A 285,321-nucleotide genomic window follows, 5' to 3' on the forward strand; every position below is an offset into this window, starting at 1 on the left:
AAGAGCCACTGAGGCTATTGATCTTACGTTTTTCCTAGCAGTGATATCAGGCTGCTGACAAGATTAGGAGAATGACACTTAATGTATTCTCTTGGTAGTGGGGCAAGGTTTATATTCTTAGCATAAGCTGCTTAGGAAGAGCTTATTTTACTTAGCATTTATCCCTTGTTACTGATGTTTTATTACATTGATAGCCATCCCAAGGAAATGTTTTAAAGTCCCTGCCTGTTTCATACATAGGCATATTCCCTTTGATGCCGAAGATGTTTTGAGAGAACAAGACTGGAGACAAACTGAGTTAGACCTACTTAGTTACACTGACATAAACTTAGTGTAGCTCCTTTTTTGACCAACAAAAAAGGGCCTAATGTGCTTTCTGACTTGTGTTTCTTCCTACTGGCACTGATGGAAGCTGGATCCAGCGTATGGTGACTGCAAATCTGTGGACCTTACTCAAGACAAGCTTAGAGTAAGCCTAGCAAGATCGCTGCCTTGAGCAAGAAATGCCAAATTTGATCCTGTAGCGTAAAACGTGCTGCATTTCCTCAAATGTGTTTGAACTTTGGTTCACTTTTATTTCCCCCTAGATGAGCCAAACCAGACACACTCCTTCTAGGTGAAATAGTCTTTTTTTGTTTATTTTTCACAAGCTTCTTGGGTATACAGAAGGATAAGGCAGTATACGTCTTCACCTAACAGTGCCTGTAATGTGCACTATGCAGAAGAGTCCCAGGGTGTTGTACAATGAAATTCTACAATAATCATAGCAACGAAGAGCAATTAAGAGCAGCAGTTAACCTATATTTCTCTACCCTACTTTGTCAACATACACTCAGGATTGCAAGTACTAGTTGGAAGTGCATCGCACTGTCCAGAGGCATAATTACAGAAAGCTGTAATTGTCTTTATCACAAAGTTTTAATTAGCAGGACACATTAAATAACCAGCTGATACAGATCTTAATGAATCATTTATAGGCCTACATCTAAAATAATTGTATGTAGCTGGTCACACATAATCACTCGCATACGCCTGGGCTTATGTGCAATGGAATATGCACCTTCCTGTTGTGAAGTAAAGGTGAAAGATAGGGACAGGACAAAACTGGGGCAGCAGCCCACCTTAACCACACAGTTTGCCACCTGGACCATTGCTGACAAGAGTGGGGGGGGGGGGAAATGAAAATAGCTGGCTTCAAAAGAAATCCACCCTGAGGAAAGGCAGGAGCTCTGGGCTCCTGAATTGTTGGCTGGTTTTTGGTTTGTTTTTTTGGGGGGTTGGGGGTGGGGCGTGTGTGTTAAATCAAGGTGGTTGACCCAGGTGGGCAGTTTATGTGATGCTGCTCAGGAATGAGGAGAGGGCAGATGCACACCAGGGTCGAGGACGCAGTTTCTGGGGCAAGCTGGGACTCTGGTGTCTGCAGGCCAAGTCACGCTGTCCTTGTGGCAGCTCCCTGGCAGCCTAGTATGCCCAAGATGTGTCTCTTTTTTTCTCCAGCCGTGCTGCCTGCCCTGGAGCATGGAGAAGCTGCTCCACCGCAGACCCCTGGCAGCTGGGTCTCTGTTCCACCAGAGCAGTTCCCAGCTCTCTGGTTTCGCCAGCTTGCTTGTTGCTTAGTATGTCTGGATGAAAAAGTGGGAAACATGCCCAAACATCCAATTTCTCCAGGGGTAATTTTTGCTCTGCCTACTGTTTCGGGGCCAGATTTTCATGGCACTTGTTTGTGACTGCTCCTTGATAGTAAAAAAGAAGTATATGTTTTTTTATCTGGCCAAGTGAAGGAGGCATGGGAGCAGCTGGCTGTGAAAAGTGTATTTATTGTCACCGCTGATTTCTGCAGAGCTCAGTAAGCGTACGCCCGTAGCATGGCTGAAGCCACGTAAACAAGTAGGCTGTGGTGTGAGAGGCGTCACACATGCCTCTTCCTCCCCTTTGCCTAGAAGACACGGCCGGCCATAGGCAGGCTGCTGTCATCGATTGGCGGTGATGGCAGGATGGTCTGACTGATGGAGCTTCGCTCGTGAAACTGGTTCTTAGGGGAAACCTGCCAGGCTCCGGAATGTGTATGTCGGGCATGGTGCCAGTGCCCTTTCTTTTGGCAGGTTTATCCCTCCCACCCCACCACGCTGAGCTCCCTCGTGTCCTCGCGTCCCTGCTTCCCCTCCTCCCTGCCCCGTGGGCCGCCATCGTATCCCTCGCGGGTCCTGTAGTTTAGCTTGTATAATTCTGAGCTCCTGGTTTCTTCTCCTGTTTTTCGTCAAGTAATACTTCAACGCATGACTGTATGTAAGATATTATGTCCAAAAATAAACCTCCAACGAAGGAAACCTCCTGCATCAGATAGATGTATTTGTCCATAATCTTTCTTGCAATGTATGACTTGGCTTACGCTGCTTAGCTGGAGCTCCAGTAGCAGCAAAGCCCATGTTTGTCTGATTGCAGGGCAAAAGCTAGTGATAAAAAAACCATTGCAAATGTATATTTGAAAAGATTAGGGGCAAAGTATTACCAACTCATGCAATATTGTAATCCAAGGCCCTTTAAAAGCAGCATTGAATAATTTTCTCAATTATCCAGAGTCTGCTGTTAACAGGTTTCCCTGGTTCCCTGGCATCAGATGAACTGCTGATCTCTGTAAAACTTCTTTCAGTTTAAGTGTAGAGTTCTCCTTAAAATTAGTGGGCTTTTCAGAGTTAGCATGTTAATCTCCTGATGCACCACAGCAGGCGTCTGGATTAGATCTTGCTAGACTGTTTACACTGTGCTTCCTTTCAGGGTGGTTGGAGGCGAGGGAGCACTAGTGGCAAGAACCAATGTGGTGTAGGGTTTGACAGCATCTTTCCACACCTAGTTGTTGCTTTTGTGGAGTAGGGAGGAGTGGAGGCTCCCAGGATGGCTCCCAGGATGACTTCTGAGCTTCTTCCCATCAGAGGGCTGTCGCCAAGTAAGGCACAAGGCCCTGCTCCATTTCCCCCAGGGTGGCAGAGGTTTTCTTTGCTGCCTCCTCCTGAAAGGAAAGAAAAAGGTGGAAGAGGTTTACTTTCTCTCTCCGAGGCATAAAATGATTTGTTCAGCCCTCCAAGCCCAGAAGCAGCCACGCCAGAGGAGCGCACCGCGTGCTCCTTCTGACAGGGCAGCCACTGGGAATGCTCTCCACGCCGCCTCTGATAGCAGCCTACGTGCTGGAGCTGACAGTCTCTCTGGACGGATGGTTGTAATAACTTTGCACTTTGTGGCCGTCACCGGTTTTATCTTCCCAACCTCCCCTGGGGAGGTAAGGAAGTGCTGTTAGTCATTTGATGGGGAGAAACTGAGCCACGGCGTGATGAGGCCACACAGGGAGCCTGTGGCAGAGACACTCGGCTGTCAGACCCTCCTCTCCTTCCTTATCAGCTCTGCCTGATGTGGGTGCGTAAGTAGGATGTAGGGAAATATCTCCTGAGTGACTGCGAAGAGTGAGAAGGAGCCAGAGAAACGGGGAGAGCAGTGCCTGCTCCCGACACCAAACTCGGGCTGCCTGAAACCTTCGGTACGCTGAACGATGACAGATTTGCTCCAGCACCACGTTTTCAGTGGGGCAGATTTTTTCCCTGTTCTCTTGCTAGACTCTCAGTCTTGGTTTTCCAGGCACCGCCAACACTGTCTGGGCACAGGTCCATGTTTACTCTAGCTCCACAGCCAGAAATATGGTGATCTCTGCTTCATGCTAGTGTGTGGTTGTGCTGAATGCATTAAAATGCGTCATCAAGAGTCACCAGCTACATGAAGCACAGAGCCGTGGCAGGGAAATCGGAGAGTGCATAGCACAACACTGAGGAGACTAACAGCGCTGGAAGCCAGAAGCTTGCCCAGAAGACTCTGAGGTTTGAAACACTTTATCAGAAGGCTACTTCATAAAGTAAAACGTTTCTTTTGGAGTGCCATGTTTTGATTTTTGAGCTGGATCAGGAGTACAGTTTATTTTACAAGAGCCAGTGGTACCAATTACAACCCGAGACTTTCAGAGCAACATGGGGGACTCAATCACACATCTTCCATTAATTATCTCTTGGCCAAGTTAACTCTGCAATGATAGCACAAGTAATATGTCACAAGTTCATTTTCTGTCATTAAAACCAGCAGCTATGACCCTGATCCTTGCTGGGAGCACATCTGCCCAGTAAGAAGATGCTATTTTATTGCGGATGCTTTTTGAAGAATGCTGTTTTAATGCCAGGTTGTGCTGAAGCAGAGCCTGGCTCCTGCCTTCTCAGACCTCCTGCAGCAGGGAAGAACCAAGAGCCTGCACTAGCCCTCTTATCAGTGCAGAGCCTGGACTAGGAGTGTTCTTGCTGACGCTCCTCCTCTTGGTATGACAAAGAAATGCTCTTGGTTTCAGAAAGCTGACACGTAGCTACAGCTGGTCGGTATTAGCACTCCAGTTGTGTATTGCTGGAATGCTAATAATTTGGTGGTTGTTGTTTTACTTGCTTGACTCCTTGGTGTCTATATGCTTAAATAGCCTTGGGAGCAAGTGCCCTGGATTCCAAATCCAACGTTTTGGGCTCCATAGTGAGGCAGCTTTGCGCTGGGAAGAGGGTGTCCTGTGCCCCTGCAGCTGAGAGTACCGATCCAGGGGTTGCCGCTGTTGTCCACCTTTGGAAATTGTTTCAACTTATGATGCTCCTGTTCCCTCTCCCTTCCTGCCACATAGCCTTTCAGGGGCCAAAAAGCGTCTGTGTCTGGATAATGTCCAGTGCCTACCTCTGTGCATGAAAACCCAGCAATGCACTAACCGCACTAGTAACGACACCTTATGCAGCAGCTTGCTCCGCCAGCCAACTCGCTTTGTATCTGAGAAGGAAAAAGCGAAAAATGTTCAGTTGGAATAACCCCATAACGTGTGTGATATGACTGTTTTAAAAAGCAAAGGCAGAAGAAACCAGCTACTGCTATTGGCTGTATCCTTCGCTTACCCTTTGCGAGAAGCTGTGCCGATGAATAGACGTGTGCATCCCTCAGTCCGTCTGGCTGTCCGGCGCCTCTGAAGACGGCATCTGGGCTGAAAGTGGGAAGGAGGTAACCTGCTGAGAGGTGTCCAGATAACAAATTAGCCCCTAGAAAACTGAAAACAACAACAAAGATATTGCACTGTCCAAAAAGTAGAGGTTAAAAGGGACAGGATTATGCCACGTTAAGCAGCCTCTTCTGTTTGCAGTTAGCAAATGGCGTCAGTAGCAACAGAGCAAGTTTTCTACCAGCTCCAGGGAGCTGCTCGAGCGGGATGGACATGGAGACCACGCAGCAGTGAGAAGCAGCCGACCCTCTGTGTTTTAGAGGGGATTGTACCTGTGTGGGTTTGTCCTGGCAGACACCAGCTGGAGAAGGTGCCACGTGGCTCAGGAAGGGTCTGGCATCCTCTTAGGATGCTGTGCTAATTCACAAAGTGTTCATGGAAGAATCCAGTTTGAATTTCCTTCTGTGAATACCAATAAGGTGTTTGTTTTTTATTTCTTTTTATTATTAGAGTTGTTGCAGAGTGAGTTTGCTCTTTCCTTTACAGCACCTATTCTAAGACTACCAGAAAGTCGACTTGGAAGATGCACTTCTCTGGGTGTGCAGACACTGACGAGGACCTTACCCAAGCAGAGCTTCGTGCAGATGGAGCCTGGCTGAAGTCAGAGCAGTTGCATGAAAGCGTGGTGTTGCTTTCTCTCCTGGAGTCACAGTAAGATCAGAGGTGCGACTGTGTGCCAGTGCCTGCAACCTAATTTCAATTGCAGGGTTATAAATGGGTCTTGGACCTTTACATGTACCTGTGTGGCCCAGGGGGTCTGGAGCACCCCTCTGAATTGCTGTCACAGCTAGGAGGATCTCTGTCCCCCCACTCCTCCACAGTTACAGGCACAGAAAACAATCAATCTCTTGGACTGACAAAACTGCAGAAGCTCAAAGCTTCTGTTTCAGGGCCATCCAGCCAAAATATTGCACTTTCCATCTTCGGTGTGCTACTGAGCGTTTCCTAGAAGGGCTCCGTGGCGTGCCGCAGCAGGGCGCTGGGGCTGGTTTCCCACCCGATGCCGCGGGCATGAGCGTGAGTGCAGGTGGATAGAGGCTGGTACTTCTTAACCCAACCAGCATGGACAAAGAAAGAACTACTTGGCAGGAATGTCTTAAAGTAAAATACTCTAAAGATTGTGATGAGGTGAAATACTGTAGCAGTGGGAACCGTATATGGTTGCAAGGGGCTGTATCCAGTGAATGTTACAAGAAAGCCAAGGTTTCAGGAATAAGAGGAAACTGGTTTTAAGCTGATTTCTAGTAAAACAAGGCTTATGCAGTTGTGCTATCTGCCCCTCTCTGCCTACTTATACCCTCCCTCTTCTCCTTCATAACTTTTTCCTGCGTTAGGGTCACCATCCACTATCAAAGACAGTGATGATCCCATCAGATCTGTAAACACCAGCGATGCAGCTGGGGAAAGACCTGGGGAAACACTGCCCACGGACGCAGCTCCAGGCTCTGCTAGGGCCAGTGGCCATGGCCAACCTCCCTCCGGCTGCCCCGGCTGATGTAAGCTTCCAGTGGTGGTTTTCACCCTTCTCCCAGGGGAACGACCTCTGCTTTTCTCCGCTTCCTTGTGATGCAGAGACTAATCTTCAAAGTCTACAACATAGGTTGGTTTCATAGATGACTTCCAGGCTTATTTTAGGGTCTGTTTTAAGCCGGGAGAAACAGCACTGAGTCTGTGGCTGGCGTGGTCTCGCCCGGTGCTCATGCTCTCGGGAAGCCAGTTATCAGACAGAATTTTAATGGCTCTTACAGGCTGTATGAAAGACTGGCGATATCAGAGGGAATTCTTAAACAGACTTGTTCCGAGCTTTACACGCTGTCTTTTTTTGCCTTGCTGCAGAAACGTAAGCCCTAGTTGTGTGCTGCAAACCAGTTCGGTTGATGGATGCTCTGGGGAGATGGAGCTGGGAGAAGCTGCCTGCGTTGCTGGTTCTGCCCAACGGCTGCCTTTGCTGCCTGCGACGAGAACCTGGCTCACAGACTGCAATCCATTCCTGTGAAAGGGCTGAACATCGCGCTGCCCCTGGATGGAGCCATCTCTGGATTTCCGGCTTAAAAGCTGAGTGCTGGCCAGAGGAGAGAGGGAAATCGATAATCCTCAATAAGGGGCTAAGTAAGACAGTGGCTTAAGGGAAAGCTCCGGAGAGCTCATAGTTGTCATTAGGAGGGACAAGCAGTGACGTCTTATTGGCATATCTCGTTAGCAATTGCTGGGAGCTACTGGACTGGACAGTCGCTTCAAATGCCAGCAACCCCAGGGGAGCTGGATGTAAGTGTTGTAATTGATATAAGGATGGAAGCTGCTCCACTACAAAGTGACATTTCAGATATTGTTGGAAGGGAGGATGTGAAACATCCTCAACAAGATCTGTTTCCCTCAACTCTTTTGACTCCTGTCAGAGGTGCATGTTCGAGCTTTTCTCTGGGCAGATGGCTGCTGCAAATAGAACCGGCTTTGAAATACAAAGTTTTGCCGAATTCGTTACATGCCTTCTGACTTCAAAGCTCCGCACTTTCCTCTTTAGTTTTAAATAGAGCCACTTGTCTGCTTTCAGGCCTGTTACAGTGGAGACGGGTGCTGCAGTGGATGTCACCGGTAAAGCACAGCAGTGGTGGAAGTGTTGTTTGGGGTGCACTGAGCAGTGGTGTGCCCACCTGGGGCTGCGTCTCACCTCTGCCCACACCTGGCCAGGAGGGACATGGTCCCTACAGTTATGTGGGTCTCAGGGGGCTCTCCCCGTCAGGGTCCTTCCTGATTTTCCCATTCCTCAACGAGATGGGTGGTTGCACTACCCTGTCCCTGCACCCCCAGCTCTCCTGGGGTGCAGGGTGCTGTGCAAGGAGGAGGATGGGGTGAGATGGGGATGATGTTCACCACAGGAGTTGTTCTGTCCAGCTCAGTATAAGTTCTCTTCGTTGAAGACTTCAGAACAGGAAGCTTCTCCCCTGGGAGGGAGGATCCATATGAATTAATCGTTAAAGAACTTTGTACTGAATTTACCTTCTGGAGCATGGTCGTTTTCCACCTCTGCTTAGCAAGTGGATACCAGTAGTCAGAAGTTACTGTAAGCATAAAGCTGTCTTCATTACTTTTGGCTACATATACTTCAACTGAAGCAAAGGGTTTTGGGTTTCGCATTTTCACTTTTGAGGATGTGTTGGAACCACTCAAAGGGATACAAACTGGAAAGCTTTCTCTTTGTATCTGCTTGCTACACAGAGATGATATCTTGTTGGCCAAAAGTTTTATTGGAAAAAAACATCGCTTTGGAGACTGAAATGCCAGTTTAGTCAAATTGTTCTTATGTACAAAAGGGGGGAGAAACTAGTGCCCAAACTTCAAAGCAACTGAACCGTTCCTTTCAACATCTTCTGATTTGACACTACTTTATTTCAAAATCCTTCAGGTTCGGTTTGGAAGTTTTAAAGGCTCAAAGCCAAAATGTTCAGACTGAACAAAATGTTTGCTTCACCCACAAACTATATTTTTGTTTGTTTGTTTGTTTTTTGTTTTTTAGAACTGGCATCAAACTGGTAATCTATTACTTGCCCTGTTCTGGTTGCCTACGGCATCTGGGTAAGTTGGAGGCAGAACTTGCTAAACTGAAAAGTATTTAAGCATAAAAAGTTCTTCATTTGTAACTTAGCTCTCAGCAGCTGGATCCTTTATGGATGCTCTAAAAGAGCGGTGTATTACGACTTTCAGCATTCCTCCATATATTCGAACTGAGAAGTTTTTTTGGATTTTTATGTTATCAGCAGTACATTAGAAAAATGCTAACTCTTTCCAAACCTTTATCATTTCATTGGAAGGACTATTCTTAATTTCAGCCCTGGCGTTGGTTTATGTGTGGTTTGAGCATCTGTTCCTCCTTTCGTACAGATGCTATCAACGTGGGCAGCAAAGCAGCCCTGTCACACAGGATTAATGGCAGAGTGTTGTGTCGCTTGTGGAAGCAAAGTAAGTAAAGCTGAACAGTAATATCATACCATATGAATAAACACTGAAATTAGAATAATTTTTCTAAATGTTTCAGCATCCAAAGTACAAAGTAATAACCCTGTCAGGAACAATATTCACTGCTCTCTCGTCTGGCTGTGATGGAATTAGCGGCAGCCTCCCGGGAGGAACGCAGGTATGTCAGCGGTGGAAACCCAGCGTGCGGTCGTGTTAAAGCAAAAAGCAAACAAATCCCTTGGTCACAGAACAGGGGGAGAAACCTTATACTACTTGGAAAATCAGCACTGCTTTGAATGTGGCATTTATCTTAATTTCCTCATGAGAAGCATAATGCAGAAATGGGAAATATGTATAGATGTATGTATTTGTATATCAGACAATATGTGTTGTAGAATTTGGTAGAAGATGAAAATCAGTCTGTGAAATCTAGAATTAGAACAGGAAGATATCAAACAGTGGACAATGAACTCTGCCTTAATACAAAATCAAGGAGGGGCAATGCTTCAAGGAAGAATGAGGCTTAAAAATATTCCAATTCACCTCACAAAAATAGAAATAGTTCTTCAGTATTGCTAGGGTGGGGGGAGGTTACTCAGTGATTTTTCGAATTTTTTAAACTATTTGCCTCTAGGCTTCCATGTGCATTCATTTTTAGAGGTGCCAGACAAAAGATGTTTGATGCTGAGAAAACTGTAAAAAATCTAGTTCTTCCTAGATGCCCCAAGGTCGGTGCTTAGAGTGTTTAAATTTTGGAAATGTCAAGTTGAGGCACTTGCATAGAAAAACAGATGCGCAATTACACTGTTTATCCTATCTACTCACAAACATGTTGAGCCCCAGTCATCTTTGAAACAAAATCTTCCGGCACAACATATTGCTGCCCAGTAGCATGTGTCACAGAGCATATTTAAGATTTCTTTGGAAGATGCCAAGATCAGCCACTGCCAGAAATCAGATAGTCAATTAAATGCTCTCATGCTTCAAGCCAGTATGGCAAGGGTACCTCTTCATGAAAAAATTACTACTGTGGGAACAACTGGGATTATGTGATTACGGAGAGAATTTTTACATCAGCAGCGTGGTCACTTGATGTGTATGGAAGGGTAGGATCTGAAGAGGATGGCCACAAACCTTGGTGCACGTCTGATGTTTCCCTTGAGCTCTCTCTTCCCTTGAGCTCTCTCTTCCCTTGAGCTCTCTCTTCCCTTCTTTCTTTCCCTTCTTTCCCCTACTGTGATGTAGCCTGGCCCTGGAAAATCACAGGAGAGACTAAAAGTGGCTGTACTGTGGCGGTGGCTTTTCAAGCAGCAGTTGCACTCTGGCTATGGCTTTACAAGAAGCAGCTATACTTAGGCTGTGGCTTTGAACATCTTTTTTTACAACAACACAGGTTTGTGCCTTTGCTGCTTCTCCACCCTTCTCCTAGGCTGGCCATGGCCATGCGTAGGGCTGTCCCAGCTGGGCTGGCACCACCACTTGTGGGACCATGCAGCGAACTGAGCGGAGCTCATGCCCTCTTCCTTCTCCCTTTGCTTTTGCCCCCATTATTTCTCCCACCAGCTCAGCTCCCTGGTGCCATTTGTGGCACAGTCAGTGCCCCAGTGCGGCTGGGGATTACCAGGCTGGGGCAGGGATTCTCCCAAGGGAACAGAATATTTTCTGTGCCTGTGGGTGGATGTGTGAAGCACGGGCTATTTTATTTGCCTTTGGATCTAACTTTCTTGGTTTAGATATTGTCAAACAACTGAAGGGGCTGACATTAGCCGCCCGGGTCCCGTTAGCAAAGCCACTTTAAAATCTTGTTGCAATCACTTTGTTTTCTGACATGTAACTAAAGGCCTTTTTACCTCTCCTTTACATGATGGCCGCTTTCTGCAGCCTGAGCCATGCAAACAGAAATCAAGCATATGCATCTCGCTGATACGGGTATTTTGAAACCCTTTCCAAATACTTTCACCAGTGACTGCAGAAAAGCCTTTATATCAGTAAGAATGTGTATATTTGGCTTTCTTCTAGAAGCTGTGAGAGGGGCACAGTGTGTGCTGCTGGATTATTTTACCAACTGAATAAATGTCATCTCTTTTTCAAATAAGAAACTTGGACTATGGCAGGAGCAGCAGTTCACTGTATAAATGAGTTCTACCCATCCTGAGCAGGAACTCGGTGCCTTTGCTGGGCGGAGATTCTCGGATATATGCAGACAAAGCACCCCAACATTTTGAATGTAATTTTTAACTGTCCAGTATTGCACATGGGTATTTTCCCCCTTTGGGGGAATTGGCTTTTTAAAGCAGCAGCTGAGACCAAGGGGAATATATGAGGCCTGAGGGGAAAAAGAAATCTTTACAAAATCTCAGGCTAAGCCTCTGCTTTCGGGCACTATTACTGAAAATGTGAATCCTTGACTTTAATCCTCCCTACCCTACCCGGTTGTTCTGGAGGATGATTGAGCTATATGCTCTTCTGTATAAGGTGATGCCTTATTGCAATCAAAAGCCTCATGGAGATACATAGTCTTTCTATCTGCTGGTATGTCATTGGGCTATTTTTCCCTCACAGGATGAGAATGTACCAGGAACAACAGGTCTCCAAGAAATGCATCAGGAGGCCTAAAACATAGTGTACAATGAAGGAAGGTATCCTGTTGAAATGAAGCCTTCTGTTTCTAATTAGGAGATTAGTTAGTTGCTGGGCTCTGCAGCTCTGGAAAAGCCGTGGGCAGCAGCTGCAATGCCCTGGGAAGGACTGTAATAGCCACCGCGATGCTCAGGAACCAGCCTGTGGCAAGCTACGTGTGTTCTCTGAAGTGAAATGTCGCGTGGACCCTGCTGAGCTTGTCCTTGAGGCCAGCTCCCATGCCAGCCTTGCTGTGCTCAGTGAGACCGCCACAGATGTACTGTACAGATGGTGACCCCAGGGAGGCCGTCTCCTAAACGCTCATCCAGATGCCTGAGCCAGCAGCACTGTGCAGTGAACGCAGCGTCCTGCGGTCACCGAGGCTGTGGAGCCAGCTTCTCCCCTGGTCTCTTTTTAGAAGAAAACATCCGTATAAACCTAATGCTCTCCTTCCTCGCCGCAGGACTTTGGAAAAGGCAGAGCAGCACCTGCCACCCTGCAGCTCCGTGCCTGCTGGGGTGGGAGCTGGGTGGTGTGGGGCCACCACCTGGGGCAAGCCTGTGGCTTGCAACTGCTCTCTGCTCATCTGTGAGTAAAAAACCCACCTCCGTCACGCACCTTTGTTAAAAATGCACGGGTTATGGCATTGTAAGCAAGAAATCAGCGCATTTCCGTCCGAGTACGGTAAGTGTCTTTTGCTTTTGTGGTAGCTCCTCTAAGGTTGAATTGGCATGACTGGTGATGACTGGAGTGTAGAAGGAGAGCCGGAAGCAGACGATTTCTCAACCACAAAGTAGCAAGTGGCTTTGGCGTGGCTTTTAGCACAGCACAGAGTTAAGCTGGTTTCTTCTGAAGCTTTCCTAGAAAAACCTTGAATGCATTCTCCAGTTTGTCTCTTGGCTAGAAGGAGTACAGGAGATGTTTGTTTGAGCTTGCACAGAGGTTAGTTTGGTTTCTTTCCCCTTGTCAGCAAACGGGACAGTGCTTTTGTTCCCAGGCAGTTTTTAATTTTTAAAGCTGATGAGTGTCTCACTTTGACAGAGTGTTAAACATTTAAATGCGCCGGTGGGGTGCCTTCTTCATATCAAACTCATATGGCTCATCTGCAGAAATAACCCCCAAAATAAACTGAAAACAATTCTCTTCATATGCAGAAAACTCAGCCAAAAAAACTTTCTTCCTTCTGTGATCAAAGCAGGAACCATGTAGTTTGGTTTGTGCAATGGTGTTAGATTTTAGTTCCTCCCTGTATCATAGCTTCAGTCAGTTGTCAGCCAAGAGATATGTTTGGATTTTTCATCTCCATGTGGATTTGTGGGAACGCGCACTAGGAGACCAGATCAACATTGTAATAGTGCCTGCATTGATCTAACGCAGTGTTTATGTGGACTCCAGCCATCATTCATTTCTTCTCCAGCATCCAGAGGCTATAATGGATTATTTTATACAATAATCATGATAGTACTTAGCTGTTGTCTAGCATTTGCAAGGCATTTTATGAAGAAGGTCAATATAATTATCTCCATTTCACAGCTGGAAAATAAAGGCACAGAGACACGAAGTGATTTGTCCAGGTCCGTGAGCGCGATGGCAGCGATGGGACTAGGGAGAGGATCCGGGTCCCTGCAGGCCTGGAGCAGGGCTCTGGCTGGCATGTCCTGGCCATGCCGCTAAACTGAGCCCTCTCTTTTCCACCCAGGTAGGACAGTGCAGGGTCAGCCCCCCGCGGCTCCGGGATCAATGCCCACCCTGGAGATCCATGCCCTGGGAAGGGGTATGTCACCAAGAGCGTGTGGCTGCTGAAGGATACAGCCCACATGGTTTTCCAGAAAAACCAGCTGGTCTTTCCTTTGGTCCCTGCAATGACTACGCGGAGGTGGGCACCAAAGGGAACCGTCTGTGTCTTCCCTCGCTCAGTTGTCTTTTCTTGTTGGGAAATCCCGTCACTGAGATCTGACTGGAGCCTTACTGGTGTCTGAGATATCTGCCCTGGCAGCTGCTTTCTCCACTGACTCACTGCATCTTCATGTCTCCTGCAGATGCTTCCTCCAGTAGCCCGAGGAAATGGGTCTCATCCTTCCTCACCCCCTCTCTCATCAGGTCTGAGGGGGTTTGGGAGCCTAGCGTGGACACCTGTGACAACTCCATCCCTCCCAGCCGATCTGTAGCTCCCTGATGAGGTGCAGGAATACAGGTGCTTCCTAACGTTAAGCTGGAATTAAGATCTGAACCCAGACGAAGTCACAGTCACTGCAGAGCTTCTGTGCTTGGGGTAACAGACTTCGCACATTCCGAGTCTGTGAGGAGCTTATTTTATTGCTTTAAACTCAGCTAAAAAGAGCAATAAAAATCAGAAAATTAGTCTTTAATAGGGCCTAAACCATCTGTCCTTACAAACTGGGCCCACCTAGCTTTTGCCCTGTTTGCAGTGTACGCACAACAGCTGCTTATGGGCACTTCCCTGCGCACCGGGGACAGGAGCAGGGGCTATGAGTCTCATTAGCTTTGCCCTTCTGCAGGCCTTGTAGCTACAGGATAAAACACTCAGTGTGTGTGTGCTTAACCCACACGTCCTCCCGGGCCGGGGTGGACTGCGGTCCTGTGTTTACCCTCTCCTTCAGCACCCAGCAGCTCTCGAGCGCGAGCCATTCCCAGCACCCGATTCGGGTACTGCAAACGTTCTTTTCCCTTTGCAGCTGACGTCAGCGTATACCCGGCATCAAGGTATATCGTGATATCCAACAGGGGACTCTGGAAGGAGAAAAAGTTGCTTTTTTGGAAAGGTGTTTTGGCAGGTTTCTAAATGAGCTACAGGTCATTTGAGAGCTTGTGACGTGAAGCAGGAACGGCTTGCAGCCCTTCCGCCCTGCTTTTGCGGTGCTTGCTTCCCCAGCCTTTAGGCATCTGCAAAGGCAAGAAATACTTAAAATTACAAAAATTGGAAGAGGCTGTTTGGTAGCTCATATTTCTTAAAGTACATGAGACTCCAGTAGGTTGCTGGGTGGATAAAGTGGATAAAGCATAATCCCTGTGCAGACCATAAATAGTTTGTCTACTCCCAGCAATGGGAGGGGGAGAGAGTGGAGAAAGTGGGGATTACGGATCAATTAGGGGGAGAGATTTCCCACAAATCTTTTATGATTTACTCACACCTTCACCATGTGTGAAATCAGGGCTCTACAATAACTTTCCAATTCCTGAAAACACAGTTACTGGGTTCAGAAGCTGCAGCAGGTTCGTGGGAGATGTCTGCTCCTGCATGGAGCCCACTGCCCTTGCTAGGTGAGTCCTCAATTTTATTAAACAGGTCATAACCTTGTGCAGCTGCATTCCCCAAAGCGGACAGCTGGCCTTTCCCTGTACCCTCCATTTCCGAGTCACCAGGGTACCTATGCTGGACCGCGCTCTGCCACGTCGGGGCCCCATGGGATGATGAAACAGGTGGTGAAACACACCCTGTGACGGGGTTGGGAAATGTCAGTTCTCATCCCCTGGTGCTCTCTGCTGTTACTCTTAAAAAAATTACTATTCATCTTCCAAAAAAAAAAAAGAGCTTTTCATAATATATTGCTATATTTACAATTTACTTTTTAAATTTTTTTTTTTAATGCAAACTTCTTGCAAGAGTGCTCCCTTGTCTCTTCCGTGTATCAAGACATAGTTTGTTGTTGAACCTGGTAGACTGCAGTGATGTAATATCGCTCTGCAAGGAAAAGCGCTGACAGCAATATGAGCTTTTCTGGAGTTAGTTCTTATTAGGTTTGAGGGGTTTTTTGTTTTTGTTTTTTTTTCTAATTTATTTATGGGCATTTCAGCAATACTTTTGGTCAGTCAAGGAAAGAACAGAACACTGTAATGTTAAAAAAAAATGGTTCTTTGATCAGTTTTTGAAGGGAACTATGAGGAAAACATGTGAAAGAAGTTGCAAGTGCTAGGACAAAGGAAAGGGAATGGCACAATACTGCTCGGTTCCTGAAATGTTATCTTATGCCAGAGTGTCTAGTTTTTGTTTCCTTATTTTTAAGGGATGAATTATTGGCAGGAAAAGACGCCTTCATATTAAAATGACTTCTTTTGTGTGCTTTTCTAGTGGTTTGCCTAGAAATAGAAAGCTCTTACTTAATATCAGGGAATTGTATTAGTCGCTTATCTTAATTATGCTTTGTAATTGTGTAGGCTGACAGCTCACTAATGCCTTCCCCAGTTATTGGGGGGGGAGGGGATAAAAACCCTTGCCTGCTTAAATGAGAAAGGAGTGAGGTTGGGAACCTGTGTGCAAAGCCCCTTCTTCTGGAACTGGGCCGGAAGGCGGTGGTGGAAGAGCTGCTCCCCACTGAGACGCCACCAGCTGACCCGTAGCCTGGGGCTCCCCGTTTTGCTGCCCGCCCGCCCACGAGTCAGTGTGGGACCCAGCGAGCTCTGCAAAGCACGGGAAGGCGGCAGGAGATGCAGGGCGCGGGACCTCAGCCGTGGCGGCGTGCGTGGTGGGGATAGGAGCCTGCGGTGTAGAAGAGATCTCCTACACTGATGGCAAGGTGGTTTGTCTATCTGCAAATGCCCTCTTAAAAAAAAAAAAGGCACTAGGTGGGGAAACTGAGAAAGTCTTTACTTGGGACTTTCCTTCATCAAATAGCACTCTCTGGGAACAGGCTTGACTGACATCATGATTTTTTAGTAGCAGAATGTAAGTAAGCCCTAAGTACTGCCGAGAGGCAGAGGTGTGAATGGATTTTAAGACAACCTTCTGTCGCCGGTCCTTTTCCCCCCCCCCCCCCCCCTTTGTTCTTAACAGAAATCCCCATGAGTGGGGAAAGTGGAGAGCACGGCTCACATCCTTCTCCCACCCTTCCCTCTGCGTGTTTGTCAGAGGGAAAGGTCATATTGTAGAACCTGTACCTCCTAAAATTGCATTTAAAACTATGTGCAGACTACAGTACCGTGAAAAATCATATTTAAAACCCCCCAGGTACTTCTTTTAAAATCAGGACTGACTTTTAAGTTGCAAACAAGGACTAGCGAATAGAACCCCGCAGGAGAGAGCAGACGCACTGCGTGGCACACCGGGTGCGGGTGAGCACCAGACCCAGCTGGTCACCTCCTCGCAGCCCCGGGACGCAGCGAGTGTGGCTGCCGAACTGCGGGGCCGAGCCCCTGCAAGCAGCCAACAAGCCTTTGAGCACTCCGCTCCTTGAGGAGACAAAGCTGTTGTTCCTGAGCTGCCAGGTGGAAAGAGGATTTCAGTGGTGACAGATACACAGAGAGAAGCAATTACTTAAAACAGTAGAGTAACTTAAATCATTTTTACGCTGGACATTCTCCCAAGTGAAGAGTAAAGGGCTGGCTAACTTGACAGCCACTGCTGAGCTCAAGCATGTTTGTCGCTTTAGATTTCACCTTTAAATTGTTTTCTCACATACCCATGCATATACCCCTGGAGCAGGTTTGTTGTGTCTTGGGTGGGAATGGAAATTACTGCTGGCTGAACAGAGTCTTTCCTTGTCTCTGTCCTCCGGGAAGCTGCTATTCCTGTTTCTCTCAGTTCTGGTCAAAATGTGGTATGTATGTATAATCTCACTGCACATTAAGCATGCAAACGCTATTATGCCTTTTGGAGCGGTACAGCAAATTGTGAGAAGCACCTTCATCTGCTGGCTGGGGGCTAACTGCATATGGATTCTGCTTGGCTCTATAGATGCTTTTAGTACAGCCTAAGCTAAAATGAGACAGAGATGCCAGTCCAGTCCACTACAAAAGTCTGGGACCATCTTTTTATTCTTTACGTTTCTAGCAAAGAAAAGGTTAGGTTAGATTTTAGGAAGGCTGTTTCAAGCACTAAGATTATTTGGACTCGGAAGCAGACCACCCAAGGAAGATGCAGAGCCTTTGTCATGGATAGTTTTATAAAAACAAGAGATGAAAACCTGTCAGGATTCATGTAGAGGTTGTGGTCGATCCTTCCTTAGAACAAGATCCAGTATCTTGTAAAGATGCCAAGTACTGCTGCGTTGGCTGTGCAGGCCTCTGAACCAAGCTGCACTTGCAAACTGGTGGCAATGCCCTCAGCTGGTGTGGGAGTAAGGGCTTAAACCGAAGGACCGCCTTGGGGGCTCTGGTCCCCTCTCTGCAGCGCAGTATCTTGTCTCACACAGCTGCCAACAGCAGGCACACGAGGAACCAAGTGATTACGAAGTCCTCCTTCCCCTGGCATAACCTCCCTGTTTCTGGCAAACAGCTGTTGAGAAACTTTCTGAGATGAAGACTGCATGTGCATCATCGTGTTTAATAGTTACCAGTGGCTTTAGCCTCCAGGAACTTGTCAGATCTCTTTCTGAAATGATTTATGCTCTTGGCTTCCAACTTGTACCCTGGCCATAGGCTCCACAGCTTCATTGTATGCAGTAAGATTTGGTTTTGGCTGGCACTTTCTCTGAGTATCCCCGGTTAGTGGCTCCTGAGAAATCCCAAGTATCATGGTTTAACCCCAGCTGGCAACTGAGCACCACCCAGCCGCTCGCTTACTCCTCTCCCTCAGCGGGATGGGGGAGAGTCACAAGAGTAAAAGAGAAAACTGGTGGGTTGAGACAAAGACAGTTTAATAGACAAAGCAAAAGCTGCGTGTGCAAGCAAAGCAAAACACGGAATTCGTTCACTGCGTCCCACCAGCGGGCAGGTGTTCAGCCATCCCCAGGACAGCAGGGCTCCATCGTGCGTAACAGTTACTTGGGAAGATAAATGCCGCCAGTCCCAATGTTCCCCCCTTTCTTCTTCTCCCCCCTGCTTTCTCTGCCGAGCATGATGCCATGCGGTGTGGGATGTCCCTGTGGTCAGTCGGGGTCAGCTGTCCCAGCTGTGCCCCCTCCCAGCTTTCTGTGCACCCCCAGCCCCCTCGCTGCTGGGGTGGGATGAGGAGCAGGAAAGGCCTTGACTATGAGCACTGCTCAGCAATAAGAAAAACTTCTCTGTATTATCAACACTGATTCCAGCACAAATCAATCTCGTAGCCCCGTACCAGCTACTGTGAAGAAAATTAACTCGACCCCAGCCAAAACCAGCACACCAGGTAATCCCTCCCCCCCACACCAGGCACGAGTCCACACATCTCTAACTGACCTCCACCCTCAGCCCGCGGGAAGGGCTTTGAGCTCAGTGGGAAGCAGGAGCTGTTGCATTTGCAGAGCAGAGGAGCACAGCCGGGCAGCTGCCCCTGCCTAAGCAGCAGTCGGCCGAAATTCGGGGGCAGCCCTTTTCCCTAGCATCCGCAAGAGGAGCAACTGATCAGCTGAACCTTGCCTCTCCATGGGGCGATAGCTCCTGCTGAGGCCTCGCCGGCGGTCAGCTAGCTGCTGAAATCAGCAGGATGGAGCTGGCTGGGGAAAGAGCGGGTGGTGGTGTGGGATCCGGCTGCCGTGTGTCCTTCCCTCGCGCTCAGCCTGGAGGCACCACCAGTGCCTGCCTCCCAGCCGGCGAGCCGGTGGCCTCATTGCGTCACTCATCCCCACTCCTTTCGGTGTTGTATGCGTTTGAGGAGCAGCACCAGAGTCGTCTCCCTGAGCCTGCTTGTCTGAACAGTTGGCAGCCGTCGCCCAGGGGCCCTGCAGGGACAGTGCTACCTGATGCCAGCGCCGGGTTCTGTCTTTGACGGGCGTCTTCTTCACAGCAGACTGTTCACATGCTGCAGCCCCACAGGCTCCTCTGCCAGGGATGTGCATTTCACGCCTGCTTTACAGGTACAGGATTACAGCCTTGCTTTGTAAATTAACCCCCTGTGATTAGAAACATTAGCACTCCAACTTGCCCAGCATCGTAAGCAAGGCCTTCCCAAGGCTGGCTGCTTGTTCCTAGCAGTCGGAGGTGGCACTGGGAGATCCTGCGAATGCTGCTTTTGATCTGAGCTGTTACTGCAGCGCAGCGCATTGAATTTTGAATACAAAAATTGCAGGGAGTGGCCTGATCCTAGGTACATTCCTGTTCTGCCCAGCAGCCTGTTTGCTGTCCTGCTTTCCCTTACAGTTCTGAAGAAGATGCCATTTGCCGGCAGTTGACTGGGTGGGGAAGGAAAGAATTGTGCTCTTACTGCTCTCCCCACACAAACTCCAGCTTCCCATTCACTTAAGCTTGCCCTGAGCACCTTTACAAGATGTGGTTCAATTTCCCTCTTTCAGAGTTTTTGCTGGCACTTATCACACTGGAATGGTACTTAATCAGTCCCCGCCTGAATTCTCTGTGAGGATAATTGATCTCCAAGTCTCCAACAAGCTGAAAATTGTTCCCCCCCACTCAGCCTTTGACACATACAGGGACTCTCTTTTCTGAAGTAGATGTTTTTGCCTTAATAAGCAAATGATCCCCGCTGTGAGGCTGCGGGGTGGGCGCAGCCGCAGACACCTGCCTTTCAGCCCAGGCAGGAGAGGCGTGGTGCCCTTGCTGGATTAAAGCTGAGGACTGTCTCCGGAGCTCACCCCATGCGGGCAGTGGACTTGGTGCAGGGCTGTGTTTCCCTCCAAACTGTTTGATCCCATGTTTTCCCAGGGCAGTTTTAAGAACAAAGTCACCCCGTCTCAGGAGCGCTTTCAGATGTCCTTCCAAATCAGGGTGAAGCTCGCTCCCGGGATGCAGCAGCCGGGGTATCCGCACCCAGGCAGGCGAGATTCTTCAGGTGCTGAAGATCACCAGAGATCCAGAATGGCCGCTCTGCACCCATGTGCCCTTTCAATGAGCAGGTAATTAGTCTGCTGAAGCAATGAGTCAGAAGCTCTCCCTGCTCCTTTTGAAAGTTTAAGCCAGCCCGGTGCTGCTGACATGCCTTTGCTGCGTCTGGATGTCGCAACATCTTCCGAACTGGTACCGTGGTTGGAAATCAAACCACCACGTGCGAGGTGATGCACATCTTGCTGCGACTACAAAATCTCTAGCAAAACACAGTATTTTGCTTTCCAAATTAAAACACCCCCCCCACACCTCACTTCTTTTGAACTACAAACTAGCTCTGAGTCAGCAATACGAACGCCTGAGTCTGCATGCAGCCCGAGATGACCGTCCACCTCTCATTTCTCCTGGTTGTCTCAATGTGTGACTAATGCTGTAGCCTAAAAATGATGCTTCAGAGGTCAGCCCCAGCCCTGAAGCACCGTTTTTTACACAGGCTCGTGAACAATCTGCCCGGCTCATTTGTTCCACCCTCCCTGGACATCCCCCTTGTGCCTTGGTGAAGCCGGACAGACCATCTGCTACGAAACTTCCCGAACTTGGGCTTTCCCCGAGTTTGGCCAGCTGTCACATGTGCTCAGCGCGAGCAGTTGTGGCACCTTGGCACTCCACAGAGCCAAGCGAATGGAGCTTGTTAGGAAAATAAATAACACAGGGTTCGGTCCTGGTGGTACTTTCCTTCTGCCAGATGGGAACGTGGATTTTGAACAGCCACTGCACTGAAGTGCTGAAGACACCAGAGGGCTCTACTGCGAGACGCGCAGCTGGATCGCCACAAAGTCCGCAGGATTTCGCTCTCAAGGCACGCTCTCCTTTCCAATGGCGATCCCCCTTCCAAAGACCAGCTGCAGCCGCCAGCGTGGGCCTCAGCTTCTCCCTTGCAGCACGACAAAGATTCCAGCTGAGGTCACTCCCGTCCCCAGCTCTGCTCTTTTTTATCAGGTTATGGATTAGGATTTCTGCGGAAACCTACCGCGCAGAGTGCGTCCTGTGGAAGGCCCGAGGCGATGCTGAGAAACCAGTTTCTGACAGCAGCTGACTTAATTTGGCAGGCATCCCTCCGCTCGCTGTTTTTCGGTGGTGCCATAGTTTTCCCCAACCTGTTTGGCAAACGAGCCAACCTGTAGTCGCGTCCGTGTCTTTCCTGTAGGAAGTTTGTGTTGAAGTGTGGCCAGGCTTCGCTCGCCTGGACGGGGAAATCTCTTACGTGACTCGCCTTGTCTGCTCAGGAATTTTGGCCGCCTCTGTTGGCGTGATAGAGAAATGTGTGTGCTGGGCTTTTATCCTTAAAGGGATAGAATTTCGCTGGTATTTTACACTTAAAAGGATATAACGTTTCTTCAAAACCGAAGCGCACAAGCATATACGTTCTCAGTCTGTTGCCTGGGGTAATAGCCAGGCAACTCCTAACAATGCTAAAGGCTAGATTTAAGACCGAAACACATCAATTGGGGAAAAATTGTCCATGTACTTCACAAGAAACCTTAACGTTCATAGGAAATGCACCGTAATACAAGACAGACGTGGTCAGACCCTTCGCGATGCTTCGGGAGTTAATTTCGAGAATATCTGAGGGCTTCACTGTACGCGCTGTCACGATGTGGCAATCGCTCTTCCTGACTCGGGTGCTGCCTGGCATTCTTACGTGGCAGCTTCTGCTCGGTTTCAGAACGTCTTGGCTGTCTCACGCCGGCTCTTGAGGGTCCCTGGGGTGCCTTTCGTCTCTTCAGAGCACCGTCGGGAAACCGTCGCGGCGCGAACAACCGGCGAGGGCTGGGGTGGGAGGGTGGTGGCGGGCGTTAACGGAGACGGGCTTCGCGCCGGGCCCTTCCCAGCCGGGAGGGACGCGTCAGGCCGCGCTCCTCCCCGAGCCTCGCCCCGCACCGGGCTGGCAGCGGTGCCGCTGGGCCAGCGCCCGCTTACCGGGCGTTCACCCCGCAGCTCCCCCGGACCGCACCGCGGGGACGCGCCGGGACAGCGCCGGCCCCGCCTGCCCCTCGCTGCGCGCTCCTGCGCCCCGCGGAGGGGAGGGGAGGTGCTGCCCGGCGTCGGGCGCCGCCCCATTGGCCGCGGGTGCGGTGCTTTGCATGTCTCCGCCCCCCCGCGCCGCCCCATTGGCAGTGGGCTGCAGGAGCTTTGCATGTCCCCGCCCACCCCCCCCTCCCCGCGCCGCCTGGCCGGCGCTGCGGTGCGGTGCGGTGTCGGGCCGGCAGCGCGGCGCAGTGCAGGAGCCGGAGCCGGGCCGGGAGCGGGGCCGCGGGCAGCACCGCCGCCTCGCTGGTGTCTGGCGGGGCGAGGCGAAGCGAAGCGGCTGGCGGGTCTCTGCGCCCCCCCGCCCCTCACCCCCTTCCCTGCGAGCCGCTCCCCGCCCGGGTCCCGCGGGTGCAGCATGAAGTGCGGCGATGGCCCGGCGCGGTAAGACGGCGGTGAGGACGCTGGAAGACCTGACGCTGGACTCTGGGTATGGTGGCGCGGCGGACTCGGTGCGCTCCTCCAACTTGTCGCTGTGCTGCTCGGATTCGCACCCCGCGTACCCCTATGGAGGAAGCTGCTGGCCGCACCTAACTGACTCCATGCACAGTCGGCACAACAGCTTCGACACCGTCAACACCGTCCTAGCGGAAGACTCCGAGGTGCTGGACTGCGCCGGGCAGCAGTGCTCCCGGCTCCTGCCCGACCTTGAGGAGGTCCCCTGGAGCCTGGAGGAGGTGGAGGCCCTGCTGCTGCCGCCGCCGCGCCGGGAGCCGCGGGCGCCGGGCCCCCCCCCCTCCCTCCGCGTCCTCCGGCCCCGGGAGCCGGGATGCGGCGGCGCGGCTCTCGACGCTGGTGAGCCGGGCGCTGGTGCGGATCGCCCGGGAGGCTCAGCGGCTGAGCCTGCGCTTCGCCAAGTGCACGAAGCACGAGGTGCGGAGCGCCATGGAGATCGTCCTGGGCTGGACGCTGTCGGCCCGCTGCACGGCGGCCGCCCTCGGAGCCCTCTCCCTCTACAACATGAGCGGCAGCGGCGGCGACCGCTTCAGCCGCGGGAAGTCGGCGCGGTGCGGGCTGGCCTTCTCCGTCGGCAAGTTCTACCGGTGGATGGTGGACAGCCGCGTCGCCCTGCGCATCCACGAGCACGCCGCCATCTACCTCACCGCCGGCACCGAGAGCCTCTTCCGCGACATCCACGCCCGGGTGATGGCCGGACCCCCCGCCGCCGCCCCGCTCCCGCCGCCCGGCCGCCCGCCCCCCCCCGCCGCCGCCGCCCCGGCCGAGAAGGAGAAGGAGGGCGGCGAGGGGCCCCGGTTCACCCTGGAAGCGCTGGAGCAGACGGTCAGCAACGACCCCGAGCTCTGGGGCTTGCTGCAGCCCTACCAGCACCTCATCTGCGGCAAGAACGCCAGCGGTGAGTGCGGCCGCGGGGCCGGGCCGGCCGGCGACCACCGCCTGTTGCTGCCCCCCGCGTCGAGCCTGGCCGTGTCGGGGCTGTCGGCGGGGGCTGGGCGATCGGTTTTTTTCCCCGGGACGCGGGGAAAGCGCGGCGGGGGGCGGGCGAGCGAGGCCGAAGTTTGCCGGGTGCGCGGCGGCTTGGCCGGGGGCTGCGTGGCTGGCGCCGAGGTGCGGTCTGGCTGGGCGGGCTGCGGGCGGGTTGCGGCTTGCTCTCCCGGAGCCCGGCACCGGTGATGCGTCAGCTTCCTGGGGGTTTGGGGGTGTTTTTTCCCCGTTTGTCTTTTATAAAACCAAGAGTCCGGTATTTTTAAGAAGTTACTTTTCGGTAGAGCGGGGTCCCGGAGCCCGCGTTTCTCGTTTCGGCTCCCTCCGTCTGTCGGGGAAGGGGGAGCGGGACGAGCCGCGTCTCGGGGAACCCGAGTTAGAATCGGGTGGTTTTCTCCTGCCTCAGAGCCTGCAGTGGCACATGCAGACGCTTTTATTCAGCTTAGAAACAAAGTACCTGTCAAGCTGACATGCAAATACCGGGGGGGGGGGGGGGAGGAACTGGGAGAACAAGGATAACTGGAAGCCCAGATCAGGTCTCCAGATAAGCCCTGCTCAGCTGTTACAGCCGCAGAGGGTGCGTTACAGCTATTGTGTTAAGGCACCTTCTCTCCCAGAAGAGACCCAAAGGAGAGTGCCAAGCAGCAGCGAAAGAAAGGGGCAAATCCTCCTCCTCTTCCTGCTCCTCCTCGGTGTAGACAGATGCTGCTCCGTTATATTCCTCCGGCTCTTGCACTCCGGGCGTGGATGTCGTCCCCAGAGGCTCCGCTGGACGTCCCCTCGGAAGGCGCCCACCATCAGGGCCGCGGTTCCGGGACCAGGGCCCTTGGCTCTCGCACGGCCACTGATGCCATGAAAAGCTGGAGCTGAAGACCCAATAGTCAGAATCACCACCGGGGGTGTCACCGCCACGGGGGTGCCGCCGTGGGTTTCTGCCTCTGGTCCCAGTTCTGTGCCCGCGGGTTTCGGGTGGCACCGGGTTGCCTTTTGGGCATCGCAGCACTGGCTGTGCAGGCTCCTGCCGAGCCTTTCATTTTGTTTTGCGGCTCTCCCCAACTCCCTCTGTATCAGCTCGGTGGATTTAAATGAACTTCATTCTGACCCTCATTTATCTCCCTGCCGGGGGCACAATTCGGAGTTCTCATCTCCATTTTGTCGTAGCTTGACGTGGCACAAATTTTCTTGGTTGCTCGGTCCTGTCTCGAGCAAATGGCGTTTTTCTGAGATGTTCAAATCAGACCCTAGCAAGTTGTCCATTTTGTTTTACCTCTCTCCCTGTGTCGTTGTGCTTTCTGTGCAAATGACTGTGATGTTGTTTTGCTCTTTAGTGTCTTATAATACATAGTTTGGCATCCTGCTGTAGATGTTTAGGGTTACAGGTGCGAACAAGAGTCAGGCCTTCTTATAATGAAAGCCATTTTTTATTGCTGTTTACATTTGCTTAGATTTAATCCAAGGACGCGTTGCACGCTCTTAAGTACTTTCATGGCAACTAAAACAGCCATTATAAACCATTAAACGCATCAGCCTGTTTCTTCACCAGTGAGATATGTATCTGTTTATATAGCCCTCACCATTTTGATGTCTGAGTGCTCCATGGTCGGTTGCAAATGTTGCCTTCTCAGGCACTTAAAAGGTGGGGAAATCTGATGTGCAGGATTATTTGACCTGCTCGAAACTGCTTGGGCAATCTGTGGCAGGAGGCCAGGGCTGCTGGAACCTACATCTCTATATAGTGGCATAGCCACAAGTTCATGCTTCCTCTGTACTCAGTACTTGAAATGCCATGATGAAGCAACTTAACAGGTAGCAGGCTTCTCACATCTCTCTGCGCTGCTCCGGGAGAAGAGACAGGGCTTGTACTCCAGAGATGCGATAAATCAGGGTGCCATTCTCCAGCTGGGTGGCGTGTGGACACACAGGGACTGAAATCGGTGGATTTGGTCCATCGGACGTGGATGAGAAGTGGTGGCTGGGTCCTTTCTGGAGGTACCATGGCCGATAGGATTTGAGTGAAGGGGGAAATGGTGCAAAAGCTGAGCCCCTAGCAGCACCTTTTCTGCAGGCAGTTTTTTGGGGGGAGAGGCAGCATCTCTCTGGCAGGCAAATGTCAAACCGTTACAAATTTTCCAGGCTGAATTTAATACCTTGAATTCCATCCAGACAGCAAAACAGGCAACCCGTGACAATCACAGGATGCAAGTATGTGAGGAGCATGGGTTTGTGTGTGATGTAGTCCAAGATTGCTCTTTCACAGTATGTGAACACGAGTGTTGGGGAACATGGTCTGGGGATCTGAGAGACACAAACCAGCCTTTCAGGGCTTCCCCGTCAGCTGTGCAGAGCGTTTAGTGGTTTCAGCTGAGGTTTTTTAGCCTGCTGTCATACCCAGTCATCTTAGAAGCTGCTGAATAAGATCAGTATTGCAAGATAACCTTCTCCTTCCTATAAATGATGGTCATGCGCCTTCAGACAAAGAAGATGTCTGAGCTGGTGCTTTCGGTGGGTGCTTCAGCCTGCTGGGTTTGTCTCGGGTACGTCTGGCCCGAGCTTGGACAGCTGCCTCGACAGGAGCCCGGCTCTCCGACAGCCGCCCGCTCACTCCTCGTGCGGGGTTGAAGGTGGTGGCACAGCTTTGTGCGTTGCAGGCCGCATCTCCCTGATAACCCTCCTGACAGCCTCTTGTGTGGTGCGGGAGCAGGGACGGCAGCGCTGAGAAGGAGACAGCGGTGTGGGGAGCAAGCTTCTGGAGTATGCCAGCAGCTGCTGGCATCTTGGCTGAGCTTAGCACAGTTACTATATCTGAAGGAATAGACCTTAAAAGCACTCTGAGGTAGTATTTCCCCCCCCCGAATTTTAATGGCATGGTTGAATGAAAATTAAAAACTTTACGTTTGGGATTTCACTGGTGCTCAAATGTTTCAATTAGGAGCTCCGTCTGCACAGCACAGTACACATTTTACATCCTGTAACAGTCACACAGAGTATTATTTCCCTTGAAACAGTGGGAGCAAAATATCGTGTTCTCATTGAAAGGCAGTAAAAGCTGACACCTCTGTGGTTTAAGCTATATTATTTTCATTTTGTTACTGTTCATCAAACCCCTACTTTTAGGCTGGATCCGAGAGCTGCTTTGAGATGACTTGGAAGTTTCTCCAGGTCTTGGAGCAAATCACGGGAGTAAGTCCACGTACTTCATTTTCACAGGGGATGCTTGGATGGCGGGTCCAAGTAGCTCAAAGTCACCTACACTGTATTATAAAGGGCCTCTTTTACCAGCTGGAGGAGTGGTGTTAGACAACACTTAGATTAATACAGAGTTTAGAAAACAGATTGCTTTCATTTCAGTCTTGGGGGTCTCCTTATCATGTGTTGCAGGACTCATGGCGGGAAGGGCAGAGGCTGTGAGGGAGATGGCCAGGGAGCTGGGGATCGTGGGGAGGAGGTTTCTGCGGAGCAGCCAGCGCGCACGGCTTGGCCTCGTCTGTTTGTGTACAGCTACTAAAAATAGTTATTTGGAACCCAACTGCATCCCTGTGGTTTCTTCCTATTCTTAATATTATTTAGAGAGGAAGACACAACATCTAGGAAGAAACCCAGGATTAGGTCAGGCTTGGCTGACACGTGTCAGCTAACCTCAGTTTAACCTCAGCTGCTTCCCCTAATCCAGGCAAGCTAGAGGGACTCGAAGCAAATGAGCAATACCGATGTATTAGCACAGCTTAACCAAATCAGTTAATGCTTTTAGGTTCTGATACGTATGTATGCATACGTCTGTGTATAGAGAGACCATACCCTTCCTTTACTGGCGAGTGTACTGTTATCTGTTTGTTACTTCTCTGCTTTTGATTGTAATTGAACCATTCGAGATGCTATTACGGCTTTAGCGGCAATGTAAAAATCAATCTAAAACTTATTTCAGCTAGGATGATAGAGGAATACTTGGGCACAAAATGGAATTTCATGCCTTTTTCCTGGGCTTTTTTAACTGCACTTTCAAGAACATCCTTTCTTCTCCCCATTATATTTCATTCGTATTTTTTGCTAGGGGAAGAAAATTGGAATCCAATTAGAAGTTTCTTACATGCACCTGTATGTCATATGGCGGGGGTCTTTGCTGTTCTGTTCTCCCCATCTGCTCCTTGGCGCTGGAGTCCCTTGCCCAGAGGCTGACATCAGCAGCGGTGCAACAAATGTTGTGTATTTTTGCTCAATTCTCTTACCTGACAGCTTTCCAAGCAAACTTTAAACAAGTTGTGCGTTTGTGCCCTCCCTGGATAGGAGGGAGAGTCACCTGCCCACGGGGCAGAAGGTTGTGCCCAGTCATGGCTTGTGGCCACCGACACTGGTGGGAGCTGGGATGGCTGTGAGGAAACCGTGTTCCTTCCCTGGGGAGGGGGAGCATCGCTTGAACGCTTGGTGTTGGCAGGAGCAGGGCAGACGGATGCTCTGTGTGTGCGCTCCTTGCAGACCTCCGTTGCCTTGTGAGGGCTGAGAAAGAGCAACGGTGGGACTGGGAAGGCGAGACCCAGTGGGAGGTTGCTGTTTGACTGACGGGCTGATGAAGGTTTTGTTTCCCTCTGGACGTTTTTATTCATATATTGTGTTTCGGTTATGAGTGTAACATTAAAGAAAAAAAAAAATCCCAGAGACGGTTATACCAGAAACACACATAATAATCATAAAGATGATGTATGCCAATATGATAATTCCCTTTATCGTGTTGGAAAGTACCTTAATAGCGGTTATAGCGCTGGCCACGCTAGGGAGTTTCAGGGCTCCAGCTATACAGCTTAGTTCCTGAGGCAAACAAGGCTTTGGGCTTACGACTGGGAAATATGGTTGTATATTGCATGTTAGGAGAAGAGCAGCGTAATTTAGCAGTAAACTGGGTTCCTGGCCTTTTTTGCTGCATGGCAACAGGCTTTGCCGAGTGTCTCAGCCCTGCCGTGAGCTGGTGACACGAGGTGTGGGTGAGCGTACGGGCAGCTTCGCACCTTGCCCTGATGCTACTGCAAATGCTCTCTGTTCCGTAGCTGCTCGAAGTGACTTGGAGTGAAAAAGACACCACGTTTAGTGTGTCGGCCTTTGCGCGGTGCGTATCGAACCAAGCTGTCGGCTGTCAGTCAGAGGTCTGCTGCGTTGTCCGGAGTGGTGCGCCAGCTGGGGACTCGTAAAGCCTCAGCCTCTCCTCCCTTGTTCTGGGCAGGGACCAAGTTCTCCTCTCCGAAGCTCGAGGAAAGCTTCAGAGTCTTCCCCCCACCTTACCTCCAGTGAAGGTGTGAAAGGAGGAAGCCGCACTCGATTAGACGACGCCAGAGGAGAAGAGAGCTGTGTGTGCACAGAAATGAAGTCTTCTGCCTGGAGACATTTCCTCTGGCCAATGTGTTGTGCAAAAAGAGCGGGGGCTCCTTTCAGACAGCTCGTCGAAACTAGCAACTTCTACCCAGAATAGCTCTGTTGCTGGCCCAGTAGAGGCTGTACAGAAAAAGCGAGGGGGGATGGATGAGGGAGTTCATCACCAGGACGTGCTCTCTTGCTGCGGGGATGACGAGCAGCAGCGCTGCTGCTCTTTGTGTCCCCAGGCGGGCTGGCTTTCTTCACGCTTGCAGGGCCCGAGGTGGGTGCTTGGAGCCCAGCGGACTGCTCCCGTTACCTCCTTTAACACCGAGTATCAGAATTAGCTGCTGGGCAGAGAAACGAGCAGCTGCTCGGTGTTGTGGGCTGATTTTTTCCAGTGCTCTCACCTCGCAAATCTCTTCATGCTGTGCATCAGTGCCTGCTCACTTTCCCAGTCCTCCTCTCAGTGTCAGGGCTTTGCTGCTGCCTCTCTCCTTCTCCCAGGCTGGGTCGTTGTGCCCAGCCCCGGCAGCAGCGCGTCCTGCCAGTCCCTCCATCCCAGCGCTCCTGCCCGTGACTCTGTCTGCAGGGGGTTTTCCTTTGCCCCGGGTGTAGGAGGCTTCAGCAAGGAGTAAGGAAAAAGTAGGGACTTTTTTTCTTCCTTGCTCTTGTCCTTGTTTTCTTCCTGACCAAAAGCAACTTACTACACCATCTCCATATAAATCTATAATTACAATTGTTACACATCTGGTAAGTATTTGAAAGATTTCAGAAGATGTACAGATGGAGTCAAAATTATTCCAGATATTGTGTGGCCAGCTTAACCTCTGGTTGCTTTGCCAGAGGTGTTCAGTTGGGCAGCCTGAAAAAACCCACAGGTATTATAGAGGACTATGCCAGCCCAGAAGCCTGAAGTGCGGCTCTCAATCTGTCCTTGCTTTCAGGGATTTCCTCCAACAAAGAGTTTCTGTCAGTGGGCTCAGCGTGGCCATGTTTGTCTGTCAGTGCGTAAGCCTCCCATTTTCCCAGAAGGCGATACCTCCATTTTGCTGTTGTAGGCTGTGAGGAGATACAATCTGGTGGTCAGTCACTCCTTTTGCTTTCCACAAAGATGCATCTCTCTCCTGTGAAAACAGAAGAGGCGGCCACTGATGAGGTGAAATGAGTGAGTGAGAAGGCAGCAGTGGGCTTGTTTTGGTAGCAGGAGTGAGAGATGTGTTTCTGGGGGCAGCTGAAAAACAAGGAGCCATCATCCATGTGGATCAGTTTAGGAGCATGGATGGAGCACAGGCGCTTACGCTGATACCTTGCTGAGGCTGCAGAGGCTTGTCTTGGTTATTTGGATTAATTTAAGCTGTTATACTAAACTGATGCTTTTGAATTGTCACACTCCCTTACCAGGCGGTTTGTGGGTGAGGAGGAAGTTGCATAGGATGGCTTATGGGACATGACCATTTTCCTGGGCTCCCTTCAAGCACTGTCTGTCATCTTGATGGTGTTTTATTCTCTTCCTTGATTCCTACACTCAGTTCATGGTAAGCAGTAGCCTTCTCTGGTGTAATTGTTCCTAGAAACAGGCCATTTGTAGTATGGTACTGCAGGAGGGCTGTTGGCATCCTGCGGTAAATACATGGACCAGCTTGGGGGCTGAGAAGGTGCTTGGGACCCTTGCAGTTTCCCATGGGGATTCTCTTGGCTTGTCACTGAGAAGGAAAAGAAATTGGCTTTGACTTGATTTAGAGTTAAACAATACCAGATTGGTAATGAGGAACAGGAAGAAAATGAGGCCACTTGTACCAACAGGCCTCAGGACAGGTGATCTCTGCTGAACCGAGCTGGCAGAGGCGGGTGAGGGAGGAAGGCCTTGTTCACCCCAGTCGGTTCCAGGCTGTTTAAAAGCACTGCGTTAAAAGCTGTCCTGCTTATTCAAAAACTTTGGGCCAGATTCTGGTCCTGGTGGCTGTCACAGACTCACAGAATGGCAGGGGCTGGAAGGGACCTCTGTGGGGCATCTAGTCCAACCCCCCCGCCGAAGCAGGGTCACCTACAGCAGGCTGCACAGGACCTTGTCCAGGGGGGTCTTGAATATCTCCAGAGAAGGAGACTCCACAGCCTCCCTGGGCAGCCTGTTCCAGGGCTCCGTCACCCTCAGAGGGAAGAAGTTCTTCCTCATGTTCAGATGGAACTTCCTCTGCTTCAGTTTGTGCCCGTTGCCCCTTGTCCTGTCTCTGGGCACCACTGAAAAGAGTTTGGCCCCATCCTCCTGACACCCACCCTGAAGATACTTGTAGGCATTTATAAGGTCCCCTCTCAGCCTTCTCTTCTTCAGGCTGAACAAGCCCAGCTCCCTCAGCCTGTCCTCATAGCAGAGATGTTCCAGTCCCCTCACCATCCTCGTAGCCCTCCGCTGGACTCTCTCCAGTAGCTCCTCATCTTTCTTGAAGTGGGGAGCCCAGAACTGGACACAGTACTCCAGATGGGGCCTCACTAGGGCAGAGTAGAGGGGGAGGATCTGGTGTAAATCTGGCTGTTGTTGGTGAGCATAACAGATCTGCTTGGTGGAAGCTTTGCCAGTGTGACTTGGGCATTGGACTCTTCAACAGTAGTGGTGCTTAAGGCAGTAGCAGGCGTTGATGCTGTGTATGGAACTGCTGATACCGTATATGCTGTTGATACAGTACATGGGAGTGCGGGAGGCCGGGTATAAGCTCCTTTCTCCGGGTGTTGTAAGGCAGCTGAAAGCGGGTGCGTGGGGCGGGATGGGTGCTCGCTGGGAGACAGGAGCACACAGAGGCATCGCAGCCCAGCCAGGAGGGAACAAGCAATACCTTTCGGTCAGCAGATTCGCAGCCTGCTCCCAGAGCCCTCATGCGGATAGGTCTTGTTTGTATGAACAGCTCATGGGCTTCAGGTGGCCATGGAGGTCTCAGGACAGGCTCACGAGCGAGGAGGCGAACGGGAACCCCCGAGAAGATTAGAGAAGAGGCCTCTTCAAGGACCGGATTTCTGTCCTCGAGCGCTGTGGAGTAGCACCTGGACCTGTGAGAGTCTGAGGCTTTAAAAGTAATAAAAAACACTCTGCTTTTAAATTGCACTGCTATGAAATATTGCTCCCAGGTGGGGGAAGTGAACAGAGCTGGGGCTGCAGCAGAGGTATGGTGAATGCATTTGCATTTTCAAGGCGGTCAAATAATTGGAGGAAACTTTGCATCCCGCGGTGTTTTGCAGTTTCTCTGGCCCTGTGGTAGTCTTGGATAAACACTGCTGGGCTGTAGTGCCTTTGCTAATATGTTGTGTTTGGCTGTGGACGAGGAGCTGAAGCTGGGGAAGGTTGGCTCTTCCTTGCAGAGGGCTGAGCAAGCCTTGCAGACCCCTCTCTGGGATGTTATCTGGCATGGAGTTGGAAAAATAGAGGCTGTGGGGCTGTGGGCCATAATCCAGTCTCCCGGCTGCAGGTCCCTCGCCACAGGTGGAGCATCTTTGCTTCTCCATCACCTCAAAGCAGAGGATGTGGCCGGTAGCAAGGCAAGCTGCCACCAGTGAGGCGGGCCAGATGCCCCGGGGACTGATGCTGGACTCCCAGCCCTTGGATGGGAGGTGCTGCCAACAGAGAGGAGAGAGGTTGCAGAGGTCGGAGTCATTTTGGGTACCCACTAAGACGCTTTCTGTGGAGGATGCTAAGGAGATTTTTTAATTTTTTTTTAATACAGAGGCATATTTTTGCATGTGAGCGTATCACAGAAATTAGTTTCACTGACTTGTTCACTTTAAGCCTGGATAGGCAAAGTATTTTGCAGTATAGCGAACAAAATTGGTAGGGGCTCGATGCAGGTACCTCCAATGCTGTTGCTTCCTGTGTTGTTTATAAAAGAAAGGGTCACAAAGCTCAGTAGTTCAGAAAAATTATCCCCATGCTACTGGTGTTCTTTCATTTCTCTAGCATACATTTTGTGTGGAGTGATGTGTGATGATAGAAGATATTCCAAAGGTATTGCTAAACCCAGTCCCGTAGTCCTTGAGTGATTTTGGTGGTGAGGGCAGCCTGCCGAATACCGGCACGAGCTCTCACATTTGGTAACAAATTAAAGAAACTCCCAAGTCAGAGCTGTAGGTCCGGATGTAGTTTTTCTAAAAATAAGCTTTTTCAAAACTGAAGAGCAGTATTGGTACCTCACTGCAGATATTTATTTATCATTCAAAAGGAAACTTTTTTTTTTCCCGTAGTTGTACTGATTCACGGTGTTCAGCTTAAAGACTGCAAAGCGAACTCCGCTCGGCGCAGCCGTAAGCCCTCACGCTAACTGGCTAGCCTATTTCCACTGGCCCACATAAGAAAAATCCTAAAAATAGTCCAGCAGCCTATGTTTTCAAAAGTAAATTAGATTTTTAAAATAAGATCTTCAGTTTAATTATTTGGCATGCTCTCAGTAAGGAGGAGGGTTTTCAAAATACGCAATTCCTTTAACGTGGGAAAAAAACCCCAACCTCAAACAAGCTGCCTCTCAGTAGTTAGGGTCTGCTGTTGTGCTTTACCTGTTAGCTAGTTAGTAATGAAAAATTCCCACCTGTGCGGATGCATGTGGTGCCTTGCCTTCCATGTGAAAGAGCACGTTTGGTGAACCACAGGGAAGACAAGCAGGAGTAATTTCAACTGTTTTACAGGTTTAAACGTAGGAATGAGATAAACAGCTGTCTAATGCAAAGGATGCTGAACTTGTGTAGCAGTGTTCTTGCAGCCAAAAGCTTGGAGCCAAGGTAGATAAGTTGGTGACGCTGTCTGTCTGACGTACATCAGCAGTTGAACTGTGGTGGCTGAATGCTTCTAAAGCAAGATTAAATACAACAAGAGAAAAATACCCTAGCCAAAGCTTATTACCCCTTAAGCATACAGCCAGTCTAGTTGATTTTCAGGAAGGATGTGGGCTGTCACCTCTCTTTGGCACATAGAAACTATGTATGCGTGGGATAATTGGTGGGTTTTATAGGGAGACCTGTGGTGATGAGAGCCATCAGCTGCCAGAACAGATGGGGATGCTGATGTCTGCTGGCTCTGCCTCCTCTCCACTGACCAGGGATGTCATGGGGAGAGAAGGGCTTGAGACACAGCTTGAGGTTGTGGAGAGACTTGGCAGTTAACAGATGGGTGGGAAAACACCAGCTTATCAGGGCTGGTGAGGCCCTATCAAGACACCTTAATTACAGACTGTGTCGGTGTGAGGCGGGAGCTGGTGAGTCACGAAGTATTTTCTAAGGTTTTGGGCTGGCCCTGGGTGCTCAGGCGTTGGCTGCTGTTGCAGGTGACTTCTCTTGCATTCCTAGCGAGGAGGCACAGCCATGGCAGGGTTTCCCTTTGGAAGGACCCTGCCACCCTTACCCTGCCTTTGTCACCTTGTGATTAGACAGCTCTGGTTTGCCCAACCTAGGGCTAAGCTTTGAGACTCCCTGGGAGTGCACCTGGAATGCTGCTGTCTGCAAACACGCCCAAACTGCAAAACTGGCTACAAAGCTACTTGCTGAGCAGAGTTAGACCTGTATCGTCAAAAGGAGCCGCAAAGCCCACGGGCGGATTGTGCAATCCATGTCGCATTCTCCCGACAGTGCTGCTGAGAGATCCCTGGCTGGAGTGAGAAGGTGCTGGGGGCACACTGGGGTCTGCAGGGTTGGGCTTCGCACCTTTTTGTGGTCTGGTAGGGTCTGAGTTCAATGAGCCCCTGGGAAAACATCCATTTTGGGGGTAAGGACAGCATCTAGGGGAAGAGGGATTGAGAAAATGATGTCTTGTTGGTTTACTTCTCCCATTGACTCCCCTGACCTCTCCTTAAGGAGCATCACGAGGATAAGTTCTGATCTTGTTTCCCATGAAGGTTTGCAGTGCTGCTGGCATTGCACTGATAGACTGAAATAGTTGTTGATATTTAAACAAACACATGGGTGTTGGCCATGGCATAAGGAAAAATGATAACAATTCAGCACCCCCATAAAACATCCTCTGAGCCTGGAGTAATTAGTTCAATTTCAGTAGCCTCATTTCCAGAAAGAGAAAGAATAGGGCAAAAGGCAGAAAAGATAATGAAAGTCGGAGAGTCCAAGGGGAATACTCTGGTATGGCGATAGTCAACTGGAGTGGCGTTATTTGGTCCAGAAAGAAGACACCCAGGAGAAGCTGTGATTGCATCGTGCAAGAGAGTGAGTGGCAGAGCAGGAACTGATCAACAACCTAATTTTTTTGCAGAGAACCAGGATGCGAGAAGATTAAATGAAACTGAAAGAGAGTAAATTTAAAATGACTCTAAAGAGCCCTCTCCTTTTCGCAACGTACCGGGCGTTTGTGGAGCTGAATACTGCAGGGACCGACTGGGAAACAATTTGCTGGAGTTATGCTCACGGAGGAGAATGTTTCTAAAGATTATATTAATACTAGCTCGTATTGCAGAGGAAATACTGTTTCATGTTTTAGCCCAGGCTTTGCTTGGACAACCTTCCCAGGCATTGCACAAGAGGTGGCGAGCGTTCTTGGCCTTCCTCTGCACTGCGGAACCATTCGCTGCTGACTGGGTGCTCTGCAGACAGAGGCTCCTTCCTGCAGTGGTGTTCACACGAATAAACTTTATTTGTTTCGATAGCCTCGCGAATGAGTAAGAGCCGCAGGACTCCACGATCTACTGCTCTGAGATCCTTAAGTAATAAGGTCCGTAGGTTTTCTTCTGCAGTTCTGACATGGGTGAATCTTCCTTCCCCGGCTTTCGTATGTGCTCTCTGCGTTAGGAGTGGGGACCCTCTAGATAGAGCTGCTTTTTTTCCCCCCCTTAACTTCAAAGAAGTTCAGTATTTACGCAAGTGGCTCGCTAGTTTGCTGCATTTTGGCTTAATCTCTCTTGAATGCCTTTCTGAAAATTGTCCAGATGAGGTAAAAATATTCACTGCCGAAGCGGAGTATTTAGAAATAGCTGTAATTTTGAGTTGTATCAAATAAAACCCCAAGCCTTTGCATTTGATTAAGGGCAGGTGTTTAACTTTGTGCACAGCTGGTTTTTTAGGTTGTTGACTGGAATTTTTGACCCAGTGGAGAAGAAAACCCCCTGACTAAATCTGGCGTCGGTGCTATAGCACTGCGAACTTGGTGTTCAGTGGGAAGAAGGATGCAAAGCACCGCTGCGTTACACTGGTCAGCTGCATCAATAATGTAGTAACGTGATGTCTTGGAGGGAAAATAATGGGCTCTAATGGTGTAACCAGTGTGCTTACTGATACCATGGCACAATTAATTGCGGCTTTCTTGGAATTAAATGCTGCAAACAGTTTCTGTTAGAAGTGGATGCAGGGCAGTTGAGCTTAACCTCCTCCCTGCAAGGAGGCCGGTAGCCTTACCCCGTTCCCTTGGGGTGATCCGCAGCAAAATAAAAATGGGACTCATTAATTGAAAATGATGGGAGTGGGTTTCTCCATTCATTGTCTAGCGGCGTGCGAGAGACTGGTGCTCTGCTTTCTCAGGCCTGTGTTTTGTGCCTCGCCAATAACCGCAGGGACTGACCAGGGGGAGGAGCGCTGTGGAGGGGCTATGGACCTCAAGGCTTTGCCCCCATGTCTCTTCCCGTGGGGCTGTGAAATAACAGGACCGAGGTCTGCCATCTTTCTCATGGCACTGAATTTGTCCGAGAGGCTGGCAGTGCTTGCCTGAGCTCTGCATCCTCTGCAAAGGGTTTGATCTCACTGAGGAAGCCAGCCTGCATGGTGACCCCTTGTGTGGTACCCAAGCACGGCAAGGGGAGGAGGCCCTGGGGAGGGCAGAGCAAGCTGTGAGGCAGGATGGGCTGCTGAGACGGCGAGTAGACTCCATGCATTGTTCAGTTGTTATGTTATTGTGGCCAAAACCCAGGGGTGGAGGGGTGAGGGGTGGCTCTGTGCTTTTTCCATCTTTGCATCATTCAGCACACTCCTGTGTCACTTCCCCAATGCCCGACAAAGGTTCAGTTTTCCGCCAGCCTTCCCCTCCGTGGTGGAAAATGATATAGTCTCTCCTAGATCTTTTGCTTCCATAATGCTTGCAGAAACACAGTTGTCAGTGGCCGTCCCTTGGGGTGTAGTCCTTGGCCAGAGTTAATGGAAATCTACCCGTGAGCTGGAAGGTTGCTGGGGGCGGTGGAGGGACTGGCAGGCACGTGCAACCATGTAAATCTCATTTTCTAAGAAACTAGGTAAGAAATGCAACTTCTCATTTTGCAAGGATTTTGAGAAATGGGCTTCATGTGCTCACTCATATTTTGTGTAAACTCACTTGACAGTCACGCTCGTGTCGTGTATAGAAGGCAGAGGCTCAGAGGAACTGCAGCTCGGGCTCCACACACAGTGGTTTATAGGCTTCTCCAAGGATCCTGGTGTCACTGGCAGGCAAAGCTCTCGCTGTTTTTCTGTCAGTGGGTACCAAGATGTGTCCTGCTTTCTTTGCTATGTGTTGTTGAGCCGGGGGGGTCCAGAATAGGAGGGAATACTTTTCTGAAAGTGCTTCTTAGTGCACCTTTGTCCTTGCTGTGAAACTGAACAGGATGTTTCTGAAGGGGTTTGAAGTCACAGTTGTCTGTTAGAAGATTTCTTTCCTGTTATGAAATGAAAGAATTCTTCAGTTTTAATTTGTTATGAAAGAGCCAAAATGATGCACTCAGTCATTTCATAACCACACACTTTCAAAACTGTATTTATCTGATCTTTTTGCCGCAGAGGATAAATGTTTTGTAAAAAACTGAAGTATTTTCTGGTAGCGGGTTACTTGCTTTTTCACATGTATGTAGCAGCTTTGTTTTAAAAAGCCTGTGCCAGGGAGAGGTTGTACTTCAGTTCACAGAAGTGACAGTTAAAAAGTGGGACACTTTATGCAGCGTGGAGAAGCGGTCGTAGGTACCCTTGTGATGTGAACTTGGGGCTGAGACTTACTGGGAAGAGTCACCATTTAATGACATGAGAATAGGAGCTCGCCCGTTCACCGGAGTTTGCTGGAATTTTGCTGGTGGCCCTTTCCGTTAAATAAACGTTTACCATGTTACCTGCAGGTGCTAGGTACAGACAGACATTTAGTGTGTTGCAGACTGCCTGTAGCCATAAGCCCCCAAGGGCAGAGCCACTAATGGTGGTGGAGGAGTTTCCTCCCTGGGAACAAGGGGGAGCTTCTTACGTGCTTGGACCACAAGCCAGGCTTATATTTTCTTACATTTGCTACATGAATTTGCTGTCAGCTTTCTTCCAAAGAGTACAGAATCATAATTTATTTTATTTATAGAGCTCTGTGATTTATACCCTGAGATATGTCTCAGTGGTTTCAAATTACAGAGAAGCATGAAAATACTGGCTGATTTTTTCTCTTACCCAGTCCATAGACTCTGCAGGTTCAAGCTTAAAACTCAGCAGCTGGTAATGAAAGCAGAATTTAGTTTCATGGCCTCAAGTCTGGCTGTAAACCTTTCCTAAATTTGTTAATATCTGATGAGGACACGCTGCAATGATCTTCCTTAGGCTTATCATTATTGTGTGGGAAAGTGACTTCAGTTCCATTTAGGCCAAATATATTACCAGGCAGATCTAGTGGTTGAAGAATGGAAAAGTTCCATTCAAGTCAGTATAGCTGTGCTTTAAACAAAACGAAAAAAACCAACCAACCCACCAAAAGAGTCTGTGACCTGGTATCTTCTCAAGTTACTGAGAGTTGACCTAGAAAAGATACATTCATCCTTCTGTTAATCACCGTGTTTTACTGTGGTTTCTATTCCTGGAGTGTGCTTGTCGGAGAAATACATCTCTTATATTTGAACTTATATAGCGCTTCCCTCCTTAGGCAATTTGCAGCGCTACCAGCCTTTGTGTTTCAAGCGCCGCTGTTGATGGAAGCTGTCCTTACAACACACACGCCTGAAACACCTCAAAACGAGTGACTGACAGAGACATTAGTGAGTAGTATGTCACGGCTTCGCCATACCGCCTGTTTGCGAGGGCAGCTTAAGGGGTGCTATCCTGGTATAACCACTGTGCCGTCGCTGGTTGCCATCAGGTTGCCCGATGCCTTCTCCTGGTGAAGGCCAGCCATTCTCCGACAAGGAGTCGTTCTGGGCAGTCTTGCTGGATAAGCTGTCAGCTGGTCGGCAGTCTGCCTCTGTTTTACATGTGTAGATGTAGCGTTGGGAAGCACCACTGCCCCTGAGCGTGCACAAGCCAGCCTTGTTCTCGCGCCTGTGTGTGAGTCCGGGGGTGCTGAGGTTTGCCGTCGCCTCGCCGCTCGCGCAGGAGAGCGCCCGCGGTTGGCGCAGCTGCGGCTGGGTATGGCGGCAGGCGGTTTGGTGCCTCTCATCGCAGCGTAGCATCAGCTGCCGGACTGCGGGAGCTCTTTTCCCCGACTCTTGGGAAGCTGGGAGGGATGTAAAGCAGGGGTGGGTGCTGCCTTTGCATATGGAAATGGCACGTCTCCTGGCATGCCCGGCCTGGCTCAGCGCCCTGCGCCAGCCCTGGGCTCTGCCAGGTGGAAACCACACAGAACTTCTGGGTAGCTGGGGTCTCTGAGCTCCCCTTTTTCTTAGCTGTGAGTCTGGGAGGCTGATGGGCCTGCGAGGAGATGCTGTGGTTGGTGTCTAGCTTTCTGTCTCTGTTAGCAGGACACCTGGCTTTAACGTCTTCAAGGACAATAACTTGGAAGCCTCACAGAAAGCAAAAGCTGAAGTGCTTTGACTTCTCTGTCTCCCTTGCAGAGACAGACGGCGCCTTTCAGCCCCGTGCGTTGTGTAGACAGTCACTCCTGAAGCTGAGTTGTTTCCAAAGACTCGGAGCTAAAGAGGAGGGTCTCTGGAAGCCCTTCTGCTCAGACGTGACCTTCACTGCCAGTGCCGGCTCCCGGCTCGGCTCGGCAGTGCTGGGAGCCTGGCGCGGTCCCGGGGGAGGCTCCGGCGGCAGGTACGCGAACTCTGAATGTTTTCCGAGACCGCAGCAGGGCCTTTGCACGGCAGCTGATGGCGTTCAGAAACTCGGCACCTTTTTATGGCAGCAGAGGGACCCAGAAGGCTTAACGAGTCCTGTTGGCTCCTCTGGAAAAGGAAGGAGGGATTTATGTTGTTCTGTAGGCCTTTAAATAAAGATAATAAAAAGCCAAATATGTTTTCTGACTCGTGTGAAGTGAATGTCTAAACTTGGTGGAAACTGAGGGGAGATTTATGCGTCGTCTGTTGTCTGGCACGTACTGGAGTAATTCCTTGAGAGGCAGTCAGGGTTATGGAAGGTAGCGAAGAAGGAGAGATCCCTGCAGGAGCAGCAGTTGCCATGCTGTGGGAACATGGGAAGTTGCCCCTTCTGTTCTTGCATGCGTGCACTGAATCTCTAAAGATACCTGGGATCAGTATAACGTTTCTGACCAAGATATCTATGCAGAAGAGAAGACGTAGAAAAAGGGCGGATAACTTTGCTCTCCTGAGAAGATACCATTTGGGTGTCAGGATCAATACCTGTTCCTGAAGGAAAAAACCCCAAGCAAACAAAAAGACTCTTCCCTTACAATCAGGCACTGACGTAGCTGGAAAACGTGTGTGCCTGTATGAGGATGCGTATGTTTGCGTTGCATTTGCCTGAGATTTAAATGTCCGCATTTGTATTTGATTGATTGCTTTCTGCTGCGAGGCAAAGCAGCTGGCGTTGTGCGAGCATGTGGAAGAGAAAATGCATCTAGCCAAGAGCATGGTGGAAACTAAGAGATCTGATTGACCAAGCAAACTGAATTTCAGTTTTCGTTGCTCAGGAACGCCGTGGTGAGTAGCTTCCATGCCCGTTCCGCTCAGGAGACCCCCTCAAATTGCGGGTAGCAGCTGTCTGAGGACACGTCTTCGATGGGGCCAGCTGTTGATATGCCTGGAAGACAAGCAGGCAGTTGTTAGTTGCAGGGGTTTCGCTGATGATACCGTGTTGCCCACGTTTGCAAACCTGGCTCTGTGGTCCGCAAGGTGTTGGTGGTACCCGGGGTGCGGTGCTGCCCCACCGCCTCGGGAGGTGTGGGCTGATGTGGCTTCAAGAGGAGCTGAGTCAGGCCTGTAGCAGATACGGCCGTCAGCAAGCGGTGGGGCTGTGCTGGGAATCCAAAGCGGTTCTGTCCTTGTGCTGTTTCAGTGGCGTGCCTGTCATTGCTTCTTTAGCCATCGTAGGTGTCTGTTGGGTTTCTGATCTGTAAGAAAGTAAAAGAAAGGGAAGGGGGGAGGAGTGAGTACTGTTCCTGTGCAAAAGCACTTGCTGAATTCACGTCCGGAGCGAGCTCTGGAGGCTCCTTCCAGTCCTCCTCTTCTGTGACCCTGCAGTGACTGAGCTCCATGGGAATTAGAGTTTCCTCCTCTGTCTCGCTCCTCCACAAGCAGCAGCTATGTCTCGAGTCTGGTGGTCCCATGTTTCTTGTTAGGATGGTGCTGGGCCAACTGTGAGTCTCTGCAGCTGCAGTTACAGCGGGTGATGTGATATGAGGTGCGACCCTCTGCCACCTTCACTCCTCCCTCGTCCTCATCAGTAAGCTCATGGCTGGGTTGGTTTTGAGACTGAAACACAGAACAGAGCAGGGAGGAAAACCCTTCCACCCCTATCTAATGCAATATCTGTAGAGCAGCGTAGTCAGAAACCACAGCATGTCCACTGCACTCTCCTCCCCCTCCTTCCAGGGGTGTCTGGAGGGAAGGATGGGCGTTGCACGGGGCCCGGGGAGGTTGCAGCAAATCTGTTCGGTGTTTGAGAGTTTCACCAGCTATCGAGGCTGGGTGCCTGTTTTTACCCATGCGTACACTGCAGGAAAATAAGACGGGTGGGTTCTTAAAAAGCAGGCATTTCTGAGTGAGTTGTCTTCCTAGCATCCCTCTCTTTCTTCAACATATAACTAGTCAAAAGACTATGCAATGTGTAAAGAGGCGAAAGCAGTGTCAAAGCTAGCGGTGGGTGAAGATGACATGTCAAAGCGCTCTCCGCTACCTGACGGCAACGGGAGCTGCCGTGCATTTGACTGGAAGCGGTAGCAGCAGCTGTCTCTCCTCGCTCACCCGTAGCAGTGTCCCATCTGCTGTCGTTCCTCCGAGGCACGCTGCGACATGGCCTTTGGTGCTGGACACCTTCCTGTCGACGTCCAGGGCAGCACTCCCAGGTTCTCCCAGGGAGCAGCTATTTCACAGGGTTGCTGCTTTACTTCTAAATTTGGATCGTGAGGTTTCACTGAAAATCCGCTGGCTGCAGGAAGTAGTGGGGCTGATCTGGGGGTCTCGCCCAAGACGTCACACCCAGCGTGGGTGTTCCTCGACTGTCACTGGGATGCGTCCTTCGAATAAATTGCTACAGCTGAAACCGCCTGTTGGGTTGGGAGGTCTGACCCTTGTTCCTCTTTCACCGAACGGGAGGCTGCTGGCGTGGCCAGCATACTAATTATTGCACATGGGTGCAGGCAGCCCCATCCCATACATCCTCATTTTCCTTTGTTACTAATTAGGCGTCATTGTGCTGCTGGTGGTCTCTGGTGCTCCTCACACATCATCCCTAGGGTGGGCATCTGCCAGAAGGTGGTGGTTTCTTCGAATTAGAGCTAAGCAGCCGCTTCCCCCTTCCTGCTATTCCCCCAAAGTTTAACTGGCTTTAAAAATGTGAAATACATACAAGCGTAGCTGTGGAGAATTACAGGTAGCCAGTTGTGTTGTGAACCAGAACCTGATGCAAAGGGAAGTTGGGAACACCAGGCTATGCAGTACAATCCTATCAAGAATTAAGGGATGGTTAGGAAATAGAAAGTAAGCGTGGGTAGACATGGTGAATTCTTGAAGGTGACCTGTAAAGTGCAGTGCTTTAAAAATGGAGTTGTCCCTTTAACGATATGCAAACAGCAACAGGAAAGGGAGAATTTAGTCACGTACTTTTTATTTATTTTTTTAATTTTTTTTTTAAACCTCAGAAGTTCTCCGAAATCGCTGCAGCAGGCTGTCCCCGCTGTGCTGCGGTGCCCCAGAATGCTCTGATGTCCCAGTGCCCCGCTGGGCGACTGATCTACCCCATACAGGTTCTGTGCGGTGGTGATTGCGTATTATGAGATGGCACAGTGTAGCATGGCCTATGATCATACTATTTGATATCCTTTTGAGATAATAGATACAGAAATGTTTTTTCAGGATTGTGAGAAACTGTTGCTCTTTTTAAGCAGTATTTTTCCATCCTTCTTTCCAAATCTGTCCTTTTTCCAGTGAGTGGAGAGGTGAGATGAGGGGAGGTAATTGCCTTGGCCATATGGGCCGGCAATGCACAATGCACAACGCATGCACTCCATAGACTGGTATTTTAATTTCTGAGTTCCTGTCGGTGTTGCTGAAAACAGTTTGTTCTTTAGATGCTCTTGGTTCTCCTGCTTTGGGATGATGTGAAATGTGTCCATAGCATTCTGCAGATTTTGGCTGTTGCAGTTTGGCTTCTGATGGTCGAGTTGCCTCAGTTTTGTCTCTGTATCTCTTCTATCTCATCCTTCAGCTGGGCTGAAACTTTTGGTGTGCAGGGACAGCGGAGGAGCCACAAAAGTTCTTTCCTAACTGGGGCCACAAAAAAGATTCTGGTAAATTGGATCCTACTGAGGATGGTCTCATATGTTAGATGTAAACTTTTAATGTGTATAACATCTGACTAGCTTGGGAGGTTAAGGGATGAAGCAGATCACCACCACAGCACCAGTGGAGGAGGTGTGAATGGTCTAGGATGAGTGTTTCTGCCTCCTCTTCTACTTGCTTCTGTGCTTCATAAAGGGTTGCCAGATACGTATCACGCACCAAGTTACTTCAAAACATCATTGCACCATGTGGCTGGTTAAAAGGGAAGTGCATGGTGACCATCTTGAATGAGTCCATGTACTCTCATACCAGTCCATGCTGTCACTGGAAGATACGTGCTGCTGCAGGCCCAAAGTTACTAAAATCGTATTTCCAAAGACTTTCCTTTCCTCTTAGCGCTCTGCTTTCCCAGCCCTGTGGCCTGCAAGAGCCCCTGATGTTGGCCAGAGCCCTGGAAAATTGCAAAGATGAAGGTTGTCAGGGCTGATGGGGAGGGAGTGCCCTCCTCCTGCGGCTCATTGGGCGGTGCTGCCATAGGACCGCCAGTGCTGAGGCTCATTGCCGCCGAAGGTCTGGGCTTTTGGCACCGCTGTGCAGTGATTTCTTAAGAGCATGTGGCCAGGGTCTCCTGATGCATCACCTGGCGTCATTCCTAAGCCTGCATCACCTGGCTTGCTGGGAAGGACGCTTGATGTTTGCTCTTGGAGGAGCAGAAGGAATCTCAGGAACTTCACCGAGAGCGGAGTAAGGGAGCTAAAAAGAGACGTGGGGAGCAGCCGAGCTTTTGATAATCCCTGACTAAGCCACCTGGCACCAGGCTTATCCCCTGAGTTGCTGATACAACAGTTGGAAATAGCCGGTCTGCGAGGCCCAGGGCTTCCCGAGAAGTCAGGTTAAGGGTAGATGTTCTGCAAATCCACCCCTGCAGCCATCGCTCGGGAGATGTCCGTCATCTGCGAGCTGCGAGGAGGGGGGAGAAAGGGCCATGAACTCCGTAAGAAATGGGTGAGCCTGAATAAACTTGTTTTCTCGTTCCTGTCTCAACAAGGTAAGCTGCCTTTAAAAAACACAAAGCGTACAACAGGCGCTTGTAGTTACTCCTCCAGGAGACAGAAATGGCGGTGTTGAGGGCCTTTTGATCGACAGCTGCTGTGGCAGCCCATGCCTGGTGTTAAAGTGGCTGATAGCTTGCCGGAGTTGTTGAGCGGATCACACAGCAGCCGTGACTGGAGCATCTCTCCTATGAGGAAAGGCTGAGGGAGCTGGGCTTGTTCAGCCTGGAGAAGAGAAAGCTGAGAAGGGGACCTTATAAATGCTTATAAATATCTCAAGGGTGAGTGTCAGGAGGATGGGGCCAAACTCTTTTCAGTGGTGCCCAGCAACAGGACAAGGGACAGCGGGCACAAACTGAAGCGGAGGAAGTTCTGTCTGAACATGAGGAAGAACTTCTTCCCTCTGAGGATGACGGAGCACTGGAACAGACTGCCCAGGTAGGCTGTGGAGTTTCCTTCTCTGGAGGTATTCAAGACCTGCCTGGACAAGGTCCTGTGCATCCTGCTGTAGGTGACCCTGCTTTGGCAGGGGGGTTGTACTAGATGTCCCACAGAGGTCCCTTCCAACCCCTAACATTCTGTGATTCTGTGACCAACGGTCAGCGCGTCCCTTCAAAGCCAAGGGCACGATGGTGTGGAGGTCCGGTCCCCTCCCGTGTGCCGTAGGCGCCGGCTGGGGGGCAGAGGGACGAGCTGAGCGTGGTGGGGAGTTCCCTGAAGCAGACAACTTGCAATGTGGCAGGGAGCTGTCGCTTGCTTGTGTGTTGTGAGGGATGGTTTATTGACAAAGTACCTGCTCAGGCAGGGCAGATTATGTCAAATAAAAAGCGATTTTGAGGTACGGTGCCAGCAGAGGAGCTGTTTGGGTAAGCACCAGGAAGCCTGCATTCTGGCAGCTTGATCTGAGACTGGTTTACTATAACCTACAGAAGTCTCTTTTTTGAGCCGTTTATGATTTTTCATCTATTGTACATTATCCGCCCCCTCGCTGCCATATATCGCTAGTTTTCAATTACACATAAATTGGCTCCGCTTCCGTTTCTCTCCCTGAACTATAAACGAATTGCCTTGAAGCCCCCTGTGCCTCCTAAACCTGCTGATCCTCTTCGTAGCATCACCCCAGTTGTGTCTGTCTCCTCCCCACAAACCTGTGGCCTCTGGCACAAAATGGTGCCTTTTGGCTGCACGATGGTTTATTCCTCCCGAGTGCGTGCGTCTCCCCGGCCTGCGGGCTCATGGCATGGTTTGACTCAGTCTTCCCCCGTGCTGGTGGTTCTCCATCACCTGATGACCTCCTTGGTGCTCATTACAGTAGAGTGGGTTTTCTTACCGGGCTGGAGCAGATGCGTATCGACCCTCTTCCCGTCATCAGGTGCTGTTCGCTACCTTTCGTAAATGTGATTTGATCATGAAATTTGCTGGATGTTTCTGGTCTTTAAGTCATGTTTTATAAAAATACCCTGTGTCAGTGTTCTTCACAGGACAGCGTTTGGAGATTTAGTGGTTCTGCATAAAGGTTGTGGGTGCTATGGGAACTTCTTCCTCTCCTACCAATATTGTAAACAGGCAAAATTTTGCATTAAAATGTTGTGAAAATATAAGTGTGTGTGTATACACACACACACTTTTGTTCTAAACTGCCAGCTGGCTACTTTACCCACATTTCTGATACATCTGGGTTGTTCAAGCTCACAGTAAGCACACTAACAGAAGCTGTGGATCTGTGGTTCATGTAGGTGGCTGAAAATCTCCAGGCCTGTTCCCAGCGGTGATGCTGGTCTCCAGTGGAGTGAGTCCACGATCTGAATTCGTTACGGAGTTCGTCTGAATCAGTCTTTGTAACCAGCTCCTCCATCTGGCAGCTTGAGGTCTGACCACGCTCAGTGATTTATGGTTGCTCTGGCAGGAGCGGCAGTTTGCTTTCCAGGACAAGTCGAGAATGTCGTTGTCCCTGTGTGCTGAGTTAACACCTTTCCTACGAGCATTAGTTCACACTGGGAAGGGCTTGGGTCCAAGGCTGGTCCGCTCTTGGCTTCCAGCTCAGCTGAGCTAAATTCTTGGCAGGTGGTGAATGTTGTCCAGATCTATGCCAGCGTAGGTGAGTGTAGAGTGTGACCTTGGACTTTCCCATTCTCTCTGGTTTTGTGGGGTTAATGCTGAAAGCATACTTTTTTGTGTATGCTTATGATCCCATAGGACGAAGTAGTAAAGACTGCTTAATTAATTTAGGATTCGTTCCCTCCAAGACACTTGCACGTTTGGAAGACGTTCAGGTTTCTCTGGGCAGAATCATTCTTTATTGAACCTTTCTTGTACTCCTCATGCTGTTTTATGTTGTGTGTTTTATTTCTTCTAATAAAGCAGTTGATTGGAATTTCCTAGCTCTATGTCTTACCCCATCCCCACGTCGTACCTCTTTTCTAGAAGCTGTTTGTCTCCAGACTGCTCGAATCTTGTGAGTTCCATATGAGCTTCTAGGCTCCTCAACAGCAGTTTTATGGCCTTAGTGTATATGTGGTTTGTTTGGATCCCTTCTGTGCCTGTCGTTTGGTCTTACTGGGTTATAAAACGTAGGCTAAATTTATCCCTTGTTTAACTCCATTGACTTCAGTAGATGTTTGCTATAGAAAGAAATTGGCACGTTGATTAAATGGATATACTTTCACATTTCTTCTTAATTTTTTTTTCCCAGGCTTATCTGGATCATGAATTTTATCTTCTGCTTAATACTTCCGTGTCCTTTGTACAGAACACCTAGGGAAATAACTATTGAGTGCTTCATCTGTCTGGATTCTTGTTATGTGATCCCCTGCCTTGTTCAACAATAGACCCATTCTCTCCTCTGTATTTTCCTTGGTTGTATTTATAAAAACATATACTTGTTTCCCATTACTCTTTCAAGCTGAAAGCAAAACAAAAACCTTACTATTTGTCCCCGTAACTTTATGCCTTATAATATTTTACCTCCAGCGTATATTCAGACTTCATAACTTCTTTTCTGTTTCCTCTCTCATTTCTTTTCTCATTTAAGAAATGAGCTTGCTTCATGCCGAGAGCCAGCGGAGCCATTTATTTTGACCCACTTGTTTCTTTCTAGTAATGGAATTGCTTTCACATGTATTGCTTCCAGGTTAGCCTTGAGGATGTCCCATCCTTTGCATTTGGAAATGCAGGTCACTGTTTTCTCAGATTTTTTAATTGAAGATGAATGTGTTTTCCTGAAGAGAGACTGAAAGTCACTTCCTTAGTATTTGGTTCATGCAGAAGGGCCACCAGGATTTTTCTTCTAGGTTTTTAGTAAACACCTCCATGCTAGCACCCAATTTAGCATTACCTCATGTCTCATTGCATTGCCAGTTGAAACGTGTTATCGTTACCTTCACAGTTCACAAAGTCCTCTGACCTATATATTACAGAATGGCAGGTCTTTCCCAAGAGCTAGCTCAGCAATTAAAATTTCCCACTGGCACAGATGGTTATGATAATAGGACATCATATATTTATATATAGAGAAAGTGAGAGAGAAGGAGAGATGGCACTCCTACAGTTTTCAAAGCAGTGTACAAACATTAGCTAATTAACCCTAATAACAGCTCTGCAAGGAAATTGAATGTGATTATTCCCATTTTATAGATGGAAAAGCTCAGGAAAGCAAATTAAATGACATGCTGGAGGCCAGCAAAAGTTGCCATTGTTGAGGGGTGGGATGAGATTTGAGGATCGAGAGCCATCCCAGCACAGCTGCTGTGCAGTCCAGCAAGCTGCCGAATGACAGGCGAGGTCTTTCCTGAAATCTCGCTCGTTTACACCGCTTGTGTGGTTTTGAATTGTCCCTGGTGTGCTCATTCCTTTAAGATGGAGTTGTTATTTTCAGAGCTCACCTTTCTTTGTATGGCTTGCGTTTGTCGCTACCCTGAAGCCAGGAGAGGTGCTTGGCACTGGAAGTTTATTTTCTATCCCGTTTTTGGTGATGAAAACAAGCAGGTTTGTGTTGTAGCTCCACCGAGGACATCCACCTAGTTTCAGTGCAGGGAGCTCCAGCACCATTTTCTGCACGTGGCTGCAGTTGGAGTTGAGATACAGTCACTGAGGCTCTTGTCGGAGCCTGACCTGCTGAAAAAAAGGCAGAAGTAGGTGAGTAGTAAATTGTTATTTCTTGTCATCTCATCCTCTTCACCCACTGCGGGGATTGCGTGTGTCCGTGTGTCCCAGTCTGTGAATGGAAATGGTGGTTCGGTGGGCACCATGCTCGCCCCATAGCAGTGCAGGGGCCGTACCCTGCTCCCCTGCTCTCACCGCTGCGTCGAAGCAGCGCAGCAGCAGCGTCCTCGCTCTTCAGAGGCACCAACAAGGGGCTCAACTCAATTTAACACCTCCCAGCTACCAGCCCGGTCTGTGCCTTAGCTGATCCACAGCTTAGCAGGGCAGCAGATTAGTAACCCTCGGGGTCTCGCGGCTTTTGTGGCAGCCCCTTTGTGCAAGGGGAGTTTGAGGTGATGTCCGTGTGGGATTCAAGTGGGCAGTGCCCTCAGGCTGGGATGATGGTTCCTAGGATTTGAATGTGAGATTTGGATTTGGTCTTCCTAATGAAATAAAATGTGAAATGCAGTTGCACTTTCCTAATCTTTTCTCACCTTACCTGTCACTTCTGCTTTTTTGAGAACCGGGCAGAAGTGTTGTGTCGTGTTATCAGCTGCTATTTTTAACGCATGCAAGCAGCACTGTAGGTGACCTGTGCACTTTGCAACCATTCCTGGAATGCAAGTCTTTCAAACCACCTTCATCTCAGAGCACGTGCAAAATCAGCTGCCGAGGTTGCAAGCATTTTGGATAAAGATGGTGGGGTTTTGTATGTTGTTTGCTTTTTATTTTCAGGTAACCACCTGGCTGAACACCTGAAAGTGGGGTTGTATGGTGCTTACTCTTTTGTTATCAGTCACCAGCAACAGCAGAACTCCGTGGGGAGTTGCCCTGGTGAGGGCACAGCAGGAGCATTTGGATTGAAAATGGTTGCGCTATCTGAATTTTTCTGTGCCTCATGGAAACTGCAGCAGGGAGCTGGAGGAAACAAAAACCATTTCTTTTTCCGCGATGTCACTGTCATAACTTAAAATGTGATGAAGCCCACTTTATCTGCAGTTGGCTTTCCACCCAGGAAACAGGGAAGCAGTGCAAAGCCATGCTGGGTGGTGAAGAGCTCTTACTCACCGTCCCACCCCTCTGCACAATGGAAGTGCTTTCTCAGCAGCAGGCTTCTGCAAAACCTGAAATCCCTCTGAAAGCGAGCGCTGCCCCTGTGCCGGGGAACTGAACCTGTGTGTGGCCGCCCGTGCCTGGGACATGTCCAAGGGCTTCCCCGGGTCCCTGCTGCTCGGGGGAACCCATCTTGCCTCTTGCCATCGCCCTGTGAGCCGGTGAAGCTTTGTTATTCCTGTGTTATGGAAGGAGGGGAATGCTTGGGGAGGGCAGGAGAGGAGTAAGGACATAGGTGGATGCCCTGGGGGACGGTGCTCCCCAGGAGCTTGGGTGAAGCTGCTGTCTAGGGAATTGCCCTGAGCCCTGCCCAGCTCCCCGGGCGGCAGGGGAGGAGGCAGAAAGCAGGTAGCTGGTGACCTTTCAGGGTTTGTGCCACAGACCAGGTCTCTGAAGTGAGGAGAGGTGGGGATGCACCGCCGTTTCCCCCGAGTGACCCATAGTGTTGTCCTGCCGTGGGTGCTAGCAGGGAGCTGGGACCCCACCGAGGGGGCTGCTGTCCCACAGCAGTCGTCTCTGCCCTCATTGGCCCTGGACTGAATGCTGTTGAGAGGAAACTCCATATCGTGTTAATTATCCTTGGTTTGTGATGGGCCTTGTTGTTTAAATGGCTTATTCAGTGCCAGGGTAGCATTGGACTCAAAATCCAGCATCTGTGAAGTTTTGTTTCCATCTATCAGGAACTCTACTAGCAAACGTCTGCTGGCTGGTAGCAAGGTCCTGGAGTGACGTTACCCATCTAGGTGAGCCCCATCTGGTGAGCTGGGCTTGCGAGGTGGGTACGTCGCCTGAGCCGAGGCTTTTAGTCCTCTTCCGAGAGCAGCGTCGTGTCCTGCTGCCCTAAATCCCTGCCTTACCTGTGGTTTTGGCACGTGCCCTGAAGCTTCCCAATGTGGCCGACCCCGAGGGAGCTGAATGCCCGGCTGGGGTGGTTTTCAGCGTGCTGCAGCAAACGGATGGAGCAGAGGCTATGAGAGAACAACGCGCTACGAAGCGGCATCGCGAGAATACGTGGGATTAGAAATGGTCTCCGGGGTTGCTGTTTATACTCTGAGTTAAATTAAGGTTTCTGAAATCTGGAGGCAAGGGGGAAGGGGTTTACTGGGAGGTGTAGCTCACAAAAACTCATTACAGAGGGCTGGGTAAAAAGGCCCTTAGGAATCTGATGGAGTGGTTATATGAAATACTGAGGAAAACCAGACTGTATTCCCATTTTTGCCCTTAAATATACTTTCCTGTCTTCATTAAAGTCAGTGGTAACCTTGCGTATACATCTGAGGTCAGAGTTTCGCATATGAAAAGAGGCAGGCTTAGGGTGTTTATTGTTGGTGTGCAGATTGTCTCTGCAGGGGATAAATGCAGTTTATTTTCATATGGTGTAGTGTAAGAATGCTTCAAGGAATTGCAGGCACCAGCGGGGGCTTAAAGCAAAATCTGGAAAAATACTCACATACTTACAAAATTAAAGTACAAATCATAATTTTATTTCAAGTTTAGCATTATGATATTTTTCATTCTGCAGAAAAATAAGATTAAAAAATTGGTTTTCATGTGGCACTAATGGATTTGTTATGTAGTTTGAGCAGATCTACGCTCATGCCGTGAAGGATCTTGAGACGTGGCTGTATAGCGTGAAAGAATATTGATGCCGTCTCTGAAGTTTTCTATGCATTGAGAAGTGGCCTGGACGAAGTAGGAGTAAGGTGTTCAGTTATCTGAAGATGGCGAATTGGGTATGCTTTTCACATAGCAGCAGCGGCTGCTAGGCGAAGTGTAGGAAGACCAAGAGAGTGAAGAAGAACGGGCAGCTGCTTGCGGTGTTGGAATTAGCATAGGTGTGTGGAAATACTAATACACTTGGGGTGAAAAGACTATCAGCCAGAAATTAGAAAAGAGATTATTAAAATGCAGAGGAGCAGAGAAAGCCTGAGGATGCCTCACATAACTAGCTAATCAAATGCGGGTATTCAGTTTGATGTGTTGCAGAAAGCAAATGCTATTTGCCTTCCAGGACTACAAGAGAATATGTCCAAGAGCAAATAATGCATTCTTAAGTGGACCTGCTTAGCATTCCTGTGCGCTGGGGTAAAATAAGCTGGTTTGTACTTGAGGCAGCATGAGAAAGGACCTGGATTTCTTTCTTGATGTTGGTTATGCCAGTGGGAACTAGCTCTGGCTGGAAGTCACACTTAAGCTTCTTGTATGTCTTCTGTCATGCAAGCAGCTTGAAGCTGCAATCACTTTGGCAATGTTGTTTTTCTTCATTTTATGCCATTTTTCAAAAGTTCTGGGAAAACGGAAAAGGAAATGATGTCTTGGCTGAGGGGGCACCCCGCTGATCCGTCCTGTCGCTTGGGTGTGCTCCCAGCCTTAACAGACCCTTCTCATCCCGTTCGCACTGCCGTCATGGGTTAATTCTTGCTGCCTGCGTTGCACAAATGGCCTGACAAGGGAGGCTTTACTGCCTTCCCCCCCCCCCCCGTTACACTCTCAAAAAGCCTAAAAGGTCCTCTGTCTGCTCATCCACAGCACTGAGAGGCGCGTGCTAAGCACAGAAGGCAGGGATTTTGAGGGCTGTGGCCAGGGTACCAGCAAAGACTTGCTATTCCCTTCTTGAACTACTTTACATTGCAGGTGCATTTGCTGAGGATGTGTGCTCTGTGGCCCCTTCAGTTGTTCCTGGGGGCTTGCACCCTGTAAATGTCGCATCCCTGGCTGGTGAAGGTGAAGTTATGAGCGAGGTCTTCTTGGACAAGAGTTAGCCCAGTTAGTCGTTTCCAGCAGGGTAACTCAAGAGAAGCGTGGATTAGCAGAGTTTTTAGGCTTCTGATTTGGACCTGGTAGCATCTACCTTCTCACACATGCCATACAGGTAGGTTTGCCCTGGTTTTATTCACACGACACACCAGCCCAGTCCCAGGCGTGCTGGTTCATGTCTTACACTGGAAACTAGAAGCCAGCCGCGCTTCTAAGAGGCTCACATAAATACCGGCTGATTGTGTGGGGGTTTTTTTCCACCCCATTCCTCTGTGATATTGCAGAATGCTTTATGTGAGTGTCAGTGAAGGTATTAGTAAATATACCTGTGATTCTGTTGCTTTTCTGCTTTGCAGTTACCCTTGTGCTTTTGCAATTGCAAACTCACTGGCTGGAAGGAGGTTCTTGACTCGGAAAGCTGTTTGCTGAGTGTGTATAGATGAGTAGTGAGGAGGAAGACAGGACAGCTATTTGACTTGTATTCTTCTCTGTGATCAGCCTGTCTTGCCAGCGTAGCTCTCCGTGAGCATCGGCCAGCCTTGTGGGCTGTGACACCGGGGAATTTACTGGTGTGTAGGGGCAGGGAGGACCGTTGCTTGCATCACCTCCAAATGTGTGAGGCAACTAGTGCTGGTTCCCTTTCCTTGTGCCTCCTAAACTGAACAACCCAGCTGGGATGTGCTCAAAGCAGCCTATGCAGTGTGTACACCCAGTCCTCGTGTCCTCAAGATGGCCAAAATACCACCCGTGTGCTGTGCTGCCCGGTGAAGTGTGGCTGCTGCTGGTGGCATGGGTGGTTGCTCACCGGTGGAGGTGGATGGACACAGTATTTGTGGTGGTGTGGAAGAGTCAGGGCAAACCTGTGTATGGGGGAGAGTGGTGTGTGTTTGTAGATAGAGGGAACATCATCTTGCTGGTCAGAGGTGGTCTACACGGAGGATAAAATATTTTGGATTTCTGCGTGGGTGTAGAAATCCTGAGATGTGATCCCCTCCCCCCCGTCTTTTCTCTCCCTCAACCAGCTACTGAGAATGTCTTTTTACGTTGCCTCCTTTAAACACCCCCCAACCACAAAACCTCCCCAAACCCCCCAACCCAGAACAAAACAAATGAGACCCCCTCAGCAGCAGTAGCAGAACTTATTTCTTCAAACCACGTGTGGGTTTTTTTTCACTGCAGGATGGCCTTTCTTGCTGGGCAGCTTTTGTCCGGCACCTTGAAACTCTTTCCGGTTAGCCTGGTGCTGGGGTCTGTGCTCCACCAGCCACAGTCTCCACATCATGCTGCTTCCCATGCGTTTTCTCCAAGTGCAATGAGTATTTCTAAGTTACGTTTCTGATCTCTTGGAACTTCTCTTCGTGCCAAGCCCAGGATGTGGCATCCCAGCTAGACTGAAGGTTTTTGTAGCACTCAAACACGAGGGACTTTTCTATGATACCAAGGCCTGACTCAGTCGCGGAGCACTCTTGGTAACTTGAGCTGTAGAGATCAGGCTTGGTGACCACATCTTGCAGGACACTGCAGTGATGGATGGACCAACCACCTTGAGTTCCTCAGGGCCCAGACACTGTCCACTGGAAATGACATTTTGTTTTCCTTGTGCTGGGGGGCTCCCTTCCTCCCTCCCCCAGCCCTGAGTTTAGATCCTGCCCTCGGAGCCTGCTGCAGTGGTGACAGCTGAAACATAACGAATGAATATTTATTCCTTCAGGGAGCCCTTCAGGGACATAGAAGAACATTTAGGGTGACTCTTCCTTTTCAATAATTGTGCGTGAGTGTTTCGACGCATACTGAGGAATGCTCTCGGCAAGAGGTTGAAACCGCTGCTAACAGCTCTATCTTCTGTATTCTGATGCTGTCTTCAGATAACTTCCTCCACTCGAACCAGATTGCATCCCGAGAGAAAATCTCTCCAGGAATGAAGTTGGGCAGCTTGACTGTATCATTTTATATTGTCGTTTTAAAGAATCATTTCTCTGCAGCTGGGACCGTTCCTCTGAAAGAAGTGAAGACTGTAATTTGCTTAGCTCCAGCAGGGCAGGGGATGCTGCGCAGCCATACATGCAGTCTTATTGTTTTCGCGGCGTTGAACAGCACCATATTCTCAAACTCGGAGCTTAGGGTTTAGCACAGCTTATGAGAAATGGCAGCTTTTGCAAGAAAATAGAGTAAAAGTGCTAATCTGCATGCCTTTATAATTCCCACATGAAGCGAAAATTAGCCTCCTTCTGCTTTGCAGCGAAAAATTGACCGAGGGGATCTGAAGAAAAGATTGTTTTATTTTTACTTAATATGCTATATTACATTTGCGTGCTTGTTATCAGTAACTGAAACTGAACTGCGGTTGTCCAAACAGGCAAAGCACATTTTGCATACGCATAGAGGGGTGTCTCAATATTGAGTGAGTGTTTGGTCCTGGGTAGTCATGACTGACCCCCGAATGTCCACCTACACCTCCAGCCTCTCAGGACAGCGTTCATGGTCTCTTGTGGTCCAAGCCAGCTCCTGGGTGTGTCACTGGAAAAGCTCGTTGACTTCATTTGGAGATGGTTTGGACCCCATGCTTCAAGATGCAGCAGGGTCGCTTGGATGTGGACAATGAACTATTTCAGCTTGATATCCAAAGCCGTGCTGCACGCTTCATTCTTGGCGGTGGCGGGAAGTATTTTCTCACCAGCAGTGGACTGGGGCTGGGGAAACATTCCTGCCCTTCGTGCAACAACTGGTGGAGGAAAGCACCTGCTGGGGATCCCGTTGCCTGGTGTGCTGTTACTTCTCCTTTGGTCTGTCAGCTGTTGTAACAGGAGTTACATTTACTGGCTGCTGATGCTGTGGTGTGGGGATCAGATTGCTTCTTATGGGCTGGAAGACTTGAATGCATTGGTAGATGCTCCCATATATAGTGCCCTCTCTGCTTGATAGATAAGTGTCCCAGCAGGGTTACCGAAATAGCGCAGGAGCGGAAGGTACGCAGCCAGCTGCTCTCTCCATGCTGACGTGAAATGTGATGGCTCCAGAGAAGAGCGCAGCCGTGCCCCGTTGGAAAAGTCAGTTAGAGGTCAACAGAGAAGGACCCAGGTATGAAGAGTCGAGAGCGTATACCATACTGCAGCTCTGCAGGCAAGTCCTCTGGGTCGGTGAGGTGGTTTGGACCACCTCAGAGAGGACATGGCTTGGCAGAAGTCAGGCAGTGAATCAGATGAACCGCTGAGGTCGAATCTCCCAGGAGAGTGCTGCGGCTATGGCCAGACTCTTCCTCCTTGTAGAACCAAGGCCAACTGTTAGATCAAGAAGTACTGCAGGAGCTAGATTATACTTTTATTTTCAAAAAATATAATTTTATACAGGTTTACATTCAACAGGTTGACGTGCTTGAAATCTGATTACAAACAACATTTTTGTGCCCTGAAAACTGAGGCTACTGTGATTTGATTTCCTATTTTTCTTTTTTTTCAATTTGGCACAAGTTGGCTTTTGTATGAGATGACTGAGGGCATTGCAAGCGTTCTGAAAATGGAGGTATGGGTAGACGTAAGCATCCTGAACATTCTTACGTAAAAATACAGTAAATACACATGCATGCATACAAATGTATATAGAAACACATATGTTTGTGTGAATTTAGCAAATTGTGACAATAAATTCTATGCATTATTAAAAAAAATTGGTACGTTATTTCCAGTTCCAACTGTTCGAATGCAGGGTCGGTTTTTCTGGCTGGACTGCTCTGGAAACTTAAGTCCAGTATTTATACACATTGCTTGTGTTAGAAATGATATAATCCTATTTCAGAGCAGTTTAGTCGTTGATGGCAGTGTCGGTTCACAGAGGTTAGATGATGCAAACATAAATCTGCAGAAGCTGGGTTCCAGTGAGAGTTTAAGTTTTCAGAGCCCTGGAAGGCACTGGCAGTCATCTTAATGTGGAAAACTAATACAGACCATAAATATGCTGAGTGCAGTGTTTTTTGTGGCCATGAGCAAAGCACATAAAATGTTTTTTTAAAAAAAGGAGCTATTTGTGTATGTTTGTGCAGCGTTTTATGTTGTCACTGCCAATCTAGCTTCCCTCTGTCAACTTTCTCAGCCGTAATAAAGAAATCTGCCTCTCTGCTCCCCCTTGGTCTTTCTGGGGAACCTAAATATCATTGTTGTGTGCTTAGAAGAGGTAAATACCTTTTGGAAAAGGAAGCAGCAGCTTAGGAGACGTGTTGTCCTGCTGCAGCTTGTACCACGTACTCGCATGCTCTTCTGAGCATGGTTTTGCCCCCCTTATCCCAGCTGGCTTTCCCCTCCTGTGGTTTCACAGCCCTTTGGCTGTAGTGGGAGATAGTTACACGTATCCTGAGTAACCAGAAATGATTTCTTCACTTCTTTTCCCCCTGTTCTTTCCAGTTGCAGCACACTTTTCTGTATAGAATTTTGGGTTTCAGCCTTTTAGTCTCGTGGCAGTAGACTTGCTCCTGTTCGCCTAAGTTAAGTAAGCTCAACCCATGCTGTCATTGATACGCTATCAAACCAAGCCTTGTCATCTCTTCCTAAGCTGTCTTTTGGCCAGATCATGAAGTTTGCACTGAAGATGAAATCAATAGGCGTTTGCCTAAATAAAAACTTCAGGATAAGGCTTTTGCAGGGTGATGTTTGAACCAAGCGTTCATCCATCCATATGTCCAATATTTTTAATTCAGGACTTTAGTCGTGTCATTTGGCTACTGAAGCAGCAGACCCTCCTCTTCCAAAATGGAAAGAGGACAGCCTCTATATAAAAGTGTAATGTTGTGAGGTAAATCATCACCACTTCTATGCTATGGTACTCCAGAGAAATCCATGTAAGAGCCCGGATGCATGTCAGGGCAGAAATTGAGCTCTGTGTTGTGAACCTGTGTTTTGGAGACCGCCTTCGTAGGTGGACAGTCGTCCTTCTCTCTCTACTGTTTTTTGGTTGGGGTTGGTTTTTTTTCCTTTGTATTATTGAAAGCTGTCAAAGTAGCAGCGTGGTTGTAGGGCTTTTAAAATACTTGTGAGCCAAAAGAAAAGATGATGTGGTGTGTTACAGTAATAAGTAGCTCGGAAAGAAGGATGTAATTGTGTTGGGGCTTCTGGTGACCTCATGAACCACATGAGCAAGCTTGGCTGGCTTCTCACCACGTGCCCCAGATGGAAGGCACTTTGATTGCACAGCTGTACTTGATAATTAAACCAGTTGTACTTTGATCACTTCAGCTCCCTTTTCACACTTCTCCTTACTTGTGGTAGTCTCAAACCTTCCCCTTCTTCCATCCAAGAGTGACTTGAATGTCTGCTGTGCTCCAGTATCAGGAGCCAAACCTGTACAGCGTGGGTCTTCAGCTACTGTCTTCTCCTGGTGTAGCGTTTTCTGCCGTGATGGCCCATCTTGGCTTCCTCACTGAGCCCTCCGTCTGTCCTCCCTGTGCTTCCAGTTAAACACCATCCCATTGCTCACCTCCTCCAGCAGCTCCTGCCTGCCCTTTGGCTTTCAGCCTCCTCTCTTTCCTCTTCCCAAAACGCTGATTTTTGGCTAGAAGTTTGTGAACATATTTTATCTACATGCAAAACACAGCGCTAGCTAGTGGTGCAAATTACCCAGTCTGTGTTCGGTGATGACCTCGCGAAATCCGACGTCTGGTGCAGCAGTCCATGAGCGTGGGGGTATTAAGGGACACGTGGCTCTTGGTGCTGCACGCAGAGGAAAACATGAGCAGTGGCTGCCGGCGAGGGCACGGGGCTGCTACCCAGTCCCGTGGTAGGGAGGTCCATTTGGTTCAGAGCGGTTGTTGAGGTGCTACGTCGCAACTTACTGAAAGCGGGGTGACATCCCAGGTGCAGGAAACAGCTGGAGAAACGTTTTAGCTGGCACTGGTGGTCTTCAGCTGTGCGAGCTTCAGGATGGCGGTGGGGTTAGTTGGTGAGACCCTGCCGCAGAGTGCTGCTTGGTGTCTCTTCCCTCAGTACCTTTTCTTCTCGCACCCCATCAGACCTTGTTTGCATCCCAAATTACTGCGGAGGGGGCCAGCAGAAGGGAATGCCACCTCTTCCCCTGGGAGCTTGCTGTGCTGTTCTGGGTGCATGCTGTGCTGCTGGGGCAGCCTTCCCATGCCCCACATCACCCTTCCTCCACCCCATCCCCTGGGCAGCCCTGGGGCTCTGTGGCCACCGTGCACGGCAGGGGGGACAGCTGTCGTGGCCCTGGACCACCCCAGGCCTCCAAGAAACCTCCCTCCTTGCCGAGCGCAGCCAGGAGCCCTGTTTGCCCCAGCCTCTGGTGCTGTCCCCGGGTTGTCCTCAGCCTGCTGCCCTGGCGGGCATCTCCACCACTGTGCACCAAAATTGCTCGGCCAGCATCTTTTGACCCTTTGATCCGATATGGCTTGTGGGTGACAAATAAGATGAGTTTTCTTCTTTGACTTTGGGGAGAGCTGATGAATGGTGTGTTTGCTGCCATTGAGAGAAAAAGAAGTGGTGGTGCGAGCCTGCATGGTGGTGCTAATTGATGGGATCCCTTTCTGTAGGCTGCCAGGTGCCAGAAATGTGGTTTTATTCTCTTCTTGTGTACTCTGCCTCTGCTGCGACCTGCAGACTGGGTGGGTTGGTGTAGTAGTAGCTTGGCTGGAAGCAGCCCTGTATGTGGGACTTCCGTAGGGGCAGGGTTGGGCTGGTGGGCTTCTGTGTGGGGCTTCCACCGAGGTCAGCAGGATTGCTTGAATGCAGGGATGGGAGCAGTTTACATCCATTTAACCAAAAGTGTAACTTCAAACCAATTGAATTTGCATGTAAATGTTCCTGGGCTGACTTGAGGGCTGCCCAGGCCAGGAGATTTGCATCAGCCGACCTAGGGTGGTCCCTTTTGCGGGTTTCCTTGAATTTGGACACGAATGACTTGAAACCTTGTGATGGGAATGCACGTGGGGGATTATGATCCAGGGTGCCGATTGCCACAGGACTTCCACAGAACTTGGTTCACCAGGCAGTAGGTTGGGCACTGCTTTGTGCAGTACTTAACAAGTGCTGATAAAGTTAATTGCTTTTTTTGGTGAAGAGTGCCTGTTTAGACGGAGGTACGGCAACTACCAGCTGAAACAAACTCAATATGCTCGATAAACAGCACCTTGGCAAACATTGGCCTGCGTACGATCTGGGCTTTGATCCTTGGTTCACAATTTCCATTTTTCTCCGCAAGCTCCGCGGGTTTGTCGTGCTAGGTGCGAGACCCTCGCTGTAACGCTGCCTCGCTGTCCGGAAAAACCACGGGCAGGCAGATGCCTGCCGCGCGCGGCTCGGCCAGCTGGTGTGCAGGGACAGCTAAAGATACATGTTTTACATCTTCCGTGGGGAGCGTTCCGGGCTAGTGAGTAATTAGCATTAATAATAATTAGTGTTGGATAGAGGTGGTTTGTACCTCTACAGCGCATTTATTTTGAGAATCTCAAAATACACGTAGCTGTGGGCTGGCAGCCTGGAATAAATCTTGATGCAGTTAGGGGAAGAAAAAGAGTTTACCAAATGAGTTGACAGCTTGAACTCCACTGTCCCGAATGAAAAGTGTGGGAAGGCTGGGAAGAAGAGCTTGGCAACTCTGCTCCTCATCACTTCTGGGTAGCACCCGTCCTATACCCACACGTGGCCACTTGTTATGTATCTTATTCTATATGTATGTTTCATAATAATTTTGCGAGCATCAGCGGAGATCCGTTATGATCCCCACAGAGCAAAGCGTGAACGGGAGGCGGTCGCAGCCCCTCTCGCAGCAGCAGCAGCAGCAGCGTGTGGCTGCTCCGGTGTGCCCCTGCCAGTGACCGGTGCTGGCACCCTGCTTGCCGGTGCCCGCCAGGCGCCTGCAGAAATCGGGTGCTGTTCGGTGGGACGGACGCGAGCAGCGCGATGGTGGGGGCAGCTGGGGAAGGCGGCGGCGGCCGCCGCAGGGATGAAGCCGGTGTGCTCAGCCGCACGCCTGCCGCAGGCTGCAGGTCGTGAGCTCGGCGGAGAGTACCCGGAGCAAAGCGGAGCTGTCAGAACCTCGTTTTGTTTAATGAGCGAAGCTTTGTGAGTGCACGTGTTAGTTTACTGGGTGGGAGTGCTTCTAAATTTGTTCCCCGTGTTTATTCGTACCACTTAGCTGTGTTTCACATGTTACTTGGAAGGCTGAAAAGCAGGATCATGTCTATTTATTAATCTTTGCCTAATAAAGATGACTGCCAGATATGTTCTTTGGCCTTAACAAAGAGGTATAATTAGTGATGAGATTAGACGTGACCCAAGAGGAGGTGCTTTGCTTAGGAAAATATTCATCGGTGGCGTATAATACAGTCTGGCTGAGGCACCGCATCCTCCCTGGAGGCCTCGTCTCGAACTGAGCAGTGACCCTTCCCAGCACTTCGGTGCCGTAGGAAACCTGGGAAGAATATTAATGATAAAGGGATACACAAAGCAAGCTTTGCCTCAGTCCAACGATCTGCCGCTAACCTAAAATTATTTAGCAGAAGTTTAGTTGGCAAAGTCAATAATTTATGGTTCTGGCTGATAGTGCCCCGTGCACTAGCAGTGTATTCAGCAGCCTCAGATGTGATTAAATATGCATGGGCTCATTGGATGCAATTTCAGTGCAATTAGTGTATGAAGGCAGGAGGAGCTATATCATTTCTGGAATTGTACGGGGAGGCTCTGGTAGTTCTTCCATCATGACATTTTACAGGATAGCCGTTGTTCCACATCAGCTGTATTTAAGTACGCTGTGCTAGGGAGCGGCTGCCTGCCGTGTTATGTGCGGTACGAGAAGACAAGGGCTCTGTGTGTCGCGAGGCACGGGGACTGCTTGGCAATACCAAACTGGTGTGGGACTAGAGAAAACTTGTCGCAGTAGATCTCCTAGCCTCACGTGCGCCGGATTTGTGTGTGCCGGCAGGGGTGAGTGCAGCCTGAGGGAAAGCTGTAAAAACTGGTGTATCATGCTCATCACTGGGACTCCTGAACGCCGGGCACAGGAGCTGAAATGCTTGTAGAAGTGCTTTAAATAAGAACGGGGAAAAGAATGGTAGTGGCTGTTCCACAGTCGGCGTTGTCAGCGTGGGGCTGTGTGTCCTGGCAAAACACCCGCCCCTCCAGCGGCTTTCCTTCCGGGAGCCACATCGCTGACGGCTGTGTCTCGTCCATCCCTAGCGTGGCCAGTTGGGCAGATGGAGACGAGTCCGACCAGTTTGCCCCAGTTGACAATCAGGCTTATTCTGTTTAGTGACCAACGAAAATCCTCACTCTTCTCTGCGGCTTCCTTCATTCTCTGCTCTCTCCTTTTGTCTCCTTGTTGTCCCCCCTTCTCTGCACGAGCTGCTTTTGCCTTCCTCCTGGCTGTACGCTCTGCTGCCCGCTTGTGAGCCATGTTGCCTGAAGCTACTCCGGCTCCCTGGGTTTTTGGAGTGTGTGCTTTTGTTCTCCAAAATTCATCATTTGACTAGCTTTTCACCTAATGGTGATTGAAGGAGACCCTCAGAAGGGTTGTGTTGCCTCCAGAAGGAAACCCTCAGAAGGGTTGTGTTGCCTCCAGAAGGAAACCCTCAGAAGGGTTGTGTTGCCTCCAGAAGGAAACCCTCAGAAGGGTTGTGTTGCCTTCAGAAGGAAACCCTCAGAAGGGTTGTGTTGCCTTCAGAAGGAAACCCTCAGAAGAGTTGTGTTGCCTCCAGAAGGGCTGAGTTGCCTCCAGAAGGAAACCCTCAGAAGGGTTGAGTTGCCTCCAGGTGTGGATCCCTCGATGCAGAGTCACCTGAATGAGCAGTTCCCTGTAGCAGCTTACGAGGAGCACAGGCTCAGCAGCTCAAGACCGGAGGGGTGGGCTGCGGATGGGTGCGTTGTTTGTAGCATTGCGCTCTGAGCCTTGCAGATCACTGGTGCCAAAAGTGTCCCACTGCAGTGGTGAAGAGAAGAACTGGGCTTGGAGCAGATTGCTGGAGCATCTAGTCCAACACCTGGCTGGAGGCAAGACTGACTTTGAATTTAGGTCACTTTGCTCAAGGGCTGCCCGGTCGAGGGTGTTAAACAGAAAGAACAAGAAAAAGAACCTGTGTTCCTGCTCAGCAAATAAATGCGTATTTCACCTGCTTTGACCAGCATAAGTGAATTGTTTGGGCCATGGGAAGAACTTTCACATTCTTGCTTTGGTTAAAATCCTGAAGGTGTGCAACCTGTATTTACTGGTATGAGTTCATACAGGTGTCTGCTCCCTTGGTTGTTTGATCTCGGTGTCTTATTTTCTCTGTCCTGTGGAGGCCTGGTTTCGTGTGATTTTTTGCAGTGTAGCGGTGCAGAGGGAGAAGGGCTGCGTGGTCCTGAGTGCAAGGCTCAGGTTGGGACTTCTCATTCAGAGTTTGGTCCCATGAGGACATCTCCAGCACCGGGGTTTTCAAAGGAGCCGAAGGGCAGGCCAAAAGCTGGGTGGGATTTGGACATTGAGGACTGTATTGATGCCTAATTTCCCCAAGGTGCCGGCGGCTGCTCTGCCCTTCACTCATCCATTCTCAGCTGCCTTCCAGAAAACCTCCAGGACAGTCGGTGTCTGGGTACAGGAGCCTGGGAATTTAGGGCAGCTGAATGCTGCCCTTGGTGCCTCACGATCCGCTTGAATATTCAAGCCTCCAGCTCCCTCCCTGGGCTTCCCCGTCAGTAATTAGGGGATAACAAAGGTGTCTGCTTCTCAGAAGTGCTGGCAGGATTAATAGGTGAACGTTTAGGAAGCGCTTTGAAGAAGAACGCGTGAGTGGTGGTGGTGTTGCAGGGTGGCAGCTGGGATTTGCTCTGGGCATGCAGAAGAGGACAGCTTGAGCCACCTCCGGCCAAAATTTGCTTTAAATTATAGTCCGTGGGATAGCCTTCCCCGTGGGAGATGGCTCAGCAGAGCTGTGCTGACATGAATTGCTCTCTGGCTGTGATGGCGTCTGGTGGGTTGCAGGCGCTAGGAACGGGCTCCGAGGCCGGGACAGGTGCTCTGTCTCGTTTGGGGAGCCCCGGGAAGGGGAATGCTCGTGGTAGTGCTGGAGTTGAACGTGTGCTGAGGCAGCCCCAGGAAGTCACTGATGTGAAATACCTCGTTTTGCCATGGGCACAGCGGCGCTGAAGGAAAACTGTGGCTTGGTGAGGAGAAAGAATATGGCAGTTTGTCAGAAAGCCAAAAAAAATGAGGCATCTTGAAACTTTGGGCTAGACCATTTGTAGGTCGCAGGAAACTTTAATTTAAACATCTAATTAAAAAAAAAATTGGTAATAGTCGGCTTTTGCTACCTTTTAAAAAATTAATTGGTATTCAGTCAGTTTTCTACTACACGTGTATTTTGTTCACATTCTAAAAAAATAAAATTGATAACTGTACATTATGAAGGTCAGCTAGATTCATCTTTACATCTGTCTGTCAATTCTTTATTTTCCCTTAAGAAAGGATTTCCCATACTTTATTTTTCCATGCCACTACTTCTGGAGGATCTGTTCTTTTCCAAAAATTAGCTATTGCACATCTGTTTGTCAGTAGCACTTGTGTCATCGTTGGGTTCTTCCCCAGCATAGGAATTTCCTTGGGTTGTAAGCTAATAAAATCAATGTGAGTTGTATGCATAAAGCTGCTTTACTGATCTTGAATATTCTGTTTGTTGTTTTTCCTCTAAAATAGTACTTCTGCATATCCTTACATTTTCAGAAAGGTCCTTCCTTGAAGGAGAAATGAATAATGAGGTTTTCGTGCATGCTGAGTGGATGGAGACTCTGTAAGGAGCAGCCTGTATATAATTCCCTGTTTTTCCTACTGCAGGAATAGTTTGCTTTCTTTGTGTAGGGGTTGTGGAGGTTACAGAAATACGTTGCCCAAAGGAGTGGGCAAGGAGTTAGCCACTGCATTGCTTTACAAAGTATTTAGTAGCACTTTGGAAAGCTGAACGGTATTTGTTTTTGCAGCATTTTTATGTGGCAAATGTAACGGCAAAGTTCTCTGATTAAAAATGGCCTGAGAGATTTCCAGAACATTTTTATAAAAATTAATTATTGCAATTATTCATTAGGGGAGGCATTCAGTAACAGAATGATGTATATATGTGGGGAACAGATTATTGCCTTTAAGGCGAAGACACATTCATATTAAGTTTTGCATAAACATAAATTGATAGATAATCAAGTAGACCAGTTCTGTGAGGTTCTGCATATTCAGCAGCTATGAAAGAGCTGTAGGTTCGTATCTTCCCTCACTCTTCAACAATGGCAGCATGTAAATGATTTTCCCATAAAAATTTAAATTAGAGTTGCAACATTATTAATCTGATTACTCGGAATAACTTTTCGCAAAAGCAAGGATGAAGCAAGGAGCCAATAGTTAAATACTTGCCTTCAAAAACAAAGCAAATAAAGCAGCATTGGTTAGTTGGGGCCATGGGAACTGTTTATTTAATGATGTAACCTTTAATATAGTGGTGTTTTAAAAGAACGGGGTAGAAAGGATTTAAATACTTCTTTTATTTCTAGAATATCAGCCGATAACTTGAATGTAAACAGGAAAACAGGAGTTCTTCATTCACCCAAAGCAGGGTGATACCGTCACGTAACTAAAGCGGCGTTGTTGTGGATTGCAAGCAGGAATGCTAGATTCATAAAAAATTCCTGTTAGCATTTTTTTATCCCAAACCACAGGGTGGTTTTGATTAACCGGTTATTCCTGGCCTCTTGAGGGAGAGTTTGGAAATTCATAGTAAGAAGAAATAGCAAGGCAAATGGAAGGGTTTGACATTGTTCTGTTTCAGATCCACTCAGATGGTGTTGGGGACAGAACCGGTGTGACTGAAAATGTGATCACAAAATCTGTCTTTGACCATGTATTTTAAGCCTGCTTTCCTTTTTGGCAGAGGAAAGCAGCATTGAAAGCATGCGCTGTTGGTATATAACCTACAAATCTTATCCTTTTCCAGTGCTGTGTGGTGATGATGGTCGTAAACCTCCAGTTTACTGAGGTCCGGATACTGGTGCTTTTGCGCATCTCAAATAGCAATGCTATTGCCAGCTGCTGTGATTTTTATTGTTGGTGTTTCAGGGACTGTTTCCTTACTCTCAATAAAGCCCCAGCTACTACAGTGGGATTTCAGAAGAATTGCTGCAGTCGTTTAGTTTTCCTGGTTCCCTCAAAATCCACCCCAACGCACACATGTCAGTTTTTACATGCCATGGCTGTGCAAAGGGGCTCAAAAATAGGAAGCATGTGTGCTCCAGAGGCTTAGAAACCTGACAGCAAATAAAATGAATTATGGTTTGGAAATATATACATAGGGCTTTCTAAGATGGTCACACATTAGGGGGGAAGAGAGTGGCCAGCAGATAAAGTTTAAACCTTCGTGGTTGACTGATCTAAGCCCCTGACCCCAGGTACTGGTTGTGCATGTCAAAGGAGCTTTGGCCGAGTACGGCACATTGGGAAAGGTGTTGAAGAACACATTAAACTTCACATTTTGTTATAAATGCAGTTAAAATAGTCTTTTTTTAAATAATTAGCCTTAGCATCCCAACGCTGTTGCCACAGTTGCCCCTCAAATATAAGGTTTGCCTGAGGATTAACTGATCAAAGATGTACCGGAGTATCCTCTAGTTTATTCAAGTGCATCCTCCAGGTCATGGAGAAAATGTGTGAAGGGGTATGGCAAGTCTTTTCTGCTTGTGCTGTGACTGCCGAGTGGATTTTAGGTTGGTCTCAGCCTGGAGAGGCTGTTGAGACCTGGCTGGCTTGGGTGGGCTCAGGACCAGACCTGTGCAGAAGCTTGCTTTCACCACATCACCCAAAGACGTGGGTTCCCATTACCCCCTCGTACTCTAGTGATAAATTCATGCTTGTGGAGACAGCTGATGGAAGGATTCATGTGCCATTTAAACTCTTATTTGAAATATCGAAACACAGTTTGATGTTCTTGGTGTATATGGGTGCATTTTTCATGGACTCCTTTTTTCTCCCAAATCCTTATTAAGAAAGAAGCAGCACTAGCTGGTCACTGAAGACATGAAATATATTTATTATCTGAAGGCTAACAACCTGCTATAAAAACAGATGTCTTGAGTCTGCAAATGCAGGAATCGTACGAGATGCCAGGATGCCATACAGCACTGTAATTAAGTGCTTTTACCTGGGGCTTGTCCTTGTTCAAAACAAACAAGACCGTTGGCGGTACAAATGATGGAGACGAGTCTGTCAAAGGAGGCGAGCATTTTCTACCTGTCATGTTTGCTAAAAATATACAAAGTCAGTTGTGGGAAAAGTGCATTTCAGGCAATGAAGGTTCTGTAGAAAACTGTGGTTTATCCACAGTGTTCATTTAAGGGGGAGACCAATGAGCCTCAATTTGGATAATGTACCCTAATAAGCCGTTCTGGATTGCAGTTCCTTTAGGTGTCTTGAATATTCAGAGCAAACTTTGGCACTTTGAGTTTGCGAGACGCAAGGTTGTTCCGAGGTGGCGTTGGCATTGCCTTCCGTGCCTGGATCAGACTGTTCTCCATCTTATGTCTGAGCATAATGCCGTAACAGCCTTGCGACGCCAGAGGCCCCAAGTGCTGGGGCGTTCGAGCTCGTCTGGCAGCCTGGTGGGATTAGACAGCAGAAACACAGCTTCTTGGGGTTTATTGATTGAAGGTGGATACAGAATCACAGAATCACAGAATGGTAGGAGTTGGAAGGGACCTCTGTGGGTCATCTAGTCCAACCCTCCTGCCGAAGCGGGCTGGCACTGGTTTGGGGGAGGGATGTGAATGTGACATTTTGGCTGAGGCTGCATGCAGTTTCCGTTGGTAGGGTCTCATTTGGGTTGACAAAAAGGTCCTACCTCCTGTTGGCACATGGAGGGGCTCCCCACATACGTGTGGTTCAAGGTTTTACGTAGTGTTGAGGTCCTCCAGAATCTCACTGTGGTAGTAGGTCTGTGTGGTACGTGAGTACAGCATCCGTTAATTTACTCCAAGAGAACATGGTCCTCAGCACGCTGCTTTCTGTTCTGGAAGTACATATTATCCAGAGTCTGTTGTGATTTTGGAGATGCGCTGTTGCTTCTTAGTAGGTGTGTCTCTTCACCTGATGGCTACAGGAACAAGGTACTATTTTTGGCTTTTCTGTCTTTCTTTCTGGAAAGCTCTTTGCTTCCCATCCTACTGTGACACTCTTCTACCAACACGAGTGAGGAGTCACTTTAATTGCAGATTTTCCCTGATGTGTCCCTTTTTTCTGTATTCGTGCTAGACGAGAGAACTGTAAATTTGTCCTTGTTCCTGACACTCCTGGACACATTCTGATGCTTGGAAATGTCTCTTGTGCATGCTGAGACCACCTCTGTAGCGGATGCAGAGAAGTTACAGTGGAGACATATGATATACAGTGCGTGTGCGTTGTACTACGTGTCTGTGGATGTTGGATGTCCAGCTCAAGTGTGGACCATTCGGAGATGTGGGCGTACAGCACACTCGGAGCTTCCCAGGAGCATGGAACTCACTGCTTCTGCCAGGACGCACAATTTAGTGGAAGTAGGTGATGGAGTTGGGAATACTGCATTTCCTCCAAGAGGCTGACGTGGGGCAAAAAAAACCTACAACAGATTATTTTTTGTCTTCGTTTTTGGTTTAATTTTACTGGCAGGTAGGTGCTCCAGTTGCAAGTCAAACAAAGAGCAAAGGGATGGATTTCCCCTCTCCGATACTTCAGCTGTGCGTTGACTTGCCAGTTTGTCCACACTCTGCTCAGTGACAGTAAGGGAGTCCTTGGACTTCAAACTGGAGAAAAACTTCATTGAATAGGGATGGACCGAAGCCCATGCAAAATTTGTGAGTTATCTCTGGGTTGCATGGGCAGCCCTGGAAAGGGCTCGTGTGCTATAAAATGTGCTTTATAAATGAAAAAGGTGCTTGTTGATTTTTTTTTTTTTTTTAATGAAGTCTGTTATGGAGTGTTTGGACAAATAGCTCAAAGCTGGTGAAAAAGAGCAAGCGAAGAAACAGCATGGTTCAGGCAGGAAGAAATATTTAAATATATACAGGATGACGAAGGCATGTTAAGTACAGCATCAGGGGCTCAGGATGGGTCACTTGAGTGTTCCTGTGGTGTGGTCCTCAGATGGAACTGGGGTTTGAAACTCCGTCTCCAGCTGTGGGAAGTCTGCTTAAAATAACCAGCTGGGGTTTTTATGGCTTTTTATTTCAGAAGTGATCCTAGATACTGGGTACTGCTAGTGGAAAAAACACCCTGTACTTCAAAGAGGTGATGTATTGTGCATTTTGAAGGCCAAGCCTCTCCCAGTTCCCTTGGAGTTGGCATCCACAGTCGCTGGTCGCTACCGAGTAGCAGACATGTCGGATGCAGAGCAGGGTGATTTATGATGCTCTGCTGCTGTTACCGATTCCTGTGCTGTGTTTGCTTTCGGGTACCATTGTTAATCTAAATGGATATACTAGAAAATGGTCAGAGGGGATCGACAAAAAATAACCAAAAAAGGACAAGGCTTAGAAGCAGAAAGCTTGTAATAGAAAAGGCTGAGGGTGAGCTCTGTGCAAAGAAACAGATGACTGAGGAGAGACACATGTGTATATATATCTACAAATACATAAAGAACAGTTTTGGAGCGGGCAGGGATCAATTATCTGCAGTCAGTTGGGACATAAATAGTGATGAATGTAGCAGGAGGAGAAAAAAATAGATGGAATTAATGGGAAAAAGATGACGATGGCTTCGGGTAGGGCAATGGGGCCTCTCCCTGTAGATGCTGCAGGCTTCTGGCAGCAGGGACTGCCTTTTGCAGGGTGATTGTGCCCTGCCGGGCACCGCCGTAGGTGGCTCAGTGGCCAGAAATCATTTTAGGCCCAGGTGCCAGCATCGAGCAAACACTTGAGCACTGGGAATCCAGCACCCATTGCTGGGTTTGAGGTACGTGCTGGATTCCCAGTGGTGGCAGCAGGAGCTCAGGACCTGCTTCCCCGAGTCATGGCCCAAGCGACGTTCCTCCAGAAATGTAACTGTTCAACTCTTCTAAGTTTAGATCGTTTCAGAGTGAGTTTTTAGATGGTAAAGGGAACCCAGAGCACCGAAGGACATGTTTCCAGTGACAGCTGGAGCCTGGAGCTTGAGGCATCAGTTCCATGTTAGGAGCTGTGTCTTTGAAGACCCTCAGGCTGGGTGACCTGGTAGTCAGTGGAGGAGTGTGAGTTGTTTGCAAGAGGTTGGAAGTTATTTCCAATGTCTCTGGAATGAATCCTTGTGTACCGTGGGTGTAAATAAATAGTTACTGAGACATTGACTTGGTCGGCAGTGAGAAAAATGCCAGTGACAGAGAGAAATTAATGGTTCCATTTATACTTTCTGAGCGTTTCTTTTTCTTCTGTAAGCGTGGCTCCCACAGACGTGCCATCATCTGAAAGAACTAAAGAGGTCTGTATGGTCTGCATGGGACCAGAGGTGGGAGTCGTGCTCCACTCTGGAGTGCAAACATGTGCACAGATTTTTTTGGTGGGTTTTTTTTGGGGGGGAAGTGCAGTCTACTTATAGAAATGAATGTTGCTCCCTCAGAAACCTCCCCACCAGCTCTTCCCACAGGGCTCTTCTCTCTTCGCTGAGGAAACACAAGCACCTTTAATGCTGCTAAACTAGAGTTGCCAACAAGGTGGGTGTTGACTTCACTTGAAGCTGGATGCATTGAGCGCTGGTGAGGTTAGGCCTTTGGTAAAGACAGTTTTTGAGTAGACGTCAGACTTGAAAAGGTGTTAGCTAACATCCTAAACACAAATCTGCTTGTTGGGCTAGACTTTTTATTTTCTTGGTACCTGCCGTGCTAGAAGCCAGGTCTGCGCGTGGAAGAGTTGTGAGCTTGTCCTGTGCCGTGGGGTGAATTTGGAGCTTTCACAAGGAGCACGTCTTTAGGTGCCCCAGCATGAATGTGTGTTTGAACAAACCAGCCCTGCTCAGACAAAGGTGTCCTCCTGCATGCTGCTCCTTCTGAGGAGAGAATGGATGGCTGAGAGATGGTAGTAATTCAGCTTCGGCAAACACAAGAGTAGAACGCCTTGTGCCAGAAACCATATAGATTGGTGTGTTTATCAGTATTGACCCAGTATATTCACAGCTACACCCAGGCTTCTTACCTGTGGCAATTACCATCCATCTTGCCTTTCTCTTTGGTTTCGTTGTAAGCTGCAAAGAACCAAGACTCAATTACCTGTGTCGCACGCAATGCAAACACCGCTGTAGAAGGCCAGCCTACAATCTTCAGGGTTTCTCATCCAAATGCAGTTATTCTGATTGCTGCATTTGAAGCCTTTCTACAGACATTAACCCTTTCCTACCATCTTTTTATTCCTCCTCTGCAGAGCCTTTAAATCCCCATCAGCTACTGTGGCAGATGTCATGGTCCTACAACCATCCTTTGATTTTTAATTCATTTTTTTCTTTGTCTCCAAAAGGAGGCCTTTGGCAGAGTTAACGTCCTTCAGGGTCTGAGCTGTTCAAATTTGGCATGTGTCTTTATCCCACTGTCTTCAGCATGACTTAAAATTATGTATGTGGACACCCAGGAAGACCTAGTTCTTCCCTTTGTGAAGACACAGCCGTAGCCTGGAGGTGGTGGAGTTCAGGAAAACTGAAATTTTAGCATCCACGCTGCTTTCATTCCTTTTCTTCTGTATCTGTTTTCCTTGATACTAAAAATACACAAAACTTCATTATCTTGGAAACAAAACCAACGCAACCTTTTCTTTATTAATGAACTGATGTCTGTTTCAAAATCTCATCAGGAGGAGGGGGGGAAGAAAAACCCCGTCAGTTTTTTTATTTGCTTGCTGGGTTGTTTGTCCTCTGCTGGGTGCTGCTGGTAGAAATCCTGCAATAGGCACTGCAAGGCAAAATGCCTTTTGGGAGACTTCCTAATTTAGCACTGCGATTCAGCGGGGTCCTAGAGCAGGAGCCTTGGTGCTTGGTGTGGATTTAGGAGCTAAAATCAGGCGAAAGATGAAAAACCGGCGGAACCTCAGATGCAAAGCCAAGTGATTTGTGATTAGCTGTTAAAAGCAGCTTTCTCAATGGATTTGTGTATGCCTGTGTCACCAAAGCACAGAAATCCCAAATCCCTCCTCGCCAAGTCCCCCGTGTCCCTGGGCTCCTTCCAGCCCCCTCCCGTCCTCCCTGGCTGCCGGCAGGCGAGAGGCAGCGCGCCTGCTGGCTCCTGACCCTCTGTCTCCTTGTCAATTTTCATTGATTTCAGAAAGGCTCTACATTCTGGAAACCTCATTCGCTCCCTCAGATGGAGCTGAGGGTGGTCATGGGTTCAAAAGGGACCCCAGGGGCCCCGGGAGGCACGAGCCTCTGTCCCCTGGGGAGAGCAGGCTGCTGCGGAGGGGCACAGCCTGGGTAAGGAAGGGGAAAGACATTTGGGATATTCTTGTCTAGATCAAGAGGCAATGATTAAGCTAACACAGTCAGCTAACCGTATTACGTTACTGAAAAGACAATGGAAAATGAAAAAAAAATGAGCTTTTCTGTTCTGTATTGCAAAACGTGGAACAGATTTATAGACAATAAAATTTCACCTGTGAAAGAACATCTAAGAGTGGGAGATTTGGCTTATCAATGCTGATTTATTTTTTCATTTTCTATTCTCCTGTAATAACATTTTTAATTACCTTTTCAATATTGTTCTTTATCATAATGGTTTTACTTTTTGAGGCCATTCTGTGTTTTCCACTTAAGATTAATCTTTTCCTTAAATTTCCTCTCTTCCATCATGCTCGTTAGGTGCCTTTGAATCAAGTATCAAAAAGATATTTTTTTTTAAGGGATTATATAATTTTATGTCAGATACTCTGTTATGTGTATGAAAATAGAGCTAAACAAATTTCATGCTTCAGGATATAACTGCTTCTCCGGAGATGAGGAGAGGTGGTTTGCCGCATTGCACAGCCACCTGCGGTACCTTGGTCCCGCAAGCAGCTGAGGAAGCGTTGAGCACCCTGGGAAGGCTGGGGGAGATGGGGGGTACCCAGCGCCTTACGAGGTTGCTCAGGACCTGGCAGCGCTGAAGCCTGACAACTTTCACCGTTTGCTGTAGTGTCGGGTATTGGTCGCTGCTGGAGGCAGGAGCAGCATCCCGGTGAGCCGTTACCTTAAAGCGAAGCCCTGACTTCTCTGTAGCCGCTAGACAGTTCTTAACGTGGTTTACAGTGGGGATCCTGTCTCTGCTTCTGTACTTTTAAAATGTCTGTGTAATGTGCTGTGCAGGTTACAGCCTCTGCACATCGAGTCCCTTGGCTGACTTCTTGCACTTTGGGACTTTATCGGCTGTCTGTTGTGTTGCCAAATTGTAAATCCCTGTGCTGAAATTTCCCAAGCAGGTCAGCAAAACAGATGCTTTTATGTATTTTATTTCAATTTTGGAGTGGGAGGGAACATCAACCAAAATAGCTCAGATATTTCCAAGAGCAAGATTAAGGGGAAATAAGCTGTGTGGCCCAGGTGAGATATTTTGGGAGCAGGGATTTGGGGTCTGGCAGAGAAACTGCCCAGTGGCAGGCACGCCTCCTCCCTGTCCTTCTGAGGATCTGCACAAACTGGGGAGAGTGCAAAGCCTTGGAAAAACCTCACTCTGGGAAAAGACCAGATTTGGCTGCTGTCTTCTGCCCCCCACCAGCATCCCCCTGTCCTCCCTGGCCATCCCCGCCGGGTCACCCCTTGCTGCCGGGCTCCTGGTCCCCGGGGCAGGCGGGTGCCCTCACCTTGCTCCCTTGGCTCCCGGTGTCGCGGCGGTGTGACAGTGATGGTCGAGCTGCCCTGATGGCACTACCAGGCTGCTGCCTTGAGCTCCCCTTCTCCCTGAGCTCCAACCTCCGGGCTGTCACAGGTTTAACAGCTACGTGAAGTAACGCACAGGGCATTTTGCACGCCTTTTTGAGGCAAATTAGTCCTTGCTTAGGAGATATGGGAAGATGCTGTGGATACCCACAACCTCTTAATGGATTGCTTGCCTCGGCACATTTCTCAGTTCAGAACTTTCTTTGGGCTCAGGTGCCTGTGGTCCTCCTCCGGCTGCCGCAGGCACGGCCAGCGGGTCCAGGAGCTTCTGGTCCCGTCCCTGAGCAGCTTGCTTTGCCCTTGGCATGGCTTGCAGTCAAAGAGCTATGATGCCTGCTAAGAAACGATGTCTTCTGCTTGTAGGCTCCTCTTGCAGCCTTTTCTCATACCTGCCCTGTAGTCTCCGAGCCGAGTGTGATCGGCAAATTCCTCAGGGATTTCAGGGGCTGTGCCGGTTCCAGCTGCTGCAGATCCCATCACAGGGGCGGCTCTGTTGGGTTAGTTTTCTCCCTTCAAGAGAGATTTTTGATAGATGTCTGCTGCTATTTCATGGTCCTGTTCTCTTGTGCTTCAGTTCAGTGATGCAGGTTTTTTGCTTCTGCAGTGTTCCAATAACTGAGCAATAGTTTACGTTTGCTCCGCAGTAAATTTGATTTTCAGTATACTGGCCTAGTTACATAAGTGATCCGAATCCCTCTGGATCTCTCTTGTGGTTGCTTTGTATTTACTACTCCCTTCAGTTTCATGTCATCAGCAATTTAGCAATTTTACAGCTGGTTTCTCCAAGTAATTTATAGACATTATCAACAGGGTGAAATAGATACTGAAAATTTGCTGCATAGATCCCACTGACTCTAAATGAACTACCTTTGCAGGGGCGAGAGTAGTTGGTGGGGAACAACGGCAAGCATTCGTATCCCAGATGGGCAGCGCGTGCAGGCTGATGACCGGGAGGTAGTCCAGCCGTAAATTCGAGTGCCATAGTTGGGGAGCTTGGGATCGATGCTTCTGAGTGTTTCCAGCTGGATACCCGCGCTGGTATGTATAAAAGCTATTACAGCCACCTCAACAGCAGATGCTGTTGTCAGCATCACCTTGAAGGATGCTTGCAGTGAGATACCAGCTTAATTCCTTCCCCTGGGAGATACGGGTGTTTCTTCTGCCGCTCCTTTGGAAGGAGCGCTTAGGGCAAGGATGCTAAATCTCAGTGCTCTCCGCAAAATGCAGAAAGGAAAAGAGATCCTAAGAACCACGCAGCTGGAAAAGTCTTCAGCTTGACAGCATGAGGAGTGAAAAAAGAGGTGGAGGGACGTCTGTGCAGGACTGCCTGGACGCTTCTGTAGCTGCAGCTCCGGGGAGCAGAAACTGCCCAGGAGTATGCTGCCCTTCCATGAGGTGTCATAGCCGGTGGCCCCTTAAAGGTTGTATAGCAGGAGCAGGCTCTGTCCTCCAGGGAAGTCCAACCCCAAGGTGTTTTTCACATCGTAGTGCGTAAAATCCATGGCGTCACTGACCTCAAGGCTATGATGATGGATTTGAAACTGGGGGGATGACTCACTCCATCTCGTAACTCAGGCTGAAAGCTGGTGTTCCCCAGCCTTTCTCTGTGACATTTAAGAAGCGTCCTTCTTCCGCTCTGAAGAAAAGTAAACTCGGAGTGCCCCAGCCAGTCTCACTATTGCTATGTCGTGTTGAGGACTTTCTTTGACTGCAGCCCCAGAGGACTGAGTTAAAACAGTAAAATTAAAGCTGATGGTGGAAAATAGTGGGGAGGGCAGGTCCCTGCCCCAAGTGGCTTCCTCTCCCTCTTCAGGGTGGGGTGGGGGGGTGACCTGTGCTTAGAGAGATGTTACCACAAACATTTATTCTAAGGGCAACACAACACATCTGTTCTCCTGGGGAGTATTAAATGTTGACCTTTAGCAGTAATTTAACGGATGGTAGAAATTTTTAGTGAATAATACATGGGCTTCCCCAAGAAGCCTCAGATTATCTAGGGAAGAAAAATCTCTCTCCTGTTCTCTGGGTGAGAGAGAGAGATGCATCATGCATGCTGTGTGTACTGGTAGGGACCTGCTGGGTACGTGCTGATGGAGAGCAACCTGCCCTCCCTTTCCAGTGGGAAAGTGTTATGGATGCTGCAAAAACTTGTTTTGAGCATTTCAAAATTTATCTTCACCCTGCCACCGCTTCAACAAAACATCAAACAAGCTCACCATTTGAAAGCGATTGGGATATTAGATAGTTTTAATTGCTTCTCTCCGCAGTGCGAAAACAGCCCCCTCCCTGCAAAACACACCTATTATCACTGGTATTTTCTTTTTGCTTATCTGTGCATAACTGTGCCGTGTTTTCGTGGTGACATTTCATACTTGGTTTTGCTAGTCTTTGTTTTGCTGCTTTTGCTTTGCGTCTGAAAAGGAATGAGAAAAATTCAGCCTTCCGAGGTACAAATAAGCCTCTTATCATCATAGTATCAGAAGAGTGATTAAAGGAGAATTTCAGGTCCTTTTTCTGGTTGATTTTCAAATCCTCTTCCAGTTTTCCATTTGCCTAAGTAATTCCTTGATCACAGAGTTGACTCTCTTGATTTCTCAATTGATGGGAGAAAGATTGGTCTCTGGAGAAGCACCCTGGTAATTTAATAAAGAGCAGACAGTGGCTGTTGTTTAAAACCCACCACGCATTTGGTTCCTCATAGGCTTCAACAACCGCATCGGTGGCCATTTCTGTAGTTTAGTCCGGGAAATGCAGTCAGCGGTAGCGGTGAGGGGTATGTCTATAAATGTATAAAAACACCTTTACGTACAGTTGCCGATACTTCTAACACAGCAAAGATCTAATTTCTGAGGTTTCTCTTTGGAGCGCAGGCTCAGTAGCCTGCCCCATCGGGCGCGCGCTGACTTGTTTGCTCTATATTCGTTACCGCATCCTGCAAGTCGTTAATGGGTCACCTCGGAGGTGCTGGCATGGCCTGTCTGAAGGCCGTTAGCGAGGTGCACACATGTCTCTGGACCGTGTGCACCTGATCCTGCCTGGAACCTGCCCTGCAGCGACGCTGCCTGTGCCGCCCTGTCCACCAGCCATCGCGCGCTAGACGTGGGTCTCGCTAGCATATGAAGCCTGCACCTCTAGGGCTCCCCCCGCTTAATTTTACGTGACCTGGGGGAGGCTGAATGCAAACAGAACAGGACCTGCCACAGGTCAAAGGAACGAGGCAATCGAGTTTTCCCCAGGGGGGTGGACTTGCTGGCTGACGGTCGGGGCAGTGAAACTGCTCCGGAGAAACGTCAGCTTAAATGACTGTGTGCAAAAAGCGGTTATTGCAGCAGGGCTGGCGGGCCGTGGCTGTTTGCAGGACGACACACTGGTTTGGTCTCGCCAATGGTTAGTGTGTGCTGGTTACAAGGGTGACTGCTTGCCAGTGTAAATAGTTGGTTAAACAAACATATAGGAGAGCAACTGTGGATGTGAATAACCCACTCTTTATGTAGAGGATGTGAAAGAATGTGTAGCTCTAATCAAATTTGCTGGGGAAGTGACCGCAGAGGGGATTTGGGTGTGATGAGGAAATGGAAATGTTTGCTTGGAGCAGAAGAGCAGCGGAGTGCTGTGGTGGAGACCCAAGGGCACAGGGGCAGGAGACCCTGCCAGAGGGTAGTGCCTCTATCCGTGGGTCCTCCATCGGCGGTGGTGAAGGGCTCTGAGGACAGTTGACCCCACACTGCTTCCAGGGCTGAGGCTGTGAGGGCAGAGCAGCGGTTTTCATGGCTTGAAGCAGCCCTGGGGACCCAGCTGGTGGATAAGGGGAGGGGTTTTTTTGGTTTCCTTCCCCTAGGGGCCTGGCCAGCCTCCATGCCAAGCTACGGGGGTTGCGCAGAGCCTCCTTCCGTTGCCCTCCCCACCGCTCGCCTGCAAGGGTGGCGTGGGGTGAAGCATCCTTCCTCCATCGGGTTGGGATGCTTCTCTGCAAGGCTGGGTGAAATCAAGGGCAGGCTGAAGCTCAGCAGAAAACTTTGCAGTTCTGTGCTAAATTTGTAGACACTAGGACTAAGGATGCTTTAATTCAGTGAGTCATCGCTTGTTCTTATTAAAGAGTCTGTGGGGACAGCTTTCCTGGCACACTTGGAGGGGTTGAGGTACAAAGGGGAGCTGCTGTGGTGCGTAGCCAAAGAACCCGTCCCAAAGGCATGGCCCGAGCTGGAGGAGCTTGGAAAGGCATTTTCTTGCAAGAGGCAATTGATAACCTGGGACCAAACAAGAGAGCACTGGTCAGGAATGACGGTGCTTGGCTCGGGAGAGTCCTGCCCTCGGGCTGGTGCAGGGAACAGAGCCATCCTGGCTGGGCACCCCGTGGGGCGGGAGCTGGGGTGCCCCAGCTGTGGGACGTGGGAACACGGGCAGGATGGATATGCCAATGGGACTGGGAGGGTTGAGAGAAGCATCTCTTTCTCCTCCAGTTTCCCTTGCTAGGACAGGAAAATACAGGATTTCTAATCAGAGCATGCTTTCTACTCATCCTTTTCCCCCCCTGGCAAGCAGAAGCTTGTAGTTTGCTTGCTAGAATCGATGCCTAAGTGTGTATAAATAGATGATGTCTGAAGGGAAGAGCTTTACAGAACGGTGGTGTTAGCTGCGCTTCTCAAGAAGTTAGCTACTGTTGAAGTACCTGGCAATATCTTGTTGCAGTTAAAGGTTTTAAGGATGGATGGTATTCTGCAGACTCCAGAAGCAGCAGAATGTGCCATGCGTCATGTTACCAGGCTCGTGGTGGTGGTGGTTTGGTGTGCAGCACTGCAGTTGAGGTGCAGTTCCACAAGGTGCAGCGCAGCCGTAATTCAAAACAGAGAACTTCTCCAAATAGTTTATGCTGTTGATTTAATATAAGAGAGAAATTACTGTCTTTTGGCCTGCTTCTGGCTTTGCAACTACTTAATGTACACCCCTTTGCATAGTTAAGGTGAACTGAAATCTTGTTGTCCATGTTAGGCGGTATTTTTTGGGTTTGAGAAGATAGACAAGATGACCACTAAGCAAAGCCCTTGAAAAACTGGTGCCATGTTGACTCTAACCTAACTGTAGTTGACCTACTTGAGGTCTAGTGGTGCAGTAGGAGACATCTTCAATGGACATTTAACATGAATGGTTAGATGTAATCTGAATTTTCGTTGCATTCAGAATAAGCAAATGGTTGCATGAGCAGTCAGTAAAGCTGTATTAGAGGAGTAAAAAGCAAGGTGCAGTGCCATGCAAGGCAATCAGAAAGAGGCACTCTTATCGACTATCTTTTTATCCAGTAACATTTCACACGAAAATTAATTATATGTAAATACATAAAAAGTTAAACTGGTGTTCACCTAATCTTCATTGCTAATTGGAACTCCATATAGCTGTGTTGTGTTTGATAACAGATTGATTGACTTGAGCAAAGCTTACATGTCTTTAGAATGGAGGCAGTTGAATTATTATTCAGAAAAATGCCAAGATGATTATACGATACCCCGTAGTTCATAGATGCTTTCTTCAGCTGTATTGTCTTTAGTTTTCAATAGGTAGCAGTAGGCTCAGTATTAATGTGGCCATGATTATAATATGGCCTTTATGGATTCAGGAGTAGGTTCAGGAAGCACCACATCCTGTACTGGAAGTCAGACTTGGAGACCTGATCTGTCCATCAGAGTGGATGATGCAAACTTAAATTAGCTGTCAGCTTTTTTATCGGCACATACAACAGCAGCATCCGTAAGAAGATGAGCAAGCATGATGGAAAACGTGAACTTGTACATAAATTTCTGGGGTTCAGTGTGTACTGGCATCTGAGAGGAAGCATTAGGCCACAGGGCACAAAGTGCTGCATCTTTGCAGGTGGTCCAGAGCAGCAGCTTTCAGACAGGCACTCGGATGCTTTTTGTTATTCATTTTCCTTTAAAAAAGTATTAAGATCTCAGGTACGCAGAGTAAAGAGCTCTGGAAGTTCCTCAGCGACGGCACCTGCAAGAGGATCATAGGACTGAGTCTAATTGGAATATTTTTGGCACTTTTCCTCTAAATAATTAATGGCGCTGTTTTGCTGAAGCTGAGCCGTTTTGCTGAGATGTTTATATCATATCCCATTTCAGGAGAGTTTTATTAGATTCTGAGCTTCAGGATGGACCCCCTCATCATCTACTGCCCCATCACTTGCGAAGAGGTGGTAAGAGGCATGTGGGGGTGAGGAAGAGAGAGAAAGGGGAGAGAAAGAGAAAAGCTGACCTGCCAAGTCTATTGTGTCCCATGTTGGGTTTCCCTGCTACTAGTTGTGCGTATAAAGCTTCCAACTTGTCAGGCACAAAGAGATCCCGAAAAGGTAAACTAAATCTGATTCTCAGCTTGGTAATTTTTTTGTTCTGGGGAAAAAAAAATCTGTAGTGAGCAGCTGCTTCTTCTTAGGCAGCTCAGAAAGTTCGGGGCCTGCCTTGAAGGATGGTATCAATGTCTCCAGAAGTTGGACAGGAAAATGTCTTTTACCACGTTGGTAGCAGGGATCCCTTGGGTAGAAAGACCCATCTAAGGGAAATCCATGTTTCGTGGCTATATTGTACCGAATGCAGCGCAAGGTACAATCTTGCTAGGTTGGAGGTTTTGGATAAAATATGTTGTCAGATTACTCCAGCAGCTAAAATAGGTAGGAAAATAACAGCTCTGTGGGCAATTCAGTGATCGAAATGTGTCGGAGATGTCTGCAGACAGCTAGTCTAAAGACACAATGTGCATGCTTATAAGGGAAGACATCAGAGGCTAAACCTCCAGGGATAAAAACAGGGCTGCAATCTGTTCTCCTTGGAGAGTTTGTGGCTGAAAGATGGTGCTGAAGATCATGGACCTGAAAGCTGGATGCGTGCAAGGATCTGGATTGAGTGTCTGGGTGAGGGTTTGTTGGTGGGTGACAGAACCCTGAGAACCGGGATAACGAAGACACCCAGTGTGCACACTGGGCGCCTTCGTTATCCCGGTTCTTGGGGTCCTGCTGAAACCTGTGTTCGAAACGAGGTAGAAAAATGGTAGCCAATGCGAGCAAGTGATACCTTCCAGGAAAAGCCTGGGGCTGAGCGTCATTTCACAAGGCACGCATTGCATGCTGCGAAGTCTTCGTCCTTTTGAGTAACCAAATAACATTGGTTGGGTTTCTTCAGCGCAATATAAATAGAGCTTCTGGTGATGGGACTTGTGCCTTGGAGTCATCCAAAATGTCCTTATGAGCAGGAAGCCACGGCTGGCAGTGAGCAACCGCAGCTACTTACAGTGACTGGCAGTGAAAGGTCTTTTTCTAAAATGTTGCTAGTGTGCAAGGCGTGATTTTTAGTCCAATGTATTTCATAAACTTGGAAATGAAACTCAGGGAATAAATTTCCCTTTGACCACTGTCAGAGATGCTCAGTAGCTTCTTTATCAAATCTGTACGAGCTCTTGCCTGAGAAATGATGGTTTGGGGCGTTATCTCTTTTCCCAAGCCTCTATTTGCTCTGGAGCAGTATTGTCTTTCTCACTGGGGACAGCAAACACGCCAGCAAGTGCTTGGAGCAGATGCTACTACTGCAAAGGTAACTGCACTGTCATTCCTTCCAGCTGGAAGCGTACTTGTAATTTTAGGATTAGATTTGGATGGAAATGTTACTTGGCTTGTTTATAAATACACCCACATAGCAAAATATTTTTAATAGGGGTTTTTTGGTTGGTGGTGGGGTTTTTTTGGGGTTTTTTTTTGTTTTGTTTTGTTTTTTTTGGTTTGTTTTTTTTTTTTTTTAAATACATGTCCTCTAATAGAAAAGGAGCAAGGCTTTTGACACGGTCTCCCATAGTATCCTCCTAGGGAAGGTCAGGAAGTGTGGGCTGGATGAGTGGTCAGTGAGGTGGATTGAGAACTGGCTGAATGGCGAAACTCAGAGGGTCGTCATCAGCGGCGCTGAGTCTAGTTGGAGGCTGGTGACAAGTGGTGTCCCTCAGGGGTCAGTACAGGGCCCAGTCTTGTTTAACTTCTTCATCAACGACCTGGATGAAGAGTTAGAGTGTACCCTCAGCAAGTTTGCTGACGACACTGAACTGGGAGGAGTGGTAGACACACCAGAAGGCTGTGCTGCCATTCAGCGTGACCTGGATAGGCTGGAAAGTTGGGCAGAGAGGAACCTGATGAAATTCAACAAGGGCAAATGCAGGGTCCTGCACCTGGGGAGGAACAACCTCATGCATCAGTACAGGCTTGGGGCGGACCTGCTGGAGAGCAGCTCTGTGGAGAGGGACCTGGGTGTCCTGGTGGATGACAGGTTGACCATGAGCCAGCAGTGTGCCCTGGTTACCAAGAAGGCCAATGGGATCCTGGGATGCATTAGGAGGAGTGTGGCCAGCAGGTCGAGGGAGGTTCTTCTTCCCCTCTACTCTGCCCTAGTGAGGCCCCATCTGGAGTACTGTGTTCAGTTCTGGGCTCCCCAGTTCAAGAAAGATGAGGAGCTACTGGAGAGAGTCCAGCGGAGGGCTACGAGGATGATGAGGGGACTGGAACATCTCTCCTGTGAGGAAAGGCCTGAGGGAGCTGGGCTTGTTCAGCCTCCGAGGGAACCTAATAAATGCTTATAAATATCTGCAGGGTGGGTGTCAGGAGAATGGGGCCAGACTCTTTTCAGTAGTGCCCAGCGACAGGACAAGGGGCAATGGGCACAAACCGAAGCATAGGAAGTTCCGTATGAACATGAGGAAGAACTTCTTCCCTCTGAGGATGACGGAGCCCTGGACCAGGCTGCCCAGGGAGGTTGTGGAGTCTCCTTCTCTGGAGATATTCAAGACCTGCCTGGATGCAGTCCTGTGCAGCCTGCTGTAGGAGACCCTGCTTTGGCAGGGGGGTTGGACTAGATGATCCACAGAGGTCCCTTCCAACCCCAAACATTCTGTGATTCTGTGCAAACAGAGGGCAGACAGAGGTGGCTGAAACATTGCTCATATCCTGGGCTCCCATGTTCATCAGTGGTAGTGTTCTAGTCTTCTAAACCCTCATTTTTAGTGGGAAAACCCAAGACACAGACGTATGGACCTGGAAGCTAATGCAGTTCCAGAGCCTGCTGAGCTCCTGGCAGCTGCCTTGGGTCTTCTGTCAGATGATTATGACCCATTTTTTTTCCCCAGTGAGTTACTTCTCAATCCTCTAAAGGCTCTGCTGTTCGTCAACTTAGGGAAGATGCTCTGCGACCTCAGGTAGTCATCAAGAAGTCAGGGTATTTACGTTAACTGGAAATCTCATGGGAGTTAAAATCGTGCTGGAAGGATGGGAAGATCATGAACGCTTTCTCTGGGGTGTCCGTATCTCCCGTCACCACAGCCTGGCTGCAGGCAGAAAACCAAGCTCTGTCTGTCTCAGCCCTCTGTGCAAAGCAGGGATGTCGGCTCCCGCAGTGGGAGCCTGGCTGAAGTGCTTTGAGGTCCTGAGAGAGAAGGATCCACACGTGGGTTGTCTGTGTATTTGTCCGAACGGTCACCCTGATCTTTCACCTCCAGTATGGCTGTGTTTGGCACATAAGAAGCAGTGCACGTGTTGAGGCTAACCACTTACGTAATAACGGAGTCATTAGTTTCCCATCTTCAGCCTGCGCAATACCAGCCAACGGGAGTTTTGAAAGCAAATGGTGTCCTTCCGCTGCCAGCATTGTCCTTCCTCCTGTCCTTGCCCACGAACGGGAGGAACTCCTGAGCTTCTTGGTAATGGCATTTATCATTTCTCAGTCCAGGAATCTATCACACACTCATAAGAATAGCTCTGGAAATTATTTCAGGAGTCCACCCCCTTACCTCCAGTAGGGTATCTTTGCCATTTTTGGCAGACTTTGCCTATTCAGTTTGTAAAAGTCTTCAACATGGGAAATTCCACAGGCTCCCTCAGCAAACCTGTCCAGGGTTGTCTTTACCATTGGAAAAAACCCTTCCCTAATGTCTAAATTAGATCTTCCTTGCTGCAGTTTGAGCCCCTGAGTTCCTGTTCTGTGCATTGTCATTGCGGAGAACAAATGGGTTGGTTTCTATTTGCAGCAACCTTTGAAATGTTTGCCGACCTCAGAGCAAATCTGATTGCTTCACTCCTCTCTCACAGGTCCAGGCCTCTGGTTATTCTTGTCCACATTGAAGTATTACCTTCAGTCATCTGAATTATTTGTTCCAAGTGCAGATGGCATAGATTTGGGGTTTTTTTGGTAACACTAGTGCATTAGATACAGGAGAGTTCAACTAAGGAACATGTTCGGTTGAACAAAGTAGCTCACGAGTCTTGGCATTTTCTTTTATAGACTTGGTACTATCAGTCAAGTTGCCATTCTATTAATTTCTATGTCCTCATTTCACAGTCTTGCTGCCCTAAGAAATCAAGTCCTTATTTCTGAAGGTTGAAGCTTCTAGGAGTATCAGTGATCACTTGTTTTGTTTCCCTTTGAGATAAATACTGTGTTTTCTTTAGAGTTTCAGATGACCGCAGGTGATCAGCAAGGACATAACAGAATATACATGTAGCAGTCACAGGTATGGGGGGGGGGGGGCAGGCGAAGAAGTCTAAATGTGAAAAATCAGATGACCCAGTAGACTGTAGATTCTACTTTAATGTCTGTGGTAGCCAGATGTTTTCCGACCTGTCCCCTGTAGGATTTTGCTTGTATGGTGGCTTTGCTTCCCAGCCCTTTCATGCAGTAGTTTTCAGTCTCTGTTTGGCAGTTTATGATGGATTAACTAGGAGGTCTCTGCAAAAAAGAAGTTTAAAAAAAGCAAGCTCATTGTCCCTCAAGTGAATGTACATCTGCAGTTCCAGTGGAAAGTTTTTAGGAACTGAATGGTGAAAAAGGGTTAAAACCACCCTTCCTGTTGCCCAAAGAGTCCCTCCCTTTTCTAAAGTAAATAGATGCTGTTTGTATTCTCTGACTGGGCTTGCAGCCCCTTTCCTGGAGAAGCAGGTCTCTTCATCCTCAGTTTCAGCAGAAATAAAACAGTTTTAGATATTTTGATTGTGATCCCTCAGTTGGGATAATTACTGTTATTCAAGTTCTTTGATGTTGAGAATGGACAAGATCTGATAACCTTTATTGTTAGCTGTTTATTAAATGGTGTAGTACAGCCAAGAATATTTCAAGAGCAAATGTAGCCACGATTACAAATAATCTTTTTTTTTTTCCTGTATTTATTGCTTTTCTGAAAGTGGAGGATGTTTTAACAATAAGCATACATTTTAAAATAATACCATGTGAAGAGCACTAGTATGTGCGTGGACTTGCACTTAAGTAATTTTTTCCGGACTATGCAGGTTGTAACAGACTCCCTGTCACTTTCAAAAGCTGCTTTTCTAACATCCTACAATAAAATAATTCATAAGGGCGCAGAACATTTGCAAATACTCACAGGGTACCGTTCATGCAGAATGGCAGGTGAAGGAGGAGTCATAATAACAGAGTCTCTTCTTTGCCTTCGGTGAGCTTGGGATTGGGACATGGTAACTTGCTGGCGAATGAAAACTGAGCTAAAAATATTTGCACAAACTGGTTGTTTCAAGGCCATGAATGCTGAATGCACAGGGAACCTTTATAGCCTCGTTGAAGATCATTTTAAGCATAGAAGGATAAATTATTTAGGTAAACAACATGCAGCTAGCTATTTGAGAAGATTTAGGTTTAGCTGCTCTGAAAGGCAAGTGCTTAAATATCTTTGTAATGTGTGGATGAAAAATCCTGACTTCTTTATTGTACGAAGTTTGAAAGAGTGAGAAGGTCTGCTGAGCCTCTAGGCAGTCTTGTAAATCTCCTGTAATAGGGGGCTTGCCATGACACTAATAAAAAGACAGTGACATATCCAGGTGCATTTATAGAGTGCTTTTATAAGGACGAAGTTCTCAGTTGACAGAAATGAGAGGGAATTTCCTTGTTCAGAGGAGACACGGTGGTTTTCTTGTTCTCCCTGTCAAGACAGAACTGATGCCGGAGGTGACAGTCGGTCGAGTAAGCTTAGGGATGTTCAAAACCCAGTTGCGTTCTCCTAATTTACTCGCCTAATTTAGCTACAGCTAGTGATGTTTCGGTGCTAGTCCTGGAGAAGCGGAGCCTCCCAGATGCCTTCAGGTTCCCAGCCCGCCCTCGGTGGCACAGGTGACTTGTAAGCACGAGGGATGTGCCGTGCAGAATACCAGGGACTGGCACTCCTGGCATGTGAGGAGGTGACTTGGGAAGAGCTCTTGTGGTAGTGCCGAAAAACAGCGACTAGGGTTTAGCAGTCAGCATTTATTTAGAAACCCTAAGAAACTCTATTATTTATTTGGATTTTTTTTATTTTGAATCCTGCTCTTGGTAAACTGATGGCTTTCGAGAGCGGTCGATAATAGATGCATTGATTAGAGAGGGGGTTTTTTTAATGTCTTTTAGGAGTGATGGGAGTAAACAGATGGATATGAAGAAATTTTTCTGTAGAGAAACTTCAAAGTTTTGCTCAGTCTGTAGGAAGTGAATCTGCAAATTGGAGCTGGAATTAGGTGGTGATATTTTTTTTGTGCAAGTCTCCTAAGCAGACTGTTGTTGGCATGCAGCAGCGGCTTTGGTATTCTTTTGGGATAATTTTTTTATTGCTGTTTGGGAATTAAAGCTGCTGTACCTGTAGCTCACTTCTAAATATGTAACTTCAAAGAATACCATAAATTTCTGTGCCAGTTGGTATCGCGGGCTTGAAGAACGATCGAACGTGAAGTTTTATTAACTGTAGCCCTAGCAATTTCAAAGATACCGGTTGTGCTAGAAGCTTTTCTGACAGGTCTTATTCATAATGGCCTGAATGTGTCCGAGGCAGCATGATCTATCGCTTTTAATCAGCTAATGGATTGAACCTCAGAGTGAAACTTGGCTGTGTTCGGGTGGGTTAGAACAGAACGGATTTTGCAGTTTTACAATTTTCAGATGGGGACAAGTTTCTGAGGGAAGCAGCAGCATCATTCCTGGCTGCTGCTGCATGACAAAGCAATGTTGTAACACAGAATAAAAGACGGTGTTGAGCTCAGCTTCACCGAAGCCTCTGTAATAGCCTTTGCCCTTGTCCTGTTTTAGGATTTGGCATCTTTATATGGCAGTGTTTGAGTCTGGCCAAAGGTAGGAGCAAGTAAGGCAGAGCAGAGGGATATGACCACAATTCAGGGATGGATTTCCACTGTAAAGCCTTGTAGGCTGTCCTTTTTCCCTGGATTGCAAGTTCAACTAGGTAAAAAAGGCCGTGTAAAGAAACAGGCAGTGGTCCGGGTCGCCACGTTTTGTCCTGGTGGTTGCCGCAGCGCTGGGCGGGATGCGCTGTCCGGGCAGCGGGAGGAGCGGGGGGCATGGCCAGGGATGGCACCTTCGAGTTCAAATCTGGGCATATGGGGCGTGCACCCCTGGAGACCCTTCAGGGCCAGATATGTAGGATGTCTTGAAGCAGTATGCTGGGGGCTGTAAAAGTTCTCTTGTCAGGATTTCTTCATGTCAGAGAGCTCTTTGCATTGATTAATGAGGTTCCACATTTCCATTTTTAGTTCTTCTGTCAACCATTTCCTTTTGTCTTTTAGTCCAGACTTCCAAGACAGGGGAAAAGGGAAAAAAAAACCAAAGAAAAGAAAAAGAAAAATCAGGTTGATTTAGGTCTTGAGGAGTAGGAGTTGCTAAGGGGTAGAGAGAAGGAGTCATTCTGCTTCGAGCAGGGTAAGAGAATGAGAATTGCCCTGTAAATACGAATTCACTGACTTTAACGTGTGTGCAATGAAGGCCCCAAGCTCTGTGCCTGTAGTCGCAAGGTAAGATGAGTCTTTGTTGGTTTTTTGGGGATTTTTTCTTTGGTTTTTGGTTTTTGTGGTTGGTTTGTTTGTTTGCTTGTTTTGTTTTTTGCCTCTTTTAAAAAAAATGAGGTCCTGACCTCAGGCTTTGCCAGCACCACTGCAGGTGATGCCTTGGGCGCAGGTGATGCTGTCGCAGCCGTGCTGACTGTGGCGTGCATTGGAGCTGGCTTGCCTGCCCTTCCCAGTGCTCTGCCTGGAGGGTAAAACAGACTCTCTTCCCTTTAAACAGTCTCGACTTTCTTAAATGCGATGTTCACACCTGGCGTCGCACAATGAAGGCACTGTATTTTGGGGTTTTTGTTTTGTTTTGTTTTTTAAAGTGAGAGAAGAAGCTCCGTTCCTTGGTAATAATTTTTTTTTAAGAGGTTTATCGGTCCCTGCAGAGTGGGGTGCTGAGACGACTGTTGCCAACAGCGGCGTGCAGAGCTGTCAGGTGCCCAGATCTCCCATTGAAGTCACTGGGAGCAGCGTGGGGTCGCTCTGTGCAGTGGCTTTTTGGGGGGGGTGTCCCCCTCCCGACCTGTCCCTCTGTGCGTAGCAGGGCCAAAGCCGCTGTTGGGTCGAAGCCACTGTTGGGGCTGTTGTTGAGAGGGCTGCTGGGGAGGTGAAGGAAGGGAGTGGGTTCCTGGGGTCTCCCCTCCACCCGGCGAGGCCATGGCAGTTCAGCTCCTGGGGTGAAGCCCGCAGCAGCGGGGGCTTTGGGGACAGGGCTGACCCCCCGCCTAGCCCTGGCTCTGCCCCACACACCCCTCCATTTCACCAGGGCGATGCGAGAGCGGGGGACAGTGGCGAGGAGCCGTGGCAGCGCGGGGCCCCGCTCTCCCCATCCCGCTGCTGCACTGGGGTAGGTAACGAGAGCGAGCGTTTAAAGGGATTACTGTACACGCTGCTGCTACACAAGCTGGAACACGATTCAGCCCTTCATTAAAATGCCGTGGTCAGGAGCTGTCTGCGCGCAAGCTGCGCCGTTTTCCCGTGTGCAAAAGGCTCGTCCTTCAGCTTTGCAGGGAGACCGCCCAGAAAGGTGGGTTTTAAACTGCCATGGAGAAACTTCTCTTTGCAGAGCATCCTCTGCGAGCGAGGGTAATCTCTGCTCGAGGGCTGGCCCTGTCGGTGGCAGAGCTATGCTGAGCCTCACGTCTTATACTGGGAGGTTTTTTTTTTTGCGATGATGGGTGGAGGAGGAAGAAGAGAAGAAGTAAAGTCTTGTCCCACGCGGGACAGGAGTGATTCACAGCCCACCTTTGTTACTGCGGTGACTGAGTGTTTGCCTTGCCCGGCAGGTATGTCACGCCACGTTTGCCACATGCAGCTGTGAAGTGAAGTCGCTCTGTCACGGAGCTTCAGATCAGATGGGAAAGGAAGGAAACTGGTGGGTGGCAGGGAGAAGGTGGTATTTCATGGGGTTGCAAATGTGAGACCCACAACCAGCAAGGGCACCAGTGTCACACCCAAAATCTGCTGCGGACCTGACACGAACCCTTTCTGCCTTCTGCGAAACTTGTCTGTGGAAGAGAAGCGGTGTTTGATGAAGTGGCTCTCTGATTTTGAATGAGAGTAAGCAAGAATTTATTTTATGGAGAAATTTAAAAATTGTCCGATATAAAATTCTCTGGAGTGGAATGGATGTGTCACTCATTTTGATGAGCTTTCATGAGAATAAACCTTTGGTTTGTTGTTGGTGGTGAAGTTAGCGATCGTAACGGATCTCAAACTCGATATGGCACAGGGTGGGATGACTTGTTCATGTCCCTGCTGCTGGCAGAGCTGGTATTCCGGGGCTGGCCAGCCACCATTTTGGTGGTAAACCATATGAAGAAAAAGTTCTGAATATGTTTTGGTTTTGGCTTATTACTGCTTTTATCAGAAAAGCGCACACCGAAAGCTCTGCAGAGTTTGACGGTGGCAGAGGTAGGGTGGCTGTGAGCCTGGGGAACCTCTGGCAGATGAGACGTGTTCAAGGACACACTTGCATGGCATGAGCATGAGCGCCTGGCTGGGCACACAGCTGCTCCCGGCACCCGGGTTCCAACTCTTTTTTGTGGTCAGGAGGCTTCCCAACCCTCCATTCCCGGATCCTTCCCAGCTCTGTGTGCTTCCCGGCAAGGAAGTAAATCTCTTGGTGAACCGGGGAGCAACCCCACAGCGGAGCCGGGCGGGATGGAGGGCTGCCAAAAAGCTGCATGGGTGCAGGCTGAGCCTAGCAGATGTGCTCCGGGCCCTCTGACAGTGTGGGGAAAAGCCTGCTGGTCTGTCAGAAGGAGCGGGCGGGCAGGGATCGTCTGCGGCCACTGGGGCTGGTGCGCGTCGGGGGTGCCTGTGCAGGCTGTCCGTCTTCCATCTCTGTGCTGCAGGCAGACGGACGGTGAACCCTCATCCCTCAAGTGTAGTGGTTCTCGTTTAGTCTATGCCAGCTATGAGAGATCTCACTGGCGATTGAATGAGTCTTGAATATTTGTGCTTGGTGGGAGAGGCTGGTTTGGGGGGGTGTCCCAAGGTGGGTATCAAAGGGATTGCTCTTCTATGTGATGTTCCTGCAAGTGGAAATTCCAGCAGACCCTCTCATGGCTGGTCGCTGTTGGCTCCATATGCCCCCTGGGAGCTGTCTTCAAGGAACGGCGTGCTGGGGAGGTGACGGGCAGTCCATTGCCATGGGAAATGAACAGGGCTGCGATTTGTGCCAGGGCCATAAGAGGGCCGGACTCTTCCTCACTGCTCCTGAAGCTCACTTAACACCAGGTGCTTTCTCTCAGCAAGATAAATGAGATAGAATGGTAGCTTTCCTAGCTCTTTTTTTTTGCATGTGGGGACCTTATTATTACCCTTGAGCAGCTGTGGGTGTGTGTTTGTGTGTGTGTGTGTGGCTTGCAGACCATCTGCCAGCATGGCTGGTTTCGTGGGTGCTAGGACCAGGTTTTAGGCAGGCTTTTCTGATCTGAGGTTCAGGTCCTGAACTGATGTAGGTTTGTAACCCTCCAGCGTTTATAATGGGAAGCTGGTGCCTGAAATATGTGGGTGGAAACTGAGCTGTGGGTCGGGTAACGCTGGGGAAGCCTCTGGGGAGTCGCAGGGAAGCACCAGGGATAAGCAGAGTTGGATGGCAGGTCCCTTTGGAGGAGGGATAAGATTGAGTTGTGGGCACATCCAGGACTGCCTGCTTGATCTTCGGTGCAAATGCCAAGATTTGTCCCGTTAGTTCAGGCACTTGACCACGGCTTTGGAAGGGGGAAGTGAATTTTCCCCCACTGTCTCTGTGAGAAGAAGCAAGGTCTGAGCCTGTCTCTGGAGACAGCCATCTCTTCTCCTGGGTTTCAAGGGGTGTACGTGAAAAACCAGCACGCTCTTCCAGCCATCGTCCTGCTTGGGCCACGGGGAGAGTCTCTTCCTCGGGAGAGGGTGCTCGCCGGGGGAGCTGGGGCTGTGGTGCCTTGGGGTTTGCCCGCAGGTGGGAGAGGGGCTGTGGTGGACGTGTTTTCGGCTAGCTTGCCTTCCCTGGGGGCTGGGGAGGAAGACAGAAGCCTGAGCCTGACAGAGGAAGGAGGAGCAGTTATTGGAAGTACAGTTAATCTTTCCCTAATTAGAAGATATGCTAAATTAAAAGGCCCAGGAGTGATCCCACAGGTGTCGGCTTACTGAGAGATAATAATTGGTGGGAGAATCTAATGTTTTGCCAAGTTTCGTATCTGTGTTTGATAGCATTGTTATGCTTTTACGTACTTTGTTCAAACAGAGAGAAGCTTGACCCAAATAGAGAGCTTCAGCTTTGTGTTCTGTCATCTTCAGGGCTGCCATTGGACAGGTTTACTTAAAAAATGATGGTAATAATGATGATGATAAGCATCAGCATCATCTACTGTCTGTAAGCTTGGAGGAAACAGCAGCTAGCTTTAGAAACCTTTGGAGAGCAAATCTCTTTCTGATGGCGACTGTGGACTTCAGCTTTTGACAGCAGCACCTGCAGGTGAATTTCCGGGAGGATAAATCTGAGCCGTGGGAGGCAGGATGCTGTTTGCACAGAGCAGGCAGCCCCTTGCTTTGGGCATCACGCAGCGGAGATGCCACGGCTCTGCTCAGCAGCACGCAGGAAAATCTGCCATCTCCTACTGAAGTACGGGAAGAAGTTTTTCTCCTTTTATTTCAGGGTATTTTAAAAAATTGCTCTCCTGCTTTGGAGTGGGGGCTGTCTGTTGAAGCCAGGCGTCATCAAATCCTGCGGGGGTGACCCGCTGCCTCAGTCCACATCCAGGTGCTCCCCTGCATCCCTCACTGCAGGACCCTGGCACGGCTCTGAGCTTATCTGAGCACAGCATTGGGCTTTCCCACCCGAGCACACAGCAAAAGGCAAGCGTCCGGTCCTGGTGTGGCGAGTTGCCTTTCACAGATTTAATCTTTCAAGAATGAGGACAGCAATTTTATTTGGGGTTATTTTTTTACTTACTTTTTTTAAATTTTTTTTTTATTTTTTTTTTTTTGAGTATGGCAAAGGATCTGTACTTTCCTTACAGTTAGTTAGAAACATCAGCTCTTGCTTTGTGGGACATCAGTGTTGACGAGGCTGCGCCTTAAGCAGAAAGAAATCCTCTTTCCTGCACGAAAGGAGAGTCTCTGTGACTATCCTCACAGAAAAGAAGAGGAGCGCTTCCACTTCTGTTGACGGAGGAGCACAAGGGTGGAGACGGCGGTGTTCGTGCCTGAGGATCGCTCTACGTTACGGCTGGCAACGCCTTCAGCCTGGGCGTTCTGCAGAAAAAACCTTGCGGTGTGTGAGAAGGGAGCTTCCAGATTTTCACGGGCCTGTGGATTTTGGCTTGAAAACACTTTCTATTACACTCTGAGCCTGAACAACGGAACAACAAATAAAGATAATCATGGCAATTTTATTGATGTAGATGTAGCTACAAGGAAATTAAGACTGTTCTTTTGAAACCGGCTTTCTGGTGCAGTAACACAGTCAATCCAGCTCTTTTCTGACTTAAACCAATTTTATACCAATGTTTACAGCAACTGTGATGGAATTATTCCCAGTTTACGTCGTGAAGGGAGAGGAAAATCAATCGCAGCGTATCGACCTCGAAGCGCACTAATTACTTGCTGCACGGTGCTGGGCGCAGCCAGGAGCTGCTCTCCGTGTCCCACAGGGCTCGCACGGCTCTCCTCCTTGTTCACTCCCCGCGGTGGCCGGGGACGCCTGTGGTTTAACTGCTCAGCAAAGTTCTCCTGCCCCTTCAGAGAAGGTTTTTTAAAAGATCCTGACTCTGGAGCCCTTCTTTTGTCACTCAGCACTGTGGTGGAGGAAGGGCAGGCTCTGCTTTTCACAGGGATGAAAGGTCCCATGGCCAGGTCACACGTCCCAGGGAAAAGGAAGGTCTGGGAGATGCTGTCAACATCTTCCATTGACCGTGCAGAACCGCCGGCCCAGAAACGAAGGGGGATGCTGGAAGGCACGGCCCTTGAGAGCAGAGTCCCCAGGGAGCCTAGAGCCGGGGCTGGAGGGCAGCGAGTGGGGCCGGGCTGGTCCCGTGGCTGCTGCAGTGGGACTGGAAAACTGGGCAGCTCCCCAGGCCTCACCCTGACCTCTGGAGCACCATCCCATCGTGCAGCTCCAGCCAGTGCACACATGTCCCTTACCTTCCCCCAACTCTCACCTTGTTTTTTGTTTTGTTTTGTTTTGTTTGTTTTTGTTTTGTGGTTTTTTTGTTTTTCCCAGAGAGAGGGACAGTTTTTGGGTGGGTTTGTTTTTTTTTTGAGAGTTACTCTGAATTTTGCACGAAGCAAGTGTGAGGTGAAAAGTGAGGTTGTACCCAGTGTTACACAAATAGTTAACCGTTTTCTCAAGTGCTTGTTTCTGTGCGAAGCGTGTTTTCAAGTTGCAGGAGGATGCTGTTTCTCTCCGTGCTCAAGGGCTTGTGGTCTGGCTCAGAAGTAGGATTAGATACGAGTAACAAGAGATCACAACATCGGTTCAGCAACGCGCTTGCACTGAATCCCGTGCCTCCCCTTAACAACAGCAGTAATGCTTGTACTGTGACTATAAACAGTAATACTTGTAGTGTGACTGTAATCAGCATTTACCATCTGGAATTGAAGTGCGTGCTTTTGTGCTTGGCTGAGTCGGCGCCCAATTTTCTCTGTACGTAGTGGAAGGGGAGAGGAGTGCTGGCTGAAGAGCAGACGTTACAGATGCTCTCTTATCTCATCGAGACCTTTACGTTCGTGTGCTCACAGACGTGGTCACACCTGCCTTACACCCACACGGCCGGGTGGCTCCTGCTGCAGCTCTGACGGCAGCACGTCGTCCCGCGGAGGGTCGGGGGGGTTGTTGGGATGCTCTGCAGGGTGGTGGGGACCGCGCACCTCGCCGAGGTGGTTGCCAGTTCCCAGAGGGCTCTTTGCGGGGATGGTTTGCTTTCGCGTTGGCAAGTGCTGCTGTGACAGATCTGAGGCGCGGAGCAAAAGCGTTCTGGAAAATGAACAGCAGCATTTTTTATTTTTTATTTTTTATTTTCTTTTAAAAAGCCTTCAAGAAAAACTGTCATCAGTAATCGTACAGCCTCTAAAACAAGAGCCACCTTCTCCTTGTGTTTATAGCAAAGGCTGCTCCGCTATCTGGAAGGTATCTGTTCCCTTTTCATGTCAAACGCAAGGAAGTCCTTTTTTGTGTGGCAGTTGAGAAAGAAAACCACAGAAGTTTCCTCTTCTTTCAGTGGGCTCTGTCCAAAACACGCTTTCAGGAAACATTTGTTCCTGCCTTAGAAAGGAGTGTGCTGGAAGCTCTGCAGCTTGTAGCTGTGGTGCAGAAAGCGTGATGCTGGGTAGTTTTGCAACCTGTCCAAATGTAACAATCAGTAGTCCTGCAATGAAGGAAATTAGAAGGCTGAATAATGGCTGATGGCTGATAATAGCAATTTAAAGGTGACATACCAGTAGGCAAGTTTTTCTCTAAAAAACCTCATGAAAATATTGTTTGTAGTGCTACTTTTAGGAATGCCATTCTGCAACCTGTGGCTCCTCCATACAGCCTTGTCATATTGAGTTAAAACATTCATTACCCAGTTAAAAACGTTGATGTTCATAGCTTTTTCTCTTGTGCTCTTCCTTGGGGGAAGAGTGCAGGTTTGCTGCTGAGTAAAAGAAATTTTTCAAGTTTTCACATGTTTAGGGAGGCAGCTACTGGCTTGGCTTTCACCAGCAGCTCTGAAGAAAAGAATTAATGGGTAAATTCATTTGTTTTCTCCAGTGGGCAAAGGCCGTTTATCTGACTTTTGACTAGAGCACTGACTCTCTGTCATTTTTATTTTAAAGTCTTTCAGCGTTTTGCATTCAGTGAAAAGTCCAGTGCTAAATGACATAAACCCGACATCTCCTTTTCCAGTCAGCCGTGCGATTCGATTGATTGTCTGTAGAAGTTTTGTGCAAATGTCAACGTTACGAATTGATGGCGCTGGGCTTGTCCGTGACTGATGATGATTGATGTGTTTTGGCACACCGTATTTGTTCATAATTCATGAACTTGCCTTTCTGCCTGGGTTCATATGTGGCCGCGGTTTACAGCTGCGTAAATCAAGGCGGCACTTGAGCAGTGGCCGTCCTCGCTGACCTGAGACTCTTTTTTCTTAAAGATGACTGAAGATTGTCTCATCTCATTTTCAGACATGATGTTTGCATTGCCGTGGGGCGGCAAAAAGGTGCTGGCGTTGGAGACGTGGTTTGTGATTGCTAACCTCCTTGCCTGTGACTGCGTACCCAGTCCAGCTGGCTGAGCAGTTGAAGCTGGGGTCGGACACGGGTGCAGATAGACAGCGTGCTGCCGGCCTCTGCTTTCAGAGAGATCTGCAGCATGTTTTATACATAGGCTATACAGAAGGAGGCTTGCAGTGAAAGAAAGAAACGTTTTGGAATGGCAGAGCTCATTTCTGCTCTCATTCTCATTGCAGGATCTGTGCTGATGGTAAGCTCTGGTTTTAGCAGGGCTTTCTTGCTTTTGACCTAGCTAGTGACCCTCAAAGTGCCCTAATCCACACAGTACGGTCTCTGGACAATATTCTAGCCAAATTACTCATCACGGCGGTACAGTCCCCGAAAGGCTTTAAATGATGCATTAAGCAATGCAGCAGCATCTGCCACATGTGGTTCCTCCTCTCGGGGATGTTTGCACGTGGGCATCTCTTTGTTTTGCTTTGTGCTGTGGAAGGACAGGGATGCCCGTGTGCAGGTGAGCGAAAGAGAAGCGCACGTCGCTGGTGCTTGCATGGATGGTGGTAAAGAGGTGTACTTGGTGTCAGAGCTGTGGTGTTGACCCGGCAAGGCCTTTAAGCTCGTAAGGTGCCAATAGTGTCGGAGAGTTCAAGGAGGCATCTTAAGCATCTTCCTGGACGACAGCCCGATTACTCAGCACGTTCCAGGTCTGAACCCCGGGAGCAGAAGCGAGGAGATCTGTAGGTGCCGAAAGCAGTGGATGTGAAGCAGCGTTTCTGGCGCCGCCTCCAGCAAGCAGTAAACGCGGCGAAGGGTCAGCGGACATGCGTGTCTCATTAGCAAGGGCTCCGTCCTGTAGATGTTTAGCGCGGTGAGCAGCCCCACTGGATCCTGTTAGGCTGCATGGTGCATGGGAGCAAGGCAGGAGGAGCCTGCAGTGGATGGGGAGCGCAGCCTCTGTGTCCCCCATGCCTCCCTGCTTACGTGTGCAGCATGGTCCTGTGGCACCGCAGCCTGGCTCCCACCTCTGGTGTGCAGCAGAGCTGGGAAGGGGAGAGTGAAGCCACTGAAACCATCCCAACCAGGGTGAGCTTTTGCTCCGGTGACACACGGGAGCGTTGCTGTGACAGTGACGGTGTGCGTTACCTTCCAGGTTCAGCGTCGAGGCAGCGGGGTGACCAGCCCATAGCGTTGTGAAGGCTGAAGTAATGTTGCTGCTGGCTGCGAGGAGGGCTGCACAGTGCCCAAGGGGGTGTGAGTGCTTGTGCTGTACAGTGTAACAGCTACACGTGTGTGTTCAGACAACTCCATGTCAATGCATAGTCTTGTGTGCAAACACCTCTTTGAGCACTGTTCTCCTTAATCGGCGAGGAGGTGAGTAGTAGCTCTGAAGGTGCTTGGCCTGAAAGAAGAGGAAGGTGCAGTGTTCTGTACATTGGTAAATTCGTGCAAAGATTGCTGCAGAATTTAAATGCGTCCGTTGTGACAGAGGTATATTTGTGAAGAGGAAGGTTTGCCGTAGCAAATTCACATCCGGACCACAGGTGGGTTTTACTTGAACCGTCAGCGTTTGGGATGCTGGGATAAACTGCTGTGGTTTTGACTTGTACCTGGGGAGTACACTGAAAATAGCCCACCTACCAACTGAACCTAGGTGCTACCATGACTATTGCTGATATTACTACACTATTATCCAGAAGGTCCTGCTGCTGCTGGGTGCATTATGGTAGGCATATTTTTTGCATGGGTAAAGACTAGCTCCTTTCCCTGCAAGCCTGGTACCTTGCAGGCACATGAGGGACAGGAGAAGACTGGATGTTCACACAGATGCCTTGTCCAGGGCCCCTTGAGGAGTTTGTAGAAGTGGACCCCAGTCTTCCCCATTTCAGTCTAGTGCCTGAATACCGAGATGAAATTTGTTCATGACAAAGCAAAACATAACGACTCAGGGAAAAGCATGATGTCTCTAATGCTGACACAGGTGCAGTGTAGTGGTTGTCAGGATCCAGGGCGTGATATTTCCTTGAGTATAAAGAACCCGAGCAGGTTCCTTGCTGAGATTAACACCTCTGAATCAACCTGGCATACAGCAGGAAAAAATACACAGATTGCCAGTTATTCTAGAATGGGGACAATATTTCAAGTCCCATTTGCATTTGGAACAGTATCCAAATAATTAGTGGAGTGTTTTTGGGTCTCTGCATCCCTCCTGGAGAGTGAGGAATAGCAAAACAACCTTTTGTTAAGGTTCGAGTCGGTAGAAACCTCTGCATCAGTGGGGTTGGCTGGCAGAAACCTCGGTTCAGCCTGTTGTCTCTCCAGTAGCTGCAGTTCCAGCAGTGATGGATGTGGGAGAGACCTGTGGGAGATGCTGTGATGCAGAAATGTCTAGCGGGGAGGGGGCACATAAGAGCTACATTTCTTCTTTTTTAGGTAAGGGAGAGGGAAACACTTTTACAAGGTTATGCCACTTTCCCCAGTATTTGCTCACTTGGAAGAAAACTCCAAGTAGCTCCATCAAGAGCTAAGAAATTAGGAGGCCAAAGGAAAATATTAACACTCTCTATCAAGAAGTGTTATTCTTTACACAAGAACCATCAGGTTGACCTGTTTCCCTCCTTTATCTTGGTGGGGCAGCTTCCTTGGGTGCAGGTGACATTACTGCTTATCTGCCTTCTCAGTATGTGTTCCTTTGTATTACTGTAATCTTTAATAAAATAAAGAAAAAAATGAAGAAGGTGAGGCAAAAAATGCCAGCTGACCCAGCCACAGTTAATGCACTGCCACGGAATGTGTGTCAACAAAGTGAGTGATGCTGAGGTTACGTTGTAATTTGTTGTGGAGATACTGGAAACCTCGTCGGTGGCAATGCTGGAAGAAATAAAGGGTTTAGAAAACACAATATAGCTTCATTTGACACAGAGTAGGTGCGAGCCATATGGAGTCCAGATGTTCCTGGTGCCTTCTGAGAAGGTAACAAATCCAGAGTCACTGAAGGAGGAATTTCAGACTAAACAAATGAGAAAAATATGTGGCTGAACACAACAGAGCTTTTCAGCATAGCAGTCGCTCCTGCCTCTCTCACCTTCTCGCCATCACCCTGTTTTGGTGCCTTCTGTGGGAATTTTTTAATTTAAAGTAGTGAAAATCACGTCTTGATAGGCAGAATAGTGTCTCAGCATCTGTCTGCAGTTTGAAGTTGGTAAATGAGGTGAGGTGCTCCATGTTGAGGCATAATAAATAGAGAAATGTTTAATAGGTGGAAATAAATAGAATAAATAGGAAATGTAAAACATTTTTTTAGAAATCCATATTTTTTCCTCTCCTTTATTTCAGCATAGGCCTCAAAATTTTCTCTTTAAAACCTCTGTGCTGAATGATAACTTTTTATCAATAGTGCATAATTTGCATTTGCAGCACATTACCACATTTGCATTTTACTTGTCAAGCAACTTGAATACAAAGAGGTGGAGGCCCCAGCTCTGCAAACATCTATACCTATGAGTAACAGTGCACTTAGGCAAAGATATACGTACATATGCATATGTTTGCAGGGCGGAAGCCTGTGTGTTCCTCCTGAGTTAATTTTGGAAGTTTAGGGTTTATTCAAGTTGAGAATAGAGTCCATGTCTCTTGATAGCCAGAATACTCCAAAAGCCATTCTTCGCTGGATGAGTGAATCTGCCTTGTGTTTGCATAGAAAACAGGTTTCCTGATACTTCAAGTGCTTTTCTGTACGTGAAGAAGAAACAAGGGATGATAGAAGTGTGTGACAGGTAGCGCTTAGACATTCAGGACCATCTTCCTCAAAACCCTGCACCGCTGTCACCTTGTCTGTCTTATGCTGGCTGTACGTGCGTGCTCAATTTGCCAGATCTTTAAACTTTGTCTTACCTCTGCCTGGGATAGCTGTGCCAGCAGAAACCCTGTGTGTAAGTGCGGACATAAAGGCAAATGATGTCCGTTGCCAGGGTAATTATTTTGCTTAAGGTGGACAAGGGGGGAAAAGCAGAGATAGAACTCTAAAATTGTGCTTTAGTTTAAGCAGTTGAGATTGTCTGTTAAGAAAAGCCCGCTTCAGTAAGCTACTTGTCCTAGCAAGATGCTCCCAGTGCACACCTGCTCTAGGAGCGTGTCTGGCGTGGGACTGTGCCTTGTAGCACACCTCGCCTTGCCCTGACCTGCGTCTGAGGGACAGATAGCCCTGATCTGCAGAAAAAAGGGCGAGATCTCCTGGAGCGGGCTGCTTTTAAAAAGAGGAGCCCCAGGTTTGAAGCCAGCAGCCTCCATCTACCCTGAGAGATTGTGTGACGGAGGAAGCAGAACGGCAGTATCTTCTTGTCAGGTTCACCTTGTCCAAATTAAGTGAGGAAATTGGTTTTCTTGTGGCAGGCTCCCAGCATTTACCCTCATTAAGACTTCCTGCTAATGTGAGTGCTCAGCAGTATTTTGCCTTTGCAGAGTACAAAGCTAACGGGGGAAGGCTGCAGGTAATGAATGGCCTCCTCAGTCTTCTGTGAGCTGAGAAAAACACCGCCCAGCTTGGAGGACTGGGCCTGACTCGCCACATTTTGTGCTTCTGGATGGCTGTTGCTCTGGATGTTAATGAAGCACAGGTCCCACCGGCCAACTGCATCCCCGGTGTAATGCTGCGTGCGCTCAGGACGAAGCGGCACCGAGCCCCGGACCCGTGAATGCAGGCAGTCGTGGCCAGCATGGTGGCTACCTACTGAGCAGGCCAAGCAGCCGGCGGAGGTCCTTTCCCTGGACCAGCTGCCACGTTGCCAAAGATGGCAGCCCCCAGCAGAGCTCTCAACAGCCTGACTCGTCTGTCCGTTCCCTGGCCTGCTCCGGTGGCAGAGCCCAGCAGTTTGCGCAGCCAGGAAGCCCCAGTGGGTTGACCTGGCATCTCGTGGAGTGTCCCCATACCCAGCTGGGGAGCCACCATGAGCAGATGGAGACAGACTGATGCAGTCGGGGTGTTAGGGATATAGCTGGAGCCAGGAGAGAACGTGCTGGTCTGAGCCGCAGGGACGGATGGAAAACATCTGGGGTATTCACTCTTGCACACCATCGAAGGTACAAAGAGACCGGCGATGTGGGTAATTCTCTCCAAGTCTGAGCCACTTGTGTTCCTTTTCGTTCTCTCTGAATGAAATAGAAAACAGCAAAAGAAAGTGAGGTGGCATAAAACAGGAGGGTCAAAGTGCATCTTCTAGAAAACAAAATAGAGAGTTTTCAAAGAGGTGCTTTCTAAGGTTTAAAACGTTTCGCTTTTTCATCTGTGCGTACTGCTTTATTGAGATGCTTTGAATCTCAAGCTGGCATTTAAGTTATGCTTCCTTGTCTACTTAGGCAAGGTGTTGTTTTATTCCTGCGTTCAAAGCTGTTGGTGTGAGGTTTGGCTTTTATGATGTCCTGATCCACATGTGCCAGCACTGCAGCCGCATCCTTCGGCTGTTCTGCTGGGAAACTGCACACTCTTTTTACTCCAGGCCTTCAATCAACAGTTTTTTTCTGACATTTAGGCTCTTTGTTTACTACATGCATGCTCCAAAAACATCTATAAGGGTCTCTTGTCGTGTAAGCAGTCTTGAATCTACCTCGTGTTGGTCTGGAAGCATTTACCATCTTAAGGTTATGAAGCCTTAAATTTTCACTCTGTTTTCAGTATTAGCTGGGAGTGTCTGAGCCTGCAACTACACATGGAGATAACGTGGAAGATGATCAGAAGGGCGGTTCAGTATCTGTTGCCTTTGGGACTATAAGTGGGGCCCTGTTTTCTGTGTTAGTGGCATTCAGGGAAAGAAATGCCATTAGGACATTCAGCTTCTTGTCTTGCGTTCTCAGATTTTCTTGATTTGTTCATCAGTTGCTTCACCAAGGTGAAGTTTATGCTGCTGATTGTGTGGGAAGGTCAGCGAGGATCATTAAACGATGGAAGAATTGCCATTGAGGATGCAAACGCCAGTCTAGATTCAGTCACCCCTGCTTCTGACCTCAAATAAACATGAGATTTGGGACGTATGGACCCGCAGGCAGTTCTTTAGGTGTTAAAAAATGACCGCAGCAGTGCTGTAATTCTCATCGCCCCATGCTGTTGGTGAACCTCGCCCTTGAAATGTATGCTCTTTGTGCTTTGTAAAGGTCCTCTTAAATAACTTGTAATAATGCAAACATTTTTACCTGGGACTAGAAGGAGTCAGCAAGCTCCTCCAGAGGATTTTAGCAGTACAGTTGGGAGAGGCGATTCAAGGAATCGAATTCGTAGTAGCCAGGAAGTGCTAATGATGGTGATAATGAAAGACAGCACTTTCCCTTGGAGATTTAATGATGGGGAGAACAAACTGAAGGCTCCCAACCTTCTTGCTGTCAGGGACCTTAGAGACAGCAGACAAATCTTTGCTCAGTGCAGCAAAGAAAAAAGCTCTTGGCCATCAACTGTCCCCAAGTTCTCCAGGGTTTTGTGCTGCCTGTTAGAGCAGAGAAACCTGCACAATGATCCAGATGGGCTATTTAATGAGGTGTTCCTCTAATGAGGGGTTATCATTTTAAAGCCGAGTGAATAAAGGGTGAGATGTAGTTTCGGATGCTTCCTTTTTTTGGTTTTATTGGCAGTTCGAATGTCCTGCTTAAGATGAACAAAACTCTGGCATTGCAATGCAGTATTTTACAAAAGCAGATTTGTCCTGTGTTTTCATATTCCCTGGAATATTACCTGTTACACATGGAAGAATCTGGGGTTTTTGCCCCTCCCAGGAGAAGGTACCGCTCTCTAGATGTTCAGTCAGAGAAAAGGTGGCTGATTGTATGTTGGAAACACGTTGATATGAAGCCATCCATCTCAGTGACACAGAGACAAGGAAACACAGCGGGTGTTTGGGTTTCTTTTTCCTTCTGTGTTACTGTTTTTCTCTAGAATCAGGGACTAATCATTGTAATCTTCTGTTGTTTCTGCTTTCCTTCCAACTTTCCAGTAGTTTTCGCAGGTCTCTTGTCAGTTGTGTGAAAAAAGCTAGCAGTGGAATAAAAACCATGTGTGGTAGTGTGCTGCATGCACAAGAGAATAAAATTGTGATTGCAGTAGTAAATTTAATCTGGCAATTCCTAATTTTAGAATACTTGACTTTGTGACTTTAACTTTCCTTTGGTGTGGTTTGGGCATACAGTTAACTAAGCTGTTCCAAAAAATTACGTTTTCTGACTGAGTCGTGTGTGGAATATGTTGTAACTTAAGTGAATTATCAACCTAAAAGTATTAATTTGTATCTGTATTTTGTTACCTGTATATTGATGAGTACGATCATTTTCGTGCGTATGTGGGGGTTTTTTGAGTTTTTAGGATTCTTTGTTTTTTATTTAGTGCGTATGTTAAAATACGTGCCATTTTTTTCAGCCATGTAATCCTGGGCTGTGAAGTTTAATTTTAGTCCAGGTCATGCTCACACTGGTCACTTAAACGCTGGTGGATTGCTAGTAGATGCAGTATATTATAAGGTATAGACTGCCTTTGCCATTTATGGGGCTTCACATTGCTTTAAACGTCCATTCTTTTCTTAAAATTAGCCTTCGTAATTTACAACCTTACAATAAAGACAGATAGTGTGTGTATGTAAAACATTTATGGAAACATTAAAATTGTAAGAACGGAAAGGAGGAATCCCTTCATGTCACGTCTTATTTGTAGTTGGTAAGCTCCTCGTCTCTTAAGCAATGACTTTTAAGCATCCCCCAATTTTGTAGCGCAGCTCTATAAAAACTTCAGTTCAGTGAAGACCAGTTATATGAGGGGACAGATTTATTGCTGTTCCCCCGTGTGCTTGCTTGTGGGCAGTTTTGCCGTGAATGTCATTTCCAAGGGGGCAAGATGGAGCTGTATTTTTGCCTGTGCGAGAGCGCGGCGGCAGTCCCCGATTGCTGGGGCCGAGGCGTAGCGCAGGCTGACACCGCGTCGACACTGCCGAGTCCTGCTGGCGTGGCTGGCAGCGAGGACTGACCGCCTGCGGCTGGCCAAGCCCGGCCGGCAAAAAGCCCAGAGTCTAGGTGCCATTACACGAGCAAAATTACTGCGTTTTGGTGTGTGTATTGCTGCGGCCAGGATCTAATGACACAGCTTTTTGTCTGCCTGTGTAGCTGAAGACAAGGAGGAACAACTCCAAAAAGCCACCTGCGCTTGCAAAACTTCCAGTGTCATTTCCACTTTTCCCAGATTTTTCTCCCCCTACCTTCTTCTGCTCAAGCTGCATCCCTACCGTGCTTGCCAGATGTTTCCACCCCTTTTCTGGGTAACCCTACGGATAAGAGACAGCCTTGGAGTAAATCCTTGCATCCCTCATCGATTCATTTTACTCTGTACACAGGGTTTTCTGATACCTTGGTTTCTAACAGTGTTTGTCTGTCTGCACCCTTCACAGATTTACAGCCTTCTTGTCTGTATATCAAGGCAGGAGCAACATTCTGAGTTCAAGGCTTGTAGTCTTCAAGAGTGTGAGCTGTAGATAATTTTGTTTAATTGGCAAATCCTATTTAAGATGCTAAGCACAGATACCCTCTTTTCAGTTGGTAAAATTATCTCAGTTGACTGTGAATTATGGCCAATTACTGCGTAAGCTGCATGACTTCTAAAATGGACGTTGTGTTTTAATTACATTTTTTCCTCTGTAGCAGGCTGCTAACCCCATCTTCCTCCAGTGCTGGATCCACCTCTTGGCCTTTATCTTGCGTGTTGGGTAGGATACCCTTTGAAGTCTTGGGGACATCAGCAAAGGCTGGATTTTGAAGGGGACTGTTGTTAAACCATGTATTGTTAAATTTGTTGGTTTTCCAAGTGAGGTTGATTGCAGTGCCCAGCTACAGAAGTGAGTGAATTCTTGCTGAGCTTACACCAGCCTTTGTGTTGAACTCTGTACTTAAATCTGCATTTGCTTTAAGTATTCAAGCTGCAGCTTGGTATAAAGGCTTGATGATGTAATTATTTTTGTTGGCAAGCCTAAGATGTTCCGGAGTGAATAGTGATGGAGTCTGTCAAGTGCTTTCTGGAAATCTCCAAAGTTTATGATGAGTGAATTTTGCCATTCGGTGCTTTCTTCAGTGATTAGCCTTGCAGTGAAAATCTGGTCAACACATGAGCTTTCAGGTCAAATTATTCACTCCCTTTCTCTTTCCGATTTTCATGGGTATTTTTCTTTCATGTTTTTACTCAAATGAGTTCCTTGAGTTCGCTAAACAAAAGTTTACTGAACTTGATGTAAAGTTTACGTAAAATGACAGAGAAAAGTATCTCTGAAAAAACCACCAGCAGACTGCGTTAAAACTCGCTGTGGAAAACGTTGCCGTCCTCTGTTCTGTGTTATTGGGAGTGCCCATCGCGGAGGCTGGGTATGGCTGCCAAATGTTGTTTCCAGCAAAGAGTAAAAAACCCCACGACGAATTTTAGGTGGAATTACTTGTAAACGCTTGTCATCCGCATGTGTTTTCAGGTGGGGTGGTTAAACAAAGGCTCTGCAGAGATAAGCGTGTTCTGCCGTAGAGCAAGAGGTCTTGTTTGGATGGGCTGCGCACCTTCCGGACGGCTCGCTTGGCGTCTGCAGCTTCCCGTTGGGGCTTTGGAAGCGAGCGGTTAGCAAGCTGCTGCTGAGATCTAGTTATACCCAAAAAAGAAGAGAGAGGGGACCAGATTTTCCTGAATGTTTTGATCAGTGGTAGTCCCAGTGACTCTGTTGGCCTTACTCCTCATTTTTTTTCACTGTAGTGATAGAGAGCTTGATCTGGTACATTATTTTTATGGTAGGATTTAAAAAAACAAAAAGCAGATGAGTTGGCAAATACAAAAAAAAGTCCTGCCATCTTTGATCTTTATTGTGCTGACGATAAAATTGGTATGAGTTTTGCCTTGTCTGAAACGTGTTTCCTATGGACTTCATCTGGTTAAGCATATTCTGCTAAATCAGTGGTCAGGTTAAAGTCATTTATCACTGTCCCTTGGCGTTTTCGTTAAACTTTCTCTTAAGAATGAGAGGATGATGCTTTTTTGTCTTTAGAAAGAACCGAAACCAAGGAAATGCTGTGACACCCAAGTCCAAATTTTCAAATCGCAATGCTGTATGTTAAATCTAAAATCGCCATGTTTTATGCAGTCATGAATTTCTGTTGAGTTCCTTGTGGCACGTCTGCGTTCAAAGCATGACCTTGGTAGGGGTTACTTCATCCTGCAAAGCGCTTGGGCTCCCCGGTCCCACCAGCCAGCTCCAGCGGTGAGGGGCAGTGGGACCGTGCTCCAGCCCTTGGCCCGCAGCCCTGGTGGCTGTGCCTCTCTCCCCAGACCTGCAGGGTTTGCTCTGTGTTAAGACCGGCAAAGCTCAAAGTGTTGGAGCGATTTAAGAAATAATAATAATAAGGTCGCAAGGATAGCTTACAAAAAATGAACACTTGTCCTGGGACTGTTGCATGAATTATATTTGTATTATTTCATGTTTTTATCAACTCTATCGATATAGATTCTTTTTCCTGGCTCTGAATGATTTTCACTGTCTTCCCTTTCCCTGGCAAACAGCACGAGCTTTTCTTTGGCATTCTTCTTTATCTTCTCCCCCCACAAAAGATGAAAGAAAAGCAGAAGGCTTTGATAGATTTATTCCTGTAAATCTATGAAAGATGCTACTAAAAATCTCTGGATGGCTGAGATACCTGTGAGGATTGAGTTAAGAACCTTGGTTGACGTGGTCAGCAAAGGTCTCTGTGTGTCTGGTGGTTTTCCTAAAGCCCCAGCTCTCGGGACGCTGGGTTTTCTTGAGAACTTTTCCTCTGACATACAGGAAAATGTAATTTCTGGTTTTCTTGTTTGAAGAGATAAGTTTAACATGACTAGAGCAGAGTGTGTGCTGAAAGCTGTGGAAATAAAGCAGCAAATGAAATAACTCCGATTTTACTCATAAAAATGTATGTATTTTTAAGCCAATTTGGGGATTTTTTGACATTTGGATTTCCCGATAATAAAATGTTTAAAAATATCTTTGAGACTGTTAAACAGTTCTACTAAGCTACTTTATAACATTTCACTGCCCTTGCATATTTGCTCTGTATGATTTGAAACGTCTGTATGTTGTATTTTATTTTTTTTTCCTTTCCTTTGACTCTCCCAGGTAGACTGTGCAGTTCTCGGAGCTCTTTAATGAAAAAGCATGCTTTCCTCCTCACGATTTTCTTTTTACTATTTTTTTTTTTTAAAACAAGGCGTGGTTTTAAGAATCGAAATGTTAGACATCTGGATTTATTGAAGTCCACAGTGCTGGGTGAAGGGAGTGGTTTTTTTAAGAGCATTTAATTTTCACCTCTGCATAGCGGAGTTGTCTCTGAAACGCACCCGAGGAGCAGAGCGCGCGCCCTTCTGCTACCAAGGCCAAGTCGTCCGCCTGCCTTTAAATAAGCCACCATGAAGCTCGCATTTTCCATTTTCACTGTTTCTTCTGAGAATTGGTTTATTGATAAACCTGCTGGGCGTTGCTCCTTACGTAGCTTAGTGCTTCTCAAGGTGCTTTCCACCTTGAAACTTTGTTACTGAAACAAGCCTCCATGGCATCACCAGTTTTACAGAGGGATAAACTGGGGCATGCATAGGTGTACGGGCTTGTTGGAGGCCAGGGAGGCATCCGTGGCAGACTGTGACTGGAGGTGGGAGTCTGTCTCCCAGCTGATTTTGGAGGTGTGCTATGGGGGTTTCAACTTGCTGTAGAAGATCCTTGGACCTGGACAAGGCATGGGTTCCCCGTGGGAGCAAAGCTCCTCTTCCCACTCGTTGCTCCCTGTGCAGTATGCTCCTCTGGATATCTCTCATTCTTCATCATGATGAGTGTTTTTGGCTCGTAGTCAGGGCTGATTTGGGACCATCAGTGGTGTAAATAAGGGGCAGTACCCCCAGTCTCGGTGTACGTACGCTGGGGTGAAGCCACTTTGTGTGGCGTCAAGCTAGAACGTTGCTTCTTTAATGCACCTTCACTGGATCTATGTGTTAAAGGGTTTACTGGGTGCATCGTTCACGCTGCGTGCTCTCGGTGGTTGTGGCAGTGAGCCTTGTGTTGCTGGCCTCATCCAGGAAGCGTCTCGCACCCTGCTTTACCCTGCTGCCGACTCTTTCACTCCTTACAGAGAAGGAGATTTGGGCTGAGGAGTTAGGACCTCTGAGCTCTCGTTTCGTCGCAGGTACCGGTATCTCTGCTTCTGTTCAAGGCAGCAGATTTGAAGCATTACACCTTAATTGTGTAAACTAAAAGAGGCCTCACCATACCCTCCCGAGTCGCGGAGGGCTGAGAAAATTAATGCCCTAATATTAGTTAATTGCTTTGAAGATCTATATTGAAAATAAAGTTCTAAGTATCTTGGTAAATATTGTTTCCTTTATTACAGCAATGTATCTCATTTTATTGGCGTCATCGGCAGTAGCATTTAGTCAGCCTGTGGTGATAAAGCACCGCACAAACCCCGCTCCCCGGGCTGCGGCGCAGGGCTGGTTGGCGCTGAAGGCTCCTCAAAGCCAGAGGATGCTCACCGGCACGCGCGGCTACGCAAGCGCGCCCGGGCCGCCCTCGCCTGCGTGCTGCAAAGAACCGAGCCCGTTTCCGCGCCTGCCACCGCAGCCTGCAAACCACAGCACCTACAGATGTCACGTACGTCCCTCCGCGGGACGAAGGAGGTCGCTCCGTTCTCACGGGCTGCGGTCGCTGCCGAAGCGAGGAGGGTCCAGCCCGGCTCGACGGCGGTGCTGGTTTCACCGCTCTCGGCTGGCAGCGGTGCGGCTGTGCCGTCAACCCCTGCGCTGTTCCCCCGCCGATTCCCGGCTGTAGGCTACGCCGTGTGGAGACTTGGTCAGCAGCCAAAATAAACCAACGGAGGGAATAAAGAGCGGGTGTTGGCACACGCACAGACGTGCCGGTGGGGAGCTGTCGCTGGAACAGGATTTCCACGGGCGGCCAGTCTGTTGGTGTTTGCCACCAGCCGAGCCCCGGCACAGCAGGCATTTTGCGTGCCTACAGGAGTCACCTTCCATACTCAAACATCCCCGGTCCGCTCAGCTTAGCGGCGGCTTTTCCAGCATGTCCCACAGGCCTTTGCATTTCATATCCAAACAGGATATTAGCCAAATAAGTAGTTATTATTAGCCAAGTACCTTGCACCTGGGCTGCAGGGTGGTGGGGCACCATGGGGCTGTGAGTTCTGGGGGAAGCGTGGTGGCTTAGGCGCTTGCAGGAGCCTGCGTGGCGGACACAGTGTGCTGCATGAGCCGGGGCTTGCCAGGGCCTGAAGGCTCCACGATCAGTGTGATGAACCGCCCTTATCCAGCTGAGAGGTGACAAAAATGTGGTTGTTTCCACCCAGTCTAGGTTCATCTTTAATAATGTATTTCTTGTCTTTGGACAAGATGATGTCCTCTTGCTGAAGACTTGCATGTTCTGCCTGCCCCCAAGAGGTGTAATCTTTCTCTGTGTTAGTATTAAATATTTTGAAGGTCTCTCCTTGCTTTACTCCAGAGACATAGCTTGGTCAGTATGCTTTTAAGGCATCTAAATTAAGGTTTGCTGCATAGTTAGAACTAGGTGCAAACTGGTGTTTGCTTCTACAGAGATCTCCTCGGATATTGCTGCCATGCACACCAGTCACTTACTATTAACTCGTAAGAGGATGGTAGATCACATGAATGTTACTGCACACTTAGCTGTCAGTTCGTTCCCCAAAAGCATGCAGAGTGGCTTCTTGTGAGGATTATTTGCCATCATTTATCTTTTTATTGTTTTCCTTCTTTATAGCTGCTTGCATTAATCTTGTATGTCTTGCCGATAAACCACAGTTCACGAGCTCCTTATCTCTCTTGTCTACATCATACTGGTCTGTGCTGACTCTTGAGTTATGTGTCTAAGGACATTTTAATCATACTTCCACTCGCACATGAAAGCCATTGCTTCATCCTGCATATTTCCCATGATTCTGAAGTCATCCCAAAAATATTTTATGATTTTTCTCTTTAGAGTTGCAAGCGCTGTCTCTGGCAGTTTTGTTTTTCTTTCCCTCCACCATGATGCGCAGACCTCAGAACGTATTTTGCCATGCTGCTGGACTTGCACTTTCTGAATCTTAATGATTCACTGTTTTTCTTAAAAACTCCAGTGGGTGGACTTTGCGAGTGGCAGCCTTATGATCGGCCCATAACCAAAACTGAAGGAGAGTTTCCAGTTCTGCTTTCCAGCTCTATCGGAAGAAGAAAATAATGTCTCAGAATTTCCAGTTGTCCCCTTCATTTCATGATCAGGGCAAAGCAAGGTTACTTGGGGATCCTTAAATGAGAATGTTTCAATGTTTACAGGGTTGAATGTAGGGTAAAACCTAAATTCCCAGTGTTTGTAATTTTGAGAACTACTCTCAAAGGCTTTCAGTTTGTCACATCATCATTACTTTTGTCAGGGTTGACATACTCATCTCTCTAAAGCTGGAGACTTTTTTTGTCAATTGACACGGAAGTTGGTTGTGAATGCAAAGTTTCAAGTAGTAGCTGTTGAAGCAGAGGAGGGGGAAGAACCCATGATCATACGAAAAATCAGTACCAGTGACGTGTACAAGCACAGTTGATTTTAGAAACTAAGTAAAAATGTGTTGAATTCCCTAGCTATTTTTAGTGGACAAAGAATACCACCTGAGTGCTGAACAAAGATGAAACTGTCTGAGGAAGGAACTTACAGATATATTAAATAACAATTTTCACATGCAAAAAAAGGAATCCCACCTCTTTTGTCAAAATTCTTTTTCATTAAATGTGATCTTTCAGTTCTCATACTGAAGGCTTTGCCCACTGCACCCGTGTTTGTGGTGAGGTGCATATTTTGGAATAGTGCCGTTACCGTACCATACCCTCCCACTGAAGGAGATGGGGAGAAGGGAGGTTTCTTCCACCTCTGCCACGTTGAGAAACAACTTTCTTACTCAACAAACCATTTTGAGCATCCACTGAATCTGTCGTTAGTCACCTAGAGACATGATTAACATGAGGAATATGGGCCAGAGGAACTGTCTTCATTGCGCAAACTTCATGTCAGAAAAGATGACCCACGTGCAACGTGTCTTGCAAGTGTTGTGTCTGTGTAACATGTATATATAATGGTGCAAGAGAAAATGATAGTTTCCAATTTAAATGAACAGTTTAGCTCTGCCTATGAACAGTCTGTAGTTAGACAGTGTATTTTTGTCCCTGAGTGCACTAAAACTTAGTTTAAAAGACCACAGCAATGAGAGAAATTGCACTGATTTACTTAATATGGTATTTCCTTGCTGATGGGTTGGTGCTCGGTGCGTTATGTTCAGGAGCTGTCAGATGCCTGTACGGCCGCATCCTCAGCAAAGTGCTGTGGCTTAGCCCTCACACGAGAACTGGTGCTTCTGGGAGAAGAGTCGGAGCCTCTTACCTGTTAACTCTGGAGATGACGCGAATGCGTAGATAAACAGGGGGCAGGCATCGTAACTCATTTTTGCATGTTGTCTGTTGGCTCCACCAAGCATCCACCAAGAGGGCTATATGTGGATGTATCCCTGCAGGCGTCTCTCCATACAGCCAAGTCCAACACATATTCAAACTCTTAGCAGCAAGTTAAGAATTACTTTCTTGATTACGTATTTCTGGGCAAATGAGTTCAAAGTAAGTGACAGTTCTCCAGAAGAGTGTACTCTCTGGGAAGTCTGGTGCATGCAAATGCCTACTTTAATTTCACATTGTGTGTGTGTGTATATTTTTATGTATAGATGGATGTATATGAACTCTATTTAATTTCTTAATGAAGCTTATAGATCAGTCTTGGCCTGATGTAGCAGTCCCTGTGGCTAGGGTCAATGGTAGTGTGTTGTCCAGTGATGGCTGGAGGCCATGAATCTACAAATGATTTAAATTGCAGAGTTCTGCCTTTTCACTAGAATAGAATAAAAAAAATTAATTACAAATTTATTTCATTTTCGAACTAGAAATTTGGTCTATTTTTGTTCGTTTTCCTCATGATATGCCGCTGAGATGATGAAAACTTGCTTGTAATTCCTGTAGGTCTTGCAGTGTTGTGCATTGCAATTAACATTTCACGGTGTGCCTTTATGCTACAAAATAGCAGCTCTTGTTGAATCCATGTCTTTTCTAAATATTATGATCTTCATAATTCTCTTATAGTTCCCTATGGTTCCTATTATTGTTAAGAAATATTAAGAAATACAAAACAGGGATCATTTTGTTGTACTTATCCATAGAGAATGCGATTGGAATAAGTGCAACTTTATTTAGTTTAGGAGCTGTAACCACCGACAGCGAGGACTTTCAGGCTGAACCGTGGGGTTGGTTTGCTGCAGTATAAGATGATGTTCCCAGTAAAAGGACTGGGCATCTCTCTGTTGTAAGGATGCTGAGGAATGGGTCCCAAGGATGCTGAGAGCAGGTAGCTGTCATGAGCACAACCGGTGAAAAACGACGTGAAGGTCTGTATGCAAGCAAGACGAGGGAAGAAATGATGTCATGAGCAGGCAGCTGTTCGGGGACTGTACCCGAGTGATAGAAATGGAGTTCATTTTACTGTTGGGAAAAGAGAGTACGATATAGAGTTCACTTTGTATTGGTTTGTTATTTGGGGGTTCTTTTCTGTCTGGCATTATGACTTGAATCAATTTTCAGGATTTATAGTCTATTTCTATGTCCCTCATAGCGTATATTGCTGCTTAGTCAGCTTATCAGTTATGTAATGCTGACCCACTGAAGCCAGGTCTGGAAGTTTCCAAATACTGTTCGATTTCTTTCAGTCTGCTTAAAAGAGAAAAGGCTAAGTAAAATCAGCACGTGAGATGCTGTTACGGCTACCTGCTGATGATCATTATATGTCACTGATTTCAGTTGCTTCTGATATGTTCTAACTGCATTCAGCTTTTTCTAGGGCAGTCACTTCCCCCCAGATTTTTTTTTTTTTTTTTTTTTTTTTTTTAATTTGCACGAAGTTGTCTTGGCCATTTCCAAAACCAAGGCTGTGGGAGAAAAACTGCTCCACAGTTTGTTCCCTGCCTTAGTTTTTGGGCTGGAGTGTTGGGGAAGGGCTGGTGAAGCAGTGCCATGGGGCAGCCAAGGCACCGCTGGGAATGCGGCTCTGTCCCCTCAAGGGCACTCGTGGGAAGGGGTGAGCCCGTGGGGAACAGCATCATGCTTTACTTGAAGCAGAGGATGGATAAGATGTGGTGGTGTCAAAGTCGTGCTAAAGAGCGCACTGAACTAGAAGGATAAAAGAGCGAGCATCTGTTTCTTCAATAACTCCTGTCTGTTCGATGCGCTGAAGAAGGGTCTGCAGTCGAAGTGATCGTATCCCTTTACTCGAGGGTTTTTGCTGTTTGTGGATCTGTGTGTGAATGTCTAGGTGAAAAAGTGGAGGAGATTAATAATGCAGAAGTTCATATTTGAAGATTATGCGGGGTTTGACCTTTAACCACTCCGAGAATAAATGTGCAGCCTTTTCTGTCTGGAAAAAGTAACAGAGGGCATCATTTTCAAAAAATGAATGAGATGTTTTAGGAAGAAAACTCTGTATCTTGATATCATAAAATTCAGAATGTGCAAATGGAGATTCTGCAGGAGTAAAAATCCAGAAGTATTAAACCTCTGTAAAGTAATTTTTAAAAGTCTTTTTCAGTTAAACTGCTAGCCGTGTAATGTGCTTGTGCACCTGAACGCAGTTTGTATTATAACTGGGTGGGGAAGAGGGTGTCCATCAGCTCTGTAAAACCTGAATTATTTGAAATGGGTTCAGCCAGCGAATCTGCAGGGCAAGTGGTCATAAATGTACGCTAGCGACACAGTCTAATGTCTCTTGTAAATTTTTTTCATTGTCTGTAATGATTTTACCATATATATATGTATATAGGTTAACCTTTACTGGTCAGAGCTGATTTATTGCTGTAGGTGTCTATATCAAAGGTTTGGATGGTGAAATACACGCTATTAACGAGCCATTTCTATTTAGTAAGCGAAGTGGAATTTTTGAGGAACGTAAAGGTTACTTTTAGAAAGGACTGTCATCTGGCCGACACCCAGGGTTTCCAGTCTGTGAGATTTTTAGGTGAATATTTGGCTTTAAATAAATGGCAAAGCCGCACTGAAGCACATGCTGAAGGCAGAGGGTTATTCCTTTGCTGAAGGTGGGAGTTGGGTACCTTGGTCCCACGTAGGTCACCTGTTGGTACCTGAGCTCAGGTATTGGCAGGTGAGAACATCCCACCAGCCAGGGATACCCCAAAGGATGCAGCAAACCTGGCTTGGAGAGTGGGATGGAGGGGGCTGTAGGACTCGTCCTGCCCTGGGGTTGTCGACAACTCAGGAGGTCGATGTGGTCTTGTACCATATGCCTTCAAGGGTAGGTGGTTTTTATCGTGCTGTGCTCAGTGCCATCCTTAGCAGGGTGGGAGGGTGCGTAGTAAATGCTTGAGGTGATGGGATATTGCCCTAAAGCCAGTAAATAAAAGCATATGTTTCTAAAACAACTTATTCTTTTAACTTCGTTAAGCGTCGGCTTTCATGGTGAGGGTGGGGTGGCTAATCTGATACTCATCTGTGCAAGCAGTTGAAAAGAACTTCTAATTACTTAACCTTTACTGTGGGCTCTGCACGCTTCAGTTTACCTAAAACTGATTGCTCAGGGGTAAAATCCCGACCTTACAAAGTCAGTAAGAGTTCTGCCAAAGCCGCCTGCGCTTCCCCGCTGAAGCACGGCAACGTGCGGCGGCAGGGCAGTTCTGTTCACCTGTGTGCTGTAGTCCTGGGGGCTTCATCGCAGCCCCGACATGTCCTGTGTTTTCAGCTTTACACCCTACTGACTGCAGATTTAACTCATTTTATTTATTTTATTATTTATTTAGTTCAGTCACACACCCTAGTGTTCTCCCAGAAACCTTTGGGGCAGATGATTTAGTCATTCAAAGTTGAAAGACAGTGATGGTTTTAGCTTCTTTTTAATATTAGGGCAGCATTCTCTGGGACAGAGCCCAGAGCTTTGGCATTTATGGTGGTGAATGGAGTTAAATCCAGCTGGCAGCCGGTCACGAGTGATGTGCCCTAGGGCTCAGTTTTGGGTCCAGTCTTGTTTAACATCTTTATCAATGATCTGGATGAGGGGATTGAGTGCTCCCTCAGTAAGTTTGCAGATGACAGCAAGTTGGGTGGGAGTGTCAATCTGCTCAAGGGTAGGAAGGCTCTGCAGAGGGATCTGGACAGACTGGATTGATGGGCCGAGGCCAATTTTATGAGATGCAACAAGGCCAAGTGCTGGGTCCTCCATTTTGGTCACAACAACCCCATGCAGTGCTACAGGCTTGGGGAGGAGTGGCTGGAAAGCTGCCCAGCGGAAAAGGACCTTGGGGTTTCGGTTGACAGCTGGCTGAATATGAGCCAGTGGTGTGCCCAGGTGGCCAAGAAGGCCAATGGCATCCTGGCTTGTATCAGGAACAGTGTGGCCGGCAGGAGCAGGGAGGTGATCGTGCCCCTGTACTCAGCACTGGTGAAGCTGCATCTTGAGTACTGTGTTCAGTTTTGGGCCCCTCACTACAAGAAAGACATTGAGTTGCTGGAGCTTGTCCAGAGAAGGGCAGTGAGGCTGGTGAGGGTCTGGAGAACAAGTCTTATGAGAAGCAGCTGAGGGAGCTGGGGCTGTTTAGTCTGGAGAAGAGGAGGCTGAGGGGAGACCTTATCACTCTCTACAGCTACCTGAAAGGAGGTTGTAGTGAGGCAGGTGCTGGTCGCTTCTCCCAAGTAACTAGCGATAGGATGAGAGGAAATGCCCTCAAGCTGCGCCAGGGGAGGGTTAGGTTGGGTATTAGGAAAAATTTCTTTACTTGAAGGAGTGGTCAGGCATTGGAACAGGCTACCGAGGAAAGCGGTGGAGTCACCATCCCTGGAGGTGTTCAAAAAATGTGTAGATGTGGCACTTTGGGACATGGTTTAGTAGGCCTGGTGGTGTTGGGTGGATGGTTGGACTTCATGCTCTTAGAGGTCTTTTCCAACCTATGATTCTATGGTTCTATGATTTGTGGAAAGTGACTTACAGAGCAAGCAGCAGGCTCCCAGCTCTGCAGAAAGGGGTGTTATTCTCCCATCAACCAGTCACCCCACCCTTGTAAGGTCAGGTGTTTCACCAGTTTGAATTGCAAACCATCCTTATTCCTGTATGCATGGTTGTGTAAGCTTTTGCATACATAACTGGCTCCCAAGAGCAAGGTGGTGATTGCTCTGTAGACCAGAGGTACCTCATCCCGCTCCCCTTGGTCTCGTTTCCTGCTGCTGCCGCCATGCCCGCCTGTGAAACATGAAGGGTGCAGTTGGTAACTGTGATGGGAATGCCCCGTGCTCAGTCTGAGCACTGGGTGTCTGCTCCGCTGCGCGCTATTCATGGGGTTTGTACAGCCTGATCGTGTTCCAAAGCTAGAGGAGGAATTTTGGCAAACAATTCCTTCTCCTGTAAAAAGCATACTAATCTTTACAAGTATTAATGCAAATGGAGGAGGTGTTTTTTAAGGTATTCAAGATATTCTTGCCAAGTGTGTTGTATAGTATTCAGTGCAACTCCTCAGAAATTTAAGCGCATCGGTGTTTTTGAAATGATGGGTCCAACCCTTGAAGGCATCCGATGCATGGTGCCTATGCCAAAGGAGTGGTGACATATAGTGAAAGCAGTGGAAGAAAAGGGTTATGGATCAAGCACTTTGTACTGCTTTACTATAGCTGCAGTCACTGGTACGGGAGCCTGTTTGGATAGTAGGTCTTGAAAAATGGGGGATTATGTGCTTGCCTGGGGTGACTTGTTTGCAGCTGAAACACTAAGTCTCTTTTCTCAAGAAGTCCAAAACAGTACCATTAGAAGAAACTCACAGCTCATAAAAAAGAGATTTGAGCATAAACCTATCCAGTAGTGCTTAATTACCTGCTGGTATTCTGTGTATGAAATACTGGGCTCGGAGAGATGCCACATCAGCACCGTTGGGCTTTCGGGCCATGCCCACATCAGGGCTGCTGCAGGGGAAGTCGTCTGTCACGGCTGGGCATTTTGGGGGACTGACGGTAATGAATGGAGGCAATCACAGGCTCTGGGAAAGCATATGAAGCTATGAATCACTGAATCCTCCTGGTTTGCTGCTATAAGCTGAGAGGCCTTTTTCTGTAAAATAAAACCTGTTAACGTGTTCTTTGTCATTTTCAGTGACTCAAAGGCTTAGACCTTCTGTGAACTCTCGGTCTAATAGGGGATTATGCCTGTTTCTGGTCAAATCCATCTTTACATGAGTTAGTACTCCTGTGCATGTCCAGAGTCCATGTTTATACCACTGTGCATCCTTTCCACCTTGAGTATGCGCCTGCCATCTTGAGTACTTGCTGGTAGCTGCAGGAGGCGTCTCGCGACTACACTGGGCACGGTCAGATCCACATTTCTCCAAGCTTCCTCACTAGGCCACCCTCCCACCATGTTCATCGTGCTCTTTTCCAGCAAATTCCCCATGACCTCTCAACTTCTTGCTTGTATCGAGACTTTGCAGGCTGCACGTATTATATTTATTTGCATGTAGCAGAGAAGGAACATGATACTGACATTTAAAAATTTTTATTTTCTGCATCTGGATGTCTCCTGTCAAAGAGTGTGAAAGAAAACCTTTCTCCTCCAGATCACTAGGTACAGGGTTGTGTAGCTTAGATCAGGTTATCTCGAGCTGATGGGCAATGGGTGTGAAATAAATGCGCTGTGTCAGCTCTAACATCTCTCTGCCAAAAGAATCACGACTCGAACTGGAACTTTGATGGTCACTGTGACAGTGGAGTAGCATGGCTGAGTGCAGTGTGCTGCTGGGCAATTTTCCTGTTGTGAAGTCAATAACATGCCCCTTCGTGGTCAACAGGGAGAGCAGTGGTAAAAATCACAGGTAGGTGAAGGCAGTCTCCTCGCTAGTGAAAGGGAGGGGGATACAGCCACTGCGTCAGCTGCAGCTCGCCGTGCTGTCAGCACACGTGTTGTCTGTCCGGTCCCTGGATACACGCTGGTCAGCAGTGCCACAAAGACCGCTTCAGGGAGCTGGGAGGCACCTTGGGATAAGCGTGAGGAGATGGATCTCCATTTCTTCTCTTGCTTGTGGACTGGCTTGCTTCATGGTCACTCTTTTTGTCTGAGGTTTTTTTGGCGGTGGTTTTGAGGATTTTGAAGTTTTGCATTTATTTTGGCAGGATGGAGATTTTTTCTCTATGTGCTAGTAAAAATAAATGTGAAGTTGTAACTGGTGATTTGGGAGCTTAGTTTCTATGTTTAGTGGGATCTAATCTTCTGATTCTTCTTTGTTTTGTAACACATAGCCGAAACAATCAAATCCGTCCTGCGTTCCACTTGGTTGTGCACCACTTAACTGCTTGGTACAAGGAGAATATATCCTAATTTCGTTGAATTGTTGCTACTTCTATGCCATTTCAAGCAGCAGTGATTGCCACTCATTATCGTTAGGCTAAAACGATTGCCGTAGAAGGATCCTAATAAAGAGGACGTCCCAATTAAGTAGTATATGTTGTGCTAAGAAACTCTTTACAAGTAAAGATGTCACAGCCGTGTGTTGTAATGTAATTCTATTATCTCGTCTTCTTATAACATCTGCTCTAATATCTCACTGAGGTACTCTCTGCTTTGGATGATGATCATCTGTTCTGGCTTTTGATGAAATCAGATCCAGCTCAGCTGGGATGCTGCCCTGAAAATGATCACGCGTCTTTGGAAAAAACTGCTCTGTGGATACGCAGTTACTAAAATTTCCAACTGCAAGGAGCCAGAGACAAAACTGTTCAGACAAAACCTCCGAACTTGGCCAGAAGAAATAAAAAAAGTTACCCATGCGTGCAGCTCAGGGGATTGTTCTTCGCAGTGGTTCTGGAAGTGAAGTTCCTACTGATGGGAACCCAAAATCTGCGGAGTTTGTACAACTTCTGTTTGTCATTTATCGGTGGTTGCTGCTGTTGATCATTTTTTGGCAGATTTTGTTAGGCTCTCAGTTCTTTCACTTTTAAGCATTATTCATTTGCTGCTCTTCTCATTTTTCCAGGAGAGAAAGGGTGATCTCTTGTGGTTAAACTGCATAACTAGAGGCCTTATGCTCTTTTCCTGGTTTTCTCTGACATTTCTTACGTCACCTTGCATTAGTTACTAAGCTCTCTGGTGCTTTACTTTCGCTTCTTTACTTAATTTCTATGAATTCAATGTGAATATTATTTTACCAGCTTAACGCCAGTGTCTCGAGGCTAAGTGGAAAGCTGGTAATGCTTGCTAATGTCTTTGGGTAGTGGGTGTTAAAGACACACAAGGTAGTGTCCCTTTTGCCTCCCGCATCTGATTCCTGTGCCTGTTTCACCCTTCCTGGTTTGGGCTGCTCTGCCTACTCGGCGGCTCAGATTCTGGAAACTTTATCTCACCACCCAGCTTTCCCAAGCGCTTCGCGTTTTCTCCATGTGAAGCCACTCCCTGTTATTTAACCGGGCTGGAATGTGTGGAAAGAAGACAGTTTGCACTCCTTGCCTTGAATGCTTTCCAGGTCTTCTGTTCACTGAAAGCACTGGCTGATACGATTAGCATTAAGGTTTTCCCCGTAGTCTCGTTTCTGTGAGGAGAAGTCAAGATGTTTTCCATCTGCCTTGCCGGTCAGGTTGATGGGCTGAGCTGAAGAGTCACGGTGCAGGTTGCTTCAAACAACAGAGACCATAGTGTTTCATGCCAAGTTTGAGTTTCTGCGTGGTGTTCTTCACCAGTTCCTGCGTGTTGGTGTTGGGATGCTGAGCTCCTGGTGCTCGTATTCCCACGCCGTGCTTCAAAACCTGGTGCGTACCTGGATGGTGCGTCATCCTCACATGCTCAGGGTTGCCACCGTTGCCAAATGTGGGGTCAGGAGAGTTTGTCTGCATGTTGGAATACCAACCGTGTGGGGTTTGCACCCAGTGAAGTGTATTGCCATTGCAAAGGCAGCTGGCAATACTTTTGTTCCTTTTACTTCTTCTCCGCAGGCCTTTATCTTGTAGATCTCAAGAATGCTCTCTGGTGCTGGGAAATATTTTGGTGCATGAGCTTGTGGAAGAAAAGGGATTTTTTTTTTTATTATTATTATTGGTTGTTTTGCGAGTTCTTCACATGTTTCTTTATGAGAGCAGGAGACTGACTCCAAGACCTTCTAGTCCCATGTTCCTGTGTAAAGAAAAGTCAAAAAATTATGATGATTGAGTGGATTTCCTACTCCTAAACGTAGTCCTCCTAGGTAAGGTCAGCATTTACTTGAGCAACACAATGTGCAACACCACGTTTTGGGGACTGTTCAGGGTTAACTACCATTTTCAGGCTCATTTTGTGCAGCAGTTTGCCCAGTATCTGTCCTGCACACTTAATTTCTATAAACTCTTAGTAGAATTCACCTATTCCTTGCAGTGGGAGTCTAAGCTGTTTTCCAGATATGTACATTTGCTTAAGATGTAATAGATAGATAAAGAGGGAGGTCAAAGATGCTTTGAATTATTTTCTCTTGAAAGTAGGAGCACTTAATTATGGAAAAATAACAAAGGAGCAGCAAAACCTTCATGCTTCTGTCCAGGGTCTAAATTAATATATGTAGAGAAATCTGGCACTCTTTCCAAAGGAACAAATGGTGAAATATGCAAAAAATGTTTTACAGTCTTTACAGTGCTTACATTTTTAGTCAAAACAAATACATTTGTGTTGGGTTTCTGCTAGATGCCTCAGCATGGGTCATTTGAATCACATTGTCCAGTGGGCATTTTTATTAATTTGATGTCACTGGAAATTTGTTTTGGTTTAGACCATGGGATTGGAATACTAAAGGAGAGGGAGGAGGTAAAGAATTCAAAACATGGATGACATTAGGTATTGCAGACGCATGATGTTGGCAGTGCGGACTTCTTGCTTGCCTTGGTCTGTCACTTTGTATACAGATATATATATATATAAACTGAATTAAGTGATAGTTGAGGTATGATTTGGTCTGGGTGAACTTGCTGTGTGCTCAAACAATAGCTTGACTACATGTCTTCACTCATTGAAATACAAATAAAAGGAGGTGTACGGTACTGAAGCATGTTTACAGTAGGTGAGAAGAGGAAGGCTGGAACAGTAACTTGAGAGCTGCAGTAACTGCAACTGCATGTTTACATTCTCTCATTCTCCTTTCTTCCTGACGTGGACTTGCTGTTGAGAATGCTGCTGTAAGTGGCAAAGCTGGTTTTGGACCAAACTACGGGATGTTTGAGGATGCAGCACAGCCTTGCGCAGAAACGTACTGCCCATTCCGATGAAAAGACACTCTGTTTCATTGCTTTCCACATTGTGTAGTCATTCGTGGTGGTATACAAAAGATCACTTGTCTTATTTTTTTGCTGTTTTGCTCTTTGATCTGCCTTTGCATGATGCAAATAGCTGTGCGGTGCCAACAGCCCATGGCCCATGGCAAGCCAGCAGCCTCCTACGCCTGAGAGAAAGTGATGTCCAACTGCTGGTCCTGGAGTATGGGCACCGCAGGACCAGCGCTTCAGCAATCCAGTGTTTTGCAACAGCTGATCTATAAGTAAGTGCAGCTGTCTGTCTAAATAGAGGAAAAGTGGAGGAGGCTTAGGGGTTTTTTTATTCCTCTGTATTTAGGTGAGATTTGGGCTACAAACCCCATATTTCTCGTGCCCTGAAAGCCGAAGAGGTCACACAACTGCTGCTGCACCCAGTGTTGGAGTCGCTCTTGGCCATGAGGTCCTCCAGGCTGTTTTGCTGGGGAGGCACTGAGTAGCAGGGACAAGTTCTGCCAGGGCTGCTGCAGGCACTGAGTTTGGGATGTTTGTGTGATGCACGCACACTTCTTCTGTCATGCTAGAGGGACAGCACAGGCGGCTCTGTGGCCAGCTCTGAAATGAGCGTGCAGGAATGTATGTATATTTGTGCCAAAATCTGCCTTGCAACGGAGGGCTGTGCATCAACCAAGCGCAAGAGGGGGGAGCGTCCATGGGGAAACTGGTACAGAGTTACCGGGTACCCTTGGCTTCGCATGAGTTTGCATGAACTTTTGAAGTAACTGCTTCTTTTATCTTCAGTCTTCACTGTGTCATTTAGTGCAATAGTTCTCTGGTTTTGGATTTTGAAGTCCTTGGGTATTGAGGTCTGGCTTGTGTTTAAGCTGAGCCCAAAGGGCAGGAAAAATGTGGAGTGTATTAATTATACATCGGATTTTCCCTATGATATGGTTTTTTCTCTAGATATTTGGGAGGGGAAGCATTAGGATCCTGTCACTGTGACTGGGGTTTTTTTTTATGTCATCCTGCTGGTTTTAAAATGTATTCTCTGCGTTTCTCTTCAGTCTTTCACCTGCATACTGCGGGGTACCCTGAGGCCAAGGGCAAAGTGAATAAAGCAGTTTTGAGTATGACCCATTCTGGATCTGTCTCTTTTCAGACAAGTCCTGGACAGATCCCTGCCCCAAGAAGGGTACAGATGAGGGGAAGCACCAAAAGAGGTGGCAAAATCCAAATACACGTGAGCACTTTGGTTGTCTCGCCTTGCTCCAGTGGTTCACAGCACTCATAGATGCAACGTATGGTTGCTGTTTGTTGCTGGGTGGCACAGAGCAACCAGGGGCATGTCGAGTGAGTCTGGACCTATATTCATCAGGCAACAACTGACTGCTTAATTTCCACTCCAGTGAATCAGAGGAAAGAAGAGGGATATAATAATGGGCAAAGTGCACAGCGTTGAGTAGCCATGCAGAAGGGCAAGACATTGAACAGTGCCGGTTGACAGAAAAGACAGATACTGCTGTTCATTTCTGAAGATACTGCACAGAAATCTTTGGTATGGAATGACAGACAGCATCAGCAGCGACAGCCAGAAAAGCAAGGGGAAAAAAAGTCCTGTTTTTCAGGCCACTGGCAACTTGAGGTCACAGAATCACAGAATGTTAGGGGCTGGAAGGGACCTCTATGGGTCGTCTATTCCAACCCCCCTGCAAAAGCAGGATCATCTAGAGCAGGCTGCATAGGACCTTGTCCAGGCGGGTCTTGAATATCTCCAGAGAAGGAGACTCCACAACCTCCCTGGACAGCCTGTTCCAGTGCTCCGTCACCCTCAGAGTGAAGAAGTTCTTCCTCATGTTCAGATGGAACTTCCTGTGCCTCAGTTTGTGCCCGTTGCCCCTTGTCCTGTCGCTGGGCACCACTGAAAAGAGTCTGGCCCTATCCTCCTGACACCCACCCTGAGGATACTTGTAGGCGTTTATAAGGTCCCCTCTCAGCCTTCTCTTCTGCAGGCTGAACAAGCCCAGCTCCCTCAGCCTCTCCTCGTAGGAGAGATGCTCCAGTCCCCTCATCATCCTTGTAGCCCTCTGCTGGACTCTCTCCAGTAGCTCCTCGTCTTATTTGAACTGAGGAGCCCAGAACTGGACAGAGTACTCCAGATGGGGCCTCACTAGGGCAGAGTAGAGGGGAAGGAGAACTTCCATCGACCTGCTGACCACACTCCTCTTGATGCATCCCAGGATGCCATTTGCCTTCTTGGCAACCAGGGCACACTGCTGGCTCATGGTCAACCTGTCATCCACCAGGACACCCAGGTCCCTCTCCACAGAGCTGCTCTCCAGCAGGTCCGCCCCAAGCCTGTACTGGTGCATGGTATTGTTCTTCCCTAGGTGCAGGACCAGGCACTTGCCCTTGTTGAGCTTCATCAGGTTCCTCTCTGCCCAACTCTCCAGCCTGTCCAGGTCTCGGCTGAATGGCAGCACAGCCTGCTAGTGTATCCACCACTCCTCCCAATTTTGTGTCATCAGCAAGGTCCTCACTTGTTTGTCAGGTTCAACCCAGGACAGCTGAAGACACAGCTGGAAAAGCAAGCAGATAGTACCAGTCTGCAGAGAATGAAAATGAGAGAGTTGAGCTGTAGCCAAACCAGTGAAAGCTGGTGGTGGCTATTTAAATGTTTCTATTTGTAAAAAAAGATATTTATAATCACAAAATTTTTACCTTTCCCCCCCCCTCTCTTCGATCAGCCGTGCTCTCTTCTTGCAGGGGAGCAATTCTTTGCCATAGTCTTTCATCAGCAAGTTTTAGCTTTATATCAAACACTGATAAAAAGAGAATGGATTTTTCTTCTAAAAAGCGTTTTATTCACTCTTCTTTAATCATTTTTGGGGAAAACAGTCGAAGCTACAAAGTTGGCAGAGTTGCATGCCCAAGCCGTAGAATTCCCTTTCTCCATACTGGTGACAACCAGATCTGATCCAGCAAAATTATGAGAGTTAGAAACAAGCTTCCCTCACCCCACTGGTCACCCGCTGTGGTCAATTATAGTTTTGAAGCTGGCATAGAAGTATCAGATGTTTGGCTATTGCATGCCTGTACTAATCTCCAACCAAACTAAAACCCTTTGGCGTGACGCATCCTATAATTTGCGAAGTTTTTGAACAATGGCGCATTTTGCATTTCATTTGCACTTTTCATCCAAGAACCTAAGAATATGCTTCCTTCACTAAAGAACAGAGTAATTAATCATCAGGGCTATTTGTAAGGAAAAGGCCCGGCTGTGGAGTCATAGACAAAGTAGAGAAGAAAATGTCTGTATCCCACTGCTTTAATCACTCAGAGAAATATCTCCTGTACATACTATGATTTTAAACCTTTTGAACCTTATTTGTCAAGGTATCTTAAAACAGTATTTTTTTTCCGCTCTTCAGGTGTGTTTTCACTGAAAAAGATTTTCTTGTTGACTGTTCATTTTTTTTAAAGATGCCATAAAGCTGTTTGTGTTCTTCTTTTTTTTATAAATATCTTTGTGTATTAGATCAGTTACACATCTGTTTTCTGCAGGGAAGACTCTTCCAATTTTGCTTTAATTTCTATCCATTAAAATTATAAAGAATAATCTAAATAAATGAGTAGGATTTCCAAGACAGAATACTTATTAAAATATGCAGGCAAGCCTGCATTTTAAATCCAGGTGCCATACTTCTGGAGCTCTGTACATCCCCAGAATATAAATGCTCATCAGTACGCCAAGTGTTCCTGCGAGTCAGCCACTGAGCCATGGCAGGACAATTTGGAGAGCTTGTTTGATAAGCCGTTGTCGCTCTTTATCCCTTACCCCTCTGCTTTTAATTCTTTCCTCCCTGTTGCCGTGTCAGATGTCCTGTTCTTTCTCTCCAGGGTGCTTCCTCGCGAGTCGTGTTCCTCACTTGGGAGCTTGCACGCGTGCGTGCAGTTTTACTGTGGTTGTTACAGCCCCGGGGCCGGAGCCGGGGCTGGGATTATGGCTGCTCCTCTATCTCCAGCGTTCCAACGGGCTATTAGGGAATGTGTTCTGGTGTTGCTGTTGCATGCAGAGGGTGATCCTGGTTTAGGTTGCTGTCTTACGGGGACAGTGGACAAGACCTTTGGTCCTAGTATTCCCAATGTATAACCCCGCTTTTCCTTTGGAATGCGTCCAACTCACGGAACCTGCGTCGCCTCCCTCCTCCCAAGGTGGGAAGTTTTTAGGTCCATGCTGCAAATACAACTTTTAGACTAAACTGTTGGTGGGGAGGAGGTGAATGTGAGGAGGGGATCCAGAGCAGTTTGATGGAGCTAGCAAGGTGGCTGAGAAACATTCCCTCTCAGGCGTGTTACCTGGACGTGCGGTGCTCCAGAGCAGTGACGTCTGTGGGGCTGTTTCATAACTGAAGTTAACAGGAGGTATGGTGGATGTTCTGCCCAGGACCTCCAATGTTATACCTATTGGCAGAATTATTGACTGGTAGAGTTAGATGCCATATATTTACTGAGCTGGGAAACGAAGTAAGTTCTTCCCCCTGAAGAAAAACACTCAATGTGTACTTCTTCCTTAATGTATTGTGTAAAGTCTGCTTGGTCCATAAGGGCAAGAACCTCTCCCCTGTGCTTAAAAGGAAGGAATAGTAAAAGCTAATGGAAAAAATACATTTCCTATTCTGGCTTCTTCTCAAATGTAATTGATGCATATCACACAATCTGAGACAAGAAGAAATTTGATCACCATAAAGAGGAACAATTCCCCTGCCTCCAGTGGGTCTTCACCTGTGTGTGTCCCAGCAGGATTGGGAAGGTGATGCTGTGCAGAGTGTGGCCATAGCTGGGTGTTTATAGACCACAGGAAGGGAGGAGAGCTTGCTCTCCAAGCTGAACTTCCATGCATCTGTTACCCAAGGATGGTAATGCAGCGTTTGCCCTTGTAAATAAGTTACAGTTTTTTAGCATGACAGTGATTTTGATTAATAAATGTGTGCTCTCTATCTACTCCTGAGGGTTTAGATGTCATGACAGAAAGTGACTTTTTTACTTGGAATGAATGTGTACATAGATTATTTCATGTCAGTAGCTGTACTCATGCGCTGCCCACAAAAATTCACAGCTGTAAGGGCTTCTGCATAATGGGCTTTTGGAGCCCAAACAGTTCAATTGCCAGGAGTTGCACTTACAAAAGAAATTCAATAAGCCCATCAATGACACTGCGAGCAGCTTGAGCTGCCCATTATTTTGGCAATTGTCAGTGGAATTGCTCTTACAGGAAAATCCTGTAAATATATCATCTGTCTCGTGTATCATTTTAAAGCCAATCTGTAAGAATTCTTTTGCTCAGATACCAATTTCTAATAAGTTTGTGTGGGTTTGGAGTAGTTTCTGGGAGGCTTCTTTGGAACCCTCTTGACCTCCTATTTGGGCAATTCTCTAGTATTTTCTGTAAGAATTATACCTAAGTGGCATCGTAAGTGACTTGAGGATATTCAGAAGTGTTAACGAGGGCCAGTTCTGAGGGCATGAGTCATCTGTGACATTGAGTTGTAGTTATTGATTGTCTTTGTGCTCTGCATGCAGAGTCTTGGAATGTCCCCAAAACGGTGTGGTGGTGGCAACAGGGTCATCCGTACTGGCTGAAATGACATTGGACTTCTTTCTTTTTATCCACTGTAGGTGTTCTCTGCCTGCCGGACAGCTTGAACCTGCACAAAGACCAGCAGAGGTCAAACAAGCCCGGGGAAGTGCAGATGTTCAGCCAGTCAGAGCTGAGGACCATCGAGCAGTCTTTACTTGCTACGCGTGTGGGAAGCATTGCTGAACTCAGTAAGTACAAGGCTATCGATAATGTTTGGGTTTCTTTCCTCAAAGTAAAGTAAAGCAAAGCCAATTGCATTGCCTGGTTGTGCAGAGGAGAGAGGATGGGGCATGTGTAAAGTTGAAGGAGACGTTGGGGCAGATCTAGCCATGTTTAAGCTCCACGGCCAGTTTGGAAGCTGAAGCCATAGGGGGAGAGAAGTCTTGTGCAGTCTCATAGCAGTGCCTGTGACTTGTTTGCATACAGGGCTCTCGTTTTTAAAGGTGAAACATGCTTTATTTCATGTTCCCTATTGTGTTTGAGAGCACCGCACAGCTTGGCCAGACTTGCAAATGTCTGTCATTGGTGTCCTGTCTCATTTCACTGGGATGCCTGTTTTGAGATGGGAAAGTAAAAAGCTGAAGGCTGCAATAAGTGAAGGAAATATTGTCACAAATTTCAAGCAGAGCTAGCTCCCCCTGTGTTAGAGAGGGTCCTTCAGCATGGCTTTCCTTCCTTCTCCAGTTCCAGCAGAGGAAAGAACCACAGCTCAAAACTGCACCAAAGGAATGAATACCTGGAACAGAAATTATTTGCTATTAATCCAATCACTTCTTGAGAAATATGAGAATCTGTGGTATCTGTCAAAATCTGAAGGCTTTTGGTTTCAGCAGAGATAAATTGTAGGAGGCAAATGCCGTGTGAATCTTCATATGACATGGAGATATAGCTACCAAAGTGCCTTTTTAAATTTTGTTGTTAAGAGAGAAGCCTTCCAATCACATGTTTATGGTATAGTTAAGAGATATGAAGTTATGGGTGGCAAACCAGAAACCTTCGGACAAAAAAGGGTTTTTTTTGGTGAGGTCTGTCCGAAACACTGTGAATTATTTTATTTCCTGAGGTATGTTGCCAGACTGTGGGGAGAAATTGAGCAGACTCAAATCGATGAAGATACACGCAGCCCGGCTTACTGTTGTTCTTATTACTGAATTCTGGGTTGTAAAGAACATGTATAGGGGTCTCGTTCATTTTCCTGGCTTTCTCTGTAGCAGTGGGAGTCTCCTCTTGGAGCTCCATCATATCATCAGGGCTCGGTTGCCATGCTGTTTGCGAGCCATGTGGATGCACCGTGGAGATTTGTCTGCAAGCCACAATATGAATTTCTGTTTTCAGCTTGCTAATTTTTCTCTGCTCTGGTGAAACATCAACAAGCCAAGAGCACTTACATGCCTTAGCTTGAAGTGTTGCTCCTGCTCTGGAATCAGGTGTTTGGTGTTATTCAAATTCAATAATTTATGCTTATTTATTTCACGTGTATGAAACACACAACAGTGCGGTCTGTATGCCAACTAAATTATGCATGCACTTTCTTAAAGTACGTGCAGTTGTGTTTTAATAATAATAATCTGTGGATATTTCGGGTTTTTCTTCCATTCTGGATTTTTTTCAACCTCTATGCACAATCCAGAAAGCCAGGCTCCTTACTCCTCCCCTCCCCCCCTTTTTTTTCATTTCATTTCCGGAAATGTATCATCTCTAAGTAGTCCTACCTCAGGTTCAAATGCTGGGTTGATAGGGTTTGCTCTCGCTATCTCTGTTGACTGCAAACACGGGGAAAACACTCTTCAGGGTGGCCGACTGGAAGAAAAGAGCGCATCAGTGGGAGTCAGATGCAGCTGTCAGAGGGAGGTTGGCACCTCCAGCACGCTGGTAGCCCTCCAGAAAGCCCTCCGGACAGCCGTCGGGGTGCCTCCCCGGCCGCTGCAAGCGGATGCATGTCGGGGAAGAAGCGGTGGGAGGAGTGGTAACTGGCAAAGCTTGCAAGGCTTGGTGCGCAGTTGGGTAGGAGTCTTTGCCGCGGAGCAGCGCCGGTGCAGGGTTCCAAAAGGCGTTGTGAAACACGGAGCGAGGCGCAGCACGGTGGTGGGCAAAAACCTGTGAATTCTGGGGGGGAAATAATTAAATGGAAGGAAAATGGAGGGCTGGGGGGGATACGAGGGGGCTTGTTCTTTGTTCAGTGCTTGTGTGTCTGTCTCTGGCATGAGCAGAGGCTGCGACCCGGTGGTTACAGCGAAGCCTATGCCGTGGAGGGAGGCTGGGGAACCGCAGCACGGGGGAAGAAACGCTGAGCAGCGGGGAGAAGCCAGGGGGGAACACCTGGGGATCGGAGTGCGTTGGCGGGGAGGCAGTAGGCAAAGGAGGATTTATCGTTGCCCTGGTGGTGTGTGGGGGATGGAGAGCTCTAGAAAAGTGGTGTTGCAGAGAGGAAAGAGGATACAGCAAGCTCTGATGTGGAGAAAGTGGGCTATGAGGGCAGGATTAGGTACGTAAAAGCCCCTGCTCTTGTGGGGATGAATAAAGGTGGTGAGGGAGACTCTCTGGATAGGAGGGAATTAAGAGGTTTTAGCACTCGTGAAGAAGAGGGGCAGATGGTAACCCCGAGTGAGTGGCGAGGACAGAAGCTTGGCTTGCTGGACCTGCAGAGCGGGCAGTCCCTGGGCGTGTGTCCGCAGGGTCCCAGTGGCTTGCAGTATCCCAGGAGCCAGGACTTCATTTCTGTGCTGTTCAAAAGAGTACAGAAAACAAGGGCAAAGAGTGATCTTGCAATAAAGCAATTTAATTTTATCTCAGGAAAAAAAAAGAAAGAAAAAAAAAGCAATTTTAATTGAATGAGATTTCCTATAGTTTATCAACATGAATAATTAAAGTAATGCAAGTACGCAGAATTACTAGAATTAACAATCGCCTGCATGTGGAGGAAAGGTTTCCTCTGCTCTCAGTTCTGCCCAGAATTCTGGCATGCAGCGACGTGGCCAGCTGCTGAGTGCTGGAGGCTTTGAGACCGGCTAATCAAATCTGTCCTCTGGAAGACAGCAGCTGGCAAACGGGGCCTGTTTACCACCCAGCGCTTCCATTTCAGCTCAAATCTTAGTTTATTCATAGTCTGTCCCAGGTGGAAAAGAGATTCACAAGGTGAAAAGTCTTGTGTCTTGTGGTACCTTCACCCTTCCCTACATGCGATGCCCTCACTCATCTCCTCCCTTCGTTTGTTCGTGTATGCTGGCAGCTTATCAGAAAAGACCGTATGGGTGAGCTGTGTCTCCCTGGGGTGTGACAGAGGTGATCAGAATTTGGGGAAAGGTGGGATGGTGACCACAACCGTCAAGGAAGGGTTACACCATCTGGGTACGCTGCAGGGAAGGTCAACCCAAGCTGCCGTTGAGGGGTCCCCGTGGCCAGGCAGGTGCAACCAGACCCATGGATGCCGTTCCTGTTTCCCCATAAACCCTGCTTGCCTGAGCCTGGTGGTGCTTCTGCTCTCATCTCCTAGGCTTAGCGGGCGGTGGGCGCTGGTTGTCGCTGGGATGGGGTGGGACAGGACGGGCCTGCCCTGCCTGCTGGCGGCGGCGGGGCGAGGTACTGTCTGTGGCCCTGCAGCGCTTTCCCAAAAATGGGAAGAAGCGGCGATGGTGCTGACTTAGGGGAAAAATCAAAGGAAGGTTTTGTCTCCAGGACTTAGGAGGGGAATGTAAATAGAGACCTAATTCTGCAATGCAATTACGGCGGCAATGCGTGATTCCGAGGAAAAGGCTTGAAAAATTAATGTGAAACCGTATTCATTAAAATATAATGAACATGGCACAAAGTTAAGGAACAACAATAAATTTGGCCTATGTTATATTGGCATTTAGTATTCAGGAATTGTAATTGCCTTCTACAGTGTGTTTTAAAATAATGTAATTTCATTTGAAATGCTGATTATATAGAGAACATTGGGAAGAACTGAAGCACAGCAAAAATAATAGGATTTTAAACAGTAGCCTGACAGTATTTCACAGTTTAATCTTAGAGAAAATATTTCACAAGACTTTTTTTGGTTGGGTTTTTTTTGGTTTTGTTTCAGTTTTTCCTAAAGTTTCCTGTGTTTCCAGACCAGACATGGAGGAGAAGGGGAATAGATCTCTTTATTTTTTTTCATAGAGTTTTGGGAATTGTTCTAGATTTCTATCTCTTCTCTTTTATTTCCTCCCCCTTCAGACAGGGAAAAATAAGTAGACTGAATAGAAAAAGTGGGGAATATTAGGGAGAGCTTTGGCTGTTGAGAGATCCCACGATACTGCATTTTGACCTTTCAGTATTTTTGGTAACTTCTTTATGTGCATGTTTGCAATCCAAAGACTTTTACATTGTATTTAACTGCAAACACTCCAACGCACCTGTTCATCATCCGTGTAAAAATACTGCTGCTGACTTGGAGATCAGATGTGGAAGCGATGAGGCTCACAACTGGGGTTCTCTGGTGTTTTGTTGGATGAAGGAAGGAGGACCTTCTTCCTCTTGCATCTGCACGTAGGTGGTGACAAGGAAGAGCAGAATCTTAGGTGCAGTAGGCACCAACCCTGGCACTAAGAAATATTCCTCCCTTGCTGCCTTCAGGTGAAGACCGTAAGTTGTTAGTGTACAGCTGAGCAGGGAAAACCACCCGCTGCTGAGGTGCATGTGAAGAGCTGCAGAAGGTCTGTGTCTCTCGAGCTGCACAGAGAAATAAACTTGGGGCTTGTGATGTCATCCAAACTGTGTCTTCATGTATGTCCTCACATTAGAGCAAAAAACTGTTTGGGCCTTGCCTTGACTCCAGAAATGGCCAGTCTGCTGTGACTTTCCTAGGTGAGAAGGTGGCCACCCAGTGTTGTGCAAACCACGGCGACTGGTGGTGGTATTACTCTGAGTGTTAACCACAACAAATAGGCATTTTTATTTCAAACTAGGATAATCTGAAGATGTGGTTGTGATTTAGCACTGCTGAGCCTAGAGCTTTTGAGCGTTCGAATGGTGTTTAACTTAGAGCAGCTCCCAGATTTGATGTTCAGGCTGGTATTTCCTCCACGTCACCACTCGGGTCTCAGCAAGGTTTTCCTTTTTGCCGTCGGAAAAACACCACCCTTCCCATCATCCTCTCTTTGCCTCTGCAGTGCTGGGTGTATGTATTTCCAAAATAACAGCCTCCCAGTAGATCTTGGCACATTTTAGGGATGAAAGGAAGGGTTACTGCTCAAGTGTAAGCAGGAATGTGATTGCACATACCAATGTGTTTTTCATTTATTCTCGCAGCCCCAGCTGAGGAGATGATGAAAGTCGGCATCCCCTCCCTTGCCTTTTTATCTAGGCTCAATCCTTGGCAACCAACAGGAGGGAGCACTGCAGGAGCTGTACAAATTGATTCATGTCCTGTAAAGAAGAGGTTAAACCCAGGCTTAGAAGCAAATGCCAGGGTAAAGGTGCTTGCTGGAAGGGTGGCATCTGAAGGAGGGTGGTTGTAAGTGCTCTGCTTATTTACTGCCGGAACAAAAGCCCTGTTTGTCCGGTATTTTGCTGAGACTAAGCAGCACTGTAGAGGAGGACCAAAGCTTATTCCCAGTGAACGGTTATGTTCATGCAGCGCGGTGCTGAGCTAAGCAGAGGTACTAGCCGAGACCTGCAGTTCAGCGGAGGGTTTGGCCGTAGACTGGTAGCTTGTGTGGACACTTTCTGGATATGATGGTGCTTTTCGAGGGCCCCCTCCGCTGGGTTATTTCACAAGATCTCTACGTCCTGTCTTTCTGGGCATCTCATTTGCGGTTCTTCCTCGCTGTCATCCACATGTCATCTGCTGCACATGTAAAAGCTAAAAAGAGAAGTTGTTGAGGTTCCCCTTTGCCCCCCAGCAGAGAACATGAGGCGGATTAATGCAGTGCTTAAATGTTAGGCAGTTTCTTGCCTCCATGAAGTGCTAGCTGGTTGCTGGCTCCCCTGGCTGCTACCCTGTCCCCCTTGCAGCCCCTTCTGAGTGATGGACCTGAGCCTCCACGTGCACGTGACTTGCATCTGTGCACAAGAAGGGCTATGGATTACTTCATAGTCCCGAAGGAACCCCTCCTTTTCTTCCCTCCACCACCCTGAGATACCCACTATCGTAAAGCATAGAGCAACACATTTATTTATCGGTGGAAACAAAGCTGGAGGGAAGATAATTTGAAAATACCAGTCTACACCCTGGTAAGGCTTTACCTTCCCTGTCACTGCCCTGCTGACCGGGAGGAGTGAGTTTCTATCTTGTGTCACAGGCTCTGAATAGAGGCAGCTATCGCTGCATCACAGCACGCTTGGGATTAACACACCATTTTCCTTCCCTTAGGTTTGAAGTTGTCCTTGTGCCTTGCTGTGCTGACAGTTGGCCAGGCCAGGGTAAGCACTCTTCAGCTGGCCAGCTCAGCCATGGAGGTGCTCTTAAATTCAGAGCTGGAGGATGTGGGTCCGTGTTAGGCCAAAGAAAACCCAAGGACAATGGTCTGTAAGGCAGTGGCAGTCCACTGGCAGTCCAGAAGGCTCTACGTTAGGTCGGCAGATGAATAGCTCCTCCAAGTCAAAGCCTGTTTTGTTTGGAGTTGACGTGTTTTAAGGCGAATCAAACACAAACACCATGCTTGCCACATTGGATTGGAGATTTTGAAGGTAATGGTGTTATTATAATAGGTATGTGAAGTTGAGAAGGTTTAATTATTATTGTGGTTTTTTAATGGGATATATCCAATCCCTAATTTCTCAGTCTTCAAAGGCTTTGCAAACACTAAATCACACACAAACATGTATTCTGTTATATAAATAGAAGCTTCTTGTGATGGTGGGGTAAGTGGAGATACAAGGTTAAACGATCTGTGGGAGGCCACAGGGGAGCCACTGTCAGGAAACGGGCTGCTCCTATCCTGGTCCTGTCTTTTGCTGCTGAATTCAGAGTTTGGGACCACAGCTCCTTTGTTTGCTCTTCTGTGGGAGAGATGAATGGCTCTTAGGATAAGAAAAGGGTTGGTTGCCTGGAGCAGCAGATGCACTCAGGGGCACGACGTGGGCAAGCGGACATGGCAGAGGCGGGGAGGTTCTTGTAAGGTAAGCTCGATGATGAATGTCGCACTTGGGGTGCACCACTGACTGTGGGTCATGGCACCCCAAGCACGCCCACAGCCCGAGGCAATTGGCTCTTGAATCTGGAATACACTTACTGTGTGCCAAGAATAGCATAGCCTTACGTTTGAAGATACTTTGTGCTAAGAATGTGTGCACAGTAATATACGTACTAAACACTTTCTAGTGTGTACCCACCCTAGCTCTCTGCAGACTCCTTTCCTGATATAGGTGGGTTGTCTTGAGTTAAAGATAGAAAGACCTCCAAGAAATCGTTTAAGGAAAGGTTTTTCCTTGAGCAGTGTTTGTTCAGCCGACTTTTGAAACACAGAGATTGACGCAACACCGGAGGCAGTGCAAACATGGAAGAACAGTGCAGCTGAAATCAGAAGCGTAGGGACGGCCCGGGCGACTGGCTGAGTGGATGGCTGGAAGCAGCGTGCTGTGGTGCCGGAGACACAGTTCAACTACTCGTATTCACCTGCATTCATGCGCTTACAGGCTTATGGCAAGGTGAGCTGTAGCAACGCATCGCTTCGGTGCAGAAACCAGATGTAACAGGGAGGGAGAAATGGAGAGAGTGTTGGCTACGGCAGGGGAAGGATGCAGGGTGGCCGTGGCCGCCAGGTAGCAGTCTGGTTTATTGTCAGGGTTATAACTGATGTTTTCAATACAGTCTCTCCAGAGCTGATCCTGAGCAAGAGCTGTAGATCCAAGACTTTTATACTGAGGTGTGAGATCCATCCAGGTCAAGACAGTAAGCATTGCACCTGGCTCATGTGCTTGTAAGGGGGCAAACTATGGGAACTACCAGCCATGCCATGGAAGGTGCAGCTCCCTGGCCAGCACTTCTCCTGTTGATGGTCTGGAAAGGACACAAGAGGACATTTAGGGCTCTGAAGGACAGATGTGACTCCAGCCTGTGGCTGTGGCCCGCTTGTGCAGGAGAAGGTGTTCATCCAGGTAGCAAAGCAAAGTGGCAATGCTGCTGCTGCCAGCATGCCCCACCGCAGGGCATGGTTCCACGCTGGAGTACAGGCTACACACATTGGACAGCTGGAGGGATGATCAGACCGGCATTATCAAACTGATGGGTACTGTCATGCTGGAAGCATGGCCTGCTGTGGCTTCGCCCGGTGCCCTCACGGGGCATCATGCGTGAAGAGGGCTGCCATGACCACAGATCCTCCTCCCTCCCCTGGGCTTCGAAGGAAAGACACGGGCCAAAGAACTGTGTGGCTTGTTACCAGCATGCAAAAATACCGTCGTTAAGTTGTTCTTGTGGTTTTAAGACATGTCTTTGAAACAAGAAAAACTTGAGGTAGGTGCCACAGGGAGTGGCCGTGTAAGGATCGGTCCAGCGTCATTCACCGTGGGGTCATGGTTACGCAAGCACACACCCAGCCAGACATTTTAGGCTGTGGAAGTTGATCCCTCTGAAAGCATGTTGGCAAGATCAGGTCTGTCGTGACAGGCCACAAGATCCCTCAGAAAGCTTCTCAGAAGTGGGCACTGGGCCTCTGTCGTTCCCTCTTTCTTCCTCCTTTTTGCTTTTCTTCTTTTTTCCCCCTCCTCTGTTACAAAATTGGAAATGGATATGTTATTTTTTTAAAGTTTGGGCACTAAAATAGCAAGAGCAGTGATAATAGCTTTTATGGAAGCCGAACACGGTGAAAAAAAAACTGCTTTGCTGGCCGCTGCGGAGAGGGCTGGAGCAGTCCGGTCGTGTGCTGTGTGTTGCTGAGTGCACCACCCCCATGCAGTCTGGAGCAGCTCAGCTTCCCCTGTCACATCACATCTGTGGCTTGAAGTCAGTGAAGCTGCTCCTTAAATATTCAGTGTTGCCTTAAACCAGGCCCGTGTCACAACATGCGCATTACATAACATTTTCAATCTTTAAATCCAATGTATGCGGACCTTGCATTCCTAAACCGTGCTGAACTGGCAGCAGCAGCAGCAGCGATGGGCGAGCCCTGTTGTAGTCGTGGAAAGGACGAAACGCTGGCAGCCACAGCGGCAGCTCTCCGCACGCTGCGGGGCGGTGGTGATTTCGCGGGCCCTTTGCTAGCCGGCGTGCAAGGCACGGCATCTCTCTTCCAGGCTGACAAGCTCCAGCGCAGAGCGGTGTGGCCGGAGCTCTGCCCTGTACTGACCCACGGCTGCCTGGGGCTTGCCACCACCTTTTCTGCCCTCTGGGAGCTTGCCCTCCAGTTCTGGCTTCCTAGCTTTGCCACCAAAAATATCCTTAAATATCCCCCCACCTCGCTGTTCATTTTTTTGTGTGTCTATCCCACCCAACGTGATGTCTTCCTCTCCGCGGCTCTGCCAGCAGAGCAGTTTGTGCGTCGGCTGGCTTGGCTTAAGTTGCATAAATTGTGGAAGTGTTTATTTGGTTTAAATTAAAAACAAAACAAAACTGGCAAAGTTTTTCTGTCAGGCGGATCGGCTCCCCAGTCTGTTCCTCAGATGGGTTGCAGGTGGTGGTACAGGGGCGAGAATGAGCGCAGGGGACAGCGAGGCAGGGATCCCCACCGAGCCCCTTGTGTCATGATGCCACAGCCCTTGGGAGCCATGTCCCTGAAGTTGCAAGATCTACTCAGCTGCTGGGATTTTCATTTTTTGTGGGTTTTATTGAAAATCACATACTTGGGAATTTATTGGCCTTTGAGATGTGCTCATGTGATATCTCTGAGATATGTTTTCAGGGCCAAAAATGTGCAGAAGAGCCAGTGATGCTGCCAGCAGATAATGTCGCCTTGCAGAGTGTTGCTGTAGTTGAACACGGCTCTGAAGAGCAGAGACTGCTAATGCAAAGGGATGAAGGGGACTTCCCTGTCTATGCTTGGCCACAAACTCAAGGTTGCCCTCAGTGTTCAGAGGTACTGTGGCTTTTATAGCTGGCAAGGAGAGCAAATATAGGTTGGGTTTCCCAGATGAGACTTGAGCTGGCTGACTGCTGGAGACCAGACCTGTGCGTCCCATCATGAAGCTGGTTTCGTGTCCATGGGCTTTTGAGGTGCCCTGGCCAGGATCAAAGAGAATTTCAACTCTTGCTGTATTCTTTGGAAGAAAGCGGAGAAGCAAAAGTACGTTAGCAAGGAAGAACAGAAGCAGCAAAGTGTGGCAGGGATTGAAACACCACACATGGATCTCGAACCAGATGCTGAACTACGCTACATTTTACGTAGTTACGCAGAAGTACTCCCATACAGTGCATGCGTGTGCCTGTCAGCTCCCTCCTCCCCGCTTCGCACTGATCCTGGTGCACAGGTATGCTAAGGCCCACTGTCTGCCCTGAAGAATCTGCACCGTACCTGGATGTGGCTGGAGGAGGAGAAGGGCACCAGAGCGTGCGGTGGCTTGTCCGAAGTTACACTGCGGAACGAAACAGAGAGCAGAGGTTCCTGTCCTGCCTCCAGTGCTCTGCCTGTTGGGTACCAGGATCATAATGCAGCGTTTTATGCTTACTTACTGTGCTCTGTGAAGCTCAGTGCTTTATAGGTATTGATTATTTAAGCCTTGAGTTGTCTCTGGTAGAGGAATGTTATAATAAATGTTAATGCAGAAATTATTTGAAATGTAACCAGAGATAACATAGCAAAGGCAAAACCAAGATCTAAGCCAATCAGTTCTTGGTATAATGTAATTAAATGAGGCTTAACCATAAAAAGCGTTAATTCCACTCCAATGGCATGAATTGGTTTGGGTTTCTTAAGAAGCAGCTGAGGAAATACTGAACAAAAAGGTGAACTCCTGGTCCTACTGAAAAGGATGGGAGCTTTGCCATTGATTTCAGCGAGGCTCGAGTTCCTCCTGCCTTGCCTCAGCAGCGATGCTGAGCTGCCCGCTCTGCCTGTGTCATTCCTACTGCCGCTTTCCCTCCTTGCTCACCACACAGCTTACTCTGGTGCTGGATGTGTCGTCAAAGCCGCATCGCCCCAGCGCTCGGGGAGGAATGAGGGTGAAGTGGTGCTGCTGCCTGAATCCGGGCCGATATTGCATCCTGGTTTTTATTCATCATTGGGTGCAGAAGTCAAGAGGCATTCTCTGGTGCCTGCCGTCTCAGTCCACTGAAATAAGGCTAGTTGTGCTTGACTTTAACCTCATGCTTTACTGCTGTAGTGGCTTGGGTCTGAAAAGGCTGAATTTAGTGCAACTCCTTTTTCTCTGCTTTTGCTATTATTGTTAAACCTGGATGTTTCAGCTAGCACTTCTACGCTTTTTTTTTTTTTTTTTCCTTTCGGAGATAGAAAAAGAGGAATTTACTTTTGCTATCAGCAAAGTTGCTAGCAGTTAAACTGGCCCGTGCTGGGCTTGGCAGTGCATGTCCGCTGTGACAGTGGGCTGACAGAAGAGGGTCCCAAACTTCCCTGCTGCTGCTGGTTGCCCGCAGATAATTCTGTGCTGGCCTGGGCAACCATCTCAGAGGCACATCTGTTTCTGCTATGGGCCTGATCCTGCAGCCTTTCCCCATGCACAGCTTCTCTTGGAAATTATGAGCATGCAGGGCTGCAAGATTGGTCCTATCATGACAATTTCCTGGCAGAGGGAAAAGACAGAAACTATTTTTAAATGAAAGCTTTGAATCGGAGGAATATTGCAGAGTGCAGCAAAAAATTGTGTCAAAACCCTGAAATCATGAACTTGGCGGTTTTCTCATGCCAGTGGTTTTCTTCTCTTCATGGTTTTAAGGCTGTGTTTTTGGAGGACTGGGCTGAGCATTTTTCAGTGAGATGTTTCTGCTCTCCCTAGTGCACGTTATTGCAGCCGCAGCAGCGTTTTCTGTGTGAGGCTGGCTGGAGAGAAGTGATGTGCTGTGATGTGTTCCCAGGGGTGGGACTTCGCAAAAAAAATCTGTAGCTCTGCCTTGCACTTGGTCAAAATGGTTCTCCTTCCTTTAAGTTTGACCAGGAGGTCATTATTCAGCTTTTCTCTCTTCCCCCCCCCCCCCCCCCCCCCGCCCATTTCGTTTTATGTTCTACCTCAGTGTACATTTCCAACTTTTCCTTCCAAGTTTCAGTGCTCAGTGGTCACTTGGGAAAAGCAAATAAGAGAAAGCGTGTGACTTCTTAGAGCTCGAAAATTATGTCCTCTTTTCCCCATCACTCGCTTTTGTATAGCTGAAGAATGACCCAAAGGGCTCTTGCTCAGATTTTCATTTAAAACAAACCGTCTGATTTGATCTGAGATCATCATTTCCCCCCAAAGCACTCTCAGAGTGATTCGAACATGTGAAAATAGGCAGTTTATAACCACAATTGTTTCCCTGCCTTTGACAGAGTGGTCACTAGTCACCAAAAGTAAAATCCACTGCCTCAGAGGGAGCTGCTTAGTTAATGAGTTACAATCAGCGTAGTGCTTAGAGACTCGCTGCTGCTTGCCCGTGTATTTGCCTGCTGATCTCGCGTGCTGGCTTTGCTGATCCCGGTCCGCGTATTGCGGCTGGTTTCCCACAGCAGTCCTGCGAGGAAGCGCGCAGAACCACGTCGGCGCAGGGGAGACGATGAGCATCGTGCTCCTGGGTCGTTTTCTGTGGTCTGGAAACCTGAGGGGCTGGGTGAGCCTACTTCACAGGTTCTGCTCTTCTACTATTTTGAAGTTTTCCAGGCCCAGCCTGGGCATACAAATTGTAATTTTGGTTGCACATTTCCGATATTGTCTTTTAGCAATTTTTCCCCCCTTTTTTCTTCACCCATGTGTCCCTTCGTACGCTCCTGCAGCGTTCTGTGCGTTATCTGACTGCCTCCTTCTTCGTTGCAAGGGGCTGCATTTCCCTGCTGGTCTCTACCCAGGAGCACGCGACTTTTGAGGCCACTCTGTGTTGTCCCCACTTTTGGGGACTATGGGATTTTGGCAGCCTCCAAGGGCTGCCTGTAGGTAGCTGTGACCCCAGCCCTGGCATGCTGGCTCTTCTGCCAGAGATGAGGTGGGCCAGCCTGACGCTGCTGACACACCGTATGTGCAGAAACCCATCACCCCCAAGCGCCTCTGGGGACTTGTCTGCAGCCCAGGTATGTCTTGCCGCGCTGCGTAAGTCACCAGGCAAAGTACAACCTGGCGATGAGCAAGATACTGTCCTGACCCTTTACTGTTTGCATACGTGAGGTTAAATGGAAGGGAGAACCAACCTGGCACACCTTTGGGTTTGAGAACTTCGGGAGAGGCGGCCGAAAAGCCTGTCATTCATCTGGCTTTTGCTTTTTTCCAGGCGACCTGGTGTCTCGAGCGATGCACCACCTCCAGCCCCTCAACGCCAAGCAGCACGGGAACGGGACGCCGATGCACCAGAAGCAGGGATCGTTCTACTGGGAGCCAGAGGCTCTGTACACCCTCTGCTACTTCATGCACTGTCCGCAGATGGAGTGGGAGAACCCCAACGTGGAGCCGTCCAAAGTCACGCTGCAGACCGAGAGGTAAGAGCCGCTGTGCGGTGCTTAATGTCGTGGCGAAGACGTTTCGTTAGTAAATCGGCCTGGTTGGCTAATTGCTAATTACAGCTTGCGCGCGAGAGGCTGCAGAGCAGTCTGGTTTGGTTTAGGATCACCTCTTTGAAATCCGTTTCTCTCGCCGAAGCGCTGCGTGGCTGACCCAGTATATATCAAAAGTGACACCCAGTGGCTACACACAGCAAATTGGTTCCAGATGCGCACTCGGGGGAGATTTCCTTTTCCTTTCGTTGTTGCTCAGCTATTCTGTGTTTTGGAAAAGAAAATGAGAACTTCTATTTCTGGCCTAGCAGGTTTGGGTTTAAGTGTGTTTTTTCTGTGCGTTAATAGGGCTCGACAGCTGCGACTGGGGAAGTGGAAAATGAATAGAGTAGTGTGTGTGGAAAGGAGAGGTCGTTAAAGATGCTGGGCTCCAGCCGTGCCGAGTACCGGGGCGTGGGAGTAACCTCGGGGCTGCCCTGGCCGGGGACGTGGCAGGCTCTGGCTATGCCGCTGTTGTCCCTGCTCCGGGGATGGCCAGGGCAGGGGAGGCATGCCTGAGGCCCCGTCCTGACTCAGGGTTTGCTGTGAGGTGAGAAGGAGATGCCACAGAACACAGCGATGGGGTTACCAAATGCTGGAAGGCAGGGTGCCGAGCACAGGGCAGCTGTCCACCCAGGTACTGCAGAAAGCAACCAGGGCAGCTTGCTGGCCGAGAAAATAAAGCCATCTCCTGTCAAAAACCCAACAAACCCTCTAGTAACACAAGCTTCCATTTGCATGCTGAGGCTTCTCACCATTAGGGCTCCCCCAGTTCAGAGACAAGAGGGGTGGCTGGTGCTTGGAAACTGCTGGGTATTCATTTTTAGGATGGGTATCATGGTGGTGCAAATGCAAGCTGCTTTTTCAGGCTGGGGCTCCACTTTTACATCCCGATGTGTATATGGCGCTGTATGCGTCAGCCAAACTCTGATCTGTGTGAACCTCATGAGGTTCAACAAGGCCAAGTGCAAGGTCCTGCATCTGGGTCGGGGCAACCCCTGCTATCAATACAGGCTGGGGGATGAAGGGATTGAGAGCAGTCCTGCCGAGAGGGACTTGGGGGTGCTGGTGGATGAAAAGATGGACATGAGCCACCAATGTGTGCTTGAAGCCCAGAACACCAACCGTATCCTGGGCTGCATCAAGAGAAGCGTGGCCAGCAGGTCGAAGGAGATGATTCTGCCCCTCTACCCCACTCTGGCGAAACACCACCTGGAGTCCTGCGTCCAGCTCTGGAGCCCTCAGCACAGGAAGGACATGGAGCTGTTGGAGCAGGTCCAGAGGAAGGCCACAAAGATGATCCGAAGGCTGGAGCACCTCTCCTATGAGGAAAGGCTGAGAGAGTTGGGGCTGTTCAGCCTGGAGAAGAGAAGGCTGCGGGGAGACCTCAGAGCAGCCTTCCAGTACCTGAAGGGGGCCTGTAGAAGAGGTGGGGACTTGTTGTGATAGGACAAGGGGTCATGGCTTTAAACTGAGGGAGGGTAGATTTAGACTAGATAAAAGAAAGAAAGTTTTTATGATAAGGGTGGTGAAACACTGGAACAGGATGCCCAGAGAGGCAGTGGAGGCCCCATCCATGGAAGCATTCAAGCCCAGGCTGGACTAGGCTCTGAGCAACCTGGTCTAGTGGAAGATGTCCCTGCTCGCTGCGGGGGTGTTGGGCTAGATGTCCTCTAAAGGTTCCTTCCAACTCAAAGCGTTCTGTGATTCTATGATCTGCATGTGTGCCCCAAAAACCGTGCTTGGTTGTTGTTTCAGTATGAGGTCTACATCTCAAAAGCAGCATTTGAGAATCCCATCGTATGTGTAAGCGTAAATGGTGTATAATATGATATCTTCACTGAAATACTTTTGTACTGATTCACAGAAAAACATACAAGATGAAACTCTGGCATTAATGATATTACTGGGAATTTTGCCATTTGCTTTTGGATGGCATTTTGTTTCTTTTCAAGTTTGGGTCGCTCCGTGAGCACGTTTATCGCTTTTTGCTCTATTGTTTCTGAAGTATGAAAAAAGCAGGAGGGAAATGACAAGAATCCAGATTTTTTTTTTGCTTTTGTAAATTATTTTTAATTTCATGATTTGTCATCCAGCCTTGTTATTATTGCAGAAGGCCTAACTCATGTCCAAGAGTGGTTAGTATGAACAACAAATAGCCAAAATTAGAAGATACCCTGACCTGATCCATAGTCCCCATCTGTGGGAGTAATGCCACTGGCCCCATGGGGAATATAAAGGTGAATAATGCTGAAGCTCTGGTTTTGTAAGATTTCTGCAGACTTCCCTGTGGAAAGTGAAAAGGGCAGGGATATTTGAGAAGTCATGTTTAGCATTTGCTTTAATAGGTTTTCCTTTCTCTGAGGTTGCCTTAATAGGTGTTCTCTTCGTTAGAGCACTTGAAATGCTGATTATTTGAAGAGATTTTTCTTCTTTGCTTTAATTTGAATCCTCCGTCTGGCAAGATGTCTTCCTTTGGCAGGCCAGTTTAACAACTGCGGTGTGCGGTTAGGTCCAGAGCAAGTACTCGGTGCTATTGCCAAAAGCTTGTGGTCACTTTTGGAAGGAGCAGATACTCCTCCTGTTGCCGAATCAAACATGCATTAGTACTTAGTGCTGGGGTGGGAGCGGCGCAGGGTTAAGCACGAGCCCGGGTATTTCCATGGGGTTGTGCTTGGGAGCTTCATCAGCTGGATGCAACCATGCTGTGCTGCCTGGAGAAGGGCTCGGTGAAGCTGAGTTCTGCCTAGTGCTCTGAGGAGCCTGTCTACCTCTTTACCATCTTGTTTTTTTTCCCACATGCAAACATACTTTGTGGTCCGTGACTTATTTCTGGTGGTTTCGGTTTCCATGATGGGTTTTTGTGCACTGTGGGGGAGTGAGTTTGTTAAACATGACATTTTTATAGGCAGAATATTTGCAGACTTTGTGTCATATCTGCGTACTGTATTCCCTCTCTTCTTCTCCAGCTGAGGCAACTGCTTTTATGTTGGAAGAAGCCCAGCAGGAAGCAAGAAGGTCCATGTGTCTTTCCCCATCCTTGGCCTCTCTGTGTCCCATCTCATTCAGAGAAGCCAGGACTGCGTCGATCTGGCTGTAGGCAGTATTTCCATGAAACAGGGGTTGTCCTGGGCTCATGTGAAGCCAACTTGGCTACTGTCTTGGCCCCCTCCTCCCTGGCTGTGCATGCCCAGGGGGGAAAGGGTTGCGGGATGCGGCCAGAGAGCAACCCCGACACTTGAAGGGCATGGTGGCCCCGTGAGGGCTGCTCCTGTCCTTCCTATGCATCCCCAGCCCACCTGGATTTCAGCTCTGAACCAGGTTGAGTTGAGGGAGCTGCAAAGGCTCTGCACGTCCTGCTGTGGAGGCTGGATCAGAAGGGAAGCCGTTATGGTGGCAGCCGTGCCTAGCTTAGCACTTTCCAGCATGGAGAGTGGTACCTCCCTCAGAGTCTTGGGGGACGCATTAAACGGGACGTTTAGCTTTGAATAAATCCGGCGGTTCGTTTCTAGGGAGCATTTATCTTTGTTTGCTCTTCATGGAGGTAAAGAAATGAGAACGTGGTGTGTTTTTGGTAGTGATTGTCTTTACATAAAATAAAAGGGAAAAATGATTCCACAGTGAAGCTCTTGTGGGTGGGGGCTGCTTTCAAGGGAGGGAGAGGAGTTGGAAAGTAGCCAGGATTGCTCAGAAAACCTGGAAAAGATTCCCCACTTCCTAAATGCCAACAAACCGAGCCCTAAGATGGAGGTGTGACCCCCCTCTCACCCCATAACCTTTCAGTCTGGTCACTTTGGAAAAAACCCTCTGATTTTTTTAGCTGTGTTGTTGGCACGAACGCAAGCCAATACTGCTGAGGTGGGTTATCTAACAGCCCCAGGTACCTTGTAGATGGCTATTTTGGCAGGCGTGGAGGTACAGGAGAGGGTTACACAGAATCACAGAATCACAGAATGGTCGGGGTTGGAAGGGACCTCTGTGGGTCATCTAGTCCAACCCCTCTGCTGAAGCAGGGTCACCCAGAGCAGGCTGCACAGGACCTTGTCCAGGGGGGTCTTGAATATCTCCAGAGAAGGAGACTCCACAACCTCCCTGGGCAGCCTGTTCCAGTGCTCCATCACCCTCAGAGTGAAGAAGTTCTTCCTCGTGTTCAGACAGAACTTCCTGTGCCTCAGTTTGTGCCCATTGCCCCTTGTCCTGTCGCTGGGCACCACTGAAAAGAGCTTGGCCCCATCCTCCTGACACCCGCCCTTGAGATATTTATAAGCATTTATTAGGTCCCCTCTCAGCCTTCTCTTCTCCAGGCTGAACAAGCCCAGCTCCCTCAGCCTTTCCTCATAGGAGAGATGTTCCAGTCCCCTCACCATCCTCTTAGCCCTAACAGTTTCGACCTTTTGTGGGGTCCCCTTTCCCTAACGCACCCAGCCGGGAAGCGATGGAAACATCTGTCATGTGCCGGGTGTTGCCTGCGAAAGCAGGGCTCCTCCGGTGGGTGGCTGTGGGTTATTGAGGTTTGTTCATCTTCTTGCTTTCCTGGGAATTAAAAAAAAAAAGAAGAAATTGTAGATGAGGCCACAGTTACCAAGATTTCTTTCTTGCTTGCCACTTCTGGTTTAATGAAAGGATCTGTCCCGTGGTTGTGTTTTGCCTCTCAGCCTCTATAACACTTCCAAAATTACTGCAAGTAATTTCTGAAGCACCGGAAAGCGCAGAATCTGTAGTTGCAGATTTGTGTGATGGTTTTTTCCGTAAGTGGTTCCTTACCCGCTTTTATCCGCAGCTGTATTGACAGAGTCCTCATTACTTCCTAACTCTCCATGTTCCCCATTAACGACCCATTGAGAAGCGGCGGCTCAGCAGCTCAGCCGGTCCAGAACCACCCATTAATTCTGCTCACACGGCAGCAAAGTTCCTTCTCCAGCGTTTCCTCTGCCGCTCCGTCTTGGAGGAGCATTAACTCCCTGTACCGCCCGGCAGCCTTTAGCTTTTCCCCTCGGGTCTTAATTGAGTTGATGGATACGTGTCTGGTTTTAACCTTCTTTTGACTTGTCCTGCACTAGTTCTCCCTGTATGAGAGCAATCCCTTAGGAAACTCTCATGGACTATTGCTTGCTCTTTATTTTTCTGCCTGCCTTGCATACGTGTGCGGACACACACACAAAAATACACGTCCCCCGCGCATGCACGCATGTGCGAATTGTAGCCTGTCGTCGTTCATGATTACCAGGAAGGGTTGGGGTTACCATCTGAATTTTGTTTTGTGCTTCAGATAGTTATTAGTGTGCCTGGCTAATTAATGTGATACAGCCCCCTTAATGAGAGGAGTGTTCCACTGCTATAAAAGAACTTGAACTCTTTCAGAGTACCTTTGTGGCTGGTACGGCTGTGTCTGTAGTACTGATTATACCCATAAAACAATCTCAATAAGCAGATAACTAGGGAAATGTGTCCCTGATTTAAATTATTACGTGGTACAAGCTGCATGGGGTAGGGCAGTTTCCAGCAAGGGCCAGCAAAGAGTGGAGGGAATGACGGGGAAAGCTGATGAAGAACAGGTGAAATGCTAGTGCTGGAAATGTGGAAGTCTTGCTATGAAGTCTATTCACCTTGTAACGTGTATCTGAAGAAGTCATTACACGTGCTTGATATGCCAGTATGGCACAGCCCTGTGTAACCCTATAGAGTTTTATGCACTACTTAAATGAAAACTTCAGGTGGTAAAACCGTGGCCCCACTGAACTCAAAGTTAACAGCAGGGTTGATTTCACTGGGAGCCGCTGAAAAGAAATCCCCAAATCCACCCTTACGTAAATCCTGTGGATTTGCATGCTGACTATCAAACTTCCCACCTTTTAAAAATCCCTTCAGCAATGGTATCGGCAGCTGCCTGCAGCGTGTGAGATTGCACATGGTACAAGAAATAGTTCAGGCAGCATTCATAGCTCGGCTGTCAGACGGTATATCCATGCTGGGCTGGGGCTGTGTTCTACATCTGATGTATCAAGATAGACTTACGTTGTCCATGGGATGGCTGTGGGATTATTTCCGTGCAGCACTGCGAGAACAGGGCATCTGCACCGTGCTCCCAGCGCTGGCATCTCTTCAGGGATTTATGCCACAGCCAGTTGTGTCAAATCTGATGTCAGAACTGCCTGTGAAGTATTTCCCCGTTGTGGCTGCTGGCCGAGTCATCACTTTGACTCAGTTGTGTTTCCAGGCTCAGCCGTTGATGTTTTTAATGCCAGAGAGGCAACGGGGATGGCGCATTCGAACACTGGATGCAAGCTCAAAAAACGTGACTGGTGGGTGCCCTTGCGTGGACTCTGAAGTACCGATGTCTTGGTACACGAAAGCCGAAGGGTAAAACCTCGCTCCGCCTGGATGGGTCTCACTGAAGCTTGTGTGAGAGGAGGGAGAGTTGGTCCTTCAGCCCGAACAAAACGCAGAACTGGCTTTTTCAGAGGCTGGTTCCTTGGGTCACCCTTAGCTGGGCTTCTGGGGTGGCGGAGGAGCTGCCTTGCATGGGACAGCTGGGGGATGCCTGTGGTGCGTCAGACCTCAGCGCTGCTGGGTCCCTGGGCAGGAGTGGGGCTGGCAGCCTGAAGGAATCTGAAAGTGTTTTCTCACTCTGAAGAGAAGTAGCTTATGGTGTAAACATAAAAGACGAGTTTTGCAGCCTTGAAACTCATCTGAAATGTGTGCTAAATGTTGGAAAAAACATGCTTTTCTGCGCTCCAATAATGCTAGAAACAGACCAGCATTGCATACATGGTTTCATCATGTGTTCTAAATGAAAACTGTCATAACTGAGAATGCTTTTCAATTCATGTGCTGGGATTTTCTTTAAAACCCACCCATGAAAACAGAGACGTAAAACCAAACAAATGAAAAGACCTTTTCGTAATGTTAAAGTTGCTGAGTCATATCTGCAAGCAGAAACATCTCCCTGCCTTTGTCTAGATAGGCTTTTCCGTGCAAAAGTACAGCCTTCTGCTTCTCAGAAGTGCTGTTAACTCTAGAATTGCAAAAACAGTCAGTAAGACAGCAGTGACCTGCGTGGAGCACTTTGGCTGCCGTTGCCACGCAGGTTTGCAGTCCTCGGCTGGAGTGAGTGAGGAAACTCAACGCCTACCGCAACAGCATCCTCCTCGGTAGCTAAAGGATCCTGCAGGCAGAAAGCATCCAAAGCACTTGCAATAATTGAACCATACAGAAAGTGTTGAAGTTAAGGCGAGGTCGGGTCTATACAGCTGTGTACACTTCACAGCTGGTGAAACTGAGGGGGGGGCAGCACGAGGTGGCTGTGGATATTCACATCCAGGTAGGATTAGCCCTCAGGAATTTCTCCGTTCCCATTGCGATGCTGACCATCAAGCCAGTCCTCTCCATAGCGGCTGATTTTAAACAGGCAGCGAGTGCGTGCGTGTGGTGGGGCAGGGGCTCGGTGTCTGAAGAGCAGCAGCGTGAAGCGCTCCTGGAAAGAGAGAGGCTGCTGAGCTGCACTTGAAATGGCAATTTTTCCTTTGAGCACTGTGATTGTTTGGGGAAATCTCTCCCGTGCGTTTGATGAGCTCCTGGACGTGGAGCGCGCTGCAGGCTCTGCTGTGAGCGAGGGGCTGGTGGCCTGTCCGGCGTTCGTGAGCCACAGCGGTGGAGGAGGACTGAGCCTGGGTGAGGAGCATTCAGAGGTGATGAGCATGCCATCAGGAAGGCAGTTTGAAGTCTGCACACCAGAGAAGGTGACAGGCAGCAGTCCCTCATTTGGGACTCTCATTGCCCAGCAAAAATGAGGAGGGAGTCACCTGCTGTAGGGGAGCTCAGGAGGTGTCACCCCCTTTGTGGGAACTGGGAGGAGATTGTGAGGCAGGGCACCGCTTCCCTGGGGCAGAGGGGTCCTCCCAAAAAGGTGGGCTGCTCTCTGCAAGGGAGAGGGAGCGACTGGGGAAAGGAAGAACTGCTTAAGCTGCTGGGAGATGAAGAAGAAGAGGGTGGGTGTGCGTGGTGGCCCTGCTCTTGAAGGACTGGGTGGCAAGGTGGACCGTGAAGTCACGGTCAGTGGGCAGTAGGGAGTCTGCACCCTGCAAAGGTGGTAGGGACAGAGGAACACCAGGGCGAGGGGTTATTGGGAGCTGGGACTTGTAGGAGTGCTGGCCTTAGCGCTTTGCAATTCCAGCATCGCAGCAGGCAGTGTCCAAGGAGCTTCATCGGTCTCCTCGCAGACCCACACAAAAATAATGCAGCATCTTATTGGATTTTACAGTGCACATTTCTCATGCTCTTCCACCCAGCGATTCCTCCTGTTTATATACAGGTATACTGCCACTGATGGTAACAACAACAACAATAATAATAATAATAATAAATAATGATGATGATGAAAAAGCCTGAGCTATTGCACATGCATGACGGGACTTTTAATATCTCCTGTGTCAGCCAGCTGAGGAGGGAAATGGTGGGCAGCTCAGGACCACTGCGTGTGTCTCAGGAGGAGTGTGAGTTTGGGGCAAAAGGTGGCACAACTGGGGCAGGTTATGCCTTGCATTTAGGTCCCCTCCCATAACATTTGCTTTCCTGATGAGCCATTTTGTAATTCAGAGTGCCCCAGAGACATCAGCCCTGCAAAAACTGAGATAGGTTTGAGGTCTGATCCGGCATGGAGGGGTCGTCGGCCGCACTCCGGCGGGAGGGTGCCAGGGAGAGGCATGGATGGGTGCCGACTGGGAGCTGCCACATCCAAGGGCGATGCGGGGAAGGTCGTGTGATGTGCAGGATGGGAGAGGAAGACAAGAGAACATCCCTCGTGAGGGGGTGCTGGCTGGGCATTGACTGCAGATGTCTGCAAGGCACAGGAGCTCACGGGTCCCCAGCCTGTCCCAAAACAGATGAGAGAGGGGTGCTGGCGGCAAGAGGGAACAAGGAGGGATGCTGTGTGGAGGGAGGAACCGGGGATGTGAGGGTTTGTGGTGCGCTCATAATTCCCTTTTCTGTTCAAGTAGGGTCCTGGGGAGGGCGTGCTCCAAGAGGAGCCGGCTGTCTTCTGGCTGAGGACCCCGGGGGGACAGAGCCCAGAAGGGTCCAGCCCTTTGGGATCTGCTTTTTGTTGGCCTCCCCCATCCTTCCCCCATCTCCCAGCTCTTTCGCGTGGGATGGGGATTGCTCTGTGCAGAGACCTCTCCCTGCATCCTGATCTGGCATGTTTTTCCCATTAGATGACAGTTCAGGAAAATATGAGCCTGCGCCAAAAAATATCTATTTTTAGGGACATTACTTAAATTCATGCTTAACTTTGAACCACAGTGAATTAAAGAGGATGTGAGCATGCATTTTAAATGCACAGGTACAGAGATGGGCTGGAGGAGGAGGTCAGAGTGCTTGCTGACCCGCACCCCAGGGTGCTCCTGCAGCACTCGAGTTATTCCTGACATTCCACATCCTTCAGGCAGTCAAGCCCAGCACGTTTCTACTGTGGTTAGATTAATTTAATTAAGGCATGTGCTTCCAAAATGTCTAACTATCTGCTATGTATCTGCTCTAGAACACAGAAGTACCAAACTCTCCTGGTTGTTCCCTGCCTTTGTACAGCAGAGATAAATCAATGCATATGCCAACGATGTAAAGTATTCGCCTAACTCATTTTTGCACGGTGTCATTTGAAAAGTGAAACACATCTTGCTGATGTCACGTGTCTTGTGGGTTGTCACCTCCCTAGAAGTTTGTGTTCCTCTTTCTCCTTTGGCTCATAAACAGCATTTAAAAAAAAAAAATCCCCTTCATGTGGTGCGTAGATTCTTGAACAGTATTTTTAACCTATTGCACTCAACCATATTTGGTTCTCTTCTCAAAATACAAATTCCCTGACGTGCTCAGATATATGCAGTGATGGGTTGGGTTTTTTTTGCCTCGGAGAAAGGAATGTAATATATTGTGAGTGAACTCCACATCCTCGTGTATGGAGCAAAACTGGCCTTTAGAGAAAATCCCCCACCAGTTCTCTTCCCTTTGGGGATTTATTGCACCAGATAGCCATGTTCGTTTCTAGTTCTCTGTTGAATTGTGCAAGACCAGGAAAGAAAAAAAAAATGCAATTTTATAGTGCAGTTATCATAGCTGCTGTAAATAATTTTTTGTTGTTCACTCCTTACTGTGGTGGGGACAGATTTTCTGCTGGGTGAGTTTCTGACCTGCACAAGGGGAGGAGAAACCCCCCAGCTTTGGCAGGGGGGTTGGACTAGATGACCTGCAGAGGTCCCTTCCAACCTCAACCATTCTGTGATTCTGTGAAAGTCCAAACCCCTGAGTCCCCTGTTCAGGCACAGCCCTCTGCTCTTCTGTTACCCTGGCAGATGTTACAGGCTCCGTACCAGCCTAGCTTCATTTCTCTGATCCAGACCACGTTCACTCATGCAGGCCATAACCTAGAATTGAGTTTCCCTTTAGCTGTTTTCCTAGCATGGAGTTTCGTGGGTAAGTATATGGGTTTTACACCTCCGGTGTGATTTGCAGCTCCCTTTCTGCTGTTTGCTCAGCAGGTGATGAACACAACTCCCACTGCTCACTTGTCCCCAGCTACTTAACGCCATGAGAGAGGGTGCCTTCTGCTCTGTGGGCACATGGAGTGAAGCAGGTCATCTTCCAGGAGCAGATACACCCCTCCTTCTCCTCTCTCCCTTCTCTGACCGCTGTCACTGTCATGGCAAAGGGGGCTGGGTTATGGGAATTGTTTTGCGGGAGCTGTGGGAGATGCTCTGTCCTTATCTGCCTCTTGATGTGGCTGGTCTGGGGGAAGCAAAAAGCCTTGGAAACAGACACAGCCTGGTCTTGAGGTGACGGCGATGGGTTTGAGTAGAATAATGATGAAAGTGGCAAGCCAGCCAAAGATGTCGTGTTTCAGCAGGAGGTTGTTCATTTAAGTGCCTGTGAGATTTGGGAACCCGGCATCCCAGGGAAAGTTAGTGGCCACAGGGCTTCTCTGTCCTTTGGCGCTTTTGAAATACATCATCCTTCCTTAAGAATATTAATATCAGAGCTATGTAAAGTCAAGTCTTCAAAAGAGAAATAAATGGCATAAAGAGCTATAAATAGGAAAAGGGCATTCCAGAATCAACATCCTCTTAAATAATTTTTCTCAGGGTAGATCCTTTTGGATCAAAAGTTATGTATTTAAAATGTAAAGTATTTGCCTGCTGGGCACCTAATCTAGACTTCAGAGTTTTGTTTGTTTTTTACCTCCGAGAAGAAGGACCACATAAGGGAAGGCAAGTAAGGGAAAGCATTATCAAATGAAAAGAAGCAGGAGACATGAAGGGAGCAAAAGTGGGGGGGATGCTGCACTAAAAGGAACATTTCCAGTATTAGGATGATATACTGAGCTAATAAACAGAGGGAATATGGGAATATACAGTTAGAGAGGAAGGGAAAGGGAGCCACATAGGAAATGAGACAAAAAGAAAAAGGTTCGGAAGAAGAAGGTAGGAGTAGGTTAATTACAGATATTCCTTGAGGACAGTAGTCATTTGTAAGTTTCCATTTGTCTTTTTTTTTTTTTTAAATTATAGCAGTCTCTGTTGACATCCCTTAGCCATGGTATCTGCTTCATGGTGTGGAGGAAACACTTTCACTGTGTCTAAATGGTTTTCAGCAGTCCTGACTAAACACAGGACTGTCAGTACAGTTTTCAAATAGCTCTTGGACAGAATTGTTGTTTTCTAATGATTTCACAATTTTTAGAATTTTATAGTATATTTTTATAAAGATTGATTTATTCTACACTTCTTCATCCCTTCCCCACCCAGACTTTGCCTCCTGTGTACAGCCATGGAGACAACACCCGTTTTGGACACCCCAGCTGGGAGATGAACCTGGCACGAAAACTTACTGGGGATGGGAGGGCAGCTGCTGCAGCCTGCATTGCTCTGGGGGGTTTGTCCACCTTGACCGAACAGGCAGCGTTCAGCTGCAGATAATTTATTATTTTTATCTCCAAGCTAGGACTTGAAGCTATGATTCTCATTTAAGGTTTCACATGTTTCTCTTGGTCCACAAATAATTTTTTGTGTAGATGGGGCCAACTGTATGCTGTGAGCTTCACCTAAGGCTTGGGCAGCTCTCACTCGGACATGGGGCTGTCTGGGTCTTGTGGAGTGAAGGACCATGTCTCTGATAGCATCCATGCTTTGCTGAAGTGGGGGCTGTGGCCCAGAGTCCCACCATTCGCTTTGGGGAGTGGATTTGTATAGTTTTGCTCGAGTGGCAGAAGAGCTGGTACCCGAGGGTGTAGTGGTTTGATACCACTAAAAGTGAAACGAAACAGTCTGATTTCTGATGCTGCTCGCAGGTAACCTTAATAATGCAGCAGGATCAGCTGTGACGGGCGCCACTGTCACCTCTGAGCACGAGGCACGCACGGCATCGGCAGGAGGGCTACAAAGATGAGAGGGGACTGGAGCATCTCTCCTACAAGGAAAGGCTAAGGGAGCTGGGCTTGTTCAGCCTGGAGAAGGCTGAGAGAGGACCTTATAAATGCTTGTAAATATCTTAAGGGTGGGTGTCAGGAGGACAGGGCCAGACTCTTTTCAGTGGTGCCCAGCGACAGGACAAGGGGCAATGGGCACAAACTGAAGCACAGGAAGTTCCGTCTGAACGTGAGGAAGAACTTCTTCACTCTGAGGGTGACGGAGCACTGGAACAGGCTGCCCAGGGAGGTTGTGGAGTCTCCTTCTCTGGAGATATTCAAGACCCACCTGGACAAGGTCCTGTGCAGCCTGCTGTAGGTGACCCTGCTTTGGCAGGGGGGTTGGACTAGATGACCCACAGAAGTCCCTGCCAACCCCGAACATTCTGTGATTCTGTGAGATGCTGGAGACTTCACCACTCCATTCCTGGCATCCTGGGGTGGGGGCATCCCATCTCTCTGCCCCAGTTCCTTCTCCCATCCCTGTTGCAAAGTGGCGGGGGAGCGTACCCAGCCCGGCGCGTCAGCCAGAGCAGGACATGGTCCTGTGCCAGGCTCCTGCCCCCTTTTCGGGATACACTGTGCGGAATGGATGGGGCGGGAGGGAGGGCTTGCCAGGCGGGTGCACTGACCTCGCAGGAGCCCCATAAATGAGCGTGGCTCATATATCTCACTCTTCAAATAACCCCGCTCCAGAGACAAGGTGAGACATCTTGATTTAGACCTGCCTGAAATTTGCTGAGCCAGTTTGCTCTCCCATGCTTTCGTTTTGCTGGTTTCCTCCTCTCTGTGTATATATTCTCACAAATGCATACGCATTCGCACAGGCACCGCTGCCCCCCCCCTCTGTCTACCTGTGATTTTGAGGCCGGTGTACTGTAGCGTTCATGTCTGTGTGCTTTCCCAGGCCGTTCATCGTGCTGCCGCCCCTGATGGAGTGGATACGGGTCGCCGTGGCTCACGCGGGGCACCGTCGCAGCTTCTCCGTGGACAGCGATGACGTACGGCAGGCAGCAAGGCTCTTGCTGCCGGGAGTTGACTGCGAACCTCGACAGTTAAAGTGAGTCCACCAAAAAAAAAAGAAAAAAAATCAGCTGCTTTGTGCAGAACGTGTCTCTCTTTCCTGGTGACAGCGAGCGAGCAGGCAGGCAGAGGGCTCTGTTCCTGCCTGGAGAGGTGCATGGATGCTCGGGCTCGTCGCTGTGTGCGTTGCAAAATCGGCTCCCGGTATTTGCTCACATCCGTGGATAAGCGGGTTGCTTGGTAATGGGCGCCTGAACATCTCACAGCTGGATCGAGCCCGTAATCTGCTCGTCAGAGCTCATATGGTGGTGGTTTTTTTTCTCTTACTATTAGGTTCTGCTTGCTAATGAGGGGCTGAAATCTTCTGCTAATTGTCTGCTTCGTATTGCTTTGCTATAAAATGCTGAGATGTAATTGGCAGGGCTGCAGGTATTTTTCAGTGCTTTGTTTTCAGCATTAATGCTTAAAGGGCATATTTAAACTTAGAGGTAAGACTACCTCTTGCAGTAAAATTGTATTTTTCATGCTAATGTCGATTCAAATTAGTTGTAAATGTCAGCCTAGATAATTTGACTTTTTTGTGTATGAGATGTGACCTTTTTGTTTTCTAATGAAGTCTTAAAGTATTTATTGCCAGGATATGTTTTTAGTGTCTGTTTAGCCTTATTATTATGTACATGTATAAAAGCATGATCTAGGGCTGTTCTGGAGTCAAGAATATATTTGGTTTTGATTTTCATATGAAAAGGCATTCTGAATCTGCCAAAGTAGAAATTACTCACTGCTATTGCTTCACAAATTTGTACGTATAAAACCCAATTTTCAGCAGTTTGCCTCTTCATACAGCAGTAGGTGCATTCTTTCCTGCAACAGAAAGCAGAGGGACGATCTACATGATTAGCTGGGACGACTTGCGTCGGAGCAGCTGCCTTCTGTTGACTCTGGCCTTGACATGCTCTTTTACCAGAGAGTATAATACTTTACTTCGGATCTGCACAGGCTTTTTGTAGTCACAGCTATTCAATGCTTAATTGAAGAAGTATATTTGATTTCAAAAGTGAAATCTTGAGCATTTCAGATTTCAAATCTTGGCTGTAATTGCTTCCCTTTGGTGTGACCATCTTGGCCCGCGTTTCCAGAAGTGCAGCGTTCTGCGTCCCTACTGAAATGTCAGGAGTTACCAGTTCTACACACTTTCTGAAGACCTAGCACGGGGTTTTGAAAAGGCACAGTCAATTCAATACCTGTTCCAGTAATTAGGTAGGACTGCAAGTAGGGCAGTAATGTTTCTACTCTATCTTAAAAATTAAGGTAGATATGGTTAAATATTTATGGGTTAAAAAAGCCATGATATACCATTCCTAAAGTTATATTTTGTCAGTGTGTGTGTGTACATATATATATATAAAGATACCATCAACTGCTAGACAATTTTCCACGAGTTTCAAGATCATTTGAAGTTGGGGCAAGTTGTATTATGCTGCAGAAGAATTTATTAATTATGACGAACAAATCAGCACTTAGTTTGAAGTTGCCATCAAGAAATATTTTCGTCGTGTATAGGAGTGGTTGCTGTTGTCCTGCTCGTCTTGCAAGGGAGAACGAGCCTGAAGAGCGCAGCCTGGGGTTAATCGGGGGGGGAATGAAAAGAGAAGTAATTCCTGTTTTGTATTTTAGAGAGACCGGACTTTGCGGTGTGCCCTTATCTGACTGCAAGGGCCCGCTTCACCCACTGATGCCCCGAAATGACAATCTGACTCTACTGTGCTGGCAGAGGTCTGCAAATGAGTGTCCGTGTACTTTGGGGTTTGTTTTCAGGTCTGTGCCTACTGCCAGTGTAGTGTAGCGGGTTCTTTGTGTAGCTGCGAATCAGGCCCCGGCTGCCTGTAATCCTGAGATCAAAGGAAGGACTGAGCTTTTTCTGAAGAATAATATGAAGCATCAGGATGTTAATTTGAAACCTGTCAGCTTGTAATTTTTTATTTATATTCAGAGCAGACCCTCAGCACTTCTCATTTTCCACTAAGCCGAGCGCCAACCTTTCGTGCCTCCCTGTTAGGGAGGGAAGGTTTCCAACTATCAACTCCTCAGCAAGCATCAATTCCAGAAATGCAAACACTGGGAGGGGGGGAAAAATGCAACAGCTTTGCAGGGGATGGCTTTTCAAATAAGCTGTGTGACGGATGACAGCTTGAGGATTTAAATGCAGTTAGCTTGATGTATTTTGTGACGTTTATAGGAATGGCTTAATAAGTAGAACCTTGAAACTGATTCCATTTCTAGGCTTTTCTTAGCAGTCTTCTTCAGCCCCTAAAATATAGAGTCCTGAACCCAGAAGTTCCCATGGTCCCATATGATACTGCTTCATTCCACAATGTTGATTCACGACCTGTCATTGCAAACGCGTAAAGCAAAATCAGCTTCCATGCTGGAAAACCAGACATACGGGGAGAGGGAAAGAGGAGGAGATTGGCAGGATCTCAAAGGCTATGAAGTTCAGGATGAGTTCAGATAACAAGCAAGTGTTCAGTTTCTTATCTGAACTACAGCATGGAGGTCTCCCAGCAGATTCGTCTGACACTTCCCAGCACAATCACGTACTCCAGCAGTGAGGTTCCCAATATGTGGCTTTGTGTAAATCATCTCTGCTTTCTTCCCGCCTTTCATTCCAATAGTCCCTCTCTTTCTCCCCTCTTGTGATCTTTTCTGAAAAATCCACCGCCTGAATTTCATGCAGTATTTTCATCTCCGGAGAGAGGAGCTGCTCTTCCTCTGGCTAGAGGAGTGAGGAAAGCTGAGATCAGGCAGGGGCTGCCTGTCTCCTTCCTCATCTCCCTTCATTTTACAGCAGCAGACATGCCAGGAAGTTTCTTCCCTTTCCTCAGCCTTGAGGGATGAGCAGGGTTATACAGGTTCACCTTCCCCCAGGGGTGGAAGCTTTAGATAGAGCAGTTGTCACCACCTTTTGTGAGGAGGTGAGTTTCACAGGTGGGTTGACTGCTGGATGCAGAACAGCTAGCTGCGATGGAAGCCCAGCTTGTGTCCAAATTATTCTTTGTGATAGTGGGAGACCAGACTTAAATAAAGCCTGGCCTGTACCGCGGACCTGTTGGGCCACCTGAGGCAGCTGGATCTAGTCAGTAGAAAAGTGGGTGCAAAGTAGCTCCCTGCTGGCATAAAACTGATGAAGGTGGGTACTCTGCTCCCTGCTCTAGACCTTTTATAAATGAAGGCATCAGGGATGAAGGTAATTTGTTGTTGCCAAAAAGGGGCACAGTTAAAAACTGTGTTGACCTGCCCTTCTGCCGCGGTAAGATAGCGTCACTTCTCAGTCCGCACGGGGTCTGGCTGGCTGCAAACAGATGCCTGGTTTTGGCTGCTCCTCGTCGTCACAGCTGCGAGCGGTACCTTTCCCCTTGCTCCACCTAAAGACAAGGAGCTCTCTGCACATCTTTCCTTCTCCGTTCCATGGAACGTTTGTTTAAAACAAAAAACCCCCAATGTGTTAGACACGTGGTGGGGAGGATTGCTAATGGATGACTACATCTGGGGACTGGAGGCTGACGGCACAGAAACAGAGCAAGGGAGGAGCATCCTGTATTGCTCAGCACATAGGCTGCTGTGCTTTTTATTAGGGTCAGTGGCTTTGATTCTAGTTGCAATATATTGTGTCAATCCTGGAGGATGTAAAGATTCTGGAACAAACTGACCTGAGAGAGGTAGTAATGTGACGCAGGGGACTGTTACTTGGTCACTTCTGCACCTGGCTGGATAAAGGGCTATTTTCTAGCCAGTCAGAGATTAAAAGAAGGGTGTAGTCTAGGGCGTGAATGTGTGTGTGCGGGTTCATTCCGATATCCAGAACCAGCAAAAATTGAAGAAAAATCCACAGTCTCGGAGATGTGAGTGCAATTCCCCTCTACAAAGGGCAATTCCCATCTGTTATCTGAAGTATTTTCTTCTACCCTCAGCATTGCCTCAGACCTCTTTGATACCATGTAATCCCCTGTCTGGTTACTCTGGGAAAGCTGCTTTTTCTGTGTGTTTCTGGGCCTGGCAAGCAGTCCCCTTGCCCCTCTGTGCTCTGCTGAAGAGAATCAGGTGGGAAGAGTCTTCGCTTCCAGTGATGCAGGAGGAGGCATTCCAGGAGATCCCAGCTTGCACTGTCCAAGGGTGGGGTTCTGGCTTCTGAACCCCTGAACATCCCAGCGAACATCTGGCCCCCAGCTTGGCTGGGGAAGGAGTGACCTGTGGGGCTGCTGACCTAGCCCATGTCAAGGGACCTTTCTGGCTTCTGAGTGAAGAGGAATGCTGAACATGTCCCCACGGCACCAAGATCCTCCAGAAGTGTTGCCCATGAGGCTGGGCTTTTCTCTGCAGCCATAAGGGTGCCTGGAAGCCCTCTCATGCTCATTAGTACCCTGTCCCCTTGCACAAAAGGCTGCGAAGCTCCTGGCTGGGATTTGGAGGAGGGCAGTTTAGTCACCTTGAGGAGTGGTTTCGTCTTATCCATAGATGAAAAAGCTCGTGCCTTTCTTTTGTACAGTGGAGAAGTGAGATTGCTCCCTGTGGCATTCATTACTGTCCACCACGGCCACACACTGGAGGCAGGTGCCACACTGTAGCAGGAGAAGCCCAGGACAATTCTGTAAAGAGGTCTGAAGTCCTTTTTGGCAGCTGTACCCAAAGAGCAGCGATGGGAAATGGCATTTTGCTGTCGGGCTTATCACAGGTGGAGTCCCACATGGGTCTGTCATCTTCTTACCCTGTCCCATATTGACATATGAACTGTGGAGAGCCCTCGGGCTCTCGTAGCACCGGGGTGCCTGTGAGAAGCATCGCAGTCCCTGGTTTGCAGTCCCCAGTTGTTGGGGGGACGCTGGAGGGCAGAGCTAGGGCAGCGGGGTTTGCCCATTGACCCCGCCGGTGCAGCCAGAGCCCCCCTTATGTCCCAGTCTAGTTGAGTTGAAGGTGGTGGCATCGCTGCTGGTGAGAGCAGAAGCTGATACGACAGGTCTTGTGCCTATAGGCAGATGGAGAGCCGTGATAACTTGATCCTCTCCAACTGCTTGCTCGTACACTTCAGCACAATTTCTGAGTTACGGCTGAGTTCCCTGTGGGTGCTGGGCTCACGTATAGTGAACGCAGCAAATATCCCTTTTCTTCTCTGACTGGCTGTGAGTCTGGGTCCTGTCTCTGCTCCTGACCACAGGCCTGCACATTTTTCTTCTCTCTTCCTGGGATGCAGAGGTGAAATTGGTATCTATAAGTGCTGGCCTTGAAGAGGCACCCATGAGAGGTGTGCATCAGTGCCAACCCATCACCCAAGAACTTAAGTGAGTACTTTGCCTGTGTTTTCGGGAAGAAAATCCTGGGGGAAAAGGAAAAATAAATAAGACTAACAAGGTTATGAAAATGGAAAAACAATAATCAAAAGGAGAGCAAATTATGCAGCTTAATGCACTCAAATTGGGGTGACCAGATGACCTCTGTCCCAGCGATGAGACAGACCTGCCTCACGAAATCAGAGGGTCAGAGAGAAATATTTTTAACAAAGCCCAGAGTGATGCCCTAACTCTAAGGATTAATAATGGCAGTGCCCAGCATTTGAAAAGGATGAAAAACGATCAGAGGAAAATTCCAGGCTGTTAGTGCAAGGCCTTCGAATGTTTTTTCAAGCAAAGACTGATTAAAGACATGTTGTTGAGGGAAAAATGGGATAAAACGTGACACAGATTTTCTAAAGATAGATCTTGCCAGACTAATCTAATAACTTTTTGATAAGATAACTGGTTTTCTACCCCAAGGAAATTCAGTAGGTTTCATCTATTTGGACTTGAGTGAACGATTCGATGCAGTCCATGCAGGGTGCTGTTAGTTAAGATGGAGATGATGGGGATTAGTAAAGGAATTGGAAAGTGAGCAGGGGCTGCCTTCAGGAGTGGTGGCAAGGGCTGGGCTGGCCACGGTGGGGTTACAAGCAGAGATCTTCCACTCTCCCTCTTAAAAACTGTTTTTTTTTAATTTTCAGAAAGGGCTTGGGCACAAATCTTAGCAGTGTGCTCATGAAGTTAAAATTTGCTGATGCCACGATGTTGAGAGGCATTGTCCTGACAGAGGATGTTTGGGAAATAATCCAGGAAAAAATGGATGACCTTGAGGGCTGGGACAAAAGAAATGGGATGAAATGCAGTTTTCCACAAATGGAAGGCAAACACATGGGGATTAATAAAAAAAAAAAAAAATACTGCAGTGTATATGTAACACATAAACTATATATGCAGTATAATTTATAGTATATTGGGAGCTGAGTATTGGAAAGGGGGTGGTAAAGACTGTGGTGCAGTGTTTAATCTCAGAATGATTGCGAACCACAAATTTTCCTTAGCCATGAAAAAATGAAATGCATTTTGAAGATACATCGAAAGGGGTATTCCCAGCAGAAGCAGGAAAATATTGGTGCCTCTGTATGTGGAAGTTTTAGGAAGTGATGTGGAATTGCAAATCCTGTGTCCGGGTCAAGAAAATATTCACGTTGGAGCAGATACAGAGAAACAGGCTGGGGTGACTGGGGTTTTGGCAAAATGTTGTCATGGAGGAAGACTAGAAGAAAGGGGCTCCTTCAGCTGAGCCAAGTCGGTTCTGAGGGAACATGTGGCTCGTCTCTAGAAATACACCAGAAGTAAAGACTGCTGAAGGAAAAATGCACTCTATTTAAAGGGCAGTGTGGACACAAGAATGTGTGAATGTTAAGAGGTCAGGAGTAAGTTCAGACTGAAAGTGTAGACGGATCCAGGCCTTTCTGTGGCAAGGAATGGTGTTTATTAACCCTCCAGTCCCACGTGCTCCCACAGCTGCTGCCCCGTCACAGCCTCACCCGGGGCTCTGAGTTGCATTACAGCTCTGATCCAGAAGGACTCCAGGCAAGTGCAGTGTCTGAGTGCCTTTGAAAACCTGTCTGTAATTGAAAATCAGTCCTAATTTCCAATTAGTCTTGGCCTGAGAACACCTAAGTCTGCCTTTCTGTCTGGGACCATCCTTCCTAATGAAGTCTCTCTAGGAAAATAGGATTATCGACCTCAAGAGTGAAGCTTATTTAACATGGGAGCATCCTTGGCTCATTCTAGAGGGTTTTTTTAAAACTGTGGAAAGGGAAAAATACAGCAACATAAAGGGAAGATGTGCTGTTTTGTTTTTTCCGAGCAGTCTATACCATTTGCCTTGTCGTCTTAATACTACACCACACATAAGCAGTTCTAACTTGAAAGTGAAAGAGGAAGGGTTGTATTTAATGTTTTATTTATGGAAATCCTGTGCATGTACTAGAGCATGAAAATATAAATAGACTTTAATAAACAGAGATTTGAAGGCAGAAAAGTATTTCCAGTGCTCTTTGCTCTCCCTTAAAATGCGCACTGGCTAAGGGGCGAAGTTTCTGGAGGGGGGAGAGAGTAGAAAATTGCTAAGAAATTCTGCTACTTCATTAGATACAGCCACATTTCAGTAGGGATGGTTGGCGTTTGCCTAGCTCCTTGAAGGTCCTTGTTCTTCCCACAAATTTTCATTATTCCGTATACACCAGCCATGGCTACTGCCATAATTAGACACAAAAATGACAAATCAGTGAGCGGTAGCAAACAAGCTACTTGACAAAACCCAGCAGTCCCTTGGGGCAGATGGTGCCAGTGGATGAAGGAGATTTTATTACTTAAAAGGTAGAGTATGGGTTTCCTGAGGTGAATCTCAACCTCTCCTGCCAACTGGCTGTTCGAACACGACCGTAATAAAACAATTATTGAAGGGAAGGACCTTGCCCTTATGTTCTCCTTCACTTCAGGACAGAACACACTTATACTTTCGCAGGCTTTAGGATACAGCCTTCTCGGGTTTTTTTCCATTGCAAGCTCATCAGTGTTTCTTATGCTCTGTCTCTATACACATTCCTGAATACAGTGATCAAGATACAGATAACATATTGGCTTCCGCTCATTAGTGAAGACTAGTGCTGTCTGTTCATATGAAAGGTGAATCTGTACCCAGATTTTCCTATGATGTGTTGGCCTTGTTCAAAATCTGAACTCAGATGGTTCCTGGCCAATATACATGGTACTGTTATATTAAGAGTGTTCTGAAATATAGATTTGGGTCTTGATTTGATGGTCACATCACTTTTTTAATATATTTTCCATTATCTGAAACCAATTTATTGTCAGGCCTTTGATGAGAATAAGAGGTTGGCTAATAAATATCCACAGTATTTTTGTTTTCTTGTCTTAATTTGGCTCCTGATTAGAGTAAATGGAGATATTTTATATGTGTTAAAAAGTAGTGCTCTTCGTCACACTGACCAACATGTTTGTGTGTAAGTTTCCCTCTCTCCAAAACTGAAAATGCAAATAATTGTCTCAGTATTTATATTGCAGCCCTATTAATATCAGCATTATAGTCCATTTTAAAGCACCACATTGGAAAAAAGAGTGCTCACAAATTTAAATCAAATTGTCTGCTGGTCCTGCTATTGCTGTTTGTGTCTGTTGTCTCACTGAAGAGCCCCAGGCGAGGAACAGGACCCTTTTGTGCTACAGGCTGTGCATACCCAGATCAAGACTGTGATCCCTGACCCCAAGATATTCAGCATTGCAAATGCATGTATATTGCTGGCTAAAATATGACTCCTTCCAGACTTCCAACCAGCTGAATTATAATTTCTGACTCGAGACCTCATTCATTTTTAGGACGGAGACAGACTGAATAAACTGCATGGAGCTAAAAAGATGGATTTAATTAATAGATTATCATTCTTTTAATTGAAAGGGCTGGCAGTTGAGTCCCAGGTGGACAAACAAGGTTTTGGTGCTTGGCTATCGAGATGATGATCTATTCCATTCAGTGGAGGGAAGCGTTTGTCCTGCTGCTCGTAGTCATCGTAGTCTGCGCTCCATTTATTTTAAATCAACTATTAGTGTGCTATACCAGCATGTGGAACTTACAACATGATTAAGATATTCTTACTTTTTTTTGGTAACATTAACAGAGCATTGCTGCTTTTTTTAAAATTGTCTACTACTGACTGCAGCAATAATCCCATCCCAAAGAACAAATAATTAAAAAGCTATGTAATAAGAGAGCTACCGTGTCTACCAGTTACGATGGAAACACTTTGCCTTTGAATCATCCGTTTTCCCAAATGTATTCAATCTATGAGTAATTTATTAAAGATCTGCACAGGCCCTATCTTAGCCACTCTGAGTAAAAATGAGAAAGAAAAAAAAACCCCTGCATTTAAACTGTTGCTGTAGAAGTGCTGCGTTACATTTTGATAATGTGAGTTTGGGAAAAGATAAAAATTATTTGCTGTACTGCTAGGACCCGTTATAAATGAAGAAGATTATCTTTGACACCTTTCAGAGTCTGAGTATTTTGGGGTACGATAGAGTGTCATGGTCACCATGCAGCGTTTGACAGTGACCATTTGCAAATAATTAATGTTACCATGGCATCCCCCATCTAAATCCACTGTAAAGTTAATTATGTGCAGTGGTAACACTGTAATGATCTTGAAGATAACTGCTGTAGAAGCAGTATCTGTGAGGAATTGAAAGAAGACTTGGAGAAAATTGTATTGCATTGTAAGTTAAAAAATGTGGTCACAGCTTTGCTACAAATATAAAATCAAGATTATTTCACCTGTTTCTAATTTTTCTTTTACTTACAAAGGCAATTGTTTGTGTGATTCAAGGTAGGAAGGGACCAGTTAGGGAGTTTACAGGCTGTGCGACTGAGCGCCTGAATTAGGGGGTTGGATTTGCTGTTGAGCACGAGGACTATGATCAGTGTATGTTATTAATTCAAGCATATGACGTGTCAGTTCTGGGAGCGGGAGCATGTGTACAGCGGTGGTAGTGCCGACAAGCCTGCCCAGCCTCACGGGTCGCTAAATAGGGGAATAAAGAAGGGACTCAGTCTCTTGAGAGAGGCTATCAACCTTGAAGAATGCTGGCCAGTCCTACCTTTGTCACTATATCACCCCTGGGGACCTCAAAGTTCACCTGACCCAGCCAGTATCCAGGGCAGTGATGTCCTGCTGTCCTGAGACTGGCCCTAGGGAGAAGACCATTGGCCCCCCATGGTCATCCTCTCCTCCTGTCAGCCTTCCCTGCCCCTTCCGTGAAAAAAGCGCCTTTTCTGCAGGGTGAGGTCTTGGAGAAAGGATGACCTGCATGAGCGCTGGCAGCCGGCAGAATCTGGCAACAGACCAAGGTGGCCTTGGAGGGGACGTCCCATCGTCGGGCCGGTGTCAGCCTCCTGTGCGACTGGAAAGCTCACAAAGACTTTCTGGCAAAAGGGCCGTGAACTGACTGTGCAGCTGGGGAGGTTTCCAGCTCTGTTTGCGCTTACGCTGGCCTCCCTTGCTTTGCAGGCGCAGTTTCACAACTCTAAAAAGTGACCCTGTACATTTACCTGACTTAACTGTTCCTCGTCAACCTTATTTTTCAAGCTTCTTCCCATCCCTTTCCCACCTCTTCATAGCTTGCCAGTGTGTTTGTTGCAGTGCACCATTAAGAAGTCTTGAGTGCCTGGATGCCTCCTCCCCTCCTCCTTTTTTATCTTGCATCCTTTAATGTTTGTGATTCTGGATGGTCTCTGTGATGGAGCAGCATCCCTTTATACAGTGTAATATGGAGCAGAGACCCTCCGCTTCTGTTGGATTCAGCATTATGCAGTTTGTGGTATGAAAGAGGACTTGGGAGCAGATGCAGTGCTGTGTTGGCTTAGGGTTGAATTTTGATGGATTTGGCGTGGGTTTTTTTATTTTTCAGTTTTCATTTTGAAATGCGACTGCTTGGTCTATCTGCTGTACCGTCTTCCCAGTTGGCGTTCTCCTGTGGTAAAAGCGGTGCTGTGTTCTCCTATTCTGTACTTCTAGTTCCTGATCATTTTTGATCTGTCTCTTCACTGCTTTTTATCTGTACGTGTTAAATCTCTTTTTCCTTAACTCGTTCATCTCTCTGGCTTTTTGAGATGTTGTTTCTCCTCTGAAGCGTCCCCCATTCCTTTCCCTTGCGTCATGCTCTTGTTTTATTAAACTCCCCAGTTTGATCATTATCCGTTTTATTAGTCAACATATGACAACCGTGACACCAGCAATAATCTATGTCAGATTTTGCCTTATAGTTTCCTTCGCTATGTCCCATAAATCGGGGCTCTTACTCATTCACGGTGGGTCTTTTTTAGGATATAAAAAGGCAATGGGCACCTGGTAATGACACGAAGCTGTGATTTCTTGCTTTGTGGTACTTGATCTAGATCGCATTTCGTCAGTGCCACCCCACGGCTGTGCAGCTCAGGCACTCCTCTGCATCCGTGTTATTCTTGCAGCGTTTGTACAGCTGCAGCACCCTGGAGCCCTTGGACCAAGACCCTTTTCCCCCCAGCTGATACAGGAGTACTAATTTGCTCCTACCCAATATCAGCAGTAACTAGTGAGTCCCCTTCCTTGGCTGTAAGCAGGTGCTTTTAGGGGACCAGAGCAAACTCATGGAGGAGTTACTTATGGAGAATTAAGTAATTTCTGAGCCTGTGCCAGAGTAGAGATCTGGGCAGCCCGTACAGGATAGGTGAGACAGGTCCTTCTTACTCCTTTCCTGGTATGGGTGTGCAACCCAGGTCAAAATCTGGCTTTTTTTAAAGAGATCATCGACTACTGTTTTGCGTGCACCAAGCCAGACTGACGTCAGTGAAGCTCTGCCTGTTTCTGCCAGCACTGAGTTTGACCCATTTTATTCAGAGTCTACGTTATAGACCTCAGTACAAATGATGAAGCAGTGGCTCAACACAGGCAGTGATTCATAGTGACAGACACCTCTGCAGTCCTCGGAGGCTGTCTGGATCTTTCCATAGCTGCACTTTGCCGAGGAACCACCTCATTTTCAGCCCAGAGTCATCGGGCAATGGCCATCTGCAGCTGGGAGGCTCAGGCTCTCTCTCCGTGCACCAGAACCCCCAGCATCTAACTTCTGAGCATGCTTTATCTGTGCCCTACGTTAAAGGAGGGCACAGATGATCTATAGCATCTCATGCTGCGGGGGTAACAAGTACCAAATGTTGCTGTAGCTCTTGTGTCAGAAATGTGCCATACAGTGTGAGTGTGTTAAAGCTGCCATTGCTCCCGTCGATCTTGGTGTCGTTGAGCTCAGCTCTGCATTTCTGTGCTGGTTTTGCTTTTTCCTTCAACTCGCTCAGAAAATAATGCAGAAAACTCAGCCTTGCTGTGTGTTGCTTTCTTCATCTCTGTTGTAGGCATATTACTGGTGCAGAGTCTGTTATTGCTGTTCCGGTGTATTTATTGTGACCGAGTGTTGTGCATTAATCTTGCAGTATACTGTTGTGATGAAGCGTCATCCTTGTTCCCCTGAGTAACGATACTCCAAGCATACCCTGTTTGCATTCTTAGGACATCAGCTTTTTAGTAGTCAAAACCCAAACTCAGCTTGTAGAATGAAGAGGAACAAAGTTATCTGTTGTCTGCCTGGCTGGTTGTGGCCTGGCACAGCAGGGAGCAAGCTTGAGCTTGAGCTTGAGCTCAGATGCCAGATGCTGCGAAGTCCTGCAGAAGCTTTGATCAAAATACTGTGTATTTTCCATCTCACTTTCCTTCCTCTGCTGAAAGCGGAAGAATGGTAGCTATTACTACATGCCACTGCTTCTACATAAACACCGTATTAGTTGCATATTGCTGTTAAATATTAAGCAGTGTTATATATTTTATAAAGCTCTGATAAAGCACTTTGAAGAAGAAATTTAAATGATAATGATGTGATGTTTACGTTTTTCTTCTGATTTGCTGCATTTTTAAAATATGAAATAGAAACCAAATTTTTGATGTGTGTTTGACTTTTTCACTTTTGATCTTTTGTTTTTCATTCCTAAGTAGCCCCTTGTTTTCTGACCTAGCATTTTTGGAGAATGAAAGTGATGTTTTTGCAAACAGTTCTTTATCCAAGTTCACACCAAAAGCACTGTGGATTTGGACTCCACCCTCTGCCCCAGACACTCCTCAGCATGAAAGAAAAGCAAATCTGTCTTTTAATAAGATGAAACCAAGTTGGATAAACATCAGATTGGAATTGCCTGGCTCTCTCTGGAGCTGTAGATTCACATCTTGGCTAAATAACTCCTAGCCCTTCTTCCGTTTGAAATGGATATCTTGAGCAGTTCACAGTTTGGGGATCTTTTGAATAAGACCTTAAAAGAATCCCATCCTGTCTGTTATGCTCAGCCAGAAAGGATTTGTGGTGTTTTGCTATGAGTACCTGGCAAGGTTGCCTTCTCCTCCCTGACAGCATGGTGCCTTGCTTATCTGCAGGTGGCCCTGCTGGAGCAGGAGGGTTGGGCCAAATGACCTTCAGAGGTCTCTTCCGACCTTAGTCAGTCTGTGACTAGCGCTTTCTGCTCCAGAAAGGCTTCCCTGTTACTGGGACTGAGCTGGTGAGATCCTTGAAGGCGTTTGGAGCGATATTATTTTCTCTTTGTTGCATTGTCAATGATCATACATCCTTTTGATGTAAATTCAAAGCTTACTGAAGCCACTGAAACTTTTCAGAGAGCGGGGGGACTGGATCACCTTGCCATGCAGAGAGACAACTTCGGGTGAGAATGTATTATGTATTGCTTAAACAGGGAAACAAAATCAAGTGAAAGCCATGCTTTTTTGCCCAATTTTTTTATAAATTGTATAACTTGCCCCATGAAAGATAGACCAAGGGCAATCTCCATTAGCTTGCATTAGCATTTCCCATTCAGCACTTCCCTTGAAACATACAGGTCAAAGGAGAATGAGTTTGTGCATGACCTACATCCTTCAAAGACAGGGCAAAGTATTATTTTCCTAGGGACAGCGAGGTCTGTCCTCTGATTGTCCTCTGAGAGAATTTATTTCTCACATCCACAGAATCGACGACTGTTTTTGTGCATCTCGGAAACTGGATGCAGTTGCCACTGAAGCGAAGTTCAAGCAGGACCTGGGTTTCCGGATGCTCAACTGTGGCCGAACGGATCTGGTTAAACAAGCCATATCCTTGCTGGGGCCAGATGGGATTAACAGCATGAGTGAACAGGTAACAAGATAGAAATGTAAAGAAGCAACTGTGAAATGTGAGAGTTTTGCCTGCTTATCACAGAAAATAAGCCCCAGCTTTCAGCTAAACGTAGAGAGGACCTTAATGCTTTCCCTGCGTTGCTTTGCATTCAGTTAAAGCACCAACAGGTCAACATCTACATTGTTTGGTCTTTTCAAGGTGCATTGATTTGTTGGTACTGAGGTAACTCGGCATGAGGGTAAATGCGTACACTTAAGTCTTCTTAACAGTGAACTGAGTCGGCTGAAGCCAGAAGGGAGATCCCAAGAGCGCTTAGTGTTGATCTGACTACTTAAAACTGCTTGAATGCCATGGACAGTGATGTGGGACAAGGCTTTGTGAGGTGAACATCCTTCTGCTGAACCCTGCCCTGGGATCTGCAACGCATGTCACGTGCACCACCAAACCCCAGCTGGAAACAGTTCATCGCTGGCTGTCTTTAAATGAGTTAAGCCCAGTCTGAACTGACCTTCCAGACGTGAAAGTCTCTCTGCAAATGTTGCCGATCCATGAGTCATTGTGGCCAACATCCACCAGCTCCACGAGGCTGGTGGTTGTGTCCGGGGATGAACCTGCCTCCTTGGCTGCCTGCTGGCAGCAGTCTGCTGGACTGTGATGCTCACCGAGGTGGTTCCCCCTTCCCAGAGGGAAACGATGGCCACGGATATTACAGTTTCATTCTGAAATGGGGTTCCCTGAATTTTCTGGTGCCCCTGATGAAAGTGTCACTGCGTGTTCCCAGAGCGGTGACATCCCCTTAGACAGGAGGCAGGTGGCTGCCACCCCTGGGGTGGTTGCTTGAGACAGGAGCTGGGTTGTAAGTGGCTTTAGGTCCTCTGAGATGAAAGCTGTTCTGGGTTGCTGTTCAGCAGCTTCAGTCTGAGTCAATATTGTTGATTTGTTTGAGAAGAGCTTCAGAAGAGAGCAGTACTACTCCCCAAAAAATTGTATGAGCGAGCTCATTCCAAGGTTCATACATGATACTTCTAAAAATTATTGTTATTTTAAGTTAGTCTGAACCTGGAAACTTTTCACAGCGTATTTCCTCTGTCCTCCAGGCTGAAACCTGGGAACATTCTGGCTTGATTCATCAAAGTACCTAATCGTATGCTTAACTCTGAACACATGCTTACATCCTATCTGAGGGAAAGCTAAGCCTGTGCTTAAATGCTTTGCTGGAGCAAACATCCCACATGTGCAGGATCCCACATCTTGCAGGACCGAGCCCTAAGCGATACAAGGCTGAAAGAAAAAGAGCCATTTTTTATTTTGCTAAAAGCCAAATGCCCTTTGCGTTGATTGTACGTGTTGTTACCATGTTCCTCCGTGTGTATGTGTCGAACACTAATGATGGGCTCATTAAAAATCCATTCCTCCCACATGCAAAGAGAGGGGGCTGAGCGATGCGCAAGGCTGGGGGACTGGCAGAGGCAAAAGCAGCAGGGACAGCAGTGCAAAGGCAGGGGAGGTTAGAAACCTCATTAACTCTTTAAAGCCCAGCTACTGCAGCATGACATTCTGGGCCCCTTATAGTCATTGGTAAGTCCTTCCTCAGCTTCAGCAGGGCCAAAATACCCTGTGTGGCCCCCAGGCAGATCTTTGCTGTGCATGTTGCTGCGGGGTTCTTCGCCGTGGCTGCCCACGTGCTGCATCTTGCAGTGGGGAGCCCCAGCATGGGCTTTTCAAATTCTTCAGATCCAATCAGACCCCTTGTGCTAAACACTTAGTTTGATCATCGAATGGCATCACTTACAGAAATTGAATTAAAAGTTGAAGGAACATGTATTTAATTTTAAGTTGCCATCCCATCCCCTTGTTTTAAGGCTCAAACACAATTATTTGTAATTCTTATGGTCCTGTTTGTTTCTATGGTGTTTATTGACTGCCAAAGGAAATGTTTTGCCACTGACTGTAGCTGAAGTAGTTTCAAATTCTCTTTGCAAGTAACTTCAAGTCACCCAAGAACTCTCCTTGCCTGGAGTGAGCTTTTTTTTTCTTACTATTGGCATGAAGCCCCGAATGCCTACTCCCTTACACTCTCCCCATAAGTACACTGCGGATTTGATCCTGTGTAATGCTCAACATGTTTCACGGGGGCTCTAAGTACCGAGCAGGGACAAACTTTAATTTACTTTTTCTCTACAGGGGCAGCCCTTCCATACATAACCACCTACTACCTTTGCCCTACATGCAAACAGTGAAAATGGGGTATTTCAGCAAAAGTAGTGGTGCTGGGCTCTTGCTAGGAAGAGCGATGTCATGGCTCTGTGTCCGGCCATGCTGGGCACCTCCAGTTTCTCTGAAAATAATTTCACTTCGCAGCAGCACTCAGGTTAAACAGCAAACGGGCTGTTGTCTGACAGCAAATTTACTAGGGGACCTCAAGGTAGGCTATAAACATGCATCAGAGGTAGCTGCATGCTGCAGTGGATTTACTGCAAAACAACTGGTGGCGGTTGATCAACATATCCTACTGTATTTAGTAAACAGCTTTTTCTGTTATAATTTATGGTAGATTTAATGGTGATTGACCGCAGCAGGTATTTCAGATTAATACAGGTTGCATTGTGGTGGTTCTGTTATGAAGGGTCACTTAATCTGCTTTGCCTCCAAACAGGGCCATGTTTTCCTAGAGCCAGCAACTTGCAACAGTGCTGCCTGGCATTTCATTTAAAATTAAGTCCTTGTTTGCTAGGGCATGCAATACAAAGCCTTTACATTTCTAGGTCCTCGTGGTATCGACGTTGAAAAAGCTGTGCCCAAATCTAACTTGTCTTAAGAGAAGCTTGGGATGTTTTTAAAGGCTCTTTTTGAAATTAAAAAAGTTAGATTTTATGAAACTGTGATCATAGAAAACTGACTAGAATTACTGTCTTTTTAAAATATCAGTGGAAATATGGTTGCTTTGATAAAAACTTTTCCCTGCTGGGCCCCGAAGACAAAGGCGCTTAGTTTAGTATGTGAACATGGAGGTGAGGCTGACCAGCCTAGTTTCACTCACCATGCTGAGGATGTTGAGGATAACATGAACACAACACAGTCAACCCAAGTGACAACAAAAATGGAGATTTTACAAAAACGGTTGGCTTTTGGTAGTCTGAGGGGCATGTCTGTAACAGAGGTAACGGCTTTCGTTAAATACATGCTGTTAGTCTTGATGATATATACTTAAATAATTGTTTAAGAAAAAAATCAAAGAGAGTTCTGTGTTAAATTTGTCAATTCCTTTGTTTTTTAACTCCAAAAAATGACTAGGGCATGACTCCACTGATGTATGCTTGTGTCAGGGGTGATGAGGCTATGGTGCAGATGCTGCTAGATGCTGGAGCAGATCTGAATGCTGAGGTGAGGACTTTTTGTTGGTTGTATCTTTGTTCCGTTATTTGTTTACATCTCACACTACCCCCTGAAACTGTAGCAGAGGGAAAATGCCAAGAATTGAAAATAAATTTGTCTTATCCTGGACGGCACCACTTGAAATGAATAGTGGAATCAAACTGCATTAGGTTGACATTGGGATTCACGGCACAGCAGGGGCGAAGTCATCGGACTTACTCCACAGGTAATATTAATTTAGTTGTGTTTGCACACTGCAAATGGGTACAGGCATTAGCACTAGCACAGAGCACAGCTCTAATGATATTGGAAGGACTCCCTGAATCTCAGCTGAGTTAAAATGAAGAGGGTAAAAGAAATACCCATCTGATAACCTGCCAAAGCTCGAGCAGTTCTATGCATTGGGGTGTTCCAGCTAAGCTTCCCCAGCACACAAGTGCAATGTAGGTTCCACTGTTTTGTTTTACAAAGTGCCTTGGGCTAAAAATTGTTGGATGAGGAGCTTGAAGCTTCCAGAATATAAACGCCTCTTTGATGAGTGCACATCACAAATGTACACAATCTGTCCACTGAGCAGAGTGTGGTCCGACTCTGTGCAATGCAGGTATGTACGTTTTTAAAGAGCCGTTTGAAAAACCATGGAAGAATTATTTGTTAATGATTCCAGTTTCAATTTGTTGAGGTCATGAGTAAATTAAGCTGTCTGCTTCACTTATCTGTGTTCCATCTGTTCTGTTTGGACTTGAGCGAGCTGATAAATTGTAGTCACTGCTTTCAGCCAGACGTTTTGCACTTCTAAAAAATCTAATTTAAAAGTAGAAATGGATGTCACCTGTAAGAGACTGATGGTCGTTGCTATCTGATTGCTGTTTGGTGGCTTATGTGAAATCAGCTGATGATTTCCATTACCCAAATTCAAGTATGCTACCCTCAAGAGCTGGCAATAATTGAATGCTCGAACACCTGTTAGCCCTCTTGATAGGCACACGAAAGACTGGATGGTCATGGAGGCTGATGTCTCCTTTAACCCTGCCTGTGGCTCAGAGGTGAGATGGCATTGTTTGGTTCCTAGGACAATCTTTCATTAGGAGCAGTCCTCCCAATTGCTCCAGTAATCTTCCAGACTTGAACCAAATGCGAATTTAAACAGTTTTGTCTTCCTGAAACTGCTGACATCTGAGAGAACAGCTCCAGTGAGGAATGTGAACCTCCCCACGATTCATTTCTGTAGAGTGTTTGCTCTAAAATCAAATGAAAACACTTTGGGACAAGAACTGTGAATAATTATGGTGTGCAATTATAAGATGATTTGTGCACACCACAACCAACTGTGCAAATTGGGCAATTACGGCAAAAAAAAGGCAAATCAACCATGAACAAAAATAAATACTCTGTCAGGTGCCTGCATCATTTTCCCCCTTTCACTTTGCAAATCAGTTATATATATATGTTTCCAAAAGTAGCCTCAAATGCTTGCTGCCTCCCTTTCTGATTGCCCATCTTTAGCGAAAGTGGACTCATTTCCCGAAGTGCTCAGAAGCTGCAGTTCGCTCTGGAGTCAGTAGCACTTGTAGCTGCTCCGCAAATCTCAACTGAGGCCTGAAAGCTCAGTCAGCTGCGGGTCTTTTGCAGACACCATGTCAACTGGAAAGTCGTCTAACAAAAAAACCCAAGGAGCAAAGGAGTTAAAATGACTTCATTATCTTTGCTGCTTGCCGTGGGCTGCCCCAAACAGCAGTGGGAATCCGTGCTTGAGGAGAAGCTGGATGCATTCACTGAACCGTGACCCTGCCCATCCTTGCCCTCCGCTGCTCTTCCTCCCCAGCCTAAATCCCGAGGCTCAGGCTGCTCAATCCTCTTCCTCCCGAGCAAACCCAGACCCAAAGAAGCCCTACGCCTGTGCTCAGACACTGGCACCCTTCTCCCATTGGCACTCTGAGCTCTCTTTTTGGCAAATCTGGGCAGTGACAGCCAGGTGCTGGTGCAGATCTGCTCCTCTGGCAAGCTGCGGGGTCTGCATGGGCTCTGCAGATTTTGCCCTCATCCCTGTCCTTGGGACTGAGGGGCTGGTCGTGTGCTTCTAGCAAGACACTGCATGTGCCGCTTGAAATGTGAGCTGCTAATGCAACCAAGCGTTTAATAACTGGCCCTGCTCCCCTAAATGGGCAAAAGTACTTCAGACAAGGTAGCAAAAGCATAGCTGGCTGATGAGACAGAGCGATGGTGCATCTTTTACTCTGATTTTAGCCCTCCTCTGAAGATCAATAATAAGATTTTGAATTTTAGTGTCACACTCCATCTGAGTGTGCAGTCTCGGATTGCAAACGTTCATTAGATTCTACCATCTCTGTGAACCTCATCAATATTAATACCCCCATCTTTAAGACGGGGAAACTGAAGCAAAGAGTGGTTATTCATCTTCCCCAATGTCTACATTAGAGGCACCGGGCACTAAGGCGTAGAAAATGGAAGGAGCAATGTGAAAAATACCATTTTGTTTTCTAAGGATATAGCTTGCATCTGTTTTAACTGCCACCACCCTGCTCTTTTAACTGAACTCTGTCAGGAGACAGCGGTAAAAAGGAGTTTTCTTAAAACAGCTGTGAAATGCCGCTCTGCCCCATCGCTTCTCAGCTGTCTTTCCTCCTCCTGTGGGAGAGGAGCAGCCTGACAGCACATCTGTGAACTCTGGCGTAGGCCTTGTGATGGGTCTTTCATGATGGCAGTGACCAAAGTCTTACTGATTTATGTGGAAAGGATTTCTGTGGCCCTAGAGCAATCTCAAGACCTGGGACTGTTGATACACCACCTGGAGAAGTCAGTGGGAGCCGGTCCTTAGCTGTAAGAGTCCTGATCCGTCCCTGCTTCCCCAGTGTGTGCTGCTGTAACCAGCTGTGGTTGTTCTGACCTTGTGCAAAAGTATCTGGTGGCCAGTGGTTTAGATGGAGCTACAGTAGTTGGTAAAGAGACTTCATTTGGTATGAGCTCTATTCAAGCTGTCAAATCAGCATGAGCAGTTTCAATATTGAGAAAATTTTTGCAGGAAAAAAATTAAGCCAATCATTTTATAAAGCACCTTTCTCAGGTTTTCTATTTCACTTACTCCCTCACATGCCTGGCTTTCAGGCAGGTTGAATTTTATTACGTGTAGCTCTTTAAAAAAAATAACTTTAATTTGTTTGTAGGTTGTCAGTACTGCTCATAAATACCCATCCGTCCACCCCGAGACCCGCCATTGGACAGCTCTGACATTTGCTGTGTTGCATGGACATATTCCCGTAGTTCAGGTATTATTGTATTTCCCTACCTGCATCTCATTCTTTTGTTTCTCCTCTTCAGTTCTGATTACGTCCATCTCAAACCAGTATCCTCTTGTCATACTCATATTGGTTACCTCTGCTTCTTCTAGAGTGTACTGATATATAATAGACCTATTATATAGCAAATACAGTGTCCAAACCTTAACCAATATGAGGTTTAAATAGGACAATTTTAAAGCAAAGTTGCACCAAAGAAAGTCTGACAACTCCTTGTGCTCCTTCCTGACCACTTGTTTTATATGTCTGTTTATTCATCTATTGCACTTTCTTACACTATAATATTCTAGCAAACACAAAACCGCTGCCTTGGTGGGGGAGAGGTGGACAACAGCCCCTGTGCTGCTCCGGAGGGGCAGAAGCACTCGTTCCCCTTACCCCAGCGAGGCGCCGAGTGGGATATGCTGGTTCTGTGCTTTGGCATCTCCGAAGTTGAGAAGCTGTGTCTGTGGCACACTTCATGAAGCGCCAAAACTGTGAAGGCCTCGAGACAGAAATGGCCGAGAGGGGGCTGGAGCACAGGCTCCATCCTGCTCTCCTTGGCCACTTTTGTTTTCGGCGTTGTTGTTATTTACGTGGAAGTGTCCCCCAGTGGAGATCACGGCTTTTGGACTGAGATTGGTTCTTAAGAATTGCCTTTCTTTTGGCCATGTGTTTATAGAACAGACAGAGGCGATTGAAATCTGATCCATTCTAGGATGGTGCTGGGCTTCTAGAAGACCATAAAGGAAGGATGCTTGTCGGGCTAATTTTCAGTACTTCCATCTTCAGTGCATTACTTCCTAACACTGGCCTTACCCCCATTTCCCATTCGGAAACACTGGGCTACACTTTTTTGGCTCTGAAGTTGGACACTAGTGCTCCTGGTGTCTGGCAGCATAAAATGAGCGAAAAAAGGAATGATTTTGCCTCTGTGAAATAATGGAGAGAATTTGCATGTCACTTGTTTCCATTGTATCTGGTTTGCAGATAACAAGAAGCATTAGACTCTCATTCGTCACTGTTCATGAACTCTGAAGGCTGTGATACCCCCAGTTGCTCTAAACGGTGAATTTTCTTTCTAGCTGTTGCTGGATGCTGGAGCAAAGGTAGAAGGTTCTTTGGAGCATGGAGAGGAAAATTACTCTGAAACTCCTTTACAGTTGGCAGCAGCTGCTGGTAAGGGCTTTCTCCTCCCACTGTAATAAGTTCTTCAGTCTGGATCTGTGGTTTAGGTGAGCAAATACTGGATTTTAAAGGAAGTAAAAATGCATCTCTTGACTTGCAGGAAATTTTGAACTGGTCAGTTTGCTGTTGGAGCGAGGAGCTGACCCCATGATAGGAACAATGTACAGGAATGGCATTTCCATGACTCCACAAGGTGACATGAACTCTTTCAGTCAGGCTGCGGCACATGGACACAGGTAGAGTGGGAACAAGTCTAGTGGCATCCTTCAAGTGCTTTTTTTTTTTGCCTGGGCGTCCGGTTTGAGCAGATGGGTGAAAGTTCTGCATGAACAATCGAAATGCCACCAACTGAGCAAAGATGTAAAGCTCTTTGCTAGCATGTGAATTTAACCAGTTGGTGGTACAAGCTGCTTTTCGATAGCTGATGGAGAAAAAAGAAAGGGGGGGGACGCTCCTTGTGGTGTGTTGCAATGCAGTGGTTGTTAAATGGTAGCTGATGTGACGGCAGAAAGGAATGCCGACAACATTCCTTCTGAACTTCTTGTTGCCGTATTTCTCAGGTTTGGGGCGGATTGTGTCTGTACTGCTGCAGCCTTAGTTGTCGTTCAACAGAGTTTCTGCATCTGTGTTTACCGTAAAGTCCTGTGTGCCTTAATATTGTATGTATGCTGCAAATTAAAAAAAAAAAAAAAAGTAATGAAATGAGCACCTGGCATGCATGATCTTGCAACGCTCAGGAGCTGACTGTGGCGTGATGGATTAGTATTATGATCTTCACGTTCCTACTTTTCTGATTGTAGCCATCCAGAGGAACATAGATACAGGTTAGAGACAGTACCTACCGTCTGTTTGCTTAGAGACGAGCTGCCAGTCTAACAACACGCTAACGGCATGTCAGGGCAGGTTCGCACAACGTGGCCCACTTGGAGCCTGCGAGGGCTCCCTGGGACAGAGAGGACACGTTGGTTACTGGAGTCTCATGTGCACTGCTCCGGCCTTGCTGCCGGCCAGCATGAGTGGGGGCTGCGTGCCCGAGGAGGACCCGGGGCTCTCCATGGCTTGGCTGCTGGCCATGCCTGTCACCGGTCATGGCTCACGCGGTCCTACCCATACACCGCGCATGCACACCCCCCCCCTTCTTCCCTCTCTTCCCCAAATTTGTTTGGGACACGCCGTGCCCCGCTGCCATCCCACGCCGGGGTCTGAGCGAGTGCAGGGAGGACATCAGAGTACAAGGGAGGTGGGATGGGTCCCAGCCTGGTTTTTCATGGACGCAGAAACCAAGAGCGACTCTTGTCGAGATCGATGAGGTTATGCTGGTACGAACGTGAGGGCACCAAGTGTCTGACTTTGGGCTTTGTTGTTTGATGGCCCAGCCAGATCGGTGGCTTTGCAGAGTAGTCCCAGATGTGCGTGAACCTGCCCTGACTGGCCTCGTTCAATGTCTAGCTGCTCCAGCTTTCCCAGACTGCTTTGAGTGTTAACTGAGCGGTGGTGCTTTTGGTAGCTCCAGGCAGCTCCCTTCTCAAGTGGCCTCCACGGTGGAAGTCCCGAGAGCTTGTCCACAGGCCTTCCCTGATTGTGGGAAGAAGTCTGGAGTCACTTGTAGCTCCTGGGTCTCTGTTTCCACGATATGCTGCCGCTTGTGCAACATCTGTAGGGTTCCTGTCACGACAGCAGCGTCTTGCAGACGTGGCCCAGACGGTGCCGATGGGCTGGCGGGAGCGATGACTGCCTCAGGTCTTCCCTCAGCTGGTCCTGCCATTAATTGGAGTCATTTCCTGGATAGGTGTCCTAACTTGACACGTCGCAGCAAGTACGCTGAGCAGAACGAAAGCCTGGCCGCTGACTGCTCTCCTGCTCTCTCTTTCCCTTTCTCCCTCTCTCTGTCGTGCCGTGATTGACAGGAACGTCTTTCGCAAGCTGCTTGCTCAGCCAGAGAAGGAGAAGAGCGACATTCTGTCGCTGGAGGAGATCCTGGCGGAGGGGACGGACTTGCCCGACTCGGCGGCAGCTCCGCTCTGCGCCAGCCGCAACAGCAAGGCCAAGCTGAAAGCCCTGAAGGAGGCCATGTACCACAGCGCCGAGCACGGCTACGTGGACGTGACCATCGACATACGGAGCGTAGGTCAGTCCCCACGCCCGCTCTCCTCTCCTGCCTGGGAGGGAGTGCTGGAAGAAATGCGTCTCTCTCGATGGGCTGTTGCTTAAACCGACCACAGCTGTGTCTTCCTCAACTCCTGCGGAAGCAGAAGGCGATGGGGGATCTGGCAGGTTCCACAGCACACCCCAGTCAGGGGTCACTGGTGCTTTTCTGCAGGACAGAGTGGTTTCCACCAGCAGCCATCTTCACTGCTGCTTGGCAGAGCGTTAGCTAAGGCTCTGGGGCGGTGTTCAGCTCCCACAGGCCACCTCCAGCAGTTCTTCTTTTGCACTCCACCATTAAAACATCTTTTTTTTTCTGAGGTCTGTGAGCCTTGGAGAGCAGGAGCGAGGACCTGGCTGCTCAGTGTACCAACTGCCAGTGTGGAGATTGAACATGATACTGGCCTGTTGTATTGGGAGATGGCTTCTGCCCGTGGAGAGGGTGGCTGGGTGGCACGGAGGGGAGTTGGTCTGGGCTATGTGTTTACCCTCCCCGCTAATCGGCGTTTGGAGAGAGACCTGGGTGCCTGGCATGCCCCTGTCTGGTGCGGCACTCCAGCCCTGGGGACGTCCAGCGTGGGTCGGGGTGTGCGGTAGCTTGCCGGGAGGGCTGAGCAGGCAAACTACTGGGTGATGAGGGAGAGGAGAGCGATGAGGCTGATCTCCAGGTGCTGGACGTTTGCTGAAATGGAAGGAAAATCCTTTTGTAGCCAAATGCCAGGCTTGCGTTTCCTCCCACTCTGTTCTGCAAGAGCAGTAACTAGGTCACCTCCAGCCTGGTGCCTGCGGAGCAGCATTAGCTCGGTGTGCTTTCTCACTCAGTGCATGGGAGCGGTTCCCTTTAAGTTCCTGGAGAGCGGTTCTTCATGACAAATTGCTCGAAAAGGCTGATCCGCTTAACTCGCCCAGTGCTGTTTAGGGAAAATAATAATGAGCGGGAGAGGACATGGGGTAGCGCTTAAAGAAAGTTTTAATCTGAAGACCACCGGTTTGAATCCAGGTGGGTAGTGACCAAAAGCAGGTTTTTTACCATTTAATGGCTCTCCAGGGCCGCATTCAAACAAATGAGCTAGTGTAAATCTAGTTTCCAAAAGGCTTTTGCATCACAGAGCACCACAGCAATTACCGCAAATTGGCAGTCTCAGCAGAGAAGCTGAAGGCTAGATGAGCGGAGAGACCACGGTCTTCTCTTAGCATTTGGAGGAAAGCCTCTGTGCATTCACTCTGGGATGTGCTGATAGCCACCAGCCTTCTCAGTCACGGATAAATGCGAATTTGATTTCTAGGGTTATTTGGCAGCCTTTGCTTAAAATCTTAAGATTAACGTAACTAGAGGTAAAAAAGCAGAAGGGCACATCCTTCTCTGAAGCTGGGAGTGAGCTCTGTCCTCTGTCTGTAGGTGTTCCCTGGACGCTGCACACGTGGCTGGAGTCCTTGCGCACGTCCTTCCAGCAGCACCGACGACCCCTCATCCAATGCTTGCTGAAGGAATTCAAGTCCATTCAGGAAGAAGAGTACACAGAGGAGCTGATCACACAAGGCTTGCCTCTGATGTTTGAGATACTGAAAGCCAGCAAGGTAGGATGAATTACGCCTTTTAAAGGAGTCGGCCTCATTCACATCCCGTAAAACACAAAACTTGCAATACTGTTTTTGCACAGCTGTCCCAAAGCTTGTTTAGACTGCATAGGTTTATTATTATTTGGATTATGTATCTCAGGTTTTTCTCACTGTGAAAGCGTGGGTTAAAAACACACAAATAATCACATCTCCTGCTAGAACAGCTTAATACTGATGCTGACAATAAGCTGGAGAGACAACAGAAGCTGGTGCCTAGTGGTGAAATTAAAGTCAAAAGGGTCACTGCAGTATGGCAAGAGATGTTGATAACTAAACCAACCCAGAGACTAACTTTACCCAGCTGGTTTTACAGGACCGTACAACAAAGCTAATACTCATGTTTGCTTTGGATTTGTTTAACCTCTCACATGACTTTTCCCTTCATGTGGGATTTGGACTCTTAAAATTACAGGGAGACTGGTTTCTACAAGCACAGAACAGGATACTACAAGCACAGAACAGGATAATTTTTTTAAATCTTCCGTGTGAGTGTTTGTACTTGCAGCCTCCCCAGATTTATTCTTTCAGCTGACATTTTCTTAGCCAGACAAACCAGACTAACAAAACCTTTCAAGCGAGGTGCCATTGGGTGTGCAAGTATAATAGCAAAGGGGATGATCATGGGGCAGGCAGAGGAAAATGTCTTACCTAGTGAAGGCTGGATGTTTCCTTTTAAAACTTACTGTAACTAACAGTCCCTTCTCTGCCGGTCCCCCTGACAGTCAGTTGCTCCCAAGGAATGCCCAGTCAACTTTACTATTACCAGAAAGTCATTTTAGTGATGAAAAGCATCAAAAGGATTTGATTGCTGTTCTTTTTCTCATGCACCACAATACACGTTAGTGTTGTCTTCTGACTGTTTAACTGGGAAGTAAGTGACATTTCTCACCCCACTCCATGTGCAACAGGCAGGAGCAAATAATTTTTAGCACCTGTAGCAATAACCTAAATAATGTGAAAAGGGAAGACGTTCTGTTGCTCAATACTGAAAGGGTCCAGACTTAGTACAGCTAGCAAAAGCCTTCATGGATTTGTTTCTTGTATCCTGCTGCTAAAGAGGACTTGGACCACAGTCCCCAGCAAATCCTGAACATTTGTTCGGGCAATTGTTCTGACTTTTGCTCCCACGAGCCTTCCCTTTGGGATTAGTTTGTATTGGATGGGGTATTTGTGGAGAATATTTGAGTTAGTTTTTAGGAAATCATTCCATATGCTAGGATTTGTAGATTCCTTGTTCTGTACTCACTTGGTTTAATGTGTGTTCATCCAGAAACTACCAGCAAGGTGTTGTTTGATTTGAAAGCCGTTATAAAACTAATCGTATTGAAATCTTAACGGAGATTAAGTTTAGGCCTTGTAATCTAGGATGAAGGATGGCTTTAATTGCTCTTCTCCTGGGTAGCTGAAGCCAAAGCCAGTGATCATCGGTAGGATAAGTTATTTACTTAGGAGTATACCTTTAGGACATGGTAGACTGTCTTCCAGAGTCCCTTGTAGGAGACAAGGAAACTAATAAGACTGCTACCCGTTGCTTTGGGTTCACTTAAAACCTAAAATGTGGAGGGGTGAAACAACTGAAATACCACACAACCCCCTACACGACAAAGAAGAAATCTGTCATGGTCTTTATTGCTGCCCCTGGGCCGAGGGGAGCTGCCTGTCTTCACTCTTCATGAGCATGCATATTCACAAACACACACGCATACACTGCTTCGTATTCTTAGAAAAAGAATGAATCATTCTGGGACACTGGAAGGGTTTACAAATTGTCTGCAAATGGCATGAATTATTGCGGCAGTCTTGTCCAAACGGCCTCTCGCAAAGCTCTCCCAGACAGAAATGGGGACAGATTCTATGCAAACCTCTGGAAGGAATCAAGATAAATTCATTTGTAGGAGAATGAGCCAATAAAAGTTCTCTCTGGTCACTCTGTAGAAGGCAGCCGAGGAAAGCTGAGATTCAAAGGAGCTTCTGTTCCCCTTCTCTAGAAGGGCTGAGAGCAGAGACTGTTCTTTATATATACTCACAGAATGGAAATCTGCTTTAAGAGGTGCAGAAGGGCCGTAACTGTGGTTCACATCCCTCTCTTTCGACAGCAGATCGTAAAGCTCTGCATTCTGTAGAGCTGTGGGGAGAGGAGTTTGATTTGCTCACATGGACATACTTTTCCCTGTGGGCTGGGAACTTCGAGAGAGATTATGACTCTTGCTAAACATCACAGTCTGGCCCAGTACATTTCCTTAATGAGTTTTTCAGGGCAAAAAGAATAAAATAAGCAACTAGGAAGCACAGAGCCACTTAGCTTTTCTTGCCTGATGTAAAACAAGATGTCCCATTTGCTACCTATTGTGATGCTCAGTGTATTTTAATTGCATGGCAGCTTCCACCTAATAGAAATGGCATTTTGTATGCCTATAAATAGTTCCAGCTATCCCATAATCTCAGAACAATTTACAAATATTAATGAGTTGAGACATGGAAGAAGATCTTATCCTCCCTTTACGAACAGGGAAACTGAGGTAATTAAACAGGAAGATTTTTCAGCACCTCGTAGAGTGATTGTCTTGACCTCAGAAGCTGTGACAACCTGGATAAGCCAGACAGCAATTTGTAATTTGAGTAATTTGGCCAGAGAGACTCTCCAAAAACCACATAGAAACATAGGGCAGGTCTCAGAATAGGAAGCACGCCTTCTGCCCCTACCCTCTACTTTGTACTGTTGGACAAAATGTTCTTGTAGGTTCCCAGGCTGTGCAAAAAGGTCATATACTACAAAAATGAAAAGATTAAAGGAAAAATAACCAATACCAACAAGAACATCATCAGATGTATGGAATCACTTTTGTCTTATCGATGTTTTTTTAAACGCCTGTTCCTAGAGGGTCCAGATGTGAGGGTTTATGTGGGAGCTCTGCCACCAGCCAGTGCTGACGCTGGTGTCCTGCAGGGTGGCACTCCGCTCCCATTTATATGCCAGAACACTGACAATAGAAATAAAAATAGAATTTGCAGAAGTCCTGATGCTGGAACACAGAATGGCAACAAAAACTGGCAAATCAGGCAAAACTGGCCGAGATGAAGTCCCTAGTTTTATTGCCTGTCTTCAAGCTGTGAAATAAGTGGGGGAGAACAGTGAATAGATTGCACATCGGTTGTTCGCTGCTGCACTAAAGCCCTGGAGGAAGACTTCCAACAGCACGAATGAAGGTTCGATACCCAGCTCCTGGTGGCTTCCAGTGGGACGGAGCGCTTTCATTTCCTTTCATGCTTTTAAATGTCTTTATCAGCTGCACCACTGAGAATTGGATGGAGAGCAGAGAAGTGGCAGTACTTCCATGCTGACGAGGCAGAGCTGGGAGAACAGACAGAGAATCGCTCTGCGCTCGCTCCCGCCATGGCTCCTGCTGTTGGGCAGAGAGCTTGGGTCATTACCAAACCCGAGACCAAAGACGAGGTACTCTGGAGAAGGCAGAACCAGTGGGAAGGACATGGAGAGCTTGGTTTAAGGCACTTTCCTAAGAGCAAGCACAACTCAAACCGGGAAAGCTCTGACACTAAAACTATCAATGACTTGGTGGGTGGTGGTGGATTTGGGCCACCAACTGAGGAGAAAGGGGGCTGCCATTTTGGGGTGCTTTGAATCTCTTTGGCAGACAAGCACACGAACATAGCCTACTAGAAGTGGTTTGGACAGGGCTGCGTGAGATGAAAGCTGGAGAGATGCTTCTGCGAATGAGTAGCCCTGAGCTAAACTTTAGCTGCTGCATAGATCAGATCTGAGTCCCTCAAAGCTAAGATGACACTGGAGATCTTGTTAGAGAAGCAGGATAGGAAGATGCAGCCAGATTTCTGCCTGTCGTTATCTGTGTTGCGCTCTTCATGGCCTGGGGAAACCCCCAAACTTCTCACTGGAAGTTCTCCTTTGCCTGCAGCCGAGGTAGACGTTCGCTTTGCCCAAGCTTGGCTCTGAGCTGGATTGCCCTCCTGCCCCATGTTGGAGGACGATATTTGCATGAGGAGTGGATGTGCTTGAGGGCTGGCCGTGGCTCGCAAATTGGGCCCCCCCAAACAGAGACTTCTAAAAGAGTTGCATGGAGACTGCATCTAGATCTGTGGGCTTGTAGTGCCCAAGGTGGGGCTTGCAGGTCAGCTCTTTGTTGTTGCGGGGAGTTTCTTTTGAGGAGAACGTGCTGAACGTGTGGGATGCTGCTTTGTCCCCTGTCTACGAAAATTCTGGAGCTATTTCAGTTTGATCTTGACATTTCCATAACCTGAAAAGAGAGAGACCCAAAACCACAACCTTGGAAGTTAAACACATCTGGCCTTTGGACAAGATTCGTTTTAGATTTCCACTCTGCAGTTCGGCTTGAGCTTGAATTGTCATTAAAATCACCCAGCTCCGTCCATGCAGACCAGCCAGCACCGTTACCAGTAGTACAAGGTTACGAGCCAGTTTCATCCACTGCTTTTTCTGTGTACAGCAATTTAGATCGGATTGTCCTTGGCCTATTTTTTTGAGAAGAAATATCATCTTTTAGTGCCAAATAATCTCTCTTGCAACTTTCTCCCTTCCCCCCATAGTATGGGCGAGGAGCTGCTGTTTGCCGTTACTTTGGCTGCTTAGTGGGCACGCGTCGGTGAACTGTGTGTGTGTAAGTCCCTGTGTGTGTTGAGTGCATGTGCTGAAGTGTTGTCTGAAGCTCTGCCTGGCACCGGCGGTGCTTCGCACCAGGAAAACTTGGCTAAGGTCTACGAGTATTCCTGCTATTGGATTGTCCGAGACAAAATTAGCTTGAAAAGTCATGGGAGGGGTCCGTCATCGCCATTCCTCAGTCGCGTTCTGCAGCTTTCTCTTCATCCTTTCCATCAGTAACAAGGGAGTTTTAGTTAAAATGTAGCCCATTAGCAAGGTGTTGACCACACTGCGCAGCCAGGCTTGTTGAAAGACGCAGGAAACCACTTTGCAAAGGTGTTTCCTCGGAATTTAAAATTTCTGCAGAGTTTCGCAAACTCTACAAATTGCATTGCTGCCTATAGGCAGCTGAAGAAAGCTGCAGGGGCGCGCAGACTCTTTTGGAAGGCTGAGCTGTTTGAACAGCAGCCATCAGTCTGTTGTTGACAGTTATTGAGAACAAATGACAATTCAAAACAATAACCAGTTTATAAAAATCCCGAAAGGTTTGAGACTTGTGGGTATCTTGAGAAACCTGGCCTACATATTTTAAAAGCTAAAGTACTCTTTCAGCAGTGACTTAGCCAGCTAGAATCCAAAAACTTGTAGAAAGCAAAGTTTGGGGGTTTGTTAATAAGTCTTTTCAGAAATGGCAGCATGTGGCCTCTGTCACAGACGCAGTAACTACTGAAAAACATTTTTTCACGTCTCCAACAAACAGAAAGCAGAAGGAAGGGCTGAAACACCCACCTGCTCTGTTGCAGCAAAATGTTCAGAAGCTGAAGCTTGAGATGGGCATCCTGTTTCTTTATTGCTATGGCCTTTCTGGATTTAATTCCTCTAAAACAAATGTCGGGAGAGGTTCCTCAGAGAATGTCAACAGACTTGGCTCAGGCGTCTGTGCTACAAAGCCCAGGCACGGCGGTCAGCAAACATCAGCTTCCCCGCTAGGTCTTCACGTGACCTGGAAAGTGACACTGGAGGATGAAGGAGCTAGAAAATTCACTTTTTTGTCGCTTGCTTCACAATGGACTGAAATGAATATTTAAGAGTGGCTCGAGTGAAGCTGTGTTTTGCTGTGTGAAGCCAGACTGCCCCGTTCTGCAGGAAGGGCTTAGGTTAGAGGGGAGAGGTGAACCCTGTATGGCGCATGGGCAGGCACTGGGTCGTGCTCAGCTCCTAGGAGAAAACCCTCTCTTGGGAGAGTGCTGTGCATGGTTCTCCTGCATGGAGGGGGATCGGGAAAGTCCCATCTATGCTGGGTGAAATTTTACTTCCTTTTTTAAAGTGCTTTTCAAAGGAATATTGAGGTTTTACTATAATGACAGGTTTCGTTAGAATGTTTGTTCTCTGCATAATATTTTACCTTTCTTGAAAAAATTGACACCTGAAAATGTATTATTTTGCCTAACAACTGAAATACTTTAACTGAAGAAAAATGTGGACTTCCCGCGGAGGAGACAGACACACCAAAGCCTGCACTAAAAATAACCCTGAAGACCTTCCAAGATGCTGAAGTGCCCGCTTACGGGTTTCATGGAGTAGCTGATGCCTTTCTGTGTGTCAGCTAGTGCCCAGCCTGCGCTCGGTGACTGATCTTTTGTCTGGGACTTGGAGTGATTTCTTAAGGCCGGTTTCACTGTTCTCAAGTAATTGCAGCGATCCGTAACGTTGCCTGTTGTCATTTGTAGTACTTCTGTGTCTAAACAGTTCAGAGTAACCAGGACGCAGGTTATCCACACGTGTACGTCGTGCATTCTCCGTGTGAGATGCAAGCGCCAGGTACCGAGTGGCGTGTTCATAACAGAATGTTAACCCCGTCTCGTGTTTTCGTAACACAGATTCAGCTTTGTACTAACACAGGTTTGATTTTTTTCCTACCCGCTACCTGCCTTCTAAAACGTTTCGGTGACAGAAGCAGGAGCCGTTGCTTCCTTTACAATAACCGAATGCCGTGGAATGCCATGGATATGACACCTGCCCTTTGTGGGGCTCTCACCCGAGGATTAGACCGTGCCTGGGGATCTGAGCTTTTTACATACAATGCACAGCTGTGATATAAAGAGCCTTTTGAAAGGGAGGCTTGGCAGCTTTCCCAGAAGCTAACTGAGGGGTCCGTTTGTGCCTTACCTGTGATTAATTCTTTTCCGTTTGTATTTGCAGTGGAAGGACTTGAGCCCGGCACTAACAATACCCATTTTGTTACGCAGTTCACTGCCTCTAACTGTATCTCCAACCTCTGGAGCTTCCCTACCTTTGCAACTGTTGACTAATATTAATTAAATGTATGCTGCTTAATCATCTAGGAGTGACCCCCTAAAGTGGCATTTGATCAGTTTTGAGGCAGCTGGCAAAAGTGAATTATGCGAGAGGGCCGTAGCGGAAACACCTAGGCGAGGACGGAAAAGGGTCAGAGAGGCGGCGAAGAAAGCCTCGCAGAGTTTTGAGTGCTCAGGGCTGGAATTCTGCAAAAAGCCCTCTCTGTTGATTCACTCTTTATCGACTCTTCCTGGGAAGAGGGGAGCATAAACAGAGGAATAATTCAAGGGTATCACAGCGTGTTGTGGAAGGAAGGTCATGGATGAGTCTCCAGTGGGCTCAGGTATCCTGAGACTCTGCCACTGCTGGAACAGCTGCAGAGGACCGTGGGTGCAATGGGTGACTGGAAGCAGCGCTTCTGCTGCTCTGCATTTAGCAGAGCTGGGTCCCCCCAGCATCCTCAGGACCAAGGAGAGAAAAGGCACCTTTGCCAGCGCCCCTGGTACCTGGGCAGCATGGTTTCTCTACTTGGGTGCAGAGAGATGTGTATTAACAGGCAGACACCGAGCCCAGAAGAAGTAGTGTGATTTTTTTCTGCTTAACATGGTGAGCTTTTGGTTTTGAGGCTTTGTGGTAGAGGAATTTGAGGGCCAGGCACATTTAGGTTAAAATGACATAAATGGGGCTGAGCTGCTGAGGGTGACAGCAATAGAAGGAAAACCCAAAGTCCTGCTTGGGATTTCAGAGGCAAAGAAAAGCAGCCCAACTTGTTACTGCTGTAGAGGGCAGCCACATGGAGGCGGTGGCATATCTGCAGGCCAGCAAGGAGAACTGGCAGTCCAGAGAGATGTGGTGTGGGAATGGGAGAGCCTATGAAGAAGAGGCAGCTGAAGCAAAGTGTGGCCAGAGAAAAAACAAAACCTTAGCCTAACTGCTGAATCTGCCCTGAGTTTCCCCCTTGAGAGTTTGGAGCATAGTCACCAAGATGACACATACTTTCCACAGGTACTGGAGAAAACTGGCTGTGTATTTCACAGCTGTGTCCAGTACCCTGGTAGGACCACATCACAGAATAGCTAGACTGGGTAAGCTGGAGTGGAGCAAGCACTCTCAGGGTGTGTGCTGAAGTCTGGAGGAACTTTTCCTGAGTCCTGCCACAGACCTTCATCAGATGGACATTCAGGAAAAAATACCCCTGCGCTCCTCACCCAGGTCTTCACCTCTTTTCAGATCAATCAGCTAGTCATCTCTGCTCCAGCAACTTGAAAACCTTCAGCTTTGCTTCAAAAGGATTTATGAATTCCCCTCGCAGTTCAAGCGCATTCACCGGGAGTGGGGAATTCCTTTAGATCTCTGCTGAAGAATGCTTTTAAGTCAGGAGACCGCTTGTATCTACGAAACAAAGTTGCTTGCTCACGGACCAACTCTCTGCTGGAAGCACCATCTCCCTCAGAAGATTCGCTGTTGTTCTCTGGTCCCTCTTGCCTATCTGTAAACTAGCCCATGGCTAAGTAAATATTTTTATTATATCCTATGCCAGGCTTTCTTCCCTCTCCCACAGCAGATGATGTGCATCGGCTCCCTTTGGCTGTGAATGAACGCCCATGTCTGAGAGGAAGCTGGCCTGACGCCAGATCTCAGCCTCGCACATCCTGGCACAACGTTTCCCAACACCAGGCTGCAGCAAGAAAACAAACTTCGGTTTGCTCCTCCGGTGTTAATATCGCCGCCCACAACTGCTCCAGCGAGCTCTTACAGCTGTTCTGTCACAGTCAGCTGGTAGGGTGGTAGGATAAACAGAGAAGAATTATGCAGCTTGGTGCTTAAAAGGGTTGGACGTAGTGACGAGGGCGGCTTCTGAGCTTCCTGGCACGGGCACTTTGTGAAGGGGAAGGCTGACCAGGCTGGACATGTCCTTCTCTCCGCCAGAGCAATGCTGGTGCCCCAGGTTGTGGACTCTTGCAGTTGTTCCCAGTTACTTCCCAGGCAGTCCAGCTCAGCCTGCTCCAAGAGTAGGATTTGGCTTAAAGAAGCCAATTTTTTTTCCCAGCCATCCAGCTGCAGGTAACAAAGCATCCCTTTTCCGTCTCCCCTTCGCTGCCTCTTTCTGCTTGGTTTATTGGGAAAGCCAGCAGAGGCTCTGCGGGGAGCAGACGCAGGGCCGCAGCCCTGCGAGCTCGGCTGCGTGCGGGCGGTGTGGGAAGCGGGCTTGCTCTGCTGTCATAGCTCGCGGCTCCCCTCCCCGTGGCTCGGAGAGAAAGCTTCCTGCTGTTTGTTAGCCACGACTCTTAATGAGCACATGCTTCAGATTTTTTGGTCTTTTTGGTGGCCTGCGTTGTTAAGTATTTAATGTTATCGACAGAAGCCAAAGGTCTCCAACCTCCTCTCTGCCAAATGAGAGCTGTGTCCTGCGTTGGAGCTCTGAAGCTCTGCAGCACATCGAGCCACTGGTCTGATGGCCTTGCTTTCTTTGATGCATCAATCCTAAGGTCTCTTTTCTCTTTGTCCCATCTCTGTTCTGTGTCTTAGAGTTTTTAAGCATCTCTCATGTCAACGTATCCCATCTTGAGCTAATTAGACCTTAGTTTACGTCAGGTTTTTCACAGGCTTCCAGCCAGTCAGTGGCAAGGTGGCTTTATAATGAGCATGTCTACACACCACAGGGTTCGTGCCCCGTTGGTGACCCAGGGAGCTGGCAGCACCTCGCCCGTGTAGGCAGGCTCCCATGGGGTTGTCTGCGTGTGTGACCCATTCATCATGCTGGTTGGAGTTAAGAGCGGTGATCCCCTTCTCGCTGGGAGGTTGATACCCAGACTTTCCGTCAGCGCATTCCCATGGGCCCCCCTGGAAGGAGGAGATGCGTTGTCTTTATTGACGTATCCGTGTGCTTTTGCAAAGCTATTGCCCAGGCGCAGCTGGGGCTGGGACTGGTGAGTTCATGGACCCAGTAAAACCGCAGTGACAGGCGGGACCTCTTCACCCCAGCAGATTCGAGAGGGAGCTGCCAGTGGCTGTCGTCTTCAGTGCGGTTACTCTGCTTTTATTCACTGCGAGTAAAGGTGAGCGTTGCTCTTCCAATTACACCTCTCCTCTCCAGAAGCTTCCCTCCGCTCTGAACCACAGAATTATCCCCATCCTCCGTTGTATTTACTGACTATTTAGCATCTGCCAGATCCAACTGGGAGCTGCCCTGCTGGTAATCAGCATCCCCCCGGACGCACTCCTCCCTGGCTGACTCAGTCGGCCGCGGCGCTTCGGCACAGCCCTTCCGAGCAGAGAAGCAATTGCTCTTTCTGCCCTGTCTGTCTAGAGCTCTCCCCTCCAGCCCTCCCGGCGGGCTGAGTCACTTCCTTCTTTAAATCTGGCCTTAAATCTTCCTTTTCTCTTCGCCCTGTGATTCACTCCCTTTGTGAAGCGCTTCGCAGAGCTCGGACTGGAAGATGCTGAACAGAGAGATGCTCCCGGCGTGAGACATCCCCCTTGTCTCAGAGCCACAGCGGTGAGCCCGGCTCCAAGGGCTGGTCCCTGCGCCGTGCTAAACAGTGTCTCTTAGTATCAGTATTTCTCTTCTCTTGGCTTTTCTTTCAGTGCTACGTCTGACGTAGTCACAGGAGCCAGTTCCTGCCTGTGGGTGAGCGCGTGTGATTTCCTTTGACATCAGCGTGTGCCTGTGAGGGCACAGCTCTAGCCTTTCCCACCCCATTTGATTAGATGCAGTGAGGGAGTCATCACAGGATCTCTGCCACTCCTCCTCGTCCCTCGTGGGATTTAAGGAGCACCACTGTTAGAACTGAGCTCAGAGAAAGGAAAGCTTTGATTTCTGCTCTATAAGACAGGAGCTATTTTTAGTATAACATCTACACTCCTCAGATTTTCATATTAAGATTTTTTTTTGGCTCTCAGCTGATTATTTCCTTGGTCTTGGACCCTCTCATCTAAGTGCCTCGCCTTTTCACAGTTTCCTGGTGCGGAAGGAATTGCCGACCGACAGGGTAGTTAAAAAACATGGTCAGGAATTAGCCATGTGGCACCACTGAACTTGGCTAGACCTGCTCCGGTTATCAGCAAAGCGTGGGATAAAATTTGCCAAAGCTTTTAAATCCTGCTCTCGCCTGTGACTTAGGTAGTTAAGCACTAAATGCATTTCACTGTCCTGGCAGCTGAGCTTAGACGTACGAATACTCATGTTGCTTAGGAAAGCATCCAGCGGGTGCCTTGCCCCTGAAGTCTGGGCAGAAACGGGGAAGGCCAGGGAGCAGACTTGGTTCTGCGAAGGTCTGGTGGCTTCCTGAGGACAGTGGTGCCCAGGCCAGTGCCAGCGGTGGAAGAGCACATCAGTGAAACATTCGGGACTGAATGAGGAGATTCGGCGGCAGCCTGTGACGCTTCAGCCACGCTGTAAGGGAGGGTCTGTTGGTGAGACTGTTGCACTCTGAAATGCATGCAGGCTGTGCAGCTCTATCCGTCTGTAGCTCTGGTTTTCTAAAACGTGACTGACGACCATTTTCTGAAGAGTGACAAAAAGTCATTTTCCAGTACAGTAAGTCTGCAAATGAAATGAAATCACTGTCGTAAAGGAGCTTTGTTGCTATGGAGGGGACGGGGACTATGGAGTTTGTTGGGAAGAGACAACCTCTGGTCCAAGGAGAGGACTTTCTGTTTTGATTGAACAGGAGATGTAGCAATCAAGTAAATGAGAATTGCAGTTTCTATCAAATAAAGATAATCCTAAGCTCTGATTTTTAATAAAGCTTCAGCAATCACATTCTTCAGCTTCAAAACAGGCGGCTCTGGGGAACAGTGTAACATCTCCTTTGCATACTGCTCTTACCTTGCCTACAAAGCTTACATTGCAGGTATTTGTTTTCTTTTGCTTAGAACGAAGTCATCAGCCAGCAGCTCTCTGTCATTTTCACGCATTGCTATGGACCCTACCCTATTCCAAAGCTCGTTGAAATTAAGCGCAAGCAGACCTCTCGCCTAGGTAAGCGTGACTTGAAGCTACTCGTTGGCTCTCCAAGGAGAGCTGTGGGGAGTCTGCATCGCCGGCCGGGTGCTCGGGGGGCACGAGTTGGAGAAAATACTGAATTTCAAAGGCAGAACTAGAAAAAGGAAGGGCCCCAAACTTAGCCTGACCTGAAACTCCAGCTGAAATCGGGAGGGTCATCAGGTGGGTTAGAGTGGGACTGTAAATCTGCAAAGATTTGTCTGTGTTGCTCATTAGGCTGGGATCCGAGCCCGGGGCCCGGAGCCAAAGGTCTGTGCGCATCTCCAACCGCCGTGGCTGGCTGCGGGTGCTGCCGGGCGGCACAGCCCTCCCAGCCCTGCTGGCAGAGCCCCGGTTGTTGTAATGCGACCGAGAGAAGACCCGAGCGGTTTTCCAGGACCTTCTTCCCCTTGGCACGAAGACTTCCCTGCACAGGGAGAGGGGCGTAATCGGGTAGAAATGAGCGTAGGGCCCTCCAGCATCCGTTCAGCCGCAGTTTGCCTTGGGTAGCGGAGCTGGGACGGCTGGCTGGCATCTCAGTAAAGGTCGTCACGGGCTTCAAAGCTTTGAATTCCCTTCGTCTGAACTCCGCCTGGCTGTCTGGGGGGCTTCTGTCTCAGGCTGTCCAAAATAGCTTTGTGGGCTTTACTCATTAAAAACAATATCCTTTCACGCTATTGTCTTCCTTTGTCAAAACAGGAAAATATTCTGTATGTTCATGACCTCTTCCCAACTAAAGTTATTGGCTTTTTTTTTTTCTTTTTGTGATTCTAGATCCCCATTTTCTTAACAACAAAGAGATGTCAGATGTTACATTTCTGGTGGAAGGAAGACCATTTTATGCACATAGAGTGTTGCTATTTACTGCCTCACCCAGGTAAAATATAGAGACATTTCTGATTTTTAACGAAAATAGGATTTAATTTTGTGGGTTTGCTTTTGTTGCTGCTGCTAAGATTCTTTGAAGGCTAATGGCTCAATCTTCAAGTTTTTCCTAAGCAGAAGATCTCAACAGCTTGTTTCTGGTCGATCTGCTCCCATCACTAGATTCCCACCCAGTAAACGCTCCATGCTTCTGGCCATGCATTTGACTTCATTCCACTGAGGGACGTTTGCATGGAGCTCTTTGCTGCATCCAGCTCTCAATCATATAGAAATCTTAATATTTTGGTTCTCAGTAATCCTTTGTTGTGTGAGTGGCTAGATCCTGCAGACTAAGCAGTCTCCAGGAAAAACAAGCTACTATCACGCAATTTATTGACAGCATTTTACATTTTAAAAATAAATAACTACGAAACTTATCATACTGTATCTAAAGGCTGTATTCCTAGCCTGTTCCCTGTGCTCACAAGGCTGGACATGGGTTACCCAGCTCAACCCAGCCTGAAAGTTGCTCACAAACCTTATTTGTATGCAGCTTTATAATTAAAGGTGTGTTTTTAAACAAATTTAGCTGGCCTTCCATAAGAGCTTATTTCAAGATGTGGCAAGGACCCGCCACTGCGTTTGGGTCGTTTGAGCAATGTGGGAATTGATGCTAGACGTGCTGCCAACCCACAGCACAGCATAAAGAGACTTGCATAAAGCAACTGCAGTATCTGACCCTGCCTTCAATTAAGAAATGGGTATTTTGGTGTAGAGCGTGTTGGTAGAGGTACAAACACGTTCCAAACTCCACCTTTAAACCTACTAAATTGTGTTCATAATAGAGTTTGACACTAGTAAAAGCAAATCAATTGTTATTTATATTTTAATTAACAAGATGTGGTCGTGATATGGAAAAGGTTGCTATCCAGCAAATGCTGGTCTTGATAGATAAGCCAAGCTTTGCGCTACCGCTAGAAGGTCAGATGCATTATCAGAAAGAGAAAGTACAAGGGCAGATGTTTCTGACAAAGCAGTTCCCATTTTCACCTTCTGATCAAGTGGGAGTACCTGGTTTTGAGAAACAGATTGCTACCCATATGTATATGTCTGTCATAAATCTGCAATTATTAACTTAAAATGTGGGTTTTTTCCTGAAACTTGTGTCTGAATTTCAGGTTTTGATAATCAGAGAACAGCAACCTGTCCAGTTTTCTCTTCTGCCTCTTCTTACACAATTGTATTAAGCCTGCATAGAAGTATTGAAAGTCTTAGTGTAGCTGTTTTAATATTTTGTTCCAACACAGTTTTTTAAAGCAGCAAAAGGGACATAGGCCAAAATTTATCTTCTTCAAAAAAGAAGGTGTGTCATTTTTAAATGTTGCCAGTCTTCCTAAAAGATCACGTTGCCTCCAAGAAAAAAAGAAAAAAAGGAATTATTTTGGTTTTGTAATATGCATCATTACAGTATCTGATTTTCCTATGTACGTTTTATTCTATTGTGATATTAGATGTATTTTCCAAAATTTCAAATTGAAATCTCCTAAAAGAGAGGCTTCTTCCTTTTGGTTTGAGCTTTGTTTTATGTCAGTCTCTAAATCTTGATGCTTTTTGCTGACAAATCCACTCACTTCAGTGTACTGTTTTTGCAAGAGCTGATGCTGTCCTTCCACTTCGCTGTACTTTTTCACGGAGATAACTGGGCTGGTATTTCAGTCTTCCTCCTTTTTATTTAGGTTTAAAGCATTGCTGTCTAGCAAGCCCTCATCTGATAGTACTTGTATTGAGATCAACTATGTGAAGTACCCCATCTTTCAGGTAAAGTCAGTTCTCACACTGAATTTGAATGGAACATGTAATAGGAATGTCATACATGCCCGGTCCAAATTAGTACGTATGTATTTGATAAACACGTAGCTCAGAGTAGTGGTTTCATGAGCACAGGCTTCATCTCCGTTCATACACTAAGCTGCAGAGTGCTACTGATTGCAAACGGCGTGCCCGACCACGTACGGCAGCACGCCTCTCACTTCCGCGGGCTGCGCAGACAAAGCAGTGCGTGCCAAGGTAAAGCACCTGGTTCTTTTTTCTCTGGTTGGCTCTTTCTGTATGTAATGGACAGGCTTGGAAGAGACGCAGTTCATTCCCTTCCTTAGCAGTATTGTACAATCAATTTTTTGCCATGAAAATACAGAGCTTGCTTTCTGTATCTGTAGCATATATAGGCTATATACGCTTCCCCTCATTTGAGTCAGAGCTCGGACAGTTCCCAGTATTGACTGTTATCTCTGCAGACAATTCCCAGCTGCCTACAATAACTTCAGGCTTGCTGGAAGCTCGCTGCAGAGGGATCTTAGCTGGCTCGTATTACAGTGCAAAGCCCCCCCTGCCCTTTCTCATCTTCAATGCGTGCCCACACAGAGCTGGGTGAAGGTGGGGGTGCCATTGCCAGGGAAGGACTAAGGGAATAAGCATCGTATATGCTATATTTTCCTAAATCATTAATGTACTGAACATACTGGGAAATACATTGAAAATTCAGAAGGAATTAATCAGCGTCCTGCAAACTGTTTGGCGCTCAGCAGAAAGTCCAGACGATGTGGCCGGTGAGGGTTGAGAGGTTAGACTACCTGTGAGAAGGAAACATTGAACTGTGCAGAGAGAGAGAGTAACCAAATATATCTTGAAATCAGGAGGTTTGGACTAGTTTTGTCTAGAAATCCTCGGTGGTGTTGGAGAGCATCGGGTATTGCCTGTTTACATCGCCTGCTGTTCCCTGATGTCTTGGATTGCTTTTTATAAACATTCCTTTTGTTTTATTACAGCTGGTTATGCAGTATCTTTACTATGGCGGTGCAGAGTCACTCCTGATTAAAAATAATGAAATTATGGAGGTAAGAGACATTTATCATAATTGCAGTGGGAGCAATGCTGAGTGATCTGTGTATCGTTCACCCCAGGGGTGCATGGCCATTAGGCAAGACATGAGCCCCCCTGTAAGAGCCAGCAGCGCCCAGGCTGTCCACAGTCCTGCGGGAGACACTCGGTCTCCTGCTCTTCCAGTTGCCCTTTATGGTAGCTTTTGCCAATATGAAGTTGACTGTCAGAGAAGAAAGAGCAGAAAAATTACGATCATCAGGCAAAAAAAAAGTATCAGAAATAAAAATATCTAGTTAGGTGCTTTGAGAGGCTCTTTTAAGGAAATGCAAAGCTGGTGTTACCAAAATCTGGAAACAGCTCCCGGCAGCGTATTATTCCAACCTTTCTCTCTCTCAGCCTGATAGGTGAGGTGCTGCTCCAGCTGGGCCGGTCAGCTTCTCTCTGCCACACTCTTACTTCTGGCTTATTAGTTCAGGCGTACAGGTCCAGACCTATCTCAGCAGCCTAAAAGCATCCAGTTCAGTTCCTCACTCGGGAAAATTCTTGGGCATGGCTTTAACCATAGGAGAAATCCCACCGGAGTCACAGTTCAGTTCAATTTCAAGTGTGTGACTGTCAAATTTTCTGAATAAAACCTTAAGCTGCTCCCTGAGATACAGACACTTCTTTGCCCCTTTCTCACTTCACGTAAAACTTCCAGTGCCATCGTGCCCATTTGGGAAAGCCAAACCAAGCCAACCGGTGCTGACTGAGCCTTCGGTGTAGCCACACATCTACAGCCTGTATGGATGCTCAGTCATCGTCTTCCCAGTACTGCGTGCTGTCGTTGCCAGCTGTGATCAGTTTAACGACTCCAACTAAACAGAACTAACAGATATTTGAGCAAATTCTTGATAGTCATTCGGGGAGTTTTCCTGTTGACAATCACCAAATTATGGCAGCCAAGAAGAATACAGGATAGTAAATACTAAAATCAGAGGTACTTAAACAGCTGGTAATCATCAGTGTACAGGTTGTAGTCTGCCACCACGATGTTTTATTGTTGCCTACATTAGTTAGTCTGTCCCTGTGACACTAAGGTCTGGGGCATCCATGTGAGGCTTGGCTTTTAGCAAAGCACTGCTAACCAGAAACTGGGAGTGACTCTTCTTTGGGGTATGAGTGGCCAGGGTGAATCAGTTCTGATGGGTGCAGGGACCTGTGTACCAACCCTGCTGGCAGCCAGAGGAAGGAACTGGCAAGGGCTGAAATTATCAGTCTCCAATGCAGCCAGTGGATTTTTAACTAAGCTTACCCACCACTGACTTTCTGAGCTTTACAGGGAAGGGTCACTGATTCTCTATTTCTCTGGTAGTTCTGAAAGAAGCTCCCAAATTTCTAACCTTTTCTGAAGTAAGGAGTCTTAGACTAGGCAGCGCAGTGGCTTTATAGAGCTGCGTGCGTTGTCACCTAGGCTGTCAAAAAGCTTGTGCTGCAGCTCAGCTGGCTGCTTGTTCTACTTTTGTGACATCTCAAAACTTCTGCGACTCAAGAATGTATGACTGATTGATTGATCTGTTGATAACAGATCTGGCCACGGTTCCTCACAGTTTAAAGTAATTACAAACCAGCACATGACTGCTTGAGCCACAGAGGCAGCTGGAATAGGATTTGGCTTTATCTTTCAGAACTGCATTTAGCAACTTGCCTTATTACAAATATGATAACAAGAAGCACCAGAAATACTCCACAGAAATCTTTGCTGCAATTCATAATTGGGGCCAGCTGGCTGCTATCACATCAGCTCTGCAGATTTCCAGCACTTGGATTTATTTATGGGATTAAAGTGGAGCTTGAGCGGACTGCATAGGAGAAGTCAGAATAATGTCATGGAAGTTTCAGGGTTTTGTTCCCCAGTGCTCCTGCCTAGCGGCATGAGAGCCCTTTTGGGATTTGCAGGATAGCTTTTTGTCATATAGTCCTAGATAATAAGGGCCATAGAAGTGATTAAACACCTGAACAGCCTAAGACAGCTGGCTGGGTTAGAGCAAGGTGTCAAGCAATGAAGAACCCCAACCTGCTTCCTAAGCCACAGCAGAGAGCCAGAGTGACCTACCATGGAAAGACACAAAATTAATATCCCTGCTGTAAAAGGACAGAAAGAGAGCAATAGGGGAAATCTCAGCCCTACTGAGATCAGTTGGAGAACTCAAAATTTAAGCCATTTTCACCCCACAGGCTTCAGGTCATTCCCACAGTGTACAGGGGTGTGCAGAGATCCCAAGGCGGTGCCAGTCCGTGTGGCGTATCCACAGGGTGGATGCAGGGCCAGAGAGGGAGGTCACCTTGGGTCCCGATAGCGGGAGAGCCGTGGTAGTGCGCTGACACAGACACACAACACTAACATGAGTGTTAATGAGGCACTGCCTTGCACCAAGCTGGTTCCCACCTTTGTGTTGTCTCCCGCTGTGCACCCACTCCTTGGAGTAACGTGGAGCCAGACTGTTTCGGTGCCCACGGCCTAGAGATGACCTTGCGCTGCTCACGAGCTAGAGCAAGGAGCATGTGGAGATCTGACTCCATTTCCTCGAGCCTGCGGAGGTGACAGATTTGAGGTTTATTGCCTCTCTAGATTTTTAAGACTGCCTGGGGTGGTTATCGTCATCTGGTTTGAATTCCTCTATGCTCTTGGTCCTGGCCCTTTTGCTGACATCCCCACAGCCAGCCCAGGTGCTCTGTTTCAGCCAGAGCCTGGGGAGCGGTTGACCCAGAACCCTTTTTTCCTGGAATGTAATTGCAGATCCGTCCTTGCAGAGTCATGTTTGCAAAGTGACCAAAGACTCTCCAAGCTGCCATTTCCTTTTTCTCTCTCTCACCACTCCCACCCCCACCCCATCCTGAAGTCAGCGTGTGGACCTGAGCAGCCTGGGGTGGTCTCTCCGTGTAGATCTTCCCACAGTCTGATCTACAGGGGACTGCAAAGGGTTGAAGCAACCAAGCAACCTTCTCATTCTGACCGTTTGAAAGTACTTTCATGCTAACTGAAGCAGGGACAGAGAAAAAAATATAATGAAACAGTAAAGAAGCAAGCTCTGATTCTGTATTGCTCAGCAGTTTTGACTATTTTTTTCCTTGCCTTTTTTTTTAGCTTCTCTCTGCTGCTAAATTTTTCCAGCTTGAAGCTTTACAACGACACTGTGAGATCATTTGCGCAAAAAGCATTAATACAGAAAACTGCGTGGATATTTATAATCACGCCAAGGTAAAAATAACCGCATATGCTTGCATGTTATTTGTCTGTCGTCACGCTCGTAGGTCAGTTTTACGATAAGTAGTGATAGCTTGTTACTTATTTAAGATCTGTTATTTACTGGGATGAGTGGCTAATAGGTACCTCGTATAGTGACAGTCTGAAATCATGTAGTGTAAGAGCATCTGCGACAACTGCTCACCCCCTGCTCTAAGTGCTTCAGACTCAGTTTGAGTGTACCCCACGGTGTGGCAGACCTATCCCTTCTCCTGGCAACCCAAACTGCTGAGGTATTCAACAGGAATCACATAACTGAGTACGACACCTGTCTTTCACCTTCCAGGCTACATTTTCCCTTTCAGTTTCCCGTTTCTCCCTGCCTGAAGCCCACTGGGGTGATACACTCACTGCCAGTGACAGCTTGTCAATGTATAAAAATGCCATGTTGTCAAAGTGCAACGGCTCCGAGCCCTGCAAGGATCGTAATGAGAATTTCATGTCTTGGAGAGGAGAGATTTGTAGCTTCTCACTGGAATCAAATTATTTACTTAGCTTGTGAGGGGACCTAAGTCATTAGGCATAAAAGCATGGCATTTTTTTGACCTAGAAAACCTATTTGTGCTCATTGATGGCAGTGGTTGCCACATTGATTAGTTTCAGTTTTCCTCCTCCTCTTCTGTGCTCAGTAGTTAGACTGTCAGTTGGAAGATGGAAATGATACACAAATAGTTGCAATGAAATATTGTTAAAGCATTCCTTAGATGAGTTTTTTCTATAACTTGCATGGTCTACACAAAAGATAAAATGGTGCAGCGTGTCAAGGAGGTTTAATTGAACAGAGTAATCCTGCAGATTGCTCCAGACCCCTGTAGATCTGACCTCCATTCCCATCATCAGATATTTCCTACAGAGAGTATTAACGTTAGGTCTTGATGTACAGATAATGCTCAGTCAGTGTTTGAAATAGCAGAAAGTTCCACCTATAAAGTGAATAAGAAATTAGGTGTATCTGCAGGTCCATGTATTGTAATAGGAAAAAAAATTAGCAGTGCAGGAATCTTTTGAAAAATGCTTGATTTATCTTCGAGTTTATGTGGGAACTTCTGAATTTTTATTACTGTTACTAAAAGTAAGATGTAAATAATTTTGTTTTAAAATCACATGTTTTCCTTGAATTGTGAAATGTGGCTGTTATTTACATCCTGACTGAAGAAAGTTCTTACATGGAGCTTCAGACCTGTCTGAAGAACTTGTACACTGCCAGTGCTGGGACTGAACAAACCCAGCGGCTAAATCCAGCTCCTGGTTTGCCTGCAGGGGCCCAGCCTGCAAGTTTCTTGTGCCTGCATCTCCCAGTGGAGTCAGTGGGAACGGTGTACTTGAGAGGCTCTTACGCCCAGGGTCGTGTTTGCGCTGATGTGGGTAGTGCACCGCAGAGACAGCCAAGCCAGCTGTGAATGAAATCGTGGCTTCTGGAATCAGTTAGGCCACATCACCCTCGAGCTCTGCATGGGGTAATTTACCCTGCTTCCAGTAAATTACCAGGGCTAAGTTTCATACTGCTATGGCTAGAAGGTTTCCAGGACCTGAACTAGCACATTCAAAGCTAGTTCAGCTACCTCTCTATTACGCTGACTGCAGAGCAGCTGCTCCTGGTCTGTGTGATGTGCAGGTGATTAACCTGAGCACGGACCATTCTGCCCAGAGCGCTCCTGTCACACGGGCGCTTCGTTTGTTTGTGATGTGAATATGAGATAATGGTACGTGGCGGAAGAGGCCAGATGGTCCTGATGAGCCAGGGGTGTTCACGGGCAGCTCGAGTGCAGCTTGCCTGCCAACCGTCTGCCTTTCCATGTTGCCCTCTGAAGTGTGGAAGAAGCTCGTGTTAGACCGCAGTGAGGATAGCAATAAGGTGAGCAGGCACTGAAGCCAGGAACCACTGCGTCAGCCAGGAGGTTTTGAGTAGCTTGCTCCTGTTGCAGGCACCATTTCTAGTCCTTGCTACTGTGCAAGCTCACCTGCACCTGCAGGAACTCAGACGACGCTGAGACCTGCCGTTCTAGATGGGGATGTGCGAGCAGGCTGGCTCAGAGACACATGGAGCACAGTCTTTGTCTTCATGACTGAGAGATAGACATGATTTGGTGGAAGAATAGCATGAAGTGAGCACAGATTTGAAAAGCTATCTGTGGTAGGGTTCTAGGTTGTAGAACAGAGTTTAGCAGGGGGGTGAACTGTGTAAAAGGAGCTGTAGAAACAAGAGATTGACACCCTGAGTTGAAGAGGTGAAGTACTGGTAGGAACATGAGGCAATGTGGATTTGGTGACATTTTCAATTTAAAAGCTGAATTGAGAGTATTAAAATCATCTGTAGCATCCCTATGGGTTCTTAAAATTGCAACATAGAATTGTAGAATACCAGGCTGGAAGGGCTCTCAAGGATCATCTGGCCCAAGTTTTCTTGGCAAAAGCACAGTCTAGACAAGATGGCCCAGCACCCTGTCCAGCTGAATCTTAAAAAGTGTCCAATGTTGAGGAATCCACCACTTCCCTGGGGAGATTATTCCAATGGCTGGTTGTTCTCACTGTGAAGAATTTTCCTCTTGTGTCTAATTGGAATCTCCCCAGGAGTAACTTGTACTCATTACCCCTTGTCTTTTCCATGTGACTCCTAGTAAAAAGGGAGTCTCCGTCTTCTTTGTAGCCACCCTTTAAATACTGGAACATGGCGAAAAGGTCTCCCCTAAGCCTTCTTTTCTCAAGGCTGAACAAACTCAGTTCTCTCAGCCTTTCCTCACATGGCAGGCGTCCCAGTCCTTTGATCATGTTTATGGCCCTTCTCTGGACCCTCTCCACCTTGCTCACTTCTTTTTTGCATAGCAGGGACCAAAACTGAACAGTGTTTCAGGTGTGGCCTGACAAGCACTGAGTAGAGTGGGATAACAACTTCTTTATCTCTGCTGGTGATGCCCTTGTTGATGCAACCCAGCACCCTGTTGGCTTTGTTTGCCACAGCATCCCACTGTTCATTCATATTGAGCTTGTTGCCCACTAGGACCCCCAGGTCCCTTTCCACAGGTAGATCCCAGCCTGTGCTGCACTCCTGGATCATGTTTTCCTAGGTGCAAGACCTTACACTTATCCTTGTTGAACTTTCATAAAGTTCTTGTTAGCCCACTCTTCCAGCCTATCCAGGTCTTCCTGGCAGGAAGGTGGCTTCTCCCAAAGTGTCCACTTCCCCACTCAGTTTGGTATCATCAGCAAACTTCATCAGGGTACACTTGATCCCATCATCCAGATCACTTATAAAAGTCATTAAACAGCATTGGGCCAAAGGCAGTCATTTGATTAGTGTTACTTTAAGGGCTTCCTTTTTCAAAGCCTTTGTCACTGTTCTTTACGTCCAGAAGGAAATTAAGTAACTGGACAAATTGAATTTATAATGGTGATTGATCAGTTACCACTAGATACCAGTTGTGTTTTACATGAATGCCCCCAAACTCCCAACAAAATAATGTGGAATTTTAAATACATGCCTAAAACACTCAGCACTTGCACAGATTGCAATCTGGGCCTCAGAATAAATCTGAAAAAGAAAAGTACATTATTCCCTCAGTCTCGTAAATACATTGAAGTAACGAATAGGGATGAATGGTGTTTCAGAGAAAAATAGAGAATAACGCATATGCTGTCACATCCAGGTGAAAAATAATGCACTCATAATTTGATGAAAATTTTCATGGTTCGAGAGAAAGTTAAATTAATTCATTTTCCCCAGGAAGACAGGACCTACCTAGCCGTAGTCTGTATTTGTTTTTTCTTCCTCTTTTTTATTTTTTAGCCATTTCCATTCTTAGTTCTGAATGTGGTAAGGTGGTGGTGGGCAACACTGCTGTGTAGTTGTTCCAGCCTGCACCCAAAGCTATGCAGTGCCCCAGAAGTTCTGGCCCTTCAGGCTGCACCTGGCAGCCAAAGGTTCCCGCTTTGCTCAGAGCTCGGACCCAGCAGGAGCTTACTTGGGCAGGAGGACGGGCTGAGCACTGCTCTCTACACTTGCATGGCTTATAATTACACCTGTAGTGGAATATCACGGCGATACTCCTTGTATGACCACAGGATCTAGCCAGTGGGTGATGACCAGTACAGATCACCCATCAGATGATCAGTATGGGTCGTTTAAGGTTTGTTCACACATTTTTGCTCACATAGTTAAGGTTTCCTTACGCATGACAGTATCCCTGCCTATTACCCAGACACGGTTCAGCATAAGGGGATACTAACAGCCCTAAACCATACACTCTGCAACCCTCCATTTCTCCTCCAAAGATTCCTTGAAGCATGAAACTTTGCGTGACAGGTCATGTGTCCCATCCTTGCTAAGGATGGCATTCATTAAACTTGGTCTGTAGTAAGTTGTCCCAAACCTATATAGTTACAGGGTGTAACTTCTAGCATGAAATCATGGCTCTGGTGAACCCTGTGGTAAAACTCCCACTAATTTCCAAGGGAGCAAAGCTTCAGCCCTGAAGTTTGTTTCCTTAATGGCCATTGTCTTATAACATGGAATTGTGGGCAGGATTATCAGTGTAAAATACTGTTGGATGAACTCCTTCCCCTCCCACATATATATCCATAGGCATCACTGTGCCTGTCCGAAAGGCTTAGTTTGTACATTTGTTTGTGTGCAGCTCTTACGCACTGTATTTGCGGAGTGGGTTTTATCAGAATGGTTATCTTTCTCTAATTTCACTTCTTGTAGTTTCTCGGAGTCACAGAACTATCTTCCTATTGTGAAGGCTACTTTCTAAAAAATATGATGGTCCTCATTGAAAACGAAGCTTTCAAACAGCTGTTGTATGACAAGAATGGAGAAACGTCTGGTCAAAATGTACTACAGGACTTACAGAGGACGTTGGCCACAAGGATTCAGTCAATTCATTTGTCTTCTTCAAAGGGCTCCATTGTGTAAAGCTGAAGAAGGCGGTAACCCTCACATAAAGACCCTGCAAGTTAAGTCTGCTGTCGCAGTTGCTTAAACCCGTTGCAGTTGCTTAAACGACTACAAAAAACTAAATATAAAAAAATTCTACTTTGCATCCAAATAGTTCTGTGTGGGCCAAAGGTGCTGCGCTGGGGCCGTGGCCCCGTTTGGATGAGGCAATACAGAAGACAAAGCTCCTCCGTGTTTCTGAGCAAACAGGGTACAAGAGTATCCAGTGAATCGCTGTTGTACTCAAATTCTGAATGTGCAGTCATGGAGCTTGATGCCAACAAAAGCCAGAACTCACAGCCGTGAACAGCAGAAGCCCCTGCCTGAGCGGTGGTGCCGGGGAACACCCGAACTGACCGATTCATCTTTTAAGGCGGATTTGTTCCAGTGTGACACATTTAAGAACTGTATCTATCCCGGAATCCATTATCTCTGCATATAAGAAATGTAAGAACTGTTACTGCTGTTGAGCAAAGATCCAACTGTATTAGAGAGTGGGTAAGACTGTTACAGCTGAGGAAATATACTGGCAGATTTTTAGGGGTGGGAACTTTTTAAATTGTTCATAAAAAATAATGGGGTGGCCTTGTAGTTTAAAAACTATTTCTTAAGCTTAAAATTTCATTTTCAACAGAGCTGTGTTTGAGAATCTATGTAACAAGTTTTGGTTTTTTTAAATGGTAAAATGTACATTGTGTAAACATACATATGATCAAGTTTTGCTTGTATTCTTTCCTAAGGTGGTATAATCTTGCCTAACAGGCTATGGTTACACCAAAGAGGTACATTAGCCAGGCTATCTCTAATACAGTAGTTGGGGGGGCAGGAGAACTGCATGCTACTTGTGATTTGGGGTTAAAAACAATGAGAAACTCAACATGCACTTGCATGGTAACTGTACCTGTGAAATGTTACGTTCGTGCTTCGTTTCACCAAGACAAATGCGATGCTACTTCTTGTCAAATTTCATTTGTGAAATGAGCATATTTTTTTTATTTGGTGCGATTGGTTGTGATATGATACCCCTGGAGACCCTTCTCGAGATGCTGATTTCTGTTCGTTACAGTGAAGGGATAATAACAGATCCTCACTGCAGTAATGTGTCGATACTTTGCTACTGGCCAGAGATTGTGTCCAAGTTAGACTTTTTTAAATTATAATTAAATATGTATTATAGAATGATTTCTCACTGTATCCTGAGAATGTATAGGTTATCGAAAATGCAGGGTTTGGGTGGGGTGGGATGGGGGAATGTGATTTAATGTCAAAGCTTCATTTATTTTGCAGCGTATTATTAGCAAGAGAGATTTGCTACGTGCCACAACATTCCTGATGCGCTGTCTCTGAAAACCACAGCAAGAAGCAGGCAAAGATGTTGCCTTCTCCATGGCAAAGTGACATTAATATGTTTATTTTCTAGCATGCCGTTCAGAAACTGAGCCCAGTTCACAGACTTTAGAAGTTTTATTTTGACAGTGCATGTTACCCTCGTGTTCTTTTGTTGAAGTATCTACGTTGGGTGCTCTTCCGTGGTGATAGCTTTTGGCATGCTCAGAGAACACAGTTTTGGCTTTCGTTATCAACACGGTAGGAAGCCGTTTTATGACTCTGAGGTGTAAATCCTCCTGTGTGCTTGGTCTTTTAAAGCCTCTACTGTTTCTGCAACAAATTACAGAAATGTCTAAACTGCCACTAATGTTGCAGAGACACAGCAGGTCAGTCAGACTTCTTTTTTTCTGCATAGTAGATGTTCACAGAAGATGTTGTCTGGAGCATTTAGGTAGTGGCAACTTCTGTGTGAGTGTTGCCATCTTAGAGAAGTGAGACCATGGCTGATGCAACAGCAACACGCAGGGGTGCTCGCTGGTTGGTGTGCCTTCTCGTCTGTGGAAACCCATCCTTCCATGCCAACGATAACTAGACAGGAGCAGACCTCACCCCGCAGCTTCATGGTTTAAAATAGCAAAGCTTTTCAGACAATAATCATGATATTAAAATTCTTCCCTTTGGAACATGCGTAGTGCCCAATGAAGCCATCAGGAGTTGCATATGCATATATCCATAGGCAGAACAGCTTTCCCTGGGAAACGGGCCCACAGGTGTACCTGTGGATAGGCAGCCCGGTGCCTGATGCTATAGTGGGAGCCACAAGCGTTGTGCCCCTCTTTCTAGCTCAAATATTAACTGTGCTGTGGTAAGGGGATGTAGAGTCCTGTGTGCACAGGCTGCCCTTGGAAGGTGATGTCCTTTGAGCATTTGTAGGAACCTGCCTGGGACTCTTTAGGAAGGAAACACTGATAGCTCTGTGTTAGCTGGTATTCTGATGAGTTGAGAGTGTCTGTGGCAAGGTTTACTGGGTTTTTTTCAGAGATAAAGGGCTTCACATGTCCTTTGGTGGCTGCAAGTGGACAGAGTGGTCACTGTGTTTGGGCACTCAAAGACAGACACAACGCCCGCGTGCAGCTGCCTCCAAACACGCACTGTGCGTGTGTGTGCCAGCGGAGCCGCGGTGGCCCACGCGTTCGTGTGTCCCGCTGCTCCTCCACGGGCTGGTGAATCTCGATGGCTGAGCATGACAGAAAGCGTGGCAACCACTGCTGCCATGAGATCTGCTTTGCTGGTGTCCAGCAAATGGTAGGAGAGAACACGCCCCAAGAGCCTGTCGCTCAAAGCTGTTACGGGAAGGGATTGCGGCTATTGACCTATAAGGGAATAACTTTTGCCCTTCAAAATACTGGTGGTCCCAAAGTCATAAATATATAGCTGAAAGGAACCTTAAACAAAAACAAAAAAAACAAAAATCATGACTTTCAATTCTTTTTTGATCTGTGACCTCCATCACTTTTGCTAGCAGAAGAGCCAGCCCCTGCGTAACCCTGGCATTCATTTCTCCTGGAAGTAGTCACCAGCACTTTGTGGATACACAGACCAGAGTACGAAAACTGCTATTTTAGTCCACCTCTCCTGCCATGAGGCTGGGTGAGGTCTAGCTGGACCATGCCAGACAATGTGCAGCTTGGGGGCTCTTGAAACGTCCAGTGACAGGGATCCATGATCTTCACTATCCTCATAATTGGAAGGTTTTCCTAAGAGACTGTTTGGAATTTTTTTACTACAAATTGAGCCACTTCTCCTTCAAGCCCTGACTGACAGGAAGAACAACTGATCTTACAAGACGTTCTTGCAAGATTATTCTGTGTATGAGAGGAGCTATCCTACTTTCCTCATGGGTATAAGTCTTTCCTTGTTCCTTTGCTAGTATTTCCTAGGTGTCTGATTTTTTGCTGCCATTTCCCTCATGACTTCCCAGTTTCCCCAAAATGCAGAACTCCAGCAGGGGTTTTATACAGTAAGTAGCAAAGCAGAGTAACTGTCTCCTGAGGTTAATGTACAGCATATCAGAAAATATATCCTGGAATATTTTCTACCAGAACATCCCATGGCTGACTTTGATCTAGTCTCTCTTCTGTTATAATTCCTTGGTGATTCACGGCTGCTGTCCCAGGAGTTCCCATTTTTATCTGTGCATTTGTTTACTACACCTTCCAAAGTATAACACTTTTAACTTGTCTTTATTAAATTTGTTCTGCTTTAGTTGGGGCAATTTCCCCACTTCATCAAGACCAATTGCAATTGTGATCCTGTCTTCTAGCCTGTTTCATAATCTCCAAGCTTTATTGTATGGGGCTTCATGCACGGATTCTTCGTTCCACTAATCTGGGGCAGGGGGAGGGCTCTGTTGTCAATTTAATCTAAAAAGCAGTGTGAGTTTCAGTGGGTGCCCATGAATACCATCCCTATCAGATAAGGCTCTTTCCAGCAGAGCGTTTTATTAGCATTTTTTAGAGAGATGGTGTTATCATCTTAGAAAATAAAAAGCCTTCTGCTTCTTTAGTCTCTGAGTTGCAATAATTTACAAATTTTGAGGGAAAATACTGCCTCCAAACTAAGGTGAAATGGAAAAAAATACAATATCCTTAGAAAAACCTGTGATTTTCTTTTTCTTCCTTTTTTTTTTTTTGAAATCATAACTTTCCAGCCTCTAATGAGTGAAGGCCTGTTTCGGTTCCTGTCCATCTGTCTTTTTTCTATTCTAATCCACTGCTGTAATATTTGAGGACTTACAGGCATCCTGCTCCTGCCTCACAGCAGATCTTTCCTTCTGCCTCTCTGCAAGGTCCTCCCTTAGTTTCCAGAATTTCCTCACATTTCCACTTTGCCTCACGTGCTGCCATTTGCAACACTAACTAGTTTTTTTTTACTCTAGAACCCTGCCAAGTCCCTTCCCAAGCCCAGAGAGGGTATCTGCGTTCTCCTGAATGGGCGATTTTCCAATAATAGGCTTGAGAGCTGGGAAGAGAAGAGGATGCAGAATGCAGGAGGGCAGAGGTTTTGGACATCACAGGGGAAGGCTGGTATACTTTTCACAACAAATTTCAGCACTGTCTACTTGTTTCTCAGATTTTCCCCTGATCTATTCCTTATGCCTGCTGTCCTCTAAACACAGCTGGTGGCCAGATGCTCTCCGTTCTGGAAAAGGGCCAGCTTTCTAATGGCTAAGAGGTTTTTTTTTTCCCCCAGCTAAAACTTTTGCCTGTTTGGTCTCAGCTTCGGAGTAGATTTGTGCAAATGTCTATTAAAGACAGAGGAAACATCTTTAAAGAGGTGTGAAGGCTTAGTAGCCAGGCTGTTGTTGGCACTAATGAGAGCTGCGTGCCGAATCCTCCACATGCTGCTGCTTTTGACACTGAGCCTTTTTGTACTGAACATCCACTGGCCTCGAACCAAACGTTTGCGCAAGTCCTAGATGGGCTGCAGTGTGTCATGAGCTGGGGGCTTTCGGAAATTCTGGTTTTGTTTTGGAGCGTAGCACAATGTGCTGCTCCTTGAAGATTAAAAGAGAAAGGGTCTGAGGTGGGGCAGTGAGAAAAAGGAAAGGGCATCTCTTCTTCCCCTCTGGTACCTGTCTAAAATCAGAGGAGGGTTCTTTATGGCATGAAATGCAGCTAGGTCTGTGGGCACTCAGGCATGCAGAACCCTGTTTAAGCGGGTTTTTTATGTTCAAGAAAAATACCGGCGTTGTTAGAGTTCACACATCCACCCGCTCGAGGCAAGACTCAGGCCATCCTAGAGAAAAAGCCATTCCTAGTACTGCTGTTTATGGGTTAAATCCTAGGAGGAGCTGAGAACCTGCAGAACTTGTCGAAGTCGGTTACAGGTATTCGCTGTCCCTCAGGAGCTGGCTCTGTCTTAAAGATACTGCTGAAAGATAACATCCTGAAGCCTGCATTCACTAAAGCTGCTTCTGAAATCAGTGGATGATTTTTTTTTTTTTTTTCTGATGAAGGAGAGTTACATAAAGTCAAAGACTTGAAGTTAGTTTGTTTGGAAAAAAAAGGGTCTTTCATGTGAGGCTCTGCAAGCGCTTTCCAGAAATGAAGGGCCTGATGTTGCTTTCATCCTCTGGCCTAGAGATGTTGAAATATATAAGCATTAAAAAAGCTGCTTAGGGTTTGTCCTAATATTTAATAAACTAGCTTGCAGAAAGTTAGCCTTGAAATAGCACTCAAATAATATCTGAAACCCCATAGGCGGGAACATCACTAATTTTAGATGTCTGCTTATAAGCATAACATTTATATCTCTAACTCGCAGCACTTCCAATCACATCTTCCGTACATATATAACAAAATTAATGTTTTGTTATTTTTTAACTTATTTATTTTGAGGTAAGGCCCGTTATCTTCAGTGGGTGAAAACTGAGGCTGCCTGCTCTGACCAGATTATCACATTTAAGTAGAATTGCAGCTGACCTACCATTTAGAACTGGACTCCAAGGGCACAAAATAGCGAAGCCGCGTCTTCAGCTGTGAGTCAATGATCCGTGAGTTCAGTGAGACCGCTGCTGAAAACACGGCAAATGCGGTGCTCAGAGCAGAAGGAAAATCTGGAAGCCCGCAGAAGCTAATGGACATTTGTCAGCTGCCTTCAGTGAGCCTGAGAACTGGGGAAGTCAGCTCAGCGTGGAGTTTCTGTTGCCATTAAACTGTCATTGTTTCAGCTTGGTTCAAGGCTTCCTGCATGGAACAGCCGTGGATGGCCTCATGTGTATTTATCTTCGGTGCATGCACAGGGCTCAGAATGTGATATCTCACGTTCCCAAGTCAGTAGTCTCAGTAGACAATGTTTTTTGTGCTTTGCTTGGCCTGCTTGTCACTAAAACACGCAGGAGACATGGCAGCAACTTACAAGAGAGGTTGCACTGGCTCGATAGGTTAAATTCTACAAACATCTTGTGGTTTGCAAGCTATGTTGTTTAGCTGGCTCAATCTGTCCACCTGCTTGCACGTGATGTACCAGAACAGCAATTTTCGTGTTTGTTTTCCTTTGGAGGGGCATTTTTCATCCTTCATCGGGTTTACAGTTTTGTTCTTTCATCGTGCAGAGGTGACAACACTGTGTGAATGGGCATGCTTAGATTAGGCATAGGTTTCTGTCCATGTTGGATGGCACGCTAATGAGGAGGTCTTGGTAAGGGAAGTGGATTAGCTACAACAATTTGAATGTCTGACCCCAAATCTTTGCCTTGGATTCCAGAGGTATGGTGTTCCCTGATTCCTGCTTCATTTGTTCTCCAACTCTGAGTTTCCGTGAAATCAAAGGGGAGGGCAGGAGACAGGGCAGGAGGAGAGGAGGAAGCAGCCCCATCTCCCACCCCTTGCTCAGCATCCCCAGCCTGCCCATTTGGCTCTGGCCTCCTCCGTGCTCACACAGAGGGCTTGCTCGGTCCCATGGCTCGAATAGGGTCGTGGAGCTCTAGCAATTGGTGTTTTTTCTTTGTCGTTATAAATATCGCCACTGCTGCAGCTGCAAGAGCAAATTTCCTGAACCCTTTTGTGTGTGGTTAACTTTGGTCTTTCCACTTCCCATCATCTCTGCTGCTGTGTTTTCATTAAAACTTCCATTACCCAGCTTTGCCTAGCACAGTGAGAGGCAATCTTGTTTCTTACTGCCTTTCTAAAGCAAACAAAGACAGGGAAAAAAACTCTCTGAAATACCTAGTCAGAAATCATTCATGGTTTGAAATAAGCCGCATTAGAAAATGGAGATGCTCAGACACACAAAGACAGACAGCCACCTTAGAAAAAGGCAGTGTGTTAGGAGGTCATTTTAATTAATTAAGGTCAAAGCCTTAACACCTCGTATGTTCTGGCAGGGACGGATTAACATGGTTCAAAACATCTGGACTTGTTCAAGCCACAGGTTCAAGAGAGTCCAGCTTTACCCTTTCCTCTTCCCAGCAGCAGATAAATTGACCGCCCTATAGCTCACTGCATGAGAGGCTTTCAAATGAGCCTTTCCAAAACCTGGTTCTCTCTGTTCTGCGTAGCTTTCGAGGAGCTCCCAGCACATCTGCAGGCTGAGATTTGCTCCTGAGCGTGGTCAACAGCCCCCTGCGCCCCAGCGCTGGCTGTGCCTCACTGGGCAGAAGGTAGGAAGGAGCACAGGACGCCCCTGGAGCCTCCTCAGAGCAAAAGCGGCCTCCCCAGCATCCAAGCATTCACTTGATCAAATACCCTGCTTAGCCTGCTCAAGCATGGGTAGTCCACTGACAGGCAAATGTAAGACAGTTGGTTCAATACCTTGGGAACTGATTTTTGCCTTGTAATTATTGAGCCGGTGACTGATTGTGCCATTTGGGGACATGGTAGAATGTGCAGTCTTCTCAAGTTGTGAGTTTATCTATTGAAGAACACAAGGATTAAAAGAAAGTATCTGAGAGCTTTTTGACCTCGTGTTCCTGGCTAAATTCCAATTAATGCTAGAAAAAGTTGATCTATTTAAGTCCCATCAGTACATTTTGGCTGGTATGTTGCTTTCTGTCCGTATTTCTCTGAGCGTTGTGGCTGCTGTACGTGCTGTACCAGTGGGGAACAGAGGTGCCGGAGCATTATGCATACAATAAATAAGTAAATCCCACTCTTTGCAATGCAAGACATTCCTTCTACTCATCTCTTCAGCATTATGTGGAAGGTTGGATAATGCATCTCTACTGTTTACAGCCCCAAGATAAGGCCAATGCTCTTTTTCCCCACTCTCTCTTCACTCTGCCAACTACCACACCACAGAGGGATCTTGAGCCTACATTTTTTGAGTCATAGTATAATGAAGAGCAGCAGAAAAACCCCACAGGAAATATAAGATTCTCTCCCTCACACACACCCCACAGTAACAGGTGGGCTGCTAGACTGTCCTTCAGTCCCGCTCATCTGGCAGCTTGTTGTAATGCCATTTGTGCATTAGTTATCCTCAGAGCAGGCTTTTGATTAGGTTGAAGTCTGGAAAGCATCTGAAGTCATTGTAAAATAATATGTTTGATATCATCCGAGCTCTGCATTTTCTGCTGCTTTGTGGTTTTTGGTGTTGTGTTGGTTGGGGTTTTTTATTGGGAAGAAAAAGTTAAGCGTATGCAATGCTTTGGATTTTCTGTCCATAGTTATCTTTGTGTGTTTGTATGTTCGAGAGAGAGAGATGGACAGTAAATAGATCTATGGGATATGTTATGAGGCGTGAAATCATGTTTGTAATGAGATTTCTTGTTAATGGCAGTCAGCCTTCCTTGATGCTAAGCATTAATGCAATATCCATTAGTGCAACTAAACCTCCCTCCGCTCCACTTTCCCGAATGGGTTTCACTTTGTACCTAGTTTAGCATTTATAAATATTTGATACAAGGTTCAAGAAGTAATTTACATGTTAAATGAAGGATATATGAATGTTCTAGGAAAAAGACAAGTTAAGATTCTACTATAACATCATCCACAAACCAAACATGAAAGCATGATGAAATTTGCCCCATTAAGATCATTGATTTTTCTGGTCTGTGGATTAGGTCTGTTTTCCATCTCTCTTTCATACTATGTCCCCTTTGAAGTCTTTGCGCACCTCGCACTTTCCGAGCAGAATGCACATCTGTAATTAGAAACCACAGTCTTGATCTTTAGATGGGGAAGCAATCCTTCCTCTGTCGTCCCCTTCCGAAGGGCTCGGTTTGCATCTTTATGTTTATTATTGGAAACAACCGCTGAATGGGGGAATCCCAGTGCGAGCATCCTGAAGTGAGAGCAGAGCTAGCGCTGTCTGTGGGACAGCCCTTTGCCTCCTTCCTCCCTCTTCACATCCACTACCACTTGTCCCCGAGAGGTCTTTGAACTTAACGCTAGAAAAGAAAAATGAAAACAAGAGGAAAGGATGTGCAAGAAGTAAGATGGTTTCTAGGGCAGCGCAGAATCATCGTGTTAATCTTGACTTTTTGCAGTTTTTAGGCAGACTCCTAATTTGTGTAATACAAACCCAGGAGTGGTTATGATTGGTTTGGGATTTGGTTTTTTTTTTTCTAGCAGAGTAGTTTTGTTTGCTGCCATCCATTGTTGGGGTTTTATGGGAAGGTTTCGCTTCACTTTTTCTTGAGAAGCAAATGAAAGATCACACAACCCAACAGTAACTGTCAACAAACACAGAGATACTGTCCTCCATCCCACAGATGTAGCTTAAATACCAGTTTGTGGCGTCACAGGCATGTTTGAGGTCATCTACAATGAACAGCACAGGTGAAACTTTCTTCTCCTTTGCTTATCCATTTATGATGGATAAAAATAAAATAACAGAGAGTTAGAGTATAGACAATAGGATGGCAGATGTTTTTCAGTAGAGAAAGAGTGTAGCTAAGAAACACAAATGTTTCTGGAACCAAATATTTTTCCTCAGAAAGACAGACAGACATCTGTAGCTCGTTTGAAAATGTCAGTCTCTCAAGTCAGTCAGATGCTTTTGAAAAGTTTTTGGTTTGTGCTGTTAATGTTCCAGAGTAAACCGTTCCACTGAAGACACTAAGTGAGGGCCCTCTGAAACGAGGCAGAAGGGAATGTATTAAAAATAGAGGAGTTCAGCCATAATTTGAAGTGGCAGCTTTAGTCCACTGGGTCCACAACTTGAACATTACTTTAAAATGTGTGTTTGTATTTAATTTCTTGTGATTTTTTTCTAATTACTGTTTTTAAAATGAACGTAATTTTCCCTTGCGTATAATGTATTCAGTCAGCACGATTAGAAACCTTGACGTGTTCTGTCACATAATCAGTTCTTTAGGATAAACACTGGGACAACTCTGAAAGTGTCTTCTCCAAGTGCACTTCAAGTTATTTTAAACCCTATTCTGTCTGATCCTGATCCTTTTAAAATCTCCAGTGAGATTACGATTCATTTGTCATTGCTAGATGTCATTTTTTTAACATTATACAGAGGCAGGGCGGCTGTGAAATCAGCAAGTTGTGGTTTTATTCTTGTATTACTCTCAAAAAGAGAAAAACTAACCAGATCTTTGCTTCTAGCATGAAATAATCCCCTTAGCTTCAGAGGACGTGTGCAAAGTCTCTGCTCTGAATGAATGCCTTGTTAGAATCAAATTACAAAATGGAGGTAAATGGTATTAGAAAAAGATTTTTGAGAAACTTAACTCCAGTGGCGCAGAAGATGCACTTAGTAAAGTTTGTGCGCTCTCTCTCATGAAGTCAGTGGAAATCTTTAATGGGAGTTACTGCGAGGCTGTGTGGTTTTCTAATGCACTAGCAGATGTAATTTCCCACCCAGTCATCTGCACAGTTGTGGCTGGTGCACCAGAAAGGCTGAAGGCCAAATCCTGCTGTCATTGCACACAGCAGCCCTACTTCAGCAGCGATCATAAACATGTACTTACGTTACAAGGGTTAGTTGCACCATTTTGAGGTTTTTGCTGAAGAGAAGTGGGACAGGGTAGGCTTTCCTTCTGCTCGTTGATCACAGCCTTTGCATTTCCAATGACTTTATTGGAAGCACCATAGATTTACATGCTGCAGAATGAGACCTGCGTGGGGTGGGAAAGATTTTTATGAATTCAGACCTGCCTAAGAAAACATCAACCATTCTAATTTTAGACAAGCTGCATTCCGTATCCATCTGTTTAGTGGATCAGTCTGATGTTTACTGTTTACTAAATTACATTTGGTCTTTTTTTTTAAGTGTCTTTGAGGGCATCGCCTGCCATCAGCTAGTGTAAAATAGTGCCAAGGACTTCCAGACATACCCTTAGGGGCAAACTGTGCTCGCTTCACGTACCACCATCCCATCAAAAGCAAGGAAATCTGAACTGGGCACATGAACTGCAACCCTCCCGATGTCCAGTTACATGTCCTGCCTCATTTCATAGAGATTGATGACTTCCTGGAAAAAAAACCAAAACACATGGTGCCAATTCACCCCAGTTAAAAATGTACTGAAGGCAAGGTAATTAGATTAGACATGACTGTAGTCTACCAGATCCAGTCCTGTGCATAGGCAGAACTCCACAGGGAAAATATTGGGAGCTTCCGTTACGGAGTTTGCAGAACGAAGCCTACATAACGAACTAGGACAAAATGTCAGCATTGTGTAAATTCTCCTCGTGGGTCTGTACAAAGGTTTTTTAAGAAATCTTCATTGGAACACACCAGAGAATAACAAACTCGCACCTTGATAGAATAGCTTTATTTGTATATACTCTGTGTAAATTTTAAACCAGAGGATACGTGTCATTCCTTGTACATATCTGACTAGGACAGTGGCAGTGCTGTGCACTGCTGTTTAGGAGATCCATGTTCTCCAGTCTTGGATTTCCAACTGTAAAGGCGGCAGGAGACTGCTTGGGACCAGCCAAAACATAGGATGGACAGATGCTCACCACCCACAGCTTAGAAACGAAGGAGCAGGAACTGGAACAGATATTGGCTATGGAGAAGATTCCTTGTCTCCACTCCTGGCTAGAGGACAGGTGCCTCCTTCACTGTCATCTCCAACAGAAGTGATTTATGGTCAAAGAGCATGGAGAACATTCACAGACCCGTTTGTATCAATCTTTCATGGGGTGTCTGAGCTTAAAAGGAACCCACGCTTCTGGGAGGGTCCACAAAAAAGCAGTGTGTATATACATCTACCTATCTGTCTGTCTCTTATCTACTATCCCAGTGTTTCTGTATCGAATGGTTTCAGTAACCTGTAAACAAGTGATTGCTCCTGTTGTGTTACTGCTTTGAAATTCTTTGCATGCACTCTGGCATATAATTCTTTAAGAAAAGAAATTATACATATTATATATATATATATTGTAGCTTGCGAAATATTCATGTTGAAGAGCCATGTTTTGTGCAAATTGTACATTTATGTTGTGAGCAATATCGCAATGTGACCTTTTATTAGCTGTTGGCATTAAAACATGTTTTTATTGATAGTAAATTTGTCACATTATTTTCGAGCGTATGTATGTATCCCAAGCTTTCCAGCTCAGGCATAGGATCAGCTACTGAAGGAGATATTTTCTGTGCAGTAGAAACAGCTCAGGCTTTCAGTAAATAGGCAGGTATGCAAGTCCCATTCTGTTTAATGCCAGTTGCAAGGCTGATTCTTCATGCAGTTTGTCAGGCCAATACTTCTCTTTTTGTCAGTGCTGGAATTCATGTTCGGTATGAGGACGCTGTTGGCCTCATCTATAACAGAACTGAAAACCCAACCTTGCAAAAAAAAGAGCTTAACTCCTACTGCCCTCTGTCTCTGCAGGTGCTTCGATGTGAACACAATGAGGACTTCAGAAACTTCCAGTTTCCTGCCGGATAGCAAACGTTGTATTTTCAAATGTTCACGCTAGATAGTTTTCAATGTAGGGGCTAGATAAAAGTGTAATACCACTATGGCTTTAGGAAAGCTACAGTGTTTTGAGCTTGACCTTGAAACTTTTACCTGATTTCTGAACATCATTGGTGGCTTTGTTTGCTCAGTGTTTACCTCTGAGAAATGTATGCTATGGATTTAAATGTTTAATATATCGACTGCCTTTTTTGTATATTTGTTATCATAAAAGTTTGGTTTAAATGCTAACAATTGTAGTCTATTTTCAGACTTTAAATAACATACAGTTCTGTATTTGAAAGGCAAAGTTATTAATTAATAGAGCATTTTGGTATTTTATTCCTATTTTATACAGCTGCCCCCATAGGTTATTATCAGATGGCAATGAATATTGCTGAACAGCAGGTGGAACTCCTTTGAGCGTGTTTATGAGCCATCTCTGTTCAATAAAAACTCCATTGTTTTCTAGCCTAGGAAACGGCTGCTGTGAGTGTTTTTGTTGTTTCTTCTCCTCTTCAGGTGTGTCTCGGTGTACCTCAGACAGCAGCAGGACTGGGGTTCTCCCAGGAACCATCTCCCAGCAACCACACGCGTTTTACGTCTGGAAGTCCTGGTGCTGTTTTCCCCGTACACTGCTGTCAGTATGGTGGCTGTGCAGGTGAAGAAGTGACACGGAGGCTGTTCCCAAAAACTTTTCTCCGAGCCCTGATCTGGCAAAAAATGGGCCTGTAAGACCCGGGAATGGAGCTCCATTGTGCTTAAAATTCAGGATCTGGAAATGCATCTTAGCCAGACAGTTTGGATGCATGAAAACGTGAAAGGCTGGAAGCTTGCTTCATTACACAACATTGCTGCCAGTGCATACAAATAAGTTGCAAATGGCTATCTTGTAGAGAAGTCAGAAGTAAATAGAGGGAACTGATTAACTTTGGCATAAGCATAAAAATCAGGCTTTGAAGAAAATTTTTATCTTTTTTTTTCACTTTTTAATTTTTAAATTAATTTACAGTGTTTTCTGTCTTGTATGTTTTAGTGGATTTAGACTCAAGTCCTTTCTTCATAGTGTAAGTATAAGAAACGGGTGGCCCAGGAGGCAAAAGGTGGTGATATCCTTTCAACTACGGCCTGTATGCGAGTCTTGGGAGTGAGACACGGCTCACACCAGGCTGGGCAACTGTCCAGGACGGGATCGTGGCTCTGGCAGGTGCTGTCAGGCTCTGCAAGCTCAGCTGGCCAGGAGCAGAGTTTGAAAACAAGCTCATAGGGAACTCCACAGTTGTCAAAATTTTGTAAGAGATGTAGGACGCCATGCTTGCCCTCCTAGTATTTGGGAAAAAACAAAGCAAGCCTCCCATGTAGCAAACTGGGTTCTTTCCCAACCAGTGATACCAGAGCAATTTAACAATATTACTTCTGGGCATCTGAGTTAACTCTTCCCTGAGAAAAATAAGGAGGTTCAGCTACAATTGTTAACACCATTCTTTTGGATTCTCTGTAAGCTCACCTATGTTTTTGCTACATTCAGTTCCCATTGTTTGAGGTTTTTCTGGACGATCTTAACATGCAGACACTGAAGGCTATGGCACACGTTCACTGAGATAATTAAGGCTTAGGACAGCCTTGCCCACTGCTATGTTTTCTCCTCCACAGAGCAGAAATGGGCAGCAATGTCTAAACCACTGCTGCTACACACTAGGGCTCAGCTAGAGGAGCCTCAGGTTCTGTCCTGAGGCAGAAGCACCATCAGAAGTGCTTGACGTAGGTCTACTGACAGAATCGGTAGCAGAGGCATCTGTGTAACATAAAAAAGATCATTGTGTGTCTCGGTCTGACTACATAGAAACAGTAACATTTAAACCACTCAGAAATAATGATGTGTTTTTTTTTTTAAATCTGCATAGTGGCTTATACAGGCATATTTCTAGGAGTGCAGCAGTATCAGCTAAGTTTTTTCCATGTCAACAGAGCCTTATATTTTAATGAACATTTCTGCAGTGGCTTTCATTTTGTCTAACAAATGTTTCAAGGAAAATGTTGTTCCAGAGTAGGCATGTTCACTGGCTATCTCTAAGCTTTGCGATGAACATGTAAGACTAGAAGGTAAATGATGTCTGAGAAGGTGTGCACGCGGCCTTGGAGGCTGCCATACCCAGCACAACCCTGCTGCCTGGCTGCCACCTTAGAGCTGATCAGCCACCTGCTCTACAACCCCAGTGGCTTGTGTCAGGTTGGGCTCTCCTCCTGGAATAATGAATACTTGAAGCAACCGGTATTGAATGGTATACTTAGACCTGGAGGAAATAAATATATGCCATCACTGAGATGAATGCTGGCCCTAATGCTTCCCCTTGCTGCCACGGTGCTGGAGGGGTGAGTGAGTCCTCAGGTGTTTTGACGTTTCCACGTGCCCTCAGAGGTGTGATGTAGCCCACCACACGGCACGTGCCACTCCTCCCGGTGCTCACCCGAGTGTACGCTGACACTGTGGACCTCTGGCTGGCAAAGCCCGGAGCTGGAGGCTGTAGCGACGTCTGGGGAACACACGCAGACCCCACTTCCCACCTGCTGTGAGAACAAGCGTTGCGGTGCAGAACTCACCCAGTTTGGCTGAGTCCCAGCACATGGAGCACTGCCAGCTGTTTTCCTTCCCATACCCATATGTTTACTGACTTCACTAGTAAATCCTTAGCATGTTGTATCATTCTACGCTTCTTTTTAACTTCCTTCATTTTCTCTGTACAAGTTGGCCAAGAATGGCTTGCTAGGTCCTTCACTGTGTCCTACCTTCATGTGCATCTTGGTTCTTCCTCTCCCGCACACCTCTTTTCCTCTCAACTCTCTGCTCCTGGATTTCTACCAATGCATTTAAAGTTATTTTTCTCTGTGGGCTGTATGTGGCAAACGTGACTATTCTCCATATCCAACCTTCTTTTCTCCAGCTTGCTGAGAGGGCACTGATGATATTGCTTTCTCTTCCTTTACGTTGGTTCCAGCACTATCTGATGGCAGGCATTGCAGGGAGGATGGGATTGCATTCCCAAGCTCTCAGCACACATTTTGGGGAAGGAGATGCTCTGTAAGCATTCCTCTCTGCCCTGATAATACATTCACTATATCCCAGTAAGGATTTGATGCGTTTAATATGTATCTGGCTAACATGGAGATCACACTTACTACTAGACATAGTTACGAGGTAAGTGGCAGACCTAGTTTATTCCATAAAGTTAAGCAAAGAGCACCCAAAGCAATACATAAGATCCGGGAGAACAAGCCTTAGCGCAAGGATGTTTTATTTTTTAAAGTGAGGACATCGGTCCTCTCCCAGAGAACTCCTTAAGGAGATCATCGATGAAAGAAAACCAAAGAAGCCTTGTTTCAACTACCTGAAAACTTCACTTTATGCCTAGCGATCAGTTCAAGAGTTCTTCCCTCCAGGCTATGCCGCTGTGTGCAAACAGGGTACATAGTCTCCCTTGACAAGATGCTGCCCTGCTGAGATCTGGTCTTCCTTTGGTTTCCGCCCGCTATTCATGCTTTGTATTTCACAGAAACACACAGGGAATGCAAACAAGAGAATCAAAACGTAACCTTGAGGACTTTTGTGGCTGCCCTTGGTGTTTCAAAGCCACTCTTAAGTAGTCCTTTATTTCCTAAGTTAGAGGATTTCTTGACGTTGTCACTTTGCTTTTAGCTGTTCAGCATCTCTGGAAGTGCACACTAATATTTTGCAGCTCATCTGAGAAAACAGAAACATTTTTTTGAGTGAGATGCCATGCTAGTGTATCAATCGCGTTCCCCTCTTCTCATCTGAAGAGGTCAGCTGAACCACAGCCATAAGCCTACAGCATAACTTCTCTAGAAACACATAAAATTCCCTTTATTTTCTTGCTTACAGCCTGTATGATTTGCAGTATGAACCTTTTCATGGCCTCGCAGTGCCTTCCAGCTGTCATATCAGAAATGTTTACAGTGACTCTGACAGTTTCCTGATTCAGGGTATATCAAGCTACCTGCAGAGCACTGGACACTGGTCCAAGCTCTTGACGTTTTCAAATAGTTATAGGAGAGCCTGCTGGCACCAGCTGCTTCAACATCGCTCCTTCATCAGTTCTCTTCTCTCTTCCACCCTTACTTATAGTGTGAAGAGGAGTACCGTAGCTCCCTGAGCACCTTGACACATCCCGTAAAAAAAAAGATGGCCCATCCCTTTGGAGGAGCCATTAACTTTTCTCACTGACCCTGCTTTTGTCACCAAAACAAAAATCCACACCAGAACAAAAGTTTGCTCTGCTTAGCTAGGTAACTTAATCCAGCTGAACCTTTCTGAATGTTTATGATGACACCTTTAACAAGATACAAGCACATGCTTCCTGATGTGAACCATCTGGCATTTGCATTCTCTGGGATGGGTCAAATTGGATCCAGAATTAGGGGCAATGATTTAGTGCTCTTCAGACAGGCAAATGTTTCTGACACTAGAATCGATGACTAAAATGTAGCAGTGAAAATCATCACGACTATCACGTCTTGCCTTACTTTGCTGAGGTCTCTAAGGAGAAAAAGAAATTCAGCTCTGCTCATCAGAGGATAAGTAATGGGTCTAAGAGAGATTCCAGTGACAAACCAACTCTGGAGGAGAAACACTGCTGTGTTGGATTGATCTCTGATGAGGGAAGAAAAAAAAAAAAATGAAGCCTTCAGGTTTTAGAAAAGGCCCAAGGCCACTCCAGAACAGGCTGTGACATTAAAATGTTTGATGACAATTCTTCTGGTCAGAGACCTTTTATTTACACAGGATCTGAACTTGGTCCTCCCACCGTTCCTGAGACAGTTGTTTGAGTCTTGTGTCCTGTTGCATGTATCCTTCTTCATGCCCATTTCTTCTACCTAGCAGAGACTCAGAGAGACTTCCATCAGCTATACAGCCTCTTTCCCCATTAGGACAGCTCTTTGGGGTCATCTCAAAATTCCTGCAACGGTTGTGTCAGAATTCCATCCAAATTAAGAAATGAACATCTGCTTTCTTTCCCAAGCCTCACACCTCTGTGGCTGAACCATCTTTGGACACCAAATACCAAGGCCATTTTTTTTTTCTGGTGTGTTGTGGCCCATGAGTCGTCCTGGCTGGTTCCTTGGGGTGAGTGGGCTGTACTGCACTAGGTCACAGTTACGGTCTCAGGCATCTGCAGAGAGCTTCATGCCTGGGGCATCACTCTTTCCACCCCACCTCTGTGGTTGCCAAGGCACTGTGGAATAATATATTTAATAGAACGTCTTCCTTAAGAAGACCCTGAGATCCAGTTCCATGTCCCTAGCAAGTGTATGATGGAGAGAAAAGAAAAATTATTACTACTAACTGCAGTTCTCCAAGCTGTAATATCTGTATGCACAGTTCTTCTTCCTTCCTCTTTCCCCAAGTCTCTTTTTTCGGTACTTCTGTTGTTGAGCCTCACCACAGTACACTGCTATTTTGTGATTATGTACACGGTGGGAGGGAAGGTAGAGCATGTGTGCCCCCTCTGGGTACTGCTTCAGTAAAAACAAGACTGGCTCAAGTGTTTGTTGTGCAAACCTCCACACTGTACATTTATATATCTGCAAAAAAACATATGCCGGCACCACAACCCCTGGAAAGTAACCCTGCTTTCCTCCTCTTGGCTGCATAACGCTCCCCTCTGCCTGTCCGTCGGGAACAGCATCCACTTACACAAAACTTCCCTCAGAATCTGGAGGAAGACTGGCAGTAGCCAACTCATGTGTGGGAGGACAAGGATTTCTTGAAGACTGAAAGAGAAGGTGACCAGCAAAGCAAATAATAACAGCCAGCAAAAAGGTAAGAATACCAGAATGAAAAACTGGTAATTATCTAGACCCCCAGGTAGGACTAGGACACCTGTGCTACAGGGCACTATGAGGAATAGCTAGAAAGATGCAGGTTTTGCCTTGGTGTGTTTGTGTCTACATTAAGAAAAAATGCAGTAAATGGGTGAAATGCACAGGGCAGTGAAGAGGCAGTAATATTTTGACAGATACTTATTTCGCTCTCATGCCAGAACCACAGAAGGATCAGGATAAAATGATGAAAGTGCGACAGTGGTGCTGTCTAGCGACATGTGGATGAAATAACGCAGCCACTCCATCCGCCAAGCTGAAGTTTGGTTGCCAAGCCCTTGAGCTTTGCCGTGAGAAACGCCCCTTCCCCTAACCTCAGCTTCCCACCCATGTAATTTGCAGTTACCCCCTGAATGAAGAACCTGGGAGCAGCGGTGATTTCTGTGTGTCAGTAACAGACTGCCTTCCTGTCTGCTGCAGCTGAGGTTTTATCCGTTTTCTCTGATTTAATGAGGTGGCTAGAACAGGGGGCCGACATCCGGGAGGGCACAAAGCAGCGCCTCCCGTGAAGGCACCCGTCCCTCAGAACTTCCCTCTCACCACTGGTTTCTTTTCCTTGCATTAATTGTAGAGATTGGTAACAAAAACGTTTTTCTAAACCTTTAATGCTGGCGGATCGCCGCTGGGATGTTTCAGAGCCGGAGTGGAAGCGAATGGGACGCCACGGTCCAGTGTGGGAGGCGAGGGACGTGAAGGGCCCGGGGGACCTATGCCACGGCATAGCGTTAATTTCTGGTACTGAAGCGGCCCTGGAGCTCCGGCCGGCCCGAGCCCCCGCTAGAGACGGCAGTGCTGCCTAGCGCGACAGCCGGGGCCCATCAGGAGCGGCGACTAAGCGCCCTTCCGCAATTACCGCTGCGAAACCACAGCGGCTGCCATTGGCGGCAGCCGGCCTCCTCGCGCGCTCCCTCAGCCCCGGGGCGCGAACGGCCGCGCCCGCCCCGCGCCGCCCTGAGGGGATAACGGCCCCCGCGCGCCCCGCCTCAACCCCGCCCCGCCGGCGGCCGACCGCCCCTTTCCCCTGTAGCCACGCTCCCCTCACTCCCGGCGCTCGGTGATGACCTCACCCGGCTCCGGCTCCGCCTCTTCCGTTTTCCCCCGCCGTTGGAGGCGGAGCCCCGGTCGGCGACGTCACTCGGAGCGCGACGGGGCCGCTCGCACGTGCGGTGCCGCCGCCATGAGCTGCCCGGTGACGTGCGCCGCGTGGGTGCGCTGCGGCGTCGCCAAGGAGACGCCGGACAAGGTGGGGGCGGGGGGCCGGGCTGAGGGACCCCCCCTACGCCGCCGCCGCCGCCCTCACCTCGCTCCGTGTCCGCCCCGCAGGTGCAGCTCGGCGAGGAGGAGCTGAACCGCCTGATCGAGGAGGCCCGGGAGCGGCTGGGGTGAGCCGGGGCGGGGAGGGGGCGGCCCCCGGGGCGGGCAGGCGTCGGCCGTGTGCCGGCAGGCCGGGTGGGCGTCTCGGGGACCCCGCGGAGCCCCGGGCCGGGCCGGAGCCGCCCTTCCCGCCGAGAGCCAGGGAGTGAGGCGCGGGGCCGGCGGCCGCGGGTCTGTGCGTGGCCGTGGGTTTACTGGGGAGTCCCGCGCTTCGGGGACGTGTCAGACTGCCATCACAGAACCACAGAATCTTTAAGGATGGAAAAGATCTGTAAGATCATCAGGTCCAACCATCAGTCCATCACCACAAACCACCATCACAGAATTATTAAGGTTAGAGAAGACCTCTGAGATCATCAATCTAGCCGTCACCCCAACACCACCATGCCTGCTGAACCATGTCCCCAAGTGCCACATCCACACATTTTTTGAATGCCTCCAGGGATGGTGACCACCACTTCCCTGGGCAGCCTGTTCCAGTGCCTGACCACTCTCTCAGTAAAGAAATTTTTCCTACTATCCAACGTAAACCTCCCCTGACGCAGCTTGAGGCCGTTTCTTCTCGTCCTATCGCTAGTTACCTGGGAGAAGAGACCAACACCTGCCCACTACAACCGCCTTTCAGGTAGGATGGAAGCCCCAAAGTGACAGCATGAAAACACGGATGCTGAGGGTGAGACGTTATGGTCGAAGCAGCCTGGGAGGCCGTGGTGGGGCTCAGTGACCTGGTGGTTGTGCTTTGGCAAAAGAAGGCAAAATGCCACTCAGGGGCGCATTTATGCTTGGCGTGTGAGACTGGAGACGTCACAGCTCGCCACTCAGTGCTACAAGTCCTTAGTTGTGTAGTTGAGTTTTGGTGCTCTGCTTTGAAGAAAAAGATAAATGAGCTTAAGAAAAGAAGAACAGAAGTGACGGATTTAGGAAACGTAATCTATGGAAGACGATAAAGAAATGGCGCTCTTTTGTGTAGAAAAAGATGAGTTCTGAGGTCTTACTCCGTTTGGTGGCCATTTTCGGTTAGAGCTGTTCGTAGATTTAGGCTTCTGATTCTGTTTCGGCTATGTAAGGTGTGTGGTTGGCCGCAGTACGTGTGATTGAACAGGTGCAACAGGTAGCTGTGAAAGCTTTTATAGTTGGGTGGATATTATCCACGCGATCTCTGTTAGATGAATCTGTGACTTTATGTCTGAGCAGAGTGTTTTGTTCTTTAATGGGGCAAAAATCATCTTAAGCCTTTGGAAGATTCTTACTTTCTGTCAATTTCTTAACCAACAACATTTAATGTTTCTGTTACCTGTGGTTTCTCCTCTGTGCCTGTGAGCTTTAGTTTTTCTGAATGGATCCCTTTCTCTTGCAACTTCAAGAACATGGAAAGATTTGAGGTGTTGTTAATAATTATGCATTCTGTTAAACTTCAGGGTGGAAATTTAAAGACCATCTGTAACAACCAAAGGGTTTATGAACTCCTTATAACTTCTGGTGTTTTGTAGAAGTTATTACAGCATCAATTGTTGTATCAATCAAAGTTCTTTTTCCTGTGCAAAGATCACAAGTCAGATTCAGATTTAGGATGCTTAATTATCTTGCTACCAGTTTTTACACTAGGAAAGAAGTGAAGTGTGTATTTTACTGAACAGATCATAAAAATAGGTTTCTGATAGTTACTTTAGAACATATCTATGAGAACTGCCTTGGCTTACTGTCGCCTGGGAATTCTGCGTGCAGGACAGAAATACAGTGTGTTCAGCAGGGATGAGTTCTTACAGAGCATGCTTCATTGAGACATCTGAGATGTAGGTTAGGTCCTCAGCCAATGTTTAATGTACATTTCCTTCTACTGAATTCCTTACATACAGATTTGTTGCCACGAAGGTTCCGAGCTTTCTAGATGTTGCATAGCTTACCCCAGAAGAAGTAATCCGCGATGTGTCTCTGCCTAATGATTTTTATATTGTTTTTTCTCCTAATGTAAGTATGGGAAGTATGAGGAAATAAGGTCTTAAAAATCTTGAAGAAATGCAAGAGTCACCACATATGACAGTGCCTGTGGGTGGGGGGAAAAAACAAGGAAGGAATGATTAAGACACGTGAGGTTGAGAGGACTGTATCCACAGAAAAAAGAGTAAGAGAAAGGGGTTTAGACACACAGTTTAGCTCTGTTGAGCAAAATTTGTGCCACGTTTTGTCATGAAAACTTTCAAGGAAAAATTCTCTGGAAGCCTGAGAATAATGGTACCTTGAATTTGGGGAAAAGAGAGGAAAGGAGTGAATGGATTTCCAAATTACTGGCGTAAGGAGTGGAAACCCCTGTGGACAGCCAGGATTGTGTGCTGCAATCTTGTTAGCAGTCCCCCGAGCCATTGCCTGGAAGCGTTCTAAACGTCTGCCGCGCTTTCTCAGGGCTGTGTGTCTTTAAACAGGGATGGCGCTGATGGCAGCGATGAAGGCCAGATGGCAAGGGATGGTGCTGATGGTAGCGATGAAGGCCAGATGGCATGTGGCACGGATGTGGCCATTCCTGGCAGACCTCAGTCTTCTCATAAAAACGAAGACCTGTCTGATGATGAACTGGGTGAATATGATTTGGAAAATTATGACGAAGAGGAATGCACAGGTAAGAAAAAATTAAATGTCAGATATGCAGTGTAAGTGAAGAACTTTTTCACTTCTTGTTGCACTTAAGAAATTAGTATCCTAAAACTACACAGTGCTGTGTTTCAAATGCTGGAAATTCACATTTTGAGTTCTTTGCTTGTCCCTGTTTTGTAAGTCATTTAGCGAGTGAAACAATTCAGCATCCCCCTCCCTGACAGTAGAACAGCGAGCGGCCTTGGGAAGACTGTCGCTCCCCCTGCTGTAGTGCTGGAGCAAAGCCACAGAAGTCCAGGAAAGCTCTAAGCAATTTGCATTGCTGAGGTCCTAATGTTTGGAACTTGGAAGTTAATTTAGCCTGCCTCTGATATTTTCCAATACTGGTATTGGTGTAGGAGTTTCTAACTTCACCTGTCACTGACATGTCTAAAAAATGTTCTGAAATTCCCATTTAGGTGATATCAAACTTGGAGACTCTTTGGCTACTTTGACAGTATATGGGAGCAATGATCATGATCCTTACATCACTCTAAAAACCACTGTAAGTACTATAAAAATGTTAAATATCAGCATAAACTTTAAAATTAGTTAAATTTTCCTGCTGCCAGACTACTTTAGAGTCTGTAGGTGCTTGCAGTCTTTTTCGAAAGGTTTGCCAGATTTTTGATCAGATGGAACTTTTTTCTTTTAAAGTTGCTTTGTGCAGTCCCCTCTATGTGTGCTTTTTACATTTAAGTCGGATATTAAGGCAAACTGGCTCGTTATTTAAGCCACATTCTTCTGCATGTGGAGGTGGTTTGTCACCTGTCTAGTAGGACCCAGAAAGTGCTTGAAGAAATAACAAATCTCAGTATCTTGGACCACTAACAACTCCAGTTAGAAAAATTCCCAGATTGCAGGATTCTTGCAACTTCCATCTATTTGTGGAAGAAGCCAAGCTGAGGAGGCCTCAGGCTACATGTCAGATTAGGGGCATGGCACGGAGAAATAGGTCCCTGTTAAGCGCATATGCACAGCATACTATGTAGTTGCCTGGTTTTGCCTGTATTAGTTTCTACCAAGTATCAGATAGGGAACATTTTTGCAGGAGCTGTCTTTGTAGGAGCTCTGCAGGGGGTGAAGAAGTCTCTGGCTGCAGTCTAACACAAGCTAACTTTGTCAGCAGTGCGGTCCTATTATGCAGCCTGTTTGTCTTTTTCTGGTGAATGGGGGTGCAGCGTGCAAGACGTGAGGTAATCCTTCTACTCTGCTTAACGTTGGTATTGCCTCAGCTAGAACATTGAGTGCCTCTTCAGAAAAGATACGGAGAGATTCCAGAGAATATCCTGCAGTTTAGTTCAGAAGGATAGATTGCACCTTGTGATTGACTTAAATTACGTGGAGAGATTAGAGAAATCAGTTGCAAGGTGAGGTTGCATGAGAAGAGACAACGTGATCTAGAGAGCAAGTAGGAAAGACTATGTTCATCTGGGGCAGGGTGATGGAATAGGTGGATTTTTGAGACCTCTTCCATGCGTAAAGCTTCTGAGATTTTTCTGGGTGCTGTCCTTTCTATTCTATTCTGGACTCTTTACAAAGCTAGTAAGATTAAAAGAAAAGAGTAGCTGTAGGCTTCTACCACAACAGCTAGTTTGTGTGTCAGGGGACTGTCAAACGTGCGTAGTCTCAGACAAGGAGTTATGGTGACTTCACGTTCTGTAGCAAAGCTGAAGGAGGAAGGCATACGTCATCTTTAAAACGAGTTCACTTGCTGTGTGAACTTTGGGGCACTGTATGGTTCCTCTGTGTTCTGCTGACTGGTTGATGATTTTTGTTGCTCCTGTCTACCAGCAGAGGATAGAAATGCTTTGAAAGTGATTTTTACAGTCAAAGAGGTATTTGCACAGGGATTTGGAGAGAATATGAGCTGCATTTATTCTGTGTCAGAAAAGCTAACTTTCATCCAGACATAGAAAAAGTGAACACCTTTTTCTCAGGGCTTTCTTCCTCTGCTCAAGTCTTCTCCTCAAGCGCTGGAGGAGAATACGTTTTAGTGCTTCAACATGCATTTGGTGTTGTCTTTTGGCATTTACTGATAGTACTGTTGAAGACTAAGTACTGTGCAGCATGGAGTTGATTTCTATCAAGTACTTCAGTTCTTTGAATTATTCAAATATGAAAAGATGCTTGAAGGGAATAACAAAGAAATTAAAAGCTTGCAACAGGAAGTCCAAAAAGACTTGTATGTGTTGTATCTTTGAAGGATGGTACTCTGTTTGTGTAAGACTGTTGACTTTTATGTACAGTTCATAGTTTTTCACTAACAAAAATTCCCTGCATGCTTTCCATTCCTCAGTAACAATGAAAATTAAATGAGAGGTTACATCTGTTCTGGTACAGCTGAGTGCCCAGTATAGCTGTAGGCAGTACTTTTCTGGAAATATTTTCCAGAAAGTAGGCAATGCTTTGATGCTCTTGGAATTGCTTCCTGGATGTGAGGAGCATTTACAGTATGCTCATTGTGTAAAGCGCTGTTACACGATATAAATGCTCAAGGCATGAGAGCACAAGGGAAATAAACTATGTATGCGGGCTCCTAGGGGTGATTTTCTTTTCAGCAATGGGCTGCACCATGGTAGCCTCAAAATATGGTTTCATATTTGGTAATTAAACATCTCTGTAAATCTGTCTAGGTCTGCATAAACAGTCTTTCAGTCTATGTAATAACTATTCAGTCTCCCCGTGATTGAGTCTGGTTTCTGTCTCTCTCTGTTTGCCACCATAAGATGGTTTTAGGTGGGTGGGCAGCAGGGTGTTGAGTTTTGAGTGTTTTCAGTTACGTTATTACTGATTCAGCCTTTTGAACTTGTGTTGTTTTGTGCATTTATGTGCTTTGCTTACCATCCGTTGTCCTCTCCTTTCTGCTGCTCAGGATCAATATGAACAGGAGGACTTTTTGATTAAGCCCAGTGACAATCTTGTCCTTTGTGGCAAAGCTGATAAAGACTACTGTAGTTTGGAGGTCCATGGTAAGTCACCTAGGTTTGGTTCCTTACGGTGAACTTGGGGAGTGTGTCATGCCTAGCCTGTTCCATATGGCTGTGTAGAGGGGAGGGGAGAGGTGTTTTTTGAAATATTTCTTCTCCCCATCTGCCCTGTGTGTTTTGTCCTCTTTCCTACATCATGGTGCTTTAGCCACTTTCCAGAACCGGAGTATGTACTGTGGAGTTACTGTTACTTAGAGGATAGTGTGCCTTTATCAGGCTGTATAGCATTTCCTTTCCTTATTTCATTGCTAATGACACTTAGAAAATACTGTGGCACTTTTATTCTCTGAACATACGATCCTTCTTTCAAGCAGTCTTCATATTGTGTAAGCTTCCTCTAGTGCTATGTTGTTGTTTTGTTTTTTTTTCCCTTGCTTTCTCTTTGGTTTTTTAAAGTTGTGCTTTCCACTGCTAGGAGTAGAAGAATGAGCACCTTTATCATCTTAGTTTTAGAAGAGATGATCCCTAATAAGGTCTGAAGACCACTTGTTCTAGGGGTGGGTTTAGTTTTACCGTGTAAAAGATTTTTCTGTTGCAGCAAGGAGTGCTGCTCAGTGTGCTGAAGTCTTTTCTTACGGTGATTCTTTGGGGGAATGTTTCTGGCTAGTTCTGCTAGGGTACGTGTTTCTGCAGGCAAAATATTCTATTTTACGAAAACGGCAAGACCAAAGTGTTTGAAGGCATCTCTTCAGATACCTATATATGGAGGTGTTTACAAATTTTATTAATTGTGTTATTTTTCTCTGTATGAACTTATAAAACAATAGCACAGGCTTCTGCAGTTTATCACATTGGGTAGCCCTGTCTTACTTAATTACTAAGACTACTTAGTTAACTGAAGACTTTAGTTAGTATTTTAACATGTCACATGCACTTAAAAATGGCACAGTGGTTTTGTGTGTGTGATGATACAATGTTATTAAAATAATTAATGGGTTTTCTTTGCTATCCGGTTAGTAAATTCTTTTATTAGAAGGAGAAAAAATAGCTGTCTAAAGGGAATGGTGTGTTTAGTATATGGTTGCTTTACCAAAACTCTTCCTGTATCGCAGTTACAACCTGCTAAAGGTGACTTTATCTGACCTCTTCAGCTTCCTCTGATTTGAAAACTGTTTGTCTTTTGCCTTCATTTCCCCTTTGATTGCATCTGGAATTATTTATCTTTTTTTCTCCAAATTGCTGATTCTGTACAATTATTGTCTAAACCTCCATTAATGTATCCTGATGTAGAAAGTGGTGGATATGGAGCATCTATTTTGAAGGGATCTTACAGACAAAGTAGCATGGGATGTTAGGAATAAAGTGTCTAAGCTTTGCTGAACTTGTCACTTCTTTATCTAATGTACACATGAGAATGTTTGTTTCGTGTCATTCTGTGAGGTGTAACATTAGTACACAGGGGCTCTGGCCTCTGCAGTAAAACTGAACACACTGAATTTACTTTCTAGATCTCCTTGACAATTTCATGTTTGCCACATCTGCCTTCTGCAAGGTGAACTGTTTTTAGTTGCTCACTTTTGCTCTTCACTGATGTCTTGTGTATCTTTAATTCTTTTTCAGTTTATAATCATGAAGAGAACTCATTTTATGTACATCATGATATTCTCTTGCCTGCTTACCCGTTAAGTCTGGAGTGGTTGAATTTTGATCCTAGTCCCGATGAATCATTAGGTAAATTACAAAGGATACTGTAAATGTCCAGTTAAATAATTTTTACTTGAAAAGTATATAAGTGTAATGTTGTCACTAACTAATTTTCTCCAGTGGTACAAACAAAAATAAACCCAAGATATTAAATAAAAACTGAATATTAGGGGTTTTTTGCTTCGGTGATACAGTCATCTTAGTGATGCTGCCATAACAAGTGATTTAACTAAAACCTGGTTTTATTACAGATAATTAAGTTATTCCCAATTAGCAGACCAGAGCAAGCTCTTCTCTAATCTGCTTTATTTTTCATTTGCAAATGAAAGGTTGCCTTTATTCAAACTCATTATGGCCAATGCGGTTGATTCACTGTAAAACACAACAAAATGTATATATCTTTATGTATTTAGTAACCTTTTTCCTGGGTTTTACAGTTTGTTTGTTTTTTTTCCCCCATAGCACAGGAAATGTGGTTTTGGTTTATTTTTTTTTTCCCTTAAAAACAAACAAAACGTGTGGAACTTGATACAGCTTCTTTGAACAGTTACTTGTACTGAAAGGGAAGTACATTGGAGAGCAAGTAATTTTTTTTCTGGCAACGTCTGCTGTCAGTTGATATTTTTAAATTGCTCCTTGTCAGTTATAAACATCAGATGTGTTCACATAGAAGATTCTGGCACATAAGTTCTACTTAATCAAAGAAATAAGCAACAGCTGGATTGCTAAATACGCTGTTTCATAACTCTAAATAAATGTGGTTGCATTTGGGTTTCTGCTTGTAGGAAATTATGTTGCAGTGGGTAGCATGACCCCGGTTATTGACATTTGGGACCTTGATATAGTAGAATCTTTAGAACCAGTCTTTTCTCTTGGAGGCAAGAAAGAGAAAAAGAAGAAAAAGAAAGGAAAGAAGGTAAGTGTTGCAAAATAGTTTATCTGGTTGGATGGAGGGAAACTTAGAGCAAGGATAATGTTGTTACTACTTTTTTTCCTACACTGAAAAAGTCCTAGATAATCTGGTTTAATTCCATCTCTCACGTTGAAAGATGGCGTTTAGACAGGTTACAGAAGCTAATGTTGTGGTCATCTGCAATAGGTTAAAATTGCTATCTTCCTGTGACTCAGAGTTGAAAAGGGATTGAGCAATAGAGGACAAGGTTGACACTAATAAAATACACCTACTCAGGATTCACCTCTGTTAGCTTTACATATCTAAAATTGAAGCAGATTTTAAGGTAGTCGTCAAGATTGTCCAAGGTGAATGCATAGAGACACACCCAGAGAATGGCGGAGTGAACTGCAGAGGAAATCTTAACTACCAAAGAGGAAGACTGAGGGTTAGACTGGATGCTAAGTTACGTGAGATGACGCTGACCCTCCATGTACGCCTGAATGTGGTGTTACGGTTTGTCCGAATTCTTTGGTATGTAAAACAAGTATGGAAGATAACATACCTTAAATCTTCTAGACTTGCTTATAGTAGATGCTTCAGGAAGAGCTTAAAGACTCCCCAGAGTAAACAGGGAAGGTGAACATGGGGTATATAGCTAATCTCAGTTTCCCAAAGGAAGGAGCACTGCAGTGTTAGTCAGCTAAAGAACCACTCTGTGACACAAACTATGAACTATGTAACCCTTCAGAAGGGGAACTTATTCTCTGAAACTTGCTTTTGAAAATTACTGAGTAATCAGAATTGCTGTTGAAGATACCATTCATAAATGTTACCTCAGTTTGACGTGCTCACTGTTCTCTATAGATAATTAAGGCCTGTAATTAAGAACAGAAGAGGACTGAGGTGGCTTGTGGGTGGTTTCCAATTGTTGTCCCAGTAAACTTTGAAGCTTAATCATTTAAAATTGGAATTTTTAGTAGCTGGCAATTAGAAGGAAGTAAAGCTCATTTAGTTGGAAGGAGGGGGAGAGAACTGCCAGGAGTGTTTAGAAAGAAGCTGAAGAAGCTGCACATTAGCTGGAAGCAATGAAGTTTCTTCTGCTAGCCTAGATGGAGTAACCAGTTCTGTAAGCCCGGCAGCTGTGAATGGAGCAGACTGAGACCTGGGGTTGGAGGCGAGGTGCAGGTACCGTAGAGACAGTTCTATCGAAAGCCTTGTTGCGGCGAGTGAGAAAAATTGCAAACATGAAGGTGTTGGTGAAGGCATCAAGGAGTTCATGCTACTGTGTTGTAATGCTTGATTGCTGCTGAAGCTGTAATTTTCAGAAGTCTGTTTATGTTGTATTTGTGGACACAGAGTTTATCTTCAGAAGGGACAGTGGAAGGACATACTGATGCTGTGCTTGATCTTTCATGGAATAAACAAAGCAGGTAAAAAGAATATTTGAATAACAATGGATGGTTACAAATTTGTGTACTTAATTAGGCATACATTTTTCACACAAATCCAAAATCTTATGTAGTATAACATTGAACTTGAAAGCAATGCTGAAGTGAATCAATTCTCAAAAATACATCGCCCCGCCCCCACTAGAAGTTTTTGTTTGTTTGTTTTGTTTTTTTAAAGCTGTATATTGCTGCGGATCACTTTATTTGCAGGTTGTCCAGGTGAGGGCAAGGCTAAGGTGAGTCCAAGCCGTTTGATAAATCGCCTACATTTAAGTCAGTTGCACAAATCAGAGAAGCAGAAGGGCTGCCCTCATCCGTGCCAGTCTGCCAATGACCTGAAACACCATTTCAACAGATAGCAGTAGATTTATAGAAGGAAGTCCTTGCTCTGCTGTTTCTTTTCTTCTGGCTTTTGCCGCAGAGCTGTGAACAGAAGAGAGAGTGTAAAAGCCCTAATAGCACAGTTACAGAAATGCCTCTGAACTTTGGGTTCTCCTAGGCAGAGAGAATTCCCTGTTGCCTGAATGAACTAGCGATGAAGTGCTGCTGTTGGAGCAACACAGAGCTGGCCTTGTCTTGGGCGAGAGGTCAAGGACAACGTGCTGACTGAAATAAAGAGGCTGTGCTTTTTTTATTGCTTAGGTGGTTTTTAACAGTTCAGCTGTCAGAGGATCCTCAGCATGGGCCTCAAAACTGTTCCAGTCAGGCAGAGGCTGATTTTTTTTTTTTTTTTTTTGTCTCCTGCTGTCAAGTGCTTCTGAAGATAACACATAGTCAAGTCCGCATCCTCCTGATGAGCAGGTGTAAGCCTTCACTTGTAATGCTTTGTTCCTACATACAGAAGAAGGAAACACCCACATAGATGTATGTTAAATGTACATAAATTGCACTCTTAATTTACAGTGCACTGTCTGTTATTGTTAAAATTATAGGTATATGCACAGAGTGCGGTAGTGATGATTCCATCAGTCTTAGAAGAGAGTAGCTTTCATGTACCTAGAAATGGTTGTTTGGTGATAATTTTTGTGACTTGTCTCTATATTATGGCTACAATAGTTAGGTGTTTGGAATGCATTATTCTGTCATGTGCTGAGTTGTGAACTCATTGATACAGTAGATGTTTCAGGAAATAAAAACAGCCGTGAAGTGGGAAGCTTATGGGCAAAACAAGGAGCTCCTTGGAGCAGCTTATATTTAAATATTTTGTTGTTGTCAGGGTTTTTTTAAGCAAGACCTGCTGTGACAGCTCTCTGTAAAGAACTTTCTGCCTGTAGGTCATAATGGTGTTGCTGTGAAATATTCTTGTAGCCTTCACTATGCATTTTCTTAACTTACCCTTAACTTGTCCATTGTTTGGGAGAACAGTGTTTTCAGGAGAAGGTTAGCTCTTTGAGTCAGAAACACTTGGTTAATATAAAAAGAAAAAGGTGAGGGGGGAGCAGTTTCAATCAGATACAACATGCTGAGGTAATAGATCTGTTTTTAAGAGCAATGGAGCAAGCATAGCACTTGTACTGTGTATTTGACAGGTCTTTGGGAATGTTTGGAGTTTTTTCTGATTAAACTTCTAAACTGTGGGGTCTTTAAACTTCACTGAAATGTTGGCGGTTCCTTTCAGCATTCTGTGAAGGGTGTACAGTGTTGGCTCTTCAGTGGTTATATAAACATTCAGATATTAGAGAGCAAAATATTTTAAAAACAGGTTTGTCTGGCTCTTGACGGTATGCATATGCAAACAGAACTAAGCTGCATAGGTGATGTTTAAAAATACTGTCTTAATGTCAAAGGAAAGGAAGTGCTTAAAAGCCTTTTTTGCTTCATTTTGTTCAATAAATCTTCTAGTAAATGATATTTTGAGTGGTGTTGGGGGGAAATACGAGCAAAACTGTTAATGTTGTTATAGGTGTTGTACTAATATAACATAATATAGTCTGTTTGTAGTCTTTACTTACAACTTCAGGGAGTTATCCCGCAGCTTGAGATTTATAGTCTATAGACCAGAGCGTACTTGATCTCAGAATCAGGCATTGTATGTATTTTTGATTTTTGACCATTATTTGTTTGTATCTGTATAAAGATTTTTAAAACTTATTTTTTGATCCATTGTCAGGAATGTTTTAGCAAGTGCGTCTGCTGACAGTACTGTGATTCTGTGGGATATGTCTGTGGGTAAGCCAGCAGCTAGCCTGATGCTACATACAGACAAGGTATGTAATTATTCCTATGTTTCTTCCACTGTAAAATAACAGAGAAAAAATAACTGCAGTTTTGCATTAGCTGCTTGATAGTGAACCCTTAGAACAACAATTCTGTAATTTTCTAACAACTGTGCCGAATTCTTTAGATTTTAGAATTAGTTGCTTTTATGAACAACACTGTATTTGCTTTTAAAAATCTAATTTAATTTTTCCTTTAGGAGGTTTGTGAAGATTTACAGCAGTTTTTAAAATGCCTTTTGTGTGAAAGCCCTGGTGTTTGGGAATCTAGTAGTGCTGGTATAAGCTACAAAAAACAGATCTCTGAGCATCAAACTGCAACTCTCTCTTAAGGAAACAATGAGTGTCGGTTACAGTTTGTTCTAGCTAAGAAAGGTTTAAAATAAATTATACTAAAATACCATAGTGATGGGTACCTCAGAAATGAATTAATCTCATAGTAATTAAAATGTGAAAGTTCTTAATAGCTATAACCTTATTTTGCTGTTAACAAAGTCACTGCCCTTAGCAAACTGATTTTCGTTTTTTACTAACATCTGCATTTTTCCCCAGACTGGAAGCAGCTACTGTTTTACCTCCTCCAGCCTTTTTATTTTAATATCTAGGGCAGAGAGGGGGCATGTGGTTCTATTCAGTTGAATTATGTTGGAAAATATCTAGTTTCCATGGGGTGGGGGTGTTTTAAATAATGTGCATCTCTTGTACTGTTTTATGAGAAATCTGAGTATCGACAAGCTTAATAGGAAGGTTTTTGAGGGGGAACTGGTTTGGGGGAGGCAGGGTTGTGCACTGTTTGTTCAAAGAAAGTTGCTGTATGTGTATGTTAGATCTCAGTGCTTGTTTTTTGAAATAAAATCTTCTGTTACCTAGGTCCAGACATTGCAATTTCATCCATTTGAAACTCAGACCCTTGTTTCTGGATCTTACGATAAGTATGTCAGGGTAATATTTTCAAATGTTACATATAGGGAGGGTATTAGTATTTAATTAAGCCCATCAAGTTGCCTCCCGTTCTCTTTTTCAGTTGCTTATAACTGTGCCAAATTTGAGTAATGCTGTTATTTTTTTCCAGCAAGGTAGCCAGGTTTGTATGTGGCCAAAATGTAGTTTTTCTTACCTCTTTCTCAGGTCTAGCCAAATCCTTTAACCATCTAGACTGACATGTTTTGACATGTCTGCTCCAAATCGAATTCTTAATTTGGCCTTATGGTGTTTTCTGCGTTGGGAACGTGTCACTGCTCATTCCTGCGAAAGCTTGTCCAGGTTTTGCCAAACTGTGAGACTCGGGTGGGGGCACGAGAGACTTGAAAATCCCAGTCCGGTCCCGTGGCCTCTCTTGATAAGCACGCCTTTAACGGGCCATCTCCCAGGACTGCAGCCTGGAGGTGCTGTGAAAGGGTTTGTGTCTCCACGCTTGGACTAGCTCTGTAACTGCTGGTTTTTATAAGCCCTGCCAGTCAAAAAGCTTCCCTCAGTTCTCCCATCTCCTAGGGGTAGCCTTTTAATTTTGTTCTATAACTGTGATTTTCTTATATAATTTTTTTTATTCTGCTTTTAAGACTTTGTCCTTGTATTAAAACATTTATAGACTTGTCAATCTTTAACCAAGCCATTACGTTCTCTGGCTTCTATTACGCTCTTGCTACAACTGCTTAAGCAGAAGTATCAGAGACAAACAAATTATTGTTGTTAGGAACCTGCTTCTGTCTTATTTTTGTCCCCCTCGACTTCCTTCGATAAAAAGAAGAAAAAAGTCTAAACACTGAGACCAGCTTCTCGATCCCTTTTTAGCTAGCCCTTTGATCCCCTGGACGCCTATAAACCAGTGTACTGTCTATAAACTAGTCGACTGCCTTTGGATTTTCCCTGTCCCTCGCAGGGCCACAGGCTGTTCAGTGAATTTTGGCAGATGCCTTCATAACCTGAAAGTCAGACTGTTAAAAACTGCATATGTACTAAAACTGTAAAATGCCTGGTAAAAGAGCTGAGAAATCTAGATCACGTTTCTCTGGCTTTAATTATAGGGTAGAGTGGGAGTGGGTTTTACTGCGGATGTAAATTGTGGTACGATGTTGCGAGAGTGACATCATCGCTCCTTTCTTGTATTTGCATCCAGGAGCTTTTTGAGTTGGGACAGATTCTGCCGCCAGTGGGCTGAGCACAACCCTGTAAAGAATCCCAAAGGACCCACAACTCCCGTCTACTTTCTCCTTTCTGGAGTAGCATTTCCCTAACCACTTGTAGAGCTGAATTTTTTTAATTAAAGCGTATTTGAAAATGTTTGTATATGAATCGCAAATTGATTTCCTGATTAGTGCATTGTTTTGAACAGTCACTACTTGTCTGTTAATAATTGATATATTTGCATAATTATGGTCTCCTGTATGATAAGTATCTTATGTATTGAGCAAATTCGAGCTCTGTTTGCTTAAACAGAACGACTGTTTGTCACCAGGATGAAACTTTGAAGTATGTGGAGAAAGCTTGTGCTTATCTGAGAAATTTTCATCTGTTTTTGAGTTGGAAGACTAAGTAGTGCAGTTGTTTTCATCTTGATTTTTGAATTGTAGTTTACATGGACTTCTGTAGATGCCAGCAGTAAAACAAACATAAAAGTGTTCTGCCGTGATTTTTTTTTTTTCTCTTAATTTCCTATCCTTTTTTTCCTGTAGATCAGCTGTGCTGTATGATTGCAGAAATCCACAAGATAGCCATCGAGTGTGGCGGTTTAGTGGTCAGGTTGAAAGAGTAACCTGGAATCATTTTTCACCTTGTAATTTCTTAGTGAGTACATGATGTTCTATGCTTGGTCTGTTGATTGTTGCCATTTCATTTAACCTGTATTTTTTGTGTTCATGATGTTTCTGAATCATAGAATGAACCTGATGGATGGTCGGACTGTTGGCGTTGCTTATTTTAAAACTGCATTGTGTGGCAGGATGGTTTTAGGTAGCTTTTTCAACCCGTGCACCGAGACCAGCTTGGTATCTTCATTACGACAGCAGAAAAGCAGTTGAGGATGCTGCTTTTTCACTTCAGAGGTGGCATCTTGCCATGTTCTAGTGTTCAGTGGCTGGGATATATTTTCCTTTGCATGGTTGTTGTGTTTCATGTAATGAGGCAATTGCAGCTGAGAAGTAGCTAATTAGAAAACTAAGATCCTGAATATTAATTCAGTGTTTGAAATTAGCACTAGAGGGCACTGTCCCCCTAGCTGGGATAGAGTAGAAATACCTTGGTTTTGTCGAGATTTTTGTAATAAAACAGAATTCAAACCCAAATCTTTTTGATTATCTTAGTGGCTGTCTGGTTCTGTGTTGCTTTGTGTATTCGGCCAACAAAAGCAGCTGCTCAGTTCTGCTGGGTTTATGATGTAGCGTGCTCTCAGTACGATGACACTTAGCTTTGCACAGGGCTATGATGCAGCCACAGGATGCCTCTGAAAGGTTTGAACTGGCAGTTAAGAGGCTGGAGGCTCTGTAATTCGTTGCCTGATGAGAAAGCCAAGCTTAGTAGTGCAACCATCTTCAAAATACAATGTAAGGAATGTATGTAGGATTAAGACTTCCTTGCAGCGTAGTTTAGGTACATATAATAGCTTGGGCACCAGCTGGATGGAGCCTGACTTTGGGGGTGCAGACCTGTGTACACTGTGTAACGTGCCCTACCGAGAAGTAGTGTAAGTCTGTCTCAAATCACAGGGGTTTAACAGAGGGTGCGTATTATTTCGTAGGAGCTTTTTTCCGATTGACTACAGCTGTTGGTTTTTAAAATGTTGTGGTTTCCTTAGGCAAGCACGGAGGATGGCTTTGTGTACTGCCTGGATGCTCGGTCTGATAAGCCATTGTTCACTCTGAAAGCTCACGATGAAGAGGTGTCAGGTAAACTGTGTGTGTGTTGTGTTTGTCCCCAGTGGTGAGGCACATCTGGAACGTGTCTTTAACCGATACGACCGAGGTGGTAGTGATTCCTTGCTGAACAAATAAGAGTTGTGCATACTAATCACGGGTAGCTGGCGCATGAAACAAATCTCTGCTGAGAAGCCATTGTAAGCAAAGTATTTTAACAATAGTAAACTTTTCTCAGTGAATATCGTGAATAAGTGCATCAGAAGAGATCTGTTCACTTGGGACACACTCCTTGTGTTTTTTGAGTGAGGAAGAACAAAAACCCTGCAGTCTGGTCCAGGTCTATGAACTACAATGTTTACCTTCTCTAGCTGTAATTATTTTATACTAACGTTCCCTCTGGAGATGATTTAAGTACGGCACATCGGAAGGTTTTCACACTGCCTCCGTTAGGCAACTTTAATTATGTGATCAGTGTAGGACCTTCTAAACAGCAACCTGAAGCACTTGATGATTAGGTATCTGAAGTGAGATCGTATGGGTATGTCCCATCGTTGTGGATAGCAGAAGAGGTGGTCTTTGCCAAATGAATGAAGAAAACTACCTGGGAAAGCCAGATTGTGTGAAGTCAGAAGTAGAACGATAGCATCTTTGCACTCTTGCTGTTGTTGGACTGAGACAGAATAAGCCTGCATGAAATCAGTTTGCTCTCACTACAGGGAGCAGTGGCAGCATTAAACTTTCATTAACTTTTTGCTCCTTCGTGCTGGAACAGAGTTTAGTGTGAGGCGAACATCAGGTTTGTTCTCATGACTTCACTTCAGAACGTATCCTCGTCTCTGTGAAGCAGTGGTTACGCGCTGCTCTCACACTGCTGCACTCTAAATCTTCCAGGGCTACAACTAAGCAGTCAGATCAAAGGGTGCCTTGTGACATCATCCGCTGACAAATGCGTGAAAATCTGGGATATCCTGGGAGACAGACCAAGTTTAATCCATTCCAGGAATATGAAAATGGTAAATATTCATTGCTTGATTCCAAGAAGGTTTGTATATAAACTATGTCTGCTTAATCTTTTTTGTCTAACTTGAATCTTGTTTCACATAACGTAAAATCTTGTAGAAAAAAAAACACACCACACCTGTGTATTCTGAGTAAACCATGCTCATTACAGTGCAGTATTCAATTCAACCTGTAGCTGGCAGACTGCTTCAAAGCCTGAGACCTGAATACCAGATACAGTGTTCTGAGTAGAACTACACGTACTCCGACACGTATCTGCCAGGTTCAAGACAAAGATGTGATTTACTGTTGGTAATTAGCAGCTCTTGACTTCAGTTTGGTGTCTTTACAAAATAAGTTTCAGGAAGCTTACAGAGCTTCCATTTGTTAAAATTTGCTTGGTGAAAGTATTGTCAGATGGCGAATACATTTTAGGATTATATTTACAAAAAAAATCATCCTCTTTCTGCCTCCCTTCCAGGGTGTTCTCTTCTGTGCAGCTTGCTGCCCTGACTTCCCGTTTGTTTTTGCCTTTGGAGGAGAGCGAGAAGGGCTGCGTGTTTGGGATATAAGCAAGATTTCTGCAGGTAACATTCTCCTTTCTTCAAAACTTGTGGTTCTCCCTGTGCCCCCAGGGCATATTTGTATATTCAGTAATGTATTGTGCCTCTGAGAGAAACTGTAGGCTTTAAATATCCCAAGACTGCGTATCTGTTCTTGTTTTCAGCTTCAAAACCTGTGGTTCTGTTTTTTTTAAACTTGGAGAACTATGTTTGCTACTATTTATTTTCTTGTTGCTCAAGTATAATACCCAATTTCTTGCAGTACCTATGTTTTACTTCATGTTCCTGGTGTAATCAAGTATCCCGTTCTTGAGTACTTGTAGGAGTAAAAGTGAGGACTGGGTCTGATTGGTTGTCGTAGCTACGTGTAACTAAATGTCAGGAATTCCTGGAGAAGGCTTTTAAGATCTTCGTGGAAACCAGAGAGACTAAAACCAGAAATAAATTATTTAAACTTAATGTTTTGCTCTACAAGACTCATCCACTGCACAGTACTTAAGTACAGGAAATTATGCACAGGGAAACCCCTAGAGATACTCTGAGGGAGAAATCACAGGACATGTAATTTAATATGTTTCATATGCGTGAGATTGTTCTGACGCGTAAGCTTCAACTCTCGACTTGCGCTAAGGGGGAAAGCTTTAAAACTGCCCCAGGCAAGGATTTCCGTCCCGTGCTGCTCACCGTGCTGTACCTGCTGTATCCCTCTTGTCTCTGGGAGAGTAACGTGTAAGCAATCCCCTGTCTGTGTTGCAGTGAATGAAGCTTTTGGGAACAGAGAGAGGCTGGTGCTGGCTAGTGCCAGCAGCTCTGGGGCTTGCGGCTCTGTGGCCGGCAGTAGCGGCAGCAATTCGGAGACAGCAATGGAAACATGACGGACCAAACATCACAAAATCAAAGTAATTAATGGGACTACGACCAATGTGCATTCTACAAATCCCCGTTTGGTGAGAGTTCATAGAAATTACTTGTGTCTTGCAATCTGCAGGCTTCTTCATCTCAAAGAAACACGGTGATGTGGGTAAGCTCCAAGTCGGCAGTTCTGAGTTCCTGTCTCTCTCACCGGCTTTGAAAGATTAAATCACTTGCTTTTGCCTGAGATTACAATCCCTGAAACAGGGGCTACTACATGTAAAGTTCATATGTAAAATGAAACAGTCACTAGAAAAGCATTCTGTTGCTACCAGAAGCTTGTCGAATACTGCAAAGAAAGTAAATTCTTCTGAGGGGTAAGGAAAAATACTTCAGACAACAGTTGTGTAATAAATAAAAACAACGAAATTACAAATGTAAATAGATAATTTATCCTTAATTTGAGGCCAGATTTCTAATACAGATTTTTAAAGTTCTTCTGTGTAACTTTTTTTAAGTCTTAATATTATTTGTTGGGCAATAAGTTGGGAGTCCCTTAGTAGAATCCTGAAATGTACTTGTAACACCTCAGATCACCAATATCAAACCAAAAATACTGCAGCTGTATCCCATCAAGATCAAGGGTTTCTCTTCCCTGGTTCCACAGCACCTGAAGCTTATTGATGTTGCCTGTGTATTGGTTTTTTTGTTAAGGTCCAAATGTAATATATATAAAGAGGATTTGAACTGAAGTAAGGAGCTGCTGCTCAGAAGAGGATGAGAGGCTGTTGGGATGCAAAGCAAGGGCAGGGATCTCAGCTGACCACTGCCACTGATGAGAGCTGTCCATGTTACCTACTCATGTTCATAACTCCTCCCAGGCATCTCTGCCTGAAGGCACAGAGGAACATTTGGCCAGACTCTTTTCAGTGGTGCCCAGTGACAGGACAAGGGGCAATGGGCACAAACTGAAGCACAGGAAGTTCCAGTTGAACACGAGGAAGCACTTCTTTACTCTGAGGGTGACAGAGCCCTGGAACAGGCTGCCCAGGGAGGTTGTGGCGTCTCCTTCTCTGGAGATATTCAGAACCTACCTGGACAAGGTCCTCTACAGCCTGCTCCAGGTGACCCTGCTTCAGCAGGGGGGTTGGACCAGATGATCCCCAGAGGTCCCTTCCAACCCCTGCCATTCTGTGATTCTGTGATTTTGAGTATCAGCCTAACCCCTGACTTAAATGCTTCATTTATAGCATCAGGAACCTAGTCAAGGAATGCGACTCAAGCAATTGCCTCACATAATTTAAATGAGCACTCAGTGCCTTACCCCAGGCCAGCAGTTATGTGACACTCTCAACTCCTGTGAAGTGCTTCCCTCTCCACATGCTGAAAGGTGTCTGTTAAAGTAGTGCTGCTGCAAAAATGCCCTGGGTATTAAACCAACTGGTGTCGATGCAGCCATAGATGACAGTGGACGCAGTGGACAAGATGTTGTTGCTGCTTTCCACCCTAGCTCTTTGTAACTCACCCTGGTGAGGTAAAGCAGATAAACTGCAGCTGGGTGAAGGCAGGGCTGTAGGCGTCCCTCCCATCCCTTGAAGTTAGGTGGCTGCTTCTAAATCCGATTCAGCTGTTTCTAGTCTGGTGACAGGTACTGAGCATGGCTCTGCAGGAACTGAGACTATTCTGCATGTGTTGGGATTCCTGCTTCAATCCTTTCTCTGCCAAGCTGTAGTGAACCATGTGTGGACAACAAATGAAGATCTGCTTTTGTGAAGCTTAAGAAGGTTGAAAGCACCAGAACCACCTCTGTTCAAGTGCCCTCCACTGAAGAGCTGCAAGTTTTTCAAAGCTTTCATTTGAAATAAATGCTTTGTGTTAAGCTCTTTGAAGGTAGTAATTTTCTGTTTTCTTTACCTCTGGTATTAATTGGCACTGTAGCTCTAGAAGATACTTTCTGTTTTGGGAAGCAATTGTGTTACTGCCAGCAACACATCTTTCCCCTGACTAAGCAAAATCCATCAGGCTGTCCTTCTGGAGCTTTTTGTTCACAGGCATTCTCAGGTTTGAAGAACCCAGAGAGCTCTCCAGGAAATACAGCATAGAGGGAGAGGTACAGCTGAACTTGGGCCATTCAGGGCAAGAACGAAAGCCTGTTTCACAAGTGAACCTCCAACTGCCTTGCCCAGAGAACAGAGCTCAGCTTACTGTTCTCTTGCAGCACAGCCAGGGGAGCCACACAGCAAGTCTACCACATGTAAAGACAAGTTCTTAACTGCACCTGTTCGTGGAGGTGCTCTTACCCATGCCTTGTCCCAGGAAAGCTTGGAAGAGGCAGGTGATGAAAAAGTGGTGTCATTTCTCTTAGCATGATTATCAGAAATAGGAATCTTTTTTTTCAGAATGTGTAAATATTAAAAAAGAACATTAGGAAAGAGCCACATTTTTAATTTTTTTAAAACAACCGCATGAAATACATCTTCATTCCATAAATAATATTAGCAGCAAACCCTCCCATCACTCTAGGTGGTAAAAGGTTTACAGCACAAGAAGTAATACATACCGTAAACACTGTCTGATCAGCTGTAAGCCTCCTCCTTACTGAGTCTGTACAGTCTTTACCTCTTCACTTGCTTACATGCTCTAGGGAACTAGAACAACAGGCAATAACTGTTCTCCAAAAGCCAATTTTTTATCTTCTGTAGTGGGGTAATTGCTTTGCTGGCAAATGCTGATTTCACTGGCCTCTTTTTTTGTTTCTGTTAAAAACCAAAGCTCTTTTCTTTTTAAATTTTTTAGAAGGAAACCTGAGCAGTGACAGTCTTTGTGCCAAACCACATCCTTCAGTTAAAAAGTATTAAAAAGAAAAATGCATCAACTGCCACCACCATTTTTTTGTTTTCCTTCTTGCCATGGCTTTGGGAGTTAAGGACGGTTGGCTTACAGGTCACTGCAGTCATTTGCCCACGTTTCCGGTTTGTGGCTCTTTACTCGAAGGGCTCTGCAAGGTGTCGCGTATCCTGGCGCTGGATGGATTAATCTGAGCGATCTGGAAAAGAAGTATGCACAGTGTGCGTGTGTGGAAAAAAAAATCTCCTTGCCTCGCATGTGCTTCTTAGCAACTCTTCCCTTGTAGGTGCGTGATCCGTTCTCAGTGTTTTGGCTACAGTGTTCATTAAGCGGCAGTAGTGCGGAGAGCAAAACGGAACGAAAACTCCTCATTTGACATATGCTGTTGACTGGAGAAAACAAGGAAGAGTTTTTTCTTTCCTTCCCCAGTTTTAACATCCAAAACGCTTCCCTCTCTCTTTTTGTCATTTGTGTCCAGAGAGGGCATCAGCTGTTGAATAGACGCCATTGTTAATCCTACAGTCTTCAGTTCTCATAGAGTCTATTAATTCTTCCTCTGAATCCTCCTCCTCTTCCTCCTCTGGGGCTGACAGGCTGGATGTGGGGCCTTTACATATTTTTAAGTGGCGAGTGAGGTGGTATTTGGTTAGATAAGCCTTCGAGCATTTTTCACAGACATAGTCCCTTTTTCCTTCATGTGAATTGAGATGTTTCTTCAGGTGATTTGTCCTCAGAAACAGCTTGTCACACTTGGGGCACTTGATCTGCCGTTCTCTGCAAGACATGAAAAAGTTACAGTTTGCTCCTGCCGCACGGCAGCTGGTACGGTGTTACATAGTGGGGAGGTGGTGACAGGGAAGGGTGAAAGGCTCAGTCTTACGCCTAAATCTTACCATCAGTACACTTGAAGGAGAAGCAGACCAGAAATAACAGCACTGCTGAAGCACTGAAGTGTAAGTACAGCTCAGTTCTCTCTCACGCAGTACATACACAAAGCCCCTCTGCTCCCCACTCCCCTCCCCCGACCCCCCAACATCACTCGCAAAAGTCAGGCTTTTTGGAGTAACTGCTAGCTTGCAACCAACTGTTTTTCTTTCCTAACAATAAATTAAAGAATTCTAGAAATGGTTTGAGTAAGACCAAACTCTGGTTAAGCTACGTGTTTTGGCAAGGGCAGAGATGTTGCCATGGCGGAAAGGTTAGTCTCCCTCCTTCCCACCCTGCCTAAACAGGGGAAAAAATATACCAAAGAAAACAAAGCTGCTGAGTGCTAACAACCCTCAGTCTGTAACTGCTAAACAGAGGCTCACCAGACTGCAACAGTCAAATTCTGTAGATGGCTGTACAAAAACCTCCCAGCAGTAGCACTCCTGGCTCTGGCCATAAGAACAAGCAGCAAAACCAGTCTGTCTGTCTGTCTGTCTGTCTGCCTGCCTGTCTGCCTGTCTCGCTTATGCTAGCTGCACTGTGCTGTCTCCTAGGCAGCGTGACAGAAGGCGGCAATCGATTCCAAGTGAGTACAAGAACCAGATGCTGAAAAAACATGCAGAGGGCCTACCTTTGGGCAAGCAGCCTTTAAGGGAGGACCTCGGACTGGGAGTAACTAAACAGGATGAGGAGATTCTCACAGCAGGAAAGATCTGGCACGGCAGAGAGCCGAGGGGCTGGGAGAGACCTGTAGCTAACTGGAGGAGGACCTGGGGGTGAGGATCTGCCCCGACCCTGGGCACCTCCCTGCAGGAGAGCAGGAGACCAAGAGCATGAATGAGACCTGTGGGAGGTAACAGCTGGGAACGGCCACAGCCCCACCCCCAGTATAAACAGAGAGGTAAACTTCACTAGCGAGCTACTCTGTGAGAATAGCATTGAGGAGTTACGACTTTTTAGTGATCATGTTGGGATGTGGAAGCAGTTCTCGGCAGAGAACTAAATGTAAATCAACTAACCCGCTCTCTCTTCAAAATGACAAACACTCCAGAATGCCATTTCACAAGACATAGCACATGCCTGGAATTTACCATGTCATTAAAATATTGCAAACACTAGAATAGGACAACTTCAGCCAGTGACAAGGAATTTGTCCAAACAGACTTCTCTGTTATTTCAGAGGATGAACCTACACTCCCTAGGCCAAACTATTTGCAAACTGGAGATTCTCGGGCTGTTCAAGCTTCATTATTTAATGCCCTGGCCAGTCCAACGCATCCTGTGAGATCACTTACTGCGTGTGAGTGAGTACATGCTGCTTGAGGTCCTGCCTCCGCATGAATAGCTTTTCGCAGTAATCGCACTTGAGATTCTTCTCCCCCGTGTGGATGACCATGTGCGATTCCAGGTGAGCCTTCTGGGTGAACGATTTGTCGCAGAGGGTACAGCGGTAATTCTTCTGACCTAGGATTACATACGAACATCCATAAATTGACAGTCGGCGTCCCAAGAAATACAGTAAGCAAACAAGCCTGACCACTTCTGAAAAATTAAATTTTACCCTTAAGAAAGACAGCTTCTTTGTGAACAGGACCTGTTTCCTACTGCAGTTCCTTCAGACTCAGCATAAAGGCCTACCTAGTCAGTCTAGATTTAGCTATGCATATAACAGGCATCTGACTTCATTTCATCATTCCCAAAGCTTTTCATCCCCCACCCCATGCCCCCAAGCCAAACCAACCCACTTCATGCTACTGTTTCGAACACCTGAGCGCTTCGTGTGATGCACAGTTTGGCACTTTGTCCTTCTAAGAACCACTGATTCCTCTTTCTCCAGCGCTTGTGGTCAGTCAGCCTTTCCTGTAAGACAGACTTCCTGCTTCTTGTCTACACCAACTGTGCCTCCCTGTTCTGCATATCAAAACATCACCAGTAGACTTTTAAATACTTCAGCAAAGAGATTCAGGCAAACACTTCACTAAATACTTCAGCAAAGAGATTCAGGCAAACACTTCACAAGACTAGGCTTATCCAAGATGAATTCTTAAGTAAAAATAATGGTAGCTTCCTTTTTAATAGTAACCATGGTAGCCATCTAGTTACTGTACATTAGCACATCCCCATCTCCACGAACTTCCCACAGGAACTGCAGCTGATGCCTTACCGGAGCCCAGCCGCATCTGATGCACTGCATTGCCTTTGTCTAGAAAAACAAGTTCTCTTATCTAACACACGCATGTACAAAGCACACTGGCTCTTTGGTAATTTCTATGTTTTATCCCATTTTCCACTTATCTGTAGTTCTTGCATTATTCTTTGCCAGAAGTAGTTCAAAACCCCTGCATGCCACTGAATTCAGACTAAGTTTGAATACCGCTTGAATCCCTATCCCACTGAATATTCTGTGGTTGTGTATAGCACATCTGTACTCGATCAATTTATTAAAGAAACTGCTCACTACTGAGCCCACAACTTCCTATGCTTGACTCCAGTGCACTGACCTCCCAATTTTATTCCCCTTCCAGCTTTGTGATTTCCCAACAGCTATTTCAACCTTACTGGAAAAAAAAAAAAAGGTAAAAATATGCACACTGTCTATTGCTGGACTGTACTTGACCTTCAACCTCTCCCTTTCATCCTCTCCCCTGTCCTCAGTCTCTGCTAAATCCATGCCTTTTCTCTTGCTTCTTACGCAGCTGAAAAATCTTTCATTGTTTTGTTCTCTCCGGTTAGCTCTTATTCACTGATCTTCTGGCAATTGTTCCTTTCTCTCCAAAGCCTCTAGTGATATCCAAATGCCCACAGATGTCAACAGCATATTCAGACTTAAGTTTTGATGAGTGACAGAGCTGAGCTTTGTCCACATCTGTCTGACCCTACAGTCACCAATTTCACTCTTGTGCCATTTCCTTAAGACAAAAAACAAGTAGGAAGGGGGAAAGATCTCAGCCCCATATTTAAGTGGACAACTGTCCACATTACAAGCTCTCAAACCCAGCTGGCTTTTTCTCATGAGCAGAAGGGAACCGGTGTTTTATCACAGCTGCCAGCACTGGATCTGCTGTGTCGTAACAAAGGGTTTCTGCCTCCCAGACAAAGGCCAACGCTTCTTTCCAACTCTAATCAACTTCAGCTTGTCAAATGCTCTTTTAGACATGGCACCATCAGCCACAACACAGGTCTATGTACTGTTCTGCAAGCACCCACAGCACTGAACCCAGCACAGCCCTATCCCACACCAGCCAGCGCTCTCTCAGGCAGTGCTCAGGCATTAGCTGGGGTCAGCACGGACTAGAGGTCATTCCTATCAACAGCCAGGATGCCGCCATTCTTACAAAGGGAGATTTAGATTGGACATAAAGAAGAAATTTTTTACAATGAGGGTGGCAAGACACTGGAACAGGTTGCCCAGAGTTGTAGATGCCCTAGTCCCTTGAAGTGTTCAAGGTCAGGGTGGATGGGGCTTTGAGTGACACCCGATCTAGTGAAGTATGTCCCTACCCACAGCAGGGGGGTTGGACTACATGACCTTTAAAGGTCCCTTCCAACCCAAACCATTCTATGATTCTATGTTTCTCTTAGATTAGATCTAGAGCTTAGATTTATGGACACAAGCTATGCCCTCCCAACTGTCCAAAGGATCAGAGAGAACAGGTCCTGCCCCGACGTTCTACTAGCACAGGCATCTCTACAAAGTCCCTAGCCCTTACCTGTGTGTATCTTGAGGTGTGTCCGTAAGTTGCTAGGATCACTGAAAGCTTTGCTACAGAAATCGCACTTGTGCGGCTTCATGCCCATGTGCCCCATGAAGTGGACGTGGAGCTTGGAAGGGGAGATGAAAGCCTGGGGGCACATGGAGCATTTCCACTTCCTCTCCTTGCCATGGCCGGGCCCATGGCTGCTGCTGTGGCCCTGACTGGGGAGGTGGCTGTGAATATGGCTGCTCAAATGGGCCTTGAAGTCCGCGTAGGAAGCGCATTCCTTTCCGCAGTGGCAGATGTGCACGTCCGGATGCTCGGGGACACCTTCAGGCACAAAAACATCACTTTTAAGGAGGCACAGCAACGCCTAACAGAGCACGGGCGTGATCCATGTTAACACTTTGTCTGAGGCAGCAAAGCCAGCTGCAGATTTTCACCCCCGTTTCTTTCAGCTCCGGTGCTTGCTTTTCAGCTCTTTCAGGCAGGCCATTTCACATGTTTTGGCGAGGCCAAACTTGGGAACGGTTTTGAGCACAGCTCCGCCAAACTTAAATTATCACAACCAAAGGTGGGGGAGGATAGGGACAGCTTCGGCTAGCAAAGCTCCCTTAGCACCAGCTGGATCTTTCCAGAAGAAAAACGACCCTTTTTTCTTTGAAACGGCAATCTTTTACTTGTGATCAGTGGAATTAGATAGTGAAATGTTTCTTTTAAACGATGGCAGTCCTGTAATGCAAAATGAAACTGTGACATGCACCACTAGGAACTGAGAAGGAACATAATGCACCCCCAAGTCACAGTGTCCAGAGATGGCACTAAAAGGGAATTCAAGCTGAGTACTCCCTGCAAAGCCAGCGAAGATGAGCGCTTACTTACCAAGCTGTCGTGCATAGTCCCGACTGTAATAAAACAGAAGCTCGTGTTCAGGTGGAATGTCCCGAGAGGTGCAAAAGTAAATTTTTCCATCGTGAGGATAAGCTACCAGATTCTGCTCTTCCCGGTTCCTATAGCAATAACAAGAGTTATGAAAAAAAGCCCTCCGGACAGAATAGCTTTTTGAAAGAGAGAAAATAAAAGAAGGAAATTCCTATAAATAGGTAATGAGAGAACCTCAGTGTTTGTCAGCACATTATAAAAACTTTCACGTCTGTCACTTCTGTCCTTCTTTATTAAAGAAAAGCACAGGAAAACTGGATGTTGAGAGCCAATCTGCTCCACCAAATGATACATTTTTCACACCACTGCAATATCCTGCTGAGAAAATTATTAATAGACATTGGAGTGGGCTGAGAGAAGACAGTTTATGATCTCTTAAGAAACTACAAAAATAGATATATTTTTCATATTAACCCCTTTAAGAAATAGAGAACACATGAGGGAGAAATAAATATCAGTCAAGTCTTAAAGCAAAATTATCTTCAAAAATAACTCTTGAAAAGCATTTTCAAGATGTGATAATTCATCTTCTGAAGCTATATCTTGCATATGTTTGTTCCTGTTATCTAAAACCAGCAAAAGCTCTGCCCCACTGCAGTGGGAGATCAAGCATTAACTTCTTGACTCCTGCATATGGGAGCAATGAAATGAATTGCTGGGGAAACCTACTTTGTGTCATGGAGCAACAGGAACGGTTCAGCCTTCTCAGTCGACCATGTATGGAGCAATACAGAAGCTAGCCTGGATAATTTTCACCGCAGATTTCAGAAAGACTGAAAAGGGCAGCTCTTGCGAGCTGCAAGAGCTTGGAACTTGGCCAAAAGAGCCCAGGGACACTTTAGTAATAAAGTATTAATATCAAAAAGATAATCGACGTCATTTTCACAGATGTATCCAAAAGGAATGGGACAGAGGGAAGCCAATAACAAGCTAATACAAAAAAAACCAAACTTGTTTAAAGCTTTAGAACAAGGGAAACAAAGTATGTGGGCAGGTTTGGGACTGCTTTAGTACAGCATGCATACTGGTTCCTCCATAACATTCCCCACTGGGTACTCTGTTTCACTCTCCCCACCAGCCCAAGATGCCTAGACAACTCCTGAAGGTCCTTCTGTCCCAAGCTCATTATCCATCTGGGCAGTCAGTGCAGCTGCGCACATTCTCCAGCACAGCCTCCCATGAGCCTGCAGCTTAGATTCCAAGCTACTTAGCACAGTACAGGTGGTTCTCACCTGGCTTTGTGTACAAACATCATCCAGTTACATTCATTTTCATCAGTTGTAATGATGCAGAACTCCAGGACACCATTGTGATAGATCTACCAGGAAAAACAAATGCAATCTTAGGACAAAACACAGCCACAAATGCAGTGAAAGCCAGCTTCTTTCTTTAAGAGCGGATGTGTTTACCTAGAACAAGCTAGCAGGTCTCCATTGCCGTTGCCAAGACCACAGCCCTGTTCTTACTCCTTACTTTCCCCTTCACACAGGAATCTTGACCTCTCTGCTACCCAGGAGGCTAGAAAAACTGTTTATCAGCATCCTTCCTATACACCACCTTCAGCTTCCAGCAGAAATGCATTTGGCTGCTTTTACTACAAGCCAAGTCTTGTGAGTAATAACATCTGGGCAAACAGTACAAGTTTTATTTATATAGAATAATTTTACTTTCTGAACATGAAATGACGTGAAAAAGAAAGCTTTAAAGCAGCTTTCCTGAAACAAATCATACATCACCTGGGGGAACTTTCAATAAGCAGTGATACAAAACAAACAAACAAACAAGTGTTGCCTAGTAATTCATATACCTCCTCTGCTGCAGCTCCACACAAATACTGAAAACCACATACAACCCTTTAAAAGAAAAGGCGTTAAAGAAGTTTGTTGTACCTCAGGACTGACTACCAGCATACTCCATGGTACACAGCTCTGCTATGCCGATATTAAGTATTAAACAATCAAACTGCATTAATTTTGATTTTTGGCAAGGATGATATTGTTAAAACTGCTGTGTCATATGGTGGCTTTCACCAGATAAAGGCATGCCTGCAGACTCTGTGAGCCATAACATCCACTGACCTTCCAGATGTGACTAGCTGCTTTGTCTGTCCAGTCAGCCACCTCCAGAGAATGACTCTGCTGCCCGATCAAAGGTCCAAAGCAAGTCCTTACAGGAATGGTTTCTCGTGTCCACACACCTATCAGCAGAAGACCAAAATCTGCAGAAATCAATTATTTAAACAACTAATCATGTATAACAAAAAGGTGGGAGGTTTACGAGGTAACACTCCAGGGGTAATATCTAGGCAAAAGATCATCAAAGCTTCTACTTCACATGTAAAACGCACCTAAGGCAGAGACAAGAACCACCACCACCACATGACACTATTGGGAGCCGCTTTGTTTTAATTACAAATATTTTGTTTGTCAAAAGCAAGTAATTTACTTTTTAGTAAGCTATAAAACTAAGATCCTAGCCACTTGTACCCATTAAAGTTTTCATGGCACTTTCTGCAGAAGCAGAAAATACTAGTTTCATTAACTACATTTCGCCTACCTAATCCCCAGGAATTTCCAGAATTGTTGCTGGGCATTGTTAAGCAGCTTCTGCATTTCTCCCCAGAGGCAGCTGTATTTCTGTCATGGGCAGAGGGATTCCTGCGTGTATATTATTTATTATTAAACATTTATATATATATATATATATAGGTCTACATGAATACACTGAATAGCTTTTAGGAATAAACTGGAAGCTAGTGCAGCCTGAAAAGAACAGATGTAATCTACTCTCAACAAGCAGCATTGCTAAGCAAGCCAATAATCACATTCTTCTCTAGCCTTCAGATCCTTAGGGTATTGCACTGTACTCTTCGATTTCCAGGTGACAATGGCGTGAAATACAGTAACAAGGTCCACATCCAATGAAAAGGTCACAGTCTACATGCCAAATGTAAATGGGAGGGGGAGGAAAAAGAAAAGAGGTACTCGTGATCAATTCTCCAATGAGAGTATCCAGAAGACCCACAGGTAACAAACCAAGCTGATGAACAAGCAGATAGAAATCTCATCCGTTATTTCTCATTGTTATCTTCCCCCAAACTCCAACTGCTGTAACATTTCCTTATCAAAGCTGTGCATCGGCTGTTTAGCACACAATAAAAATAAACACCATACCTTGCTTGTGCTTGATCTTATGAAGTGTTTCAGTAAAGTGTTGCTCTGTGGCAGCACCCCAAGAGTCTAGCTAAGTCTAAGCAGTAACCAGAGCACAAGAAGCTCTTCCACAACATAAGTCAGGGTGATTACAGAAGAGGGAACCATCTCCCTATTGCAGTGTTTCTTTCCCACATTAAATTCCCTAAGGTTTTTTATTTCAGGCAATGTGTGTATTTGAAACTGCTGCATAGAAATATACAGTAATCTGGTTCTTACCTGCTTCAGCTCCCATGATAGACTGCCGGAGGACAAGCTGCTTAGGTAGAGAAAGCCTGGCTCGGCTCTCTATCGGGGTGTCAGGGACAAAGGTGACAGGCCCGTGATCTGGGCAGTCCGATGGATATGCTTTGTCACACAGTGTGCACCCTGCAGAGAGGGGAAGGGAAAACAGGGGTTTAACAGATGCAACAGCCTCCACAGTGCAATCAGCTCCCCACCAGTACACTTCAGCTCAGCTCCTGGCAAAGGCTGATTCTATCTGGTTTAACTTGTCTGCTTTACTAGCTCTTACTCAGAGGAATACGAACCATATGATTACAGTCAGATGGGCACTGATGTATATGTCACTGTTCCTATCCAAGTCAGATCAAATATGAAGATCTCTACCTGCCTTCCTGATGGTAACTTAATTGTTTAGACTACCCTTACAGAGGCAATCTACCAATGGGCCAGAGTCCACGCTCCATCAAAACTACTGCAAAACTGAAGGTTGTCTCCCCAGAGGTGTCACTAATGCTGATGACAGAAGAGCCATTTGCTCTCTGATTACATGTGAAATGACCTTTATTGGCAGAAAAATCCAAGCCATACCAAACCAAACACTTTCTAACTGGTTATGGTTTTGGAATTTACCAAGAACACAAGAGTTCTCTTGCATATAGAACTTCAAAGACATTCACACTAAGGAACAGTAAAGTCTTCTTTCTACAGTTCTTCTAATTTCAACCCACAAATCCCCTTGTCTTCATTTAAATTCAGACAACACGCAAATCTTCACAGCAGCAAAAACCTGACCTTGTCACTGCTTTTGAAGGACCTACTGCAATAAACTCATACAGAACGCCTCTATGGTGTGTCACTGAAAGGAACAAAAACAAAAGCCCAAGAAGAATCAATAGCATCACTTTCCCAATCTGTCATTCAGCATAAGTACTGCTGAAAAATAAACCACTGAAAGTCTTCAGTCTAATAAATTTGGGAAAAAGTACAGCATAAAATGCTCCCATCTAGAAAAACATAATTTTAATTTTCCATGAATGGAGCAACCAACACCTGCTCAGCAACCACCCTCCTGATAAATCATTCTTCTTCTGAAGAAACATGCTCAGCTAACTAAGCAGAATCTCCACAAAGACCTTCTTTGCCCTCTTGGACAGCCCAGCTCCAGTATGGAAAGAGAAAAGACCTATCACAGTAGCAGTCTTCAGCAGGCATAAATAGCACCTCCATTACTACTTGTTGGAAGAGATTTTTGGGACATTCCTTTCATACATCAGGGTACCAGAATCTGACCCCATACAAAATACAGTTTAAGCAACTACACAATAACAGATAGGAAGGTACTCAGAAAATTGTTAGGTAGAGCCTATATAAGAATTGTGTCATGTGCACAGATGACATGTAGGAGTACAGCAACGACAACGAGCAGACCTGAGTAATGAGAAACACTATTTAGAACACTTGTTTCTAAAGCACCGCCTAGCACACACCACTACGGGTCTGTGGACTAGCCTCAAGGAGAGGCAAAGAGGAAGAAAAGCAAGTTCTAGGCATGTGACTTTACCACTTGGAAAGTTTAGGGATTCATACATTTTTGAGTTGAAAAAAAAAAATCCTACATTCTAGAGGAAGCAAAATACCCTGTTTCCTTTCTATTTCTGTCCTTGCTAAATAATGAAAAAAGAAAAAAAAAGACCAGATTGATTATTTCTTTCCTTTGAGTACCCAGAACTGTAAGCAAAGATGATCAAAAAAAGGGCTACTTAGAAGTTTCACAAACATTTAGGACTGTAGCAAAGGCACGCTTTTTTCTTCCCACTTAGAACCAGTGGAAAAAGTTTTCTGAAAAAGGCCTTGATTCCCACCTTCTCAGTGCAGAAAAGCCACCAAGAGGCTCTAAAACAACTCCTCCTCCTTGCTGTCGCCTGTCCAGACACAAATTCATGTTTTATTCAGGATAATTTTAAAAACAACAACAAGTTAAAATGTAAACCTTCCCAACTCAAAGATCTATTTTGCAAATCACAAGAAAGCACTAGGCGTGCAATAGCTGTTATAACATCCTAACAATGGGAGCATCAGCCGGGCAACAGCTTAGGGCTATTTTAAGTAAAAGAACAATAAGCTGGCACATCAGATCTCACTTGGGTGAATAAGAGAAGTGATTTCACCATGAGCATGTTGGATATCACCGCATTTTGATGATTATTTGTTCAACATGCAACAGATGCTTGGTAAGAACTTCTGAGTGCATCGACTGTGAAACTCTATAAATTATAAATTCATCATAGTTTGACACCCATCTGATTTAAAGTTATACTTTATCCCATAGAATAAAAAATTTAATTCAAACGTCTGACTAGACGCTTTGCAGTAAACTGCACCTCTCCCATTGTTAACCTAGGCACTATTTCTTTCCATTTCTGAAAAAAATTTCTGCAGGCAAAGCTTGTCATAAGGCTCTTGCAGTTGTAGGGCCAGATTGCATGCAAGAGCAGCACTCAGCAATGCTACTACAACTAGTAAAACTGAATATAAAAGCTGGCCTTATGCTTCAGTGTCAGGAAGCCAGACATGCTGCAGGGGTAATTTCGAATCTCTGTCCCAGCTAACGAGAACTCCACAGTTCTCAAACACCGCTCCCTGAGTGACGACAGGACTGAGTGTCCAGTGTCCAGTGCTCCTCTCTTCCTAGGAGATCAACTAACCTCTGAACTGTAGTCCTTTGATAAGAATAATTAGAAATATTAAAAACTTCTCTCCCTCTCCGCCTTTTTTTCCAGCAGGTCCTGTTGAGAACAACATTTTCATGATGACTGTTCAAGGTTTAATACAAATTTTGCTAAATCTCACAAAGTCATACTCAACAACTACACCCACTTGATGAAATGTATGGCTTGTGGTGGTGTTTGTTGGTTTGTTTTTTTAACAAAGCGAAGAGTCATTTGTAATGTGCCATGTAAAAACAAAAGTCTTATTGCAAAGGATATCAGCATATCCACAAAAGGCAAGCGGTTCATAAAGAACTCAGCTTCCCACCTCAAGGCAACATGGGAGATGGATACAAAGAGAATGATGCTAAAACATCCTATTATGTCTCCTTCCAACTAGCATTGTTTCAGCAAGGGTCATCTGCCACTGCAGATGTTCCAACTTTTGTGGACTTGTTAAACAACTAAGTTTCTTTAACCAGAAATCAGTTAAGACTTAGCAACAAGGGTCCTGTCATCCCAGCAGACAACAGCTACGTAGCAAACCTCACCCCAAGAAAGCAGGAAATGCCTACTCACATATGGTAAACAAGGTTGCCATGTTCTCCTTGTTCGAGTTGGAGTCTTCCATTTGCAGAGAGGATGGTACGAAGGCAAGATTGTCTGCAGACACATCCACGTGACTTGGCCCCATGGCTACTTCCTGATTCATGGAAGACACTGCCACCGGCTCGAGGCTGAGGCCCACTTCGTGCAAGGCTACCGAGTCCAGGGAAGCGAGGTTGTGTGAGGTAGAGAGCGCCACGCTCACGGGGTTGGTGCTCATGGCCACAGTATGAATGGAGTCATTTAGTGTGCTGTCCGAAATTCCTGTCACCCGCCCAGCGATGTGGTCAGGCTCCATGACGACAGGGAGTTCCAAAGTGCTACCGTGAATGGGAATGACACCGCCGTGTCCCACAGCGTCCGACGTCAAGTTACTCCCCACTGTGTCTACGGCTAAAGGTTCGTGGCTCCGGGAGCCATTCGGGATCTGCGAATGATCCCTGGCTACGTCATCCATCGTAAGCTCCTCTGTCATCCCATCTGTAGAGATGGGGCTGGTTACCCTCGAAACGCTCTCCATAGTGATTGTAGTATCCAGTGCTACCTCATGGCTGTCACTAGGATGCAGATTTTGAGCACCGTGGGTGTTCACTGTGCGGGAGTCCATGGAGACAATCCCTGGTTCCAGCCCCACGGTTCCACTGGGCTGGTAGGGATCTAGGGCCGAGGGATTGCTGGAGACTGACAATGCCGGATTGCTATCAACATTTATAGTGTTGGGATGGATGTACTGAGGTGGAGGTCTGTCAGCCAAGTAAGATAAGATACCTAGCAGAATGAGAGGGGGAAAGAGAAGAGAGTGAGATTACATCAGTTTTCAAATCTTGAACAAATACCCCATCATCACAGCACAGTACATTAAGACCTAGACCCTTGAAGACTGCTCTTTATGTCAAATTAAAAACCACTAATTCTAAATCATGGCTTACAAACACATGCCAACTGAACACTCTTGTCAAAGTATCATTTCACAACAAATACCAAGCTTCCATCCAACAGAGCAAGTCTAGTTATTTGTCAAACTCTGAACAGCCAAGTTTCTGGCAGCATCTAACCTAGGCTCCTCAGTACAAAGCCTGAAGCAGAAAGAGATACTTCACATTTTAGGCATAATTTTTCATTCTTGGGAAATAGCTCTCGAAGGATGAAGGACTGCCAGTGGAACCTAACATTTGATAATCCATCATTCATCTTTTCTAGGAGAAGTAGAAACAGTTCTCCAGGAAACACCCTTCTTGTTTTGGTCTTGTAGTTATAACAATGACTACTTCCTTCCTCTAAGACTGACACAACTGTCCATCTCAGAGATCATCAACTGCAATTCTGAAGGACCAGGATAAGGTCTCTCAAAGGTATCGTGAGTCATGTGCTCTCTTTTCTTAGTTCTTCTAAAACAACAGCCCAGTTAAATTTAAATCAGAAACCCTAACATCTTTTCTAGTAGTTCTGGAAAGATCCTCAATGCTAAACAGCATTGGAACTTAAGATACAAAGAAACACTAACCTGTATTTACATACTACCAACTTCTCTTGCTGGCCAAAGCTAAAAAAAAAAAAAATCTTTGGAGGAAATACATCAGCATACTCAAGTAAACAGTACTTCCAGCAGAGTCAGAGACAGATTTTGCAGATTCTGCAAGATCTAAGTCAGCATGTTTCTTTTTGGCCTTGAACCCTATAAGCCATTTGTTCTGCAAAAGTTTTCCACTCAAACATGTCTGTTATTACAAGCATGCAAGCATGGCTACTGTTTCTGCAGCATAACTTCATTAAAAATGGCTAAGCCAAGAAATGGACAGTTTAATTTAATCAGCTGCATCAAATATTTCTGCACGCTATGCTGCTCTGCAGCTCGAACAAGAAGGATCCTTGAAGGCAGCAAGATGACTGACAGAAGAGTCCTATGGAACATCAGGCTAAACATCAAGCAGGCTAGAAAGAAGAAAAAATACATTTCTGTATAAATTATGCCAGCTCTGAAGAACGGCAAACACCTTCAGTCCTCACATGCACTGTCTCCTCCTTTACTCTGCCCACAAAATGGACAGACACGTAATGCAGGAGGAAAGGTTACTCCTAAGAGCTGGCAAGGTCAGCCCCTAGTCATCAGGGATTTACAGAGGTCTGGGCTGCTGTATTTCTTTTCTTAACCTAGGCTGAACCAACAACACTCACTGGGTGACCTTGAAGAAGTTTATCTACCCTCTTCCATCCTGTCAATCTTAGGTAAAAAACAAAACAAGCACAACATTTAAAGTTCGAATTTCTGTGTCTTGACATACTAACATGTAAAATTCTATGTTTATCCTCTGAAACACATGCGAGAGCGCAATCAAGATAGAAATCAGCATGTTAGGCCTTTGGAAACCAACCTTGAAAAAAGAAAACCTATGCCACAGGCTAAAGGGGTGGGAAAGAGCCCAAACTCCTCAGCTGATGGCTTGCTCTTTTTCAGCTTTGAACTACTGCAACCTACCATCACACACATACCAAGTACTGCTGCAGACTACAGGAGGAAAAAAAAAAAGCGGCAGTTTTCTAACTAAAGCGATTTGAGATAGAAACCAGACATGCTACGTTTTTTGTTAATCTTAAAAACAAAGCAGCAGGAGGAGCGACCAGAGGTTCGGTTTAAATACAAAATACTCTTCAATTCTCTTCATATACATCTACCAAAACAAGAGATCTGAAAATAAAGATGTGTGAATGACACAATAGGCTCCAGACAAACTCCAGGGATTTACAGCTCTGCAAAACAGTCAGTCTTGCCTGCTTCAGGACAGAAACAGGTGGCTCTTAAAACAATTTCTCTCTCTCTTTCGATCCTTCAGTACCAGACCACTTACCAGGTAGAATGTGTCTGAAATAGCTGCTCTCCAGGTGAGGGTATGGTGGCGGAGGTAGGGTGTAGTTTCTCTCTGGTATACCACACATCACTCCTCGATCCCCAATACCCATTGGGAGCATCAGAGACAGAGCAGAGGGCAAGGAACTCAAGGAGGGGCCCAAGTTTGGAATTGCAACAGGCAAGCCTGCAAAAGAAAATGCCCACTTAAATTCCGTGGAACTACCTGAGCTTATGAACACACAAGCTAACAAAGAGGTTACCAATTCCTCTGGAGCTCCCTATGGAAGTACAGTAGGGTACCATCAAAGTAAGGTGGCAAACTTCAAAGAAAGGACCACCGTTATCACAGCACTGAGAGGCATGCCTGAATGTGGCTAGATCTTTTCTGGATACATTACGTAGGGCTTGCTTCTATTGTACAATTGTAATGGACTTTTGTCTGTGCAGCCCCCTGAAAAAAAGAGCTAGGAAAACAGTTTTGCTTTACAGGTGAAAAATCACTATTTTCACCTGAGTGACAATCGACATAGATGGAGAAAGATGTGCAGCTACAGTTAGGATTTCAAAGGATTCTGCTACCACCCACCCACCCACAGTGCAAACCACCCCATTAGAACAAAATGAGACTCCCATTAAGGCATAAGCCTGGTAAGTACACATCCCTTTTGCTTCGCCCACAGAAGCAATGATTTATGGTCTACCCTTCCGCAACTCTACACCACCTCATTACCTGCTAAAGACATGACGTGCTATCAGAGCAAGCACTGCTACCCAGTTATGAATGTTCCTGTGACGGTCAAACACAGAACACGAGCTGCAATAACCTTTGTGGGAGCTTTGCCCGTTACCTGGTGCCGGTATGGCGTTGTGAGTGGGTGACGCTGCCAATCCCAAGTGACTCCCCGAGACTGGCAGGGCATTGCTCACAGAGGATGAGGTCAGCTGGTCCATCCCTACAGGACTCAAGTTCATGTCATTCATTCTGGGGAGCAGGGAACAGAGGGAGGAGCGGAAAAAGAAAGAGAAACAGAAACAAGAGCATTCCTGATTACTGACCGTACTGTGGTAAGGCAGGGCTGAGCAAACAAACTCAAGATCAGATATCGATATGTAAAAACTCTGCCTTAGAAAGCTAAGCATAAAGCACATCAACCACGCACACTGTGATCACATCACGATCAATACGTATGGATCATATGAGACAGCAATAACCAGGAGTAAAAAGCCAGTTCAAAAAGACAAGTCAGACCATAGCTTGTTCCTCCTCACCCAGAAAACAAAGTCTCACTCCTAGTAGTCAAAGACACTGCAATTAAAGTATTGTGAGCACAGAACAATTTGCAAGCTGGATGTCACAGTTACTCGGACAACGGCATCTGATTTGTATTTCGTGACTTCTGGACACCACATTCATGTTCAAAAACCAAAGTCAGGGGAGAGGAGGATGCAAGATCACTTCAAACTGGTAATGGACACACATGCTGTAATTCACCATCTGTTCCAACCACGCCAACAGTGACAAGAGTCAGCTCTGCAGAATAGCCATTTTACAGAGCTTTAACAGGCTGCTTCAGTCTGGTCCTGCAGACATGGCAAAAGCTCCTCTCACACTAAAAACTGGCACTGCGGATGACACGTTATTTCAGAGTGATCAACCAGTGGCTCTCGAGTGCCTGCACCTCCCAAGCTGCTCAAGCGGGCCCAGGCCGCACAAAGCAGCCACAGAGCTGCGGAAACCTCTGGGGCTGCTCCACAACCCAAATCCCCGGCCCTGGGAGAAACCACGCCAGCTCAGGGCACATCCATCCTCCGGGGTCTCAAGCTGCACGTGCAGCCCGAACAGGTCCATGGGGATGGGGAGGCCAAGGAGGCACGATCACCTCCCGCTTGTCTGCAACTCTACAAGCCTGGCCTTAGCCCTCCTGCCCACGCCTGGCTCCAACCCGCGATCCCCACGGCCAGCGAGGCCGGCTGCCCCCTCAGCGGTCACAGCCCCGGCCACCGGACCAAAGGGCCTCCACGCTGACCCGAGCCTCTCCGCGCCCTCAGCGAGCAGCACGCCCAAGCTCTGCAGCACCGACGGGGAGCTGGAGCTCGGACCGCCGCTCCGGTGCCGAAAGGCACGGCTCAGCCTGGAAAACAGGCCGAACCCGGGCGAGCTAACCCGGAGGTCCGGGCCGCACCAACGCAGCCGCCGCCGTTCGTCTCGCTTCTGCCCGGCCTCCAGCGACGGCTCCGCGGGTCCGGGGACATCCACCCCCCGCCCCGGGACCGAGCGGTGGCCAAGCACCGGGGCCAAGCCTCGGGCCTGCGGGAGGCGCCGAGCGCCTCAGGGACCCCCTCCCCTCCCCTCCCCTCCTCGCCCCTCGGCCGGGCTGAGGGCCGCCGCCGCTAGGCCCGAGGTGCCCGGCCCCCCCCTCGTCCCCCCGGCGGACGCGAGGGCGCTCACCTGGGGTGCATGGGGCCCGGCGCCGGGGCGGGGCCTCTCCCGGCGGCTGAGCGACCGCGGCCACAGCCGCATCAGGGTCCTCAGCCCCGGCCCGCCGCCGCCCTTCGGGCAGGCGCCTGCCCCCGGCCCCGGCCCCGGCCCGGCCGCAACCAGCGCCGCCGCCGCCTCATGGGCGGGGCTCCGAGCGGCGCGGGCCCGGCCGCGGGCGGGGGAGGCGGAGGCGGAGGCAGGGGAGGCAGGAGGGGGAGGTGGTGATGGCGGCGGCGGCGGGAGGGGGCCGGGGGCCGCTTCCGCCGCCGCGCGCCACATCCAGGAAGCGGCGGCACCGCCCGGGGCTCGGCCGCTGCCCGCCTGCCGCCGCCGGGGACCGCGACGGGCCCAGCGCCGAGCGGCCGGCCCGAGGGTGCCCGCGGGGCCCTCCCGGTTCCGTCTCAGATCGGGCCGGCAGCCGCCGCAGGGCTCGGCACCGGCCACCGTGCTCGGCCGGCGCTCCCCGGTCGTGAGGCGTCGACCCCGGCTTGCTTGGCGGCCCGAAGGCCCTGGTTGAGCCCGTGGTTTCGGGTGCTGAGTGTCTCAGGAGGGCGCGGTGGTCCCCCGGTACCCCCAGCCCGCAGGTCCCCAGCTGCCCTCTGGAGAGCAGCTGCTGTTCGGTCATCTCTGATTTATGGCTCGTGCGTCCGCTTCTGGCCAAGGCTGCATTGCAGAGGCACCTCCGGGCGCGCACCAGTCGTTTGGTCGCTCGCTTTCGCCTGCGGCACGTGGATGTTCACCGCAGGGGCTGCTCGGATCGGGCGACAGGTTCCTCGAGTGGCGGGGTGGACAGTGGTTTCCTGAAATAACACAATGTGCGTCCGTAGTTTGATTGTGCCTGGCACTTAAAAGATGCCTCAATTAATGAGACATCCCTTGATAAGATGTCTGCGCAGGAGGGAACTTCAGGTATTTGTCTGCCCACTACCTTTTGATCTAAAGAACCGGAATGTACGATCTGGAAGGGTCATTCCAGTTCAGTAGAAATCCGTTGGTTCTTCTAGGGGTGGAAGCAGGCTCTCCTCATTTGGCTTTAGCTGCCAGAAGGACGCCTTGTGTACACTGGTTCTTCAAGCTCTCTCGGTCGCTGAAGGAGAGAAACAGGCTGCCGCAGAGAGGGCTTAATCCTGATGCCCAAGCGTCTGTATGCATTCTGTGTGCCTCTGGGATGTGTAAAAAACCTGATAATACCGTCTTTAACTCAACAGTCACAGCATACAATGATAGTAAGGAAAGAAAAAATAGATGAGCTACAATGGACCAGTGATACTGAATTGTGAGAAAAGAATGAAGGAACTGTATTATGAGAAAGAAGTGAGACTTCAAGGATCTCGGGTGAAACTTCAGGTCTCAAAGCGGGGAAGTGATGCAAGCACTTGCATCAAAGGATCCCTGAAAGCTAGAGGGAAAGGATTTAACCCCCGGGGGGGGGGGGGATGCTATACCGTCGTTTGTGTGTGTCTTTCCCTCTCCCCCCTCCCCCATCGCTTCTGTGGCTGGGACAGGGAGAAGGTGCTGGTGGTGACAAACAACCAAGAGGAGGATAGCAAAAGAACACAAGGAACTGATAAGGGCTAGCATGGCAGCCACAGTGAAGAGCCAGAGCTGTAATTAAAACAAGGTACCGAGATAAGTGCAAAATGAAAAAAACCTGCTGATAAAAAGAAGGCTACTTGAACTATGAGTGAATTATCCTAATTAGCATGGTAAAAAAACGCCCTCGAGTAGTGACAGCCCTCTACCAAGAAAAGCCCCTTCCTCATGGAACGTGTGCACAGCGAAAAGGAAGGATGCTCTGGCTTGGAGACAAGACACGTAAAGACCAGTGGGAAAGAAGGTGGTTGAGCCTAACTGTAAAAGCACTGATAACTGTTGCTTGAAATGTACAGATGTTTACCATGTGTTAGCCAAGTTGTGCTGGCTTTGTGGAGTCGCCGCCTCGCACCCATCTCTGCGCAGACATGAAATAAACAATATCTCGACTCTGTGTGTTGATCGTCTCTTTGCACACTGGGTAAAAGAACCCTGATTTTTGGGACAACAATCCCACCCTGAGGGAGGTGTCTGAGACACGTGATCAGAATCCCCGCTGGAGCTGCCTCTCTGTGTCTATGGCCCGTAACTGGAACCCACGTAATTAGTCTATGTATATAACTTCTAGAGGACTACATTTAGGCAAAGTAAATCCAGGTCTCTTGTCATTCGTGACCAAAAGAATGACCTTATTTAGATTACAACATATCCCACGACCTCTCCTGTTCTCCACTAAGCCAGATCAGTCCTCACTCTCACCATGACTGAGTGTAGCTGAATTGGCCCACAAACATTATTTCATCAAGTCAAGAAAGAACTCGTCAGGTCCTCAGGTTTTTAGGCGCTGCTGAGCTTGCAGTGGGGGGTTAATCCGTGCTTCATTTGTGTGTGTGTAGTATCACATATTCACATGGTTGTTGCTAACACTTTGCATCTTTCCTAGAAACTCCAGTGAATGACTACAAGCCCCGAAGTCCCTCTCTTCACGTTGCATTCCCTAAGACACAGGAGATGAGTGGAGACCTCACATTTTCAGCTGTCATCATTCTAGCTTTGCAGTTCTACTCGGTACCTTTCAGGTCTGGCCTGAAACACTAGGTTATCCCCAGCCCTCGGCTTGTCTTAATACCAATTATGATAGTGTAATTCTACCGCAGAACCGCCCTGGCGCTGAAATCCTCACGCTATTTCAGCTGTCTGAGCTGAAAGCAATGCTTTGAGCCGATGAGCCAGATTAGATGTAGTCATACGCAGATAAGAGTGTTTTCTCCTACTGTCAAACACGAGTCCTCCGAGATTCCAGCTGCTTTTGTAGTCACTTTACTCCCTTGAACGAGTGATATCTTAACTACCAGTTTAAAGCACAAGTATCAAAGGAAGCCAGTGATAACACAAAGTGTCACCGAATGAGAAATTAATCTGTGTCTACAGAGATGTGCTCCGCACGCCCAAGGTATTCTGATAAAACAGATTTGAAAACTGTTTCTTCTGCAAGGGAAGATATTTTTTATATACCAAACACTTTTATTATATGTGAAGTGTTTTGATAAGACAACTGCACTATGTCCCCTGAAAGCTCCGTTTATTGACACTTCTAGCAGTACTTGCTGCGTGAGGAGCAAATTGCAGAGCTATTTTTCAAGTTGTCTTCTGATCCTGGAGACATACTGAAAGATAAGGGAGACTCGTGAAACCCCAGAGGAAAGAGATGTAGTAAGCACGCTCCAGTCCTCTGTAGCGTGAGCAGAAGTCCCGGCTGGACCATGCCCACACCTCGATAGGATCAGTTCTCCTCCGCTATCGCAAACCTACCCTTGGGCTCTTTCTCAGGGTGAGCAGAATTACACTGAATTAAGATTACACAAAAAGCAATGGTTGAAGCCAACCATTTTAACACCAAAAATCCAAATTTCGCACCACTTTTTGTTGATTTGTCGTGATTTTGCAGGCCTGTATTTTGGTGATAGTGACTGTATGAAACCTGGGTAGTGTAGGTGCAGCTCTCACTTCTAGCTATAGAGCTGGAGAGACATGGGCCATGCTAAGGGGTAAAACAGGATTAGAGAGGCACAAAACTATTTAATCTTGTATTCTGAATCTCAATCTAAATTGCACTTATTACTCTAATTCTGTGGTATGCAGTTAACATGCGAAACTTAATTTCACAATTTTATATCTGTTAATAAAGAGCAGCAGCCCAGACAAATTATGGTATAGAATCATAGAATGCTTTGGGTTGGAAGGGACCTTTAGAGGTCATCTAGCCCAAGCTCCCTGCAGCGAGCAGGGACACCTTCCACTAGACCAGGTTGCTCAGAGCCCTGTCCAACCTGGCCTTGAATGTTTCCAGGGATGGGGCCTCCACTGCCTCTCTGGGCAACCTGTGCCAGTGTTTCACCACCCTCACAGTAAAAAATTTCTTCCTTATATCCAGTCTAAACCTACCCTCTCAGTTTGAAGCCATTACTCCTTGTCCTATCATAACAAGCCCTGCTGAAAATATTTTCCCAATCTTTCCTGTAGGCGCCCTTCAGGTACTGGCAGGCTGCTATAAGGTCTCCCTGGAGCCTTCTCTTCTCTGGGCTGAACAGCCCCAACTCTCTCAGCCTTTCCTCATAGGAGAGGTGCTCCAGCCTTCGGATCATCTTTGTGGCCCTCCTCTGGACCTGCTCCAACAGTTCCATGTCCTTCCTGTGCTGAGGGCTCCAGAGCTGGACACAGGACTCCTGGGGGGTCTCACCAGAGCGGAGAAGAGGGGCAGAATTACCTCCCTTGACCTGCTGGCTACGCTTCTTTTGATGCAGCCCAGGATACACTTGGCCTTCTGGGCTGCGAGCGCACATTGGTGGCTCATGTCCAGCTTTTCATCCACCAGTACCCCCAGGTCCTTCTCGGCAGCGCTGCTCTTCATCCCTTCATCCCCCAGCCTGTATTGATAGCAGGGGTTGCCCCGACCCAGATGCAGGACCTTGCACTTCACCTTGTTGAACCTCATGAGGTTCACACAGGCCCACTTCTCCATATTGTCCAGGTCCCTCTGGATGGTATCCTGTCCTTCTGGTGTGTCAACTGCACCACTCAGCTTGGTGTCATCTGCAAGCTGGCTGAGGGTGCACTTGATCTCACTGTCTAAGTCATTGATGAAGATGTTAAACAGTACCGGTCCCAGTACGGACCCCTGAGGGACACCACTTGTCACCGGCATCCATTTGGACATCGAGCCGTTGACCACTACCCTCTGGCTGTGACCTTCCAACCAATTCCTTAGCCACCAAACAGTCCACCCATCAAATCCATATTTCTCCAATTTAGAGAGAAGGATGTTGTCGGAGACTGTGTCGAAGGCTTTACAGCAGTCCAGACAGACCACATCCATAGCTCTTCCCTTGTCCTCTGATGTAGTCATGCCATCACAGAAAGCCACTAGGTTGGTCAGGCAGGACTTGCCCTTGCTGAAGCCATGCTGGCTGTCTTGAATCACCTCCCTGGCCTCCATGTGCCTTAGAACAGCTTCTAGGAGGATCTGTTCCATGATCTTCCTAGGCACAGAGGTGAGGCTGACAGGTAGTTCCCAGGGTCCTCCTTCCTACCCTTTTTAAAAATTGGCACAATGTTTCCCTTCCCCCGGTCACCAGGGTCTTCACCTGACTGCCGTGACCTTTCAAATATCATGGAGAGTGGCTTGGCAAGGACATCAGCCGATATGTACAATAAATACTAGAATTTAGTATAATTACAGCACAGTACAATATAATAAATGCACAACGTTCTGAGGGTTTCTTTTTAAACTCCTGATGTATTTTCTTCTTCCTCCTGCTCAGTAATGTATTCGCAGATAAAATAGTTGAGACATTATCTGTTGGGAAATTGGTAGACTTGCACGTGTTCGGCTGACTCTCGTGTTTCTACTACACTGTTTCCACTGATGACTTTCATTTCAGATGCAGAGGGGCACGGTGTCAAGGAGAATCTGTTGCTTTGAGTAATTCGAAGTAATTCAAAGCAATCACTGTGCAATGTCAGTAGTGTTATTACGATTCTTGCGGGAGTGTGAACAAGTTGAGGGTTCTTTTGTACAAAGATTACATTCTTGCAGATATTGTGTTAGGATATAGGCACTTAAAACCACAACTAAGTTACGTCTGGAAGGAAGATGCCTCAATGGTTTATTTTTAGGTATGTCAGAAATATTTTCTATTAGTGTTGGCTAAGTAATTAGATGTGTATAGTGAAGTAAAAGGAAGGAGAGAGGGAAGGGAACCTGTTTGATTGCCACAGGCAATGGAATATGTAAGGAATGTCCCAGCGTCCCCATTTACACTTTGTATTTAAAAAAAAAACCAACAACAAAGCAAAACATACAATATAAATAGAAACAGCACAACTTCGAGAATCTCCTGAATATCCTCTTGCAACAGTTTTGAAGTAGGACTTTTCTGACACTGCAGAGCAGTGAATAACACCTGATTTGTACCACCTGGAAAGCAAACCAGGCCATCTGCTTCGCATCAGCATGGAGGATATTGCATTCTGGAGTCAAAGCATCATCTGGGCAAAGCTGTGAAGAGGAGTTAATTGGAGAAACAGTGAAAGGAAGAAGATCAAAGGCTTTTCTTAGAGGAGGGACATTGACATTATCCATGTAGTCTTAACCTACTCTTAAAGTTAAAAAGAATACTCATTAGCCTTACTCTTTGGTGGGCTAGTCCTGCTACTTTCACCGAGTCTGCATGTGCAGACAAGTTGAGAAGGGCCTGCTTTGTGCAGAGGTCGGTATCAGAGCAACACATTGCTTTAATCCTGCTCACATTCTCAACAGGGACCTTCAGTCAGACATATGGCGCGAGAGGTATGGTGCATTGGCCTTGTGCTGGCTCCCTGCCCAGGGGCAAATCCCTTTCAGAGCAAGGGATGTTGGATTGTCAACAAGATATGACGTTCAACAAAAGCCTGTGGCATATTTTCTGATTTCTCTTGCGCAGAAGCAAAACCAGACTGCAGAGTCCGTTTGATATGAGATCAGCTTCAGTCATTCAGATTAACAAATCACATTTACCTGTAATTTTTCTTCATGTATTTCTCTAAAGGATTATCTATGTAGATTTGTCTGCAGGAAGAGCAGATGTCTGTGGCACAGGTGCAATTCCGACGGTCTGGGAAGTGCTGGTGACCTGCATTTACAGTAAACAAAGAAAAGAGTTCTAGCAGCTGGGAATAGTGCATTTGCATGACAGAACTGAAACGTAACCCTGCCTTTTGAACGTGGCTAGGCTTCTGGCAAGGTCATGGAGAGCTGTGAAACGATCTGGCACCTGAGACCTCTGAGAGGCATGCTTCCATTTCCTTACAGGAATACTGCCAGCAAGCAGCGTTTTGAATCTAATGACGACACAAATCAAATGTCATTTCCCTACTTCAGGTACTTGCTTACAGACCAACATCCTCTTTGTCTTAAGAAAACTTTAAATCCTTGCCTACCTTAGTGCTACAGGGAACGAGCTATTTTCATTTCAGCATTCATTTCTGAAAACGTTTCTACTGGACAACAGAGTTTAGAGTGCAAGTGATATTGAAAGGCCTGTGCTGCTCAACCGTTTCCAAAGATTTTTTAAAGGCAGAAAGGCTCGCTTGGTTATTTGAACTGAAATGAGTTGTACACACCTGGGGTATTCCCCAGTAATTCTTACCTCACACCCATACCCTCCGTCCGAGTTACGGCACGTGTTTTAGAAAGGCATTTAGTCGTGACTGGAAAAGTTCTCAACCCCTCATGAAATGCATTAGTTAACTCCCAGGTAATGCTACAAACCCTCAGCTTCAAACATCAGCAATTGCTAGGCAATGTTAGTGACAGAGGAGAAAGCAGATGGACAGTTGCTCCGGCTTTTGAGCCACTTTGGTGCTGATCCTGCCCCTGGCATAAATCAGGGTCCAGGACTGTTCCTGCTTATGTCTGCCTAGGTTCATCGCACTTTGAAGATTACCGTTGTTTCTGAAGCTGTGGAACAGGCCAGCAGAGGTACAAAGGCTGACTTGAAAATGCGCACTGACATCGTTGCTGCTGGTTTCTGACTCAGCAGAGACATAGATGTGTTTCTCGGAGTGGAGGATGTTGTTGCAGTTACTCATGCTTCTGAGGCAGTTTGGCATGAAAGACTGAACAGGGCGGAAACTTTCACTCTGAGCAAAAGAACAGTTTTAATAAAGCCTACATGCCTGTATCTTTTCATGTCCGTCCCTTCCCACAGCTCTCCCAGACCAACCGTTCAACTCCCCAAACTGTCAGTGGCAAAAAAAGGAAATTCAGTTAACTGTGAAGATGTTTTCAGAAAAAAATGTAACTATGGAGCTCTTGAACAACAATGTGGGAAAAGTGAAAGACCCTCCAGAGGAATGTCCTAACACAACAGGGTATCTTGGAGGAAAGGCACGGATGAGGACATTATGCCCTTATACTGCTGTAAGTCCTCGTCTTTTGTCCACCTCTTCTCCTAGGCAAGCTGCAGGCAAACTGGATGATGCAGCACAGATCTGGCACATTCAAGGTCGATTTTCAGCTTCCCAATTAAAGCAGCGTGTAAGGTCCATCAGGTAATCCGATAACTATGTAAACATCTAGTAATAGCTACACAGGGGGCAATCAGGGCATCACCTTTGTATTTGTTTATCTGAGGCAGGTGCTCTCAGGGATGAGCAGAACATTCCTCCAATGAGCAGAAACATGCAAAATGCTGAAGATTTTTTGAAAATGCTCACATTCAATCTGTGAAACTCACACTTCTTGAAAAAGCCTCTGTTTGGGCAAAGAAAGCAGTTTTCTGCTTGCACGTATGCATTCTTGATCTGACATGACTTGCAACCACAAGAGAGCACTCTTTCCTTTGAAGATTTCTCAGCTTCCCCAGAAAGCTAGAGACATGCCATATAAGTTTTGCAAACTGCTTGTGAGCTGCTTCAGTTAGACCAGAGCAGCCGAAACAACAAAGCCTGCAGTTGTCTTTTGGATTTCATTGTGAAAAGCCTTTGGGTAGTTTTCAGATGACAGAAGATCCTTGGTTCCTGAAAGGGAGGAGCTCTGCCAAAACTTTGAAGATCCCTGTAAACTTTGCAAATTACCCATCTTTTGGAGACAATTATATCAAATGATATCGTGGATTACAATACATGAGAAGTGTTTAGAGCCTGGAAGATTATTTATGTTTGGCATTAACTCTTATGGTCATAATTTCAAGCGGGGAGAAAAGGAATACACAGGAACCCTCTTACTATCTTTTGAAATATGAAGATCAGAGGAAAAGAAGGGTTTAAAGTGTGGAGTGATGGTCCTCAAAACCTGTCTGTAAATTAGCTGGCATCCTACATCTATAAAACCAACAAGGCTTAGAGCTGATTTCTAGGCACAGTGGACCTCATGAGTTGTTTGCAGTGGTTTGAGAGCTGAGTTCTTCTACACCGCAGGTGGAAATTGAAGCCTGCGGGGCAGCGTGCCTAGACGAAGTTTTCCTCCTTGCTTGGACCGATCCGAGATTTGGAAGCCAAATTCAGGAACTGACACTTCACCGGTGAGAAAAAAAAGCAGCATGGGCAGCAAAAAAGGTGATGATGGACTGTTGAACAGGATTGCATTTCCAGGAGCTATGTCCCTGGCTAACAGCCGTGTGCATCCTCACGGTGTCCCCCTGAGAGAGCCCTTTGGGGTTCCCTTCCATCTGGACCCGTCTTACTGGGAGCAAGCCTACGGCGGGCACACAGGTCGCCTCTCCTACCTCCCGTTCCCTGGCTTCATGGGCGTCTATGACTGTTCCTTTGAGCCTGCCTTCATTCGAAAGAGGAACGAGAGGGAAAGGCAGCGGGTGCGCTGCGTGAACGAGGGCTACACACGCCTGCGAGAGCACCTGCCCAAGGAATTTGCTGACAAGCGCCTCAGCAAAGTGGAGACCCTGAGAGCTGCAATAAGCTACATCAAACACCTGCAGAGCTTGCTGGACTGCCATCCCTTAGGGTCTAACAGTAAGGAAACGCTCTCTGCCAAGGAGCTGCCGGAAGATCCCAGTCCTGGTCCCCCGCGCGAGTGCAACAGTGATGGAGAGTCTAAAACGTCCTCAGCTTCATCCCCCTATAGTGAATTTGAGGAGACAGGCAGCTAGGTAACAGCGTCTCTGGAGACAGAAGCTTTCAAGTCCAGATGAAAATCAAATCTAAAACCCTGGGGATTTTTCTACAGATGGAAATGAATACCAGGAAAAGGGAAAACAGCTGAGAGCAAAAGAAAGGTATTTGCAATTTGTCAAAGGACTTTAAATGTTTTCTCCGCAAAACCTAAAGATGATTCGTAAGCAAACTGGTATCTCTCAGGTTGCTTCAGCTGTGTTACTAAACGTTATTTGGATTGTTAAAACTGAAGCAACTTTTGCATTCTACTTTTAATTCAGCTTTTATTCTGTCCATCTATTTTCTTTTGCCTTTCACTCAATCAGACAGCAAAACCAAATAAATCCATTTCAGGAAACCCCCCTCCCCTTTCTCCTGCTTCCTCCTGTAAGTTTTATTGTCTGTTTTTCCTGACTGTTAATCTGAGATGCACTGGGTTGCAAACACTTGGACTGGGAAAGGTAAGATTTAGGTAAAATGTCTTTCCCTAAAATTTTTAGACAACTCACATAAATACTTCTATTTCTGAAAAGAGAATTTTAAAAATATAAATAAGGCTATACTTAGGAGTGAAGTTCATTTACGGCATCTTCTAAAGTGAAAGAAGCAACACATACATTGGACACTGGCTATTTGGTGATTATTCGAAGGATAATTTTCAGGAAAAGAAAAGCTGACACTCACTCTAATCAATGCTAGGAAGAGGGAAACAGAGTTCTGTAAAACTGCACCTTCAAAAGCAAAGCCCCGCTCATGATACCACCAGACTTTCTCCTTCTTTTCTGAAATTTTAACTTGTGGACAAAATACTCTTCATTGTGCCTTTTTGACAGATCAGGGATTATATGCTTAGAAATATGTTCCTGTAGTGGTTAGATACTGGTGTGTACAAAAAGGGTAACATTAAATATATCAGTTTACAGCTATGTGAAAATGTAAGTGTTTGTCTTTTAGTTTAGAGTATTGTATTAATGTTTCAAAGAATCTACCTTTTAAAATTAAGATGTCGAAGTCTATGGAATAATTTTAATTTGGAATATGTCTACTTAAAAAGAGAATTTGTCTCCAAATTGCTCTAAAAATCTTCCTTTCTCCAAGGTCAGATTTAAATAGCATTTAGCTATGTGCTTAAATCCCATTCTGAATACAGGGTAAACTCCTTCTTACCAATACACCTTCCACAGTCCTTTCAAACTTTAGCTTTTCTGGCCTCACATTGGTGAAGTGGTTTTGTATCTTTTTGTCTTTCCTTCATGTCATGCTCACTAAGCACCTGAAATAGTCATGTATAAATAAGAACACATACTGACCAAATACCTCAAAATATGTCCATAAATTTCGTTTAAATAAAAACCTGAATTAATCCTGGCTGTGCTTTTTTTCACTTTCAGTTGATAACGAATGGGACAGCACCGTTTGCAGGAGCAATGAATTTTCAGGAAAGAATACAGAAAAGGGATAGGAAGTAAATGTGAACTGCTACCTTTGAAACTAAATTTTTAATCTAGATTGCAAAATCTAAATAAGGAGCCGGTTTGTGCTGTGGGCATCTAATCAAAAGTATCAGGTATAAAAATACTCTGCTCATTTCTATCAAGCTACTCTGTACATTTCTACACTATTAGTTATTGGGTGCCTGCCTTCAAGTACTTGCAGTCCAGGTCTGGGTCTAGGTATTGCTGGACCTATGAGCCCAAATATTTTTTCTTGATTTACAGCCAATAACCTTGAAAGAACAAACACATTCAGGCAAATCACACACAGTTCAGAAAGGGAAAAAGCCTGAATGAGTTGTCCAAACGGCTTGCTGCGAGCTGTTGGTTCAGCCTGACCATAGCGAAGCAGCACTGCTAAAAACGTCAGTGGCAGTCGCAGGCTTCGTTCTTTATTCTTTATGTGGTCACCAGCTTCCTTTTCTGATGACTACTTTGTTTTTCTAAGGGCTGTTACTTTTGCAGGGTCTGTTTCCCAGGCCCAAAGAGTGAAGGTATAGTTACCTGGGCAGTTCTCTCTAAGGATCCAGAGCCAAAGCAGACATTTTTGGGTGCAGAAGTGTTTGTCTTTTTTACCCTCGAAAGGGGAGAAGGGCAAGGTAGTGGTCTGAATGTCTGATTGGGATCCATTGTTTTTTGCCTTTTTTTCTTTCCTTTGCGGTCTCTGACAAGAGGTTCAACTTTTCTCTCTGCCTCAGTTTTGAGATTTCTGGAAATAAGGTAGCGCTGCTGGTAACTCTGTCAGTAAGCCTGAATTGCATCTCCCCCTCAAAGCAGAGATTAAATCTCTGTTGTCTAAGAAAAACATACACTTCCTCAGAGTACCTGAGACAAATTCTGTGAAACTATAGTTGTTTGTAAAGCCTCTGAAGATGAGAAGAAATTAATGTAAATATAATGACAACAAATAACCACAATCAATCTGAGCCACTGCAAATAAAAATGACCAGAATGCCTGTTACTTCCTGGGCAGGGGGTATCAGATAATGTCCCCCCCCCAAATTTTTTTGTCAGATGGTTATCACAGAGATATATGCAGGAGTCATAATCCTCTGATTTCCAGATCCCAGAGAGATGGTGCAGCATGCCACCGGCTCCATGATCAGCTAGTGAGGCTGGTCGGAGAAGTGGGCTAGGTCGTGGCTCTGCCCCCTTTCAGCTTCGTCTCACATGGAATGTTCCTCAGCAGGACTCTAACCAAGTGGAGACCATCATACCCTGGACCTGTTCTTGGCCGTCACTGCTGCTGAGTGTCTCTTCCATGTGAGACGCAGGCTGATCTGCTGCATTTCTAGGTGGGACTGGTTTATTTGATGCATATCCTCAATACTCTGCAGTCAGAACCAAACCTGAATTTTGTGAAATAATACTCTGGAAAAGGCCTCTGGATCTCAAGTCAAGGAGACTGGTTAAAAGTCTACATTTCACTAAAACTGTAGCTACTTTTTTTTAGATTATACATCTGTAACAGCTCTGGAGATGTCCTTAAAGTATCTCCCAACCCAACCTCAATGCTGAAGAGGCAAAAGCCAGAATGTCACATGTAGCTTAATTTAATTTTAAAGGAAAACGAATTTCTGGATGAAACGGAAATTCTTTCTGTGGGAAAAATCTGTCACAGGTTGAACCACTCTCCTTAGGAAAGCTGTACATTTTTATTTCTCACAGTTCTTGATGTCATGCAAACCTCTTGCACTCCTCTAGCACAAGGAAGCAGAAAACAGCTCAAGATTTCCCAAATATGGATCAGTGCTTCCTACAGGCATCAACAAAGGTTTCAAGTGAATGCTAAATTTCAAAAGCTTTCTTAAGCTATTTCTGTCTAGACAAAGGTTTTCTTCAAAGCTTCTAAAGTGTATCATTATCAGACTTTGAAAGCAGACAATGATCCAACTTGTCACCCTGAGAATTAAAGTTTTAATAAAAATGTTGACCAGAAGAATTCCCTCCATGTGGCACAATTACTATTTAACAAGAACGGCAAACACTGATATCCCTAGGCATCTGTGCTACAGCTTTATCAAACTCCTGCACAACAAATGCAGACACTTTAATCTTTCTATCAAATGTGAAAAAACCACACATCTGAAGTCTTCCCACTTCTGCCATTAAATTACAAATCCATTTGCTCCTTGATATTATCAGTATTTTAAAGATGTGTAATCCTGGCCATGGGATTGCTTTTAATCCTCTAATAGCTATTTAGCTGATTTCTTTGTAAAAGCCCATCCACACTCCTTTCATGTTATATTACCCAGTGTCAATAACATGGCCAAAGAAAACCAGAAGGCACTATAGAAAAGTCATGTTGAAAGAGTAAAACAATCTGGGCCAATTTATCTCACTGGAATAAATGAACAGGGAACGTCCACACAAAAATAAAGAATCTTTGAAAACATTTGTCACTAGCATACTTGGGAAGGAGGCAAAACAAGATCGAAAACATTTTGAAAAGAGACTCTCAAGTGGTACCAACAGGAGAGCCCTACTGAAGTTAGCTGAAATCAATCACTGTAGCTGAGCAAGGTCTCAGTGTCTCCAAAATAGAGTCTAAGCAAATATAACTTCAGCAGGTGCTCATCAGTAGTAACCCTCAGTGTATAGATAAATGGCTACAGAGTAAGAGCCAAATTCATTCTAGACAAATGGGCAGCAGCAAAATGGTAAGACGGCAGCTATACCTAATTCTTACGCAAGGCTCTCCAGCTGTAGATCTGGAAGTCCTGTAAACACAAGATAAGCAACATTCTCCATCAACCTGAACGCGTGCTTGTAGGTAAAAATATGCCACAAATGCTCACTCATGTATTTGCCACATGAGTTTTACAATTTTTTTCTATCTCACTGTGAATATGTTCACTGACAGAGCAATGGAAAAGTTGTCCAAGTTGCCCTTGCTGGAAGAGCAAACTAGAGGATTGAAGGTGTTTCTAAAGGTAGATGTCTCTCTCCAGCCTTCCAGTACCTGAACGGGGCCTACAAGAAACCTGGAGAGGGACTGTTTACAAGGGCATGTAGTGATAGGACGAGGGGTAATGGCTTTAAACTGAAAGAGGGTAGGTTTAGGTTAGATATAAGAAAGAAACTCGTTACCACGAGGGTGGTGAGGCACTGGAACAGGCTGCCCAGAGAAGCTGTGGATGCCACCTCCCTGGAAGTGTTCAAGGCCGGGTTGGATGGGGCTTTGAGCAACCTGGTCTAGTGGAAGGTGCCCCTGCCCATGACAGGGGGTTGGAACTAGATGGTCTTTAAGTAAGTCCCTTCCAACCCAAACCATTCAATGATTCTGTATATCAGTGGATCTCCATACAGTCAACGGTGGATCAAATACAGAGAGGGGTCAGGCTAGGATGCTGGTGAAATGAGCACTGGCTGCCTAGAAAGTTTGTTTGGAATTTACAGCAGTCTGGCAAGGTGGCACTGCTCAGAAGATGCCCCAGAGCTGGTTGAAAATGTTATGACTCAGCTACCCTGAGCCAAGACCCTGGGAGGTCAATAGGAACCAGCATGTTCATTTAGTGTGCAGTGCCAGAGACAGGTATCGCTTTTCAGGAGTAGAAGAACACCCATCTGTGAAGCTGCTTGGCTGAAGACTCTGATTTGTTACCACTGCTGTCTTTACATATGGCTGAAGGAGCCAATACCCCCAGAACTGTGGGTTACGGGGGTGGGAAGCAGCCAGCAAGTCCGTGTTTCACTCTTGAGTTCCCTCACCCTTTTTTGAAGGCGTTGAAGCCAGGCTTGTGGGACTCGCTGTCATTTGGGAATGAGCCTGAATTTGCTGAAGCACCACAAGTCAAGTCTGTGTTACTGTGGACCTCAGTTTTTATCGATTATGTTTTTGCAGGTGCAGTAAACGAAAAGATGTATTGGTATGGATCGTGTTTTTCAGCTAGGCTAAAAGAAGCCCTGAAAGAGAGTCCATACATCTCCCTGCCAGTTTCCCCTTTGAAAATCTTTGGACACCCCTCAGCTCACTCCAGATATGACTGGAGACAGAAGCCTCAAAGACATGAAATTCTTATGTGGTCCATGAACACCGGTGGCATCAGAGTAGAAAGACATGCCGAAATAGAGTCCTTACAGAGAGGAAAGCTGGCACTGGATTGTCTTTTCAGTTTGACCCACTTGATGGTCAGCCAGCCCATGGGCACCATCCAGCCATCAGCAGGCACACATGCTGTGTGCTAGTATAAAATGCTGCCTCTTGCCTGTTCTGCTGGGGCCAGGGGATGAAAATATGAGTATTTTGAGGGAGTTTTGGATTTGGGAAGGGCAAGATGGGTGAATGGACTGTGAGAGTCCGAAGGGTTGAAAATATGGGGAAGGTAGTGGGCAGGGAAGCCTGGGAGTGTACAACACCAATCCAAGGCAAGCTGTGTTTGCCGTGCTGCTTACAGAGCACCTTGCCTGTCCCCATGATTTTATTTTGATGCGGTGTCATTCTGGGCACATATAGCACATTTTTGTGTCCCAGGGCTGTCAGCCATTGGCACTGAATCCTAACCAATCTCTTCCACCTGCACCGAGATCACAAAGAGAACAAGTAGTTACAAATAAATGGAATTTTCACATCTTTTCATGTACTTGCTTTATTGCCAGCATTATGCTATTTTAGGCTGCTCTCTAGATGTAGCTTTTAAATTTAAGAAGCACTGAAGAAGTCCCAGGCTCAGCTGCAGAGGGTTTATCCCAGCGGAACACTCATGCAGAGGTGATGTGTGCGTCCCCACAGCCAGAGGCGTTAAAGCTCACAGGTGTTTAATGAATGAAACTGATAATAAACTGTGTAATGTGTAAATTAAATAAGCCAGATATACAAACACAGGCTTATGTGTTGTGGTGTTTGTGCATGGGAAAAGGAGGAAGGATGGCAGAGGGGAGGGAGAAAAGAAAGTGGTTTTGAAGTGTGGCACACTGCGTGATATCAAATCAGCTGCGTGGCTGAAACAAGGGAAACAGGAACAAATTAGATATGACACCTTTGGGGAGGATTAATTCCTGGAAAAAAAAAAAAAAGACTTAATGTGTTTGTAGACAAACCCTGTGGAGATAAAAAAAAGGCTGTGAGATTCTGCATAGCAGACATGTTAATGAGAGCAAGCAAAGCAGTGACTCTTGTGGACCAGGATTTAGAGGCAGCCACAGTCAGGGCTGGAGAGAGGCAGGACTCCCTCCCTGGCCCCACCACCAGCCCATGAGGGTTTTTTCCACCATTTAAAGAGCTTTCCTCCTTCCCCTGGCATATTTATCCCCCTCCACTGGGATGGAGGAGTGCTCCTGCCCCTGGAGGGCTGGCTTTGCATTTTTAGCCCAGGGGTGCCATGAATTTGGGGAGCTTTTCTCACTTCAGGCATCCCTCGCAAGCTTGGCTGCGATCAGCTGCATCTGCTGTCTCTGTCACGAGGCAGAAATGAGAGGTGGGGCAGGGTGGGTCTGAACTGCAGGGTGGGCCTTAGTCCTGAAGGAGCAAAATGGAATAGTGGGGAACTAAGAGGAGCCCACCACCACGATGAGAGCTGGGACGAGGAGTCTGGAGTGTGGACAAAAGCTAAGCGCAGGAGGTGTCTCACATGAGGAGCTGCACCTCTGGCACTGCTCTGCCTCCCCCCTCCTCCTCCATCCGCCATGCTGGGAGTCAGGACCACTGCCAGAAACCATGGGGACATTGCGCTGGGCATCACGGGGAGGAGGGACAGCCCTGGCTCTGTGAACGGGGGCAAGGGGACAGGGGCAAAGTCTGTAGCATGGTTGTCCAACCCAATGCAGCCACACATCCGATAGAAAGAGGAATCAGAGACCTGTAGGCTAAGCATGCTCCATTGATCATGATGGAAAGCGTCGCCAAGCTGAGAACTTCAGGAAGGGCTGTTCCCTGCTGCTAGTGTTTTTCAGAGGGTGAATGCAGGTTTATGTCACGGTGATAATGCCCACTTTCTTTACATTTTGCCATTCACTGTCAATCCCCGTCGTTCTCCTCTCCTCCCTCCTGTCTGCCCCGGTAGCTCTGGCTATTGCTATAGGGGCAAGGGTATAAGGGCGCATCCTGGCTGTGTATTTTGTGTCCTTCTCATACAGCAGCCTGATTTTAGCATCCTTTCTTGCTAACGCCTCTCTGCTGATCACACTATGTGCGGCCCTTGATGAAGATGGATGTGCCTTGCAGCAGCTGGGTGGGAGTTGGGCAGGGAGCTGCTTAATAAGCAAAATTTAAATTAAAAAAAAGCCCAACCCCTGTCAGAAAAGAAGCAGCAGTGTGATTTTACCACCAGCCATTGTGCAAAAATGGCTCAGACCACAGCATTTGCATGACAGTGAGTCTGTCTGCCTGCACCTCAGACACACCACGTTAATCTACCTACCATCGCTTCTCGTTCGTCTTTTCTTGCTCATCGTTGCAAAATACCTCCAAGCGTATTTCTTATCAAAGTGCTGAGCAGTTGTGAGCGGGCTGTGCTCCAGCTGGGGAGCTGAGGGGGCGATTACAGAGCTCAGCCCGCCTGCTGGCAGGAGCCGAGCGATAAACCCAGATTACTTCAGCCCCAGGTTTTTCCCTCCGTTTCAACAACAGCATGGCCCTCATCTCGCCTCTGTGCTGGGAACACTGGGAGATACCACTCCACTCTCTGGAAGATGTCATTGGGCTGCCTCTGTACCACTTTACCAGGAGCTGCCTGCCTCCTGTGTGAGTGAAAGCGCCTGAGTCCCTTGAGCTCAGAAATAAATCTGCCCTTGCATGTTACCCAGCTCTGGTATTGCAGAGCTGGCATCTGCATCTCTATTCTATTCTATTCTATTCTATTCTATTCTATTCTATTCTATTCTATTCTATTCTATTCTATTCCCATCTATTATAGGTGTAGTGAGGGTGGTGGGGACAAAGAAATCTCTCTACCAGTCTGTCATGCCAGTGATGCCACCAGCATCCTCCTTGCCATCAGCACCCTCCTGCCGACTCATGCAAACCATTGCTGACGCCAGGCAAAAAGCCACGAAAAGCCCTGCCCAGCTCCACTATCGCTGCCCTCAGCGCCCAGGCCCCAGCAATACGCTCCCAACACGGCTGGGTAATGCTGCACCCCTGGTTCATGAGCGGTGGTGGCACACCCCGAGTGACCTATTAGGACAGATCAAAGCTGAAGACCTACAGCATGTCAGCATGACTCGCTGTACAAATGCAAGGCATCTGCCTCTGTTTATGTGTGGTGTGCTCCATAGCTTTGCATTTTGCAGCGCTGTGAAAGCTTCAAAAGTTCCATTTATGTTAACAAGCCCATAAAGCGTAAGGTTATTACATGTTGTTTATAGTACCCTGTCTGAGAAGCTCATTCAGTTACCAGCTGGTTTGATTTCTGCAAGTTTCATGAGGGCGCCAAGTTGTATCTGCATGAGCTGTGGGAGCTTGTGTTGAAAGGGCAAGAAAAACAGTGGTGATGCCATCATCACGCAATGGCTGAATTACTCTCTAGTAGGGATGGTCAGTGTTTTCAGAGATACATGAAATATGTTGGCTTTGCAATTGAAAAAATATGTTGCATTTCAATGTTTTTAAATTTGTTTTTGGTAAAACTTTTTTTAGCGTTGGTTATTTTCCACAACGGTTACTGGAATTTTACTGAGGTCACTGTCTTAAAGAGCACATTTCACATTTGCATCTTTGGTGAAAACATCACTGTTTAGGTAATTTCATCACCTAGTAACCACCACAAAACCTAATGAAGTCACTGTGTACATGGAGTGACGGGTATCAGAAGCTGTGGCTGGGCAGGAGATGGTCATGCATGACCATGGTCATGCAGCGAGTGAGGATTAGGTGAGGGCAACACGGCCAGTGTGGCATCCTGTGGGGTGGGCATTTGTAGAGACCAGCTGGACAGGAACGGTTGGAAAAAGTGTTTAGACCGAGTTAAAGGAGATGCCTGTTGACATGTTGGTAAAGGATCCCAAGGTTTCATCCACGTGGGCCTGCTGGGGAGGTGGCACTAAGAGCACGTTCACAGTCTCAAGGGTTTTTTTCCCAAGGAGGAAGTCTAATGTGGGGTCACTGGCCAGACTTTCTGTGGCTGAAGCACAGGATAAGAAGAGCACCTCTGCGAAAGTCACTGGTCAGTTTTCTTCACCATTCTTAATTGCAAGAGATACAGTAGGAGTTTAGTAATCAAGACCGGCATGCGAGTGTGGGCACAGATGTGCGTGGGGCAAAAGCCACAGAGCACCTACTACAGCAGGCACCAAGGTTTGGGGACGGGGCCTTGGAGCGTGGGGCAGGGCAGAGGGGCATCTGGCATCAGTGTCCGGTATAATGTGTCACTCCAGCGTGACAATGGCAGCAGCAACCTGTGTCCAGGAATCATCAGGATGATGTATTTCATTTTATACTTGGAATAAGTTTTACAGATAAGACAATGTTTATTCTGTAAATAATTCTGAAGGCCATTTTCAGTTCGAAAGGATACAGTTGAAAATACTGTAAAAATCTATCTGAATTGAACCACGCCTGCAAAACGGGGGCAACTTTGGTTTTATTTTTTTCCTGAAAGCATTCCCTTCTTTTCAGCTAGCCCTAACTTCTAATAATGAGAATAAAGTCCACAAGCTTATGCTTAAATATTGACAGCAACTTGATCGCAACGACCAGGAAAGCAAACTGGCAGATCTGAAGGTTTAAGGCATTCATACCATGAAATGTGTGACTGGAAATCCATTGGACTTAGAATTTACTTGGAGAGGTTTCAGGAAAGGCAGTCTGTCAGGCAGAGTAAAAAAGCTCAAAAGCTTTGCAGAGTCAGTGAGATGCCTGGAAGATCAGATGGTATTTTCTTCTGAGACTCATTGGGATGGGGCTCTTTGGAGAATAGGTTTTATAGAAAAATTTCCAGGACCTCTTCACTTCAGCCAGGTTATATATATAAAAATATTACAACACAGACACTCCAAAGGGAAAGTGTGTGTAAGACAGGCTATCGGACAGTGCTCGGAGTATATTCTACCTGGCACATTATGGATGTGAGACAACACCTACATGGTTAAATCATATCCCTCCTTTCTTTCTTGTTATTTTTTTCTCCTAGATTCAGTGGGACAAACTCAATCCTCATGAAAGACCTGGCAGCTCCCTCCGAGTCCTGAACCCCATCCAAGTGATAATTATACCTGTTTGAAATCCGGGAGCCAAGAAGTAGCCTCCAGCCACTCAACAAAGGCTGCTCCCATGGAAGCGGAGCCGACACTTCCCTTCTCCTTGTCTGCCTCCTGCTGAAACACATTTGCAGAGTTTCCTGGAGCCTCTAAGGCTCTTCCAGAGATCTGGTGGAACCAGACCTGGTATTTCATGAAGTATCAACGCATGCAAAGACAAAAAAACACCCCCACGGGCATAGTTAATGCAAGACAAACCTTAATGGCTTTGCACACCCCCCCCCCTCCAGTTGCAAAAGTATAATTAATCTCAGTTCAAATTTACATGTTTGATCTGCTTCTTTCAGGCTTCGGATGTCTTTGAAAGAAGGGGAAGCCCCTGCGATTTGATCTGGGGTGCCCAGGAGAGGCTCGGTGATCCTGTGGGCAGACCCCCGTGCCTGGTGCTGGTCGGATGTGGAGGGCTCCTGGCTGGCAGCGGTGGGGAGGGAGGTCCAGGGCTGCGGTTCTTCCCAATCCGGGCCTCATGAGCCCCTTCACCCCCAGCCACCATTTCTCCAGGGCTCCGGCGAGCGGGGAGGGCACCTGCGACCCCGTGGTGGGAACCTTCTGCAGACTAATCCTCCCACAAACAGACCGTGCTGGTCCTCGCTCCTGCAGCATAGAAGAAAATAAAGGCGTAGAGATGAAAAACGCATCCACTTCAAACAGGGAAATTTCCATTTGAAGTGCCGTCCTCGAGTCAAATCCTCCCCAGCAGCAGCGCTTTCTTCCCCCCTCAGTAGTGTGTATCAATTTCTTCTGACAGCAGCTTCATGGCTTCGGGATAGACAAGCCCAACTCCATTGGTATTATATTTTACAACTACAGACAGACCACGGAGATTAAAATTCTTTGGATGAGTCACCGAGGACGGGGAAGGGGGAGGCGGGTCTGCCGGGCGTTGTGAAGGGCAGGTTGAACACCAGCCGGACGGAACCCGGCCTCTCGCCCCGGCCGTGCCATGGAGGCCGGGAGGGAGCCGGAGGCCGGCGGGCGACAAGGGCAGAGCCGAGGGGACGCCGTCGCGAGGGGCCCTGCGCGCTGCGGCGACGGCAGACGACGCTTCTCGCCCTCGCATGGCGACTGACTCGGGGCTGGGGAGCCTCGGGCTCTCCCTACTCCTGACGGTGCAATATTAATTTCTTGCTTCCCTGGCAAACACGAGTAGCTGAAGAAGAAAATAATTTCCGGTTGACCCACAAGGGTTTTGGTTTTGTTTTGTTCTCCCACTGGCACCAAAGACCTCCATTAGGTGTTTTCTTCCCCGAAATGCAGCGTTTTGGTTTGATCTCCAGTGTTTTTGAAGCCCGTCACGAGGCAAAGCGAAACGAAACCTGCATGCGGTCACGCATGGCTGAGATGTTTGCCACTGAAAGCGTCAGTCAGACGTTGTCCCCTTCCCCGGTCCACCCTCCCTTCCCGCCTTCCCCACTAAACCGCCTGATCAATTTCATGGGAAGTCAGGATGAGTCAAATATGCTTTACCTGAAAAAGATTTAAAAAAAAGTTCTGCTGGAGCAAAACCACCCTTTGGCACCCCAGCCTGCCCTGGAAAACTGCCTTTCCCGGGAGGGCAGCCGGAGGGAGATTGTTGAGGCCATCAGTGGAAACCTTCTGGTTAAGGCTGCCTCATGCACAGCTTCAGTCCCTTTGTGCAGAAGGAGTTGGAGCCGGCCAGGACCTGCCACGGGATTATTTTCTCTTACAGTGTATGTTTTTTTAATGCGTCAGATGATGGTTTTAAACCTCAGCATCCAGCCCAGCTGCCACTCCTCCACACTAGACATTACCTTTGCGGGTCAGGGAGATGGGGCTATTTCTGGCCTCACAACAGGACATTCAGGAGAAGTCCTCCAAGAGCCTTTGCTGGCTGTCTGCAGACCTGAAGGTGTTCGAAAGCTTCATTGACTTGCTTCACACCCAGAATATGTCTGGAGTCTAGATAAAGGAGGACTCAAATCCTCCAGAATTGCCCAAGCCCCTTTTCCTGAATCTCCTGCTCCAAGCACCGCTGGTCTCTGCTAAGACAGGCTTGTAGAAGTATGGTGGGAAGAGCCCTATAAGACTTCCCTGCCTCTGCAGTTGGTGTTGATATTAGGACTAGCTCAGCTACAAGCTCTCATTTCTCCCTCGCTCATCTACTTGCCTCATGGCTGTTTTTTGGGTGGCAGCACAGCCTGGATGCTCAGCAGGGCACCTCCTTGAGTGACAGCAGCTTTGCCCAGCAGCGTGGTCAGCTCCCAGGCATTGCATGGGGTGGGCTGCAGGCTGCAGGCATCAATTGTGATCTCCCAGTCTGCTCTCCCAGCACTTCTTGTCCATGTTTCACCCCTCTGCTAGCTTCAGCCTGCTCTCATGCTGTCAGCTCCTCTTGCAAAGAGAAGTCAAGGCTGCACTTAGAGCCACTCAGTGTGGTTTTTATGCTGGGAATGAGAGGCTGTGTCCTCATCTCCGTGATGGAGACAGTGGGGTTCAAACATCCCCATGGGCAATGTGACGCTCTCTCAGCTTCTGTCCGTCAACGCATGAATGCATGCAGGTGGCAAGAGCGAGGCGGCACGTTTAGGACTTCACACAAGTCTAGGTCCTGTATCCTCAAAGCACAGAGGAATTTAGGCACCTCACTGGCACTGAACTCAAGGTGAGGACCTAGCTCAGAGGCTCTGCTTTGTAGCCAGAGGACTGCAAATACCTTTTCTGAGTTTTGCAGTGACTACTTGAAACTCTGAACAGCTTGCAAGCTCTTCTGCTTTCAGTTTACACCGTGACTGGAATGAAACTGTCCTCCAGCAGTGCCAGAAGCCGCAGGAGAAGACAGGCACGCAGGGCTGCTGCTGCACTCCTGCGGGGCTGGTGCTGAGCACGGGTGTCCTGGTGACATGAGAAGGTTGCAGAAGGAGATGGTCCATGAATCAGAGCTTGGTATTTAAACAGGAAAGACCAATAAAAACTGAGAGTAAAGGAAGTGATTTTTATCCCTGTTTGCAGATCGGGCACCAAGACATAGGAAGATGAAATGACTTGGTACGGGGTGGACAAGTCTGTGGTGGATCAGAGCGCTGAAAGCTGCTCTCTGGAGATGCCTCAGCCTTATGGCAAACTTTTCTCTCCAGGAAAAGGTCTGTGACAGAGGATTCATTTTCTGGCAGAGGAGCAGGGAGGAAAGGAGACAGCGATGGTGCTCTTGGCTCCTATTGATAACAACAAATAGTTTGAATTCCTGCCCGAGAGACAAGCAAACGAATGCCTCGCAAACAAGGCTTCATGTTTCTCAGTTGAGATAAAATTTCTGTCTCATCCACTGACCATTAATGGAAGAGCTCTCGGGGCCTGGCAGGAGGAGCAGCCAGAAGCCTGTGTGTCTCCTGAGCTCACCACAGGGTTTGTGGAGGCCTTGCCCAGGTCACCTGCAGCACCCACAGCAGGGAGGGATGGGGGCAACAGGAGGGACCAGAGCAGCGTGCAGCTCCCGGCACGCCTGTGAGCATGGATCTCTCCAGGTCCGTGGCCAGGCTGGCTGCCCTGCAGGTGCTGCAGCCCCCCCAAGACCCCTTCCCTGGAGAGGGGATTCTGTGCCATGGAGGTGCCCTCTGGGGCTCCTGGGGAGGAGAGTGCCCGGCGCTGCCGGCACCCAAAGGCAC

The 285,321-nt window shown here is 46.8% G+C and overlaps 4 protein-coding genes across 8 annotated transcripts; 3 read left to right on the forward strand and 1 right to left on the reverse strand.

Moving 5' to 3' along the window:
- Positions 1-22,551: 22,551 nt before the first annotated feature.
- On the forward strand, positions 22,552-204,008 carry ABTB3 (ankyrin repeat and BTB domain containing 3). Its single transcript, XM_075428358.1, is given in 19 exon segments — positions 22,552-23,109; positions 23,111-23,720; positions 126,179-126,328; positions 139,450-139,654; positions 153,067-153,219; positions 167,134-167,299; positions 170,576-170,665; positions 173,842-173,943; positions 175,038-175,131; positions 175,241-175,376; positions 175,941-175,964; positions 177,048-177,268; positions 178,685-178,863; positions 190,715-190,820; positions 191,598-191,700; positions 193,424-193,505; positions 194,513-194,581; positions 197,695-197,808; positions 202,556-204,008. Coding segments are annotated over 19 exon segments (3,186 nt in total). The 5' UTR covers positions 22,552-22,737; the 3' UTR covers positions 202,766-204,008.
- Positions 204,009-222,478: 18,470 nt separating this feature from the next.
- Positions 222,479-242,695, forward strand: PWP1 (PWP1 homolog, endonuclein). 4 transcript variants are annotated; one of them, XM_075427677.1, is made up of 16 exons: positions 222,479-222,617; positions 222,698-222,756; positions 225,169-225,362; positions 225,796-225,881; positions 228,252-228,348; positions 229,927-230,037; positions 230,796-230,926; positions 232,262-232,335; positions 234,464-234,560; positions 235,440-235,501; positions 237,242-237,353; positions 238,360-238,450; positions 239,312-239,433; positions 239,901-240,006; positions 240,739-240,881; positions 240,971-242,695. In XM_075427677.1, the coding sequence occupies exons 1-15, from the start codon at positions 222,552-222,554 to the stop codon at positions 240,855-240,857; spliced, it is 1,527 nt and encodes a 508-aa protein (XP_075283792.1). In that variant the 5' UTR covers positions 222,479-222,551; the 3' UTR covers positions 240,858-240,881; positions 240,971-242,695. The 4 variants fall into 4 exon arrangements, with proteins under 4 accessions (XP_075283792.1, XP_075283791.1, XP_075283794.1 ...); XM_075427676.1 differs by having other exon boundaries at positions 240,739-242,694; XM_075427679.1 differs by lacking the exons at positions 222,479-222,617; positions 222,698-222,756 and adding exons at positions 222,855-223,373; positions 224,605-224,716 and having other exon boundaries at positions 240,739-242,695.
- Positions 242,696-243,239: 544 nt separating this feature from the next.
- On the reverse strand, positions 243,240-261,421 carry PRDM4 (PR/SET domain 4). 2 transcript variants are annotated; one of them, XM_075427675.1, is made up of 11 exons: positions 261,294-261,421; positions 259,693-259,826; positions 258,843-259,028; positions 255,970-256,764; positions 252,677-252,826; positions 251,324-251,442; positions 250,478-250,563; positions 249,186-249,313; positions 248,319-248,633; positions 245,904-246,072; positions 243,240-244,455 (listed from the first exon to the last, which is right to left on the reverse strand). In XM_075427675.1, the coding sequence occupies exons 1-11, from the start codon at positions 261,302-261,304 to the stop codon at positions 244,146-244,148; spliced, it is 2,403 nt and encodes an 800-aa protein (XP_075283790.1). In that variant the 5' UTR covers positions 261,305-261,421; the 3' UTR covers positions 243,240-244,145. The 2 variants fall into 2 exon arrangements, with proteins under 2 accessions (XP_075283790.1, XP_075283789.1); XM_075427674.1 differs by having other exon boundaries at positions 251,324-251,463.
- Positions 261,422-270,436: 9,015 nt separating this feature from the next.
- ASCL4 (achaete-scute family bHLH transcription factor 4) lies at positions 270,437-271,003 on the forward strand. The gene has a single exon (XM_009944021.1). It carries the CDS (start codon positions 270,437-270,439, stop codon positions 271,001-271,003), a length of 567 nt encoding a protein of 188 aa, XP_009942323.1.
- Positions 271,004-285,321: the final 14,318 nt, after the last annotated feature.

Source organism: Opisthocomus hoazin, chromosome 8 (assembly GCF_030867145.1).
Source record: "Opisthocomus hoazin isolate bOpiHoa1 chromosome 8, bOpiHoa1.hap1, whole genome shotgun sequence".
NCBI classification, from domain to species: domain Eukaryota; kingdom Metazoa; phylum Chordata; class Aves; order Opisthocomiformes; family Opisthocomidae; genus Opisthocomus; species Opisthocomus hoazin.

Excerpts from the sequence above, each read along its gene's own strand:
- PWP1 (XM_075427677.1), top strand. The coding sequence starts at position 222,552 with ATGAGCTGCCCGGTGACGTGCGCCGCGTGGGTGCGCTGCGGCGTCGCC. Across the intron at positions 225,363-225,795 it reads TGACGAAGAGGAATGCACAG|GTGATATCAAACTTGGAGAC; the intron begins GTAAGAAAAAAT and ends ATTCCCATTTAG. Across the intron at positions 225,882-228,251 it reads ACATCACTCTAAAAACCACT|GATCAATATGAACAGGAGGA; the intron begins GTAAGTACTATA and ends TCTGCTGCTCAG.
- PRDM4 (XM_075427674.1), bottom strand. Across the intron at positions 256,765-258,842 it reads TTTCAGACACATTCTACCTG|GTATCTTATCTTACTTGGCT; the intron begins GTAAGTGGTCTG and ends TCATTCTGCTAG. Across the intron at positions 248,634-249,185 it reads GGACTATGCACGACAGCTTG|GTGTCCCCGAGCATCCGGAC; the intron begins GTAAGTAAGCGC and ends TTGTGCCTGAAG.
- ASCL4 (XM_009944021.1), top strand. The coding sequence starts at position 270,437 with ATGGGCAGCAAAAAAGGTGATGATGGACTGTTGAACAGGATTGCATTT.